Raw genomic sequence first — 249,399 nt, 5'->3', positions numbered from 1 at the left:
GCAGGAAATGTTGCAGTGTTCATCATTTCTGTTTTGATTCTGCTCACAACATTCCATTTTTTCTATAATTCCAATTTAAATATGTGGAACCCGCAATAAAAATAGATGGCCTCAATCACGTGGCCTCAATTATTCAATTGAATTTAACTATCGTCATACACTCAAGAGGAAAACCATCACTGCATGAACATGTTTTGGCCATTCTAAGTGAAATATGCAAACCAGACCAATTAATTCATTGGCATTGTTTCACCTGTTCCACTCAACTGTACTCAGCAGCCGTCAGTCAGTTCTCTAACATTGTTTTTGGCATTACTCCATTTATTTTGAAGGACCGATACTCAAATATTGTAGAAATTGTGAAAACTTTTGGCATTACACGTTTAGTTTTGGAATCAGATGCTCCATATATCCCACTTCATTCTCACACCATTGGAAATCCTTACTCCGTTCATGCAGTAGCACTTAAAATATCTGAACTTTTACAACAACCCATTGAAGATGTTTTCAAAATTACTACCGAAAATTCAAAGAAAATCTATAAATTACAGTGATATATAAATACTTGTGACTTCTTATATATATACATGTATATGTACATATTTTTTATGTGGACTTATAGTAATATTACTTCTTTAAAAGGATTTAAAGAATTTGTAAATGATGGACATTTATATGTATATATGTAACTAAATTCCTTCGTAGAAGGAATGAGATAGGAGGATGAAGAGTAATTTATGTTATGCGGAATTCTAGTGTGCGACAGCTGTGCTGTTCACCTAGGATTTTGTGTAAGGATAGGATGATCAAGAATCGGAGTAATTCATGTTATGCAGAATTCTAGTGTGCGACAGCTGTGCTGTTCACCTAAAGTTTTGTGTAAGGAAGGAGATCGGAATGGTGAAGGAACGTTCACAGCCACACCTGTCATTCCGACAAGTCATTAACATTTAATAACATTGAATTATAATTTTAATATTTGGAAATTCGCAATAACGTGTTATGTATAACAAGACATGGATAAAAATGAAAATTCTGCGGATAGGAACATTACTGAAATTGCCTTCACAATTCCGAGAATGGTCAACAAAAAGAAGATGACAGGGAGGAGTGTAGTGAATCTCAGAGGTGCTCCTACTCTCAGGAGAAATATATATACTTAGCCGGAAGTGAGATCTTGCAATTCGGGGCTTCCTGTTCTAACCATGGTCTATGTCTGAGCAACTTCCGAAGCAAGGTTGTCGGCTCTCCGGACATTCCCGAAGTCCTGCGTTTAACACCGATTGCCGAGTTTATGAGCTTCAGTCCTTGCTTCAGTGGAAGTTGATGTCTGAGGTGTGTTACACAGCTCCTACAAGAAGTCTAGATATTATAGAAGCTACGCTAATCTGACAGATATTGTTGGTAAGTTATTAGCAAGCCCACACAAACACTTCAATAGCAACGCAAAAAATTCCGTTATCCTGAGTTCTACGATGTTACATTAGCCTGGGATCCGGCCCAATCTAGCTGCGCGTCGTAAGGTCAAGATTAGCCAGGATCCCAGGCTAATGTTACATAACCCGAATCACACATACAGAATTTTGCGCTCAAATGTAATTCTTGGTGAAGTATACGGGTAACTTCGTTTACGAAAATTTATACACACTTTATCATTAACATATTACCAGGCTTTTGCATATTCACGTTTTTTTATGCTGAACTGTAGTCGAATTCAATTCTATACATTTTTTTTTACGTGAAGCAATAGGAGTAAGAATATTATTTCGCGCCAATTTAACCAGCATCATGATCCACAGACCATCAACAAAATTATTTTCCGTTATTTTTGTGAAATTTCAGTTATATAGTTTATCAATTAGAGAAATTTTGGTAAGTATTACTTATTAATGTTAAGGTCCTACTGATGTGCTTCTCTAGACCTTTATGACGGTCCGTTTTATCCCATTTATCTCAATACTATCTCCAGAGACATATAATACAATATCTTTTTCTATTTTAAATGTACTAAAAATATTCCATTTTTCTATAATTTCGATTAAAATTTGCCAAAAATCTGAGTTCAATAGGTCGAATGCCCCAAATAAACATTCCCTGATTGGATAAAGGCCTGTGGCGTCGATTTAAGGCATAGCAAGCCTCGATGTAAGCACACGCTAAAATTTTCCATTATTATGTTAACATCTTGAACTTCGACCCTGGATTCGCTATAATAATCCGTTAATATGTTTTTATAGCTATAAATACGTTACCATCATAAATTCTGAGTGTAACCCCAATTGCGTCATAGGTCAGATGGAAAATCCCAACTAAAAATAAACGTACTCTCACTGGTCCGGACATATACCCCTGTTTGCCCATATTCTTCCATTCAATTTCCATCTGCGACATCGGTCACACGTGCACATCAAGTTTTACAGATTCAACAGAGAAGTGTTTAGTTTTTTGAATAGCTTAATTGCTTTTCATATATATTGTGTATTTTATTGGAAATATATTCCCTTGTTTTGTTTAAATTTCTAAACAAATTATTTGTGTTTTTTTGACTGAAGTAAAATTTATTATGGACTTTAATTTGAATAGTCCGTATGTAAGTATTCCTGGTTCGGACTATCTCTTAGATGGGTCACTACCTTTAAGTCCCCCCCCCCAAACTACCAGTACATTGACCGGAGTTTCGACAACGGTGTCTGGTAATGCTACCTATCCGACCCTTTCACAAGGTTCGGCCATGCATTTTGGGGGGGTACCTACGTCAACTTCGGTGACTCATACTTTATCTAGGTCTGTTAATTCAGCGGGTACTATTAGTTCTGTCCCAGGTACAGCTATGGGCTTGAACTTGCCAGGTTCTAGACCCCAATTATCCTATTGTGGGTATATGCTTCCCAACACGGGCACACAACCTTTACCCTCATGGTCTCAGCCACCTTGGCCACAGTCTTACCCTTATGGTGGGTTTATGCCAAACCAACCTGGTTTTTGGCCTTATAGGGACAATTTCTATGGTCCCCCTTCTGGGGTAGCTACTGCACCACCTTTAGCTCCTGCTCTACCCGTAGCAGTATCTTTGACTTCTGCAGTACATGTAGCTCCTTCTACCACCGTACCTGACTCTCAAGCTTCTAGTTCTTCTCATGGTACTCAGGTTTCTGATCATGCATCACCTTTGGATGGTTTACAGAAGTTACTTTTAGACTTTGGTGAGTCTTTCAAGGCTGAATTTAGTACTCTATCCAGTCGTATGACTCTACTGGAAAATAGAGTTTCTTCTCATCAACCTTCTCCAGCTAAGTCTGTAGAATGTGATGAGAGGGAGGATGACGAGCTTTCTGTTTCCCCTGGGAGTCATGAAAGGGCTTTCCTCACTGATGAGGATGTTGAAAGTTCTTCTTCTCCCAAGGTATCGAAGACGGCCCCTGAGCCTTCTTCTAAGTCAGCTCAACAACCTCCCACCAAGGAGACTGAGGATCCTCCTTCCTTGAAGGATCTTAGGGATAAGGTGTATACCTTGATGAGGGATGAAGCACATATCCCTTTTCTCTCTCCTTCCAAGCCGAAGAAACCTTCTTCAACTTTTGAGGCTTCCTGTGGTATTTCTCAGGATACTGTGACTTCTCACAATTCTTTTCCTGAATCTGGCCATATGGCTTTTGCTTTACAATTTATTAATGAAGGTATCGCTAATTCTGCTAGTGAAAAGGTTTCTAATAACAATATCTCAGGATTTGGAATGTCATCCTTTACTGATCAGGTTAAGTACAAGGATTTTGATATCTTTGATTCTTCACTGGGTAGACTTGTTCCCAGTTGTGACAAATCTATGTCATCTTTATTGGGAAAAAAGCCAGTAGATGGTCTTCGTCTCACTCAACCTGTTTGGTCAAAGACTGAGAATCTCCTTCGTAGTGCTTCTCAAGTTCTTGGCACAGCCGAACATTTTCTAGCTGCAACCGGACATTTGCTTAACAGCGAAGATTCGGTTGTTCCAGCAGAAGTACGATCCTTCTTACTTCAACTGGATAAAACTTTAGGTTCATCTCAGTTGCTTTTAATGGGTTCTATTGCTAATTGCACCCTATCTAAAAGAGCAGAGTTTCTTGAAAACATTTCTATCGCTGAGCCTTTGAAAGATTCTTTACTGAAATCTCCACTCTCTGACAAGATGTTTGGTTTACCCTTACAGCGGGTTCAAGAGGAACTCAGCAAAAACCCTCCTCCAGTCAAAGTTAGTGTACAAGTTACTAATGGCAAGAGGTCGGTTAATGCTACATCTAGTTCTAATAGTACTTCTGCTTCAGGTGGTCCTCCTTCTTCTGCTAAGAAAAGGAAGAATAACTACGGCAAACCGCAGAACAAACCCAATAACTCAGGAAAAAGCTCAGGTAAGCCTTCTGGTGGTTTTAAGGGTTCCAAGAAACCTGGGTCTAGTACCTAGGTTCTTGCCCCCTCGTACGTTATTGACAGCTTCCCCAGGGGAAAATTTACAACAAGTTCCTCAAAAATCAATACCAGTAGGGGGGAGGTTAAGTTTTTTCCTAAATCAGTGGAAGAAAATTACCTCAGACTGTTATGTGCTGTCAATAATTCGAGGGGGATTAACACTTCAGTTCAAGAACCCACCTCCTCTATCTGCAGTTCCAATAAGTTTGTCTCATACACAAGACCCAGTCAAGTGTCAACTTCTATCAGTAGAAGTGGACACTATGTTACAAAAAGCTGCAATAGAGGAGGTGTCGATTTTAACTCTGTCTCCGGGATTTTATTCCCGTCTTTTTCTGGTTCCAAAGAAGACTGGAGGAATGAGGCCAGTCATAGACCTATCTATTCTGAACAAATTTCTTATTGTTCCCCACTTCAAAATGGAAACAAACAGATCCATCAGGGCTTCAATCCTTCCAGGAATGTGGACTACTTCTCTGGATCTTTCAGACGCGTATTTCCACATTCCCATTTCCAAAACTTACAGGAAATACCTTCGCTTCGTTTGGAACAACAAAGTTTTCCAGTTCAAGGCTCTCCCTTTTGGCCTGTCTACAGCCCCTTTGGCTTTTACCAAAATCATGCAGGCAGCTATAGCTCACCTACATTCCCTGTCTATTCAGATTCATTCCTATCTGGACGATTCCCTTCTCAAGGAATTTTGCCCAATCAAATTGAGGGTTCAGACAGATTTGGTCATCAATTGTTTTCTGTCCCTAGGCTTCCTTATCTCTTGGAAAAAGTCAGAGATAATTCCGTCTCAAGACTTTGTTTTCCTGGGAGAACATTTCCTAACCAGTGTAGGCCTAGTCCTCCCACCAGAGGAGAAATTTACAAAACTATGTCAGAAAATACATTTATTCCTGACGGTTCAATCAGTCACAGCACGTCAATTCTTGCAACTTCTGGGTCTATTGAACTCTCTGGCAGATGTAATTCCATTGGGACGACTTCAGTTTTATCTGCACAAGTTATGGATTGCAGCTTCACAAGAATGGGAAGCATTGATTCCAATCACTCAGCCTTTATTTCCACACCTTCAATGGTGGTTAGTACGGGAAAATGTAACGAGGGGCCTATGTCTGTCCCCTCAAGTTCCCAGTCTAACATTATTCACAGATGCCTCCACCCTCGGTTGGGGAGCATATCTGGAGGGGCTTACACTCTCGGGAGTCTGGAGTCCAGATCTTTTGGAAGAGCATATCAATGTATTGGAAATGAAAGCAGTTCTGTTTGCACTGAATCATTTCCAAATGTCTCTAAAGAATCAGTCTGTCATTCTGGCCACGGACAACACAACAGTTATAGCTTATCTCAAGAATCAGGGAGGAACTCATTCACCTTCTCTTTATCAGATAGCCAGAGACATTCTCCTTCTGTGTTTTCAACTCCAGGTTCATCTAGTGGTGAGACATATTGCGGGGCACCTCAATATTCTAGCCGACACTCTATCCAGATCCCTTGCTCCAGTAAACACGGAGTGGGAACTACTTCAAGTAGTTTTCAAAGCTGTGACTCTTCATTGGGGGTCACCTCAGATAGATCTGTTTGCGACCAGTCTCAATCACAAACTTCTAACATTTGTGTCTCCGGTTCCAGATCCAAAATCTTTTGCTGTAGACGCAATGAGCCTATCTTGGAAAGGAATGTTCGGGTACGCCTTCCCTCCTTTCAGGTTTCTCTCCCCAGTACTTCAGAAAATAGCAGGGGAAAATTGCAAGATCATAGTTATTGCTCCAGCATGGCCAAAACAGTCTTGGTTTCCAGACCTTCTGCGCCTATCATGTGCTTGTCCTCTAGTTCTACCTCTGAGACCAGACCTTCTGTCTCAAATCAAGGGCAAGGTTCTTTATCAAAATCCAGAAAAACTTCATCTACACGCCTGGCTTCTCTCAGGGTTAGCCTCAGAAAGAGAGGTTTTTCTGAAGGAGCAACCAAGCATCTCACAAAGTCTGTCAGAGACTCCACTAGCATTGTCTATGATGCAAAATGGTCAATCTTCTCAGATTGGTGTAGTGAGCGGGAAATTGATCCTTTCCAAGTCACTGTACAACAATTAGCAGACTTTCTAGTTTTTCTTTTTGAATCCAAAGGATTATGTCCCTCTACTATTAAGGGATATAGATCAGCTATCTCAAGAACTATTCATATTTCTGGTGGCCCAGATTTTGGAATCAATGAGCATATTTCTCTTTTGGTTCGTAGTTTTAGTCTTGAAAGACCAAGACAAAAAACTTAAGTTCCTAAGTGGGACCTTGGACTAGTTTTATCCTTTTTAAAACTTCCTCCTTTTGAACCAGCAGAAACAATAGATTTAAGGTTTCTTTCCTATAAATGCTGTTTTCTTTTAGCTTTGGCTTCTGGACGGAGAAGGAGTGAAATCCATGCCTTCTCTATTTCTGATGCTTGCCTTCGATTTAACAGGGACAAATCTTCTGTTACTCTTTTAACGGATCCTGCTTTTTTGGCAAAGAATCAGATTCCAGATAAGGGTGCAGAACCAGTTGTGATTCCTGCACTCCCTAGCGATTCTATTTCTGTACTTTTATGTCCAGTAAGAATCCTATCTATTTATCTGGAAAGAACATGTAGTTTACGTTCTGCTTCTAACTCAAGACTCTTTATTCCTATTAAAAAGGAATCTCAGATCTTTCTGTTAAAACTATTTCTACTTGGATATGCAAATGCATATCTTTAGCTTGTGGTTCTTCTAAGGCAGAACTTTTAAATAGTTTTAATGTTAAAGCTCATGATGTTAGGGGTATCTCTACATCCTGGGCTCTGTTTAACAGTGCATCTTTAGAAGAGGTACTGTCTGCAGGTTTCTGGAGAAATGAGAACTCTTTTATATCTCACTACCTCCAATCTATGGCTACTTTTGTCGAGAGTTTATACTCTCTTGGACCTATAGTTTCAGCACAAAGATTGAACTTTCCTCCTGTTTCTTCTGTTACAGGGGATTCAGCTTTACGTTAGATTCTGTTACTCAGAATTTATGATGGTAACGTATTTATAGCTATAAAATATTCAAATTTTAAAGTAAATTTGGATTTTATTAGATAAATACTTACCATCATAAATTATAGGTCCCACCCACCTCCCCTTCATCCCCTTTCCTTATGTTTCTGTCTTGAGGAAATTGAATGGAAGAATATGGGCAAACAGGGGTATATGTCCGGACCAGTGAGAGTACGTTTATTTTTAGTTGGGATTTTCCATCTGGCCTATGACGCAATTGGGGTTACACTCAGAATTTATGATGGTAAGTATTTATCTAATAAAATCCAAATTTACTTTAAAATTTGAATATTTAAAACATCTTGAACATCGACCCTGGATTCACAAGTAGAGATTTCTTTGCGCTTAAATGTAATCCTTATGAAATGTACAGGTAATTTCGTTCACAGAAATATATACACACTTTATCAGTAAAATATTGTCATGCTTCTGCATTTCACATTTTTTTATGCTGAACTTTAATCAAACTTAATTCTATACAAATTTTATTACATAAAGCAATAGGAGTATGAATATTTTAAGCGCCAATTTAACCAGCTTGAACATCGCCATCATCAAAATTATTTATCGTTATCATTGTGAAATTTCACTTGCATAGGGTTTATTAATAAGAGTAATTTTGGTAAGTATGTCTTACTAATTATAATTTTCTCGAGATGTGCTTCTCTTAACATTTTTGACGGTCAGTTTAATCCTAATCCCATTTATCTAAATATCATCCCCGATGACAGAAATGTCAACCCGACCTATTCGTGTCAAAATCTACATGTATTTGATGAACTAATCTCTTCTAAAACTGCGTGCACATGCAGTAATTCTGTATAATTTGATAATCAATCACATTCACGTTACATGTTTGCATGATAAACCTTGGGTTCTGAAAGAGTGAACTACATGTATAGTGTATGCAAGATCAATGCAATGGTGACGTCAGTGCGCCTCAAGTGACATTATTGTTTGTAAACAAACCGGTGTTATATAGCCATTCTTCCCCCATGCCAGTTTTTCCCCCGGGGGAAAGACTGGCATGAGCCAATATTTCCCCCGTGGAAAGTTTGGATCATTGCCATTCTTCCCCCGCGGAAAATTGACAATACGTATACATATAGTCACTTTTCCCCCATGCCAATCTTTCCCCCTATATTATAGATATCACTGTAGATATATACACGTCTGAAAATTAACCCGAACAGTGTTAGAAATAGGTTTATAGATACAAATTTTTAGTTCTTTTACATAAAAGTCTGTCTGCAGGTTTATCAGTCTATCTATGTTTCAACTAATCTGTCTTTCTTTGTGTCCCCTAGTCTTTATACATTCTCAACTGCATGTCTGTCTGTATGTTGACAAGTCTGTCTACATATTCACCCGTCTGTTCACATGTTTACCAGTCTTTCTACATATTCAACCGTCTGTTCAAATGTTTACCAGTCTGTCTACATATTCATCCGTCTGTTCACATGTTCACCAGTCTGTCTATGCTCACTAGTCCGTCTATATTTTCACTAGCTTTGAAATAAAGATCAGTAACGGCGAGTACTTTTATTTCGGTGTTTTGTTTCTATTGTTTTTATGTAAGTGATTATTGTGCAACGTATTCACATTTTTAGTGAAGCCAATTTCAACTGATATTTTTTTTTCTTGCGGTGTGCTGTCCTAGGTTGGGTTCATTGGGGAGGGTTGAGTTTATGGCCATCACATTGTTTATGCACCAATGCCCATTCGAAAGCCAGGAACATGTAGTGCCGGTTACAGTGGTTGTTGTTGGTTCATGTCGTTTGAGTTTGGGTTTTTTGTAAATTATTTTGTAATCAATAAGCCTGTTAGTTTTCTTTGTTTTGTTCCCTTATTTGTATGGTCGGAGCATTTTATAGCCGACTATATATGTTTTTTCTTTCTTTTGGAGGCTGTACGATGGCCTTTTATTACTTACTACCAGGTCCGTGTAACTCCGGTGGATATTTGTATGATCTATCATAAGTGCTAGATCGTGGTCGACCCTATATATACACCTTTAGGGCTGGTGGAATATTTTTGTAGATCTTGTACAGCGAGTCACAATAATAGAGTAGTTCCTGTACTTCCGATCCAAGTTTCCACTGCACGTCTCCCGTGCTGGTTGGAGAGGGGGTTCATATCTCCCCTAGGTTTGATGAAGTTTCACACTTATCGGACTTCTTCTCCTGAATGAAAGCTTAAAAGCGATGCGTATTTTTCTCTATCCATGCCTTTGATTGGTACTTTTACCTTGTGGTACAAAAATGATTTATCATGTAAAGTCAAAATCTTCAAACTGACCAGAAGTGGTTGTATTCAGTAGGTCAATTATACCAAGGGTTCACGATTGAGAATGGATGTGATCACTGCATCAGAATGTGCTTCGTGTGTATGTATACATGGTGTATATAAATACATATCAATTTATATTAATACGATGAAGCTTTGGTACCGCTAAACTAATCAAAAAAGATAATATTCTTTTTTCAGGATAAAAATTCCTAACTGACGTCGCCGACGTAATAAGTTTATAAAGGGGAAAAAATAGCTTATCATGCCGCAAAGGGGAAAAATTGGCCTGATCCTCGTTTTCCCCCTATAACGTTGAGGGGGAAAAGTTGGATCATGCCAATTTTTCCGCGGGGAAATATTGGATCGATCCAGTTTTTCCCCCCGGAAAAATTGGCATGGGGGAAGAATGGCTATAGGACACCGGCTCCTCATGTAACTCGTGTCTGAATTATACATTTAAAATGTAATCAATCTTTCAATCAATCACTAATTTATGTTATTTTTGTGTTGGTTTTTATACGACCGCAAATTTTGTCCGCAAATTTTGAAAAAAATTTCGTCGTATATTGCTATCACGTTGGCGTCGTCGTCTGCGTCGTCGTCGTCGTCGGCGTCCGAATACTTTTAGTTTTCGCACTCTAACTTTAGTAAAAGTGAATAGAAATCTATGAAATTTTAACACAAGGTATATGACCATAAAAGGAAGGTTGGTATTGATTTTGGGAGTTTTGGTCCCAACATTTTAGGAATTAGGGGCCAAAAAGGGCCCAAATAAGCATTTTCTTGGTTTTCGCACTATAACTTTAGTTTAAGTTAATAGAAATCTATGAAATTTTGACACAAGGTTTATGACCACAAAAGAAAGGTTGGGATTGATTTTGGGAGTTTTGGTTTCAACAGTTTAGGAATTAGGGGCCAAAAAAGGGCCCAAATAAGCATTATTCTTGGTTTTCGCACAATAACTTTGGTTTAAGTAAATAGAAATCAATGAAATTTAAACACAATGTTTATGACCACAAAAGGAAGGTTGGTATTGATTTGGGGAGTTTAGGTCTCAACAGTTTAGGAATTAGGGGCCAAAAAGGGACCCAAATAAGCATTTTTCTTGGTTTTCGCACCATAACGTTAGTATAAGTAAATAGAAATCTATGAAATTTAAACACAAGGTTCATGACCATAAAAGGAAGTTTGGTATTGATTTTGGGAGTTTTGGTCCCAACAGTTTAGGAAAAAGGGGCCCAAAGGGTCCAAAATTAAACTTTGTTTGATTTCATCAAAATTGAATAATTGGGGTTCTTTGATATGCCGAATCTAACTGTGTATGTAGATTCTTAACTTTTAGTCATGTTTTCAAATTGGTCTACATTAAGGTCCAAAGGGTCCAAAATTAAACTTAGTTTGATTTTGACAAAAAATTAATCGGTTGGGTTCTTTGATATGTTGAATCTAAAAATGTACTTGGATTCTTGATTATTGGCCCAGTTTTCAAGTTGGTCCAAATCTGGGTCCAAAATTAAACTTTATTTGATTTCATCAAAAATTGAATAAATGGGGTTCGTTGATATAGAAAATCTAACTGTGTATGTAGATTCTTCATTTTTGGTCCCGTTTTCAAATTGGCCTACATTAAGGTCCAAAGGGTCCATAATTAAACTAAGTTTGATTTTAACAAAAATTAAATTCTTGGGCCTCTTTGATATGCTGAATCTAAACATGTACTTAGATTTTTGATTATGGGCCCAGTTTTCAAGTTGGTCCAAATCAGGATCTCAAATTATTATATTAAGTATTGTGCAATAGCAAGTCTTTTCAATTGCACAGTATTGTGCAATGGCAAGAAATATCTAATTTCACAATATTGTGAAATAGCAATTTTTTTTTTAATTAGAGTTATCTTTCTTTGTCTAGAATAGTAAGCAAGAAATATCTTATTGCAAGATTTTTTTTAATTGGAGTTATCTTTCTTTGTCCAGAATCAACTTAAATCTTTGTTATATACAATATACAATGTATATTCACTTTTTACTACCAACTGATAAATTTAAATGATCTTTACCATTCAGTGATAACAAGCAGTTTTTTTACATCTTAATATTTTATGATGTATTTAAATGAGTAGTTATTGTTGCAAACTCCATTAGAATATTTTAATTGAGATTAGTTTTGGAATAAGGGAAAGGGGGATGTGATTAAAAAATTGGGTTCAATTTTTCTCATTTGAAATTTCATAAATAAAAAGAAAATTTCTTCAAACATTTTTTTGAGAGGATTAATATTCAACAGCATAGTGAATTGCTCTAAGAGAAAACAAAAATTTTAAGTTCATTAGAACACATTCATTCTGTCAGAAACCTATGCTGTGTCAACTATTTAATCACACTCCAAATTTAGAGCTGAATCCAGCTTGAATGTTGTGTCCATACTTGCCCCAACCGTTCAGGGTTCAACCTCTGCGGTCGTATAAAGCTATGCCCTGCGGAGCATCTGGTTAGCTTTGCAAAAAACAGCTGATCAGTAGTCAAAGCAAACTAGACATATTTACATCGTGTCATTGTTCCTTTTCCGAGTTGTGATTTCTATATAGTTTTAGAAGGTAAGTCTAAATAAGTCATTATTTAAGAGTGGGATCGGAGGGGTCCTGATCCCAAAATCCTGAAATTAAACCTGAAATTCCAAAGTCGCAAATTTCAAAAATAATCAAATCCTCCAATACTCCATATCGAAATTTTAAATAGACATCCAGGATCCCGAAAGGGTCAATAGAACATGGGTTATAAGTCGGGTTCGTTTGCATGAAATCTCTAGTAAAAAAATGCCAGTGATAGAAAGATATACAGATAAGCAACTGCCAAATAATGGAGGGGGAAAAGCCAGTGTTAGTACTATTTTGCAGAACGATAAACAGATACGTAGACAGACCCAGGGGGTGGTAAAATTTAGTTGATTATATTATATGAAATCATTTGAATCATGAAGGGAGTGGGCAACCCTCTGGTCAGTCAGAGCCCCCCCCCCCCCCCCCCCCCCCCCCCCACCCCTTTTTGGAAAGTTCTGGATCCGCCAATGAGATTTGCAGGTTTTCTTTGCAAAAATACCTTAAAATATCACCAACTCTGGCTGAGCACAAAATTTGATTCATTTCAGCTCATTAGCTGGGCTCACTGGTAAAATATTTCATTACAGTTCACTGGCAAATATGTTATGATATTCATGTGTAGATACATGTAATCTGATAATTTATCCATGTGTGTGAGGAGAAGTTGATATTTAGCTGGCTTTGGTCTTTAAAAAATGTCACAGGCCAAGTTGTGGAGGTGAAAAAGCCAGTAACAGAACGATGAACAGATGATCAGGTTTTCTTCGTATACAATGTAGATCCCTTGAAATTTCCCCCACTGAGGACACAAATTGATTAACAATACCTCATTAATTGCACTCACTCACCATTAAGTTCATTGCGGCTCACTAGCTCATATGTGGAAAAGCTGATAACATGTACATACACGAGGGAGTTAATGCCCTTTACTGTCAGGCATCGAACAGTCATTCTCAGCTACTGTTAGCTTCAAATTGGTTAAGATTTAACTGTGATTAGTCAAAATATCCTTAAGTTGATTTGAGAGATGTTTCAAATAATCATCTTTACGGTTATTTTTGGAAAACAATTGTCAAATTCAGCTGATTTTTTTATGGTCCGGAAAAAAGTGTACAATGCATAGTGACCCGAGCGTAACCCTCCTGTGACCACAATACGCATGGATCTGTCATTGAAATAAACAAATATCTGATTATACATGTTAAACACGTGCTCAAGACCCATGCTTTTTTTTTATTTGTTTACTATAAGGTGACAATCAGTAAAACTTGGCTTCAAAACACAGCCTTTAATGAGCAGCCATATTTGTTAAATCATAACAAACAGAGAGAAAAAAAATTGACGATTATATGATATATTTGCGAAAATAATGATAAAATCGTGCACAGAGGACTAAGTTTATGATGTATACATTCATTGGTTCAAGAATTGGACAAACATTATTTTTCACCACTCACTCGTTTCATATGACTTTAACTTAATTTAGTGAAATGTGTATATAATGCTTATTACCTCTAAACTCAGTTTAAGTTCAATTTTTGGCAGCTTCACTTTTACAGTTCTTTATTTATGTACCTTTATAACATTATAATTATGCTAGCGGGGGCATCATCACCATGACTATGACAATTTATATTTTAATACTTTATGATGTATTAAAATGAGTAGTTGAATAATTATTGTTGCAAACTCCATTAGAAATTTGATTTGAGATCATTTTTATACGACTGCCAAAATTGAAAACTTTTTGGTTGTATATTGGTATTACATTGGCGTCATCGTCTTTGTCCGAAGACATTTGGTTTTCGCACTCTAACTTAATTAAAAGTAAATAGAAATATATGAAATTTAGACACAAGGTTTATGACCATGAAAGGAAGACTGGGATTGATTTCGAGTGTTTTGGTCTCAACAGTTAAGGAATAAGGGCCAAAATTAGCATTTTTCTTGGTTTTTGCTCTTTTACTTAAATATAAGTAAACAGAAATCTATGATATTTTAACATAAGGTCTATGGCCATAGCAAGAAATATCTAATTGCACAATATTGCGCTATAGCAAGCAATTATCAATTGCACAGTACTGCCAATAGCCAGAAATATAGAATTGCACAGTATTGTCCCTTTTTCAAATTGGTCTACATTAAGATCCAAAGGATCAAAAATTGAACTTTGTTTCATTTCAACAAAAATTGATTGTATGGGGTTCTTCAATATGCTGAATCTAACCATGTATTTAGATATTTTCAATATTTGGGCCTGGTTATCAAATTGGTCCACATGTAGGTCTAAAGATTAAACATTATTTGATTTCATCAAAAATTGAATTCTAAGGTTCTATGATATGCTGAATTTAACCATGTATATAGATTTTGGATATTGGACCAAAATAGGTAAATGTCCAGTTTAAAATTTTTGAGTTGAAGTTCTTAGACCACATTCATTCTGTGTCAGAAACCTATGTTGTGTCAACTATTTAATCACAATTCAAATTCAGAGCTGTATCAAGCTTAAATGTTGTGTCCATACTTGCCCGAACTGTTCAGGGTTCAACCTCTGCGGTCGTATAAAGCTGCTCCCTGTGGAACATCTGGTTTGAATAAGAGAAAGGGGAGGTGAAAAAAATTGGCGGACAGGGTTTGGGGAATTTTTCTCTTGTCAGATTTCAAAAATTAAAAAAGAAAATTACTTCAAGTGGTTTTTTTTAAAGGATTGGTATTCAACAGCTTGGTGAATTGCACAAAAGAAAAGAAAATATTTTAAGTGCATAAGACCACATTCATTCTGTGTCAGAAACCTAAGCAGTGTCAACTATTTAACCACAATCCAAATTCAGAGCTGTATCCAGCTTGAATGTTGTGTCCATACTAGCCCAACCGTTCAGGGTTCGACCTCTGCAGTCGTATAAAGCTGTGCCCTGCGGAGTATCAGTTCCATTCATTTGTTATATCTTAATTTGTTTGAATTAACATTGTTACAGTTAATGTTAATTATTACACTTTCATACCACAACAAATATTGTATTGGTACATGTATCACTTATATTTCTATCTATATAACAAAACAAAAAATGAAAAGGAATAATTTTGCAATAACTTTTGAATGCTATAGCTTTTTAGGTATTTAGACATATTAAGACTTATTAAGTAGATGTTGATGATATCTGCTTGACAAGCTTCAAATTCTATCAGATTACTTTTGAAGCAGTTATGAGTCTTTGAAGCATGCTCACGAAGGTTTTTTTTTTTTTGTGAAATCATTTTCATATTGGTCAAAATGAGTCTTTGCTTCGACCAGCTTTGGAGGAGATATAATTAAAGAATTGATATAAATCAGCACAGAGGTTTACTTACTATCTCATTTAGCCCCTATAATCATGTCAGGCATAAGCCATTGTCATTACTTAAAAGCCAATAAATGTATTCTAATCTGAGGAACCAATTCGACATTTAAAAAAATAATTTACTAATGATACTGACAATCCACCACAAAGTAATATAAATAGAACCATACCAATAGTAAGCAAATAGTATACATATAAAAAAATATGTGGTATGATTGCCAATGAGAATTCTCCACAAGAGACCAAATCGACACAGAAATTATCAACTACATGTCACTGTACGGCCATAAACAATGAGCAAAGCCCATACTGCCTAATCAGCTATAAAAGGCCCCGAAATGACGACAACCACTGAGTTACAGGCTCCTTATATCATGTTCTCAAATCTAGATATCATCTCCCATTTAGAAAAAAAACATGTGAAAAAAATGAACCTATTATGTGTTGCTCTCCTAGTTACAAAATATATCCAAAACCTAAGATGTAGAACATGTTCTATCATAATCATTTGGTAACTAATGTAATTACTGTCTCCCCCTGTCTGTTTTGAACATAAACACATATTGAATAAATAACACTCTTATGCTCAGATCGGTTGTCACTGTGCAACACAGTTAATAACACCATATAGGAAAAACATAAAACTCCTTTTGTCATAAGACACTGTCAAACATCCAAACATACTATCCACACTCATCTGTGTCCACACTTGTATATTATAACAGATATGTTTGTCCGTGATTGATTAAAGAAGAGAACACATATAATGTTAAGCTATATAACCTAATGATCTGTTAAACAAATTATAAAAAAAGGTTTGATCGATGAATATTACAAAATAACATACGTTTTATAAACAATACCCATTTAAGGGAGAGCGATCGGATTTTAGCACTGTAATGTATCTCAAAATAGATATGAAATCTTAGTGTACTATAAACCATATTTGCTCAGGTGACGATGCGTAAGTTTCTGGTGTTATGTGTATAGTTTCAAGTGTTATGACTCAGGCGCGTAGCTCCCTATACGCCAACACGCAGTTGCGTGCACATCGGTTCGGCATGCAAAAAAAATATTGCAAAATTAAAAGATTACAAATCAAATTTTAAAGGAAACACACATGTTGTCACTTTTTTAATTTATGAAATGTCATTAAATAACGGCATTTGGTTTCAGAATAGAAGTTTTATTGTAGATCATGCATGACGAAATCGGACAGTGTAACTTGTATCTTTTACAAGATTTGAATTTGTTATACGCAGTCTTTCGGAGCACATTTTACAGAGTACGGTTTATCTGTTTGGAATGAGATGTATCAATCGGCCTGAGATTTATCAGAACCCTTCGATATCGTTGAAATTATGCCATGGCGATGTGTTCGTCGGACTATTAAACAGAGCAACTCATCCTGCAAACACGCCAAAACAGTATTGGAAAGTCTCATTATATTTTGCGTTTATAGACCATATGAAAATCGAATGCCTATGATAATGGAACTGGAGAGTGGAGTCGCGTCTGGTATTATCAGAAAATCGCTTCTTTGTGTCGTATCTTCTTCCTCCTGTTGTAGGAAATATAACAAACGAACAAATCTCAACATTGTCAGAGACATACGAAACTGACCTGGTATGTAATTTTGACGAATTCAATTGGGAGGTCGCTCGATGTCGAACACGTTCACTGGTTTATAACATCTCGCGAGTGCTACCGTGGAGATCTATCAATGTACTACGTCTGTTTAAATCAAATGTACGATCACCAATGAACAATGACAGGTTATCATCGCTAGCATTACTGCATATGCATCGGGAAAGTGTGAATATTGCCGACAAATAAATAGAGAAGTTCGTTTCGGCCTAGACCCGAAGAGCAGATTTTTGACAATTTCGAGTAAATTCTGTATTAGAAAAATGTGTAGTTTATGTTTTCAATTAACCATGATTTACTCTATTCAGCAGCTTTATAAATAGTTTTACATTCATAAATTGTTTATAAGTTCTATCTACATGAAGCTCCTCTATCAACTGTCCTATGACCGAAAACCGAAAAAAAAACATTTTCCTGCATAAAAGTGTCCCAAAAAATTTGCTGTTACAAAATGTTGGAAATTTAATTATAAATTAAGGAATGTATCTCCCACATGCAAAGCTCTAATTCCTTTCACGGATTTGGCTATTCTTTTTGGACCTTTTAGATTATAGCTCTTCATCTTTTTTTTATAAGCTTTGGATTTCAAATATTTTGGCCACGAGCATCACTGAAGAGACATGTATTGTCGAAATGCGCATCTGGTGCAGGAAAACTAGTACCGTTAATGTTGTTATTATTACTGCTAGCATTGCATAAATTTCTAGTGATAAGAAGTATATTCTCAATGTTGCCAATTCTTTCTGTTACAATTCAGTGTTATTAACTGGAATATCACGATCAAAGGCAGAACTAGTCAGGGAAGGGACGCCATCAATACAATCTGATTTGAAATTGTATCTTTTTTTTTGTATATAAAAGACCAGTATTAGAGTTAGTTACGAAAGATCTACATAAGAGAAAAAGCCTATACCAAATCAGGAATATGACAATTGTTATCCATTCGTTTGATCTGTTTGAGCTTTTGATTTTGCTATTTGATTAGGGACTTTCCGTTTTTAATTCTCGGAGTTCAGTATTTTTGTGAGTTTGCTTTTTTCTGTATCTGTATGTGTATCTGTACGTGTAGAATCATATTAAGGCGATCTTGTATTTAGGGAGTGATAAATCCTACTTGGTCAAATATCTCTCTGATTAAAACAAAAAAGAATTTTGAAACTGACATTATGATTGACAACATATTTGTTACGTTTAGAGGACGCGTTTTTCAACAAACAATCGGCTTTGTTATTGGACCAACTGTGTCCCTCTTCTTGCCTATTTGTTTCTTTATTCATATGAGGCTGAATTTATACAGGAACTTCTTAGGAAGATATAAATGAAGTATAGGCAGTATCCTTCAACTTTCCTTTCCGCTATATAGTTGATGTTCTCTCGATAAATAATTCAAAATTTAGTGCTTATGTTGAACGCATCTATCCCATCAAACTTGAGATAAAGAATACAACAGATAAAGTTAGTTTTGTCTCATATCTTGACATTTATCCATCTAGAAATAAACGTTTCACAGGTGATAGCGGATATGTTCCGAATGTCGTAACTACAATCCCGTCCCTTTTCCCGAACTAGAACTACCGAATATGACTTATTACTGGGTTTGTGATAACATGATCAACACCACGGGTGCCACATGTGGAGCAGGATCTGCTTACTCTTCCGGGCCATATTTGATAACCCCGAGTTTTTGGTGGGGTTTCGTGTTGCTTAGTCTTTAGTTTTCTATGTTGTGTTTTGTGACATTTTGTCTGTTGGTTGGTTTTTTTTACAGGATCTGCATACACAACTTTATCTTGCAGTGGGCGCCAGTTCATAAATGTCTCTTGAAACATGTGTTGGTTTTTTTTGGTGAATCGTTTGCCTCGGTATATTTGCATCCCTCCAGACTTTGGGTAGTTCACCCGTGTCGAGCGAGCATTGCATTATGATATGCAAAATTGGTACTAGTAAATCAGCACTTTCTTTGGGTATGCGGTTTTGAATGTTGTTAGGTCCGGAGGAACTGTATAGATTGGTGTTTTAGGTGTTTCTCCACTCCCTTTTTGTAAATCGTGATTGGTGCTATATTGGTTTTTTACTCTTATTCTTGTTGTTGGTGAGTTAGCGTCTGATGTTGTTGCAATGACAGACTTGAATTGTTATAATAGTAGTTCATGTTTCTCTTGAACTATCGCTGATGAGGATAGGTCACTTTTTTAATGGTACGAATCCGCCAGATACTTGGCATTTTGATTTGATGTACTTCCAAAACGCCTTTACATCGTTGTTGATTATGCCCTTTAAGATGTTTTGGCTGACATATTCTTATTCTGCTTTTTATGAGTTGTCTCTTGCGTTTCTTTTTTGTAAGGCCTACAGTTGGACCATTTGCTTGTTTTCCTGGCTTGTTTGTATAGCCTTTTTCTTAAGCATTGTTCTCTCCATATTTTTTATTTATTGAATGTTGTTCCGGGATTTTGTTTCTGTATTAGGAATGTTGGTGATCATGTTGTTTTGAAGGTGTCCAAAAGTTTCTGAACCTCATCTCCTTGTTGTCTTTCTTTGACCACTTATAGTGTATGTTTTCTGCCTCTATTTTGCCATCCTATAAAGCAATTTCTGTAGTTTCCAAGTCAATGATAATGATATCGTGATTTAATATTGTTTATCTTACTTTTATGAACAATGATTTGTTTGTATTACCATATATACATTTTTTAGAACAATAAATATATGTTTTATGCACATATATTTTATTTCATGAACACATTTTTTTTTATAATATATATATATATTGTATTAAAGAACATATATTCGTTTTTACGTACAATTATTTAACTTTATGGACCTATATTAAATTTTTCTTACTATTGCACAGTTTGACACGCCAATAAGATGAATAATACACTTATAACTTTTAAACAAATATTAAAAAGTGTTCATGAAGAAGGCAGATTAATATTATTTTGTGGAGAGCCGTGGTGTAGTGGTTAGTGCATCGGACTACTAACACAAAGGTTCCTGGTTCGATTCTCGTTTGGGATGCAAATTTCAGGAACTCAATTTTCGGCTCTCCCTTAACACCATTTGCGAGTATGGTCTTGAGGAAACGATGATAGTCCGTCGGAAGGTGACGACAAATGGCTGACCCGTGTTAAGAGAGAGCCATATCTCTTGCACGTTAAAGACACCCTTGTAGATTTCGAAAAAGAGTAGGCTAATGCCGCTACAAGGCAGCACTCGCACCCGCAAAGTGGAAAGGGATTTATATAAGTTGCAAAACTTGTTTCCCAATCCACTCTAAATAAATATGTTTAAACTATTATTTTTCATAAATGTTATATAAAAAAGTGTGTTGTGTATATATCATATTATATTGTATGTACTTTACGAATATGTTTTCTATTTATTTTGGGGCCTCTTGGGAGACTAGTTTTAACTAATGAGATTATCCGCTTGAAATAAAGATTATTTATTTATTTATTAATTTATTATTTTACTTAAAAAGAACGGTATATTGCTGACTCTTCCAAGTGCTCCACGAAACATCTTTCTACATTATTAAGATCACTGTTATCAGCACATCTATTAAGCCATTCTTCACAGTTATTGTGAAACTACATATTCTAGAGGTTCTAGAGGTGGCTTGAATCAGATATAGATACTAAAACATGTCCATGTCTTTTAGAGTACAAACAATCTAAGACTTTTTCATCTTGCAATAGTATTAAAACCTTTGACTTTTTAACGCTTTACATAAGTATTCCCCATTCCACACTAAGACAAATTGAAATATTTGGTCCCGTTTTGTTTCATTAAAAAGAGTCACCAACGTAAATACAAGTATCTGTTATTATGGAGGGATAAATTGTATTTTGTTAAAACAAATCACACTGATTCAAACAAACAAATTCTGTGAAATTGACATTATCAAGATGCTTGATTTTTTGATAGACAACATACTTGTTACGTTTGGAAGACGTGTTTCAACAAACAATCGGCATTCCCTTGGGGACAAATTTTGCTTTTCTTCTTGCCGGCGTATTCCTTTGTTTTAATCATGCTGGTTTCATACAGAGGATACTTAGGAAAGAAAGAAGTTAGAATTATCCTGTAACTTAACTTTCCGCTATATAAATGATGTTCTCTCACCAAATAGTTCAAAGTTTGGTAACAATGTCATCTATCCCATCTAACTTGCGCTAAAGGATAATACAGATACAGTTAAGTCTGCCTCCTTTCTTGACTTACATCTAGAAATTGACAATGAGGGTCGATTGAAAACAAAACTTTACGACAAAAGAGATGATTTTAGTTTCCCAATTGTGAACTTTCCATTTCTATGTAGCAACATTCCAGCAGCGCCTGCATATGGAGTATATATCTCCCAGTTGGTACGATATCCAATGCAGTCCTTGTATTTCCTATCATGATTTCCTCAATAGAGGGTTGCTGCTCACAAAGAAGCTAACCAAGAGTTCCAAGTGTTGAAGTTGAAATCATTCCTTCGTAAATTGTATGGACGCCATCACGAGTTGGTTGACAGTTATGGAATATATGTTTCTAAAATAATGACGGATATGTTCCATTTGTTGGACCACAATCCCAACACGTTTCCCCGAATGTGATCTACCGAATTAGACTTATCTTATATGAGAAACACGATGGGTGCCTTATGTGAAGCAGGATCTGCTTACCCTTCTTGGGCACTTGAGATCATCGCCGGTTTTAGTGGGGTTCATATTGCTCGGTCTTTAGTTTTCTATATATAAAAAAGAAGATGTGGTATGATTGCCAATGAAACAACTCTCATTGACAACCATATGTCACTGTACGGCCTTCAGTAATGAGCAAAGTCCATACCGCATAGTCAGCTATAAAAGGCCCCGAAATGACAAATGTAAAACAATTCATACAGAAAACTAACGGCCTAATTTATGTACAAAAAAATGAATAAAAAACGAATATGTAACACATCAACAAACGACAACCACCGAATAACAGGCTCCTGACTTGGGACAGACATATACATACAGAATGTGGCGGGGTTAAACATGATAACGGGATCCCTGATATGTTGTGTCTTGTGTAATGTTGTTTGTATTTTGATCTTTTTCACATTTTTTTCATATGGTGTTGTCAGTTTGTTTTCGACTTATGAGTTGGAATGACCCTTTGGTATCTTTCGCCTCTCTTCTAATTAGACAAATCTGTTAGTAGAAAAGGCATTTTTCTTAACAACTGTGGAAAATAAGGATACGAAAGTGGTATTTGATATTATAATATGACAATTCCATGTGATCGTTGAATTTCAAGACATAAGAGGCGTTCCGACTGAAGAACGGCAAAATATTTTGATGAAATAGTTGAAGTTCGATCAAAGAGAACCAAAATAAATATAATAATAACACGGCGAATAACAAAAACAAAACATATGCTATACCTGTAGAATTATAATTAAATACGGGATGTCATATCCTATTTTTACCGTTATGTTGTTTATAAATATAAAAAAGAAGATGTGGTATGATTGCCAATGAGACATCTCTCCACAAGAGACCAAAATGACACAGAAATTAACAACTATAGGTCACCATACGGCCTTCAACAATGAACAAAGCCCATACCGCATAGTCACCTATAAAAGGCCCCGAAATGACAATGTAAAACAATTCAAACAAGAAAACTAACGGCCTTACTTATATAAAAAAAAATGAACGAAAAACAAATATGTAACACATAAACAAACGACAACCACTGAATTACAGGATCCTGACTTGGGACAGGCACATACATACATAATGTGGCGATGTTAAACATGTTAGCGGGATCCCAACCCTCCCCTAACCTGGGACAGTGGTATAACAGCACAAAATAAGAACGAACTTTAAAAACCAGTTGAAAAAGGCTTAACTCATCAGAAAAGTCCGTTTTTTTTTAGATAATTGGTTGTATTTTTATGCAATTTTAACACTGTTGGCTTTATCGTGGAGGCAATCGGAGAGCATGGAGATAATCACAGACTTAAGGCAGGAAAACTGGCAGTCCTTGCCAATTAAGATTGGAGTCGAACGATGCGTCACGTGCGGGGTTCGAACTCACAGCATCGCTGTTAACAGGCTGACGATACTGTAGATGAACTTCTTATACCACCTGGTCACATAACGTAAATGTCTTCATGATTCACATAACCTATTAATCCTTTGAATAAAGCTATTCTGAAAGGTTATCAATTTATCACCGAAGTAAGATCGTGAATTTTTTTTTTTTCTCTCTTGATATACTCACATTGATTTTATTTTTGATAACTGAATATGTAATGCTATATCTTTATGAAAACCGTTTATAGTCCTTCAGCCTGTAGTTACTATGTACTTATATTTTGGCATTGCACAAGGTCAAAATTGTAAGAATGTCAGAATGTTAACTTGATGACATGTTCACGCTAAATCCATTTGATGTGTACTGATTAATATTTTAGTCTGAGAAAACATGACTTATGTTATTTGATTAGAACTAGCTATTATAGGTTTCAGTAACTGTGAGTACTCTTAGATCGTATCTTTTGTCTATACGATTGTTGTTTTTGCATTTCTTGTCAATCGGAACAGTCTAGTCATTTCTAATTGAGTATCTACTATTTGTTGTTATGATGTGCTGTCACAGCATTGTCCAAGGTTAGGGGAGTGCTGAGTGCTTTTTGACATGTTTAACCCCGCCACATTCAAATCTGAACCTATAATTCAATGGTTGTCTATTGGGTAGATGTCTCATTGACAATTATTCCTCTTTTTTTTTTTTTTTACATCGCATGAACGTGAGGGCATTCCGGTGTATTGTTGCAACGGACATTTTTACATTCGTTTTTGACTAAAACCCGTATAATTACGCGGATAACAAAATAACATTCGTGTGCAAAATAACATTCCTTATCGCTTGTTATTTATTAATTGTATTAACAAATGCTCATGAAAATAATTTTTAAGAACATAGATACATGATGTGAAAATGTTTTGTCCTGAGAAATATATATCAAGAATACCAAAAAATTGTGTTAACGCATGTGGAAGAATATCTCAAAAACGTTTTGTAATAAACGCGGAAAAATATGAATGCCTACTCAAATCCCATCTATTTGAAAAACGAATTATTACAGAAGAGTGTCCACCATGCTCTTGCACTGCTTATCATTAGAATAGTAGAATAGAATGATATACTAATGGATGAAAAATATATATAACTGATATACAATTTATGAATTTAATACATAACAACAAACCAGAGTATACTGAGTAACTAATAATTACATCGCTACAATATAATAGTTATTACTGTGAGGTTGAATTCCCTGTCATTTTTTCATCATCCACACTCAAACTCAGAAAAAAATATAAATATGTACCGTAACCTAACTTTCAGGTATAGAGATGTGATTTTTTTTTCCTGAGACAATATATTAGGAAAGGTATAAATCGAACGTGTTTGTTATATAAAAAAATACGGAGATGTGGTATGATTGCCAATCAGACAACTATCCATCATCCATAGGTAAATTAGTAAATAGTGTGAGATACTAAACATGTTGATTCTTCTGCACTTGATGTTCTAAATAAATCCACCTTAAATATCTTTCCAAATTTAACATAAAAAATTCTCGAGTAATTAACCACCATGCATCATTTAATTGATGAAACACAGACATAAACATGATTGATAATTACTTTTTAAAAATGTATTGGACACATATAATGCATCACACCAAACACATAATCTATTTAAACAAAAAAAAACATCTTGATATAAATTCTTGAATATCACCATCCGTTTCATTTGACAGCAAGATTGCGATAGAAACACAGCTAAAATGAAGACCTTCTTGCTTGCAGTAGTTTTCTGTGCTTGTTTGGCTGTAACCTCAGGACAAAATTTATTAGGATCCCTTATAGGTCTTGGTATCGCGAGTCAACTTTTAGGAGGTGGAAATTTTTTTGGCGGAGGTAATAATTTTAATGGTGGTAACAGAGGAGGAGAAAATGTCCTGTTAGTTGAACGTGATAATGGTGGATTTGATGGTGAATTTGATCGTGGCTTTGGAGGTGGATTCCCTCGTGCTGGATTTGGTCAACCATTCTATGCACAAGGTAAGTTATATTTTACCTTCTCCCTGAAAAGGATAAATTAATAAATATGAACATTAAACAATGCAGATAAAATTTGACTTGCGAAATTATTTGATTCCGTTAATTCTTCCATTTTTTTTCGGAGCCTTAATTTAGTTTCATTAGAATCCATGTATAGTAAGAGAAAAAAAATTCAGAGAAATCAACATTGTGCCTGGCCTGAGAGGCACATGGATGTTCTAACTTTTTTTATATTGATGATTTTATAATTTTATAGCTTTGCACTATTTTCTAAAAAAAATCTATAATATATATGCCTGAACATTCTTCTTTTTAATATAATCTTGCGCATTTTTATTCGCTATTGGTCTTAAAACTTGATACGGCATGAATTTAGACCAGTAGATTAAGTACTCTGAGCTTGCTTAAATGACTGCGAGAATTCCTGGGCACCGTATACTTGTTTATAATTGTTTTGTTTGTACCTAAGCCCTTTGTTGTCTGTTAACCGATATTACAGAATTAAGCGCTTTTCATTTGTGGAATTTTCTTCTATGTACATTTTGTATGTCAAGGGGTGATTTGCATTAAACTACTCAAGTTGAGATGTGTGCCGAACGGACGGATATTTCTATATTATGCGTGCCAGACGACAAATTAGTACTACGATTGGATATCTTAACTTTAAGCGGTGTTGTGCATATCAGCCCAGTATAATACACAGTCAGTGGACGGCAAAAGTGAGTTCCCACTAAAAAAATATCCTATATCATTTCAACTACTATTGCTGATATGTATATTTACTTTATTGTTGAATTCAAATGGTATTTAAACTCATTTCAATTGTTTTTATTTTTATTATTTCTTGTACATTAAACATGTGTAAACATAGTGATTAAATATGTCGGTTTTTTTCTTCTCCAGATTACGGTTATGGTGGATATAATGATTATTGGTAACATCATCCAGCTAGTAAATAATCATTTGAAGTCTTCAGAAGTCACATTAAATCATCACAAGAATAAAACATTTGTCTTTCACTTATATCAAAAATAAATCAACAGGCCTTATGATTTTCAATTTAGTTTTTATCTGTCTATATGGAAAATAAGAACAGCAGTACTATGTGTGTATATGCTATGAAGTATGTTGATATGAGGATGACTTTATACAAGAACATTTTAGGACTTATGAAAAGAAAGTAGCATTATCCTTTAACTGTAAATTGTGCAATGTCACTAAATAATTCAAATTTTTGGTGACAAAGTTGAACGAATATCCAGTTCATCGAACTTGGGATAAAGACTACTACATATAAAGTTGGAGCTTTTTTGATATTCCATGTTAATCAACAGTTTAAATGCCTTTTTTTGGTTGTTTACTTAAATCCTATAATCAAGATTGACCCGTGCAAAGGGGGCTACGGAAAAAAAGTTTAAAGGTGAACCAATTTTGAAATGTATCAAAGATGTAAAGCATAAAATAACTCATTTTAATTCTAAATATATAATTACTGTTACAAGTATGGACACAGACGCAAATTGTCAGTGGGGTTAAAGGTCGTTACAAATGTATGGAAAGCTAGACTGGAAATGTGTATTAACAAATTGAGTTGATGTGTACATGTCTTCATTCAAATGCATTGACTGATAAAAAAAAAGGGGGCTTCAACTTCCACCCCTCTCTATGAATTACTTGTTTGAGTGTTTGAATATGGAGTTCGTTAATAAATAGCTGCACTTTAAGCGCATGATATGTCTTGATTCCTTTTAAGCTTGCTTAAAGGTTGAACTATTTTGTTTTGTACAATTATTAGTCTATTTGTTTTCTCATTTCATTTGTTTTATATTTGTCATTTTAAGGTCTTTTATAGCTGACTGTGCTGTATGAGCTTTTGTCATTGTTGAAGGCTATTTGGGGACCTGTAGTTGTTAATCTTGTTTTAAATTTTGGAATGTAGCTGAAGTCAACAGACATAGACAATTCACCCAAGTTTTATAAAATGATGTGGAAGTGTTTATGTGAATACTTGAGATGGGAAATAAGGAAAGTGTCAAAGTGACAACAACCCAACCATAGAGTAGACAACAGCTGAAGGCCTCCAATGGGTTTTCAATGTAGCCAGAAACTCCTGCACTTATAGGTGTCCAAAAACTATAAAATCCCTTCTTTTTTTAGCATATTTAAAAATTCATAACACAGAAATGTATAATCTGAAATTTATTTAATTCAAAAGGGACCTTAGGTCAATAGTGTAAACAATTCACCAAAGTTTAGTTAAAGGTGATGGATGCATTTTTGTGTTATTGTTCAAAATTGGAAAATTCTCTCTTTTTTAAGGAACCCCAAGAATTCAATTTTTATTAAAATCAAGCTTATTTTAATTTCAGACCCTTTGGACTTTAATGTAGACCAATTAGAAAACAGGACCTAAAATTAAGAATTTGGACATGGTTAGATTTGGCATATCAAAGAAGCACAATACCGTAATTCATTTTTTTGATGAAATCAAACAAAGTTTAATTTTGGCCCCTTATTCCTTGGGACCAAAACTCCAAAATTAATCCAAACCTTCCTTTAGTGGTCATAAACCTTTATAGATTTCTATTAACTTATACTAAAGTTATTGTTCAAAAACCAAGAAAAATGCTTATTTAAGGTCTGTTTTTGGCCCCTAAATTTTACACTGTTGGAACTAAAATTACCAAAATCTATCCCAACCCTCCTTATGTGGCAATAGACCTTATGTTAAAATATCATAGATTTCTGTTTACCAATACTTAAGTTATAGAGCAAAAACCAAGAACAATGCTAATTTGGCCCCTTATTCCTAAACTGTTGAGACCAAAATACCCCAAATCAATCGCACCCTTCCTTTCATGGTCATAAATCTTGTGTCTAAATTTCATATATTTCTATTTTACTTTTACTGAAGTTAGAGTGCGAAAACCGAATGTCTTTTGATGAAGACGATGATGCCAACGTGATACCAATGTACAACCAAAAAGTTTTCAATTTTTGCGGTTGTATAAAAATTTTACTTAAATCAAAATTTTAATGGAGTTTGCAACAGTAATTATTCAACTACTCATTTTAATACATCATAAAGTATTAAAGTGTAAATGTCATACAGTCATGGTGATGATGCCTCCGCTAGCATATAACGTTATAAAGGTACATAAATCAAGAACTGGAAAAGTGAAGGTTCTAAAAATTTTACTTAAATCGAGTTTAGAGGTACCGGTAATAAGCATTGTACACACATTTCACTAAATTTAGTTGAGACGAACTTGAGAAATTTTTCCATTTGTGAAAGGGGATTAACCCTAGAATGATAATCAAAGTGCTTGTAATCACTGAATGGCTATTAAAGACTGCTTAAATTTATCAGTTGGTAGTAAAGTGAATTTTGCATTGTATATTGTATATATATAGCATTATTTTAAGTCAATTCAACTACTATTCTGGACAGAGAAAGATAACTCCAATTTTCAAAGAAGATTTCATAAAGCAATGGTTTAAGGTAATATTAATTCAACAACCATTCTGGACAAAGAAAAATAACTCCAATTTATTGTCTTGAATCTACAAAAATGTTTGTTTTTGGCCCTCAATTCCTCGACTGTTTGCCCCATAACTCACAAAATAGACCCCAAACTTCTACTTATGGTATTAAATATTATGGAACAGTTTCAGAACAGTTGAAATACTTATAATACACAACTTTTTGTACTGACACAAGATTAATGCTTTTTTTGGGCACCTTTGGAACCCTTATTTATAACCTTAGGGACTATATATATATATAACCGCCCCAAAACAATCCCAAGCTTCCTTTTATGACTATAAATATTATGTTATAATTTAATGGCTTCTATTTTACTTATACTGAAGTTATTATCTGGAAACCATCCGTCAGGATACCTACATGTATTTCTGTGGTTGTATAAAAATTTCAAATATGTACAATGAAATATAGTTTTAGAAATTGATAAGCCTAGATAGGCCTTATAATTATTTCCCCACATAGTTGAAGGACCATTTACACTCAGGACCGAGTCATAAGTAGGCAGTACAGTCTACAGATGTATTAAAACAACCTAGCATCATATTGCTAGTAGTGGGAGTAGCATTCTCGGGTAATTTTTTATTTTTTTTCATATTATGTTTGGTTCAAATCAAAATGGAATGCTTTTATCTCCCTAATACTTACATTGTAAATAGAGGTGGTACTACTTTGACAAATCCTTGTACATGAGAGTTTTCTGTCAAATCTTTATTTCACAAAGAATGAATTGCATAACAATGAACTGAGCTCAAAGCAAAGTACTTTAATAATACACTTAGACAAAGAGCTAAATCCAGTGATATACTTTGTACTACAGGTCCTTCATTAACATCCATTGACCAAAACCAGATCTCAACAACATTCCATACTACATGGTTGGATTCGGAAGTCCTGAAAAAGACATGATTTTTTTTAACATATTTTAAGTATATATACACAGGTAAAAACTTTCTTGTTGTATAATCATTCCGTATCTAGCAACTATCAATTTGCTTAATGCACATATTGATATATGTTGAGTGTACCTCTGTTGGAAATAAGAACACACAAACCTCCACCTAGTTTTAGTCAATGGACAAAACATTCAAAACTATAAAATATTATAGATCTAAGACTTGTCAGTGTCTATTTACCATTGCCACTGAATCAGTGATATATGTATTGTACACATATATATATACATGCAAGACTAAAATTATAAAGTACATACATGTTTGTATATAAGACTAAAACTGACATTCAGTCTTTACAACATCTTCATTCCCAAAGTCATTTTCAAATCTGACTTCATGGTAAAATAAGATTCCATATCTACAACCAATTAAAAGGGAAAATCCATCTGATAGACTAGCATTTAAATCCGATTTCTAAAATGGAAGCTAGGTCACCTTGGAACTTAGAACTAAAAAAAAATCGAACAATATATCTGATATATTTCAAATGCATGTACATGAAATAATATAAATCTCTAAAATTCACCATATTGTTCCCTTTTTCATCTTCTGTTGGATACTGTATATCCAGTGGCGGATCCAGAAATTTTCTCAAGTGGGGGCCAGAGCTCCAGATAAGCTGCGTATTTGCGTGATCACGCAATACAAATAATAGAAAACCCAATGCAATTGCCCATTGCAGGGTTCAATAACCCAATTTATTGAAAGGAAACCCCAATTATATGCCAAAACCACGAGTTTTCAACCCTTTTGTTGACTACGGTTTGTGTTATTTACCCTTATCTGTTTTCACTTGTTGCGTAAATCTATTTTTATTATATTTATAATTGGAAATGTCCTTTCATTCTAAAAATAGATCCCTGAATATCAAGTAGCTGAAATGGGTCCCTGTTGGAATTTTCCCTAAACTGGTCCGCCGTTCTATCTATAGCTTCGCACCGGTCAGTGTAGTGATAAGTGAACACAACAGGGGTCCAGTTTAAATTTTCCCTTGCTCAATGGGCACACGTGTTTTTGAAATCATTTCGATCTTCTCGGCTTTTATCCAATTAGCGTGTGTCATGTTGTCACATTTTTTTCGAATTGCTCTAGATTTATCATAACATACATTCAAATCGTATTTTCTTGTTAATTCGACCTGTTGATACTGTTTATAATGCTTTTTTGTCAATTTTTTATTTATATGGATCTTGTCTGTATACCAGCTTTGATTATTTGTAATATCTTCAATTTTTCACTTATTCTTACAACATTTGTATAAACTTCAAGATTATAATAAACTGTTTTTTTTCTAAAGTGAACATTGATTGGTTAAATATTTCTCAGTGTGTTTGAATTTGTTTGTTAGCCTTTTGGTCATGAATGTTTGTCTCTAATATTTAATTAACTGTGCATTTGTATTCAGATATCGCAGATCAAATTTATTCGTTCATTGTGTAATCATACGTTTTTTGATTGAGTTAAGTCTGCCAATTGATATTTTATCGTATGTTTTTCTTTGTTGTGATGTTATGCTATTGTTTCAGAAAAAGGGAGAAGGTTTGGGCCCATTAAAACGTTTAATCCCGCTGCAAATGTTTGCACCTGTCCTAAGTCAGGAATCTGATGTACAGTAGTTGTCGTTTGTTTATGTAATATATACGTGTTTCTCGTTTTGTTTATATAGATCAGACCGTTGGTTTTCATGTTTGAATGGTTTTACACTAGTAATTTTGGGGCCCTTTATAGCTTGTTGTTCGGTGTGAGCCAAGGCTCCGTGTTGAAGGCCGTACTTTAACCTATAATGGTTTAATTTTTAAATTGTTATTTGGATGGAGAGTTGTCTCATTGGCACTCACATCACATCTTCCTATATCTATTGAATTAAAATGAAAGTGAAATTGAATAGAAGCATGTTTTCAGCTTCTTTTGAATAGCTGAGGGAAAGATATTATGATGACAGCACTCATCCAGTGTTTTAAGCAAGCGTTCGTCGAACCCATGGGCGTGTTTGCGTACCGTAACGGAAACATTGCTAATAAACATGGGACTTGGTCAAAAACTGAATCAGTTGCCGTTAGAAAATATGAAAGGCCAAATCAATTATGAAATGAAATTGGAAACCAAAAATTCTAACCAGGGACAACTTAACCCAGATTTATGTAAATTGAATTAAACAAAAGTATTATTAGAGTTTATATACTCTTTTTTTTTGTTTTACGGTTAATGAGTGAATACACACACAGCCTATAGGCACTCCTCTCAGAATTTTTATATAAAGGTAAATAAGAGAAAAAAAGATTTGAGACCAATGCCTGGGAATACACATATCCGTTATGTACAGTTTACATAAGTTGTGAGAAAATACAAAACTGACAGAAGGTTTTAAACGGGACACAAATTAACCCTCGTCAGTGAATTAAGAAAATAAAACAGCTGTATAGCCCATATTATTCAAAGATAGAAACAAATTTAAATGGAAAAACATCCGGGGTTGATATTGGCTAAATATTCAATACTGTGTTCATGAAAAAAACCAATACATTAAGGGGCTTGGTGGTGAAAAACCCAATTTGATATTAACTTGGGGGGTGAATTGGAATTGATAATGCAATTTAAAATCTTTATCACCCAATTACAAAAGAAAATGGGGGGTAAAAACCCCAATTTGTGAATTCTTATCTGGAGCTCTGGGGGGCCCACTGACTGACCTAAGAGGGGGCTCGCTCAAGTCATGATTCAGTGATTCCCTATATAAGCAACCAAATTTTTTCTCAAAAACCTCTAGATGTCTTTCAATTACATTCAGTTTAGTGTGGGTTGATCTTTGATGGTTGTACATGTTACAACCAGATCCCGGCAGGGGACAACTTTGTAAGACCGCAGAGGTTCAAGCTTAGATTTTGAAATAGGGGGAAAATGTAACCTTTTCAATTTATAAAACAGGCTCAACATCATTTCTATACATATATTAACATATTCTAAATTGTGGATACACCTTCATTAAATATTCTACTTCAATTAGTGGAGGAGATCAAATAAAAAAGTTGCAATGGTTAAATACTCCAATCACAGTCTTTCCTGCTAAAATCTCATGTGTAGAATGTGATAGACAGTTTTTGGGTCTATATGTTGTCCTTGATATTGACTCGTTATTTTGACACAGCAAAATATAAAGAAAATGTAAACTATGATCTGGAAATTGACTTCGTTTTCGCAAAATAAGCCCACTTAAACTGAACTTTAAATGCAAAAGACCTCTAAATGGCTAACAGATATTGCTATATAAAATAATAGTCCATGATATTAAAGAATTCATAAAATTTACACTGATTCTGTCAGTTGAATGGACTAGAATGAGATAAGTTATATACATGATATATAGACATGAAGGTTTTTTCCAACAGTTGTGGTGTAAATTAAATTAGTTGTATTTTATGGTTGATAAATTTATGTATATACATGTACATGAATGTAAATCGTTGGCTCTTCAACCAATGATATTTTACAATATCGATTATTTGTTTATTTTTTTATTGTTGGTATTTTTCAGCATACTAAAAATGTTTTAACACAACACGAGCGCAAGCTTGATATAGGGTGTCCTCACACAGGGTTTCCGCTGGCGGTCGCCATTTTCCCAATTTGCGAAAAAATAATACGTGTGGCGATAAAAATTCGTCATTTGCTAAAGAATTTGGCGAAAGAAATATATAGAAAGATTTATTTTCCTCCTTGTTTATTTACTTTTTTCGAGTTTCTCGGACTTTAACTTATCAGACAATACTCGGAATTCACCTTGACCTCATTAAGATTTTGACAGAAAATCAATTATCAGCTGATTGCAATTTACAGCTATCCACAACAAATCTTGACTAATTAATAAAGATGTTTATTGAATTGTTTGACAAAATGATATGGTTGAATGGCTTCCACTAAATGTCACATACAGGAGTTAAAAAGGAGTTAAAGGGCAAGAAAAATCTACGATTTAAAACTTGAATTATCCTTTGACTTTGATGTAAGTAATTGATCAGGGAGACTACTTTAAAGTCATTTGAGTGACACGAGTGTTTCAAGCATGGTTTTACGTCTCAACTTTTTCATTTCAGATGGTCAAGATGGTCGTTATGAAGAAGAGGGGGGGGGGGGGGGGGGGGGGGGGGATGCATTCTGGCGTCACAATTTCAAATGACATAGGATAACATATGATCTGTCCATATACATGTATGAGGGTAGAAATGGGGGTATCTTATTGAAGTATTCTTGCCAAATTAAGATTTAACAGTAATTCTTAGACATGACCATAAAAGAGGGGGGAAAGGACCTTTATTGGGACTCCGGGAATGGGTGTTTTTAAGCTCGGGATTATCCCCCCTCATAAAATGTACACTTTTTTCCAGACGATTAAAAAAATCAGCTGAATTTGACAAATCACACTATTTGTTTTCCAAAAATAACCGTAATTGGATGGGGGTTCTGTGTATTCACATTATTTGAACAACTCTCCTTGGGCCGAGAAAAAAAGATCTGTGTTTCAGGTAACTCGACCGACCCTGTTTTTTAGCCCCGACCCTAACTTTTTTATTGGATCTTTCAAAAAAAAAAAAAAAAAAATTATCAACCGACCCTGTTTTTGACACAGGCTTCTGATAAATGACATAATATGTTTTCTCTCTTGCTTCCTCTTGCATAGAAAGCCAGTAAAACATTTTATTAATGTCAAAAGGTATTCCAAATAGGTTAAATCCAAGAAATTTGCACAGCAGGTGCTTCAAAAACATTGCAAATGGCCCAAGACCACAATTAATGACCCCGCTTTTCGTTGTTCACGAATGTAGTTCCTTTTTATAAGAGTGTATTTTTCCTTAATTTTTTTTCTTTCCCTTCCCCACTCATTTCTTAGATTTTATTGGGTGGAAATGAAAGATGAGAGGTGAAATAATTTTTTGGATGTTGTATTTAAACTGATTTTGATATGGAATGAGTGATTAGGCCAAGTGCAAAAAGGTCATATTTACAGTTTTTGGAACATCTCTTGACTTGTCCATAGGGTTATGGATGTATATTGGCTAAATTTGTAAAAGTGATTGCTTCAATCTTTCTGAATTTTGGATATATTTTTTGGACTAGTGCTTTACATAAGACACAAATAATTTGACAATAGTGCATGGTGCAATTTTTTTAATGATACAAAATGTTCTAAAAAAATGATAGAGAAATTAATTGTGGTCTGTGGCCAAATGGCACACTTCCGGTTTTTGAAACTAATTATGGATCCGGACTTGGAAAAAGCATGATAAATACTCAATAACTCAAATATAAAATTTTAATTCATCACCAAAAATGTGCCGTAACTCAAAAAGTTTTAATTTTATTTTCACCAAAAAGTATACAGATCATGTGACCATCATAAGAAAGAACTATTTAAGTTTCATGAAATTTGGATAAGTCGTTCTCAAGTTACGGTGCCACATGTTTACGCTGGACAGACAGACGGACACCTGACATTTGTATACCATAATACGTCCCATCTAAGCAGGACTAAGCGTGCATGTTACGCTAGAAACATATTCAAAGAATAAAGTTTTATAACTTCTTAATGTCACATCAAATATTTATCAAAACCTAAAGAGTAGTTACATGTATCTTACGTCCTATATTTATTCATGGATGTCAATACACCTAATCGCTATTTATTCCATACCGGATAAATTCTAAAATTACACAACTTTTTCATCCAGTTGAAGCTATCTGGGGGCTGTTGAAACAATTCACCATGCACAATACTTTTTAATGAGACCCGTTTTAACTTATTGTAAATACTTTAAACAAAAATAATTTTTTACTTCAATTTTAATTTCGAAAAAAAAGTGGATCATATTCTATTAAAGTTTCTTGATGATCGCTTTTTAAAGTTTTCCCTCCCTCAGCTCTCTACTAATAAACCTTTATTTTTGGCCGCATGACCCAAACAGGAAGTTGTACATACAGTGTATGACTGTTTTTCCCAGATTGGACTAAATAGCGATAATTAAATAAGGTGTAATTTCCGGGATTGTTGAAAACTTGCATATTCATCACCATCTGATTTTGTGGTTTTAACAATCCAGACAGACAAATAGCAATAAGGTGTTTAGGAAAACATGACCTAAAACCTCCTTCATATAAGACAAAAAACATGGGAACTCATACTGAATGGTCAAATGTGTTCAATGTGAAAATTTCAGTTAAGATGGTAAAATCACAAATCAGCCATTAATGTAAATGGACTATAAGTATGACTTTTGAGCAAATTTAAAGGGAAATGACGTAGTCCAAATAATTATGACGTCTTGAAAGGCTATTATAATTTTTTTCTTTGACGCCTTATAAAAATGACGGGGAAGGGGCAAATTAGCGTTCAAGGGGAGCAAATGCTGTTTAAATTGGTAAGCGGGTTTTAAAAATAGATGGAAAGTGGAGACATCTTTTTAGACTTTAGTTACATGTAAATATAACTTATTTAGACTTACCTTCTAATTCTATATAGACTATTAAAAAAAAAACACACACACAACTCGGAACTATTTCTAATTCACTTGGACTACTGATATGCAAACCTAAAAACAAAAAGAAAAATATCATAAAATAGTGATTGAAAGATTCATAACACTTTGAAAGGATAATTCAGACATGTGTTACACAGGGAGCATGTTTGGGGTAACACGAATTACCGAATAACACTGTTATTATCCGAATAACTCATGTAATTACCGAATAACTCTTCAAATATCAATATTAACACATTTAAGTGACTTTTAAACATATATTATTGAATAAAATTATAATAGAAGTGTATTTTATAACTTAAAAATTAAAAAAAAGTTGCAGGTAAGTTAATATTGATCATTATAAAATTATGGATATCGGTGTGTACTTCCAAGATGGCGACCAAGGAAAACGTAAGAAATGAAGAAAAGAAAGATTGCATACAATCCCTCAACGTGTTCATCTTAGACCACCAAAGTGGAGCCCTCACGCCACGTCACGGCAATGAACAATGTGAGGGTGGGCATTTTTTTAAATAAAATATGGAATAGTGAACTATTTAAATTAGTTTTTGTTTTAATTTTAGTTATTAAAAAAATATTATCTTTATCATATTTTTATAGAAATGGATGTTATAACTAAGCCCCTTTAAGTCTATAAACGGTCCAGCTGAATCTATGAAACGGGTCCACATAATGGTACACATGGGTATTGCAGATAAATTAACACCTCTGCCACATACTTTCCTAGAATGAGGTTGTGAAATATATTCCAACGCTACCTGTGGTGGGAAATACGAGCGGATCGGGATCTTCAGTGCAGCACTCAGAGCATACATATGCATCATGTCAGCATACGTACCAAGACATCCAACATCATGAGCCAGTTGTAAATATGCGGCAACTACTATTCTGTTGTCTTGGACCAGATCCACAAACTTTGTATGATCACTATCATAAAACATAGGAAAGCTCAGAATTTCCAATAGGGTCAACACTCTTAATAATGCATGGTAAACCTCTGTGCCTGATAATGCGCGCGAAACTGCTCTATAAAAACAATTGCCATCACCGGGTATCTTAGCGGGATACAACTCTTCTAACACAACTGGGTGGTATCTACGGAGTATATCAGTGGTATTCATGTCAGTTATGAAGCGGTCCGGGCCTTGGTATTGCACTCCCGATGAGCATACAGTTCGCCGAGAGATAGTGAACAAAATGATGAAAAGCATAGCTCTTGAAAATCATTTTGTACATTATTTCAAGCCAACTAATGTTTATAGGGTGGAATACGAAGCTCGTGACGGGATACATTTCACTGAAGAGGGTTACCGTGCCTTCTTAGTAGCTTTGAGGAAGTCGGTCAGTTGGTTTATTAACAAAGTTAGGAAATGAACTGAACTATTTTCTCAATGACTCCACGTGCAATGTATTTTGTTTAAGAAGAGTTTTTTTTTTAACATCGAATGACTAAAATAATCCAAAAGTTCTTACATATTTTATAATTTACAAATTAGAATTTGACAGAAGAAAGCTTTTTTTAACAGGAAAACTCAAATTAACTTTATTAAAATATCTTTTTTTAATATTTTTTTATTTTAAATAATCAAAAATTATTGGTGAAACATTGAACATTATTACCCTTTGACAGAAAACTAACATAGGATGTACATATTGTATATAGTTGTAAATATTTATTTGGGTTCTATTTTTCATTATTATAATTATTGGTGTTGGTAATGCAGCCTTGGTATACCAAGACAGTCACAAGCCTGTTTAATGCAGAGTGTCCATACTGTAATATAATTTCATTATCTCTTAATGATTAATTATGTAATGGGCACGTGTCAGTAAACAACAACCCAATTAACAATCTAACAGAAGTGTGAGGTAATGATTATTTTGTTTATTGGAACTAATTAACTCATTATCACTATCAAATTATTCAATGTATGAAAATAAATAAAAATAGCAATAAAAAAAACGTAAATACTAATTTTAGAAGACTATTAATTGAGTATTATTTTATTATTTTTAATTCTGATTTTTTAGTAATTTAAATTAAGTAAATTAAATACATTTTAAATGAAATAAGAAATAAATGAAATATAATAAACTAGGTGAAAGATTGTCTTCTTTGAAATTAAATATTTTATTTTATTTTGCTTGTACCATGTTTCACTCTCTATTAATAATATAAAAAACCCAATTTCGCATTTGTATAGCTTATAATAAAAGGTATGTATGAAAATTACTTACCTTTCTAACGCCTTGGCCATGTCATACTTGTTGTCTGTAAAGCAACAGTCCTTACAAAGGAACTTTAGAGACACATCTGACCAGGCCAATAACAATGCGTCATCCATTGGGACACAAGCACTGTGAACCCAACGATCACAACAACTGCATTGAATGGTGCAATCAACACATTCTTCATCACATTGAACACACGGATATAAAGCCATTTTGAAAATGGAAGACAGCACACATGTATTCATGGCTTTTTATACAAAATTAAAGTGACTTGTAAAAACATTTATATTTGCCAATGAAAATCTTATATTTAGTTTTGAGAAAATTTTATTAGAATAAACATAAAAATCATCCATTCAGAAGCTTTGTTTTTATTAAAACAATCAATTCTAATAATTTTTTGATTAGATTTGAATTGAATATGTGAAAATTCTTAATTACATTTTATTTAATGTTGAGTAAATTGTTATGAAAAGTAATTAGTGATTGGAGTAATTGCATTGCTTTGATGTACTGGTTAAATTTTCAAATTCTTTCTGAAAAACAATTATTAGACAATTCTCTGTATATACAGTAAATTATTTAATACTATATTTTCATAGCGTTTTCCTTTGAAGGCATATATGCAATCTTTCTTTTATTCATTCCTTACGATTTCCTTGGTCGCCATCTTGGAAGTACACACCGATATCCATAATTTTATAATGATCAATATTAACTTACCTGCAACTTTTTTTTTATTTTTAGGTTATAAAATACACTTCTATTGTAATTTTATTCAATAATATATGTTTAAAAGTCATTTAAATGTGTTAATATTGATATTTGAAGAGTTATTCGGTAATTACATGAGTTATTCGGATAATAACACTGTTATTCGGTAATTCGAGGTACCGGCATGTTTGTTTACAAATAATAATGTCACGTGATCGCCCACTGACCTCTCATGCTGCATCGCCCTTACAATTCACTAATACATGTACATAACCATTTTCATGCAAACATGCAACGTGAATGTATTAAATTGGTTATGAAATAATACAAAAATAATGCATGAACCGTTGAAGAAGAAATTATTTCATCAAAGAGATTGGATTTTCACTTTCGACACGAATAGGTCGAGTTGACATTCCTGTCATCGGAGATAGTATTGAGATAAATGGGATAAAACGGACCGTTAAAAAGGTCTAGAGAAGTACATCAGTAGAACCTTAACATAAATAAGTAATACTTACCAAAATTTCTCTAATTGATAACCTATAGAACTGAAATTTCACAAAAATACCGGTGTTGATTGTGAGAAGTTGGCGCTAAATAAATATTCTTACTCCTATTGCTTCATGTAAAAAAAAATGTATAGAATTGAATTCGACTACAGTTCAGCATAAAAAAAACGTGAATATGCAAAAGCAAGGTAATATGTTAATGATAAAGTGTGTATAAATTTTCGTAAACGAAGTTACCCGTATACTTCACCAAGAATTACATTTGAGCGCAAAGTTCTGTATATGTGTGATTTGGTTGGTTTATGTAACCCGTAACATTAGACTGGGATCCTGGCTAATCTTGACCTTACGACGCGCAGCTAGATTGGACCGGAACCCAGGCTAATGTAACATCGTAGAACTCAGGGCAACGGAATTTTTTGCGTTGCTATTAGATCATTGAGGCCATCTATTTTTATTGCGGGTTCCACATATTTAAATCGGAATTATAGAAAAAATAGAATGTTGTGAGCAGAATCAAAACAGAAATTATGAACACTACAACATTTCCAGCAAAATATAAATAGGATGGAGGATCTGTGTATTCACATTATTTGTAAAACTCTCCTTATTCATGTGAAGCGTGTGCTTTACATCGAGGCTTATTCTGCTAATCATCGACGCCACAGTACTTCAACCAATCAGACAATGTTTATTTGGGGCATTCGATCGATTTTAACTCAGATTTTGGAATATTTCAATCGAAATTATGGAAAAATGGAATGTTGTTAGTACATATAAAATAGAAAATGATGAATACTTTTAGCTAAAGATAATTTGGACGGGGGTTCTGTGTATTCACATTATTTGCACAACTCTCCTTACTGATGCCATATTTTGGAATTTCCGTGACCTAAATGGTTCGCGAAAATTAATATTTTTATATATAGTATAGTAACTATGATGATTGGTTAAAATATGATTTTTTTGTTACTAATTACGTTAAATTTTGAAGTGTTAACTGACTGTTCTATATATTCTGCAAGACTAGAAGAAAAAAAAATTCAGATCGCTTTCTTGAAAACTCTTCAAATTTTTCCGATTTGAAAAATCAGTAGTTTTCGATTTTTCAGGGCCACTGTAGTAGTATTAATATAGGGAATATGACTGACATTTTTCGACAAACACAAACATTTGTATGTATTTACTAACTTATGAATTAGAAATACATGTATGAACACACTTTTAAAAACTCATTCATTCATGTGTCTGGTTTAATTTTAACAAGCGTGCATCCAAAAAAAAAATGAAACCATATTCTTACAACCTTATCATTATTTGAAAACAAGTTTCCATTTCATTGTTTATTATGATGGTCTAATATTTTGGTGAGAAATAAAATCTATATAGTTTTATTATAACAATCCAAATAAACCCAGGGAAAGCATTTTATCAATTTATGAACCTACAAAAAAGAAGAAATAACTTAAAAAAAACCACACACACGTATATTGACGTCTTTACGCTTAATCCATTGGATGTTGGATGTGTACTGATTGATAATTTAGGTCTTAGATGCATAATTTTTTTTATTAGTTGTTAGTTGCTTTGAACTAGCTGTCAGTAACTGCGAGTACTCTCAGATCTGAACTTAGTGTCTTTTTGTTGTTGGGATGTAAAAGTACCCGGCCACGTCCACAGCCCTTCAACAAATAGCAAAGCCCATACCGCATAGTTAGCTATACAATGCCCCGAAATGACAATGTAAAACATTTCTGTTCAATTGTATATTTCTTTTTTTTTTAGTCAGTTTTTGTTCGATTTATGAGTTTGAATTTTCCTTTGGTATCTCACGCCTTTTTCACTTATTCGTGTAAATTGTATTGATAATACGAAAAACAAAAGTATTTATAAACATGATGATAAAAAATGTTGCTTGTTTTCGTCTTCCAATATTGAAAAAAAAACCAAGTGTGTGCACAAAACCTTTCGTTCTATCTAATAGAACAAATGTCAATCATCCCATCAGTCAAACTTGCATTAGTATCATTAATTAGTTTTCAAAATTGGTTCGCATTTTAACTAAATATCCTTTTTCCTGTACACCCTTTAAGTGTCTGACTAGAAACAATATAATATTATTCATTGTCCATTAAAATCTAAGAATATTTTTTGTATTATAGTAAATGGACTGCTACTCCTTATCCATAGTTTTAGATGTCAATCTTAATTATAATGTTTGAAAAAAAATTGCGAGCAAGGCATTTAAACTTTTGATCAACCAGAAATATTGTAAACGCTCCAAGTCTGCCTCATATCTTGACTTAGATCTAGAAATTGACAATGATGGTTGGTTTAGAACATAGATATAACAACCCTTTACGACAACAGAGATTATTCCAGCTTCCCAACTTTGATCTTTCTAATACGTAGCAACATTCCAACAGCGCCTGCATATGACATATACATCTCCAAGTTGAAACTTTATTCCAGAGCTTGCTTTTCCTATCACGATTTCCTGAATGGAGGGGTGTTCCTGACAAGGAAGCTATTAAACCAAGAGTTTCTATTGGTGAAGTTGAAATCATCCCTTCGAAAAAATTGACGGACGCCATCACGAGTTAGTTGACCGTTATAGAATATCTGTTTCACAGATGACAATGGATATGTGGATTGTTCCAATTGTCGTAACCACAATTTCGTCCTATGTTGTGACCTACCGAATTAAACTGATCACTGGGTTGGTAATAACACGGACTAATTATTACTACGACGGGTGTCCCATATGGAGCAGGATCTGCCTACCCTTCCAGAACACCTGAGATCATCACCGGTTTTTAGGTGCGGTCCATGTTGCTCAGTCTCTAGTTTTCTATGTTGTCTTTTGGTCGTTTTTCGTTTTTTGCCATGGAATTGTCAGGTGGTTTTTTTTCTGATGAGTTTAAATATCCCTATGGTATCTTTCGTCTCTTTATATTATACTTATATTTTCATTACTGTTGTTACACCCCGTCATCAAACACCACTCGTTTAATCATTTACTGTTAGAGAAAAAACACAGTGACGTCCATGTTTACATGTATTTTTGGGGTACTTGTAAAGTGCCAAACGAAATAGAATGGAACGGAACAAAACAAAAAGAAACGAAATAGCGCAGTACGAAACGAAACGAAATGAAACGAAATAAATATTTATTTTATAATTTTAACTTAAATCTCTGCCAAATGTCTTATAATACAATATGTTTGATTGTTGCAGAGTTTGCATGCATCTGAATGTCATTGTTTTAGTTGGAACAAGTAAATGAAAGCGGCAGAGGGGCGAGCGTTTATTTTCAGGGGAGGAGGGGAGGGGTCGTACATACCGATGCTGCTTACTGCCTAAGTGTTAAGTTTTCACACGTCGTTTTGAATGATAAATCTTTTTACGGTAAAATATTACCCTAGAAATAAATAAAGGGGTGGTACACCTGAGATACATAATATAAATGAGACTTCATTTCAGGACTGGGATATTAAGAACACGCACGTGGGTCTCAATCTAGATTTGGGGTTCTATGACTAAATGAAGGTATACACAGACGTGCCGCTGGAATGGGTCCCCTTTTTATACTTAAATTATATAACATACACTGAATTTCACTGAGGTCAAATATCAATGGGTCAGTAATTTTCATCCTCCGAATTAAAATAGATGTTTGTTTAAATGCTGTTTTATCTTTTTTATTCAAATTAAGATATCAAAACTTGTACTTGGATAGAGGAGGTTGTCTCATTGGCACTCATACCACATCTTCTTATTTATATTGTATAATGTGTGATTACTGAGAAAACTATGAATCGGTCATGATTTTGCCATCGGAAACCGACGAAGTCAAAATTTTGCGTGTCAAACATAACTAACTATACACATAATAACTTTTAAAAAATGTTTTCGCTCTCTTCAGGAGAGTGTGAAACTAGCATAAATTTGCACGAATTTTCTATGTAAAATAATCATTTATGCTGTCGTTTTTATTAAATTTACGCTCATTCAACGGCCAAACCCGTTTTTTTCGTAAAAAAAATAATAGTTTTCACCATGCACATCACTTATAAACCGGCCGTTGCACCTTCTCCATAGTCGAATGTCGATGAAAAAAAGGACATTTCTTTAATATTCTCAAAAATATAATAACCATTTGACATTTCTAGTATATACACAAGAATGAACTCTTCGACGGATTAATCCATTCTACATTGGCACAGCCAAATTCAAAATTCATGGAGAGGGGGAATAGTTATGACCTTTTCAAAACCGACTTTTGCTTACAGAAATATTTAAAAAGATCGTGAAAATAGTATTTAATAATAATAATAAAATTTCAATAGAAAATGGTAAGTTGCAAGGAGAAACGGTGTCATCTTTGTTGCACATCAATTGGAAACGAGTTCCATTATTCGTTTGAGTGTCAATCTGTCATTGTAAAATAAACATGAGAGGATTAAAATAAAAAAAAGTTCATGAAACCTAGTGGTTTTTAAAGAGTGATATGGATGGCTGTTGAAGATAGTTTTGATACATTTTGCAATTTCTACCAATGTTTCGCAAAATTAGCGCATCTTTTAACAAAATAATTCAATGCGTTTGAGAAATGTTCTACATATTGCTTAACTCCTGGTCATTTTTTTAAATTTTTTTTTGTCCCGTTTTGGAATGGTCTTATTAATTTTTAAGAAAAATACTCAAAACTTGTGTAAAAATCTACCGAAGTTGCCTTTTCAACCTCTCTTTAAGTATTTATAATTTGGTAACACATGGACCGTACATGTATTACACTATCACCTATGAATATTTTTTTCAATTCAATGCAAAACAACTCTTTTGCAACCACATTTAACACTTTTGTGTAGTCTAATTTTCTATAGGAACACTTTATTTTACAACCAAGGCCAATTGTTATTCTAAACACTCTGTAAATGTAAAATAATAGATGTTCTCGTTTTATTCTGGGAGAATAAGCCTTATAGAGAAGAAAAGACGAAATAATGCGTAGCTAATGAGACAAATAACCATATATACGACAGAGAAGGAGAATTGTTTGTCTTTTAGATTATGAGGGTAACCGAAATTGATAGTGATAAAAAAAGATCTGTGTTTCAGGTAACTCGACCGACCCTGTTTTTTAGCCCCGACCCTAACTTTTTTATTGGATCTTTCAAAAAAAAAAAAAAAAAATTTATCAACCGACCCTGTTTTTGACACAGGCTTCTGATAAATGACATAATATGTTTTCTCTCTTGCTTCCTCTTGCATAGAAAGCCAGTAAAACATTTTATTAATGTCAAAAGGTATTCCAAATAGGTTAAATCCAAGAAATTTGCACAGCAGGTGCTTCAAAAACATTGCAAATGGCCCAAGACCACAATTAATGACCCCGCTTTTCGTTGTTCACGAATGTAGTTCCTTTTTATAAGAGTGTATTTTTCCTTAATTTTTTTTCTTTCCCTTCCCCACTCATTTCTTAGATTTTATTGGGTGGAAATGAAAGATGAGAGGTGAAATAATTTTTTGGATGTTGTATTTAAACTGATTTTGATATGGAATGAGTGATTAGGCCAAGTGCAAAAAGGTCATATTTACAGTTTTTGGAACATCTCTTGACTTGTCCATAGGGTTATGGATGTATATTGGCTAAATTTGTAAAAGTGATTGCTTCAATCTTTCTGAATTTTGGATATATTTTTTGGACTAGTGCTTTACATAAGACACAAATAATTTGACAATAGTGCATGGTGCAATTTTTTTAATGATACAAAATGTTCTAAAAAAATGATAGAGAAATTAATTGTGGTCTGTGGCCAAATGGCACACTTCCGGTTTTTGAAACTAATTATGGATCCGGACTTGGAAAAAGCATGATAAATACTCAATAACTCAAATATAAAATTTTAATTCATCACCAAAAATGTGCCGTAACTCAAAAAGTTTTAATTTTATTTTCACCAAAAAGTATACAGATCATGTGACCATCATAAGAAAGAACTATTTAAGTTTCATGAAATTTGGATAAGTCGTTCTCAAGTTACGGTGCCACATGTTTACGCTGGACAGACAGACGGACACCTGACATTTGTATACCATAATACGTCCCATCTAAGCAGGACTAAGCGTGCATGTTACGCTAGAAACATATTCAAAGAATAAAGTTTTATAACTTCTTAATGTCACATCAAATATTTATCAAAACCTAAAGAGTAGTTACATGTATCTTACGTCCTATATTTATTCATGGATGTCAATACACCTAATCGCTATTTATTCCATACCGGATAAATTCTAAAATTACACAACTTTTTCATCCAGTTGAAGCTATCTGGGGGCTGTTGAAACAATTCACCATGCACAATACTTTTTAATGAGACCCGTTTTAACTTATTGTAAATACTTTAAACAAAAATAATTTTTTACTTCAATTTTAATTTCGAAAAAAAAGTGGATCATATTCTATTAAAGTTTCTTGATGATCGCTTTTTAAAGTTTTCCCTCCCTCAGCTCTCTACTAATAAACCTTTATTTTTGGCCGCATGACCCAAACAGGAAGTTGTACATACAGTGTATGACTGTTTTTCCCAGATTGGACTAAATAGCGATAATTAAATAAGGTGTAATTTCCGGGATTGTTGAAAACTTGCATATTCATCACCATCTGATTTTGTGGTTTTAACAATCCAGACAGACAAATAGCAATAAGGTGTTTAGGAAAACATGACCTAAAACCTCCTTCATATAAGACAAAAAACATGGGAACTCATACTGAATGGTCAAATGTGTTCAATGTGAAAATTTCAGTTAAGATGGTAAAATCACAAATCAGCCATTAATGTAAATGGACTATAAGTATGACTTTTGAGCAAATTTAAAGGGAAATGACGTAGTCCAAATAATTATGACGTCTTGAAAGGCTATTATAATTTTTTTCTTTGACGCCTTATAAAAATGACGGGGAAGGGGCAAATTAGCGTTCAAGGGGAGCAAATGCTGTTTAAATTGGTAAGCGGGTTTTAAAAATAGATGGAAAGTGGAGACATCTTTTTAGACTTTAGTTACATGTAAATATAACTTATTTAGACTTACCTTCTAATTCTATATAGACTATTAAAAAAAAAACACACACACAACTCGGAACTATTTCTAATTCACTTGGACTACTGATATGCAAACCTAAAAACAAAAAGAAAAATATCATAAAATAGTGATTGAAAGATTCATAACACTTTGAAAGGATAATTCAGACATGTGTTACACAGGGAGCATGTTTGGGGTAACACGAATTACCGAATAACACTGTTATTATCCGAATAACTCATGTAATTACCGAATAACTCTTCAAATATCAATATTAACACATTTAAGTGACTTTTAAACATATATTATTGAATAAAATTATAATAGAAGTGTATTTTATAACTTAAAAATTAAAAAAAAGTTGCAGGTAAGTTAATATTGATCATTATAAAATTATGGATATCGGTGTGTACTTCCAAGATGGCGACCAAGGAAAACGTAAGAAATGAAGAAAAGAAAGATTGCATACAATCCCTCAACGTGTTCATCTTAGACCACCAAAGTGGAGCCCTCACGCCACGTCACGGCAATGAACAATGTGAGGGTGGGCATTTTTTTAAATAAAATATGGAATAGTGAACTATTTAAATTAGTTTTTGTTTTAATTTTAGTTATTAAAAAAATATTATCTTTATCATATTTTTATAGAAATGGATGTTATAACTAAGCCCCTTTAAGTCTATAAACGGTCCAGCTGAATCTATGAAACGGGTCCACATAATGGTACACATGGGTATTGCAGATAAATTAACACCTCTGCCACATACTTTCCTAGAATGAGGTTGTGAAATATATTTTCATAGCGTTTTCCTTTGAAGGCATATATGCAATCTTTCTTTTATTCATTCCTTACGATTTCCTTGGTCGCCATCTTGGAAGTACACACCGATATCCATAATTTTATAATGATCAATATTAACTTACCTGCAACTTTTTTTTTATTTTTAGGTTATAAAATACACTTCTATTGTAATTTTATTCAATAATATATGTTTAAAAGTCATTTAAATGTGTTAATATTGATATTTGAAGAGTTATTCGGTAATTACATGAGTTATTCGGATAATAACACTGTTATTCGGTAATTCGAGGTACCGGCATGTTTGTTTACAAATAATAATGTCACGTGATCGCCCACTGACCTCTCATGCTGCATCGCCCTTACAATTCACTAATACATGTACATAACCATTTTCATGCAAACATGCAACGTGAATGTATTAAATTGGTTATGAAATAATACAAAAATAATGCATGAACCGTTGAAGAAGAAATTATTTCATCAAAGAGATTGGATTTTCACTTTCGACACGAATAGGTCGAGTTGACATTCCTGTCATCGGAGATAGTATTGAGATAAATGGGATAAAACGGACCGTTAAAAAGGTCTAGAGAAGTACATCAGTAGAACCTTAACATAAATAAGTAATACTTACCAAAATTTCTCTAATTGATAACCTATAGAACTGAAATTTCACAAAAATACCGGTGTTGATTGTGAGAAGTTGGCGCTAAATAAATATTCTTACTCCTATTGCTTCATGTAAAAAAAAATGTATAGAATTGAATTCGACTACAGTTCAGCATAAAAAAAACGTGAATATGCAAAAGCAAGGTAATATGTTAATGATAAAGTGTGTATAAATTTTCGTAAACGAAGTTACCCGTATACTTCACCAAGAATTACATTTGAGCGCAAAGTTCTGTATATGTGTGATTTGGTTGGTTTATGTAACCCGTAACATTAGACTGGGATCCTGGCTAATCTTGACCTTACGACGCGCAGCTAGATTGGACCGGAACCCAGGCTAATGTAACATCGTAGAACTCAGGGCAACGGAATTTTTTGCGTTGCTATTAGATCATTGAGGCCATCTATTTTTATTGCGGGTTCCACATATTTAAATCGGAATTATAGAAAAAATAGAATGTTGTGAGCAGAATCAAAACAGAAATTATGAACACTGCAACATTTCCAGCAAAATATAAATAGGATGGAGGATCTGTGTATTCACATTATTTGTAAAACTCTCCTTATTCATGTGAAGCGTGTGCTTTACATCGAGGCTTATTCTGCTAATCATCGACGCCACAGTACTTCAACCAATCAGACAATGTTTATTTGGGGCATTCGATCGATTTTAACTCAGATTTTGGAATATTTCAATCGAAATTATGGAAAAATGGAATGTTGTTAGTACATATAAAATAGAAAATGATGAATACTTTTAGCTAAAGATAATTTGGACGGGGGTTCTGTGTATTCACATTATTTGCACAACTCTCCTTACTGATGCCATATTTTGGAATTTCCGTGACCTAAATGGTTCGCGAAAATTAATATTTTTATATATAGTATAGTAACTATGATGATTGGTTAAAATATGATTTTTTTGTTACTAATTACGTTAAATTTTGAAGTGTTAACTGACTGTTCTATATATTCTGCAAGACTAGAAGAAAAAAAAATTCAGATCGCTTTCTTGAAAACTCTTCAAATTTTTCCGATTTGAAAAATCAGTAGTTTTCGATTTTTCAGGGCCACTGTAGTAGTATTAATATAGGGAATATGACTGACATTTTTCGACAAACACAAACATTTGTATGTATTTACTAACTTATGAATTAGAAATACATGTATGAACACACTTTTAAAAACTCATTCATTCATGTGTCTGGTTTAATTTTAACAAGCGTGCATCCAAAAAAAAAATGAAACCATATTCTTACAACCTTATCATTATTTGAAAACAAGTTTCCATTTCATTGTTTATTATGATGGTCTAATATTTTGGTGAGAAATAAAATCTATATAGTTTTATTATAACAATCCAAATAAACCCAGGGAAAGCATTTTATCAATTTATGAACCTACAAAAAAGAAGAAATAACTTAAAAAAAACCACACACACGTATATTGACGTCTTTACGCTTAATCCATTGGATGTTGGATGTGTACTGATTGATAATTTAGGTCTTAGATGCATAATTTTTTTTATTAGTTGTTAGTTGCTTTGAACTAGCTGTCAGTAACTGCGAGTACTCTCAGATCTGAACTTAGTGTCTTTTTGTTGTTGGGATGTAAAAGTACCCGGCCACGTCCACAGCCCTTCAACAAATAGCAAAGCCCATACCGCATAGTTAGCTATACAATGCCCCGAAATGACAATGTAAAACATTTCTGTTCAATTGTATATTTCTTTTTTTTTTAGTCAGTTTTTGTTCGATTTATGAGTTTGAATTTTCCTTTGGTATCTCACGCCTTTTTCACTTATTCGTGTAAATTGTATTGATAATACGAAAAACAAAAGTATTTATAAACATGATGATAAAAAATGTTGCTTGTTTTCGTCTTCCAATATTGAAAAAAAAACCAAGTGTGTGCACAAAACCTTTCGTTCTATCTAATAGAACAAATGTCAATCATCCCATCAGTCAAACTTGCATTAGTATCATTAATTAGTTTTCAAAATTGGTTCGCATTTTAACTAAATATCCTTTTTCCTGTACACCCTTTAAGTGTCTGACTAGAAACAATATAATATTATTCATTGTCCATTAAAATCTAAGAATATTTTTTGTATTATAGTAAATGGACTGCTACTCCTTATCCATAGTTTTAGATGTCAATCTTAATTATAATGTTTGAAAAAAAATTGCGAGCAAGGCATTTAAACTTTTGATCAACCAGAAATATTGTAAACGCTCCAAGTCTGCCTCATATCTTGACTTAGATCTAGAAATTGACAATGATGGTTGGTTTAGAACATAGATATAACAACCCTTTACGACAACAGAGATTATTCCAGCTTCCCAACTTTGATCTTTCTAATACGTAGCAACATTCCAACAGCGCCTGCATATGACATATACATCTCCAAGTTGAAACTTTATTCCAGAGCTTGCTTTTCCTATCACGATTTCCTGAATGGAGGGGTGTTCCTGACAAGGAAGCTATTAAACCAAGAGTTTCTATTGGTGAAGTTGAAATCATCCCTTCGAAAAAATTGACGGACGCCATCACGAGTTAGTTGACCGTTATAGAATATCTGTTTCACAGATGACAATGGATATGTGGATTGTTCCAATTGTCGTAACCACAATTTCGTCCTATGTTGTGACCTACCGAATTAAACTGATCACTGGGTTGGTAATAACACGGACTAATTATTACTACGACGGGTGTCCCATATGGAGCAGGATCTGCCTACCCTTCCAGAACACCTGAGATCATCACCGGTTTTTAGGTGCGGTCCATGTTGCTCAGTCTCTAGTTTTCTATGTTGTCTTTTGGTCGTTTTTCGTTTTTTGCCATGGAATTGTCAGGTGGTTTTTTTTCTGATGAGTTTAAATATCCCTATGGTATCTTTCGTCTCTTTATATTATACTTATATTTTCATTACTGTTGTTACACCCCGTCATCAAACACCACTCGTTTAATCATTTACTGTTAGAGAAAAAACACAGTGACGTCCATGTTTACATGTATTTTTGGGGTACTTGTAAAGTGCCAAACGAAATAGAATGGAACGGAACAAAACAAAAAGAAACGAAATAGCGCAGTACGAAACGAAACGAAATGAAACGAAATAAATATTTATTTTATAATTTTAACTTAAATCTCTGCCAAATGTCTTATAATACAATATGTTTGATTGTTGCAGAGTTTGCATGCATCTGAATGTCATTGTTTTAGTTGGAACAAGTAAATGAAAGCGGCAGAGGGGCGAGCGTTTATTTTCAGGGGAGGAGGGGAGGGGTCGTACATACCGATGCTGCTTACTGCCTAAGTGTTAAGTTTTCACACGTCGTTTTGAATGATAAATCTTTTTACGGTAAAATATTACCCTAGAAATAAATAAAGGGGTGGTACACCTGAGATACATAATATAAATGAGACTTCATTTCAGGACTGGGATATTAAGAACACGCACGTGGGTCTCAATCTAGATTTGGGGTTCTATGACTAAATGAAGGTATACACAGACGTGCCGCTGGAATGGGTCCCCTTTTTATACTTAAATTATATAACATACACTGAATTTCACTGAGGTCAAATATCAATGGGTCAGTAATTTTCATCCTCCGAATTAAAATAGATGTTTGTTTAAATGCTGTTTTATCTTTTTTATTCAAATTAAGATATCAAAACTTGTACTTGGATAGAGGAGGTTGTCTCATTGGCACTCATACCACATCTTCTTATTTATATTGTATAATGTGTGATTACTGAGAAAACTATGAATCGGTCATGATTTTGCCATCGGAAACCGACGAAGTCAAAATTTTGCGTGTCAAACATAACTAACTATACACATAATAACTTTTAAAAAATGTTTTCGCTCTCTTCAGGAGAGTGTGAAACTAGCATAAATTTGCACGAATTTTCTATGTAAAATAATCATTTATGCTGTCGTTTTTATTAAATTTACGCTCATTCAACGGCCAAACCCGTTTTTTTCGTAAAAAAAATAATAGTTTTCACCATGCACATCACTTATAAACCGGCCGTTGCACCTTCTCCATAGTCGAATGTCGATGAAAAAAAGGACATTTCTTTAATATTCTCAAAAATATAATAACCATTTGACATTTCTAGTATATACACAAGAATGAACTCTTCGACGGATTAATCCATTCTACATTGGCACAGCCAAATTCAAAATTCATGGAGAGGGGGAATAGTTATGACCTTTTCAAAACCGACTTTTGCTTACAGAAATATTTAAAAAGATCGTGAAAATAGTATTTAATAATAATAATAAAATTTCAATAGAAAATGGTAAGTTGCAAGGAGAAACGGTGTCATCTTTGTTGCACATCAATTGGAAACGAGTTCCATTATTCGTTTGAGTGTCAATCTGTCATTGTAAAATAAACATGAGAGGATTAAAATAAAAAAAAGTTCATGAAACCTAGTGGTTTTTAAAGAGTGATATGGATGGCTGTTGAAGATAGTTTTGATACATTTTGCAATTTCTACCAATGTTTCGCAAAATTAGCGCATCTTTTAACAAAATAATTCAATGCGTTTGAGAAATGTTCTACATATTGCTTAACTCCTGGTCATTTTTTTAAATTTTTTTTTGTCCCGTTTTGGAATGGTCTTATTAATTTTTAAGAAAAATACTCAAAACTTGTGTAAAAATCTACCGAAGTTGCCTTTTCAACCTCTCTTTAAGTATTTATAATTTGGTAACACATGGACCGTACATGTATTACACTATCACCTATGAATATTTTTTTCAATTCAATGCAAAACAACTCTTTTGCAACCACATTTAACACTTTTGTGTAGTCTAATTTTCTATAGGAACACTTTATTTTACAACCAAGGCCAATTGTTATTCTAAACACTCTGTAAATGTAAAATAATAGATGTTCTCGTTTTATTCTGGGAGAATAAGCCTTATAGAGAAGAAAAGACGAAATAATGCGTAGCTAATGAGACAAATAACCATATATACGACAGAGAAGGAGAATTGTTTGTCTTTTAGATTATGAGGGTAACCGAAATTGATAGTGATAATCAAAGGTACACTAAAATGATTTCATAAAAATCTCTTTAAAGTACAACTGAGGAAACCCAAGGTAAGTTCATTGTTTAAATCAAGAAAAACTCGTCTCAAAGAGATATCTGCAGCTACTAGTGTACATATTCTATACATGATAATCATATTTTGAGCAAACATCAGTCGGGTTTTAGAAAGAAAGATTCGACTAATCATCTATGATGGGAGAATCTGGAACAAGTTAATACGGTACTATTTGTGATTTGTAAAATCTCAAAAACATTTGATCGCGTTTGGCACAAGGAACTATTATAGTACACTTAGAAAATATGGGACAAAGAGAATCTTCTAAACTGGATCAAACGTGATCTATCAGATAGGCAACAAAGGGTGGTTATAAATGGATATTTCGTTCGAAATGGAGGACAGTAAATGATGGTGTTTCTCAAGGTTCTATTTTAGGTACTTTCTTATTTCTATTGTTTGTCAATGATATAGTCGAGCTTAAGATCAAACTTTTTTCAGATTATATTGCTTATACTTTATTGTTGATGATGAGATGTCTGCAACTGAGTATTATTACGTAACTGATTAGGATCTATATTCTTTAAGTATTGGTCTTCTAACTGGGGTTTGAGTTTTACTTTTAATGATACCAAAACCAAATCTGTTGGTTTTTTTTAACAACAAAAAACAATTCTGATATTGCACCACTGTACATATGAATAAAATTCCCTTTGACATTTTTTCTAAGCTTAAACCACAGGCACTTGTTATAGATAAATATAAACTTTAAACAGCAATAATATCCAGCAAAGTAAGATGTACAAAAAAGTTTTCAATTGATCCCTTAAGGAGTAAATGCCCTTTTAAGACCATTTTACACAATTTGTTCACCAAGTTTGCTTACATTTAAAAACCTTCTCTGTAACTCATGGGCCAAATACTTTCAAACTTTAATCAACTGTTCCCTAGGTTATCTTTTTTAATAAATTGTATATAAAGTTTTGATCCATAGACAAACATGGCCGCCATGGCTAAAAATAGAACACAGGGATCAAATGCAGTTTTTACAGATGAGCGATTTAGGCTCTTGGGGGCCTCTTGTTTTTTATTTCAAGGAAATATTTTTCTCTCGTGGTACTGAGTAAAGGGAGGGAATGTCATAAAATGAGTTATGTCCCCATTGTAAGTGTTATATAATTGGCAAATCGGTTCTATTGCATAGGGAGTAAATGTTTGTATGTCTGCCTGACGAATATATGTGTCAGTGTAATCATTCTTGCCTTGACTATTGCTTTTCTTTCTAAAGGTCAAAGCGCAACAAATGCTTTACTTTCCAGACTTTAAGATGTTAACATTGATCTCAAAATTATCCTTATTCCTTATTTTCTGACTAGACTATCTTTCAGAGTCATTAAGGTCGTTTCCTTCCAAAATTTGTTTACCTTCAGCTTGATTGCTCTTTTCCACTGGTCTTTCTTTGAACTTTGCTTTGAAGTTGTATTGTGGTTGGAAGTTCATACAAATCTATAGTATCTCCATAATTCTTGAAAAGAAGCTGCTAATGATATCAAAGTTTGTTGCTATTTGTCTTTCCATAAGATAATGGTTTTTTTTATGGTCACATACTTTATAATTGCAAGCAAGAGAAGCTCTTTTGTAAATTTCGGCTTCTTTTGGTAGAGCTCCTAACAATAGAAACACTGCATAATAATAATTAGCGGTCAGTCTTTTAGTAGATATTGTAACTGACGAATTTTTTTCTATGGATTTTTTCCTGTTTTTTATTTTCAGATCTTGTTAAAGAAAGCATTTCTATATATATAGTCCGTAAATAAACCGTCTTGGAATAATGTTTGTTTTGTAAATTTTATATAAGGTTGATGGATCTAGACCGTTTGTACCATGAAAACCCATAATCATATAACTAGTTCTTCTCGCTAATTGTATTCTCTCTGTTACGAATATGTGACTATCGTTGTTTTCAGCACTTCTTGGTTTTACTAGGTGGACCCCTAATTCAGCTATTGCTGCAGCATGTTCATTAAGTTTCCAGTTGAAACCACTTTTTGATCGGAAACAATCTATAATTAATGTTTTGCTTGGATGTATGTATACACTAGTGGTGTTCGTTTTCCATATCTGTCGAGCACTTTTAGAATTAGTTGTAATACACATGATTGTTATTCGAAACAAAAGCTATATCATCAGTGCTAATGTTTAAATGAGTTTCAAGTTGTTCCAGTTCTTCAAGGGGGTCTTGGACAAATATTTTATATAGATGGGTTGATAGTATTCCTCCTGTCTCACATAGTCCGAGTCCGAAATTACTCCAGCTTGTTTGGCAAAACAGCCGTTGGACTTCAGAGTAATCTCGGACTATCCCACACCGTGTTTCACTTGGAAAGGATATTCTCCCTGTCTCACACCGTGTTTAATTTGGAAAGGATTACTTATGCCATCCAGCCATTTATTTAAACTTGTGTCGTAACATCAGTATAGAGGATCATGGAGGTCTGTAAATATTTTCCAATGAATTGGATATTTATTGATTAATTTAAGCATTTTATCGGTTTGTATATTGTGTTTCACTACTGTGGATTTTACATTCAGAAAGTTTATATAGAAATTGTCATTCCATTCCACTTTTGTTCTAATATCAAGCTTCGGAAATGATAAAGATTGCCATGATTGGCGATAGATCTTTGGTGAATCCAAATTGAAGTTCTGTTTTTGATTCTTTCCCCAGTTTGTTTAGAAATGAGTATTCAATATGTGGTCTCAGTTATTGGTGTTACTGTAATGTCTCTAGATCTATATTGTTGCTTATTTGTCTCTGTTTGTGTCTTTATCTTTTTTTTTTAGAACTGGTGTATAATTAAAGTATACCGGAATTGAGGGATATTGGTATCTTTCTATATAGTAGGTTGTTGGTGATGATTGCCTCCAATGCTTTTTATGTGTTGAGTCAATCTATTGCTTTCTCTATGTTCATGTCTTTTAAATGTCCAGGCTTGCCTTCGTTTTATATATCTTCTAATCTTGTACATAGTTTTGTCGAATTTTGCATAGATTCAGACAGACACTGTCATATAGTTCTTCATTTAGGGCACTTATTTCTTTATAATATTGTGCAAATCTTTTTCTTTGTTCTCTTAAAGGCGAAAGATAAACTCAACCTCTACATGTCAAGAAATCCTCGCTTAAAATTCCGGTCGACCTCATACGGCACCCATTAGTAGTTAAAGATTTGATTTCATTCAACAAATTAATGTATGACCTTCATGTACGTGTCCCTTAGAACACAGCCATATACCAAATGGTCAATATTAATCATCCATGTAATTTGCTCTATGGGGTGTTTGCAGAATTTCAGCGGAGGCAATTTCTTTGCACGGGAGAAAAGTAGAAAGACCATTCACCATTTGTTTTACATTCGTTTTTCTCTTTTAATTAAATAAAAAAAAAATTTTGCTCTCTATTTTCAACCCTCGAATTAAGCTTTCCAATCTACTTAAAATTGAAACCTTGCTTTCTAACCAATCTGTTCATGTACCGGATCGGCAACTTTCTTTATTTAATACGAAAATCTACAGTGCCGTTTTACACATGCATGTTGTTTGCTTGGAGTATATGAACACCGAGATACTATATTCCTGCATCACGTGATTTTTAAACTACAATTCAAAACATAAAGTCCGAAGGCACAAATAAGAAAAAGAAGGTTTTTTTGGCAAAGGGTGTCGGGGTAATTCTCTCAAAAATATCTGTTCAAAATATACATGAAATACTTGCCACTGCCCGTTTTTTTGTTCTATGAATTCTAACCCTGAGTTTTCTATCTGTAACATGCCAAGAAGAGCTGTGGTGTAGTGATTAGTGCATCGAACTACTAACACAAAGGTTCCTGGTTCGATTCCCGTTTGGGATGAAAATTTCAGGAACTAAATTTTCGGCTCTCCCTTGACACCATTTGCGAGTATGGTCTTAAGGAAACGATGATAGTCCGTCGGAAGGGGACGATAAATGGCTGACCCGTGTTAAGAGAGAGAGCCATATCTCTTGCACGTTATATATAAAGACACCCTTGTAGATTTGAAAAAGAGTAGGCTAATGCCGCTACAAGGCAGCACTCGCACCCGCAAAGTGGAAAGGGATTAATATAAGTTGCAAAAACTTGTTTCCCAATCCACTCTAAATAAATATGTTTAAACTAAACTAACTAACATTCCAAAAAATCCTCGCTAAAAATTCCGGTCGACCTCCTACGGCACCCATTAGAAGTTAAAGACTTGATTTCATTCAACAAATTAATTAATGACCTTCATGTACGTATCGCTTAGAACACAGCCATACACCAAATGGTCAATATTAATCATCCATGGAATTTGCTCTATGGTGTGTTTGCAGAATTTCAACGGAGGTAAATTCTTGGCATGTTTTCAGACAGTTGGTTGTTGTCCGACTGTTGCTTCTCCCTCTATTAATTAGCCTATACAATAGCTGCGTATCCATTGTTTGTTGGTAAAATGCGTGTCTATACTTCTATTCCATTGGCTGCTTTTTGTTTACTTCTTAGTTTCTTTTTCTAATTCTTTAGTTCAATTGTTTCTATGTGGTGTTCTTTTGGTTTCCTTTTAGCTTGCCATTCATTATATATTTCATAATAATAAGTGTTTCCATTAAAACTTTTAATTGTATATTGACATTTTTTTTCCTACAATTTTGATATCTTGTTGTATCATATTGTTGTAGCTCCCTTTGTCCATTTGCTCCAAAAACATTTTGTGTTTTGGTTTGTTGTTCTTGTTACTTGAGTTTCTAATATTTGTCATCTGGCGGTTATTTCCATCTTTACAATTGAATGTACGGATGTTTTTGCATTTGTTTTTTCTCAAATTGATACTCTGCAACTAAATTATTGTCTTAAACAAGTATACAATCTATTTGTGATGAAAAAATGTACGAGTATTTTCTATTTCAACACCGGAAGTCGGATTTTTTCTCATGCTTGTTTGCTCTGGATGTTTGTACCAGTCATATCTGCTACTACTATTTTGTGTGTATATTTTCATATTTTTTTTATAAGTTGAAAATAGTGTCCAGGCATTCCATATATTTATTAGCGAATTCGATGTGTGTGTTGGCATATATGCATTTGTAAGGCATACCGTTTATATCAGAAGTTGATGTTATATTTCTTCTAAAATCCTCTCATTTCATCTTTCATTTGTTTAATTGAGTTGGACCATTGTATTGGCCAGAGAATGAATACCCCTCCATTTCTCTCTGGTACCTTGAATATATCCAGAGGATCATTTGTATCGGAACATCTTGTATGATTGTCCATTGTTTGAAGCACTTTTTGCACTACTTTTTTTAAAGTCCAATAGGAAAAATTCATCTTGGATACCCACAGGATTAACTTGTAATAGATACCAGGATAGGTAGAATATGCTCCTGTAGGCATATAGTAATGTATTTGAGAGCTCTAAAATATGAAGAGATGCAATATCTGTTTTTAATCACTCCATATTGCATGTTATGATGTCAATGTTATGACTTAAATTTCCTGGTGATTTGTTCTTCTTTCGGTTACTCCTGAAGATAGTCCTTTTTGGATTGTGATACGAAAATGATGATCCTTATTTGAAGATTGTTGTAGACGCGGTAGATTAGGCTCATCTTGTGTATAATCTTCTTTTTGTACTATGTTAGATTTTCTGTTTATCTCTTCATCATCATCATCATCATTTTAATCTCGACCTTTTGTTCATAGTAATTTTGAGGTAGTGTTTCAACGTTGTTCGTTTTGGTGTCCGAAATTGTTTTATGGGATATGTCCTGTGTTAATACATGAAGTTGTACAATTTCACCGTCTTCTGTTCATTTTCCATATTCATGATCCTTTTTATTCATCATTTTAGATTTTGTTTCATCTTCCTTTTGTACATGCGTTTGAGATGAATGGTACATGTTCTCTATTAATTAACTATATGCATTTCCATAGATGGCTGAAGTTCAGCTGAAGATCTGCAATTCACTGATTCAGTTTGATATACCATGTGCAGTTATCTGTTCTTAGCAATATGTGTAGGCATATTTTGTTGGAGTTGTGTGCCATTAGATTTTTTTATATATATTTTAGCATTGGTAAATTTGCTCATTCTGCCTTGTTGTTACATATTCTGTTCTAGTATAATATGTTGGAGGCATATTCCTGAAGTGACGCATTGTGTTTGGTGGCATTTGTATGTAATTCAAATTATATGGCAGTATTTGGACAAGAAGTGCATTGTATTCCATGGTATTTGTATGAAATTATGCACTGTATTAGATGACATCTACATAAAAATGTGCACCGAATAAGATGGCATTTGCATAAAGTCATGCATTGGATTCGGTGGCATATGTACAAGTTTTGGAATTTGGTCGCATATGCGTTGGCCGTGTTGCATATAATATAAAATTGATAACGTGGTGTATGCATGTAATTAAAAAAAGGCAACAGTGGTTTATCGCTTATCAAGCTTTTCAAAAGTCATAAATTGATTGAGAGAAGTTTGCTTCCCACCATTTCCGGGTAACCCTTGGAAGAATCCATGTTGATGTGGAATACAATGAGTATTTTGTAAAACCATTTGTGTGATTTGGGACGTTTGAATAAACATGTTCTGCATGATTTAGTTTTTCATTATTTTTTATCGATTCTCTAAATGCATTTCCTTCATTTGGTTTTGTATTTATTAGTTCATGTATGTATTGTGTGCGTTACTATTTATTAACCATAAATGCTGTTGGTTTGTCATTTTGTTGCGTTTCTTCTCTTCTTGTAAAGATTTTTAAGTCTGACTTCATGGGCTTGATTTCATTTTCTGGGTTAGTATCCTAGTTCTTTTTAGCAGTGATAGTTTCCTCTTTGCCGTTTTTTTTTTGTTCACCATATTTTCCTTTGTTCTTTTCTTCTTATTATTTTCTCCCATGTTTTTTGTTGGTATTGATTCATTACTTTCGCTTGACTATTGTTTTCATTTTGCTAAATCTCCTGTCCTTTCATTGATAGCAGGTAATTAAAAAAAACGTTTCACCCACACCTATCTGTTCTCTCGTCTGATACGGTTAAGTGGTAATTCTTCGTCTCTGCTTATGGCTATGGGTTCAAGTTTCATTCCTGTTCCGAGTTGAATATTGTGTTGTGTTTATTCCTTTCCACCTAGGCGGATTTCGTGTATATTTTGTCATCTTCTGTAGATTGATGACAATCTGTTGTATTTCTACTTTCGTATAGTAAATCATCACTTCATAATTTACAGATGTAATATAATTGTAATAGTTTATTTTCTTCAATTTTTCTAGACAGGTTTTCACATTGGTAACATTACCAGTAGTCGCATTTTTCACAGCTAATCCTTTCCTCTACATACTTATTACAGTACGAACATATGAAGTTGTCTGGGCTTGTGATCTCAGTGACCCCGGCTGGATTTGACTGTTCACCTTTTTTTTCTAGCTGTTCCTTTTTCATTTCTCGTGTATGTTTCCTATCTGGTGTAACAGTACAACATAAGAACGACTTGTAAAAATCTGTTGAAATTAAGCTAACATGGATACAATAGAAATACCTCTAACAAAAACACAGAGTGGACGTGGCTGGGTACTTGTACATCCCAACAACTAAAAGACACTGAGTACAGATCTAAGAGTACTCATTGTTATTGACAGCTAGTTCAAATCCAATAAAAAGTTTGACAAGTTAGTATGTTTTACCAATGTCAAGGTTGTTTTGCATATTCCAAATAAATCCTTGGATTGATATGGATCAGCAGGTCAAGGTTGACCGTATCGTGTATTCATATTAAAAACAAAAAATACGTCATGCTCCTTGTATGCAGTTGTCAATATGGAAGGGTATGAGACGGACGACACTTCTTAGCAAGCGTTGGATTTGGTAGATGAGACTAATTTAAAAGATAAAGGCAATATCATAACCCAAAGTACTTACCTGTATCAGTTTACTAAGGTAATCATAACTATATTTTCTATCTTTAATACGGTTTTATGGGGAAAAAGCCCCCCTCTTCTCGAGAATGAATAAACATTCATATTCGGACCTACAAAGGGATAAGTGTGTCTGCAAAAGGAACCCGACTTCCAGGCACGCTCAGCATACAAAGATACAGATTTAATATTTCGTAACTCTCTCTTTTGCGGAAGAGGGGCTGATCCAGCCCAGCTGGGGTTCCTAACTCAAAAGAAAGGGGCGGGGTTCAAATAAGACAAATACATTGATCTTTTAAATCTGGTCCAACCCGCGGAACCCCTACCCCGGATCGGCCACTGGATAACGGGGGGGGGGGGGGGGGGGGGGGTCGAGAGTTATAATCCCCCTTTTTATAATAGAAACATATGACTGGGATAAAAAAAATATTACTTTCAGCAAAGGAGTAATTGAAGGATTTTTTTAATTTATAATAAATGCTTATTTTTTTTTCTCTATTGGAATTTCCTTAAATGTTTTTTTTTTATATCTTGAAACAATTTGTAGTGAACACTGTAAGTAATTTCTTGTGTTCATGCTATTTAAAGAATAATCTATTTCTATTGTTACGAATAACAATGGACTTTGTTTGCGGGATGTAGAAGCAGGGGTTTCCAGAAACCCCGCTTGTCACAGCCTGTGGTCAAAATCCATTGTTATTCGTAACAATAGATCTATTAGACATGTTACGAAAATGTATATTCACGACGCTGAGGTTGACAATTTACACTTTAAATGTGGGGACTGTGCACAGGCACTTGTCTCCAAAAAAAATTTCAGGTATATAGGAATTTTTTTTTTGAGACAAGTGCCTGTGGGACTGTGTCACAACACCAAAGAGATTACCTGTGTATACATTGTATTTTATCTAAAAACTGCATTGATCCATTCGCAGGCAATAACGTATGGAACGAATATTCAATAACATATATATTAATAATTTCCATTATATTTTTAAGTAACTATAATAATACTGCAAAAAATGGGGGGAGGGGGGGACGTTCATGTTAATGCAGTAGATGTGCGGGGCAACGAAGATACGGGGTACATACGTGTGTGAATTCTTTGGCGAGCCCTTAATATATCTTGCAAATAGTCTTAAGTATTATAATCTGTTGTATACCAACTCGTGAATATATATGTAACGATCATTTTTATATAGTTTAAAAAAACAAACAGTGTATATAACAGTGTTCATTTTTTTTTATATAAATAAGGCCGTTAGTTTTCTCGTTTGAATTGTTTTACATTGTCTTATCGGGGCCTTTTATAGCTGACTATGCGGTATGGGCTTTGCTCATTGTTGAAGGCCGTACGGTGACCTATAGTTGTTAATGTTTGTGTCATTTTGGTCTTTTGTGGATAGTTGTCTCATTGGCAATCATACCACATCTTATTTTTTATATGTATTTTGATCCAGTTGTTTGCCCCCTAAATTGTTATCTAACGGGGTCTGTTTTAAAACAACTAAAACAAGATTTCAACTTGAGGCATGTTGCACTATATAGAAAAATTTCGCCCGGTCATATAGCTTCGAAGGCATGTATTTTCTTTCTTTATTTCCTCCCAACTTTGTCTCAATTTCGAAAGTTTCAGCTCATTTAGTATTTTCTGTATAATAGTTTGTGATTGATTGATTGTTAGTTGCTTAACGTTCAGTGGCAAATATTTCATGTATGTTTAGAACAAAAAGAGGTTTGTGTAAAATATGACTCGCTACTCATCGGTTGAACAACCCTGCAGAGTTTCAAAAGCATTGCACAATGACTTAAGTTTGCATTTACATCTTAAAACCACCGTATGCAGATATTTTGTATTTCATAAATTCCTAAAACATTTGTGGAAATTCGCCAACCGTTTCATCAGAAAATGACAATAAGAAAACAAAGGGCTGCGCTTTAGCGCATGATACGCCCGTTGCTCTTTTAACTTGTCTGTTATGCTTTAAATGAATTTATATGATCAACTAGAAATAGTGTGAGCCCTGTCAAAGACCCCCCCCCCCCCCTAGAGCTCAATAGATATAAACAATTTATCAAAGTTGCATAAAATTTTGTGAAAGTGTTAGTTATTGTCCCAAAATTGGAAAAATCTCCCCTTTTTAAGCATAAAAATTCATAACACGGAAATGTAAAATCTGAAATTTATAAAAATTGAAAGGGAGCTTACATCAATAGATATAAACAATTCACCAAAGTTTCATGGAAATTGGTGAAAGTGTTTTTGAGTTATTGTCCGAAGTGTGGACGACGGACGGACGGACGGACGGACGGACAACGGTATACCATAATACGTACCGTCTAAAAGACGACGGGCGTATAAAAAAAGTGACACCGATGACCAATGGGTCTTTCCTGCTAGGAGTTTCTCTAAAACAAATATGTTTTTTTTTTAAAATTCAATCTGTTGAATGGGTACCTATTACTACCCTACGGAGGTACCAGTTGGGTTTTTTTCAGGGAGAAGGGGAACTAGGATTAAATTTGAAAAAAGCAGGACGGGAGTTTTGAGTTAAGACAAGGCAGAATGAGTATCTTGGAAAAAAAAACCTAAAATTTAACTTGCTTACTATGTATAATATTATCAATCTATAATTGAATGAACTTGTATAACCCTCAGCCCCCCTTTTTTCTAGACCACCCACTCCTACGCGCGTACACCTTTTATGTCTTATGACAGGTTTTAGCCAGCAATGATATCACAAAAGCAATTGTCGTATAAGATGTTAAATACATAATTATGTTCTAGATAAATGTAATTTGAATTAACCAAGACGCACAGGATTTAAATTTTACCTATTTAAATCTATAATCAATGTTTTGACACCGTCCCCAAATTTTAAGTCTAATTTGTCAACCTCAGCGTCGAGAATATACCTTTTCGTAACATGTCTATTCAATTTACACGTGTTTCAAAAATAGAAACTATGAACTATAACAATAGAGCTGGGGTGTAAGATTAGGTGAACGTTCGTCTATAACGCCCATAGATCACGACGTCCTTAGTATAGACATTTAAACTGTGGGGTCACCAAAGGTTCTCAACGCCTAAATAAAATAATTCGAAATACTAATCATGAATTTGTGTTTTGAAAAAAGAATGACTTACTGGCTTTAAAAATTGCAGTGCATATTTTGATTGATTATCTTTTTCGGACGTCAACGATATTTAACAATTGCGATTGTCGAATAATGTCATCTTTTAACTTTTTTATCTGGTCAAAAAAATTATTTTAGAACGAATGCATAATCCGCTTTCAAAAGTTGTGCAAATACATAACATATAGACAAAATATACTTCTGCCCTGTCTTTTTCGTACTTGAAAGTTATTGGATAGTAAGAAAGCTATTTGGATTAAACCTTGTAAAATTTGCATGCATTTACGGTATTGTATTGGTAAAACTGTTCTGCTATACTGCTACTACTTTGTGAAAAACACTTGGCAACAGAAACGCATTCATCTTATTAATATTCAAATCGACCCAATTTACATAGAAATGGACGACTTCATGCATTTTGTGATCGCAAATAAAATATTTTCCGGACCATACGCGTATGGTCCAAATACTCATACGGCCCAAACGCATACATGATATTCTGTGCGTTATAGGTCGTCTATTCATTTTTTTCTTTCTTTTGAAGATGAATTGGACGTCTTTCTGTGAGTGATTATTTGTTTTAAATACTTTAAACCTACTTGCAAATAATTAAAAACCAAGACTTGAATTAAATGTCTAAACAAACCATGATTTTTTAAACATACATCACATCCATTGAAAGGGCTAAAATTCGCCAGGTCTTTCATTTCAACTTAGTGAGTTGACAAAAGTAATATTGCGGACCATTTTCTAATTTGTATGCGGTATCCTTATTGTTTTTCTCTCGCTCAACTTTCGTGTTTGTTTTTACATGCCAAGACCTCTTGGAGCTTACATTCTATAAAGTGTGTATTTTGCTAACGCCTGTTGGTCACTGGAAAGAATTTGTATTATTGTCTATCACACCACACATTCTTTTTTGTACATGCAGTTATATCTATGATAAGAATGAGAATTGAATTGTCATAGAGACAACAACCCAACCAAAGAGCAAAACAAGCCCAAGACAACATGTATTCGTATCACGGGAATTGCTATAAAAATATCTATTTCAGGTTAATAGTATAAGGCCATACTCAAGTTGAAAATAGATCTTGTCGTCAACTTTTGCAACCAGCTTCTATGTTTCTATAATGCACCGTTTTTCTTTTTTTGGCCTCAACCTTTCCATTGGACAGACAATTTGGTTTTCGACTATTTTTAAAAGATGCATTTATTTACAAAATCATACAGAACGCATTTTTTCCTCCTGTCCCAAGTGTTGGACTTAAGAGCCAAGGCAAATTGACAAATATCTGAATGAACGGATCGATTTATGGTTTATAACAACAACAAAAAAATGATTTTTTTTGTCATCTGGAACTCTTCACAAACAAAGCCCACATGGTTAGCATTGAATAAATAGAAGGTCACTCTTAAATGATTTTGTTCTCTTAATCAATAAAATATTTTTTTGAAATAACGCAGGTCCCCATTACTTAAAAGTTTGGTATTTTTTTTACATGAATAAATTTTTTTTATCGTTATTTACTGATATCAGCTCTGAACATTATCATTCTTAAAAGTGAAACTGTAGTAAAGTGATGGTAAAAAAAATATTTAAAACAAATTGCTTAAATGATTTGTGAAAAGAAAGTTTCATTTTATGTATCAAAATGTGTTAACAAGTGATTATTTAAATCCCCACTTGAAGGCCTCTGATGGACTGAGTGAGCATAAAATCATCGCCAACGACAAACAAGTTATAGGTGAATTTTTCAGTATAATTACTAACAAACGTTTTACCGTCGACCACACTGTTATAAATTTAATTCTATATATACACCGTATATCGATGATGGTGCAAAATAAACATCTCCATCCAATAGAAGAAGTTTTTCGTGGGGAAAAAAATGATTGGTTATATAGGGAATCACTGAAGATTGACTGATTCATTATTTGTTTATGATAAAACTAAATATTAAATGTGTATGCCTAATGCACTCCAAACACAATTATACAATCTGATACTTAAACAAGTTTATTATAAACCAACAAATTAGTAAAAACACAATGAAGATAGAAATAATTCATGTTAAAAATATAATATAATAATGGTATAGTAAAGGTTTCGAAATGACACTGCATACAACCATTTTCATTTTGGTTCTTTGGAAAGTTGAACCCCTTATTTATATAATATTTGAGATAATTCATTAGCTGATGTAGTTTTGTTCATGCTACTCACTAGGTTTATTATATTATTCCTAGTTTCACTTTTCAAAAAGTTTGTATTTTTAAGGAATTTATTTTGAACGTCTTTATCGGTTAGAGGATAACGCCAGTGTCCATATGGTGTTGAACACGAGCTCTCAAACAATGCTCCATCTTTTAGTTGAACGATCACTTTGACATACATGTCTGCAAAAGAAGGAGTATTGTCCTCAGGGGTTTCGATTACCGTCTTTTCCAGTAGGTTGAATACAGACTGTCGTTCTCTGTATTGTTGTCTGAACGTTTCAGGTGTGATAGTCCCATCCAACAGCGCCGAACAGACAGTAAATTGGAACGAATGTCTGCCTTCATGTTCACTGTTTGGAATCTGTCGGTTTATATACTTAGATTTTGGTGCTATAATTTTGATGCCTTGAATGTCATTGAAAGAAAAGTTACCCATTTTATTTTGTATTTGTTCCCTCGCAGTTAGTGCAGCATCAATTCCCCAATGCATGCCTAAATGACACGGATATTGTTTGATTGCGATATCTTGATCATGCAGTAAGACGTTGTCAGCAGTATCCAAAATATTGATGAGTCTTTCAGGGTCATAATCTTCATAAAAAGCTCCAAAACCTGAATCTATGTCAAGAATTTGGCTATTTCCTTCAATTCCCTTTTCTGCAAGAAGAGCCGCTTCCAGACCAAAACGAGCAGACTTTCCAGAATGTAGTGGTTTTGTCATTGTTCCAGCATTGGCCATAGGTGCTCCGGCAAATGATGCAGCTATGGCCATAGCGTGTCTGCACTTCCATGTACCTAAACCCAATAATCTTGCTGAAGCAGCAGCACTCCCCATTACACCAACTATTGCAGGAGGATGTAACCTGCAAAATAGTGGTTTATATATTTAGTGTGCATATGTAATTTATATTTTAGTCTGTTTAAAGAGCACTAATACATGTTTATGAACATATTTTGCAGACGAAACGTCAATACATTAAGCCTGGTATGTATAGACATGATAACATTTTTTTCCAATTGAAGAATGATTTTAAAAAACCCGAATCGATATCATTTCACAGGAAAAGGAAATATACACTTTACAAATCAAAGTACTTGTTGGATTATATAATTATATTGAATAATACCATTTATCACAGATTTGAAGAAAATCTGCAACATTGTGCATATGTAACACAACCTGTAAAAATTGATAAATAATTGTCAACTATTTGTGTTTTGCTTTTTGTTTGTTTATCTAGTTGTTTTCCTGATATCTCCTTTTTTATAACTTTAAAACATTAAGCGTAAAATACAGTTTTTGTGATATTTGTTAATCTATTTATTTACGTTTATTGAGTTCATAATTTTTGTGCACAGACAATGTACTACCTGTTAGGAATATTCCGAGCATTAGCTGAATACTTAGTAAAGCTCCTTGGACTTGAATACCAATGTTAAACGCCACCAAAACATCCTGAAGAGTAGGCTGGAGAGATTTAGGTAACGAGTCAGCCAAGGCCATTATGGATGGTAAAACTGGGCCACTTGGATGTGTTGCTGGGTGCCATGTATCGTCAAAGTCCATAGTATGAGTACTACATCCATTCAAATATGCAGCCATAGGTGGTGACATTTTTAAATGTTCTGTTCCCCAAACTAAAGCTTTTGCATGTTTACTAACGCCATGTGTTTCCATGGCGAATTCTCTGAGTGTGTCTGCAATGTCAGTTTGGGAACCAATAAGACCAACACCAATTGTATCAATCATCATGCGTTTACTTCTATGAATCACCTTATCTGATAAATCATCATACGAAAAGTCAGCCACATGGTCAGACAGAAGGGTTGTAAGGTCCTGCAGCGGATATGCTACAATAAGATAAGAAAGTCAAAATTTATACTCTCTGTGACTTGGTTGAATCATGGAAGTATTATATTGACAGGAACTCCAACAAGCAGACTTCAAACGTGTATAGTGCGATGCCGCAAAATCTTTAAGTATCTGTTAATTAACTCGACATGTCTTATGGATGCATGGGGTCCTATCAAATTTTTGGAACCTCGCGAAAGATCGTAATTACGGAACATACCGAAATAAACGGATGTGTACTTAATTGTCAAGGAAATGACATTAACTGACAGTGTGAATGACAAATATGTCAATATTTACGGGTTTTGCTGCTTAAAAACAAATAAAAAAGAAATGAAACGAAATTCTGGCAACTGTTTTTAACACATAGAAAAAAAATATAGAAAAAACCTGAGGAGTAAAAATACTCAGAAGCAATACACATTTAAGTATAAGTACAAATGTAACAATCAATCTTAAAATAGTAGGATTTTTTATTCATAAGAGGGTCGTTGGCTAAGCACGCGTAACTGTATATTTTAAGCTTGAAAATCATAAAATTTGTAAAATAAACGGAAAAGTTATCAGTAATAATTATTGATATTTCGAAACTGTTTAGCTTTTTTAAAAACACACCAATAAATTTAAATGTGATTTCCATGATAAAAAAAATAACTGCTCAGACCCAATTATAGTGATCGTTCTTTAAATGCATTCAGAAATATTTAAAGCCATCCGTAAAAATAAATCTGTCAAACTTCAGAATATTCTCGGACTAGATTGAATGTTAAGATTTGTTTACAACGAATTATCATAAAAGGTGTAAAAATTAATCTGATTGACTCGTAATAGCCTGATATTGCTATATAGAGGATATCACATGTGTGTAGTTATTAACATCTTTTAGTCTTTAAAATATACTAGAACACACCCGCGAAATCGCGGGCATATACAGCTTGTAAACTGTTGTAGGATGATTTTTTGTAAAAAATATTTTGACTGGAGAATTTCATATAAGGTATCAAAAAGCCCTCCGTTATGTGTTTCCTTTCTGTTAAGTTCGATTATTTTTTTTGTTTTTGGCCTTATGCCACAATTATTCTTCCTCTTTGGAACAATGCATTTTTTGATAAAAGTCAAATTAAATTAAAAATTTGCACCGCTTCAATCATGAAACAAATGAAGCTGCTTACATACCATTATTATTAGATAATAAAATGTGCTTGTAGAACAATCCATCAGTGCTTTTCCATTTGAAAGCCCTATTAAAATGCCAATGGTAGGATTTGAATCTCGTATAAATGACTAACGCTCATTTGAGGGGAGGTCTGAGGGACCCTGATTCTGAAATCGCGGGCTTAAAAACATGAAATCCCGAGATGTGTATTTTAACGAAATTCATATCCCGACATCCCGAAATAAAAAAAAATTATTCCCGCATCCCGTAAAATTCAGTTCCGAAATCCCGAGCTTAAAAGCACCAGATCCCGACGTTCCTAATAAGTCTTGCCTCCCGCTAATCTCTACCCTACTTTCATTTTGATCAAATCACTACTTTCACTTTCAACAATAGATTTGTATGCCCCATTCCTCCGTTCGTTTGTAAGTTCGCCCTTCTGTCCGGCTTCAGGTTAAAGTTTTTACTTTCAACAATAAATTTTCAAGCCCCATTTATGGGAATTATATTTTCTAGTTTGTTCTTCCGTCCGTCTGTCCCGCTTCAGGTTAAAGTTTTTGTCGAGGTAGTTTTTGATGAAGTTGAAGTTCAATCAAATCGAAACTTAGTAAATATGTTCTCTATGCTATGATCTTTCTAATTTTAATGCCAAATTAGATTTTACCCCATTTCACGGTCAAAACATAGCAAATTATAGTGCCGATCGGATGTGGTATCTGTTAACTATGGACACATTCTTGTTTTTCATAGGGCCTGTGTCGTTAAATATTAAACAAAACATGATAATTTAGGCTATGTCTGTGTCGTTATTTACGTGACAATAAGTGAATGAAAAAAATGATTGTGTTTATTTTCACATCGGCTGGTTCGTTGCTTACACTTGGGACAACATATAACGATTCAGTCAATGTGAAAATGGCTTGCATGAATCTTAAATAAAACATGATAATATAGGCTATGCATGTGTCGTTATTTACGTGACGATAAGTGAATAACACAAATGATTTGTTTATTTTCACACGGCCTGGATTGTTGTTTACACTTGGGACAATATTCTTATAAAACGATTCAGTCAATGAATCTTAAATAAAACATGATAATATAGGGTATGTAAGGGAGCTACCATTTGATTTTTAGGGGGGGGGGGGGGGGGGGGCTAGGATGAAATTTGAAAAAAATAGGCAGGACAGGAGTTTTGAGTAAAAAAAAAGGCAGGATGAGACACTTGCAAAAAAAAAAGTCAGGACGATAATTTAGGTAAAAAAAGTCAGGATAAACTAAAAAAAAAAAAGGCAGGACCGAACAGAGTGAAAAATAAAAAGGCAGGACAGAGATTACAGCTAAAAAAAAGGCAGGACACGGCCACATATCCGGACTTCTTTTTTTTCCGTTTTTCTCCCAAAATAACCGAAACTGAATAATCATAAGAATGGATGACAAATGCGACTATACATGGTACCTATTGGACATACAGTTACAATGATCAATTTATTGTGGAAGGAGGAGAAGCGACACCCAAAATGAGGTCTTCTCGTTTAATAGTATAGATTTGATCAGTAAGTTAATATCATTTTACGATATTTTACGATAGAGAAAATCATATATCTTTGCGTTACACTCGATAAGAGTTTACGATCTTTTACTTGAAATTTAAGTTATCTGGCGCCATCTGGCACACTTCACGCGCATCACATTATTTTCTGCTTACACGCTACTACAGACTCATTTAATTTTTATAACACGATATTTTCCGATTTTCTTGTTATATTGATAAAAATATATCTTACAAAACTAAAAATAATCTTAACTTCTTTCCAAATATAGTTAATTTTCTTTTGTCATTCTGTGAAATGTGGACCGATTTTTTAGATTGTTTCACCTGTAGTTTTTATTTATTGAACAGAAACAGGTGTCGTTGTCCATGTAGCGATTCGCAAAAAGCCACAGGAGTTTCCGTGTTTATTTACATTGGTAGGTAGACAAGCCCATCGATAACAGATCACGTGATAAGATCAGTTTCTGTAAACTTTACAGGCGACAGCGGCATCGCAGATACCCCACAAAGGAGTTATCACGAACTTGACAAACTGAGTCGGAAGCTTTTATTTTCTTAAAGAAATCAGTGGGATCCGAATGTGCTAATTTTTCGTTGGAGTTCCTGTCAATATAATACTTCCATGGTTGAATGAATAAAATAGTTGTATTAAAATTTTGAACGGAAACATAAAAGCTACAAATTGAAAGAAGAAGAAAAAAAGAAAAAAATAGCAAATTATATATTTCTTTCCTACAGAAAAACGATATCAAACAGATGACAAAACTGAACTGAAATGAAATTTACTTCACATAAACTTTCGTTTATTTTTCAATTGCGTCTAACCTGAATATCTCTGTACACCATTTTTATAAAATGCTGTTGTCGACTGGTTTCTCCTGAGTGCATGTAATACAGTACTATTCCCGCATCCAAGTACTCGTGTTATCTGTCTTGCAGTAGAATACTAAAATTTGAATAAAAACATCTTCTTTTCATTTTCTCACTTTTGATGATTGAAATAAATAAGTTTATTTTAAGTACAGATACAGCAGTGGAACAGGTGATTCGAGTCTAAACTTGATGGGAGTGGATTAAGCAAAATATGTGGGTTTTTTCGAGAAAAAAAATTAATACGATGTATCTCCCGCTAAATCTCTTAAACTCAATATACTCTTTGCAGGCAACATTTTATTGGTTTTACTTTTTGTTTTGTTATGTTTCTTTTTATCTTTTTTGTTGTTGAAATCAGCCAAAAAAAATTCTTACCTCGACTTTTCCGAGGCAAATACACACTTTCGCTTCGTGCACAAAAATATGACTCTGTACCTTTACCATGAAACAAACGGTTAGAAAAAAAATAACAAAAATCACGTATTAAATGTTCTTAAACAACTAATGATCACTAGTCGACATTTACCTTCATCATCAACATCAGAAGTCATATACAAAACATTTATTCATGGTTATTCTTTCTGTTTATATACCAGCTGATGGATAAAAACAATCGGAAAGAAGGAATTTCCATTTACGATGTCATCCTCTTGGAAAATTGTCACGTGTTGACAAATATCCTACACATGAGTATTGTTTTCCCGTAATTGTACTATATTTGTGGATTTTATTTTTTGTAAATCAAAAGTTATATAGAAATCATAGTTTAGTAATTAATTGAACATTAAAAGAAAACCACACAGCTTATGATATATATGTAATTTAAGGAAGGAAATCCTTTCTTAACTGATCACTCACATGTAAAAGGTTTAACCGTTGGTTTATCACAGTTATATCGCTGGTCAATAAAAGTGCTTTGTTTTTCAAGGAATCTTTACAACGAAACAAAATCACATGTTCTTCTTAAAATAAAAGTAAAATTGTAACCCAATTCTTATGCCACATCTCTGATGTCTTGTATACCAATGGTCCGAATAGTTGAAATTTGGATATTTTACATACGGGTCAACAATGTAACAACAGTCCTCAGTAAGACATACCACCCTTGCAGAGCACACTATTTTGACTACGATCCGACCAGTCTTTGCTTGTACTCTTAAATGTTACTAGAACACACCCGTTTATCGCGGGTCCGTGACTGAATTAAAGTATATAACTATGCGCAAGCCTTATTTTAGTATTAGTATTGTCATCTGATAAAGTCATGCTGATTATAAGATACATAGTTTTCTCTGCTTTCAAATCTTTCTGTTTGAACCCATCATGCGAACTGGAACTTATCAATTATTGATAATATTAATTATTTGGAAAACAAAAGGTCCTGGAATGGAGTATTTTTTAATCAACAGCATTGTCCTATATTAGATATAAATATTGAATTCTTTGATTCGCTGTTTTACGTCATGCCCGCTAACAAATTGAAAACTGTACCTATAGATACGCCTTATTTTAGTCCAGATTTTTAGTATTCGTATTGTTATTTTATATATGTCTTAGAAAGTCTAACTGATTAAAATACTACAATAGGTAACAATTTGACAATTAAGTAGTGTCAACCCTGTGATTATGACCCGTGTAATACTATATAGCATATTAATCCTGAATACACCGTTTGGTGGTGCGCCTTTCAGATGCGGAACGAACAGATAAGGTAATCGGTAAAAGGTGAATATACTATTGGTATCGGTATCGGACTCGACCCGGAACTTCTTAATTATTGGCAATATTAATTACGTGGAAAACAAAAGGGCCTGGAGTGGTGTAATTTTTAATCTACACCTTTGTACTATATTAGTTATATATAAAGTTAAATTCTTTGATTCGTCGTTTTTACGTGATGACGGCTGACAAATTGGACCTCGTAATTTTAGTATTATAGATGTGCAAAGAGGAGAAGCAGCAAATACCAATTTTCAAGACTTCGGTTTGAACCTGCCTGGGTTTGAACGAGACCTATCGCACTCATGGCGAACACACTACCACGACTGCACCGTCGGTTCTTTCAGCGAAACAGTAAGTTTATTAAGCTCATTGCTTTTGGTAAAACATTTGCACTAAATATGTATGTGCATCTATGTTAAAGTCATATATATATAAGAAACGAGTTACCGGTGAAAAATAATGTTCTTCCAATTCTTGAACAAGTGCATACAAACATCATAAACTTAGTCGATTTCTTAGTCTTCTGTGCACGAATTTATCATTTTATTCTTATAAATTTCGTATAATGGTCAATTTATTTTTCAATCGGTCAGTGTTTTTGTGAAAATATGGCAGGTAATTAAAGTTCGTGTTTTGAAGCCGAAGTTTAACGATTGTCACCTGTTTGTCAACAATCGACAAAAAGTCAACAAAAAAGCATGGAAATTGAGCACGTGTTTAACATATATGTAACACTCAGAAACGTGTCCTTTCCCCCAAACGTGTCCGATTCCCTCAAACATGTCTAGTTGAAAACTGCGCCAAAGCGTGTCATTTGTATAAACGCCCAAACGTGTCCATTTCTCAACTAACCCCCAAACGTGTCCAATCCCCAAAACGTGTCCATATCAAGCGTTATTTGGTTATTGCTATTTCATTAACGTATACTAATTTTACCATTTCATTAAAAATATACATAAGCACGTTAGTACTTTTTCAAAACGGAAGAATTAAACTGGGTTAAAGTTAGGGCATGAATTCGGCTATATTGTATGTAAATTGTAGGCAAACATGTTTAGTTGAACTGTACAGTTAACGGGTCAAAGTGTCCCTTTCTCTGCGCATTAAAACTTTAATGTTCTCTCTAATTATGCATGAAATACTGGCAACTAGACAATTCGCAATTAACAGTCTAAAGTTAATTTATCCAGTATAGAACTGATAAAAAATATTGAAACTAGAATGTTTTCTCTAAATATGAAATACTTGCAACTGGACAATACACAACCAACAGTCTAAGGTTTATCTTAACAAAACAGAACATTGAAAATCATTAAAACATGTATGTTCAAATGTAAAAAAAAACAAAAAAAAAAACAACAGGTAGCCTATGTTCTCTCTAAATAGAACTGCAAAAACATTAAAACTTGTATGTTCTCTCTGAATATGCATGAAATACTTGCAACTGAACAATACACAATCATCAGTTTAAAGTTAATTTGTACAGTACAACTATAAAAACATTAAAACTTGCAAAACTATTGTTCGCTCTAAATATGTATAAAGTACTTGCAACTGGACAATACGTAATCAACAGTCTAAAGTTTATTCATACACAACAAAATAAATTTGCAATTAAAACCGGCGTCTTTTGTGATGCCGGAAACCTAAAATTTATTAAAAAAACCGTATAACCAGTTTATGATTTGATGAGCTTTTGAAATACTCACAAACTATTGGCAAAAGCGAGAAAAAAATGCTGTTAAAAGCCCGCCATGCAATATTGGGATAAATATAAAAGGCATCATTGGAGTTTATAAGTAAAAATAGTTAACAAAGTTTACGATAAATTCAACTCCAAAATTATGTGTATGTTCGCTTTTTAACCATAAATATGAAATACTTGCAACTGGACAATAATCAATTTCAGTCAAATTTAATTAATAATAACAGATTAATTTTGCAATTATTATAATCATTAAAAACCTACATCGAACTAACTTAATCTGATAAATGACAACTTCATTTCTTGTTTCTCCCGTTTTAGAATTGCCGTAAACGTTATCAGCGATTTTATTTAGGAGATACATGTTTTAGCGCTAAAAGACGCTAGACGTTATGGCGTTTTAAAATATTGGACACGTTTTGACGAAAAACATTTATCGGACACGTTTGGGGGGTTATGAATTCGGACACGTTTGGGGAATATTGTACATTTCGGACACGTTTAGGGAGAGAAGACACGTTTGGGGGAATCGGACACGTTTGGGGGGGAAGGACACGTTTGGGAGTGTAACATATATATTCAGATAATAGTTTATTTAAGGGACATCCATGTGTATTGTGATCACCGGATTTTTACGAGATGGGTCACACCGAGGTCACTTGGCATACGGAAAATATGTCGGGGGGGATTGCTTCCTGGAAGGAAGCAATTAAAATAAAGTAATCTTCTTCTAAATATGAATGAATCAAAGAATTTTCTTCAGAAAAAAAGTATATGTACATAAGTTTTATAATGAAAACTATCCATTAATTGAGTTATAAAAAAACATATCCATTATTATTTTTAATTTGAGGTTTCTTACGACTTTAAGGTTCCACTAAAGTAAAAAAATAGGACACTTCATAAACATCTAAACTTTGCCTGTATTTTTCAACCTATAATGAATAGAGTTATAAACTACGAGAACATATGTTCATTTAAACATACTTTACATATACACATTGTATAAATTGTAAATAAACTTGAAATTGTTGTGGCCAAACCGGTTCTTGGGGTGAACACTAATTTTTCAAAAAAATCTGCAGGCCTGCAACACGACTTAATTTGCTTAAAATTGGTATGGACGAATACTATTACATGTAATGCAGGGCAAGCTCATGCTAATTTTTTATAAAATGTATTGATTTTCGAGTTTCAGTAAATTTCATGTATCTAAGTGAGCGAATATCAAAGGTACAATACAGAAATTGGACAAATATGCCATTAAAACATATATGTATGTGACAAATCAACATGAGCTTGCCCTGCATTACATGTAACAGTATTCGTTCATACCAATTTTACGCGAATTAAGTTTATGACTTTATTCTTAATAGGTTGAAAAATATACAGGCAAAGTTAAGATGTTTATGAAGTGTCCTATATTTTGACTTTAGTGGAATTTTAAGTATAACTCAGAAAATCAAAGAGATAATTTTTAAATGATATACATACTTTTTTTGTAATTATACACTTGCACAAAAGTTAAGTACCACCAATTTAATATTTGAAATGTTTCTTTCAAACTGAGTTGTAAAAAAACAACTGTCGGACCTAAAGTTTGTATACAAAAGTTAAACTTAACTGTTACAGATATAGGAAATTTTTTATGGAATCAATTTTGATTGTTGAATACGTGTTTTTGAAACATGTCTTTCGTGTGTAGCTGATATGTGACAATACGAGGACTGTAGTAATTGATGTATTATTTGTAATTTGAGTCAATATTGTTCTAAACCATGGTCAGCCCATCAGACATAAATTCCATACACCGACTTTTTTAATAGACAACATACAACACTTTATTAATAAACCTCAGACACATAGGTGTACAAGAGGGGGGAATCCCAGCTAGTATATAGATGTACAACGGAATATATTAAATGCAGGAATGGCAATTCCCTCAGTATAAACTCCGATTGAGTGATAAAACGATTAAAAGAAAGGATGAATATATCAAAATTGCTTATTCCGAAACATCTTTGCTATAGCAAAGAGTACACTTTGCTAGTGTAGCGAAGATGATTCAGAAAGGGTATTAACTGAGGTTCATTATTATTTACAATATGTAGGTATAAAATATTTACTTTAAAAAAGATATAGGTAAAAATGGTTTCTGTTAAATCATGGAAGTACTATGTAAAATACTTCCATGGTTAAATGTATTCGCAACTTTCATATAGTCGGGACGGTAGCTTGACAAACATTGTATTCCGAAGAGACCTATCTGTCGTTGAATGTTACTATCATTTGGTTATTTATTTTTTTTGTTATTAAGTTGCTTTTTCGTTGAATTATACACCAAGTTTTCTTTTCTGAATTTACTCTTATTTTTGTTGAGGTTCAAGTGGGTTAAACTTTGGTGTTTCTGTGTACTTTTATTTATAATTTTTCTCCGTTCAAACAAATACTGAGAGCGTGTGTTATATAAAATGAAATAAAGTCCGAAAGAAATAAGATATTCCTTTTGTTTTCTTCTTTTACCATCACTGTTATGAAAAGATGATGTGGCACCTATTTATATATATACGACTACAGGGCCACTTTGTGCATCTTAACTTAGTCTAATAATCATAATCATGGGTGCACTTCATCAATGAGCAAAACTCAAACCATATATAAAAGACCCCGACATGTCAAAGTTGTAAATTAATCCAAATAAGAAGACAAGTTTCCTTGAGGTGCAAAACAATAAACGAAAAACAAATATGATACAAAGCAACCACTGGATTACATACTACTTACTAAGGACACACACACACATACAGAATAAAGCGGGGTTATGACCAAACTCATGCAGAAGGTACCCATCTAAATCCCGTTTAATTAATAAATTCAAAAACGCTTACCTCTATATTTGTGACATTTTTTGGTTAAAGTATCAAGTATCTCTAAATATTTACTGCCGAAATTTACCCGAAGGAACTAAATAAATAAAAATATACGTGTAACAACAATAACTCTTCCAGATTAAGATACTAGTATATCATTTTTAATCGCGAAACTTTACAGAAAATTTTATGACAAGAGGGACTTTTCTTATTGTTAATTTTCCTTTTTATTAAAGGTGATGTTTCTTTGATATCTTCTTACGATGTATATTTAACTCGATTCGTTCGCTATATGTCTGTAAAAAATAGGCGTGTACCACTGGTAGTCAGGAATTTCGTGACCTCAAACCTTTACTAAATTATTTCATAAATACAAAGTTTGGTTGTACCCGCATGTAAAATAAATATTTCAAATGGTATAGCATATATTCTTATTTTTTACGGTGATGTTGTTTACCAAGCCCGTAAATTTAGATACGATCGGGGTAAACTTATAAATCTTTTAAATAAACTTATTTTTAAAATGTTATTCATTCACCACTGTATTTACATTTTTTTATATGTTTTTTTGTTTGTATACGTATAAGTGTGCTGTCAAAGGTCATTGAAACAATATCAGATAAATGATTAAAAGGTAAAGTGGTGATTTATGGTTAAAAACAAGTATTGGATCGATTACATATTTTTGTTTCTTCTCGGAAAAATAATTTCTCTACCCTACAAAATACACTGCGAATATTGGTGTCATTTTAAAACCATTTGGTTGATGTGCTCCAATGACTAGATATAGGAAGATGTGGTGTAAATGCCAATGAGACAACTCTCCATCCAAATAACAATTTAAAAATTAAACCATTATAGGTTAAAGTACGGCCTTCAACACGGAGCCTTGGCTCACACCGAACAACAAGCTATAAAGGGCCCCAAAATTACTAGTGTAAAACCATTCAAACGGGAAAACCAACGGTCTAATCTATATAAACAAAACGAGAAACGAGAAACACGTATATATTACATAAACAAACGACAACTACTGTACATCAGATTCCTGACTTAGGACAGGTGCAAACATTTGCAGCGGGATTAAACGTTTTAATGGACCCAAACCTTCTCCCTTTTTCTGAAACAATAGCATAACATCACAACATCGAAAAACATACGATAAAATATCAATTGGACTGCATTTTTATTACTTTGATCATTGTACAATAAATAAATTTGGTGTATTTACTGTCTTCTGATTGGTTAAAATTATTAGTTTTATTTTCAATGTTGTCAATTTTTATGGCAACACGCCCACTCTGACGTTGTATATTCATATGCCAACTTCTGTGTACGTTCTTATTGTTAATATAAATAATATAAAAATTTCTTTGAGCCTTATTTTTGATAGAAATTTATTTATAATGAATGGCAATAGTTTATTTTGATTTTATTGAACCATAAAACTAATTTTTGACTCTTCACATTTTACATAATCCACTTCGCGGATTATTCAATGTGAAGAGTCCAAAATTAGTTTTATGGTTCAATAAATTCAAAATAAATAACAGCCATTCATTAAATGTTAATCCAGGTAAATAGCTTTTGAAACAGTAAACGAAGACGGTTGCTTTATCTGGATTTTATTTTCAAAAGTAATAAATATATTGCAGTCCCTTTTCAATTTCAGCCACGAGCAAACAAAGCCATATTGATGTTATTAATCTTTGTGGAACCAATATATAAACCAGCATTAAATATCTGTGACCATAATTTCTCATCAGATTCTCTAGAGGAAAGGCATTAAAATCGATTGACTAATCTATAAGCAAGGATTTTCCTATAACATTACAAACACTGATTTCTCCATACACATTCCAAGAAATATTATTTCTACGTAGACATAACTGTCATTATAATTAATAATTGGTTAGGAAATCCAGCTTATTCCAGCAATCGATCTCCAAGGTTGTGACATCAATAACATTATTGGTCAGCTGACAGTCATGGAACTACACTGAATGAGGTGGGCTATTCTTTTGAGGTATGTTTTCTTTTTATATACCAAATGATATTGTCATGGTGTATTCGTAATGCCATATTTTGTTTATTATTTATCAAAAATTAAAGTTGGTTTACAATATCAATAATAAGCATTTTCTTCAATCTTAAAGCGTTTTACTGTGTATTGTCTTTACAAATGTGCTTCGCGATTCTTTCCAAACAAATTAATCACAATCTGATGTTCGATTTAGTTTAGCTGCTAAATTTATTTTGTAATCCGTCATGTTTCCTTTATTGCGAAAATAAATCATAGTTACAAAATGAATAGTGATTGAAAAGTAGTCGATATTGTGATGTCAAATCGTAGGCGTTTGGTTTTGTCAACTTTGGGTGTTAATGTAGCCTTTCTATGTTATTCAGATGACGTAGTAAAGGCAGACCAAGCCGGATGGTGAGTCGTTCTTACGACTAATGCCATGAGTGAAAGTACAGAATCGAAAAACTTCACTGACGATGGATTAGCTGAGGAAGAGCACGAAATTCTATCAAAAACATCAACTGTTCTTGAAGAAGCCGATACCGAAAAAAAGAAAAAGAAAAGTGGATGTCCAGTTTATTTCGGAGTGAAGTCATATTTACACGAATTCTACGATCCCAACTCTTCTGTTAAAGATCCGAGTATATACGAGGAAGATGACGACTTTGCGCTGCTATTAAATCCAAGATCAAGAAGACGGCAATGTCCTCCAATCTGGCTAAAAGTATGTATCTGGAGCGGTGCCAACTTGCTATTGTTTGGCATTGTCGGTATCCTTGTAGGGTATACAGTTCCAAGAAAATCTATGGTAACAAAACTAAGTGAGGACCAAAATTTAGGATATATTGATCACAGTGCTGTATCATTTAATACTACTCTTGATTTGTGTAAACTGGTTGGTTTGATACTATTTTGTTCTGGTGGAATTATATTCGCTATGTCGCTTCTATTTCCTAGCTTTTTGACCAGCTATTGCGATGATGATGTCGCTGAAGATTCTATAAGAATACCCATTGCTGATGAAAAAACACCATTGAGTCCGATCGAGATGTCCATCCCGTCAACTTCTAAAGTTAAAAGTGTTCAGCCAAACAGAGTAGCATTTAAAGATGATTTTCCGACAAAAGATGTGCGTTTTATGGATTAATGGACTGAACACTCACACAAGTAAATTTGTAGTGTAATATACGACCACAAAATAAATGTGCATTCTCATAGTTTTTATTTGTGTCATACAAGTATAGATAAATAGTACATACGATTTGAATATTTTAAAACTAACTTCGCAGTTACAAAACATTTACAAAAGCGATCTATCATTTATTAGGTATTCTTTTATCACAAGTTCGTATTCAGTCTCTTTTTCTTTATTTTGTGCAAGAAAGTTCAAACTCAAACCGGAATATCATAGCTAACTTACTTACAACAGTATTGAAAGTCTTAAAAGCATCAGTGACTTTACATACAAAAATGTTCAATACCAGATAAGAAAGATGGTAAAATCGGTTTATGAATTTTGAATTTTTCTCTAAAAGTTATTACAAAATATACACGGGTGACTGAGTGATGGTTCCGTTTAAACTCCATTGGTATACAAACATTGGTAGTATTTTGGGGTTCAAATGGTCTTGTTCATGGGTACATTCAGAAAATAATCAATGCAATTTAAAAATGCTCATAATTCAAAAGAAGTTTCACCCAAGTAAATCAGGACTCTTGTATACAAGAAGAAACACATGAAGAAGAAAACCTTTCAGAAGTTGAACACGTGAAAAGCTTTTAATTCAATGAAGGGACTTTCCATAGAGTTTGAATGACGGATCTGTTTGCCACCAAATAAACTTTAAATGACAAAGATTGACAGCGTCGCTGATTCATTATATCTGTAAAGTTTAAAACCATTTTGTTGTGTAGAATCAGATCAAATTTTCAATAATTGGTCAATCAGAATAAAAAAAACACAACAGTGGTGGTCATGTTTTTCAACAGATTGTAACCGAATATGACTAAACTGTATACAGAGGAACTTCGTTACGTCATTCTTGTAATTTCGGTAAAATATGGCCAAGTTGTTGGAGGTGAAATCTGTAAATTTCTCAAGTAACTTTTAACATTTCAAATAGTTTCAAGATAACAGCCAAAACATGAAAACACGATATAAAAGTTCCTTTTGAGTTACTCCAAAGAGGGCTGTCAAATTGTTCTGAAATGTTGAGGTTGCTAGAACTTGTCATGCTAACCATTATTTCAATTTAAGCTTGTTATCTAGCTTTTATTGTTTTCAAGACAATAGCCAAACTTCCATTAGTTAAAAATATCGTTTGGGCAATGACTTAAATAATGGTTGGATAGATTTTTTAACCTGCAAGTGTTTCTTTCATTGCTATTATTTCTTGTGTAGAGCCTTAAACATGCATTCTTACCCTATGTTCTATATGTGTGTAGAGCCTTAAACATGCATTCTTACCCCATGTTCTATATGTGTGTAGAGCCTTAAACATGCATTCTTACCCTATGTTCTATATGTGTGTAGAGCCTTAAACATGCATTCTTACCCCATGTTCTATATGTGTGTAGAGCCTTAAACATGCATTCTTACCCCATGTTCTATATGTGTGTAGAGCCTTAAACATGCATTCTTACCCTATGTTCTATATGTGTGTAGAGCCTTAAACATGCATTCTTACCCCATGTTCTATATGTGTGTAGAGCCTTAAACATGCATTCTTACCCCATGTTCTATATGTGTGTAGAGCCTTAAACATGCATTCTTACCCCATGTTCTATATGTGTGTAGAGCCTTAAACATGCATTCTTACCCCATGTTCTATATGTAGCCGATTTTAAGACGCCTTGATTAATTTGGACGAAACTTTGTAGAATTCTACAGCCATCTTTTAGATTAAACAGTCAATAATTGGTTTTACAATCCATTAAAGAAATTTCAGGGAAGACATTTGACGAAAGGTTATTATATATAATAGCTTATGGTTATAGCTCATGGTTTGAGTGAATTTAAAGATTGGGACCCTATAACAGGTTCAGTTATTTATTTGAATGGTTCTATAAAATCATTCATTGCAATGTTCTGTTTTATAAATGTATCATTCTTAGTGAACATGATATATCTATGATCATATTGCACTTCTTAGCAACCTCTTATCTCTCCCACTATTTGAACAAGGATAGACTGAATATAAAGGCAAAGATTGGAAATTTCAACCTCTGTTACTAAATCAGGATGGGCATTAAACTTAATACCATTGCAGGAAATTCAATTATACATTTATTTGGGTTTATGTTTTGTATTAAAATTGAACTAACTGTTTTTCTATGAACACAGTTACATGTTTTTTGTTGTGATTGGTAAAATATGTTCTATCCATTTTACAAATATCCAATACACCTTTTTGATTATTGGTTTTGTTGGGTTGCCATCTCATTGATCTTTCACAATTTGCTGTGTATAAGAGAATGACATGATGTTTTCTTCCCATGTATGTTACTGACATTTCTGGCATAGGTTACTGATAAGTTGAAACCTAAGAAGTGACAGGATAATCAGAAGTCAATACAATTGTCTGGGGACCATCAAACCGTATGATTATAAACATCACTAAATCTTGACATGCATTGTATTTACGTTGTTTTCTGCTCATAATTATTATCTATTTACCAACCTATATGAGAAGAAAATGTCTTGTTTGAGTATTTTATATCTTTTTCTTAATTTGTGCAATGTCCTTTGTCCAGTTATTAAAGTGTTTTGTTGTATTGTCATGCAGATTTTAGCTTTAAAATGTAAAGAGAGGTTATTCACTTATTCACTTGTACTTAATGGCTGGAGATATCAGGAGAAATAAGACTTTTTACAATAATAATAAGAGTGAACAGGGTAATGGTTCAAGACATTAATGAATTGACGTTTGTACCTTTAACTCAACTTAATTGTAATCTTTAAACAAGGATGTGTATAGTCACTATACAAATCATTGCTTTAACCATGCCTTGCTTTTAAAAAATTCACATATTGTTTAGTTGTCTAGTAAATGGAAGCAGAAACATATATACATATATGTGTCTCTGATGGAAGTAATTAATTAATTTCCCTCAAACATGTTATATATTTTTAAGGTCAAAGTTGGAAGAGGGTCAAGTGCAACCTGAACATCCTAAAAATAGCAGTTGTGAATATAATTTAATTTGATAGCATTTCCCCTTTTCATTAACAAAGGATTTTTAACAATTGATTTTCTCATGTTTGTGTCTGTCCTGAGGTGTCTGTGTGTGTATTTTATATAGATTTTTCAAAGGAATGAACTAATAAATATTTGCACACAAGATATAGAAGAATAATATAAATATTTATTAAAATCTTAATAAAGACACAACTATAACAAAATAAAAACATTTTTTATCACAGATAACAAATTCTTTAACTCTCATCTGGCACCAATAGTCAGCCCCAGCTCTGACACATTACACTCTCACCTTCTCTTTATCCTTTCACACATCATATTACATATTAAAGATAAATAAACAACACAAACCTGATCACTTAAGTATAATCTAAAATATCAATCATCTAATTGGTGTCTTAATTACAGTCAACACTAAAGATAACAAGAAAGAAGATCAGATCAGACAATAGACAAAGGATTCAGATAAGCTTCTGGGTTACAACTTATTACATAATAATCCATTTTACATAACCACAAAATTGGGATTTATATAACTACAAAATTTGGGTTTATATAACCTCAAAATTTTGATTTACATAACTCAATTTTATTCACCAAAAAAAATGAATTTATTTTTTTGTATTTATTTAATTTATAGTGAATTCTTGTTCTGATTTCTATATATTTTTCACTCTATAAAACACATAATTCAAATTTTATAGAATTGAATATGACATGAAATACATGCCATTTCTGTTATAATATTGTTTCATTCATTGACATATTTTAAAATATTTTATTGATGTATATGATTTAAAATTAGAGGATTATAAAAATAGAATTTAACTCTTATAAATGTCATTAAAAATATTCCAATAATGGACATAAAAATAGGACAATGTATTAACTTAAAGACAAGATATCCTCCTACATCTTGGCTAACAATGGATGGTGTCTTTACACAATCAATAGTATTGATGGAAATCTTCTAAGAAAATAAATCGAATCAATAAGATGTCACTTATTCTAACAATAATGCCACACACAGTCTAATAATAAGCTACTGTAGCTGCTGATGCCATTGAAATTGGATTTTTGTTAAGAAAACACTTTTAAAGCCAAAAAAATCTGAGGTTTTAATTTCTGTAATATTTTAATAATTTTAAAAAGATCAGACGAATATCATAACTGGATTTATACATTTTGAAATACAGTTTCATTTTTCTTCTATATTTTGAAAAGTGTTAAGCCAGATTTCTATTCCAACATTGAAGTTATTCATTATTCATGAGCAAATTTATGGTAATAACCAAATAAAAGCAATTATTCAAATGAAGAGTAAACAAATCTCATTTGGTAATGATGCTTATGAGGCATAAACCAATACAACACTGTCACAAAAAGATATCTCCATGTAAACCTAAAATAAAAATCTATTTTCACTTCAATCAATTGATTAACGTAGCGTAAGGAAGTTTACAGAGGTGTATAACAATCAATACTACTGCCTACACATATCAACCATTCTACATCCAAGGTTAGCGTGATGTTCACAAAATTAAATTTAGTCTGAAAATCGAAAAACTACTGTAGTATTGGAAAAGCAGCCTTTAACTTCAACTTGTAAATCAAGGTTATTATGTTACATGATTGATCAGTCTTAGGTTCATTTGAAAGAAATACTCTGTAGATTTAGAAGTCTAACAGTAACACTTAACATTTCAGATCTGACAAGCAGTCATATTTGTTATAAGTAAAATATATCCAAATTAGTAAAACTGTATGCGAGTGTATTTTCAAAATAGGAAAAAATTTCACACAGCAGACACACTGTTATATTTCCCTCTGATTTATTAATATCAACAATTATTTTTATATCATGATTCATAGTTAATGTTTTGATTGAAAATAACACAATACAAATCTAAAGAAATAAAGTTGTCTAGTAAGTGTTACTGTAAAGATCAATTTCAAATTATTAATACAAAATTTGACTGAAAAATCTTTTTTCACCAAAATCACATATACCAAAATTCAGGAAACATATAATCCATAAAAAAATATTTCTATCACAATAAAGAGAACCATAGCACAAAAAAAAAATAAACTAGAGGCTCTAAAGAGCCTGTGTCGCTCACCTTGGTCTATGTGAATATTAAACAAAGGAAGCAGATTGAAAATTGACTACAAAGGTCAATAACTCCTACAGGAGTCAACTGACCATTTTGGTCATGTGTTGACTTATTTGTAGATCTTTTTTTGCTGAACATTATTGCTGTTTACAGTTTACCTATATCTATAATAATATTCAATATAATAACCAAAAACAGCAAAATTTCCTTAAAATTACCAATTCAGGGGCCACAACCCAAAAAACGGGTTGTCCAATTCATCTGAAAATTTCAGGGCAGATAGATCTTGACCTGATTAACAATTTTACTTCATGTCAGATTTTCTCTAAATTATTTGGTTTTTGAGTTATAAGCCAAAAACTGCATTTTACCCCTATGTTCTATTTATAGCCATGGCGGTCATCTTGGTTAGTTGGCGGGGTCACCGGACACAATTTTTAAACTAGATACCCCAATGATGATTGTGGCCAAGTTTCAAATAATTTGGCCCAGCAGTTTCAGAGAAGATTTTTCTAAAAGATTACTAAGATTTACAAAAAATGGTTAAAAATTGACTATAAAGGGCAATAACTCCTAAAGTGGTCAACTGATCATTTTGGTCATGTTGACTTATTTGTAGATCTTACTTTGCTGAACATTATTGCCTTTTACAGTTTATCTCTATCTGAAATAATATTCAAGATAATAACCAAAAACAACAAAATTTCCTTAAAATTAACAATTCAGGGGCAGCAACCTAACAACAGAATGTCAGATTCATCTGAAAATTTCAGGGCAGATAGATCTTCACCTGATTAACAATATTACCCCATGTCAGATTTGCCCTAAATGCTTTGGTTTTTGAGTTATAAGCCAAAAACTGCATTTTACCCCTATGTTCTATTTATAGCCATGGCGGCCATCTTGGTTAGTTGGCGGGGTCACCGGACACAATTTTTAAACTAGATACCCCAATGATGATTGTGGCCAAGTTTGGTTAAATTTGGCCCAGTAATTTCAGAGGAGAAGATTTTTGTAAAAGTTAACGACGGACGACGACGGACGACGACGACGGACGCAAAGTGATGAGAAAAGCTCACTTGGCCCTTCGGGCCAGGTGAGCTAAAAAGGATAATACTGAATCAAGTTTTTTTTAATCAATATAATAGTGTAAAAATATCATAAACATAAATTAATATATCATTTCAACTATCAAAAGCATTTTAAAATGTAACAAAACTTCTTTTACATACATCTTTTCTGACTCTCACACAGCTCTGACAGTATACAACTCAGGAATGTCCACCAGCTTAATATAAGCAATGCAAAGAACTTGTTTAGACATGGCTTTCTGCATTAAGTTTTGTTAATAATCTGTTTCACATCTGATTCTAGATCTGGTTTTATTTATATTTTTTCAGCCAATTTACTTTGAAGACCTTTTGGCTTATAGTCTCATGATACATATTTATTTTTTCCTTGCCTTTATATCCATTTGCTAGCAGCATTGTATATAAAGGATTGCCTTCCCATGTTGATAGGTCTATAATGAGCTACAAATCAATAAATATTACAGCTATTAATTGTAATTAATGTTATTTTGAAGCAAAGCTTTCCCAGGACACAACCAGAGATCATCAACCAATGGTACTAGTGACAATGCTACATAAATATTTAAATATCTATAGAATAATGATCATTAAATTATTGTACCTGAATGACTTCAGAGATTTTAAAGACTAATATAACCAGTGTTAAGAGAAGTCAACAACATGTTATGTTTTCTTTCTATTCTTATACATTTGTAAATTAATAATCAATAGATTTGAAGGTGGACATCTATTGCACTAGGGATGTCAACTGATAACAATTATGTACTGCAAGGCTAAACAAATGGCAATGACACTTGTATTGGATATTATTTAATAAGTATAGGGAGAGCCTATGTTGATGCTACAATGAAAGTTATGTTAACAAAACAGGAATGGGAAAAAACGAGAAAAAAAGTATGAATGAAAGTCCAAGCCTGAAATGGTGAAATAGGTTTTTAAGCTCTGTAAAAATTACGAATACAAGGGTGATTTATTTCCTCTTTTTTCGTCTGTAAGGGTTTCTAATCTTATCTATGTGCATAAAATATTCTGCAGCAGTTCAAACTTGCAATTCTTTTTTAATGATTAATAGAACAGTAAAAAAAAAAAAAAAAAGAATTCTGCGAGTACTGCATGGAGTTCCCTACCGGTTTAAAATTTATTGTATTGGAACAACATTCTAACTAGATCTATAACTTGTCATGGGGTAAACTATATAACAATAATCAAGTCAATATATATTCAAGCATGACAAACAAAGTGTTGAAAACTGATTATTTGATTGAATTTTCTCAGTCCAAGAACCAAAACTCTGCATAAAATTATCAGACCTTAAAAAACAAAATTTTTAAACTTGATCTGTAAACTTGCCATGCCAAAACTATATACCAATTATTAAATAAATATCTTCAAGAATAACAAAAAAAGTGTGGAAAACTGATTATTTGAGTAAATTTTCTAAGGCCAAGGACTGAAATTCTGCACAAAATCATTAGACTGGAACAAAAATTTGAACTTCATCTGTAACTTGATTAAACTTTATATCAAAATTTCAGATCAATATCTTCAAGCATGAAGAAAAAAGTGTGGAAAACTGATTTGCCGGATGAACACAGACAGACTGACGGACGGAGTGCAAACCAAAAGTCCCCTAAGACTTCGTTGGTAGGGGATTTAAAACAAAACCAAATACAACCTATTTTCTGTCAACTTCCAGATGGCCCATTGACTGTGATGCATTATTTCTTGCACTAAGCCACTAAATGTATAAGAAACATTGAATGTCACCATCTAGTTTGTCATATTTCATTTGTAAATCACAGGGGAGTAAAAAATGACAAATCAACTTTTGGGTATAAACAATATTCCAAGTCTGAACAATGAACATACGAGTATACACCAAAAGCCTCATACAAGACTTGTTCCATTAAGCTGAGAAACAATGTCTTTTTTTTAAACTTTTTTTTCTCCTATTTTAAGGTTTTCTTGGACCTACTAATTTTAACAGATTTTTTCATGCATGTGTGCATGGTCAAATTGTATCATTCTAAATGCTTTAAAAAAAAAAAAAAAATTACAAAAATACTGAACTTAGACGAGGATCAATTCGGAAAGTCCATAATCACATGGCAAAATCAAATAACAAAACGTATCAAAAATGAATGGACAAAAAATAATGCATCACAAAACTATATATACCAAATCATATGTAAAGCTGAAACCTGTCATCAATGAATTTGTTTATAAAATTATACATTGAAATTCTGTAGCAATTCAACTCATGTCCAACAGTTATGTGTCTTACTCTGAGATAATTTCTGTTTTGTAAACTTTCTATTTAGACAGTTCCCAAAGTTTTTAAACAACCATGATGTTTTATTTGAAAGTTTCTAATCTGTCTCCTGAAACTCATAATTCTTCCAGGGGCTTTTCATGTTATACTATGATTTTTAGTTCAGATAAAAAGTTTGATAAGACATTTTTGAATAGTTTTGATACAAATATATGCTTTGCCTTTGGTGAAAGTATAGAATAATAGGAAATAGCAAATTACAAAGTCCGCCTCCCCAATAGGATTTAACACCCAAATTTCCAACATTACATTGTAAACAAAAGTAATAATATACCTGGTCCTGGTTGTTCTCCTTCTTTGTTTGTACCAGTCCATCGACATGTGGTAGAAACAAAGGCAGATGATGACATGTAATGCTTGGGTTGTCCTTCATAATTAACGGTTTCATAACTTCCTGGTCCTGGTTGTGGAGGAGTATCAGGTAATGGCATAGCAGGGGCAGATATACATAAATAATGTTTCCTCCTATATAATAAAACATTTTCTATTAGCATTGCTTTTATTGGGTATAATATAATATAAAGTTAAAATAAGAGTTCACACACTGAAATGTCTATCTAACCTGCTTTACTGACCACTGATTTTATGTTGAAAGTCGTAAAACATAGGGTTGCTACATGCATCACATACAATTCACACTTTTTAAGATCTATGACAATGATGTCAAGGTCAGATAAATCCTGTAAGACAGACAGGTACATCTTATAATTATTCCATACATCAAATATAGTTGTCTTATTGCTTAAAGATATGAAAAACATACAAAAACACAAAAAATCAATATTAACCAATGAAACATAAAAATGAAGTCAAGGTCAGATGATTCCTACAAGACTGACAGGTACCTATTACAATCATTTCTGATGATCAGACAGCACATATGGTTGACCTACTGGTTTTAGTATTTGAGAAACTAAAGTAATCATGTAACTTAAAACCTTGGTCACTGATCAATGATGTGAAGTTGTGGACAGGTGAACCCTATTTGACAGACATGTACTGATGTAGACTTGCAAGGAACCCATATACCAAATATAAATATTTTATTAATCATAATAAGTGTAGAATTCACATTAGAAAAAAACCGTATATTAACGAGTTGCTTAACCATGAAAATGTGGTCAAGGACAATGGACATACAATAGACAAATACTTCTTCATCAAATAAGGTATATAAAGTGCATATAAAGGATTAATTAAGCATCTAGGTATTCTACCTTTCTGAAATATACAGCTTTATACAAATAAATTATGCTGCTGATGGCATAAAGTAAAAACATATGTCTCCCAAACTGCAACTCTTCCAAGGGTGAGACAAAACACATTCATCACACTTTATGCAATTTGTTTTTTTAATTATAAAACTATTTAAAAAATCCATTAAAGCTTACTTTATAAAACTTTCATAATAGGCCATTGTTAATTCAAATCATGAACTAATAAACATGAAAATATCTTAAAAAAAAATAAGTAAGTACTATAACTAAGACAATAATGATCTGATCATTTAGAAAACTATGTACAAATCATATATATGATGATCACTGATAAGCAAATCAGTTAACATTCTTATGCTATAGGCTCATTATTATTTTTTGGATATCATGGATTTGTGGGTTAATGTGTATCAATTAAAGAAGTTCAAATATTGTTTAGGCCAGTTTGCAGACTAAAGCCATGAAATCAAATACCAACAGGAATACAGAATCTGTTCACCTATCATAATCCATTAGGAAGTAAAAATGAGTAAAACTTACGGGAATAACTGTTTTTTTGCTGGATCTATTGGTTCATGTGGTTTATATGCTCCTGGACCAGGTACCTTTATTAAAAATGAAAAACATAAAATTTACACTAAAATCAGACAGAAGAAGTGAAAATCATCTATTATATATCAACTCCAACCAGCTTAATTTTTCTACTTTATTTTATTTAATTATAAATGAAAGTGAACCAACGCCTGGTGAGTCTGTAGTACGGTAGAGTCCATAAAGTGGATACCTCGGTTATGCAGGGTTGTTATGATAAAAAACATAAAATGTAGAGAGTCCTTTAACAACAACACTTTAGGGACTGCTGCAGAAATTTATTGATCGACATGTTTCAGTGCCTAAGGCACCGTCATCAAGTTAAAACAATACATAAAATCTTGCTGAAGTACAAAATCGGGTTGTTAAAATTAAAACGTCACAATATTACAATGGTAAGTAACGTTATTAATAGCAACTGTATTGTTTTTATCCTGATGACAGTGCCTATGTCGATCAATAAATTTCTGCAGTAGTCCCTAAAGTGTTGTTATTACAAGAATCTCTACATTTTATTTAATTTAATTCAACACTTTAACAGTTTATTAAATAGAATGCAGATAAAGTTTGTTAGGTACGTATGTGGTAGACAATACACTTTAATCCGTCCTTACTATAGAACTTAAAAGGGTGTATGAAAACCCCTAAAAACAGATTCAAGTGTTACAGAACACTTCAAATAAAAAATTAAAAAAAAGTTTGTGTGTAATTTTAAGAACAAAAGTGTGAATAAGTCTATTATTACTCAGGTGTTAATACACAGTGTACTTACTGCAGTAGGACTTGGTGCCATCTGTCTTTTTGACTTTGATTTAAAACTTGATAATGGAACTTTTACATTCTGATGAAGTAGGGAATCATTTACATCATAATGACCTGTAATTAAAGCATTTATATCTTAAAAACTAAATTTAATAGTAATTATACAAAATTAATTATATATATTTATTTATTTGCTAATTTTCTTATGATCACTGAACATTAGCAATTGGTTTCTAACTGCATTTCCTATAAGACCTTTGAATCTCTTTTAATTTGATTTGATATTTGGTGTTTTAACACCACTTTTAAGCAAAGCTTTTATGCTATTTTGTGGCGACCAGTTCTTATTGGTGGAGGAAGCCCAGAGATAACCGACGACCTGATTCCCTTTTTTTATCAGCATATAAACCATAAATTATTAAAACAACATATATGGTCACTGAAATGACAGACTCGGGGCAATTTATGCAAATATTTTACAGCCTTTGGTTTATTGTTGAACACTATGATTAAGCCTCCAGTTGACTAAATGTTTCCCCCCTTAGTTTGCTGTCTCATTGATGTATACACCCTTATAGCTTTTTATTCATATATGTTAATATTTTATTGGTAATCTATCAATAAAAATTTTTTTCTACATCATCACCAATTACTTAATATAAATGTCAGAACCAATTATTTCATTTGCTGTAAATACTTACACTAATACACTAATTTGACCTGTAAATGTTTTTATACTTGGTAAAGCTTACAATATACAACAAATGGAAGTTTTTAACGACCTTGACTGGCTATACAGCCCTTTCAATGTCTGGTTACAATAAAGACCTACCAGGAGCTGGATTATTCGCAGAAGCGTTGACATTGATCACATCTCTTCTAGACTGAGATTTGAATGCTGCTGCAGCTGTGACATTATTGGTCTTTCCAAATTTTGAATTTAAAACCTGCAAATAAATTCAAGTAACATTTCAGACAGTTTATTTTTATTGTTAAGTTATCAAATGACTTATCTCCCCTGAGAGACTAAAGAGTTATTTTCTATTGGCTGAGCTCAAAATTATGGGACAAGATTTGATTGACTGAAACAGCACAAATATAAGAAAATTCTGGTCATTTAAATGCTTTCAAACATCTTTTTAAAATTGTCTTTCAGTGCTTTTAATAAAAGTTAACATCTATCACAAATTGAAAGATATGAGTAAATCGTATGAAACATGATCAAAGATGTGAAGAGTAAAATCAAACAATAACTAAATTCCCACATGATGCAAATTATGACCAAGAATACTTGGTGATGACTGGTTTATTTTAGTTTTGCTATTTATTCTTAAATACAATTAGTGAATGAGTAAATACATCATATAAATGACTTAAAAAGAAATTGTGATACAATTGAAGATAAGTGTCAATTCATTCTTTTAAAAAGCACTCCAGTTTTACTAATATTCGGTGTGAAGGTGTGAATGTAATAAAATATGTTACAATGTTTGAGGTTAACACAATCTAATTAAAATTTAATCTCTCACTCGCTCATTTTTTAATGCTTGGTCGCTGTGATTTTATGTGCTTTCTATACAAATTTTCACCCCATTTTGTAAGAATTCAATCAGTAATATTTCAAATGATAATTGAGATAAATGCATTATTTTTTTCAATTTTCAGTTGTAGTTCATCGAGCCAGAGTTGTATGCCAAATTTTACTGAAATCTGTGACATAGCCCATTTACTGTAACTTGACCTTAAAGGCTTTTGAAGGATTGTCTCCTATACATTGATGCCCTCCCCCTTCTCCCAAATAAACAGTTACCTACATCATATGTATTTGGTGCTGGTTTCTTTTCCACTTTATCTGAGATTTTAGCAATAGGTTTATGGAAGTTGCTGGTGTTCTCTGATTTATTGAAATCTTTTCTTGTGACCAACATGCTAGGCAAACCATAAACACCAGGTCCTGGTGCTGCTGTTATGAAGTATTTTATACCTCGCTTACTCTATAATATATAAAACAAAAATATAAAATAATCAAAACCTATAGTATTTCATACCTCGCTTACTCTACAATATATAAAACAAAAATATAAAATAATCAAAACCTATAGTATTTTATACCTTGCTTACTCTGCATTATATAAAACAAAAATATTAAATAATCAAAACCTATTTTATTGATTATACATCTTTGTTATAGATAACAGGAGTAACTTGCAAATAGTATGTTCTTATATATATAGATGAACTTGATTTTTTATAACCAATTTAGCAAACAAGAAAGGGGCAAGTAAATGCTACAAAAGAACATTGACATAACCATCTTGTTCAAAGCCAAAAATATGTTTTTATTTCTTTTATGTATATATATAATGATATATAGTGACATGAAACATTTTATATTGTTATCATCAGGGGAAAAATGAATAAAACTCAATTCAAACAGAAAATATACATTTTTTATTAGCACATATCCACATTCACTGTTTACAACAAATGTTTTTAAAGGTGTGATAGCATACATTTGGTATGAGTATGAAGATCAAATGATGTCTGTAACTTTATTATTTTGGCAGTAAATTCTAACTGGTTAAAACATGTGACTATTGCAAATGAGAAATATGCACAAGAACAACATTTAAATTACAAGTTACTACAGTTTGTAGAAATAATGTATGTCTAGTGACTAAGGTAAGTCAATGTACCTAATTAACCACTATTATGACCTGTACACAAGAAAATAATAAAATACATAATTGAGTTGAGAAGAAAACATATAGAAATTATTTCTAAAGATAAAAAAATACTACCTTTGAAGCAAATCCTCCTGTTCCTTTCTTAGAGAAAGAAGAACTGTTGTTATCCATGGTTTCATGTCTTACATAGTTTCCAGGACCAGGGGCATCTGTCTGTATAAAGTAAACGCAAACTGTAATCATTCTTCCAAACAACTAATAGTATGCACAACATACAATTATTGAAAGTATTATTATAGCGGCATGCAGATCTTAAATTTGTTTAAACACTTAAACTCAACATTTTTGTTTTTCTTTGCTGAAATAAAAATATCAATTAAGATTATAAGACAATGTTGACAGCTATACCCCATTTTTTTTTATAATTCAACTATAATATCTTTGTTTTGCTTGCACATTGTTATCAATATAATGGTTTCAATGTGAGAGGTTTACCTAGCTAAAAAACAGGTTTAATCCACCATTTTATACATGTAAGGAAATGCCTGTATCAAGAAACGATGACTTTTGTTTAACATTTGTTTGAAATGTTTATGCTTTACATTTTTCCATTTTATAAAGGACTTTACGTTTTGAAATTTCCTTTGCAGCACAGTATTTTTGCTATTATACAAGTTTTTTTTATCAAGCTACACACCAAATATAAATCCTCTCCCTTTATAGAAGCCAAGGTCACTTTCATTAATGAAAGTTCCATACCAGAGGTTTTTTGGGACAGATTCAAGCAGTTAATAACTAGACCTGCTTTGGGGTTTTGTGACATCAGTAAAATTAATCATGTCAAAAAATTGTCAATAAATGTTTATAAACAACATTTAAGGGGCTGCTGCAGAAAATTTATTGAACAACTGTTTCGATTCCTATGGTAGTGTCATCAGGACAATAACATTTGCACTTAAAAATTTCAGTTTATTGTGTCAGATGGCCATGTCTAATTGCTAAGAACTGGTAACATGTTCACCTCCAGAAAGGAAAGCAGATTTTTTCAGCAGTAATGGAGGGATAAAGTGTCTGCCTAATGCTAGGTGGTGTTGTTGTAAAATTGAGAAATAAAAAGTGCATGTTCCAGTTCTGCTCTGGAAGGAAGTAAAGAATGTAAACTTCTCTAAGTCTAACATTGTCTTGTTGATTTTCAAGGCATGGATTTCATCTACAAAATGCTATTGAAGTAAAATATGCATGAAGGTAAATATTTTGATAGCAAGATAAAACTGATCATCTCTGTAATTAGGTCTTTCCACTTTTCGTGGAAAGACCTATTGTTTTTCTTCTGATTATTTTTTTTTTTTATTTTTTTTTTTTTTCTTCTTCCGTCTGAGATGCTTTTTTGTTTTACAACATATCGAATGGATGTTTGGCCAACGATGTTGTTCAGTAATGGAGGTTTCAAAACTCACCCTGTGTGACCGAACACTTATTCTTATAGGAGTTATCTCCCCGCGTCCCCTTTTTCTTGTTATCGCTATATCTCTAAAACCGTAGAAGATTTTTGCAAACTGTTTTCACCAAATTGTTCGTCTACTCTTAAGAATGATTTGTTTTATTTTGACTGAGGTGATCAGAAGACATCTTATGGGAGTTATTTCCCTTTGAAAATTTAAAATAAACGATATGTTGGGTTATTTAATACGGTATAAGTTGTAGAGGCCTACAGTCTTTTGATATGAAGTCCTTGGTCCATATAAAGTAAATTGAGGTCAAGGTCAAAGGTCAAGGTCATGTTATCAATTTTGAATTTTGCTTGTTATCGTTATTCAAAAGAAACTGTTACAGTTAATGATATGATGTGTTTGCAAAATCACTGTTTACAATAAGGCGCAACTTCAACTTATTCAGTCGAAGTGTTTTGGTTAACCCTTATAGGAGTTTTCTCCCCTTATGAATTTGAAATCATTATTTCTCCACAACTATACAAGTGATTGACCTCGGACCTTCCGATTTGAGTTCACTGACCCATGATCTTGAAATTGAGGTCAAGGTCAAGGTCATGTTATAACTTTTGAATTTTGCTTGTTATCGTTATTCAAAAGAAACTGTTACAGTTAATGATATGATGAGTTTGCCAAGTTACTGTTTACAATAAGGCGCAACTTCAACCTTCTTAAGTCGAAGTGTTTTGGATAACCCTTTTAGGAGTTTTCTCCCCTTTTGTATTTGGCATCATTATTTCTCCACAACCATACAAGTGATTGACCTAGGGCCTTCCGATTTGAGTTCACTGACCTATGACCTTGAATTTGAGGTCAAGGTTGAAGGTCAAGGTCATATTCTAAATTTAAGAATTTGCTTGTAATCTATATTCAAAAGAAACTGTAACAGTTAATGATACGATGTGTTTGCCAAATTACTGCTTACAACAAGGGGCAACTTCAACCCATTTAAGTCGAACTGTTTTGGTCAACCCTTTTAGGAGTTTTCTCCCCTTTTGTATTTAAAATCGATATTTCTCTACAATCATACAAGTGATTGATCTGGGGTCTTTTGATTTGAGATCACTGACCTATGACCTTGAAATTGAGGTCAAGGTCAAAGGTCAACTTGAAGTTCTAGATTTTGACCTTTGCTTTAAATTTGTTTTTGTTCATTATAAAACAATTAAGTTTTCTGCATATACCTATTAATCTTATTTTTCTATATCAGTTGAGGTACCAAATAACATCAACAAGGAGTGACCCTTTCTAATATCTTTTTTTAAATTTCATTCTAATTATCGAGGTAGAAAGACCTTCAATTGTTCTCTGAAGAATTGGTTTTTAATAATGTATTTGTTTTACTATTACCATTGCTTCATCAAAACGGAAGCGTTTAGCTTGGCCTAAGAACCCTCTTTTATCTGCATTATCTGTCACAATAGTTTGATATCTACTTGGTATTGATGCAGTTGCAGCAACAATTCCATGACCTGCAAAAAAAACATGAATGCTAAATAATGATATTAAAGGGAAAATTCACGATTTTTTACTTATGGTTTAAATATGTTCATTATGACATAATATATATATATATTCACAAAGTTTTATTGCTATATAAGCAATAATAAAGGAGAAATTCAATATAAATGAAAAAAATATTAACTACTTCCTGTAGGTCGTGATGTTTTCTCCTGGTTTTAGCATGTTTTTTGAATGTCACTTTATTTCATTTTCTAAATTGTGAAATGCTTCATAAAATAACAATTTTCCTCATTCTATATCAATACCAAAACCAAATAATTTCTGAAATAACTGAATTCCTTTATGGTTCAGTTAATGAATTTGGTAACTAACCTAATTCATTAACATGACCGAATTTCAGACTTCCAGAATTGATGTGCTTAGTGCAAACCTAAAGTGGGCAATTGAGATTACACCTATCACTATTAGACCGCCATTACTGGACATCACACAGGTTCCCATAAAATTTTGACATCATAATACAAAATATCTAACAGCACAATGGAAAAGTGAATCTTGTATGACTGCAATTGTTCATTCTATATCAATACCAAAACCAAATAAATTCTGAAGTAATCAAATTCTGTAATGGTTCAGTTAATGAATTTGGTAACTGTTACCTAATTCGTTAACGTGACAAATTTCAAAGATTTCCAGAACTGATGTGCTTAGTGCAAACCCATTAGTGGGCAGGATTGAGTTAGTGCTCAATTGGTTTGGGGCCGGAACGCCCGAATACCATATAATTCAACCACAATTTCTTTAAAGTTCCATGACTAAATATTTTTTTGTCGGACAGAGTTTTGATGTTGCCTGTTAATATACAAAATATAGGAATGTCCAAGCTGCTCACAAGAACTACTATGAAATGTAAGTTCATAACTCCTACCCACTGTGAGATGATTCACCATATTATGATTTGATGTTTCTTTGCCTTTGGGATCATGGGATTAATAAATATTGTCATCTTTAACAAAAAATAAGAGACACGGCACATTTGGGGCTGTGGAAAAGAAAAAGACAATGTTCATGATGAAGGTCTAAAATAATATTTGTAATATGTTGTACCCTTATGTAAATGGCCTGAAGGATTTCGACTGTGAACTCGTTTCACATAATCATCATCGATAACTCGGATACTATCAGCAGCAGCCATGTCTAAACAATATGTGACCTAACAACTTACAACCGGATATTTATCCGCCATATGGAATTTCATGTTATTTCTTAGAACTCATGGTATAGACTTTTATTTTCTCATTTAATGCATTCATGGTATAAAAAGAAAGTGTTAGAAAGTAATCTAATCAAATATTTGTGTAAAAATCGATGTTTTTGGTTTATTTACTTTAACAAGCGTAGTAATTTTTACTTGTTGTTGCTAAGGTAAAAACTATTGGGAAAGGGGACTGATAACAAAATATAAATGACGAAGAGCTAAATCAGTAAAAAGGGGATTATTCTTACAAACATGTGATAATCATATTGTTTTCACGTGGAATTTTGTTCCCTGAGGCTTTCTTTTTTATTTGATTACATAAATAAAAAAATTACATAAGGATCTATTCCAACCTGACACCCCCTTTCTACATTTGGTTTGGCCAGCTTTGATTTCATTGGCTGCACTAAAAGTTAGCGCCAGATTATGAAGCATTTTCGCGGAATTTATATTATCATTGTTTGGCTGAATACTGAATTGGACGAACGAAAAATATTTCTTTAAAAACAAAGAAAGTCTTAACATTTTAAAAAGTTTTATTAATTTTACAATAATAATTTTATACTTGAAAACATGACGTCCGTTCAGTCACCAAGAAAAATGCAGGAACTCAACTCAAGAATGAAACAAACAAAAATAAACGACGAAAATGAGGTAAGTTTTTTTCTTGTTTTTTTTCTTCAGTTTGGTATTGTTCTTTGATGGAAGTTCATAAAGTTTAATGTGAACATATATTTCCGTTCATTGTTCGAAGAACATGCTTGTTGACAGTTTAGTCCAATTTGGCGCCCTCCGTATTTCCCGTGCTTTTGAAATTAATAACCAAGTTCACCGATGTGTATCGGGATGTTTAAAGCGCCCTTTATGTATTAAACAAAAGCGAATGCCACGGAATTATACTTTACAATTACATCATTCGTCTGTATTTGAAGTAAATTTTGTGGTTAATATATATATTTCTTTTATCTGTTCTTACCTCATCTCTGCTGATGAGTTCATTGCTGAATGCGAGACCAGGCATAATTTTTTGTTAATACTTATCAGCCTATTTTCGTGCAATGTCTGCTAGTATTACAAACTTGAACCAAATTTTAGAATGTACATATGGAAATGGTTTTGATGGCAGGGTAAATTGTTTTTAATCAGGTTTTCATGGCCAAAATCTGGTTTGAAAGTTTATAGTTTATGGGTAGTAAATATCCCAATTCTGGTATTAATTTTAGTAATAAAATATTTAAAAAAAATGTATTGCATGACTGAATTTTATTAAGGCACCAACAATTTCATAAAGGATTTGTAGAAAAATATTCTTGCAATTATTTTAAATAGCCCCAGTTCAAGGCAGTTGATGATAACATTGTCTATGGTTATATATCAAGAAGTTAGATTTTTGTATATGCCATAAAATTTTGTTTGGATTACATACACATTTTTAGGGATTTTTCAAAACCTGGTTAGTCCTATTCCAGCATTTTTGTTAAATGGTTATGATTAATCTTGAGTTGCTTCTTTTATTATATGTTGGAATTTTCATTTCAGGTTCCAGTAAATCATTCAAACAGAAAAGTCAAAATACTTGGAGACAGTCAAAAACAGGTATTTGATCATATACAAATTAAATTTTTAACCTTTTCAACACATTTGGACATCATAGAATCATATATTTTGTGAAACAAATCATATGGTTCTCTTTTAATTTATTTATGGCAATAGCTTAAGTATACAAATTGCATTTTTTTAATTATTTAAACTGTTAATATGACCGACCTGAAAGATTTATAAATCCTGGATTTATTTTTTGTTTGCAGTTACTGAATCAATATTAGATAAACTTTCAGTCTTACAATCTCATCTAGAAAAAAAGTTAATAGCTTTTATTTTGTAATGTTCTGAAATTAATAATGTTTAATTTTAATGTCCTCTTTGTCTGTATGACCATGTTGACAGGAATAGATTACCCAAGCAAAACTTAAAGGAATTTTGGTCCTCAATGCTGTTCAACTTCGTACTTTTTTTTTATTCGAGCGTCACTCATGAGTCTTCTGTAGACGAAACGCTGTCTGGTTTAAATACTAAATTTAATTCTTATGTTTTTCTTTTTCAGAATTTAATCAATGTTCAACAAAATGAGGTAAGAATTAATTTCCATTCATAGAAATTAGCACAGGACTTCAGCAATATGACATATCCGAGTAAAATTTTTCGGTCCTGTTGATTTTTTAAATGCATTCCTATGAAAAATTTGAAAAAAATGCAAGTTATAAAGGGCCAAAATGACTCGTGCAAGATGACTCAAATGGGAGAAAACATGGTCTTATTTATATAAGAACTCAAAAAGACTTACAAACCATCATGATAAATAAAAACTACTGAAAATCAGGTTCTTGGCTTAGGATGGGTGCAAACAAATGCAGTGGGTTTAAATGCTTTGGTCTTGTTTCTTCCGCTGGACAACATCATGTTAATAGGGTGTGATCATTTTAAATATTCTTAATTTTCAATGACAATACATGTACATTACAAATGATATACATGTGTAATCTGGAACTGCCAGGGTAGTATGATGGGAATATCAACCACACTGACACATTCTTGTTTTTTTATATATATAAAGTTTTCATATCAGAGAAAAGATGTCAAAACACCAATTTACTGCATCAGTTTTAGTATACGATTTTGTTTTGTTTTATTTCAAGATTATGAAGCCAACAAAGCCAGTGATCATGAAGAAAACTGAGGAAGAAGAGCCATTGTTGAAGGATAATCCTAGACGATTTGTTGTCTTCCCCATCAAGTATCATGACATTTGGAAAATGTACAAGAAAGCAGAAGCCTCCTTCTGGACAGCTGAAGAAGTTGATTTATCTAAAGATCTCATTCACTGGGATGCTCTGAAAGATGATGAGAAACATTTTATTTCACATGTCCTGGCTTTCTTTGCAGCTAGTGATGGCATTGTGAATGAAAACTTGGTATGCTTCTGTTTAAAGTTTTAAGACTTTTTTTAAATATGACTTGTTTATAATTTGCTTATCAACATTATAAATGTGGGGAATTTTATAGTAAGCTGTATCACATCTACCTTCATTTCTGTAGGATTGTTGTGAAAAACTAAATCAACGAAGCAAATGTATTGTTTGTGGTTATCCTTTAAAACAGAAAATTAAAAATGAGATACACTGTCATGTTATTGCAAGACGAACAATATTTACTGGCCCTTGAATATTGTATCATTTTGGATATAACAAATGTATTTTTTTTTTTATATTTTCTAGGTAGAAAGATTCAGTAAGGAAGTTCAAGCTACAGAGGCAAGGTGTTTCTATGGATTCCAGATAGCAATGGAGAACATTCATTCTGAAATGTACAGCTTGTTAATTGATACATACATTAAGGATCCAAAAGAGAGGTAAATATATGGTTTCCCTTTTTTTTTTATATAACTATTTTGTTTAAACACATTTGAAAATATGGCTGTTGTGGCATTATTGGTGTAAAAATGTAAATCACTGATATTTTTGAAAGGTTACTACACTTTCACAAAGTAATGACAAGGCTTCAGAACTTTAAAATAGATAGGCATATAACAAACTTTTTCAATGAACCTTATTTATTTGGAGAGTAGGGTTTTCCAAGATTATTTTTTTTAGCTTTTTCATGTTGGTTAATTTGATTTCCACAAAAGACTTAATTTATGAATGTTGTATTTGTAGGGATTATCTATTCAATGCTATTGAGACTTTACCATGTGTGAAAAAGAAGGCAGACTGGGCCATTAAATGGATAAATGAAACAACTGCATCATATGCAGAAAGAGTTGTTGCCTTTGCAGCTGTTGAAGGGATATTTTTCTCTGGCAGTTTTGCAGCAATATTCTGGTTGAAAAAGAGAGGAATTATGCCTGGTCTCACATTCAGCAATGAACTCATCAGCAGAGATGAGGTAAGAACAGATAAAAATATATTTACATGTAATGTCACCTTGGTAGCTTAAATAAATTGCTCTTGTATTTCAACTTTTCTGAAAAATCATACTGAAATAGATACAGCAAGACAGAAAATAGTGTCCTGTCTCAATATCTATTTGTAGCTTGATGTCTCCAAAAATGCTACATCCACTCTATCAAAAGCAGTCAGTATATGGATTCTCTTGTCTGCGACTGCTTCTGATCTGCTCCACACATCCACAAAATTTCACCTACTGGATGTTTTTTTACAGATGTTTATTTCTTTCTTCATCTAAACAATTTTTGGTCTTGACCATAAGACATGCATATAAAAAAATCTCAAACATTTCTCCTGCATACACTATTTACTGGTATAATGAGATTAGACATTGAGAAAACATGAAATTTAAGATTTTGTCTATAAGCAACAACAGCAAAATAATCGCATGAAACTTGTTTATGACCTATATTGTAGACTAGTTGTCTTAGATTGACAAGACTGATGAGGATCATTCTGATTATTACATTTTGTCTGGTAGTTTTCCTGTTGACCAGCCTTTGAAAGAATTACTGCCCTTGGCATAAATTAATGATTGTTGCTGGTGGGGACATTTATGAATACAATTCTCAAATTTTAATTAACTTTTTTTTTCTCCCATAGGGTCTTCACTGTGATTTTGCCTGCCTAATGTACAACCATCTAGTCAACAAACTGCCTCAGTCTAGAATTTACGAGATAATCAGGGATGCTGTACAGATCGAACAGGAATTCCTCACAGAAGCTTTGCCATGTAACCTTATTGGAATGAATTGTACTCTGATGAAACAGTATATTGAATTTGTAGCTGATCGACTTCTTCTTGAACTCCACTGTGAAAAGGTATGTTATCTAAACATCTTGTTATCTCAAAGACTAAATCAATTAGATTATAACTATAAAACCAATCAGATTTACTTTTACAATCGGCAGAAACTATATTATTGATTCAATGTGCCAAAAGTCTTCCCCACGAATACCAGTTGGGGCCTAATGAGCTTGCATGTAATTGAAATAAGGATACTAAAACAGGGTATTCTTTTTTTTTTTTTTTTTTGCAAGAACTGATATGAAAGTTAATTATTGAAGTGCACTTTCATGCTTCCTTAAAAATTGCAAATAAAACTAAAGTGTAATTTTAGAATGATTCATTATTCATTTTACTGATATACAAGACCATACATATAATAAAACGGATGTGTTCAATTTCACAACTTAGAAGTCTTTTTCTTATTTTTAAGGGTAACTAAATTATTTTTCGATTCCCTTTGACATGGCTGCCATTCCACCAGTCAATATCCCATTATTAAAAAAAATCATCCTGAACATGCATGAAAAATTTGACACTGGACATCAATCTGACAATTACAAAAAAAAATTGGAAGATAAGAAACAGCCTTACTTTATTTTCATTTGTTTTTATTTCAGATATACAATGTAGAAAATCCATTTGACTTTATGGAACAGATCTCACTAGAAGGAAAAACGAACTTTTTTGAGAAAAGAGTAGGAGAATATCAAAAGATGGGTGTCATGTCAGGAGGAGGCGATACCCATTCATTTACTTTGGATGCGGATTTTTAAATGCTTTCATTAGATCTCATTGTTGTTGTTCAAATATTTTATCATGTCTCCATTTATTTTTAGTGATTTTAGAAAGTGACAAGATCAAACATACTCTTATCCCAATGATATTTTTTTTAATAATTTTTAGCAAAACATGATATATAGAAGTTAAGTTTGTATTTTAATTTGTATCTTTAAAAAAATTGTTTCATTATTTTAAAAATTTTAAAATCAAATTCATGCCATTTTTTTTTTTTTCTTATTTTAAAATTATTATTTGAAAATGTTTTAAAATATGCCTCCAAGTTTTAAAGTGCAATTTTTTAAGGTAGTGCAAAACATCAAATAATTTAAAGTTTTCGTATGAATGACTTGAATGTAGAGATTGATATGAATGTGTATGTGTGCCATATTGTCTTTTATAAATATTGTTTTATTTAATTTTGTAATAAATTATTATGTATTAAAAATAATTGTTTTTGTTTTCCTTTAAGTATCTATGATACAGAAAACAACAAAGCCATCAAAAGGGTCAACATAGACTAATTTCTATTGCATGGAAGCTGTAAATTGTACTAAAGGAAAAAAATCAAACTATATAAACTGTCAGCATAAAAGTCTGACAACTAAATCAAATTTCTGATTAAACTATCTGGGATATACATGTACCAGCTATTGGTAACCTACATACTTGATGGCAACAGTCTTGTCATGTAGAAGTCTTGCCATTTAGAATGTCAAAAAGGTCCGGAATATGGAAAATTTGATTGAATTTAATTGAAAACGGTCAACTCTCAAGGTCTTCCATTATATTCTCAAAGTAATTGAACCATTCCGATATGTCAGTACCCAATAAGAATGGTCTCTTGTCTACACCCTCTATTTGTTTATATGATGGGTTACTGTTTAACATTTTTGAGGAATGTCGAGAACTTTTTATTTTATTGGATTCTGCTATTTATTCTTAAATATTGATGCACCCCTTTATGTTGTTGGAATCTTTTTCATTCCTGGCATTCAAAGAAATCTGAACAATATAATCAACATCGATTTAAAAAAGAGATGAAAGTTGAATCCTGCCAGACAAAATAATAACCCAACAATCATTCCATACACTAAATAATACTTTACTTTTGCTATCCATGTACGGTATTTAACAAACTTGACAAAACCATACCAACGGTAAACCAAATTTGAGTTTGGATTCGCCTTTTCATTCTGATGAACTGAGGAAGAATATAGGTAACGGCTACATTGAAAAGTATAAGTAGCAAAACGCTTGGAGTATATAGATTTACAACTGTTTCAGGGATTTAAGAAAAGTTAATACTGGATGAAAAACCACAAACTTGAGTGATTTATTAAAAGTACAAATTGGCCCTCCTTGGTCATGGGTGATCAAACCAGAACACAACTTTTATAAGCATGTGTTATGAAGCCTATTGATAAATAGGGATATGCCTAATATTTACCTAGTGGACTAGTGTTCAATATGATGAGCATTGAACAACCAGGTCATAAGTCCATGTATTAAGATACTTTATAACAACCACATGTCCATTGTCCTTACCTCATTGTCATGGTTCAGAAACTCCATGCAGTATTTTAGCATGTAATAAGTAATACAACTTTACTTTGGTATACAGAATGGTTTTGAGGATTAGCAGGTTTCATGACCTTACCTCATTTTCATTTCTCATTGTACAATGTTTAGTTACTGTTGAGCCTTGGAATTAACTAACTGAAAGCTGAACATGGAGAAATTGGTCTGGCATCTGCGTTTCCTGACTTTCAAAAAGCTTTATATTTAATTAGAAGATGGAAGATTTGGAATCTTCATACTTCGTATATAGATGACTTCTGTAATAAAATTTCTGTGTCGCATATCCCACTGTTCTTGACATTATCATGGTTTAGTGACTACTAAAAAAAAGTTTAAGATTTAAGATTTTTTGTCGTTTCTTTTCTCTCTAATGAGCAATAGGATAAATATATCGGGTATATGTGTACCTTGAAAGGCCCTAAGCATCAGACAGCTCATTTAAACTCAACCTTATTGCATAGATCATAGCACAAGGTTAAAATTTTGTGGTCAAGTCCATATCTCCAATATTATAAGCAACTGGTTTAGTATATTTGGTGTATGGAAGTATATAAGATGAACATGTCCAGCTTGCAGATGTCATCTGACTTTGACCTTATTCTCATTGTTCAGGGTAATTTTTAGTGTCTTTTTTTATACTGTGCAATAGGTCTTCTATTTTGGTGTATGAAATGATTATAAGGTTTGTACGTTCAACTGGCAATTGCCATCTGACCTTGACCTCATTTTCATGGTTCAGTGGTCATAGTTAAGTTTTTGTATTTTATCTCCGTCATCTATAATTGGTGTACGGAAATATTTTATGACTTAACTCAGTCTCGCATGAAATATTTGACCTTTACCTTATCACAATCCATTGCTCAGTGTTACATTTTTGGGTTTTGGTCTATTTCTTAAATAGGTAAAGCATGCGCAATAGGTCAAATTTATTTGTTGTATCGAAGGATTGTAAGCTGTACATGTCTGCCTTTCATTGATCATATGACCTTGACCTCATTTTCATGGTTTATTGGTCAATGTTTAGTTTTCTTGGTTAAGTCTATTTTAGAAACTATTAGCAATAAGTCAACTATATAAGTGTATTGAATGATTGTAAGGTGTACATGTATTTCTCATTGGTATATATGACCTTGACCTCATTTTCTTTGATCATGTTATGTTTATGTGATAATTGTAGTAAAGTCTTACATTTAGGACTATCAACATACAATCAATGGATAATTAAGAAGGCAAGACATTTCAGTGTATGCACTTGTTGTGTTTTAGTCTGTAGTAGATTGGCTATATATTTTTTGTAGGTAATTATTGTCAAATGGGCATGTTTGTTTGGTAGGTGTACCTTTTGACCTTGACATTGTTTTTTTTTTAAACTTTGGATGTTTTAAAAATAACCTTTGAAAATTCAACAATATTTATGTATAGAATATTGTTAGGTTTATATGTCTGTCTGAAGGATTAATCTGACCTTAACCTCATTTTTGATTGATCTTTGAAGATCTTAACCATGAAAACTTAACCTTGGTCACTGATCCATGAAATGAGCTTGAAGTTAAGTGAAAAATATTCTATCTATCTTGCAGACCTTGCAAGGTATGTACATTTCAAATACAATTATCCTATAACTCATTCTTATAGAGAGAAATTAAGAATTCTAAAAAGCTTGTTTTTCAAAGGGTCAATTGAACCATGAAAATGACAATCATAACATTATGCATCTATAAACAAAATATGAAAGATCCAGGTCGTCTGTTTTACTCTTTTACTTTAAGTAGAGGCCATAGTATTAAATGTGCCGATTTGATTCAGGTAAACAATTATAAAAGTCATCAATTCTAAAATTCTGTGCATATGAACTAGATTTTTTTATGTATGTGGTAGTATTTACCTGATACCATATGAGATAAAATTTGCTTTCGATATGCAAGTAATTGAAAGTTCTCACATCCTGAAAATCACAATGAATTGTTACACTTTTATCATGAAATTATTTGACAGTTCTGGGTCAACATTTAATACTACCATTCATCTTTATTTTATGGTCCTCTGATTTTGAATAACACAAATGGTGATGCTAAACTAATTGTTTAAAGCAATAACATAACATGGCAGAGGTATTTTTTTTTGTTTACAATAATAATGGTGTTCCTCACTCCAAGATCCTTTTAACAGGGATATTGACTACTGAAAATTTGTTTTTTAAACAGGATTTTTCAGAATTTTTTTTCTGTAATTTTCCCAATATTTTTTTTTTCTCAACAATAGTTGTCATTCTGATTTGTCAGGATTATGACTTCAGGTTGACCAGTGGTTTTCCCATCGTAAGGATTTTTTTAAGATGGACGCCATGTGATGATTTATTGGCCAGACTAGCTAATGAAAGAAAAATTCTTCAATAAGTGATTTAGCATAATTTTATGATGGAAAAGCACTGTTATAGTCTTCAAATTAAAATAACAAGCCAAGAAAAGCCCATAAATATACATAAACCTAACTTTGGTAAACAATATCACAGATACAATTGTACAATAACAAAATGAAAGGTTGGTAGAGAACAAAGATTCTGTTGAAATCTGTGTCACAACAAAAATCAAATAACATAAAAGAAATTAAAACATACAAATGTTTACTCTTGAGACATTATCATTCAATATAATTTCAACAATGATATTGCACATATTCCCATATTACTTTGCATGAATTTTTGAACATGTTTATGATATATGATGAAAATGATAGCAGATGGGCAAAATCCTTGTCTTCAGTCTGCTTATTGAAAAATGTTCAACCATTCTTATAAAAGTAATAAATGAAGTATAATGTTTATTATTTTATATCAAAATCTAAACCATTCACATAAGATATCTCAGAAATTTCATATATTTACTAATATAAGTTATTATCTTACCTCCTATACATTTCTAGGAATGTGATTGGTTAAAAAGGCCCTCATGGAGACCGTCTATATTTGATATTAGGTTAGATGGGAGGTGGGGCTTATTTCATACACGGTTAGTAGTGGTGTTACATCCCTTTATAAAAACAAAACGGTACTGAGAAAAAATCCTAAAGGTTTCAACAGACGAAGAAATTGATGATTAAGATTTAAATAAATTCATAAAAAACATTTAAACCTAACAAGTTGTCATTGTTGGTATCTGTTTTTGTAGGATAAATGGAAGTAATTTCTTAATGCTAACAGTACTGAAGACTAAGTCTTGCTCATTTTGATAGGTAACTAGTCTAAATTTCACACGTTAAGATAGTCGTCAGGATAAATTCGTTACAGTGTGCTAGTAACCTTCCCTCTCACCCCATATGGAATTTACTGACCCCATATATACCGTATTACGTCACTAGCACACTATGTAACTAATAATATTTATGTCATATTAGTTATTAAGGCTTCATCAGCTAGCAATTGGAGTTGTATTCACCAAAAACAATTGTTTGAGTCTTCAAAGGAAGTGTGTCTCTTAATAATATAAAGATATTCATAGACATGGCCCATGCATTGGTCCCTTTTCAGATACTACAATTTATCAATGAGCACAGTTAATAAGTGCATGTCCTGCAGCAAAATCTGTGCAAATTTGAATTTTATGATGCAATTATATTTTCTAGGAGTTACAGAAAACTGTGATGAGAATGATGACAGAAATAATCCCAATGTGTTTAATACTACAGCTTTGATGTCAAACTATAATATTATTCATGGAGCGATTCAATCATTTTAAATGTTAAAACCAATTTAGAAAAAAATATAAAATCGTTAATGTAATACGACATTTGTAAACTACTCAGTTGCAAAAATTAAGGAAACCCATTTGGAACTAGAATCAGAAAATAATCACCTAGTTTAGTTTGCCTTACTTAGTCTAATTTGTAATTTGAAGAAATGTATGTTAAACAAACAGGAAATTATAAAAAAAAAATGTTTCTACTCATTCAGCTCATCTGCTATTTTTTTTCATGTCAGTCTATCATAAAACATTTTGAAAGATGACTTCCTCTGGATATTTAAGGCCTAATTTGGGTTTATTCTATATTTTACCTGAAGTCAGGTTTCAGAGGGAGATTTCTGGAAATAAGACATATGATAAGAGAAGTTTCTGTTGGTTCTTACAAATAAAATAAATTAAAGGATATACATGTATAATGTAATTGTTCAGACAACAACAATTCAAATATTTGAGATATCTGTTTTTAAACATAATCATGTGTATTTAATAACATAAAAGAGACAGCTACCATAACATCTATAAAGTGGAACTCAGAAATGACATAATTGAGTTTACATGACATAATTGAGTTGACATGACTTCAACCCATAATTAAATACAAAAAAATATAGCAACTATTCATCCTGGCATACAAAACTTTTAACCTTCTAAAGTAGATAAATGTTTTTAAACGTTAGGAAAAACTCCTTCTCTAACATTTCTAGATAGATAATTTATAGCTTTGAAAAGAGGGAGTTTTTCTGCTACATTCTCTTTATAGATGACACCATCTTGTTCTCAATCAGCTTAACTGAGAATAAGACATTCTCAGTCTAGTTGCTTGGAAAATTTACACACAAAAAGATCTAGGCAAAATTTTAGGAAAATAACCAGATCACTAACTTGTTCCTAGTATGATAAAAAAATTAACATAAGCAAAATAAACTCATGAAGCAACATGCTTGAGGAAATTATTTTGGCTTTTTTAAACAATAGATATAGGAAGATGTGATGTGAGTGCCAATGAGACAACTCTCCATCCAAATAACAATTTAAAAAAAATAAACAGTTATAGGTCAATGTCTGGTTCATATTAATGAAACAATTGATATAGTATTATGATGAAAAAGTGTCACATATAAATAATCATATATATACATCAAACATACACAAATTAACTTCAGATGAATTTATAGCAACATTTGAGGCTTGGTCATGGCACTGTTATATTCTGATTGGTTTTATTTGTATCTCAGAAGAATTTACTGCTTTTTTCTTCTAAACACTTTATCTGTGTTTTCTGATGACACAAATTAAACCATTCTGACTTTTACAGATCCAACATATTTTTCATGTTAATTTTTTGAAAGATAAAAATTCTGAACTTTTTGTGAGCATTAAATAAGTAATTATTGAACAAATGAACAAAATAAAGTTCAGGCTATTTAAGAAAATAATCTTTTACAAATAATGCCTTCAAAAATTTAAGTGGGAGTTTTATTTTTGCAAAATCTATTGTTGCTATTTTTGCCTTAAACATCATAAATATTTCTGAATTTACATTATCAACAATAGATATGTTCAAACTCCATGAATTTCTTTAAAAATTATAGAATTATTGAACTTATAAATAATTCTTTTTCTCTTATTGACTCTTTTTAACCATATTCGATGATAGACCTAAACAAAATTAACAACAATTGTCATGATATCTTAAGTATGTACCATATCTTATTCAATTAAGTCGATTTTTTAGATTATCTTTGAAAAAGTGTATGGATGATGGATGACAAATGAAAGTAAAAGCTTATACTTGCCTTATGGCAGATCAGCTTTAAAACAACTAGAAAACTGTTCAAAAAGGTGCAAAGCACTTACACAATGTAGTGACAAAAGCAACAAGTAAGTTGAAGAAAAGAGTGTCAAAAATATTAAAAGAATTTACAAACTAAAATAGACTAAGCATGATAAAGAGTGATAGTAGTATACTCCCACCTAAAAAAGGCACAGCACATAAATATATTGAAGATAATAAAAAAACTATTTTAAGCAGCTGCTGGACCATGAAAATGCACCTTTTATGAGGTCAAGGACAGAAAACTTCACGATATAGGGCATTTGTATACATGTACACGATATCAATTAGCCAGGTGTTCTTTACCTTTGTATGTTAACACCATCTGACAATACTTATTAGCACTAGTAGAACTAGCATTCTGTCACTTGAAATTTGCAGACCAGACAAACAAACAAAAACTCATAAAAACAGTTACTTGTGTATAGAGCCATTTCCAGGTGTTAAGGCTGGCCACAGGGTATTAAGATATGAACAGCTGTTGGGCAGTCTTTATATCTTCGACATACTTGACTATACAGTCATTTCAGTATTAGACCAAAGTGATCAATTATTCAATTGAACATGATTTTTATAGGAAAGCTAAAGCTATTTGGAAATGATATTCTGTAAGAAAGATATTGTCATTATGAAAGGATATTTATAGGAAAGATATCATTATGAAAGGATATTTATAGGAAAGATATCATTATGAAAGGATATTTATAGGAAAGATATTATCATTATGAAAGGATATTTATAGGAAAGATATCATTATGAAAGGATATTTATAGGAAAGATATCATTATGAAAGGATATTTATAGGAAAGATATCATTATGAAAGGATATTTATAGGAAAGATATCATTATGAAAGGATATTTATAGGAAAGATATTATCATTTGGACATGAATTTTAAAGAAAAGATACAGTAATTTTGAAATTATATTTATAGGAAAGATAGTTATTTGGACATGATTTCTATAGAAAAAATATTGTCCTTTGGACATCAATTTATAAGAAAGATATAGTCATTTGGACATGATATCTATTGGGAAAATAGTCATTTGAAAGATATTAATAGGAGAGATACAGCTATATTCTTGTGATCTATAATAAGCTGTATATACACTATTATTATAAAGTAGCTACATTGTATGAACATTTGATGCATACCATAAAAAAAAATGCTGTTTGGATATTGAAAGTCTCACAATTAATTCATAGCCATAATTGATTGAAATGTTGAGAGGCACATTAAAAATTAAGCAGTTTTACTATGATTAAAACTTTTCCAACCAATAATGGCAACAGATATGTATATTATATATGTTCCAGGAAAATGAGTATTTGAACTACACGTGTAGGAGTATTAAATTGAATATTAAATCATTAATTACTTAACTGGCATATAGGTCGGTGAACAAATATTCTAACATAAATTAAGAGAGTGATGGTAATATTTCTTATTCTACTTGATAGGGAAGGCTTTAAATAGACCCTGCAATTCCATTCTCTGTGAAAATTATTCCTTATAGACTCAAAGAAATAACTCAGAAAGTGAGTATATTGAATTAAAATAATACTTTTTAATGCATGTTCAAAATTTGCCTCTAATTCTAAACACCAAAATTGTGTAAAAGTTCATCTAAAAATGTCTGCAATTGTCTGATATGTATAACATTTTTCTGTTTTAAAATAGTTTGACAGCTACCATTTTGAGTTGATTTTATAATCATAAATATAGTTACATAACCACAGCTTTAAATGACCCCACACCATTCTTTAACAGTGAATGCATTAATCTTTTTTTTTATATTCCCTAATTCTTAACAATGTATTTATCAACTGTAAACAAGGACATTTACACACCATTAACACCCATTATAATATTTTGTTAATATCTGTGACAGAAATAATAACTGTAAATGAATATCAGATCTAAAAAGTTTAACAAACAATAATGGTTACTCCTGTTCAATATCATATGAAATGTGAAGAGTATTAGCACAATATGTAAACAGCATAAAATAATCTTTATATCAAAACAGTACATCACATACAACTCCTTGACCAGCATGGAACATATGAATGAATAATGATATCTTATAATGTTTCAATGTTGTGTTTTTACTGCCTGCAAGAATATTATCTCTTCCAACACACAACTGTAATATCTCCTATGATATTGCTTATTAGACAATGTTTATCACAGCTGTTTACTAAGTTCCCTACTGTTGGGCTATAAATAATATATATATATATATATATGATATGGTTTTATTTTCATCTGTATTCTTAATCATGTTGGTAAAACTTCATCCTCTTCTTCACAACATTTACATACTTTACATTTACAACACAATATACATGGAGCTGCTAACAGAAGAAAAGGGGAGGCAACTAACAATAAAACTCCAAACCCAGCAAATATTCCTACAACCTGAAATAATAAAAAAAATCATTTCAAAAAGAAATCATTGGTATTATTCATAAAATAATGGAATTATATATTTTGATGAAGTAAGAACTTGAAATATATATTATAAAATTCCCTTACTGAGAATTAATTGCAACAATTTTATTACTGTGATGGGCTATGTGTTGAAAAAATAACAATTCACATCCATTATTTGTATGTAGCTTTTTTTTCTGAAACGCAATAATAAATCTCATATTTGTGTTCATAATAATATTAAAATTCACGCGATGATTTCTAATTAAAAGTTGCTTTAATTCAATTATTTTTAAATATTGTCTTATTCATTTTCATTTATTTGACACCATATTCTTTTAAATTCTTCTGGAGGTAAATACTAAGCTTGAATCACAATATAAAGAAATATGAGAACAATAAAAGAGCTTATGGCTATAGTTTAATAAACCCTTATTATAAAAATTTCAAATCAATCAGGGAGCTATAGGATATCTAGATATAAGAAATGGGACATTTACTGTATTAACCATTTCCTACACATATAAACCAATACCAACCTGAGTTCTATGCCATATAACTGATGCTCTGGTATGACCAAGTTTGTTCTTACATGGTCCTTTGTCATAATGTCGTAATAAAAAATCATCCTGAAATAATTGTAACATCCAAATACTGAATTCTTCACATAAAAATGTTGTTATAGGATTTAAGATAATCTGCATGTTTGGCCTCAGTGAATATCATATCACCGGCGTTGATAAGTCATTGTATCAACCTCATCAGAAGTCAATAATTGTATTATTCATCTCAATTGTTTATTTAATTTACAACAAGGAATGGTTGAGGGTTCATACATGATCATCAAAGGTTTGTCTGTGGCAATTGATTGCCTGTGGGTGAACTACTCCAAATCATATTCTTGAAGTGTCATATGTTTATTTTTTTGATGATATAAATTGATTGTCCATGAGTTAATTATCTACTGTATAGAGCCTGATTTTCAGTGGTTGTCGTTTGTTGAAATTGTTCATAAGTGTTTCTTGTTTTGTTCATAGATTAGACCGCTGGTTTTCCTGTTTGAATTTTTAACACAAGTAATTTTTGTAGCCCTTAATAGCTTTCTGTTCAGTGTGAGCCAAGGCTCAGTGTTGAAGACCATACTCTGACCTATAATGGTTTTCTTTTGCAAATTGCGACATGGATGGAGAGTTGTCTCATTGGCACTCATACGTCATCTTCTTATATCAACTTTTTTAGTTAAACTTACATCTAATGATGTTAAACAATACCAACAAAATACATGTTTACATCGTTTACACATCATCTGTGCACAGCCATCATTTCTTTCTATTGGTACATGACACACAGGACATCTTTTTATACTAGCATCTTCTGTGTTGGTGTATGGAATACTATTATGGAAGAAAATAATAATATCAGATTTAAATAATACATTTTTTTGTGAAAATATTTGATTGTGCATGATTTGAACAAAATTTCTTGAATATCTTTATCTGATTTGCCAATATATTCTTATATCAGATATTCAATTACATGATAAAATTAACATTAAACATTTAAGGCAGGGTTTGGTGTTTTGAAATAGTATTGCAATAGCCTACATTATATATTCATTTAGCCGATATCCGAAAAGTTGGAGACTACTGTAATACATATTGGTATTTTAACACCCTGAAGTACACCAGGACATCCTGAGGCGGAGCCATATCTACAGATATGAATGCAGATAACTTATGTAACCCTGCCAAGATGTCCTGCTGATTTGAGAGGTAATATGAAAATATAAGTCTAATGAAAGACAGATAGTGACAGCAAAGTGTAGACAATGGCTCACTTGAGCCCATAGATTAGATGAGCAAGACAACTGTAGCTTATGAGTTTTATCTATTGTTTTATTAACTACAAACACATTTGGAGTATAAAGTATAATGTCTGACAGGTTAATATAATTACCCAAAATCTTCATGTTTCCCATGCAACATAACTTCATCACAAGTTTGTGCTCCATGCCACTTTGATTTACATATAGAACAAAATTGTAAACCACACTGAAAAATATTCAACAACTTATATACAATAGATTTTTTTTTAAGGTATAATATTTATATATAACATGTTTCTGAAAACTATATCAGCAACAACCAGAAAGTAAAATGCAAATGTTTAAATTAAAATAGCAATACTTATCATGTAAGATAAATGCAAAATATTCAAAGTCAATAAACCCTGATTGAAATTACAGGGCCAAATAATGTGCCTATGCTAATACACATGTGTATACCACATATCATTGACCTACCTCTATTGATTCCCCATAAACTGACCTCATCACAAACTTGTACATGTAAGCTTAGCAACAGTTTAATGTCAATAAATCATGACTGAAGGGGTGGGGCCGATTAACCTCCATGGAAATTAAATTTACCAATGCTAAAAAAACTGTATTTAATATTGTTGAACCACAACCGTTAATGGTTCCCCTTTTACTGACCTTCTCACAAGTTTATAAGTTTTTTTTTTGCTTTTTACAATATACACACACACACTTATATCTAACATTAATATACCTATTACCGGTATATTATAACTTACAGAAGGACATTCCACTGGAGTAGGTCTAGTACTAGTTTCCCCTGTAGATGTACTGCACACATGACAAATTGTCTCACAACCATTTTCTGGACAGAATGTTCTGTTTGGGTCTAAATCTATCTCTGAAAAAAGTTTAATATAAAATAACATTGTAATTATTAAAACCACTGTATGTTCTGGAAAGAAAACAATTAGCAGCAAGTCTATATATGACACTAACAGAATATGTAAAATATGTAAGATGACAGTTTATGTTCAATTTTTCCTTACAAATCTACCTTCAGTATAAAATGAGATTTAAATTTCAAAACACTTCTTTACAGTGCATATTACATTAATTAAAAACTGTAAAGTGTCTGCATAACATTGAAACCTATAGATCATCTTACCTTTTTGGTATTTTAATCTTTTATATCTTTCAAACATATTTGGCTCAACTAAACTTTCAATCTGAAATAGATATAATTTTATAAATATTCAATGTAGATTTTCCCTGCTATTTATTGATTTTTTTAAGGTTGATAAAATCAAGTTTAAATCACAACTAACAAATTACCATAAAAAGGTCATGTGAGAACCTGTGTATGTGTTAAAAGCTTACTACACATAATGTGTTTTGCATATTGTTGAAGGCTTTACCTATAATTGATCAAATTCATTGCCAATCATACCACATCTTCTTATTCTATATTGTATAAAGGTTTTGTTGCGGAACCATAGCTCTTAGATCCTTGTTATTTTATTAATATTTGCAGATCTATGGTCTGCAAATAGAAACTAAATGTGTCAAAGCGACACGATTGGACCCATCTAAAAAAGTTGAAAAATCTGCAATTTCAGTAACACATGTGAACACAAACATGATGATAGTCTCACATATAAAAAATCAGCTCAAAATCTGAAAGTCTGTATAACTGTGAATTCCAACAACATTCAAAGTTGTAAACCCTTAATTTTGGCATAAATTAATGGAGCGGAACGAAACTTAAACATGATCTGTAACTCATCGAGGTTAGCTCACATGCCAAAAAACAGCCCAATATCTGAAAATTATAGAAAAAAGGTCCGTATACATTTAAATGTGATTGTCAAAAATTTATCAAAGTCCAAAGCCCGAAATTACAGCTAAATTTCACATACCAAAAATCAGCCTAATATCTGAAAGCGTCTAGATAACAAGTCCTTACAACTGTGATTTTCAACAATTTTTTATCAAAGTCCATAGCCTGTAATTTTGGCAAAAATTAGCCGAGCAGAACAAAATTTAATTTGTTGCGGAATGACGAAATGACAGAATAACGGAATTACTGAATGACAGACAACGGTAAAACTAATTGGCACCGACAACTTCATTGCAGGGCCATAAATATAACATTAGGACCTAAGCTACAATTCCACAGCTAAAAGTTATGAACATGCATGTCACACATCATATTTTTGGCATCACTCTGGGTCACACTTTTCTCCTCATCACTCTAAATCTGTAGGAATGTTCACTGATTGACATTTTAGTCTCGGAAAACATTTATTTAAATTAAAATTTGCAATCAAAAAGTTTGTTTCCCAATAAGATGACCACAAACCAATCCAAAGAACTATATTCAATTTATTGTGTTCCCTTAAAACAAAACATATTATCTGCTGAATATCTACAATGATAGTAAAATTGACAGTGCTTTTTTTTAATGGCGTAATTCAAAGGGCTGCAATTGTTTCAAATGAATTTGAGCAAAATTAATTTATATATATGTAGTTTGTTTACACATGCTTACTCACCTCTAATGGCTGAATTTGTCCAGATTTCTTACACATAGCATCTGGACATGTTATATATAAGACATTTCCATCTGTTATCAAAACAGTTAGATACATTCTCACACACTGAAAAAAATAGAATAACTATCTTAATTACATTCATTGAATATGATACTCCAAAAATGTATTCAATTTGACATAACTTTTACTTTTTTCATATAAAGCTTTTCTTAAGAGATGTAATAAATCTTGAAGTAATGTTGAATGTATTACAAGAATGCACCTGTTGTCATGTCTTTCAAAGAATACCCACACTCATAATTCTAGGTATAAATATAAACAGGAAGAAGGAGAGAAAAAAAATGAAATAATTTAAACTGTAGATTATCTTTTTTTTTTTAATTCTATACAATATATAACAAGAGGCTCTCAAGAGCCTGAATCGCTCACCTTAATTTTTTTGGTTAAATCTCTCATCAATGATTATTTTGGCTTTTCAATTTATTTAAATGTTCTTTGAATCGTCCTATTTTCTTCAAGAGCAAAAAAAAATCATTTTCTCCTATGTTCTATTTTAGCCATAGGAGCTATGTTTCTGACATACAAGGAAATGAAATATAAAATTTATACTAGATACTCTGAAACTCATTTAGCCTAAATTTGGCTGAAATTGATACAGCAGTTTCAAAGGAGAAGATTTTTTAAAGTAAGTCAACATGATGAACAAATTGTGAAAAAAGTCTTTAAAGGGCAATAACTCCTTAAGGGGTCAATTGACTCATTTGTAGATCTTCCTTTGCTTAACATTTTTGCTATTAACAGTTTATCTGTATCTATAATAATATTCAAGATAATAACCAAAAACTACAAAATTTCTTTAAAATCATCAATTCAGGGGCATTATACGTGAAAAACCAGTAACCCAATTTGGCTGAAAATTTCAGGACAGGTAGACCTTGACCTAATAAATACTTAAACTTCTTGTCTTATTTGTTCTAAATGCTGGAGTTTTTGAGATATAAGCCAAAAACTGCATTTTACCCTGTGTTCTATTTTTAGCCATGACAGCCATGTTTTTTGACAAAATAAAAAATAAAGCACAAACTTTATTTTCTACACCCTACTGATCATTCAGTCGAAGTTTGGTTGAATTTGGTTGAGTAGTTTTAGAGGAGAAGATTTTTTAAAGTTAGCAAATATGATGAACAAATTGTGAAAAATTGTCATTAAAGGACAATAACCCCATAAGGGATCAATTGACAATTTTGATCATATAACTTATTTGTAGATCTTACTTTGCTGATCATTTTTGCTGTTTACAGTTTATCTTTATCTATAATAATATTCAAGATAATGACCAAAAACTGCAAAATTTACTTTAACTTACTAATTAAGTGGCAGCAACCCAACAATGGGTTGTTTGATTCATCTGAAAATTTCAGGGCTGATAGATATTATCCTAATGAACATTTTTACCCCTTGTCAGATTTGCTCTAAATGCTTTCGTTTTTGAGATATAAGCCAAAAACTGCATTTGACCCCTATGTTCTATTTTAAGTAACGGCGGCCATGTTTTTTTTTACGGATAAAAAAATCAAATCACACACTTTGTGCAGGATAATCTAAGGAACAATCATGCTAAGTTTCATTCAAATCCATTCAGTAGTTTCAGAGGAGAAGATGTTTGAAAAATTGTTAACGACGACAGACAACGACGACGGACGCCAAGTGATGAGAAAAGCTCACATGGCCTTTTAGGCCAGGGAGCTAAAAAGGGAATATTTCCTTGGGACACAGATGATGCACCTGCTTGCATATAACGTTATAAAGGGACATAATTCAAGAACTGTTAAAGTGATGCTACCCAAATGTAATTTTTCCTTTTGTAATAGGGCATAACTCTAGATCAGTAAAAATGACACCATCAACATTCAAGCTTGATCTGTAATATGTGGTACTGTAAAATCAGAAATTATTGCGTGCATTTATCATTGCGATTTTGTCACTTTAGACTTAAATGCGATTTTAATTTTTACAATTTTGGTAAAAAATCGTGTTAAAATCATATAAAATATTTCAAATTGTGAGTTTAAATTATTGCGTTTACAACTCAGTCGCATTTTTCGCAATAATAAAAACCATGCATTAATTTCTGAATTTACAGTAATTAGCATTGTGCACAAGTTTTATAACATTAACTAAAGTTAGGGAACGGAAACAAAAAATTCAGCAATATTTGAGCCATAAGTTTACTCAGATTTACAATTGTTTTACATTTGTGATTTTAGGGCTTTTTATAGCTGAATGTGTGGTATGGGATTTGTTACTGTTGTACATTGATTAGGAGTAAGATACATATTACGATTAGAAACTAAGTAGTCAATTGTTGTTTCTTTCTCTGTTTCTTTCTCTGAAACAACAGATTCCCGTGAACGAAGCACTATGCTATGAACCCAAATTTTGACATGTTAATGGCCCAAAGAGGTAATTTGAACTTTATTATTGTAATAAATGTCTTTTAATATGCATAATCGATATATTCGCATAGTCATAATGATATTTGTAAGGTTATATTGCATTTTGTGTAAGTTATACTGCAATTTGTTTATATTTGGTATACAACAGGGGTTTTGCATTGAAACTTATTTATGGTTCATTTTTGTCTACTTTCAGTTCTTACGTAAACCTGTGTAACAACGTATACTTGTCCATGAATTTTGTATAATGTATGACAACTGGGTGAATGTATGCAATGCAATGTGTTTATTTGACAATAGCGACATGAATAAAGTATCAAAACTTTCAGTGTATTTTCTTTGCGACGCCCACAGCTCCAGGATTTACTCATTGTTAAATGCTGTATGATGACCTATAGCTGTTGTGGAGAGTTGTGAAGTAATTCTGTTCAGAAATATAGGTGAAATGTGTGACGGAATTTAGCTTATACAAAAAAAATGTGAAAATTCAAAGTGTTGGATTATAGAGTGTAAACAGATTGTAGGTATTTGAAAATGTGCTCACACATAACAATTCATCGATGCCAAGTTGCTCATCAAACATTCTGTTCAGTCATCTCAAAAAACAAATGTGATGCAAATAGTTGTTTGAAGAAAAGACAGTAGTACAAATGGATGGACTAATGAATGGACAGACAAGGTCATTGCAATATAGCTCCCACTCCTAGATTCTTAATCCTGTTATAATTATTTTTTTCTTGTCATGATATCTTGCAAAGAATTCTGATTGCATGGGTCAAAATTTTGTAGAAAAGGTGCAAATTAAAATAAAACACAATCTTAGAGTTCTCATTTAAGCATTTGCATGCGTCCTATAAATGTCATCTTCTTAATGCTGGACTCACAAGGCGAGTCCCTGTACTTGTCTTCAAATTTCCTTAGTGGAACCCTATTCAAAACTAGGAAAAACTATTTTGCTCATTTGCAAGTTTGACACAAAACACAGGTAAAAAATGTGTGAATTATGAATGCCAAAATATCTTAATGTACATATTCATGATATATTATAGTTTCAAACAAAAAAACTCATAAAATATCTTGAAATTTCAGTTATGCCATTATCTAAGAAAGGATGCATATTGTAATCATTATGTGTATACACTAATAACTTACCTTTTCACAGTACAGACATTTACAATCTCTGAGTTCATACATGTCTTGCAAACTACATTCCACAAGACAAAGACGACAAGTAATCAAAGGATCTATAGCTAGATCTACTGAGCTCCGACTTGCAGAATAAGCTGCCATATCATGGAATTATGTCTGTAAAATAAGGAAAACACATCAAGAGATAAGATATGGAATTTGCACAATAAGAAACTGAAAGCAAGCCAATGGCAATGACAATAAACTGTTGACATTTTTTTTAGTAATTTGATAGTATACTGGTAATGTAACATTAATTTGTAAAAATATAAAAATTTCAAAATAAATGAACCATACTGAAAGTGGGTCATATGAAAACCATGGAAAAGAGATTTACAAATGCTAATACAACTACATAATAAATATCATTGACTTAACATGAGCAGTTCCTCTTCAGTTGATCATCACAAACTTAACATTGAAACAATGCAAATCTTTCAAAGTCACCATGACTGAAGGAATGAAGCCCTTTAATTTAAAGAATATAAGATGCGCCAATGCTTACAGGTATGCATCTACATTTGTACCAAATACCATTGACATTAAAACGGAAATCAAGAACATTACCAAAGATTCAAATATTTAACCAGTCTATTGAAATTCAGGATTCTTATCCATATCTAGGACTAACCTTCAATTACAATGGTTTATTTGCAACAGTGAAGAAATGTCTAAGCGAACAAGCACAGAAATCTCTTTTTAGTCTCTATACAAAGATACGTAACCTCTCAATACCTGTCGACTTACAATTACAACTCTTTGATGCACTTGTACTTCCAATTCTGACATATGGATGTGAAATATGGGGATTCAGAAACAATTACATGTTGGAAAAAATCCATCTACAGTTTTGTCGGAATGTCTTGAAAATTAGATCGTTGACACCAAATTTTATGACATATGGAGAACTTGGTCCTACACCAATAGATACCGTAATAAAATGTAGAATGGTGTGTTTTTGGAACAAACTTCTCAACAATGAAAATAAACTTAGCAGTATGCTTTATCAAATTATGTTTGACTTAAAAGATGATCACAATTTCAAATGGATGGATTATACTAAATCAATCCTAGACAATGCCGGCCTAAGCTATGTTTGGACTCAGCAATCACCATTAGATATAAATCAACTTAAAATCGTACTGACAGAAAAACTAACGGATGCATTCATTCAACAATGGGATAGTCAAATTGACAACTCATCCAGAGGAGAATTTTATGGACTTTTTATTAATTTTAAAACAATCTTTGGCTTAGAAAACTATCTTTTAAAATTAACACCATTCGAACGTAAATATATTTCAAAATTAAGATGCTGCAATGTAAAAATTCCAGTAGAGCTGGGAAGATGGTATAATATTCCAAAAGAAGAGAGGAAATGTAATTTGTGTTTAACTGCAATTGGCAATGAATAACATTATTTATTTGAATGTAACTCTGTATTAGTAAAAAATATCAGAAATTAGCATATTCCAGAGTACTATGTGAAATATCCAAGTGAAGCAAAAATGAAAGGACTACTGTTATTGACTAATATTAACGTACTTAAAAATGTGTCTTTATTCATTTCAAAGTTAACTTAAATATTAATATGAAGCAGGCATTACCTGTAAATGAGGACGAAGTCTGTATGAATTATTTTTTTGTATTAAAGTAACTTAAATATTTGTTAAAAAAAAGAAACGGAAATACCGTAACGTTTCCGATTTTTGTTCTGTTGTTAGGGATTTTAGTTGTGACGTTATTTAAGTTATGACGTCATATGTAATGTAAACAAAGAAACGCTATCATCAGGTAACATTTTTTCATATCAAGGAATTATTAAAAATGAAATTGGTATTGCGTTTCTTCCTATTTTATACTAGACTAATAAATATATATTTAACTCAAAGTTTCATAACGAGACCGGAAAAAGGAAGTACATTGTAGTTTTCTGCGCAGATCCCGAAATTCAAAAACACGACAAAAAACAAATTGAACGATTTTGAGTTCATTAGTACAATGAAAAATTTAGGGAAATTTTCTACTGTAATAGGGGACTTTGTCCCCATATAATATTCTTCTTCTTTAAGGTCAACAAGGCTTCAATACTGAAGAATACATGTTGTTGCGCATGCGTGATTGACAAAAATTTTATACAAAATTTATAAAAATATTTTATAACAATTGGAGTGTTTGTATTTACAGATTGTGATTTAATAAAAAATATATGTACATGTTTTGTTTGAATTTGTTTATTTGAAGCTAGAGAGAACAGCTGGTGTTAGCTGATCTCTGAAGCTGTCAACAGTGGTAGTTTCAATTGCAGTTTGTGGTAGTAAATTCCATTGAATAATTGTTCGAGGGAAGTATGACCATTTGTATGTGTCCTTGGAAGTTTGGATGTGTCTGTATGTCTGAGTATGATTTTGTCTTGTTCTGCTGTCTTTTTGTTCAAGAATATGCGATGGAATGGCAACAAGACAATGTATTACTTTATAGAATAAAATGTGTCTGGTTTTTAAGCGTCTCTCAGCTAGTGGTGGCCATTTCAACTGATTGAGCATGTTTGTGACATTGCTCGTGTAGTCGTAGTTGTTGTGTACATAACGAGCAGCGCGTCTCTGTACCTTTTCTAATTGTATCTGTTGTTCTTTCATATGGGGGTCCCAGACACTACAACTATATTCCAGTTTGGGTCTTACTAGTGCCTGGTATGCTCTTGATTGTGTTTCTGTGTTAGTAATTTTTAAATTTCTTTTAAGAAAACCAAGTGATCTGTTCCCATTTGATACTATGTTGTCTATATGTTTGTTCCACTTTAGATTTGATTGTAAGGTAAGGCCACACCAATTTAATTTCCTGTCTACGGATTTTTGGACTCCAAAAATTGGGGCGAGCGAGCGATTTGAAAATTTTAATAAAAAAATATTTAATTTGCAAATTTTTGAGGCGAAGCTTAAAAAGTAAAGGCGAGCGATTATAATTTTTTTTTGTAAACATAAAATAGTAGGTTTTGACTATATTAAAACTTGATTTATCACTTGTACCTTGACATTTCTTTAATTTATGAAGTATTTTTTCCCTGTTCAACAAGAAATCATTGAATAATTAAATCTGGTCTATGTCACTATGTGTGACTGACAATGAGACAATTCTCCATCCAAGTCATAATCAGGTTCAGAACAACCCCATAATGTTATGAATATCCCTTTCATGAGGGGTCAAAATATTAAAGGTATATTTTTTTTTTGTAAAAACACTTTAAGTTACAAAAGGGCTTATATTTTCCCAAAGAACTATAACATTTGGCTTTAAATGGTCAAAACATGTCCAAGAATTTTGTATTATTCCTGGACTTTAACCATGTTAACACATTTACTTTAACAGTTTAATATTATTCAAAATAAGTGGACCCATCCCTCTTTTAGAAAAGTTGTTTAACATGTTTAAAATATAATGTATTTCTACTCTCTTTGAGTAAAAAATTCTAAGTTGTCAAAGATTTTGTATAGTAGAACTGCATGTACAAATCCTTAGTATTTCTATTTTATTTTCTACAACCTGACAACAGACTGAACAGTAAACATGGTAAAATGACCCCTTCAAGGGCCTTGTCTGAGGGAGGGTTGGTCCCAACTTGATAATAACAAACATAGGTTTAAGTACGGCATTTTACACAGTGCTTTGATCAAGACCAACCAGCAAGCTATAAGGTTAGTATTGTACACAATTCGAATAGGAAAACCAACGACCTAAAATATATTTCCAAACCGGAAAATACCAATGAACCACATCAACAAACGATAACTGCTGAACGACAGGTCTCTGAATCAACCAGTACAGGTGCACAAACCTGCAGCGGGTATGACCGTCACCGTACATTACAATTGCAGTTGAAGGCAAATCCTTCAGAAGTTCTTTGTACTTTATTTCTTTAAACAACGAACATTTTTTTTATAGGGAATATAAGTTAGGGGGAAAGAAACCAACGTTTTGTTCTGTACTGGTATTTCTATTTATATCGGAGCACTCCCGCTTGGAATAAATTGGTTTCATGCTAAAACAAATATTCTCGCAGATATTTACAGTGTTGTGGGGGTGCTGATAGGTTTAAAATCGTTATATAAAAGCTAGACTGTGATTTTAAAAACAAATGTTGAGATTTTTATATAATATTTACAAAAAAACGGTGCGGGAAATGGACATAATTTCATTTCCGGATGCGAGAAGCGGGAATATAATAAAAATAAAAAAAACCTGTTTTGAAAAAAATAGGTGCGGGCGGGTCCGTCGAACAAGGAATCAAATTGGTGTGGCCTAATGCCTAAATATTTTGCTGATGTAACTGATTCGAGAATGTGATTGTGGAGGATGTTATTATGCCGGCAGTTATTTTTCTTTTGAGAGATGGAAAGGTTTGTACATTTATCAGGGTGAAATGCCATAAGCCAATCTGACTCCCATCAAGCTGCTGAGTCAAGGTCAAGTTGTAGCTTATGACAATCATCTTGTGTTTTTATTTCCCTGTAAATTATGCTGTCATTAGCAAAGAGTCTAAGTTTACTGTGTTCTAGATATTCCGGTAGGTCATTTATATAGATAAGAAACAGTATTGGGCCCAATACTGTTCCTTGTGGTACACCAATGTTACGGGTACTGAGGTGGAGGAAATGCCATTAATGACTACTGTTTGTGTTCTGTCCTGTAAAAATGCCTGAATCCAATTTAGTGTGTTATTTTCAATACCATAGAATTTGAGTTTGTAAAGGAGGTGACGATGTGATACTTTGTCGAACGCTTTAGCGAAGTCCATTATGATTAAGTCAATTTGAGTGTTACTATTATTTGATCGTGCAAGTTCCTGAATGAAGTCTATTAATTGTGTTTCACACGACCTTGATTTTCTGAAGCCGTGCTGAAGATCGTATAATATGTGATGTTTTTCAAGGTGAGACATGATGTTACTTGTAATGATATGTTCCATTAGCTTGCAACATATGCAGGTTAAAGATATTGGCCTGTAGTATACAGGTTTGTATTTTCCCCCTTTTTTGAAGGCTGGAGCTACATTAGCTTGTTTCCAGTCCTTAGGTGTTTCTCCAGTGTCAAGTGACTTTTTAAAAATCAATGTAAGAATTGGTGAAATTTGTTCCTTTAGTTCTTTAAGGACTCTGCCATTGATATCAAAATATTGTAATATAAATATTTCAATTTTCATTCCTAAGTTGTTGTATTTATTTCTTTAATTGTATGTGATTGTATTTTGTAATTTACCTCTTGTCTCACATGTCAATGTGACTGAGTGTTTCTGAAATAAAGCATATTGTATTAATGTTCATGAACAATTAAAAAAGAACACAAACAAAAATTTACAGGTAATGCCTGCCTCATTTTACTTGTGTATTTTACTACCCTCATTATACGACATCCAAAAGATAGGGACTACAACATCTAAGGTAAGGGACACAGACGAATGAAAGAATTTGACACTAAAGATTGAACATACAAAACGAAATAGACATATGGTAGCTCATGGGAATTCTAATAATACTGCTACGACATTTCTTTTTGGTTTTTGTTTCTGTCCATATTCTTCAAAATGATCTTGGTTATTATAATGTTTGAAAAAAGATAGTGTGCAAATGTTCAAGAAAATAAAACTGGAATATTAGACAATTATCATTCCTAGAAATGAATGAAAACATTGGTGTTTTCTAAATTAAACAATGGGACTTTAAATGTCTAAAAATATAGACAAAGTGAATCACAAGAAATCACGGTCTTTCAGACGTTTGATTTATTCGGGTTTTTCTAATAATTTCATTAATGAAAAGGTAAGTTCTAGAGAAAGACTTTTTCAACGAATCAAAACGTCCTTCTTATTTCTGTTCGTTGACCCGAACTTTATAAAGAAAGTTTTCCATTGGATGCAGGTGCCCTCAACGCCATTTGCCGCCATTTGAAAGTTTGAACACAAAGCCATGTCGGATTCTGAAGATAAATCTGTACCTTCTCCCAAAATAGAGGTTAAATAACATAGTGCATTTCAACTTACCTAATGATATTTTTTACATTTATGCACAAAAATCGTAAAATGCAGCTTATTAAGACCTCTTGCGACAGGGTAACTTTCCTGCATTCGCTGTGTCTCGAGAACGTTTATACCCTTAGACCACTGTAAACAGAGGACTTTTCTTCTATTCAGGCTATATTTCATGCATTTTAAGTAAATATTTCATCTTACAGATTAGTCTTTATTATGATTATACTTAAAATCCAGGATTGGCTCTTAATTTTCCAGTAGGCTAGGGAAGCAGGTCTGTTTGCTCCAAAATCACATCAAGTCATTTGCTTATAACTTTTTTACCTGTCTGCACTGTGTTGTGTTCAATATCTTAGTGGCTACGTAAATTTTTGTCTACTGGACGAGAATCTAGCCTAGCTGCTATCAATATCTATGTTGCAGTTACTGAGTTAGGCTAGCTACACGTTAAATAGTCTTAAATCTATGTAGCCGCTACGATATTGAAAACAACCCAGGTATTGGTTTCATTTTGCTTATTAAAGATATTTCGCACTTTAAATTTTTGCCCAACACATATGCCCTAATTTTACTCAAATAGTGTGAACCAACTTATTTTCATGGATACATGTACTTTAGCGTTTAGCTCTTTCTAGTCCTCGCTGAGATTAAATATTATGATTTTGTAGTTAACTTTATGTAGTTGAATAAGGAGAGATCCATGTTTACATATCCACATTCTTTTTTTACTCTCAAAAGTCATGAAATTTAGTTGGTTTACAGTAACTGAATTATTAGACCTATAAATGTAAGCAAATTATTACACTAGTATAACTTCACATTTACATGTATGCCATTGTACACTTTTTACAGAAATTTATACAAAAGATCATATGCATGTGTTTTTATTTTCTTATTTTTCTTTCGCAATAGAAAATATCACTATACATTTATATATAAATAATCCATTAAACTTAAAAAGTTGCTTAATAGGGGAACCTGATTATAATCAATTTACTACTTATTTGTTAAGGATAATTAAAGCAGATGATTTAGAACCATGAGCAACACAATTCCTATTAATATGGTCCAAATACTAGTAATAGACCAGCACTTCATCACCTATGAGTGTTAGAGAGCTGTACAAGTGCCATCTTAAAAAGCTGGTTATGTTAAGCATAAGAGACAGTCCACAGCAGAGAATACCAAAACATCAAGTGGAGGGTTGCAGAAATGCCATCAATACATCAAGTGGGTGGTTGCAGAAATGCCGTCTGAAGAAAAAATATATATACAATGATACAGCAATGTCAATATAAAATTCATAAAGATATATACGATGAGTCTTGGACAAAGAGAGAGAGTAGAAAGAAAAGAATGAAGAAAATGAAGAGTTCGTTGAAATGCTGGGACAGTACTATTTCCGAAAAGAAAGTCGAAACCTCAGAAGATTTAAAAACTTTCTTTGGTGACAATCACAGTGTTCCATTATTTAATTAAACATACAATCTTTATGTTCTATCACTCTTTATAAAATTGTCATGTCGTATGTCAATTTTATTATGCATATATATGGGACACCTCCATTAATTTAAATATATATAAAAAAAAAAGCAAATGTAAATCAGGAAATATATGCACTATAGGGACAGAAGAATTCAGTCTTATAAACTGAAGTCTTATAATATTTTTATTATTTTCTAATATCATGTTTTTTTTTAATAATAGGACAAGAAGGAAGAAGAAATGGATCAAGAAAGTGATAATGAAAATTCTCGTGTGAATGGAAGTGATAGTAGCGAGGATAAAGATAACAGTAAAAATAAGACTGAAAAAACAGAAAAACAAGACACTGTAGAATCTAAAAAAGAGGATTCCTCAGAAAGTAAATCTGAAAAGACTGAAATAAATGATAATTCAGAGGAAATGGAAACAGATAGTCCTAAAAAATCTACCAAAAAAACTGAGGAGACTAAAAGTAAAAAGAAAAAAGAAGTAAAGAAAGAAGATGAGGAAGATGAGGAAGATGATGAAGATTCAGAACCAAAATGTATACGGTTATTTATACTTTACAATTTCTCTTAAAACAAGTATATCTAAATAGTGTTACAAAAATAATTACAATTTTTGCATGCCAGTTGGATACATTTGTAGTGATTTGTTCTAGTTCTGATAATTAATGTCAATAGATTTTTGTGTTACTTTGAGTCCACCACAGAAATTGAACAACTAGAAATAACAGATATAACACATTATGTTTTGGTTTGTGTCTCTTGTCTGTTCATTTGTCCCTTATCAGGTTTAATAAGTTATTGCCCTTTCATGGTAATATGTTTCAATTATTGTTCTCATGTGATTTGTGCTATTGATAATTTAAGATCTGAAAAAGTGTATCTAATATAAAATAAAAAAAATGTAGATAAAGTGGGAACAGTAAAATTTAATACCTATCTACAAGAGAGGATCAACAAATGAGTTGTATTGGCACAGCAGCATACATAATTTATTATAAACATTTTAACTCCAAAATAAAACTATCTGTTCATGTATATGTACAGAGATGTTATTTTGCCTGATAAGACCAAAATGAATTATGTACATGTATACATGTCTTTAATTTGTCTTTAAAATATAGGGTTATTGCATGAATATTGGGGAATATCGTCCCAAGTAGAATTTTATATTCCCCAATATTCATGCAATAACCCTTTTATTGTATAGCAATATAATATTTGAAAGTAAAAGTTGGTTTGAACTATCATTGTTGACTCATTAATTTTGAAGATATATTGAACTAGTGCTATAAATCCTCAAAATCCATGATGTCATTAACAACAAAATCTAAGTTTAAACCAATATATATGTGCAATATAAAATTCTACTCGGGACAATATTCATGCAATAACCCTTTAATATTCTAATAATGCATTTCATTTATATTGTAACATTCCTTTTTAGTGGGTTTATTAGAACAGCCAGTAGTAATAGAATCTGGGAAAAGAGAGAAAAGGAAAGTAGAAAGACTAAGTATGACAGAAGCTTATAACACTCCAAATCAACCTAAAGAAGTAGATATACCTGAGGGTGTTGGAGAGAAATTGGGAGATATTCCAAGAGGTAAAGTGTATATAGAGTATTTATTATTTGTTTAATGTAAATGATATGACTGTATGCTTATCACAATGATATGAACTCATTCTGATATTTGATACATATATTTGTAGTTTTGTACGCAGATTTTCCTAGTTTTTTGATGAAGCTGAAGTCCAATCAACTTGAAACTTAGTAAACATGTTCCTTATGATATGACCTTCCTAATTTTTAAGCCAAATTAGACTTTTTACCCAATTTCGCAGTCCATGGAACATGGAAATGATAATGCAAGTGGGCCATCCAAGTACTTAGGACACATTCTTGTTTTATGCTAGCTGACCTAAAAAGGCAGCAATCAAAAACACAAAACACATTGAAGAACATAGAAGATAATTGTTTATACAGTACATTCCGGTTATTTGCATAGCCTGTTTGTCAGACGAAATTATGCAATAAAGCGGAGTATGCTTATATCCGAAATGCCAAATTACGGAGTCAAATAACATCGATAGTGCAGATCAGCAAAGAAGAAAGATGAACGTCCACAGTCCACTTACAACATATTGAATGCTTAGTTATTCTAATAAAAGTTATTTGTCTACTGTAATACATTTTATTTCATTGTGTATTCTTTTAATAAAGTTTATAAACACATTTTGTTTTAGTTTATTTATGTACCGACTTTTCCTTTACCTGAGATACAAAAATAAAATTGTTCTAAAAATAGATTTGTTTCTATTACCCGGATGTACAAATTAAATTGTTACGCTTTGTTTAAAATAAACTGTTTAACGATACTATACAGTTTATAATCATTGTAAACAATAATTGTGCTATGAACTGCCTTTGATATTCAGTATTTACTTATAACACAGTGATGTAACGCTGTTACTTTAACATCGTTAGTTTCGTATATGCAAAGGTGATGGACGGGTTATTTGCTTGACACGAGTGTTGAAAGTGAGAAAATATAAAAATCAGAAGTTAATTTTCTTTTAAAAAAATATTAAAAAGGAAAGATTGATGTATAAAATTCTTCAACCATATATAAATGCCCTGTAATATTTAACATAAATGTAGATCACCCAAGCTGAATTACGAAATTACACATTGGATAATGATCGATAATTAGCAGGCGTTAATGTTTTAAAAATTCACCCAAAATATAATCTATGAACAATGTTTGAAATCCAATCAATAATTAACACCTTTTGAGATAGAAGATTATAGAATGGTTGTGTTTTTACAACAATCAGCTGATATGACATTTTTATGACCTCGAGGCTTAAAATAGAATATGGGAAACTTTACCTGTGTACACATCGAGGCCTTTTCTATAATCATATAAACACGAAAGATACTGTTTTAAAACTTTATTTGAATAACACACAAGTAAATGTGAAATAATATTGAAAATTATGATGCATTCAAGAAAAATATACTTACCAAATTGCCGTTTCCGGTCAAATATCTCGTCAGTTTTTAACTGAGCATATCTAGCTGGCGATTATTTTCTATGCAATAAACCGAAATGCCACTTGTAAGGCTATGCATATAACCGGACAATTTAACATTAGGTGAATGGGAAATGGTTTTGTGCAGGAGAAAAGTATGCAATTAACCGAATTATGCTATTAAGCGGTATGCAATTAAGTGGAATCGACTGTACTACATACCAATTTTGACAATGTTAACTTACTCTTGACTGATTTCATGGTCAATCTTAGTTATTATTTGCATTTTGATGAGATATTTGAAACCTAGAAATAAGTTTGACATATTATTCATTCAAAATTAATTTTATAATAATTTCCTTACTGTATTTTAGTATTTACATTTTTGATTTGTTTTTAGTGGAGTTTCAGATAAACAAATTTAAAGCTGAAGATCTGAAGACATTACATCGGGTTTTATTTGGAAAAATTACAGCTGTAAGTATTACACATGATGAATCTTAGTTTTTGGAATTTTGCATTTTAGTTATGCATGCAGTTTTACAGGGTAATGAGGATTCATTTGATTTCAGTTTTTCATAATTCTGCATACAACCTAAAAGAAAGTTGAATTTGTTGAACATTTCTCATGGCTCCTGAAAATCACATTACTTGTTTTATATATATACAGTACAGGTAGGGACTTATTTTTATGGAAGCCTTAATCCGTCTAGATGTCAGACTGGTCGGACAGTTGTCCCAGAGTAATAAACACCTGCTGTGCAATATCCAAGTGGAAGGTCGTAAATCAATCTGTACCAGCTTGATTAGAATTAAATTTTACCTGTACAGATATATTTGTATTTATGGAGAATAGATAAATGTAAAATATTGTTTTGTATTCAAAGAGAAAGAATTGAAATTAAAATTAAATATAAGAATTTAAATTAAAAATTAAATATTTAGAATTAAAATTAAAATTTAATATCATGAATGTGGGATTTTTTTTTTATAATTTGAAAATGAAATAAAGCAGTTTTTAACAATATATTGTGTTGCCAATTATTATAATAGTTTTGTGCCAATAAACTATTTTGTATTTGCATTTGTATTTGTAAACCGTAAATATTTCATCTAATTCAAAATAATAAGCCTAATAACAACCAAGACTGTTTTCAATCGAAGTTTAAATCAAATTGTTGAGACATCAATCCCGTAAATTATACGAGTTTTCATTGATGGTTATAATATCCCCCCCCCTTTTTAACGTCCTGTTCCTTTATAAGTTATTATTAGAAACACAATTTTAAGTATAAGGCCAACATATCGTATTTATAAAATATGTATAGGCATTGTGAATAAAGTTAATTTCCTTTTGATACAACTTTCCCCGTCGGAGCCTCTACATCAAATCACACCTGTCAATCATTTCTCGCAAGTAAAACATTTTGGTCAGACAGATCACTCGTGCTTTCTATTTTGACACATTTCCCGTTAATCTCTTTGAAAGTCAAACAATTGGTTTCTTTAAATACAATATTTATAACGCCGTGATCATATTTCGATTCCTGTTTTTTTATTTAACAAAAAAATGTTGACATTCGAGATATTGGCTTTCTATTTTCATGTCTCAGTCGACTCTTATGAAAATCGCCGGTGTTTTTATTATAAATATATTTTACGAAATCGATACACGAAAATCAAAATTTAACCTTATATAGTTTATTGAATAAAAGCACATTTATACCCCAATAGGGTTGAAGGCTTGTCGTACTATTCATGATCGGCTGTGTTTACTTTTTCGTCATACTTCTAGTCATTCTATAGCTCGCGCAGTCCGTAAGAATTTTTAAATCAAAGTTGTATTATTTCTGAAGTTTAAAGGAGTTCTCCAAAGTAGAATATTTAAATGGGAATCCGGGAAATGACTGATAAAAATAAAACAAAAAATAGTTAAAGAAGACTAAATCTTGTTTTGATTTTACATGTATGTAAATCGATTAAATTTCTATTCTGGTCAATCGACCAAGAGCCTCAAAACTAACGCACAATACTGTCAATCATTCCACATCAAATTTAATCATGAATGGATTTTCCCACGGTCGTTCAGTAAGGTCACCTGAGTTTACTGTTACAACATTTCCCGCCATATAAAAATCTCGTGCAGTGGACAAAATCGATCTTTAACATCTTTTATTAGCCATCAATAATATTGTGAGTGGAGTCAAGTTAAAGTTCAACCACGTGCACATGCTGTTGATCACTTATATGTGTATCATGGAATTATCTTTTCACGGCAAATTTTTCTTAACAAATTGCTGTTAAAAATATATAACATACAAGTTTCCTTTTTTACATGGATTGTGCGTAAATTAATATTACGCAATTAATTTAAGTTTGGGATTTTGGGATTAACACTTTCGGGATCTGGGAATTCTTTTTTTCGCGATGTCGGGATTTTGATTTATTTAAATTCGGGACCTTGGGACTTCGTGTTTTTAAGCTTGGGATTTCGAGATCCGGACCCTATTTACCCCCTACCCCCAAATGCAGATCAATTATATAAATTTCGCATAATGAACAAACACGGAAATCTTAAAATAAACTTATATGTCCGGGAAGAATCAATATCTTCTTCTAGTGTTATTTTTTGCATTCTATTTTATTGATACATCTCCCAACTTTGAAGTTTCGGACAATAAATTGTTTACAGTAAAAAGTAAAAACTACAAAGAATCAGCAAGCTACTAAATAATATACAGGTATTGCTCACTGTAATTATTTTTTTTTTATCTCGGAACTGACCCAACACAGACTGAATATTAAATACATTTTTAGCTTTCTGCTAATGGATTTACGAGTAAAACAAAAATAACCGTAAGCTTCCAGAAAGAGAATAGATGTAAAAATATTTATGTTTGAAATTTTATGCAAACAAATAAGAAACAGATACACAAAAAAACAAAAAATAAACAACAAAGAACATAGAACAAATATAATTTTGAGGAACAAATTAGAAAATAAATAGCATTTGAAATATAAAAACTATAATAAAAAAATAGGCTATTTTTATTAAAACAAAGTTTTCTCCAGTACTTCACCTGTAAAAATATTTTATGTCAAAAACGATGTAATCAATAAAGTGACTCTGTACCATTGTACTTTGGTTTACGAGAATAAAGATATATACTGATCATGAGAGGTTAAAATTACAGGTAACCTGATTCTGAAATCAGTGAACCGTAATTCTAGCAGCACAGATTAAGATGAAAGGACAAATATATTGCCAATCACACCTGGATTTGTTGATTAATGACCATACTACCTACCATAAAAATGTCGGATTATTCATATCCGACTAGACGGATTAAGACATCCATAAAAATAAGTCCCTACCCGTACTGTATATGCTCTTGTGTTTTGAAGACTTCTTAGGCTGGGGATGAGTTCAGTATAGCTTTTAATGAGCTGGAACCTTACTTTGGCAATTACATCATATACTTATTTAATCTACTTTAAAAAAAAAAAAAAGCTTCTTTAGAATAAAAAAAAGATTAAATATAAAAAGTTTACTTTTTTTACAATTACATGTTCATTTTAAATTCTTATTTAATCCACATAAACAAACAACTGGTTTACATTTTTGTCCTTATATAAAACAGTCATATTTAAGACCTGTCTGTCTATTCAAGTTTAAGTTTTTATATCACATCAGTGTTTTCCCTAGGCTATTCATGCATTGCGGTACCGCTACCCATAAAATTTCGACCGCCATGCGTTTATCATACCCGCTATGCATCCCGCTATGTTTGAAATTTTTGTTATCTTATAATAGGAAGTGACAATTGACAAAACTCTACAGGTGTTTCAACCTCACTGGACTGATAATTGATCATAATGAGATGCAACGCTCTAATTTTACAACCACGTTGATTAGATAGAACAACATTCAAGACTTCGATTGCATAATAGAAATCAGGAGTTCAAATTGTTTTAACATTGATAAATATTATAGCCTGATACAGCTTCCAAATATCCTTCCTTGAAAAAATAAAAAGTAAACCTTTTGCAGTATATATTTTATGTTTTGAATCATAATTAAGTCTGACCGAAATATTTATATCAAACACAGTTGATTAGTTGTAACAGAGAATACACATCATTGGGTTGAAACATGATGTAACTTTGACCTCTGTGGCAGAGTTCAAAAAATTTATGGGTCACTGAATATTCACAATTCAGATCGAGTTTTTTTATGTAAAAAATTATATTATTTTTCAAACTGATCTTTCAAACTAGTTTTAATCCATAAGAAAGTAAAAACATCGCTTGACTGTACCTTAAGTTAAATATCTATTATATCCAAATTAAATTAATTAAAGGTGTTATCCATGATTACAAATTGAATGCTTTGTTTACAATTGTTGAAAGCCATGTGCTATTTGGCGGGGAAATTCGGGAAACCCCTTTTTAATAGGAATCGGTTACATTTCATTGTTATTTATAGACAGTAGGAATTTCATTTTGGAAATCATTTTTATTAACTGCTAAGTCAAAAAGATTTATTCATGAAAAATTATTTCTTAGGGTGAAACTGATAATACTTTTTTTTATTAAAATAATTTACATCTAGGGGTATGAAAAGGGGGCTGTTATTTTTTAATTTTTAGCTCACCTGGCCCGAAGGGCCAAGTGAGCTTTTCTCATCACTTGGCGTCCGTCGTCGCCGTCCGTCGTCGTTAACTTTTACAAAAATCTTCTCCTCTGAAACTACTGGGCCAAATCAAACCAAACTTGGCCACAATCATCATTGGGGTATCTAGTTTAAAAAATGTGTGGCGTGACCCGGTCAACCAACCAAGATGGCCGCCACGGCTAAAAATAGAACATAGGGGTAAAATGCAGTTTTTGGCTTATAACTCAAAAACCAAAGCATTTAGAGCAAATCTGACATGGGATAAAAATGTTTATCAGGTCAAGATCTATCTGCCCTAAAATTTTCAGATGAATCGGTCAATTGGTTGTTGGGTTGCTGCCCCTGAATTGGTAATTTTGAGGAAATTTTGCTGTTTTTGGTTATTATATGTATCTTGAATATTATTATAGATAGAGATAAATTGTAAACAGCAATAATGTTCAGCAAAGTAAGATCTACAAATAAGTCAACATGACCAAAATGGTCAGTTGACCCGTTTAGGAGTTATTGCCCTTTATAGTCAATTTTTAACCATTTTTCGTAAATTAAAGTAATCTTTTACAAAAATCTTCTCCTCTGAAACTACTTGGCCAAATTAATCCAAACTTGGCCACAATCATCTTTGGGGTATCTAGTTTAAAAAATGTGTGGCGTGACCTGGTCAACCAACCAAGATGGCCGCCACCGCTAAAAATAGAACATAGGGGTAAAATGCAGTTTTTGGCTTATAACTCAAAAACCAAAGCATTTTGAGGAAATCTGACATGGGATAAAAATGTTTATCAGGTCAAGAACTATCTGCCCTGAAATTTTCAGATGAATCGGTCAATCGGTTGTTGGGTTGCTGCCCCTGAATTGGTAATTTTGAGGAAATTTTGCTGTTTTTGGTTATTATCTTGAATATTATTATAGATAGAGATAAATTGTAAACAGCAATAATGTTCAGCAAAGTAAGATCTACAAATAAGTCAACATGACCAAAATGGTCAGTTGACCCCTTTAGGAGTTATTGCCCTTTATAGTCGATATTTAACCATTTTTCATAAATCTAAGTAATCTTTTACAAAATCTCCACTGAAACTACTAGGCCACAATCATCTTTGGGGTATCTAGTTTGAAAAATGTGTCCGATGACCTGGCCATTCAACCAAGATGGCCGCCACGGCTAAAAATAGAACATAGGGGTAAAATGCAGTTTTTTGCTTATAACTATGAAACCAAAGCATCTAGAGCAAATCTGACAAGAAGTTAAATTGTTAATCAAGTCAATATCTATCTGCCCTGAATTTTTCAGATGAATTGGACAACTGGTTTGTTGGGTTGCTGCCCTCCAATTGGTAATTTTTAAAGAAATTTTGCCGTTTTTGGTTATCTTGAATACTATTATAGATAGCGATAAACTGTAAACAGCAATAATGTTCAGCAAAGTAAGATCTACAAATAAGTCAACATGACCTAAATGGTCAATTGACCCCTTAAGGAGTTATTGCCCTTTATAGTCAATTTTTAACAATTTTCATTAATTTGGTAAATTTATGTAAATTTTTACCAAATATAGTTCTCTGTTACTAATGGGCAAAGTTCATGATAGATATAATTGTAAGAAGCAAAATCTTTCAGTAAAGTAAGAACTTCAAACACATCACCATCACCAAAATACAATTTTGTCATGAATCCATTTGTGTCCTTTGTTTAATATGCACATAGACCAAGGTGAGCGACACAGGCTCTTTAGAGCCTCTAGTTTTTAGCTCACCTGGCCCAAAGGGCCAAGTGAGCTTTTCTCATCACTTGGCGTCCGGCGTCGTCGTCCGTCGTCGTCCGTCGTCCTGCGTCCGTCGTCGTTAACTTTTACAAAAATCTTCTCCTCTGAAACTGCTGGGCCAAATTAATCCAAACTTGGCCATAATCATCATTGGGGTATCTAGTTTAAAAATTGTGTCCGGTGACCCCGCCAACCAACCAAGATGGCCGCCACGGCTAAAAATAGAACATAGGGGTAAAATGCAGTTTTTGGCTTATAACTCAAAAACCAAAGCATTTAGAGCAAATCTGATGTGGGGTAAAAATGTTCATCAGGTCAAGATCTAACTGCCCTGAAATTTTCAGATGAATCGGACAACCTGTTGTTGGGTTGCTGCCCCTGAATTGGTAATTTTAGGGAAATTTTGCTGTTTTTTGTTATTATCTTGAATATTATTATAGATAGAGATAAACTGTAAACAGCAATAATGTTCAGCAAAGTAAAATCTACAAATAAGTCAACATAACCAAAATGGTCAGTTGACCACTTTAGGAGTTATTGTCCTTTATAGTCAATTTTTAACCATTTTTCGTAAATCTTGGTAATCTTTTACAAAAATCTTCTCCTCTGAAACTACCAGGCCAAATTTAACGAAACTTGGCCACAATCATCATTGGGGTATCTAGTTTAAAAATTGTGTGGCGTGACCTGGCCAACCAACAAAGATGGCCGCCATGGCTAAAAATAGAACATAGGGGTAAAATGCAGTTTTTTGCTTATAACTCAAAAACCAAAGCATTTAGAGCAAATCTAACGAGGGGGTAAAATTGTTAATCAGGTCAAGATCTATTTGCCATGAAATTTTCAGATGGATTGGACAAACTGCTGTTAGGTTGCTGCCCCTGAATTAGTCATTTTAAGGAAATTTTGCCGTTTTTTGTTATTATCTTGAATATTATTATAGATAGAGATAAACTGTAAAGGGAAACAATGTACAGCAAAGTAAGACCTAAAAATAAGTCAACATGACCTAAATGGTCAATTGACCCCATAAGGAGTTATTGCCCTTTATAGTCAATTTTTAACAATTTTCATAAAATTTGTAAATTTTAACTAACATTTTCCACTGAAGCTCTTAGGCCAAGTTCAATATAGATAGAATGATTGTAAGCAGCAATAATGTTCAGTAAAGTAAGATATACAAACACATCACCATCACCAAAACACAATTTTGTCATGAATTCAAATGCGTCCTTTGTTTAATATTCACATAGACCAAGGTGAGCGACACAGGCTCTTTGGAGCCTCTAGTTTAATAATATTACAAATATATTAAGTTCACCAGTCTGAAAATACATGGTTAAAGCTGAAACAAGCTACATGTATAAGGTATTTCAAACATATGTTTTTGGCTTTTATATAAGAACATTCCAGACTACATTTCACTAGTGTAATAAAATTAATTCTACAAAGCAACGCAGGGCTCTGCATTGCACAATCATCTTAGACCCACCATGCATCAAGAATTTTCTAGGGAAGACACTGCACGTGATGATGGAATAGTACATCCATCATGAGTTATGAAGTGTTTGCTGAAATATTATGATTCTTTATATTATACAGGCAACAAAAGTGAAGAAAAATATACGACTATTTACTGGATTTGAATTTAAGAAAGATGACAAAGAATATAAAAAGAGACGAGATATGCTCCTTAAGTAAGTATGCATTATGATATGAAACCTATTCTTTTCAGCACTTTTATCTTTTATTTGCCTACTGCTGATGTCAATTTTTGCCAGTACAAGCAGATTTTTACCTCATAAATTAAAAGTTGTCTTTTATTGTACACATTAATATTTTTCAATCTGTTGAAGAGATGAAAAGATGTCGTGGTACCTCCTGAAAATCTTTTACAATATTCATATCACATTATTTCTATCCTTTACTTGAAAGTTGTACTTTGAGAGACAACAGTTTCTTCTACGCTGTACTTTGAGAGACAACTGTTTCTTCTGCCTAAATGTATACATTGTATTTAGTATTATTATTTACACATACAGACCAATATTATATAAACAATCAAAACAACAAAATGTATTATATTATAATTACAAAATGTATTTTATTGTGGGACCCTCCATTTTTCAACAGTAATGTTGGCACCCCTAAAGTAAAGGAAGGCCGAATTTTTAAGAAAGGACCAACTTGAAATTAAAAGGAGTTGAAAACTAATAGATGTTAGACATTTAACATAGTAATCTTGTTTCATTAATTGAGAAACATTTACAAATAAGCAAAAAAGTATCTTTAAAAAAATGTTTTTAGTGTTTTATTCCATTAACCTAAAATTTAAGCCTGATAATATTCTTTTTTTAATTTTCAGTCGAAATTTTCATATGCCCATGTTGAAAGTTGTTTGTGAAGTACTAGATTTAGAAAAGAAAGGAACAAAAGATGAAGTAGCTGAAAGAGTAATGGCTTTTTGTATGGAACCAAAATCCACAGGGAAAAAAGTACCACAGTCAAAGAAGCGAAAACGTATGATATTATTTAGAATATTGTGTAGAATTTTTTCATTAATCATTCCTTGTTACGTTATGCAAAATAGATACAGATTGTCCACCCTCAGGTGCTAACAAATACCATTAAGACTTGTGTTGTCTTCTTATTAGGGCCCACATTGAGGATGAAGAAACCCCATAGTTTGTAAGAGAATGCTGTAAAAACATAATTTTGATTTAAACAGATTGCTTATTTTAAGAAACATTTTTGTACTAAGATTTCAACAAAAAATATTATATTTAGAATTACAAGTTATTCCAAATGCTTTCTCAGCATCGAAATCTGTAGTCAGCCTTATTCAAAATGACCACCAAATTAGTAAATATTTAAAGCAGGGGATTGACTTGGCTTTTAATGCCTCAATTCAGTTATTGTCTCTGTTACCTTAACTTATGACATGACTCAATTCTTGAATCACAAGACAGAATGATATCTAACTTGACAGTTCTGTTCTGAAGTTTAGTTTCTTATGATGCTGATCTTAATTTTCAATGGGCCCTCAAGAGAGATAAAAATTTACATTCAAATACTTAAAACCTTAAGAATCAGTATATGCATTAGAGAAAGAAACTTTATGTACTTTACAAGTTACTTTCTCTATTAAATGCATATACTGATTCTTAAGTTAAATTAATTTAAGGATCAGAAACAAAAGGAAAAGGTGACAAGAAAAAAACCAAGAAAGACAGTAAATCTTCTAAGAAAAAGAAATCAAAAGAAAAAGTGAAAGGGTCAGATGATGAAGATGATGAGGAGGAGGAGGAAGAAGAGAAATCAGAGGAAGAGGAGGTCGATGATGAGGAGGAAGAAGAAGAAAAAGAAGAAAGTGAGGAAGAAGAGGTGGAGGAGGAACCTGAAGAGGTAAAAGTGAGAATTACAGTTAAGGATGTACATTGAACTTAGGTGTAATTTTAAAGAATCGAGAATTGAAAATTCATACTCGAGGTCGAAAGAGCATTCATTAGTAAAAGAACATAATAAGCTAAAAACATTGTTAGATTCTGGAGCTCTTTTTGAGATATATGAGTTTTAAAAGTGGTGGGAAAAGGCTTACTCTGGCTTTGGTATTAGTTGGGTCTGAAATAGAAAAAAATCTGACCATCTATAATCTGCTTTTTTTAGCTCACCTGGCCCGAAGGGCCAAGTGAGCTTTTCTCATCACTTGGCGTCCTTCGTCCGTCGTCGTCGTCCGGCGTTTACTTTTACAAAAATCTTCTCCTCTGAAACTACTGGGCCAAATTTAACCAAACTTGGCCACAATCATCATTGAGGTATCTAGTTTGAAAATTGTGTCCGATGACCTTGCCAACCAACCAAGATGGCCGCCATGGCTAAAAATAGAACATAGGGGTAAAATGCAGTTTTTGGCTTATAACTCAAAAACCAAAGCATTTAGAGCAAATCTGACATGGAGTAAATTTGTTTATCAGGTTAAGATCTATCTGCCTTGAAATTTTCAGATGAATCTGACATTCCGTTGTTAGGTTGCTGCCCCTGAATCAGTAGTTTTAAGGAAATTTTGCTGTTTTTGGTTATTATCTTGAATATTATTATAGATAGAGAAAAACTGTAAACAGCAATAATGTTCAGCAAAGTAAGATCTACAAATAAGTCAACATGACCAAAATGGTCAGTTGACCACTGTAGGAGTTATTGCCCTTTATAGTCAATTTTTAACCATTTTACGTAAATCTTAGTTATCTTTTAGAAAATCTTCTCCTCTGAAACTACTGGGCCAAATTAATTGAAACTTGGCCACAATCATCTTTGGGGTATCTAGTATAAAAATTGTGTCCGGTAACTTGGCCAACTAACCAAGATGGCGGCCATGGCTAAAAATAGAACATGGGAGTAAAATGCAGTTTTTGGCTTATAACCCAAGAAACAAAGCATTAAGAGCAAATCTGACAGAGTTGAAATTGTTGATCAGGTCAAGATCTATCTGCCCAGGAATTTTCAGATGAATTGGATCATCGGTTGTTAGGTTGCTGCCCCTAAATTGGTAATTTTGAGGAAATTTTGCTGTTTTTTTGTTATTATCTTGAATATTATTATAGATAGAGATAAACTGTAAACAGCAATAATGTACAGTAAAGTAAGAACTAAAAATGAGTCAACATGACCAAAATAGTCAATTGACCCCCTGAGGAGTTATTGCCCTTCATAGTCATTTTTTAACAATTTTCACAAAATTTGTAGATTTTCACTAACATTTTCCACAGAAACTACTGTTATAGATAGAGATAATTGTAAGCAGTAAAAATGTTTAGTAAAGTAAGATCTTCAAACACATCACCATCACCAAAACACAATTTTGTCATGAATTCATTTGTGTACAATGTTTAATATTAACATAGACCAAGGTGAGCGACACAGGCTCTTTAGAGCCTCTAGTTTTGGTAAATGGCCTTTTATGAGATATTGAAGTCTTATATTTTAAAAAAAGTGTTATGGGGCAAAATACTTTACCTTGTATCGTAGGGAAAAAACAAGGAGTAAGAAAATCTAACACAAATTCTAGAACCTCACCTAAGTAGATCCCCAATACTATCGAGAGTGGATCTACCAGAGGAATTATAAATCCTCTTGTACATATGAGCTTACAATTGATGGGATGGGATAATTAAGAAATAATTTATGGGGGCTTGAATATATCGTGATTTTACCACAGGTTGACCTTTATGACAAATATTTTACCCTGAGCAATAGCCAGGGGTAAAATATCAGCATAAAACAACCTGTAGTAAAATCATGATATATTCAAGACTCCATGAATTATTTTGATTCTAATAGGACAAATACGGCAATACTTTTGGATCGAAGTGCTCTAGGTGGAGGCAAATATTTGCCGTTCCCATAAATAAACGCAGTATTAAATTGGCGTTAAAGAAAGGAGTTAACTGAATTAGTTACATGCTTAAACTATTTAAAATAAGGTATTTGGATAGTTTTGGATGAATTTAAATGATAATTTACTTATACGTCTTAAATGTATATTAAAAAATGGCTTATAACTCATTTTAGCATCGTTGGTTTACGTTTCCTTGTTGTGATGATTTTTGGTTTCACAAGGGTGTATTTTCCTGTAAATGATTACATTCTGATGGCAACGTTCTATGATGTCGGGTAACTCATTCATAAAAAAGCAATTGACATGGGAGTACGATCGGAACAACCCAAACAATATATTCATATTTTACCACGGGTGTGAACTCAAAGCGTTCGAAGGACGTCATGTTAGAATGTCAGATATATGTTATTATTTGATATAAAAAAAATTAACAAACTGTATGAGCAGTGGTAGAAAACTTCATGAGATCCTTAATATATCCAAATTTAGGGAGTGGGTGGTTTACTACATTCACCTTGTTCATTTGTCTGTCTGTCTAAGTTAGGTTAAAGTTTTAGATTGGGGTTAATGTGGATTCATTTTTTTGTGGGTATGAATTTACCTGGAATTTGTTTTTGAGGTTTTGTCAATCTCTGCATACAAGGCTTTTCATTCGTTGAACATTTGAAATTGTTTTGTCTGTACTCAAAATATCCATGAAATTGATATCAAGAGAATAGTAATGAATCCATTAGTTTGTGGTCACATTTACTAGAAACTTAGTACACTTGTTTATTACAAAGTGAATTGTTACATATAAATGCCTCAAACAAACCAGATTTACCACAATTTTCACAGTAAGCAAGCTAGCTTGTGTATGCTCTTATCAATTGTTTCATAACAACACAAAAAATTATTAGATATCATTAGTGTATCTATTAGCTTTTTATCAAAATCAGGCACCTAAAAAGAAAAAAGCAAAGAAAGAAACCCCTGCAAAGAAACCAGCTCCAGCTAAAAAGGAAACAAAGAAAAAAGAAAAACCTACACCTCAAAAGAAAAAAGGTATGTGTACTTTGGGATTAAAAGGAAAAGCTGTTGATATAAGCAATTCAAGTAAGTTCTCAAATCAGAGGATCAGATATATATAAAGTAGGCAAGATGTTTATTATTTTCCCATTTGTCAAATTGGAAGATGACTTCAAAGGAGGGGTGGGGAACTGACTACATATCTTAGACAGTGAGGTTTAAAACGAGATTAGATTTTTGACAGGATTTATGCCTCTTGGAAATGAAAATTAAACAATATAAGAGCTTGCAATCCTACATTTCTTGTCAGATTTATTGCATAACATATCCAGGTTATTTTAGCTCCCAACATAATCCTCAAGTATGTGCTAAGTATAAACCTTTGAAATATTATGAAAATATGGAGATTTCTTGTTTTAAGGTTTACATAAGCATTGTTCAGGTTACCTAAAGAATCTATGCACTTTAATTGGAAATTTTATGTATTTATTGCTCTTGGAAAATAAAGGAATGTGATGGAGTTTGAAAAATAAAAATATTTTCCTTTTATATCTGTTACAAAATCATTTTCTAACTTTGAATATGTGATACTAACTGATTTTCCTATTTAAGAATCAGAATCAGAAGAGGAAAGTGAACAGAGTTCAGATGATGAAGAACCACTTGTTAAAAAAGCACCTTCAGCTCCAACAGTAAGTTTTAAATCTTTGCCTTTTTAATGAAAAAATCACCATGTTGTGCTGGGCACAGGACGTTTGCGCTTTTTTACCTGTAAAACGATAGGACATTTGCGCTTCAAATAGTATGGACATTTGCGCTTTTAATTTTGATTCACCTGTATTAAATTGATCGGACATTTGCGCTTTTTACCTATAGTCGACTACCTATAATCTTAATGAAAAGTTATCATTACGTAAATAAATTTAACTTATATTTGTCATTAGTTTGTTCACATTTACACAGTCTTGATCATGGATTTTTAAAGTTATGGTTGATGTTAGAAATTTATTTCCATCAGCTCTCTTGAAGTGCTGCCGTTTCAATCTGTCCCAAGCCTGGTGGAGAAAAATTCAAGCATTATGACTCTCTAAAGAATACAAGGAATGTACAACTGAAGTGGGAAGGAGAAATTCGATTATTTATTTGAGATGTGGGCTAAGTACCAATCAGGACAGATAACAAGAGCAAAATTTGTTCACTCATTGGGCTTCAAATATCAAGCTAAAACTGACCTGTAATTGTGATGACAGTACTTGATTTTATTTTATTAAGACTGTTTACTTTAAGCTGTACATATACTTTTAAACACATATCAACAATGTGCTATGAAATGAATTTTAAACGTTTAAAGCCCGGATAAAAGAGGAGGGAAGTCATAGATATATATATATAAAAAAGCGCAAATGTCCTATGTAAAAAGCGCAAATGTCCATTTTTAAAAAGCGCAAATGTCCTATGTTTTGAAGCGCAAGTGTCCACTAAAAAAAGCGCAAATGTCCTATGAAAAAGCGCAAACGTCCCGTGCCGGTTGTGCTGGTAGTTAAATGGTCCCTGTCAAAAGTTTCATATTTCCATTGCTGTTAAAATAGAAATTGTAAATAAGATTCAAATGCTAGACCATCAGTTGTCATCTGTTTCTGATGTTACGAACTATCTTTGCATTTTATTGTAGACATTTGATAGAGAAAAGCTTGTGTGTTTTTCCAATATCACATCTGTATCAACCTAAAACACCAATATAATCCCATGGGAGGGATTTAATTAGTTGAGGGTTGATATAGTTTGTGTTTAAAAAAGCTGTATCATATACACCGCATTATATACATGATATGTACTTCAAATGAACCTCAATTTAAAGCCTTTGCAATCGTGAATGATATTGATGATGTGACATCATTTAGATTAGGGATGTAATTTTAAAAGCCTTTACAACCAGGACCATTTTTAATATTTGTTTAAAAAGATTTGACTAAACTTTAATAAAAGAACAACTTAGATTGCTGATACAAAACACTTCAAAAAAGTATTTAAAGTTCTTGAATTTGTTATTAAAAGCCAACAATTCAAAATTTTGAATTAATGAAAAGAATGGGGATTACCTGATATGAAGAGTAAGACCAATACTGTCCACTGTATTTAGAATAAAAATTTAATACTAACTAAATATTTTTTCTTTACAGAATGATGAATTAAAGAAATTAGTGAAGAAAATTTTAGATGGGGCCAATTTAGAACAGGTTACAATGAAAACTGTAGTAAAACAGGTAATTAGATATCTCAAAGGTATATGTTAGGATACACAGCTCATCTGTATGTATGAAAATAATGGATCACAATTGTAGACTAGGAATCTGATGTACAGTAGTTGTTGTTTGTTTATGTAATATATACATGTTTCTCGTTTCTGGTTTTGTTTACATAGATTATACCGTTGGTTTTCCCGTTTGAATGGTTTTACACTAGTAATTTTGGGGCCCTTTATAGCTTGTTGTTCGGTGTGAGCCAAGGCTCCGTGTTGAAGGCTGTACTTTAACCTATAATGGTTTACTTTTTAAATTGTTATTTGGATGGAGAGTTGTCTCATTGGCACTCACACCACATCTTCCTACATATCTACATCTGAAACATTTAAAAGAGTTTGACAGATAGATTCTTTCAATATTTGTTACTGTAAAATAGTCAGGTCAACTATATTTGTTAACCTTATGAATGTGCATGTATGTATGATCTGGTTCATATGAACTTAAATTTATTTTCTTGAATCGTTGACAATGGAAAGTAATTTAGAGGTTTAGCATAAATTTAGTCATAAGCAGGAAAGCCAAGTTTAAAAACAAGATACAACTTGTTGAAATACAGTAACTATTACACTTTTCAGTGAAATTATTAGACTAGAAACATCAACACAAGTTTTTGATGGTCTTTGTTATAGATGGAAAGCTTTTTATCTTTTTTTACACAGTTAGATTTTTTTTTTATATTATAGCATCCTTATAAACTTTGAAGAGCCCATGTCACTTGCAGTAATTACAGATTATTTTTTTTAGAATTATTAGACTGCCATGGAGAGCTCCAACAGTAAATGAAATATTTTGTATTGAGATAAGAATGAGAAACCATTTTAATCTTTTGAATTCAGTTCTTCATGTTTAGCCTTCGTTATAATTTATACCAGTAAATAATTATACTCACTTCATTTCAAGTATTTGTATGTAATCCAAAACACAATATACATTTTGCTGATTTCTGTTTTAGGTTTATGATAAATTTCCAACTTTTGATCTGTCAGATAGGAAACAATTCATTAAAAGCACAGTAAAACAGGTATGTATATTTTTTAATTTTTCTTGTCTGTGCATTCCTTCCCTTTCTTCATCCTGTATCAGGGTCAAGTTTGGGTTAAAAGTAGTATATCATAAACATATGATCACATTAAAATGAAACAAAGTGTACATGTTCTGTTCATTTTGATTAAACGTTTAGAAAATACATATTTGGTTCTGTCAGACTAAGATATAATTGCTTCTGAACATTCCATGGTGTCCACCACTCATAAAACCAGTTAAGTATTTAATCAAAACTAGTTCAACTATTTGTTGATTAAGTGCAATGGATACCTTTTTCATCATACTCAAAATATTCAGTGGTTTAGACACAGTGGTGTGAAACATAAAAAGAACTATAACGACTCAATTTGAATAATCAATTTCATGTATTGCTTTACCATACATTTGATCACCTGGTCAACATTGGTGGTTATCATCTATCAGGCTTGTCTTCTGTTTATTGTTGATACATCTTCCTATCAAAGTTGAAAATATCCATATTATATGATTCAATTGATGATGTTCCATGAACTGAAATGGCCACCATTTGAATAAACTAACAGAACATAGTTATATTAATAATGCATATTTGAAACACATATAAGTGAATAGGCATTATGATATCCCATTTCTTACAGGATCAAAGAAATGATGTTATTAATACTTAAATGCCATTCCCTGAAAATATTATTGAAGAAATTCTGCTTTATTTTTTTTATTATGCCCCATTTATGGTCATTATGTTTTCTGGTCTGTGCTTTAGTCTGTATATCCTGTTTCAGGTTAAAGTTTTTGATGAAGTTCAAGTCAACTTGAAACTTGGTACACATGTTCCCTATGATATGATCTTTCTAATGCAAGCCAAAATTAGAGATTTCCCCCCATTTTCACATCCATTGAACATAGAAAATGATAGTGCAGATGGGGCAAACGTGTACTAGGGACACTTCTTGTTTTTCAATGTATTAAGTTTTGACAAGGTTCTTGAAAGTTTGAAAGGGAACCATATTGACAAGATTCTAGCAAAGATAGTTCCCTTTTAAACTGCATTAGTTGCTCAATCCTTATAGTTAAATGCAGAAAATAGAAATGTTTTCACACAAGAAAAACTGAGTTTTATTTTAATGACTAATAAACATTCATCCCTCCTTAGGCCAAATAAAATAATATGTGTGTTTCCTGTTTCCTCTTTGAAAAAAATAGGGTAGGTAGGTAGGGATTTTTTTTTATTTTACCATTTTTTTTTTTACATTGAGTCTATGGGAGAGAAATCTTGACTTTAACAGTGCTTATTGAAAAATGACCAAAAACACTTTAGGGTAGGCCATTTCTAAGCTTAAAATATAGGGTAGGTAGGGAAACAGGAAACACACATGCTTTTTTATTTGGCCTTACCATTTCATTAACAGCATTGAAAGAGCTTCCAAAATTTGGTTGTTATAACACCTAAAATTATTGTTTACAGGATAGACTATAGCTCAGATATGTATATATTCACATTTTATTTTGGTATTTTTTTCTTTCAGTTTTTATCGTGAAACAGTGAAGATTGTTCATACATCACAATTCATCAAAGAGAGAAATAACACTGAAGAGGATTGAACTGAGGGGGCAGCAAACTCTGTAAATTTGTGCTATACATTTAGCTTTTATTGTATCATCTGTTGTTTTTAACCAATGTTTTATCATCATCAGCTTATCATTCTCGTTCATCATTTTACTCATTCATGTCATTGTGTCACCAATTATTCATTGTATAGAAGAAACATGAATCAAATTACCATGTCTTAAAGGCAAAGTATGATTATCTTAGCTGGAAAATTCTAATCATGTGACCAGGGCAATATTGATCATGTGGTACCAGCAATTGTGTAGTACTTTTGTATAAAAAAATGTATGTGTGTTATTCATAATTTTGTATGTAAGAACCATCTGTTCATTTTAAGTAAAACCTATTAAATAGATATTGACAAGCAAGTTTTGAACTTTGAAATAAAAGAATGTTTCAAATCGTTTACTGAATAAAAACGAAATAAAAGATTTTTTTGTAAGTTTCAATTGTAAGTTTAAAATTTTGTTGCCTATTTGGAATGTAGTAAATTTTATAAAACATGTGAAAAGGACTTGCATTCTATTAAAATAAAATGTTTATTTTGCTAAATAATTATAGAATGTGAAAAAGTTTGTAAAACATAAGAAAAACATATTGAAACCTTTATAGAAAGAGGTAAAACTATTTTAAAGAAATGAAAAGAAAAATTTTATTAAGAAAAAGTAAGGTAAAAAGTTATGATTTGACACAAGATATAAAAAAAGTTTTTATGCAATTTTATTGTAATGTGGAAGTAAAAGTTTTATTGTCAAAAGATGTTATTTTTTTTTATATGTACTGACAATAATATTGATTTTAAACTAGAAGAAAAGTCAGGATAATTGTTAATTTAAAACCTACATGTTAAATAAATTATATAAATAGAAAATGTGTATTTTATGCCTTTCTAGCTCGTTACATATTGCCATGACTAGATGCTTCAACTTTTTATATCCATCTAGGGTTGTAGACTTTTATCCATCTTTATACATTTAACAGCCAGGTTTCTGTTCTGAATGTGACCAACCGAATTAGATTAATAACAGATTTGTTATAACATGAGCAACACGACAGGTGCCACATGTGGAACAGGATCTGCCTACCCTCTGAAGTACCCGAGATCACCCCTAGTTTTTGGTGGGGTTTGTGTTTCTTATTCTTTAGTTTTCTATGTTGTTTCATGTGTACTATTGTTTGTTTGTTTTTTCATTTTTAGCCATGGCGTCAGTTTATTTTCTTTTTGGTCTTAATTCAAAAGCTGTGTATTGCAACCAAATTAGTATTATCACGGGTATTATTAGGAAAATACCTATATTGATATTGAGGACATTAAGTCTAGTTTCATGTCTAATGGTTATCCATGACTTCATTTCATGCATCTTCCCTTGCAAATGGTTATGATCCAGTCCCCTCCTCTCCACCCTTGGTTTAGGCCAATATTTGTGAAAACAATGTTGCACCATTTATTGGTTGATAAAAGTCACACTTGTTCCGAAAATACATTATTTTGTTGTACTTGAACTCTCTAGTGCAGAGGTGTAAAAATAGTAGTGTCTAGAGTTCACAAGATTTGTTGCACAATGAGCATGTGACCATTATTTATCTACATTTATCAGCTGAATTTCTTTTAAGACATATTTGTTAGATGGGATTCACTTAACGTAAACCTCGATTTTATCGACCATCAAAAAGTAACCACTGAATTACAGGCTCCTAACTTGGGATAGGCACATACAAAATATTGTTTGGTTAATCATGTTTGCTTTGCTAAACCCTCTCCATAACCTGGGACAGTGGTGTTAAGGTACAACAGAAATTTCATACCTTTCACCTGACCTCATCCTCATTTCTTGAATCGGTGAACAAGGTTTAGTTTGGATGGTCAAGTCCATATCTTAGATGCTATAAATATAGATGATAGTTCAGGCAACGATATTACAAAAACTGTTCAGCCATTATATTTAATGTACCAGTACATATTTCCGCCCAAGGTGACGTCATTGACAACACAACGTCGAAAATAGACATGCACAAAAGTTGGAACATTATGTTCCGGCGATAATCTCAACAATAACCAATAGGTCTAGCATGTTTGGTGTATGGAAGGACTGGCAGGTGTCATCTGACCTTAACCTCATTTTCATGCTTCAGTGGTTATAGTTATGTGTTTTGGTTTGTTTTCTTATACAATAAATAATGGTATGAGACAACTCTCCCATCCAAGTAACAATTTATAAAAGTAAACCATCATAGGTCAAGGTACAGCCTTGAAGCCTTTACTCACACTGAACAGCAAGCTATAAAGAACCCCCAAAATTACTTGTGTAAAACCATTCAAACGGGGAAAATCAATGGTCTAATCTATATAAAAAACAAGTAACGAGAAACACTTGTGAACCAAATCAACAAACGACAACTACTAAACATATATGTTCTCTTCCTATATGTATATATATATAAAGGTATCAAACATTTATGATGTACATTAACAGACTGTAACCACTTAACATTAGATTCCTGACTTGGGATAGGTGTAAACATTTGCAGCGGATTTAACGTTTTAATGGTACCAAACCTCCCATTTCTGAAACAATAGAATAACATCACAACATAGAAAGACACACTATAAAATATCAATTGGAAGGCTCAACTCAATAAAAAAAACTGCAATAACACACAATGAATAAACAGTATGCAATAGGTCTACTATATTTGGTGTATGAAATGACTGTAAGGTGTACATGTCCAACTGGCAGGTGTCTTCTGACTTTGATCTCATTTTCAGGGTTCAGTGGTCAATGTTAAGTTTTAAGATTTTTTGGTCTTTTTTTTTCTAATACTATATTGAATAGGTCAACTTTATTTAGTGTCTGGAAATATTTTATGATGTACATACATGTAAGTCTTGCAGATTTTATTTGACCGTAACCTCATTTTCAAGGTTAATATAAACAAGAATGTGTCCATAGTACACGGATGCCCCACTCGCATTATCATTTTCTATGTTCAGTGGACCGTGAAATTGGGGTCAAAAGTCTTAATTTGGCAATTAAATTAGAATGATCATATCAAAGGGAACATGTGTACTAAGTTTGAAATTGATTGGACTTCAACTTCATCACAAACTACCTTGACCAAAAACTTTAACCTGAAACTTGCACTATTATTTTCTATGTTCAGTGGACCGTAAAATTGGGGTCAAAAGTCTAATTTGGCAATTAAATTAGAATGATCATATCAAAGGGAACATGTGTACTAAGTTTGAAGTTGATTGGACTTCAACTTCATCAAAAACTACCTTGACCAAAAACTTTAACCTGAAACTTGCACTATTATTTTCTATGTTCAGTGGACCGTGAAATTGGGGCCAAAAGTCTAATTTGACTATTAAATTAGAAAGATCATATCATAAGGAACATATATACTAAGTTTGAAGTTGATTGGACTTCAACTTCATCAAAAACTACCTTGACCAAAAACTTTAACCTGAAACTTGTACTATTATTTTCTATGTTCAGTGGACCATGAAATTGGGGTCAAAAGTCTAATTTGGCAATTAAATTAGAAAGATCATATCATAGGGAACATGAGTTCTAAGCTTGAAGTTGATTGGACTTCAACTTCATCAAAAACTACCTTGACCAAAAACTTTAACCTGAACGAACGGACGGAAGGACAGACGGAAGGACGGACAGAAGGACGGATGGAAGGACGGACGGAAGGACGGACGGAAGGACGGAAGGAAGGACGCACAGACCAGAAAACATAATGCCCCTCTACTATCGTAGGTGGGGCATAAAAAGAAGATGTGGTATTATTTCCAATGAGACAACTATCCACAAAAGACCAAAATGACACAAACATTAACAATAAGTCTGTTTTTTAGAAACTACCAGTAATAGGTCAACTATATTTAGTGTATTAAATGATTGAAAGGTGTAAATGTACTTTTCGTTTGGTTTAGATGACCTTGACCTCATTTTCTAGGATTATGTTATGTTTGTGTTAAATTTATATTTAGGACTATCACCATAATATCAATAGTTAGTAAAGAAGGCGAGACATTTATGTGTGTTATCCTTGTTATTCAAATAGACTAATATTAACAAGGAACTTTCATAATAATTATGATACAAGGCCAGAACCTCAGTTATGGAAAAAGCTCACATAAGACCTCTTGCTTAATTTAAGCTAAAAAGGAAAAAGATGTGATCTCAAGAAACAAGTTGTTTGTTTTCTTGTATAAAGTCGGGAAAATCTTTAATGGTTCTCTTTTGGCATATCTTTGAGAGTCTACCTCTTCTCAACTTTTTTGGGAATTTTGTGATAAAGAGCTTGGATTGCCCCATTCCATAGGCACCCATCTTTTTTGAAAACTGTCAATTTAGATGTGTAACGGTTTTATTTTGTTGGTTATTTGTGAGATTGACGTCAGGTCTCTTTGATGGAAACACTAGCAAATATATAAAGTAACAGACGCATACTTTCTATGTTAATATGGTATGTTCTTTATGATTTGAATTTCCTTTCCTTATCATTTATTTATGAGATTGCAAAAGTAGCCACTGGCTTTCAGGAAATTCAAAATAACCTAGAAACTAAGACTTACATGAACTCAGAACAGGATAACCCCCCGCCACCACATTACTGTTGTCATATTGAAGTAAGTAAATTTGATTATCTCCCCTTTTTCATGTAAAACTAAAATTATATTCCTGTAAAAGTGTTTTATGTCTCCAAGCTGAAATAACCAGGTCCTCCGCCCAACAGTTGGGGCAAGTATGAACACAACATTCAAGCTTGATACAGCTCTGAATTTGGATTATGATAAAAAAATTTGACATAATATGATCTGAATATACACAATATTGCAGGCCTGTAGCCAGGAATTTCAAAAGGGGGGTTCGTTTCACTCACAAACTCGACTTTAACAGTCACAATTCGAACAGAACGTTGACTTTAACAGTGCTTATTTGTTTTCAAGGGGGGGTTCGTCCGAACCCCCCTGGCTACGGGTATGTATTGTATGTTAAAAGTTTTAGAATTACCTCCCTTACACTGCTTTTAAATTTTCTTAATTGTCAATTGACCATGTTGACCACAAATACCTAGTTTTTCCCCTTTTTTGCCCCTTATTCCGAAACATTTTGACCCATAATCCCCAAAATCAATACTAACCATCCCTTCAAGGTATGGAAACTTGTGGTTAAATTTCAGAGAGATTCATTCACTTAAACATAAGTTATTGTTTGAAAACTACAAACATTATTATTTTATGCCCCCTTTTTGGCCCCTAATTCCTAAAATATTCAGATAGAAGCTGCTAGAATTATTACAGGATTACGACGTAATTCCTCCAGACAAAAACTTTTATTGAATAAGGTTTAGAAACTCTGGAAAATAGACGTAATAAAAAATAAGCTTATACTTTTCTATAAAATATTAAATGAGATGGAACCTGCATACTTATATGAGTTAGTCCAGCCATATTTTCCCAGACAAACCCCTTATACTTTGAGGAATGAAAATAACACGTTTCACCCGCCTCTTGCTAGAACTAGCTCTTATTTTAATAGTTTAATTTCTTTAATTTCATACGCGCATTTTTAAACCAGTAATGAAACCTTCTATCATTATGGGTAGACTTTACATAGATAAATTCAGCCGTATAAGAAAAGCAAAATGAGAATGTTAAATTAATGTATGCCTTTTTGTGCTTCTTTGTTACATTTGTTGTTTATGTAGAGATATTAAGATGATAACACAATATTAACTGTTGTACCCCTATTTTTGACATTTTTACTCTTTGAGTATGTTTGTTTTGTTCATGCATCGTTGACAATTTAATGGAATTTGATGCGACTGTCATATAAGTGAGAGGTTTAGCTAGCTATAAAACCAGGTTCAATCCACCATTTTCTACATTAGAAAATGCCTGTACCAAGTCAGGTATATGACAGTTGTTACCCATTCGTTTGATGTGTTTGGACTTTTGATTTTGCCTTTTGATTTTTGATTTTCCTTTTTGAATTTTCCTCAGAGTTCGGTATTTTTGTGTTTTTACTTTTTTCTATAAGACTTTGGTATAGTCTTTCTTTGAGTTTACAAAAATCACCAAGTTTGGGTATATTTAGAAGTGGACTTGAGAAGTTTTATATAGAATAAAATAATTTTTAACAATTTCAGTTGCTGTTTATTATACATATATATATATATATCTATTGAACAAAATATAATAAACAAAAACATGTTATAACTCTACTCTTCTACTAAGTTTTACTTTATACAAAAGTATAAATAGTATCAGACAAAATAATATTTTACATCAAGATCACAAACTTGATCTTTAAACAATTGGTAAACCAATTTGCCCTTTTGCTATAGCAAATATCCATTTATACACTATTTTAGTATAATTTTGAGGGTTTTGATTTGATAATTAATCTGCCCCATCGAGTTGCATCCTTATTATGTGTTGAAAATTACAAATTTTATCAACAGAAAATTAATTGTTCTGTAATTTAAAAATCAGGACAAATGCAAAGATAGTGACTTAAAAGTTCAAAATTGAATGTAAAAAAAATAAATATAAATGATATGACTTTTATTTTTTGTTATAAAATATTAAAAAAAGAAGAAAACAAACACCCTTCAATCGCCTGTTCTAAACTAAATAAAATTTACACTTAAGTTTTATCTAAACACATAAAGACCCAAAACTTTTTATTTTACTTTGAGCTAACCTGTATCAACATTTTGATTATGTCTCATGATCTAAAACACTACTATTTTGTACATTACTAATCCTACACATTAATATCCTTCACATTTATGGACTGATCAGCAGATGGATTTGTCAATACTTGTTCTGTATGAATTATACATTGCTCCTCCTCCTCTTCTTGTTCAAGCAAAGAATTATCGCCATCACCATCGTCAACATTACTAAGCTTGGTAAACTGCCGTAATTCACTGCACAAACTTTGTGTTGAATTTAGATTCGATGTTTTACACTTTGATTCTTTTTCTGCCTGATCATTGTCATTATTGGTCAATTTTGTATATGGCATTGACTTTAAGACATTACTCATATTTTGAGTATTCTTAAATTGCGGTGTTTGAAACTTATCTCGTGTGACAAATTCATAATAGTAATTGTCATACTCTGCTTCTTGTCTCTCTCTTCTGATATACTTCACCATTAATATAATTATACTTAAAGCATAGAACATAAGAACAGTTATTATATAAAACAATGGATCGTTTGACCAGTGAAGTAAAGTTGTTCCATTCCGTGTATTACACTGATAGTCTGTTTGTGATAGAACTGGTTTTGTACTCATTTCTCCTGTTACAAAATCTGTTGTATTTTTCATTGCTGAATGACTAGTATTTATCAACACTGTGGAATACATGTTATCTTTATAACAAGTTGAATACACATTCACTATCGTAAATACAATTCAGATAACTAAAGCTTGCATCTATAACACATCTCTTGATCAATTGAGCTATGATTGTTAAAGTATAGTCCTTTATCTCCTATATCTGTGGATCTTCTGAGCCAAGTTTTTAACAGCATACATTTTTCCATTATCCATAGAGATTTTTTTTTTTTTAAACTTATAACCTTCCTCAGACTGACAGTCTCATTACTTTCAGAGCATTTGCATAAATGAGTTAAACAATCACAGTCGATTAGGACAACAAATACCATAGGAATACTTCAATCATTTTGTTTATGTAAATATTCCAAATTCATATGTAATCCAGAAGACTGTCAAATCAATACATGTCCATGTTTTGCCTTATTTGTATCAAAACCTGTAGAACCCTGAGTTCATATTGCACTGCCTAGGATGGATGTTTGCCATTACAGAGTATCATTCGAAGACCTTCACAACCAGTTATCCTTTTGAAAGAAATCCAATTACTTAAGATGGTAATAAATTGGCCAGAGGTTGTCAATAAGATTGTTTCTGTGTAATGATACGGATACGCTTATCTTTTATCAGTTCAGTTAATTAAAATGTTCCACCATCCTTGTGGTAATTCTGTAACCAATGTAATCTGAAAAACACAATTACCATTTAATAAAGATGATGATTACTTCGGCTGACATCATTCCTGACAAACATTGACAATAGCATATCATCAGTAAGGAATTATACATACCAATTACAGTTAAAGCTTAGAAAACTAATTATACATGTATACCAATTATAGGTAAAGCTAGGAGCTAAATACATACTGTGGATTATTACTTTTGTTGTTACCAATTTCTTTAGATTAAGGAACATTTTTATTTTCTTGGATATTTCGATTTCTTGGGGTCAACAAATTAGTATATTTATCATGGTTACATTTCTGGTTCACCTTCAACATCTTTATTTTCTTTGATATTTCTATTTCTGGGGATCAACAAGTTAGTATATTTATCATGGTTACATTTCTGGTTAACCTTCAACAATTAAATCCATGAAAAATGATATAATAATAAACCACAGTCATATTATGTTACAAGTTTTGTCGCTAAGAGTCAGATGAATTAACTAATGTTCATCATACTGAAGTAGGATGAATATATCAAAGCTTTGATAATCAGTATCCATATATATTTAATGACGAAGACATTTTCTAACCAAATGAAAAGATTCCATATATAAACAGACCTGTAAAAATCAATTATATCTCTAAACAACAATGAAGGTTTCAAATGGCACCGTTCTTTAAATTCAAATTTATAAAATATATAAGTATGTATAAATAGGTATACATTTTGTAAGTTAAAATTATTTTATCAAAATTTATTCATACTTTTAAGTGAATGTGTTGTCAATGCATACAATTGAAGATTATATGGATTATAGAAATGATCTAAAAATTATAAATAATAGACAGCAGTAAAAAAATTATGAACTCCCTCCCCCTTTTTCATTAGACAAACTTATAATCAGTTCCTATTACCTATACCTGAAGAAATGTTAAGATCATGACATTAAAGCAAAGAAACAGACTTTGATACTCAATTTGTTTTTTTTTAATAATTATGTACTTTAAAGAGGAATATGAGTGTTATATATTAAACATGAAGAATATTCTCTTTGTACAATGAAAATAAAAAATAACTCAATTAACTTTAAAAAGTGATCTTAAAACAAATATTCAACTTACTTATCAATTAAAGTAACCCAATTTTAACTCCCAAAATACCTGAGCCTCACAAATCAGTTAAATAAACCTGATGCTACTGTTTAATCTTTACTGCAGAGATTCTTTTATTTCTTATAAACTTAATGCACCTGTGTAAAATATAATTATCTCAATACACATAAACTATTGCCAATACACATCCTTATCTGTAGAGCATCTGTTGTAGTCTTAAGATGTTCTATCAAGAAATCATTTTACCACAATTAAACTTAATTACTTAATAATTTGTTTTAAGCTTTCAGATTTATAGTAATTAATTTCCTTTCCATCAAGATAAAGAAATAATTACGACCATAAGACAGACATACATATATACTATTATTAAAACAAATTTTGATTCCTATAAAATGAGTCATTACAATATTTTACTAAACTTTTTTTTTAAATTTTCACAGCAAACTTTTACCAAAACATGATTACAAAGACAAAAGGGGGATTTTAAACCTGTCAGCTTTGAGACATACTAAAATACACTAAAGGATGATTTAGGTCAAGCTTGGTTTCATTTGGCCCAGTAGTTTTAGAGGTGAAGATTATGGAAAAGTTAACGGACGACGACAGAAAACAGCGGACGCCAAGTGATGAGAAAAGCCTACTGGCCTTTTAAGTCCAGGTGAGCTAAAAAAAACTAGAGGCTCTAAAGAGCCTGTGTCGCTCACCTTGGTCTATGTGAATATTAAACAAAGGAAGCAGATAGATTCATGACAAAATTGTGTTTTGGTGATGGTGATATGTTTGTTCATCTTACTTTACTGAACATTCTTGCTGCTTACAATTATCACCATCTATAATGAACTTCTGTGGAAAATTACCGGTAGTAAAAATTTACAAATTTTATGAAAATTGTTTAAAATTGACTATAAAGGACAATAACTCCTTAGGGGGTCAATTGACCATTTTGGTCATGTTGACTTATTTGTAAATCTTACTTTGCTTAACATTATTGCTGTTTACAGTTTATCTCTATCTATAATAATATTCAAGATAATAACCAAAAACAACAAAACTTCCTTAAAATTACCAATTCAGGGACAGCAACCCAACAAAGGGTTCTCTGATTCATCTGAAAATTTCAGGGAAGATAGATCTTGACCTGATAAACAATTTTACCCCCATGTCAGATTTGCTCTAAATGCTTTGGTTTTTGAGTTATAAGCCAAAAGCTGCATTTCACCCCTATGTTCTATTTTTAGCCATCTTGGATGGTTTGGCGGGTCACGTCACACATTTTTAAAACTAGATACCCCAGAGATGATTGTGGCCAAGTTTGGATTAATTTGGCCCAGCAGTTTCAGAGAAGATTTTTGTAAAAGATATTTAAAATTTACCAAAAATGGTAAAACATTGACTTGAAAGGGCAATAATTAAGGGGTCGACTGACCATTTTGATCATGTTGACTTATTTGTAAATCTTACTTTGCTGAACAGTATTGCTATTTACAGTTAATCTCTATCTATAATAATATTCAAGATAATAACCAAAAATAGCAAAATTTCCTTAAAATTACCAATTCAGGGGCAGCAACCCAACAAAGGGTTCTCTGATTCATCTGAAAATTTCAGGGAAGATAGATCTTGACCTAATAAACAATTTTACCCCATGTCAGATTTGCTCTAAATGCTTTGGTTTTTGAGTTATAAGCCAAAAACTGCATTTTACCCCTATGTTCTATTTTTAGCCATGGCGGCCATCTTGGTTGGTTGGCCGGGTCACGCAACACATTTTTTTAAACTAGATTCCCCAATGATGATTGTGGCCAAGTTTGGTTTAATTTGGCTCTGTAGTTTGAGAGGAGAAGATTTTTGTAAAAGTTAACGACGACGACGATGGATGACGCAGGATGCCGAACACCGGACGCCAAGTGATGAGAAAAGCTCACTTGGCCCTTCGGGTTAGGTGAGCTGAAAAAGGCAGAAAACAGATTTTTGAGTGAATTTTCTGAGTCCAAGACCATAACTTTGCTCAAAAGCATCAGACCAGAACAAAATTTGAACTTGATCTGTAACTTTTCATGATTAATCAATATACCAAATATTAAATCAATATCTTCAAGCATGAGGAAAAAAGTGGAAAATTGCTTTGCTGGACTGTCAGAAGGACAGACAGACAAACAAACTGATGGAGTGCAAACCTAAAGTCCCCTTGGACTTCATTGGTAGGGGACTACAATATATCCCCTGTTAAGATCATAAATAAACATAATACCTCAACAATCATAGAAAATTATTTTCAAAATATTCGAATGTTAACAGTACATTAAAAGTAGAAATCTCAACTTATTCCAATCAATCAAAATATTGCAACAGACTAGACATTTAAATGTGTTCCCTATAGTAAACCCTTATCAAATATAGTTTCATTATTAAATAATACGATTAAAACAGCCCTAATACGGATAAATCGGCATGTGCAATACTGATAACGTTCCACTGTCGATATAAATCAAGAGCTCATATTGCTTTTCGAACAGGGCCAATACAGATAAAAGCTGTATTGGCCCATGTGGCTCATACAGGACGTTTACTTCCGGTTTCAATTTTCCAACGCCATTACTTTAAATAACTTTGGGGGTACATTTGTGTAATCATAAAATAAAAAGGTTAAATGATGTGCAATGTTTTTTAACGTCTTGCAGTCTTGAAACGGAAATAATTCACAGCCTTTTCGAGTACGACTTTCTATTATTGAGGTAGCAATAAACAGTTAGGAAAAAATATTAAAATTTGCTCTCATAAATTTTACCATCCCCTTTTCATTGCTTTCTTGCAATACTAATCTTACTGTTTGTGTCATTTATGTGCATATGTATGTAATCAGAATCTTTCATAGATTTTATATCCAGTATATAAAATGGTAAAATATAATTTCTTTTGGGTGTATCCATGGCAACAATCTGCACTTATTTGCTATAAAATATTGCAAAAAGGGGGGTAAAGATGTCACATATTTCCCCAAAATATGACTAAAAGTAGAATTTCAATCGCTTGAAGTAATACCTTTTCTGAAACTGTGTACATATATCATTCAGTAGATCCAATGAAAATCATATGTCTTTCATCTCATTTTTTTGTAAAATTGCGTCAAAAACTTCGTGTAGAAAAAAACTGTTTGTAAACATTACATTAATTTCTGGACCAATGGCCGGTCAAGCTATGAAAATACGGATTGTCAAACAGAAAATAGCCCATAAAACATGTTAAAAACAATCTTGATGCCCTTATAAACCATCTTTGAAGGCTAAATTAGTACTCAGCTGTCTAAAAAGGAATTTTATTACACAATAACTTTCCTATTTGAAAAATCCACAGGGGCCATAATGCGAAACTAAACTCCTAACTGTGTATTGCTACCTTAATAGTAAATATTTTTTTCCAATTCTCCCTTTTTACTAATTTTCTGTGTTCTGCTAGCTTAAACGAGTAAAATGGCCTTTTATTTTTGAAAATTGGTTGAGTAATGAATATTTTATGAAGGTTAGCAGTTGACACTGAAACGCGACAAAACTTGATTTAAAGAAAAATGCCAAGTCAAAGTGTAAAATCTTGTTTTAACCTCAATTGTTGGCTAAATCTTTAAAGCTATTCCTTTTTGTCAGTTTTTTTAGTTGAACATCTTCATAAGATATTTGATGATGCAAAATTGTACATAATTTAGCAATTTCAAGCATGAAAATATTAATCTTTATGTTTATTGCATACCAAAGACTTGATTAAAAAACTTGGTAGTAGGGAATTAATTTCCTACATCTGATTCAACTATATATTTAATATATGCAAAAATGTAACATGAAATCTTGATAAAAATAATAATTTGATATATTCGCAAGAAAAAAACAAACGCGTTCACTTCTTAGGCTACTACATGCACCCCAATCCTTCAGAAGCAACAGTTAAGCGGATAGAGTACAAATATAAGCCGTGTGTCAAAATGTCTAATTTTGGTTGCTAAGGACTGTAAACAATAAAATTGACATGTATTGTCATTCTTAAAGACTTAATTCCCTCAGAAGTTGATTTAGAATCTAAATATCAATAGATTTGTGGTATGAAAAGTCTTAAATTATACAATTCTGAGCTTGGTAAGTATGCCATAAGGTAGCAATAAACAGTTAGGAAAAAATATTAAAATTTGCTCTCATAAATTTTACCATCCCCTTTTCATTGCTTTCTTGCAATACTAATCTTACTGTTTGTGTCATATATGTGCATATGTATGTAATCAGAAACTTTCATAGATTTTATATCCAGTATATAAAATGGTAAAATATAATTTCTTTTGGGTGTATCCATGGCAACAATCTGCACTTATTTGCTATAAAATATTGCAAAAAGGGGGGAAAAGATGTCACATATTTCCCCAAAATATGACTAAAAGTAGAATTTCAATCGCTTAAAAGAAAAAGTAATACCTTTTCTGAAACTGTGTACATATATCATTCAGTAGATCCAATGAAAATCATATGTCTTTCATCTCATTTTTTTGTAAAATTGCGTCAAAAACTTCGTGTAGAAAAAAACTGTTTGTAAACATTACATTAATTTCTGGACCAATGGCCGGTCAAGCTATGAAAATACGGATTGTCAAACAGAAAATAGCCCATAAAACATGTTAAAAACAATCTTGATGCCCTTATAAACCATCTTTGAAGGCTAAATTAGTACTCAGCTGTCTAAAAAGGAATTTTATTACACAATAACTTTCCTATTTGAAAAATCCACAGGGGCCATAATGCGAAACTAAACTCCTAACTGTGTATTGCTACCTGACACTGTTGCATTTCCGTTAAACAATCATCACATTCAAAACGCAGACGATCCAAGACAGATTAAGAATAGTTAAACTGTCTGATTTATTCTTCCCAGTTACTTTATATTTGCTACATAAAATGAATTGTAATAGCATTTTATTAAGTACTTGGACGAGGAATCAGAAATTTCATCTGACAATGTTGACAAGAATGATGATGTAAAAGCGAAAAGCAGTGACGAGTTCAGATATGAAATGATTTCTGTATCTTCTTCATGGTAAGTCCTATATTTATTCTTATTGAAAGAATATGAATCTTACAAATTTGACAGTTCATACAAATTTGTCTTTTGAAATATTGGCCGCTGATCACATTATGACACACATCAATGACATACATGTAACTCTGTAAGCTGGATTCATAGCAAGTCAGTATTTAAAAAATCATTGGCACTGTAAACATACATTGTGAACAGATCATAAATCATGTTATGGAGTGGTATTTGCGAAAAATACCAGTCAAGGGGCTGTGAAATTTCCCAAGCCTGCAAGGCGATGGAAATCGGTCCCAAGACTCGTATTTTTCGCAAATACCACTCCATAACATGATATATCTGTTTAATTACACCGAATAGTTAAGGACTAAAATTCTCTGTACAGGTGAAGTTAATTTTTTTCTTTTACTTGTAAGCTGTAATTCATAAACATGTTTATGCATGTAATTATGCATGTAATTCAGGATTCATTGCCAGTCCGTATTGGAAATATTGGCCCTATATTCACATCATTGCCAGTCCGTATTGGAAATATTGGCCCTATATTCACATCTGATGTATGTAATACAGCATTCAGAACAAGTCTGTATTGAAAACGTTGGATTATTTAATAAAAGTGTTATGAACTGGCTGTTTCTGTATTGGCACTGGTATAGATTCTCGGTCAGCTGTATTGGCCCTCGACCCTACGGGTCTCGAGGCCAATACAGCAAACCTTGAATCTATACCAGTGCCAATACAGAAACAGCCAGTTAATAACACTATATTATATTGCCAATATTCTATTTAATATTTTTAATATCTAATATCCTGTAATTAGTTGGTCAACACTTTTATTCATTTCAGTGATTTTCTCGAAATTCAGTATAACAATATTGATTTAGGAATGGAGTATCTATGATAACAATAAAATGACCTTATATATATTTTAAATTAATTTCTCCATGTAAGTACCATAGGATTCTCTTCTAAACCAGAGAGTTTGAAGTAAATTCAATTACAGAAGATGCGATTGATTATGCCAATAATAATGGAAAAGAAGAGACAGTTAGACCAACAGTTCCTATAACTGATCTCCAGATTGTTTGCATTTTTTTGTGTATGTAATGGGATTATCCATTTTTTTCTGAAAATAAAATACAAGAAAAAGTACTGTAAAATTGGCCATTAGTGGCATTTTCTGACTTTCAGATTTTCCTTACTATTGCTACTCTTGTTTTAAATATCTGATTAACAGGAACAAAATGATTGATGAATGTAACAAGAATGCACACACTGAAATGTCTCCCCTTCTTTACTAACTATTGATATTATGTTGATAGTCCTAAATATACCCTTGTTCACTGAGCCATAAAATAAGGTCGAGGTCAAGTGAAAACTGGGGTCAAGGACATTGGCCATGTGACAGATGGAAACTTCGTAACATAAGGTATCTTATACAAGGTATAAAGCATCCATGTCTTCAACCTTCTAAAATATAAAACTTTCTTTACTATCCCGATGTCGAGCTCTCTCAGAAAAAAGTTGCAGGCTCAACAAAATTGCATCAAACAGTATAAAAGGTCTTTTATTCCTGTTTTCTCTAACGTTAAAAGTATAGTTTTTCTATACTTTAAATTTTATTTCCATTTTTTTTTGTGTCTATTATTCTCTATAATAAGACACCAGCTGTACACATTCAGTAGCAATTACAAAACATCAAATTACTTGATGTTCTCATTTAACATATAATAAAAGTAATTTTATAATTTTATAAATTTATTAAAATATTATAAAAATAAACAGACTATCAGGAATTAATAACCTTCATTCAGCGTTGTTTGTCGTTATGAAATTACATTTAAAGGAAGAGGTATGTATGATTAAAATTTAGTGCAGAACTTTCAGTTGTAATAACATGTCCAAATTGATTTGGCCAAACAAGAAATCTCATCAATTGTCCATGTAGATTAATGAGGTCAAGGTCAGATGAAACCTACCAGGTGGACATGTTCACCTTAAAATCATGTTATACACCAAATAAAGTCAAAGTGTTCCTTATGCATCTTAGAAACAAATCTAACCATGAAAAATTTACATCAACCCTAAATCATTTAATGAGTTCAAGGTCATATGAACCTTACCAGAAGGACAAGAGCACTTTATGTTATAAGCTTAATATAGTTGACCTTTTTCTTAAAATATCAAAAAAAACCACAAAATATTAATATTGACATATGCACCATATAAGTTAGGTTTTGGTCAAATCAAACCTGCCATATGATACTGCACACCTTAAAACCATCACAGAAACCAAATATAGTTGACCTATTGCTTATACCTGAAAAAAATAGATTTGACCTTTAATATATGTTTTACACTGACTATTGAATCACAAAAAAAATAATGTTAAAAAAAAATGCCAGACAGCCATTTACACATTCACAATCATTCCATACACAAATCATTCCTAGTTCTTATAGTATGAGAAAAAGACATAAACCTAAAAACTTAAAATTGACTAATGAGCCATGAAAATGAGTACAAGGTCAGTTGAACCCTGCAAAAAACAAAACACTGCATAAAATCACCAGAATGAAACTATGATTATGACCTTGACCTTCAAGCTCTATATTTTCTTGTCTTAAACACACTTTCAAGTGAAGGTGCTAAACAACTGAATAGAAAATTAAGTATCATATATATATATGGAAGTGTTTAACGACCTTGACTGGCTTTTCAGCCCTCGCACGGTCGGCTCGGTGCCCGAAGGCGTTTGGTGAGCTTTAAATATTCTGGTGCCATGGGTCAGGAGTAGTGGAGGTCGCAATATGGAGGCCGCCATCTTGGTTTTGGTGAGTAGATGTTGGTTTGTTTACTATTTTGGTCTTTATTCTTCACAACGGCTGCTTTCAGGGCCAGTTTGGTCAGCTTGGCAGCCCGCTAGCCTCGATGATGGAGTATTGGTAGATGAATCGTGGACGTAGTTCTAAAGATGACAGGAAGCGTTATCAGGACCAAAGCCGTTAGTCAGTGAAATGAAGGTCGTATCACCCAACGCCTAGGATACAGCCCTCGGACGTTAATCGGCATAACACTCCCCATGATACAATGGTTTTGGAGTGCATGTTAACGCGGGTACGCCACTACCACGTCTCTCTGTATGGCATGGATTGTTTTCTGTCATCTTAAGTAGTATATCGTTGACCATCTAACAATAAACCCTCATCGAAGATAGCGGGTAAAGGAGAGCTGACCCAGCACGTCCGTTCAGCTGTAATGACTGAGACGTGACTGAATGATGGATTGAGATCAAGTATCATATATAAGAATACTTTACCTTATATCACTAGATATTTGTTAACAATTTGCTTTGCATACTCTAGAGAGCCACTGGCTTGATAGATAAGGGATAAGTTGTAGGCTGCCTCTCTGCTTAAGTCATATTTACCCTAAAATATAAAACAAAAAGTTAGAATAATAAGTCACGAATATATGTTAGGGTACACCATATCATTGAAAAGCTATACAAAGTATTCATATTATAACTCTAAAAATATTGCTTCTTTTTTTTTAGGAACAAATACTGTGCAGTAAAATGTGAACATGACAATATTTGATGAATCAATCTGCTACTTTCACTATTCTAGTCTATTGGTAATTGTTTTGAAAAGTTTACTCAAATCAGTCACTTTTTATCTCAATTTTTTAATTGTTGCTAGGTGTTTTACATTAAAAATAGGTGATTTTTTTATTCACTACCTAGTTTGATTATGAAGTCATAGAAAATTCCTTAAGTATAACACTATAATTGATGTACATTACAACATTTTAAACTTCCACTGGACATTAAACAAGCAAAAATAAATCCACCTAAATTCACAAAAGATACATCTGGAAATGACCTTCATACTCTCTCTGAGTACTCAGATTTCCTCAATGATGAAAACTGATTGCAACGAAATAGCAAAATAGCGTTGAAAGTGGCTTTAAACACTAATTAATTAATTAATCAATTGTTAAGATTACTTACATCAGGGTGGTCTTCAATAGGGGTCATTCCTAATACTTTCTTATAATAATGTACTGCTGCATATGAGAGTCCTGAAAGTAATGGTAAAAACAAATTATCTTATTCTTTTCAAATTTAAATAAAATATTTGTTAAATGCTAGATAACAACATAGTTTTGTCTAACTTTCAATTCATTTTCGAATTTAAAGATCAATAGCTGCAAACCAACAGATATACAATGTTGATACAATAACAGCAAGACTAAATAAGCTTAAACACACCACACATTCATATCATAGATAAACAACATTTATATTGAAAGGAGTTGATCAATTTATTGTGAATTGTTTATCCATTATTATAAATAGAAAGAAATCAGTGATAACAAAAGACCATGTAAATGTTTTCCTAAATCAATAACCAACTACAAAGATGGTAAACCAATATCATATCATAAAATGTCAGAACTATTCTGGTAGAACAAGATCACATTTCATTATAATCTCAAGATAATTAAAGTTACATGATAAATTATTCCATTATTTCTGAACTTCACAGATAGTTCAAAATCATCTAGATTACTTTTGACTATAAATAGTTTATTATGCATTCTCATCATGATATTTGATATCTATTTCAGATAGTCAGTGGAAATAATTTCCTCTTCTGTTAAAAAGATTAACATAAAAATCAATATAGAATTCTTATTTTCAGGCAACCTGAACATTTTTCATAGGCTGAAGAAAGTGAACACAGCATGGAATTGAACTATGTTATCAATGTTCTGCTAAATGCCCAAACTTTGCTTATCAGTACATAGAAATGGAATTGAAAAAAACTATTAAAACTTCATACAAGTTACAACTGCAAATGATTTATTATTATTATTATTTTTTTTTTCAATCTTTGAATAAAATTTATAAATAAAAATTTATTTTCATTTTTGTTGTATTACAATTTTGATTCTTTTATAAATAATAAACAAGTATTAACAATCGTTCTAACTTTAAGTGATATTTATTGATTTACTATTTTTATATCTAATACTCTATATTTGGTTTGTACTTTTATCTGTAATTTTGTTATTATTTCATTAGAACTACTAGAGCATCTCCTCTGCCTATCAAAAGTACTTTGTAGATGGATTTACGTAAGAGCTCTTCTTTCCATATCACATTTTACAATCTGTTTATATTACAAATTTGTTTACACATGCCAATGCATTATTAAAATATGCTTACACTAAAGAACTTTAAAGTTTTTTTTATCAATTACAATTCATTCCATTCTAATGTAATCCATTGCACAAAATTGAATCAATTATTTCTTGTCACACTTTTAAGTGACTTAAAACTTTTTCTCTAATACTATCTGCTGAACATTGACCTCTGACACAATTATTATTATAAGGGTTTCTAAAGAAACTCATAAAATAACTGATGAAATTTGTTTGAGTTGACAAATTTTGTCTAAAACATACAAGTTATTCATATAATACAAATAAGTCTCAGTGACTTTGACCTCTGACCTCTAGGTCTGTCACAGATATTAAATAGAATTAATTTCCAAATGGGAAAAGGGAAACCTTATCATCAAATTGTTAAAGTTTAAAAGTAAATGGTTACCTTATTTTGTTCATCAGACATATTGAAAAATCTATATATTTTTTTTCATTATCATTTTGCATTTTCATTATGCATTTTAATAACTTAAGGGGGCTCGCGGGTCTAAATCATTTTTTTAATTTAATATAAGATTTCGCTATATTTTTCTATAAATGAACTTTATCTTATAACTAATAGAAAAATGAAATAAAAAAATGGGGTCACCGTCCATTTATGCTCACAATCTGCCTTCGAAATAAGCATACATTTTTGTAAAAGTACTTATTTTCTGTTGAACTGATAGGATAAAAAGAGGTAATATCGAAATAAAAAAATAACTAAATTACAGAAATCGCTGAAATTTTACAATTATTTAGTCTATGTACAGCTTATTCGAAAACAACAATAAAAAATATAGGTCACCGATGAGTTAAAAAAGATATTTCAATTTTAATGCAAAAAAATGGCATTTTTGCACCAAAGGGAGATAATTTGGAGCTTTTTCAATTATATCTACATTTTAAAAATCACGTGGGGCCAACACGAATTGATTTTTTGGAATAATTTTTGTACCATATGATAAAGTAACAACTACTTAAGGTAATTAATCAAATTTGTAATGAAAAATAAATGTTTCTTTTTTTTCTGAAAATTTATACCCGCGAGCCTCCTTAACCTTTAGCCTGTCACCTTGAAATACATAGCACCAAGGAGGTTATATTAGAAGGAGAGAGGACGAAAGACGATAATTACACATAAAATGTTACCGACTTTTCTGTTAGTGGGTGTTAATTAGATGAGATCAACCCTGTCACAGAGGGAGATTTTGTCCTAATTACATACCCGAGTAAGAACGGAAACACCCGAATTGTCATAAACTGACCCAGAGACACGGATATACAATTATTGAAATGTTAATCTGATTTTTTGTGATATTTTTTATTAAATAATTAAAAATTAAATGTTTTTGTAAAAGAAAACTTATAACCAATAGAAATAAAACGAAAATCCATCTCATTGCTGTCAATGTTAATATCAACAGTAATAACAGAAAGTCACTTTTACGTTGTTCCCAATAGATTTCTCTGTGTTTCAATTGCAAATATTCCTTCCAGTCGTTACCGGTCACCGTAACTTAAGTAATTTGCATATTCGTATATTTTCTATGATTATTACCTGCCAAATCTCATAAGCAGAAATTGACAGGTGAAGCTAAAATCTTTGTTTAAAGCAATGTACTGTTGAATAAAAATCACTCACTAACTTTCCTTTAAACCCTCATAACTTTGTCATTTCTTTATCTTTTTTCACCGTAGACAGACAATTGATTTTGAAATTGCGCGTCCGATCTTTTTACATATCATAAACACCTATACACTGCATTGTTACCGAAAATACACCTGAACTTTTATGATCCAGTCACTGAAAACAATCACGTGACATATGCGATTTATCTAATAGCCCGAACTACTCGCGGTAACAGCCCAGTTACCCGGTACATCAGAGGGCCATGTCAAGTGGGTGATAAACATGTCGGTTTCTTTATAATTTAACTATTTTTCTCTGATCGAACTGCTATCCTGGGGATGCTAATTTTATATCAAGCAGAGTGTTCACTCTCCTTCTAATATAACCTCCTTGATAGCACTAAATCTCTCCTCTGACCATGAACTGAAGTGTGAACTAATGTGGATGCATAACTAACCAAAGGCTGTCAGAGCAACAGCAAACCAGATGTTTTAGTTTATTTGTGTCCTGGCAGTTTTCAATATGACATGGACCATAACTCCTGGACAGTAAAAGTGACAATCATCAATATTCCAATTTGTCATCAGTAGCAACATATCAAAATTTGTAAAAAAAAAAGAACACAACTAGAAAGACTATTTTTCAATCTTCCAAGAACAATAACTCCTGAATGGCGAAAGTGAAAATCAACAATATCGTTCTTGACCTTTATTTTGTCATCAGTAACAAACAACATTTCAATATTGGAAAAGCTTTGGTTGAATGGTTTAAGCATGATGGAAGCAAAGACATGACTGGAAAGACCATTTTTCAATCTTTCAAGAACCATAATTCCTCAACAGTGAAAGTGAAAATCATTATATTGAACTTGACCCCCATTTTTCATCAGTAACAAAGGAGTAGGTCCGGTAAGGACCGATTTTGGCCTCAAATTTCAGGTTCATCTGTCGAAAGATTTTGACCACTTATTAAACACTTAAGTGTCTATTTCATTTAAATCAATTAGTTTATGTGACTGAATTGGTAATTAAAATCAATCCGATTCAAGCTCAAATATGAAAAATCTACCAAATATGCCGAAAAATGTCACTTTTCAGATGGTTTTTGGTCAAAAATAAAAAGTGGCTGCATCTGTGTTCATCCTCAACCTATATATATGTTATGCTTTATCACAAAATACAACTTGCATTTTAATATTAAGGATGAACACGAATGCGGCCACTTTAGTTTTACACGAAAACCGTCTACAATTTAACTAAAATGCTAGAATTGTGAAGATTTCTGTAATTTAGCATGACTTTGTGGTGCTAGTACCCGATATAAGTGCATTATATTGTCAAAAAACAGCCCATTTTTATGTAGCAGAAGCAATATACTGTAAAATAAATAATTAAAAGTGTACATTTTAATAATTTTGTAAAACTGCTATATTTTGGGGCCGTCAAGGGGTCTTACTGGACCTAGTCCTTTAAAAAGCTTTGGTTGAATGGTTCATAAGTAAATGCTTGGACATTGTTTGACAGCCACCCACCCACTGTACATCCCCAAATCAATAACCTTTTTTTTTAAAGAAATCTGGTAAAAAAATCTATAATCAAACATACATTTAATATCCACATCCATGATATGAAAACACATTTATTGTAGGTGGAGCCTACAAATCTTCCTTATCATTTACTAGCACATGATTTAAGATTTGTTTTATACTGGGGACTCATTAATATTAGTATGATACCATTTTTTGAGGATTTCATTGTAACAGGGGAACTATGAATTTAAATATTTAATGAATTACAAATTTTGTAAATGAATGTATACAGACTGTGCCAATACCACAAAAATAAATATCCACAAAAACAAAACTTTTCCTTTATCCTTTTTCAAACTTTATTTCAAGTGTTATCATGCTGGTTAGAAAATTTGCATATGCAATAAATTTGGAAAGGAAGCATCCAAGGACAAAAATTCATACAAGATAATTTGTCAATATATCACAATGCCATTTGGACACTAAATGAACTGTAAAATCTGGGCTCATTTGTTTATATGTCTCATATTTTTAAAAATTCACATTATGATAAAAAATTGAAAAGTTTCAACTGATGTGACCACAATTTCATTATTGTTCTTGGTAAATTACAGTAAACCAAAACAGGACAAAATATATAATGCCAAAACAGTTTAATATTTACCACTTTACAAGTTTTCAGGAGGAATAATTATTTTTCCAAAACATTGTTACTTCTGAAACAGGCATATGACATTTACACCAATTTTTAAATTTTAGATCTTTCATTTGCATAACATAACATATGTGCAACTGTCTAATGGTAGGTGTTTATAAGGATAAATAAAAAAAACATTCACCTGTAATTTACACAAATCAGCGCAAATGAAAACATAAAATCAGGACAAGTGAAAGAAAAATCAGCTTAAATAAAATGCAGATCGGCACAAATGCAAAACACTGACTGAAACACTACTTTTTAAGTAAAGACTGCAAGTATCATTTCAGCTAAGTAATGTCTATATGCCTAAAGGACATATGTAAGGTGAGCTGATGAAAACTGTTGGCTAGAAAATATGACGGTCATTATGTGACTAATTGGTAGGGTATTGACAAATAACAAATAACATGTAGTTGAGACTTCTGTAAATGATGAAATTATTGGAAGGTTTTAATCTATGCCAATAATAAGAACTTGCATTCTGATACTTATACATATATTAACATGCAGACTTTCTGAAAAATAATTAATGTCACATTTTTGTCTGTCTTCAAAATTTGCAATAAAAACTGCCCATAAAAATTTCTGATTTTTTAATAAATGATCCTCATGCAACACCAAGTCGTCCTGAATATGCATGAAATATTTGCCACTGGACATTAAGAAACCAACAATCAATCAATCATGCAACACCATATCAAATATTATTCTAATGCAATTATTTTGTATCAATGATTCTGATTGGATGTCAGAAAGCGTAAAATTCTCTTGTCTTTGTTGTCTGTAACAATGGAAGCCAACATTTTGAATTGCAGAATGCATTGACATGTTTTTTCTACAATAATAAGCAAAAACCAAATGCTCTGTAAGGCGCAGCTTTATAGCACTGCAGAAATCGAAACCCTGAACATTTGGGGCAAGAATGGACACAACATTTAAGCTTGATACCGCTCTGAATTTAGATTGTGATTAAATAGTTGACACAGCAAAGGTTTCTGATACAGAATGAATGTGGTCTAATGAACTTGAAATTTTTTTTTTGCTTTAGAGCAATAAACTTTGCTGTTGAATAAATATTTGAAGTAAAAATCTTTTTAGTTTCTGAAATCTGAAATGAGAAAAAATGTACACCCCCACTCCCAAATTTTTTTTCACCTCCCCCCATTCCCTATTCCAAAAAAAATCTCAATTCAAATTTCTAATGGAGCTGGCAACAATTACTACTCATTTAAATACATCATGGTTAAAATTAATATTAACTCACAGTAACTTTTAAAATACATTTACAGCTACACATCTCAAGACAATCATCATTTCTAAATACATACTTTCTAATCAGTGTAAGGGAGGTAATCAAGTAATCAAACATATATATAACATAAAATAAGACATAAGACATAAGACATTTTATTTCACTAAAGCCCCCACATGGGGTATGTTAGTACAACATTTTTTAACAAACTATAAAAGTATGAACATATTTACATATTTACTTTAGAACATGGTTAACAAAGGTGCAATAATAGTATATATAATTAATACAGATATTTGACAGGAAGTACAAAATATAGTAACATGATTAAGCACATGTATTAAAAGGTTTTAATAACACTTTTACAAAATTTTGCTATTCCAGTAAGTATGAATAAATCTGATGTATTCATCAATTCTTTAAATTTTAAAACATTTGGGTTTTTACATATATCTAAAGGGAAAAACAGTATTACAGTGTTCTTTAAATTTAAATTGGATTACCTCCCTTTCACTGCTTTCAAATTTTCTAAATTGTCCTTTAACCAGAAAACCCTTGTTTTCCACCTTTTTTGCCCCTAATTACTTAATGATTTGAGCCATAATACCCACCTCCTAACCATCCCTTTGCAGTATGGAAACTTGTGGTATAATTTCAGGGAGATTTATACATATAAAAGTTATAGACTGAAAACTACAAAAATGCTTATTTGGGCCCCTTTTTGACCCCTTACTTATTGAAACCCCCTTGAAGCAAGAACCCCAAAACTCAATTCCAGCCTTTCCTTTCTAGTAAGAAAACTTGTAGTATAATTTCAGAGAGATCCATACACTTCAACACAATTTATTATCTGTAAACTAGAAAAAATGCTTTTTTTTGGACCTTTTTCGGCCCCTTATTTCTTAATGTTCAGGGATATTAACCCAAAACTGAATCAAAGCCTTCCTTTTGTTATAAGGAACCTTGTGGTACAATGTCAGAGAGATCCATACAGTTATACATAAGTTATTGTCTCAAAATTACAACAAGAGTGCACACACTGAAATGTCTCGCCTTCTTTACTTATCATTGATATTATGTTGATAGTCCTAAGTACAAGCTTTATTAAAAACTGTCACATAAACTTAACATTAACCAAGATAACTAAACAAAGACCAATGAACCATGAAAATGAGGTCAAGGTCAGATGAACCATGCCAAGCAGACATGTACAGCTAACAATGCTTCCATACAACAAATATGGTTGACCTATTACTTATAGTTTAAGGAAAATAGACCAAAACACAAAAACTTAACACTGAGCAATGAACTGTGAAAATGAGGTCATGGTCAACTAAAACCTGCACGACTGACATATAGATCATACAATATTTCCATACACAAAATATAGTTGACCTATAGCATATAGTATTAGATAAAAAGACCAAAACTCAAAAACTGAACTTTGACCACTCATTTAACCATTAAAATGAGGTCAAGGTCAGATGACATCTGCCCGCTAGACATGTACACCTTCCAATCATTCCATACAACAAATATAGTAGATCTATTGCATAAAGTATGAGAAAAACAGACCAAAACATAAAGACTTAACTATAACCACTGAACCATGAAAATGAGGTCAAGGACATTTGACATGTGACCTACGGAAACTTCGTAACATGAGGCATCTATATACAAAGTATGAAGCATCCAGGTCTCTCACTTTCTAAAATATAAAGCTTTTAAAAAGTTAGCTAACGCAGCCGCCACCGCTGCCCGATCACTATCCCTATGTCGAGCTTTCTGCATCAAACGTGACAGGCTCGACAAAAATCCTAGTTTTTGCCTCTTTTTGGCCCTTAATTCCTAGACTGTTTGCCCCATAACCTTCAAAATTAATCCCAATCTTCAACCTAATGGTATTGAACATTGTGGTACAATTTCAGAGCAATTTGAAACACTTATACACAACTTATTGTCCTGAAACTAGATAAATGCTTAATTTGGGCCTCTTTGGGCCCCTAATTCCTAAACTGTTCGGACCATAACACCAAAAATCAATCCCACCCTTTCTTTTGTGGTGATAAACATTGTGTTAAAATTTTTTTGAATTCTATTCACTGATACTTAAGTTATTATCCGGAAATCATTAGTCTTCTGACAACGCTGACAACGCTGACAATGCGGACGACACGGACGCCAACAAGGACAATGTGATACTAATATACGACCAATTTTTTCTTTTTTTTTTAGATCGTATAAAAACACAGATGTTGCACCTACAAATCTTTTGATCAAATTTCATTACATCCTGTAGAGGCCAAGAAGCCAATAAACACCTGGTGTTTATGTTTAATGCCGGAAGCATACTTATAAAATCACCTAGTTTAGGGACCAAAGAAGATAACATCTTTTCCCGGAACATCTTAATGAAAATTTTTGAAGTAATGATTGAAATTTATTGTGAATTTGTTTTGCGTTAGAAAAGAGCTCACTGTATTTTATTTGAAGCTTTGCGGACATCCACCAGTAATTTTACTGTCACAAATACCTGTTTACCTGTCTCTCCTATACGTCGCCAGGTAAACTAAATCTGCGACAGTAATAGTACTGATGGACGTTGGCAAAGCTTCAAATACAATACAGCTATCTCTTAAATCTTTAACTAAAGAATAGATATTAATGCTGATGCTATAGGAGTTATACAATATTTTATGATTATGGCCTGTTATCTTTTTCTTGCATGAATAAACATTCCTTGTATCACGAAAAAGTGATACGAAAATCTGCATAAATTTGATTGGTACATCCAGGCTCAGAAGACAACATTGCTGCATTTCATTAGGTCAATTATAAATTTCAAAGGTTAAGACGATTTAAATTTCTCCATGGCAACAGATATATGTGATTTCTTCAATGATATACAAAACACTCACACACTACACCTGAAAATCTCCCCTTAATCAAATTTTATTACATTCTGAAGAGTACATAAAGTCTTTTAAAAAATGTATAATGTCAAAGTTTGACAGAGGAAAAGGACATCTGATATCATACTGGAATGTGCAACAGGCTAGATCAACATTTTGTGGAATTTTGAATTTTTACACATTGAAAGTGTTGACCATAAAAGAATTTTGAATAGTAATTATAAACTTGTGGAGGGCTATTTTTTTTTATAATATTGGAATTAAATAACTCCAGTTGATATCAAGCGATATCCCATTCTCACTTGTTACTACTTACATGCTTTTGTAGCAAGAGAAACAATAACATTATTATTAAAGAAACCTACCTAACATGTGTAATGCTCTACCAATATTGTAATATGGTTCCTGAGTTTCACCTCTCAATTCCAAATAATGATTCAGAAATGCCAGACCCTGCAAATTATTAAATTACTTAACTTTCAACTTTAAATTAAACTATAACAATCTATATGGAAGTATTATAACATAAAAAAAAATGTGAAAAATGCAAAATGGACAAAAATAAATTGCAATCTTTTTATGTCTCAGCCTCAATTATGAATATGTCAATATCTTTTTTCTAAAAATAGAAAATCGTTTGCTGGAAAATCCACTGCAAAATATAATGATCACCTGCCTCATCAGTAAGAGAAGATTAAATTGAGCATGTGGCGTGAAAGTTAAACACTAACAAGCTCAAAGAATATTGAGGTGCAGTTTAAGTGAGTTATTTTTCATTATTTAAATATAAACAAATACGGCGAAAAAAGGAACAAAAAGAAGTTGTACATGTGTATTTGATAAGCATACTGATTGAAATAAATAATTCTTGGTCTCTCCTTGGCAAAGGGAGATAACTCAAATGCACTTATTTTTAATGTGGTATCAATTCACACAGTTGGTGTTTTTCATTAATAAACTCATATCTTCACAGATTTTTTGCATGAACAAGAATATATACCATAGTAACAAATGATCCTTTAAATATATTTCATAGAAAGCATTCTAATAAATAAATGTCTTTGAAGGAAGAAATTAATTCCAATCTCAGTTAACACTAAAACTATCCCATAAAATAAGAATATATGTCATGGTTACTCAAGCACACCATCACATAATCATATCTATTTAACTGCAAACCCTGAATTGAAGTTTCCTTTTAATATTTTTCACTATAAGATTATCATGTGTACTAAGTTTGATGGGGCCTTGATGGCCAAGTAGTCTCAGCAGTCGAAATCCTATCAATACTGAGGGACTTAGTTTGAATCCCACATATGGCATCGTGTAACAGAATATTTAATACAATTACTTTTCAATAAAAGATGTGCTTACCTGTGTTAAAAGGAAATGTTTTTTAGCAGAGAACTTTTGTCCTGCAAGATGGATGAATGTTATTCCTATACACAGACTGACCAATGGATTGTCTGGCCACGCTCTCATTACTGCTACATATTCACCTGACAAAATAAATTATAATACAAATCAAGCTTCCCAAAGAATAAGTATAACAGAAAATATGAGAGACATAATAAAACAAACAAGTGAAACTGCGAGTGGATAATATAAATAGTGTAAAAATATGCAAGTGTTCGGTAAACAGGAAGTTGTCGAGTGATGAATCTGAAAACGCATCACACAGTATAGCTGACTTATATAAATTCTGAAACCAAATTTCAGAAATCCATGAATTGTAGTTCCTAAGAAAAATGTGACGAAAATTTTCAACTTGGCTATCACGTGTAAAATCATACAAGTGTTCGGTAAACAGGAAGTTGTCAAGTGATCAATCTGAAAACGCATCACACAGTATAGCTGACTTAGATAAACCCTGAAACCAAATTTCAGAAATCCTTGTATTGTAGTTCCTGAGAAAAAATATTCATGGGACGGACAGACTGACTGACGGACTGACGGAAGGACAAATAGAGGAAAAACAGTATACCTCCCTTTTTTAAAGCGGGGGTATAATAATAACTTTTCATTCATTAGTACAAGGTTTATCTGCTTATGACTTTATTACAAACTTTGCTAAAGAATATTTACACCTTATTACTAACCTAAAGCATACATATATGTTCCAGATATTGAGGCATTATGACCATTTAACAAAGCCACTGGTATATGATCTGGATTCTACAAACAAAATAAAATTATATTGATTAATTTAGACAAAGGATCAGAATTTTTTTTAAAAGAATTATTGTAACTTTCCAAGAATTAGGAATCTGAATTAATTTTTAAGATAATCCCAGAGGTTTGAATAGAAATGATAACATGAGATTCTGCAACCATACCTGCAAACATTTGTGACACAATAGCTTGCATTACTAAACAATCTAAACTAAATGACAAAAATTAAGAAATTGTAAATAAACAACTTAGTTTGAGAAAAATTTATAATCTGTGTTGTTAACAACCAATTTGACACTATTTGGGTTCAATATCTGACTCATATACTAATTGTTTATTTCTTTTCTTTAAAAAAGATGACTTATGACAGAAAGCCAGTACAATCATTTCTCAATGTGTGCTCTCATACAACACTGAAAGAGTATGGAACAGTTTTTGTGGGAACAAAAATATGGATATCCTTAATATACCGGTACCTTTATAGATCTTTATAATTTAGAGAAGTGTATAGCAGTAAGAAACAATAAACATGAGAATTTCTACAAATTGTGGATTCAATTTACTCATTTGTTCGATTGTAATCAAAGTCCTATTATAATCCATATGTGACAAACATGATAGAATATTGATTTGTGAACTAACATCAAAAATATTCATCAGAACATTATATTTATTTTATTTTCTTTTTTTTTATTTATTAACTTGATGTTTTCATTACTAATAAATGTACAGATTTCAATAAAAAATGAAAAAAAAAAAAAAAAAATTGAACTATACCTGTATTAGATATCTGAGGGAAAATTTATTATGTCTGCTTTCTGTGCTGATCAACAAACACTGATTTAATAAATTCCATACTTGATTATTATCTGGATCCTAAAAAAAAAGATTAAAAATGATCAACTCGGTTAAATCACTGGAAATTTTCATTATGAAGAATTTAGTAAGCTGCTTTTAAATAAGTTCAAAATTAAGAAGTAAATAAACTATTGCTATCAGCATAGACATCGATTTCAGATTTGATGTGAATGAAGTTTAACAAGATCGTATTCATGTTTGGAGTCAGTTATACTTTGGGTACCAATTTTTGTGGATTGAGGAAATTTGATCTTATTGGATATTTGATTTAGTTGTTTTGTCAAAAATTTGTTTGTTTAACAATTTAAAATTGCCCTCTGTACTTAAAGTTTTATAAAATAGCTTATACAAACCTTATAACACAAATCTCTTATAAAACTGAAGGCAAATTTTCCATTTTTTGTCAGTAAACAAGCTAGGAAACACATGAACTCTGCTTGCTGAAATAGAACCACAAAAACTAAGCTGTAAACAATTCTTTGCTTACAGTGTATGAACACTTACACTTCCTTTATTTAATTCACTTCTTCAAACAATAAAATTCTGTATTCAAAACAACTTTATTCCCTTAATACTTGTAACATTAATTTATATGGTAACATATCATAGAAATTCTATTTCTCTGTAAGACATAATTATGTAAGTTGGAAAACAAATATTAAAATTGAGAATGGAAATGGGGAATGTGTCAAAGAGACAACAACCCGACCAAATAAAAAAACAACAGCAGAAGGTCACCAACAGGTCTTCAATGTAGCGAGAAATTCCCGCACCCGGGGGCGTCCTTCAGCTGGCCCCTAAACAAATATTTACTAGTTCAGTGATAATGAACGCCATACTAATTTCCAAATTGTACACAAGAAACTAAAATTAAAATAATACAAGACTAACAAAGGCCAGAGTCTCCTGACTTGGGACAGGCTCAAAAATGTGGCGGGGTTAAACATGTTTGTGAGATCTCAACCCTCCCCCTATACCTCTAACCAATGTAGAAAAGTAAACGCATAACAATACGCACATTAAAATTCAGTTCAAGAGAAGTCAGAGTCTGATGTCAGAAGATGTAACCAAAGAAAATAAACAAAATGACAATAATACATAAATAACAACAGACTACTAGCAGTTAACTGACATGCCAGCTCCAGACTTCAATTAAACTGACTGAAAGATAATGATTTCATCATTAACATCAGGCACAATCCTACCCGTTAGGGGTTAATCTTTATTTACTCTAGTTTGTAAACGTAAAAAATAACTAAGAACTTAAAGACTTGGATTTGTTAAATGTCAACACTTACCTTAGATTTTCTGACATCATCCAAAATGTAAGGACAATTCATTGCAAATACTGATAATTCAAGTAAATCATCATAACGCTTTAAACCATGTAATGTTTCATAAACCTATAAAGATATATGGAGAGTTACTTATTAATAGAACAAGGAAATGGCTGTGTACTTTTCCAATATAGGATCTTTTAAACATCACATACACATAATAAAAATGTATGATGAGAAGTACTGACTGTTGGAAAGCCTATATTGTCTAAATAACTTGCAAAATCTAAAAATTTAAATACTAGATAAATAGTTATCTTTCAAAATTGTTTTGTAGGAAAACAGAACATGTTTTAGGAAAAAACACTATGTTTAACCAATAAACAAATATGTGTGGTAAAGAGAAGGATACATTTTGAATATAAACAAGAATATGTCCCCAGTACACGGATTCCCAATCCGCACTATAATTTTCTATGTTCAGTGGACAGTGGAAATGGGGAAAAATCTCTAATTTGGAATAAAAATTAGAAAGATAATATCATAGGGAACATACTAAATTTAAAGTTGATTGGACTTCAACTTCACCAAAAACCACCTTGACCAAAAACTTTAACCTAAAGATGACAGACGGAGAAACGTACGGTAAGCAAAGACCAGATAACATAATGCCTATAAATGGGGCATAAAAAGAATATAAAACACCCAATAACTACTGCTCACTCATTATACCATGCTATAAGTATAATATTTCTGGTAAACATGAAGTTGAACTGCAATGGATGTTTAAATGTATCCCACAGCAAAGCATGCTGACATGAATGTTTCAACCAAATGTTAGTGTGCTCTGGTTTCTTGTTCTTGAGAAAAACCTGACAATTTTTTCATACATGGGCAATATGATTAAGAGTAATTTTAAAGTTCTTGGTAAATAGGAAGATGATAGGCAATAAGAACAAAAAATGTATTATATGGTATAGAATGAGTACATGAGCCCTCATTTCAAATTTTAGGAAGCCTTGATTTGTAGTTCACAAATAAAGATTTCACAAAGAATTCATGTGACGGATTTAAAAGGGGTTAAACAGTATACTGGAGTCGTTTATCCACTATTTTCTAAAAGTATGAACAAAAGGTGATGTGGGAATATACATCAATGATGCAGAAAAATGAATGACAAAAATACTCAAAAGATTTATAGAGGTCAACATCTAGATCATTGACTTTGTCAAAGATGTTGAAAGATATGATTAAACTTTAAATCTTCGTCAAACACAACTTACTTTTACAAACACATCCCAGATATCATCGACTGATAACTCTGTCTTCAATGCACCTGGAAAATGTCACATTTACATTTGAAATAAGATGTTCATATTTATATTAATTGTAGATAATATTATATTATAAACTGTTATCACAGAGATATGTCTAGCCTTTTTGTAATTTTGATTATGCAAATGTTGAAATCAAAATAGCAATACTTTAACATCTTACACAAGTTATGCAAATATTCAAAGTCAAAGAACCATGACCTAATTACATGGCTAAAAAATCTCCATGTGAATGAGATGTGCCAATGCTAATATAACTGCATACCCAATTACCATTGACTCATTATAAGTAGTTCCCAAACCTAAATACAAACATAAACTTGTAAACTATGTAAAAGTTTCAAGGTCAATGAACCATGAGGAGGGGGATGGGGCTAAACAATCTCCTTGGAAAAGATACTTGCAAATGCAAATAAATTTGCATACCAAATATCATTGACTTACCATTAGAAGTTCATCTTAAACTGATCTAATCACAAACTAATACATGTAAACTAAGATAAGTTTCAAAGTAATTAGACTGTGACTGAGGGGGGAGGCCAAATATTTTCCATGGAAATGAGATATGCCAATACTTATACAACTGCATACCAAATCTTATTGACCTACCACTTGTGGTTCCTCATAAACTGACCTGATCACAAACTAATACATGTAAAATAAGAAAAAAATTTGAAGTCAATAGGCCATGACTGAGGGGGCTGGGCCAAATAATCTACATGGAAATGAGATGTGACAATGCTTATACAACTGCATACCAAATATGATTGACCTACCACTTGTGGTTCACCATAAACTAGACCTAATCACAAACTAATACATTGTTGAAGCCATCGCCATTGTCGCCGCCGATGCCCAAAACAGCATACCTATGACTCGATTTTTTACTTTGTCAAGGCGGGACAAAAACTGATTATTTGAATAGAATACAATAAAATGACATATATCTGGCAGAAAAAGGTCCAAATTACACAGTAGGTTTAAATTTTAATTTTCCTTAAAGTTGAATTTTCAAACAATGAATAATATTCATGATATTTGCAAGATAAAATAATAACTTACTTTTTCCTTCTTTCAAATGTTCGGATAAATAATCTAGTTTATGTTTCTTGGTTTTAAAACTGAATACAACTGAAAAAAAAAGTATTCTTTTTGTACTAAATCAAACATTAACATTTGTTTTCAACTGACATGACATCTTTAGGTTTTTGGATGTTAGCTATTAAAATGTTCTGACATCAAATGCAATCTATTTCAATAGTGAATGCATAATGAATCAACATCATGGAAACATAAAGATAAGCTTATGAGCTTTTATGTAAATGAATCTTATAGAAAACAGAATTTGTGAATTAAAAACACATCTCTGGTTTTTCCTATGAAATAAGTAGAAAGGAATGAATGTTAAAAGTAAGAAAATTAATATATATATAATATATACTGACCTCTGAGAAAAGACGGAGATGTTAAATCTTTAAACATGTGACACATCAATAGTTTACAGGACTGAACCAATTCATCATGTTTATTTTGTGACAACAGAAGATGACATTTATGTAGCAGTAAGGTCTGTTCCTATAAAACACAAACATTTACATTGATATTAATAAACGCAAAATTATTTGATCAATCCTGACTCCTATTCATCATTCAAAAGTTACTTGCAGTTTAATCCAAAGTTATTAACATCAAATATGTATTTAATCAATCATTTTTTTTTTTTAAATTTGTTATTTTGGGACTGCTATGAAGCATGACTTTGAATTATCAATAAGCAAAATAATTCATGCAATTTCTACTTGATTTTACCATTTTACTGAATTGGTAAAAAAAAAATTAAACATAAAAAGATGACGACTTTTTACTTGGCATAGGCTTCTTATTCTGATTGCCAAACATTCTGTGATAACCTTAATGTAAGACAAAGGGTTTTAATTTTTTTATAGGAATATTGTTTATTGACTAGCAGGAAATATCATATGTAAATTTCGAGGAGATAATGTTATACAGTGAAATCTGGCTAAACCGAATCCTGCACAAACCAAAAACCTGTATAAACCAAACATGTTATAAAGCACCGTCATATCAAGTTGTATGGTTGTGAACCTGATAAAACCGAACATTGGCCAAAACCAAACAAAATCTTAAGTCCCAAAGAGGTTAGGTTTAAACAGGTTTCACTGTAAAATGATTATATTCAGCAGACACTGAGTCTGATTTGATAGTTAATCAGTCTGCTGGAAGATTTAAAACCATTTTCAGACAAATCAATCTAATTAAAGCCAACCAGTTTTTACTTTTACTCATAAATGCGTTCAGCTTAGTGGGGAAGCAGCTAATAGCCTAATACTAATTTGAAAGTCATCAGCTTGACCAAGCCTGGGATTGAACTCAAGATCTCCTGCATTAGAGATATAAATACTATAATAATATCACCAATGCAGATCTACTTTTGTAAGTGATAAATGGTTGTTCTTCATACAGGGTGGTAAAGGGTTATTTTCATCCAAGTGTTTTGCCATTTTTAATTCACGTGCAGCCATGTTTTGTGAAATATGTAGAAGATCAACATGCAAGAAATTTTGAATTTTTGTTCATCGTGAAATAGCAATTTTATTTTGCATTCTTCTGTGCAGATACCCCCCCCCCCCCCCCTTTATGCCCCTCTTCATATTAAATTAAATTTTGTATGTTTATTTCTTCATCATACCTTCTTTTTAATGTAACTATAACTTCTGAATGTTTTCGTTCATGCTATTGCTAAGGATCAAACACCATTACAACTTACTTGTTTGGATAATGAATGATGTGGTGGGTTTTCTGAAATTATAAATAACAATGTAATACATGTTATTATCTGTTAGGATAACCTTATACATTCTGCACTAAATCTACCAGGTTTTGAATGAAATAAAATAGTAATGAGAAGAGAGTTAACGCCGGTCAGAAAAAAATAACAATTTAAAACTTTATCATTAGTATCAGAAAAAAAAATATAATTAAAAACTTTATAATTTGAATCTCCAAAGTATAAAACTTTAAAAAAAAAAAAAAAAAAAAAAGATAAACTTATAAACTCTACTGTTGAACATACACTTTAAAGCTTCTAACTTTCTAATGCACAATTGCAATGTGATACATTTTGGATGCTTCAGTTGTTAATTTCAATATGGCAGATTCATTTTATCACAAATATTAAAAACTTGTACTCTAATAAGCAAACCCATTTGAAAAAGAAATTTGAAGATGTATTCACACAGATGTCTCAACATACCTTGAGATAAAGCTTTAAGTGCCTCATCATGCTTTCCTTGTTGTTGATGTAACATTGCCAATGACATTCTGGCTCCAACATGTGATGGTGCCATTTCTACAACATGACTGAATGCTGTCACAGCAGCATCTATATCCTTCAAATGATCTAAACACTCTGCAAACTTTAACCATACTGCTGCCTATAAAACCATACAAATGAACAATGTGAAATCTGATTAATTTAAAGAGTCACAGAAGATATAAAACATTTGTTTGACTAAAGTAAGATATTTCTTAATTTCAAATACATATAAAACAACTAATCATACTATAAACATGCACATGCTAAGACATAAATCCAACATCAGATTGGCTGACTTACAAATGTTTTAAAACCAAAACACTTTCAGGGTAAGAAAGTCACACAAAATTTCATACTGAAATTGACTTACAAGACTATAGTTTGTAGAAGCTACAAGCTGCTCTAGAATGCCTTTGGCTTCTTTGTAACATTTTATATCCATATAAGCTTCAGCTATGTCAAGATACAGATCACCATTCTCTTCTATTTCTACTTGAAATATTGGTTCTATCATATCCTGTAAATAAAATATAATCATAATGAAAACTTGACACACTGCTAGAGGCACAAACGTTTAGCTGGACAAAACTGTCTATGACGGCCTCCGCTAAAATTGTAAATTATAGTGAATGTAACTTGTAAAAGACAATTTTTCTGAGCAACATCTAAATTCAAGTAAATTAGTTATTTAGCAATGCTTAAATGTTTTCATAAATCTGTCTTGTAGTGAAATTGATCTTTGGCATTTATATAAACGCAAAATATGCCTATAACACGGGTTATGTTCTTCTCATATATGTTATGACGGTATGATACTAAACCCCTAACGGGAAGGATTGTGCCTGATGTTCATATGATGAAATCATAATCTTTTAGTAAGTTTTATTGAAGTCTGGAGCTTGCATGCCAGTTAACTGCTAGTAGTCTGTTGTTATTTATGTATTATTGTCATTTTGTTTATTTTCTTTGGTTAACTTACATTTTTTAACATCAGACTCGGAATTCTCTTGAACTGAATTTTAATGTGCGTATTGTTATGTGTTTACTTTTCTATATTGGCTAGAGGTATAGGGGGAGGGCTGAGATCTAACAAACATATTTAACCCTGCCACATTTTTGCGACTGTCCCAAGTCAGGAGCCTCTGGTCTTTGTTAGTCTTGTATTATTTTGAATTTAGTTTCTTGTGTACAATTTGGAAATTAGTATGGCGTTCATTATCACTGAACTAGTATATATTTGTTTAGGGGCTAGCTGAAGGATGCCTCCCAGTGTGGGAATTTCTTGCTACATTGAAGACCTGTTGGTGACCTTCTGCTGTTGTTTTTTCTATGGTCGGGTTGTTGTCTCTTTGACACATTCCCCATTTCCATTCTCAATTTTGCTATAATCTATAGCAATTAGTTTGAATAAAGTTTGAATTTTTTTTAAAACTAGGCTACACAGATGAAGATTTTACCTTACTGATATCTGTTAATTTTAGATTGATCATGGCTGTAGCCAGCTTTGTACAAAGATTAGAGGAAGATTTTACCTTACTGATATCGGTTAATTTCAGATTTATCCTGGCTACAGCCAGCTTTGTACAAAGATTAGATGAAGAGTTTACCTTACTGATATCTGTTAATTTTAGATTGATCATGGCTACAGCCAGCTTTGTACGAAGATTAGAGGAAGATTTTACCTTGCTGATATCTGTCAAGTTTTGATTGATCATGACTGTAACCAGCTTTGTACGAAAATAAGATGAAGATTTTACCTTACTGATATCTGTTAGTTTCAGATTTATCCTGGCTACAGCCAGCTTTGTACGAAGATTAGATGAAGATTTTACCTTGCTGATATCTGTCAAGTTTAGATTGATCATGGCTGTAACCAGCTTTGTACGAAGATTAGATGAAGAATTCACCTTACTGATATCTGTTAATTTCAGATTTATCATGGCTACAGCAAGCTTTGTACAAAGATTAGAGAAAGATTTTACCTTAATGATATCTGTTAATTTTAGATTAATCATGGCTACAGCAAGCTTTGTACAAAGATTAGAGAAAGATTTTACCTTAATGATATCTGTTAAGTTTAGATTAATCATGGCGACAGCCAGCTTTGTACAAAGATTAGAGGAAGATTTTACCTTGCTGATATCTGTTAATTTTAGATTGATCATGGCTGTAGCAAGCTTTGTACGAAGATCTACAGGAATCATTTCTGGACAATTACATCTGGAATGAGAGCAGATTATAGTTTCAGGGATCCTAATCTGCTAATCTGGTATTTATGCATAAAATTTGACACATTGCAATGAAAGACTTTTCCAGAAAAAGATATATAGGGGGTTGGAGACACTTAAATTATTATTGTATGGGAGGGGGCAGGTCAGGAAGTGCAAATAGTGTGGTTTTGTATGCAAAGTAAAATGCAATCCTATGATTGATAGCCTAAGATAAAGTACCTTCCAACCCCTCTTCTGGAAAAGCTTGGAGAAGAATTTCTGTTGAATAGATGATGACGAAGATGTTGAATTGCTGTCTTAAGACATATTAAATGCATTTCTGGACGAGAACATGACATTACTCTGACTCACAGTATTGTGAACAGAGAAGCAGCAAATACCCAGTCACTGTATATGCCAAAACATTGTCTATTGATCAATTTTGTTGGACAAAAATTACTGTTGTTAATAAATAAAAATCAATATAATGCACACAAATTTTATAAGGTTTGCTTTAATTGTGATATAGGTAAAACAAATAATTTTGTATTGGTATCAACATATTGATTAATTCCTAGATCTTGAGTTGCTATTCAGTTTCAGTCTATCTAATATGTTTTTTCTACCAATTAATTTCAGGGACCATAATCAAAATATACATGTTATGTAGCTATTAAGAAGTGATAAACAACAAGAATAAAGTATGTAATGAACATTTACCCAGTTAGCTGTATCTCTCCTGATGTTATAGTGTTGATATCTATAGCATTTTCAGCAGTCCATTCATCTTTTGTACTTGTTGTAAACTTTACACCACAATATTTTACAAGAACCTGAAAAAAATATAAGTTTGATGTTACAGTATATGTAAATATTATCACTCTTTCTGAAAATATTTAAAAAAAGACCAATAGATGTTTTGACATGTTTTAAATCGTGCTCTTTTAAATAACAGTTTTCAGTGCCATAATAATTGGAAATTCAAAAGTGCTGAAATTTGTCAAATGTCGTAGTCAACAAATACAAGAATATGGTAGATAGGAAAAGAAGAACGGGAATTTATTTATCAAGGGGATATTTAAAATTTATAATTCAAAAAGAAAATGACAATCAATGCCTGCAATAGTTTTATAGATAACTGTGTTTCCCTCTCAAAATAGGGAATTATAATTATATCATTGTTATTATTTTTAGTTCATGTGGCTTTAATCCAAGAAACACATCAGATATAAATGGTGTAAAAAAAACGATTTTTTTCTAAAGTCATTCTCATAAGTCTTCTGTCAACTATAAAGTTGAATATATTTTGAACAGTAACTAAATGTTCTGTTTATATTAAATTCTGAAGCTTTTGTGCATGATGCCTCAAGAGATAGAGTAACAGTACCATAATCTTGGCTGTTTATAAGACAAAATGAGGCAACATTGTTTTAAAATTCAATATGAACAATATATAAATTTATTACATTGGTTGCAATGAATTACATTGATTTCCTAGTTAAATAAAAACCAATAATTTCACATGTGAAATAAACATGGTTATTTCACTCTCTGACGTCATACAACAATAGGCGTTGTCAAGTCGTTGATAACGTAGGATCAAAACAAATTGTCAATGCGTAGCAAAAAGATATAGTTCCTCACATTTTCTACATTAATTTCATAAAAAAAAGCCATTTGCCAATGTAATAAAAAGTATAACTAATCCCCGTATTTGAATATCAAAAATAAGACAACGTGTGACCAACGATGCATGGATTAAACTGGTGCGCAGCACGAGTTTAATCCATAGTGGAGTTTGGTCACGCGTTGTCTTATTTTTGATATTCAAATACGACGATTAGTTATACTATAATGAATTAACAAATATTTAAAAAAATAATAAAAGATTGTCAAATTTATTATGAAATAAAAAATATGTTATAACTTTTAGTTTTACCTGAGTTTACCTGTAAAATGAATGTGTGCAAATGTAATCGAAAATATGCACATAAACCAGGGCTTTCAAAAAATATTTGAGCCAGCCCGACATTTTATATCTGATCCTGATTTTAATCTCTAAGACTAAGTCACAAAGGCCTAAAAGTCAATTATGGTAATCAGATGACCATCCTAATGATTGACATTAGATTAAATAAAAAACAAAATTAAACTTTACTTTGATATGAATTTGATGTTCTGACATAAACTGTTAAATTGGCAGTGGATCATTCAAAGTGTGCAAATCAGTGTGCTCATATTTGCCTTAGACTCTTTATTTGTGCAAAATGTTGTTGTCAAAACTTTACTTTCATTTTTGAAATCTCATTTTTCTTAAACCAGATGTTGACAATGGTAAAACACGGACCATAAACAGATACGTAAAATCTGTAATCGTTTACAAAGTATGACTGAGTAAAAAGCTATACCACATTATTTCTTCAATAAAATACTTGAAATCAACGTTAGATACAGGTATCAATGATAATTTTTAGCATTTTTGAAGAAATAAAGGATGCATAATTAAATTACCCACCTGTGCACATTCGCACACATGTTCTAGTTCATACACTGTAGTTCTGACGATTTTTCATTTAACACCTTTTTAAATTTTTCATCATATCATGTTTATAAAGGTATGTCTTATAATTTTAATCTTTTGGACTAAATCAATTATATACAAACCTCTGAAAGGAAAATAATTGTTAATAGACCAATCAATTTATACGATGTCAAGAACTGAAAATAGTTTACCCGTCACCTGAGCAGGTAGATTTCAGCTGTCCAACAACTAATTAGCCTTGATTAAAATTAGAAAGTATTTAAGTAGGGGATGTTTTGATAGTAATTAATCATCATGTCACTTTTATGACTGGAAATATGCAGATGTTACAGGCCAAAGTTTTGATCAAAATGAACTTAAATTATGATAAAAAGACCGAAAAAAACTTGACAACTAAAAAGTACATGACCGTTTCATGCTTTGCGCAGCCAGACTTTTACCGGACATTATACAATTGACCGGAATATATGACTGTTTTGGAAGCCCTGGTGCAAACGTAAAAAAATTATAATCCTATATGCCCACAAATGTAATGCGCGCAAATGTAATGCGCCTCCTAAATAAACACTAACCTCTACTGTCTGAATGAACTGTTTATCTGTTAACAGTAACTCAATATATAAGTTGACATCTGCAATGGAGAATATATGACTAATAACACCAGGGGCTCTCTGAAAATAAACTCAAAACAAGCTGAATTTCTTACTATAAGGTTTTATCTGCATGTAAAGCATTTTATTGAAGCACTTAGCATACACTATGAAGTTTTATAATAAAATAAAAATCATTTCCACAGATTTATGAGTGATCGTTAATGTTATAATTACCTTGTGTCAATAAGTCATAAGAAATCAGAATGTCCCAGAAGGTATCATGCCATACTCTATATACCCATGTTAAAATGAGCATAGAGTGAAAGAACTATTTCTTAAAATCTCCCTGGTGTAAAGCTCTGGTTTCTAGTCCAGATTTTGTTATTCTTCACTCTTTCTGGTTTGATTAGTTCCTCAACAAGTGTAATAAATATGAAATTTTCAATCAATTCAAGCAGATGAATATTTTCTGACTTGCTTACCAGTAATATATATAACTTATGCTATAGGTAAACCAAATTGTTGTGCCTTATCACAACCTTTTTGTCATTATTTTTTTCACAGCATTTTTTTGAACATGCATTGGTATTAAAGTTTTCAAAAAACAACAATGTATCATGACTTGCTACTTTCATCTCATATCAATAATTTATCTTCAAGGAACCCACCTTCAGATGTAACAAATTCAGGATGTGATTCAAATGCATTCTTCATGGTACTAACTGCCATTTCTTTTTCTCCCATCTCATAATAAGACTATAACAAATAAAACCATACATTTTTTTTATAACTTCAACAGCATGCAATAGTTATCTTGGTCTACAATCCTTTTAAATATTTATTTAATTTAGCCTCATCTGTCTTACAAAACTTCAAATGTTATACAATCGTAATCTGCTAAATTACAACTGAAACTAGAGGCTCTAAAGAGCCTGTGTTGCTCACCTTGGTCTATGTGAATATTAAACAAAGGAAGCAGATGGATTCATGACAAAATTGTGTTTTGGTGATGGTGATATGTTTGTACATTTTACTTTACTGAACATTCTTGCTGCTTACAATTATCACTATCTATAATGAACTTGGCCCAGTAGTTTCTGTGGAAAATGTAACCGGTAGTAAAAATTTACAAATTTAATGAAAATTGTTAAAAATTGACTACAAAGGACAATAACTCCTTAGGGGGTCAATTGACCATTTTGGTCATGTTAACTTATTTGTAAATCTTACTTTGCTGAACATTTTTGCTGTTTACAGATTAACTCTATCTATAATAATATTCAAGATAATAACCAAAAACAGCAAAATTTTCTTAAAATTACCAATTCAGGGGCAGCAACCCAACAACTGGTTGTCTATTTCATCTGAAAATTTCAGGGCAGATAGGACTTGACCTGATGAACAATGTAACCCCGTGTCAGATTTGCTCTAAATGCTTTGGTTTTTGAGTTATAAGCCAAAAACTGCGTTTTACCCCTATGTTCTATTTTTAGCCATGGCGGCCATCTTGGTTGGTTTGGTGGGTCACGCCACACATTTTTTAAACTAGATACCCCAAAGATGATTGTGGCCAAGTTTGGATTAATTTGGCCCAACATTTTCAGAGGAGAAGATTTTTGTAAAAGATATATAAAATTTACGAAAAATGGTTAAAAATTGACTTTAAAGGGCAATAACTGTTAAAGGGGTCAACTGACCATTTTGGTCCTGTTGACTTATTTGTAAATCTTACTTTGCTGAACATTATTGCTGTTTACAGTTTATCTCTATCTATAATAATATTCAAGATAATAACCAAAAACAGCAAAATTTCCCTAAAATTACCAATTCAGGGGCAGCAACCCAACAACTGGTTGTCTGATTCATCTGAAAATTTCAGGACAGATAGATCTTGACCTGATAAACAATTTTACCCCATATCAGATTTGCTCTAAATGCTTTGGTTTTTGAGTTATAAGCCAAAAACTGCATTTTCCCCTAATGTTCTATTTTTAGCCATGGCGGCCATCTTGTTTTGTTTGGCGGGTCACGCCACACTTTATTTAAACAAGATACCCCAATGATGATTGTGGCCAAGTTTGGATTAATTTGGCCCAGTAGTTTCAGAGAAGAAGATTTTTCTAAAAGTTAACGGCGACGGAAAACGACGCCGGACGCCGGACGCCAAGTGATGAGAAAAGCTCATTTGGCCCTTCGGGCCAGGTGAGCAAAAAAGGTAAAGACAATAAAATATGGTCCAACTTATGTAAAGGAAATAGTGAGATTTACATTTCATGATTCAAGGTCCAAACCAGTATGCAAGCTTTTATTTTACATTTTTTCCCATTCAGCGTTGTCAATATGTATCTATTAGCACCCCTGTGAGGGCTGTTCCAGAAAATACTATGTCCCCCCCAGGGAAGGCAATTTTTTTAAATATTATGTGGGTGGTTGTATTTGAAATACCAAAATGCAAAGGGAGTGCTGTTCTAATTAAATTTCATTTCTGTGGGTGGTGGGGGTTAAAAAAAAGTGCCGTCCCTGGAGGGGACATAGTATTTTCTAGAAAAGCCCTGACAGATATTTGGTCTATTTACCTTAGAAACAGATCTAGCTAACTGAAGATATTTCTCTGCCTCATCTTCAGGTAGGTGCTTCAGAACAATGATATATCCTTCTAATGCCCTTTTGTGATGACCTATCTCCTCAAATAACCTGCAGCGTTCCCACATAGTTCCTGTATTGTTTGGATCAGCTCGAATAGCTATCAAAATATAACACACTATAATGTAACAGTTCTTACATAGATAAACGTAGTAGGGAACTGTCTTTTAATATGGGGAAAGCCCTGAAAATAATCAGGAGAGGTGCATTATGCTATCAAGTAAATGAAAAGTCTTTGAACATTTCACTAAAGTTGACTAAGTGGTTATGACAAGTTGTTAATACAAGATGGATACCTCTTTTGCCGATATGACAAAGTCAATGTTTTGCTATGGAACACTACAATAAAGTAATACTTTAATATTTAAATTAGTTCGTGATATTGCCATGTTTGTTCATGGGTTCATACCTTCTACAGAAGAAGTAAAATTAAGTCAATCAGTAGAATTGGAAGGTAAGAATATTTTTTAATTACACATTTGCTTCCTACTTACAACAGAAAAAACTTTCAATAGCAATGAACTTAAACATTTCACATTTTGATCAGTTTAGAGAGATAATTTCAAACTGTAACTTGGAACAAGATGTGCTGTAAGGTATTGCTCACTAATGATATTATATCTATAAGCTTTGGTAAGATATTTTTTTAAGCAGTGCATGTGAAAATCCATCTTATAGTAAAGCATGCTCACATGAAGCTTCATACCTGATTTCAGAAACTCTATTTTTTTATTCCTGATAAAAAAGCAACAATGAAGTGACTAATACAATATTTTAGAATTAGAATTAACAACATACCATATGTATAGAATTTAATGGCTTGGTTCACATCATTTTTCTCTAATGCCATTTCAGCCAATCTAATCCATGCATCTGCATCTGCTGGTTTTAGATAAGCTGCTATCAAACTAAACTAAAACGAAAGTACAGATAAGTTTGAGAATCTTCATGTTAAATTTCAAATCTAATATAAAATATAATTATTTACAATAATTGTATTTCTAAGAATAGTTTTCTATGAGATAAAGACAATACTTATAGTGTAAATTCAAAACTTTTTGCATGCATTTATTATTGAAATTATTGAACAATGAATGCAGATGCAAGATAAAATGTTACAAACAATGCTATCAAAATCAGAACAAAATGTAAGTTTTTATTTTTGACAACCTATCAAGTTTTTTTCTCTTAATAATGAAAAGACCACTGATGACTAAATACTACCGGTACATGCATATTTCACATTAGACTGTCAGAGTCTACATATACAAGCTGAAAGGAAAAGTGAGTTACATGACATATCAACCTACTCTAACACCGACTCCAACCTAAACAGATTTTTTCACTTCCTGCTTGCTGCTGACTAGGGTAGGTAATGAATCTATCATCTCTCAATTGAGAAAGTTATACTTTCATTATACCACTGACATAAAGGTGTTTCCTTAATAGAAATAAGTAAAACAGTATCCTGTGGATTCATTTATTTTCGGTAATTTCTGTTTGATTTAGGATGTGATATAACCCCCTTGGTAATAAAACAAAAAAGAAGGAATTCATTGAAAAAGTCATGTTGAATTGTCAAAATCCTCGCTTGATCATTCTAGGTTAAAGTGTTCATTGAAAACTTTGATTATACTCATGAACAGAGACAACTAATTATTTGTTAGTTTTACAATTTATAAATTTTTGTCGGAATTTTATGAGGCATTCACAACTCTATGATTGATACATGATTGAAATCTTATTTCCCTAATCACGGTATAATAAACAGTCATATAAGTACAAGGTGTGAAAATAAATGTTCCTGTCATAAACAATATTACCTACGGGCAATATCCCCAGAGCTCCAGATAAGAATTCACAAATTGGGGTTTTTACCCACCATTTTCTTATGTAATTGGGTGATACAGATTTTTAATTGCAAAATCAATTCCAATTCACTCCTCAAGTTAATATTAGATTGGGTTTTTCACCAACAAGCTCCTTAATTTATTGGGTTTTTTCATCAACACACTATTGAATATTTAGGCATTATCACATATTTTGTACTGATATGTACGTTTTTGCATGGCCAATAATAGCCGGAAGTCAAGGCTGGTTATCAGCCTTCGGGGCTGATATTGATATCAGCCCTCGAAATCCATATCAAGCCCCCGAGTTTGAATCAATCAAAGCGCTGTAAGCACTGTAGGCAGTTAACCAAAAACCAAAGCAAACATAATTATGAAAAATGTGGCAATGTTGCTTCAATTTTTTTAAAGATTTAAAAATCTTTTTTTTGTTAAAAAAAAAACAGGAATACCCTTATCCGCTTCCAGAATCGGATCTGATATTGTAATATCACGGCAGCCATTTTATTTTCAATGTTGTTTTTGACAGATAGTGCCATACAATTCAGTGGCGGATCCAGGAATTTTCATAAGTGGGGGCCCACTGACTGCCATAAGAGGGGGCCCGCTCCAGTCACGCTTCAGTGATTCCCTATATAAGCAACCACATTTTTTTCCGAAAAAGGGGGGCCCGGAACCCCCCCCCCTAAATCCGCCTCTGCAATTTTACTCGGATTTACACATTATTTATCGGCAATTTTCTGTATAAAGCTCGCGGTTGAACAAATTGAACATCGTTGTCATGAATAGTAATGATAAAAATAAGTTTGAGATCGTTTATTGGGAAACTTTGGTAAAAATATTTGCAAACGTTTGCGACTCGTAACGGGAAGAAGAAGAAGAAAGTTATTTTTTTAATTTTCTTTCAAGGTCCGTCGACTCGGGCATAGCTAGTTACATAGTAGAAAGTACGACTGCAAAATTGGAAGGTCGCAGACCTCGGACCACCGCTAATTTGAACCCCTGCGTCCAAATTGAAAAGATACGAAAATTTCGTCTTCTAATTCAAAATTTGCCGCCAACAGCGTGATCAGTTGTACGTAGTTGACTACGTATTGACGACAAACAATATTCCTACGACTTTTGCAATTTGGGAAATCTTAACTACTTGTCTTTAGAGAGTTTCGGCGATTAAATATTTCATACATTTGTTCTTTGACATCTCAGCCAAAAGCTCAGGGGATAATAATTAAACTACATAAGGATTCCTAATGTGCTCTACTTCCTGTGCACCTCAAAATTTTTGGGAAAATGGATGATCATTTAAGGTTTTTCTGGTCATATTTTTTGTAATCCAGAATGAAAAGTATGAAAAAACTGTCCAATAAGTTATAAATGATGTAGTAGCCAGCTAGATGATAACAGTGGCACGTATTTTAGGATTTATTGGTAGCACACAAATCCAGGGTGCTCGCAGAAGGCAGCTTAACTGCCTAAAAACTACTGTAAACCAACTTATTTTCGCGGATACTTTATTTCGCGTTTTATCCTGTCTTGACCACTTCGCGGCTATTTAATTTCGCGATTTTCTGATTGACTTGATGAAGTTTAATAAGGAAAGATCGAAGGTTTACCTATTCGCGACGATTTATATTCCAGTTATTTTTCTACTCGCGAAAGTCGCGAAAATAAATCGCTCGCGAAAATAAATCGCTCGCGAAAATAAATCGCTCGCGAAAATAAGTTGGTTTACAGTATTTGTAAACAAGTTGAACACAATGAAAAATAATTAAAAAAGTTATGAATTTGTTGTAGTAGAAAAAAGTAGAAATCAACAGTGAAAATCACAAAAGTTCCCGTAAAATTTTGACGTCATAAAGAATTTTAAAAATATATGACGCCACACTGGAATGAGTAGTGATATAGGAATCTTCCTAAGCATTTTTTAACATTTGAAATGTAACACTTTAAAGTCGTTTAATATTTGCAATTCTTAGAATTAATATATTTATTGTAAATTATTTCTGAAACTTTTCACAAAACGTTGTTTACCTACTGTGATACAAACTTTTTTTTAACTCACAGTGATACATTTTTTTAATTTTTTTTGGGTTAAATATCTTTTTGATTTTTGATGAAATATCAAATATAATTTGGTGTTAGCTATTTATTTTCTCTTGCTTGAAAATATGTGATAAATAGATTATTACATGTCATTTTCCATATGGTCCATGGTATCAGCCCACGACCCATATCAAGCCCTCTGGCTTGATATGGAGTCTAGGGCTGATACCAGGGCCATATGGAAAATGCCATGTAATAATCTATAAATATCAACCCTGAAAGTTTTTCCATTTTAAATATGTTTCTTTCTTTGAATAATATGTGCTATAGCTGTTTTATTTTCTTAATTCACTGACGAGCAATTGTAGGTTTAATTTGTGTCCCGTTTTAAACCTTCTGCCAGTTTTGTATTTTCTCACAACTTATGTAAACTGTAAAAAACGGACATGTGTATTCCAAGGCACTCATCTCAGATCTTTTTTTTTCTCTTATATACCTTTAAATAAAAATTCTGAGAGGAATGTCTGTGTGTGTATTCACTCATTAACCGTAAAACGAAAAAAAAAAAAAGTATATAAACTCTAATTATACTTGAATGTTTTTGTTTTATTTAATTTACATAAATCTGGGTTAAGTTATCCCTTATTAGAACTTGGTTTCCAATTACATATCATTTCACATTTTCTAACGGCAACTGATTCAGTTTTTGACGAAGTCCCGTGTTTATTTTTTTTAAATTTTTTTTTTTTATTTCTTTTTTTTTATCCATCATATATAATATACAACAGTACAGTTATCAAACAATAAGTTCATATATATATATAAATGTAATATAATACAACCTATTAGAAAATGTATAGAACTTGAAAAATAACATTTTGTTTGGATTTTATAATTGTATCTTATTAAAAAGGACATACAAAAAAAATATAGAGAATTAATAAATAAAAGAATTAAAAGATGACACATTTTCTAACGGCAACTGATTCAGTTTTTGACGAAGTCCCGTGTTTATTAATGTTCTCATTAAGGTACGCAAATACCCCCATGCGTTCGACGGACGCTTCCTAAAAACACTGGCTGACATTCACTTTCGTTTTAATTCAATGTACGGTTATGTTATGATAAATCTCGAGCAATTTGAAAAAAATATGACAACATGACACACGCTAATTGGATAAACGCTGAGAAGATCGAAATGATTTCAAAAACACGTGTACCTTTTGAGCAAGGGAAAATTCCAACAGGGACCCATTTCAGCTACTTGATGCAGGGAACTATTTATAGAACGAAAGGACATTTCCAATTATAAATATAATAAAAATAGATTTACGCAACAACTAAAAACAGATAAGGGTAAATAACGCAAATGGTAGCCAATAAAAGGGTTGAGAACTCATGGTTTTAGCATATAATTGGGTTTTCCTTTGAAATAATTGGGTTATTGAACCCTGCAATGGGCAATTGCATTGGGTTTTCTATTATTTGTATTGGTGATCACGCAAATACGCAGCTTATCTGGAGCTCTGATCCCCGTACTTAATCCTATTGAATTTTAATCACCAGTAATCCAAACTATGATACAATAATTAACAACTTGCAGTTACTTTCCATGAACAATTTTAATTTAATTTTAAAAAGTAATTTATCACTGATATTTGATTTTTATTATTATTGAATTAATCAAAATACTTTTATTTTCTTTCAATAAAAACATGTGTTGTGTTGCAATGTTTATCGCCAGTCAACACTATACGAGAACTGCATAACATAACCGGAAATGAAAATCTGACTCCAAACAAATTTTTCAGGATATTCTTCGTGGACCCACGAAAACCACAAAAATTGGTATACCACGAATAAAAATGAATCCACAGTATATTGTGTTCTACCATTTCTATAAATCATACCTGCATAGATTTATCAACATCTCCTATTTCTTCATAAATCATTGCCAATGTCTGGAAAGGCTGTATGGCTTTTGGTGCTGAAAATAAATTATATCTATATGGTTAAAAAAAAATTAACATGATATAAATGCTACAGTCCTATTTTCTATTTTCTACTACTTATTTTGGTCTTTTTAAATGGTTTGTAACAGATTTTTTTTTATGATCACTGAAATTTTCAACATTTAAGAAAACTTATCTTTTAACTGCATTTAGGGAGACACACTATATATTTTAGGCGTAAATCTCAACTCAAGACTTAAATTGAAATTCTAAATTTTAAAATGTCCTCAAGATGCATTACAATTGACTTTGCTCAATGAGGGATCAATATGTAGTAAATTTAATGGTATCAAACATTGTCTTTCTAATACTTAAATTATGAATTTACAAACATATATTCACACCTGTTCTAATAAGTTCTGAGCACATAGAAATGGCCTCGTCATATTCTCCTTTAGCAAACTTCATGTTAGCTTCACCCATCAATCCTTCTAAATGCTTGGGTAAATCTGTCATTCTTTTTCTTGGCTGAAATTTAAAAAAAAACTTTGTTTATTTAGTTTGTTGAGTGCACGTTATTCATTTGTTTTGATTTTATAGTCACAAGGATAACTTCCAGCATAAAAAGAACACTTTTTCAAATGGTTTTATCACAATAATAATCAAACATATTACAAGTTTTAGTAAACTTCCCATCACTACAATAATACAATTACAGTAGTGTATTAAACATTCCAAACACTCTTATAAACAAAGAACTTGTAAAAAGTTTTAACATCTATAAAAACTTTCATGAAGCCCTTGATTTCTCCCACTTTTTTAATGTTGGAAAAAAGACTGTACCTTTCTTGGCTGTTTTCCTTTCTCTGAAATATAAAGACTTTAAAATCAGAATCATGTTTAGAAGCATTATTTACTGCAAATAAGATCTTTGAAAAAATATGTGCCTTTCCATTTCGTTTGGTTTTTTTTCCTTCTCTTACAATGAAATGAATTGTTTCACATTTTGTTATGCCAGAGTCTTTCTTACCTCATAGTTAAAATGCTGTACATTCACATTCTTGTCATTTGATCTTTGGTGGATACTTTAGTTGACTTACTGGTAATCATATCACATATTTTTATTACATTATACTAAACAATAAAGAGAAGTTTGTGTTTAAAATAATAAATGCAAAACTTTTCAATATTTCAACAAATCTAATCTTTACATATAATACTGAAACGTACATTTTTTTATATAGATTAGACAGTTGGTTTTCCCATTTGAATTTTTTACACTAGTCATTTTTTAAGCCCTTTATAGCTTGCTGTTCAGTGTGAGCCAAGGCTCTGTTTTGAAGACAGTACTTTGACCTATAATGGTTAAATTTTACAAATTGTGACTCGGATGGAGAGTTGTCTCATTGGTACTCATACCACATCTTCTTATATCTACGTTCTATATTATTTGTAATTGTTCCATCAACTTCTCTTTCATTGAAATAAATTTTGTTATGCCAGAGTCTTTCAAAGCTTACTATTCTGTAGGGACTTTCCCTCATAGCGTAAACTCTGTACATTCACATGTTTGTAGGTGCCTTTCTCTATTGATTTTTTGCACACATCACATTTAACTTATATGTTATCTAAAATAGAAATTACTTTTTTTCTTTGGAGAATCCTCTTCTACAGGGCTATCTATTGGTGAGTAATCAGCATCATCTATATCAGGTTCTTTGGCAAAAACTTTCTCTCCCTCTTTATCTTCCATTATTTGACTGAACTGTTCAAAACTTATTTTTCCTGCATTATAGAAAAATGCTAGTTCTTTTTGTATATAAAACATAATTTACCACACCCAAATGATAGAAGACTAGTAAGTTAAATTTTAATAATTCAACCTTGAAAGTGAATTTGTTTGACCTAATTTGGAATTTCATCCAATTATGTATCATTTAACTAAATAATGAATCTAGGGAAAGATATACATGAATTGACAAGAATTAGATTTTTTGTTATACATGTTCATGTATTACAACAGTGTAAATGTTATTAATAATAGCAGTCAAGTCAATTATGCAAAGCTATTTAACATAATTATGATTTATAATTACTGTCTAAAATGAAAATGTACAGAACACTAGATACAGCTTGTTACATTGTTGTACCTTCTAAATACTGAAAAGTGACATCTTTTGTAGGTAGTTTTAACTGATGTATCATGCTTGATAATGCTTCATTAGAACTTAATAGTTGTTCGTCTAATTCTACCACTGATTCTGTAGGTTGTGATGGTCCTGCCACCAGTGAAGATAAAACATCCAAACCCTCCATCCCTTCATCATCTTCATCATCATTCTGCAAATTAAAAATAATTATTTGTCTAATTCTTCCACATTAAAGCTGTCATGTCCATGGCATTAAAAATTCAAATCCATCACCTGACACCATAGTTTCCCTAAAAAAAATGATTCAAAATTGTCTTTAAGGCAAAACCCTCTTAGCAGAATAGTTTCAACTTTTCTGACTAGAGACTTTTTTTTTGTAGATCCGAGTTTGATAACCATTTGTGTTTTTACAGATTAAAGCCAAGTACTCAACATGCTCAAAGATCTTGCAATTTTCCTTCTTTTTTTTTGTTGGTAAAATCAATTTTCAAGGTTAATAACTTAAGACATGGTGACCTATTTGTAGATTTGGAGATTAGTGCAAATATTTATATTTGATTGCTACACTTAGAAAAGTATGATGATATACAATGTGTGGAGGCTGTAACATTAAACCTCAAAATAGCTTTAATGTCTCTCCATACTTTAAGAGGTTGACTGTATGTTATGTATTTCGATATTGATGCATGTTCCCTCAACCATATGCCATTCATTGTCATGTTTCTCATGTTTAAAAAATTTATAGTCTTCACTTTCAAAGTGTTAATGCATAAATAGATTTTGGTGCCAAATTTGAAAGACCAAAATTTCTTATATTTTACAGAAATTCAGACATGGCAGGACCTAGATATCAAAAAGTTATACGTAGTTAAAACCTCAAAAATCCAAACCTTGCCTAGATTTTGCTGTGAATTTTTTTCCAATTTGCAAAAGACAAAAAAACAAATGTACACTTGCCTTTCATTTAAACAATTTCCTCAATTACAGTTTAAATCACCTACATTTGTATTGTTTGCAGGTGTCTATTTTCATCTACATGTACAATACAACTACCAACATTTATTAAATGAGGGGATACTCTCAAACATCTTTCTGAACATAGTTTATTATGCAGGAAAGAAAACAATATGACTAGAAAAATCCAGTAGTTTTAAATATTCTAATACTTAAATTAGGGGTTCGACAAGGTGATAACCTAAGCCCTAATCTTTTCAAAATTTTTATAAATGACTTTCCATCATATATTGATAATGTTGATGATGATCTGATTTTGGGTGATACTAATATTAATTGTTTAAGGCCAAATAAAAAAGCATGTGTGTTTCCTGTTTCCCTACCTACCCTATATTTTAAGCTTAGAAATAGCCTACCCTAAAGTTTTTTTTGGTCATTTTTCAATAAGCACTGTTAAAGTCAGGATTTCTCTCCCATAGACTCAATGTAAAAAAAAATGGTAAAATAAAAAAAAATCCCTACCTACCTACCCTATTTTTTTTTTAAATGAAACAGGAAACACACATATTATTTTATTTGGCCTAATGTATGCTGATGATATTGTTTTGCTCTCTACCACATCATATGGTCTTCAATCTAAGTTAAAAAATGTTGATAAGTTTTGCTCTGACTGGTGCTTAAACATAAACACCAATAAAACAAAAATTTTAGTATTTAATAAGCAAGGTAGACTTATCAATGAAAAATTTACTCTTCAGCAAGTTGAACTGGAATGTGAACAGCACTACAAGTATCTAGGCCTTATATTTTCGGCTTCAGGAGTCTTCTCTCATGCAAGACAGGAATTGTACAAAAAGAGTCTAAAAGGCTATTATAAATTATGCAAAGATGTTATTCGTTCACATCCAAAAATTACTACCAGTTTACATCTATTTGATCACATGATCAAACCTATTTCTTTATATTCCTCTGAAATTTGGGGTACATTTAACCCAAAGAGTAGTAAATTTAGAAATGATATAGTCTTAGATAAAATTTATTCAGATCTTGAACCAGATAAATTACACATGAAAATAACAAAATTTATTTTGGGTGTAAACAGAAAGAGCAGCAATTTTGCTGTACTCTCTGAACTAGGTAGATTTCCTATTTATATTAGTATTGTGAAAAATTTACTGAATTATTATTTTAGAATTGAAAATATGCCTGAGGACTCTTTATTATATAAAGCCTTACAAACCTCTAAAGATTTAGATGATAAAAATCACAATAGTTGGTATAGCAGTGTCAGACACTTATGTAAAATTATTGACCTGTCTAGTTACTTCATTAATTTTAGTAAATACAAATTCAGAAAATGTTTACTTAATTGTTTAAAAGTATCCTATGTTAAATCTTGGGAAAATGCTTATAGCCAAAATAGCCAAGGAAAACTAAGAACATATTGTCAGTTTAAAACATCATTTTGTAAAGAAAATTATTTAAATATCTTGAAAAATTTTGATTTGAGAAAAGCTATCACAAAATTCAGGATTTCATCTCATAGACTTAAAATTGAAACTGGGAGATATTCCAAATTAGAAGTTCATCAAAGAATTTGTGATAAATGCGATTTAAATAAAGTGGAAGATGAACTTCATTTTCTTATAGAATGTCCTGTATACTCTAAGGATAGAGACATGTTATTTGATCTGATATTTAAAGAATGTAAAAATTTTTACTCCTTGGATATGGTCAATAAATTTATTTGGCTATTAAACTGTGAGTCTATTAATATTTTAAAACAACTTGGCTATTTCTTATCAAAACACCTACCTTGAGTAAACATTTATAATATAACACTGGGATACTGTAAGTAATATTTAAAATGTCTAACTTTTTAAAGCATACTGTTTTGTTGTTTTGCTTTATTGTATTTGTAATTGTTTGTAACTATATATTGTCATGAATGTATATGCACTATGCCCCTTGAGGGTACCTCTTATGGAAATAAAAGATATTCTATTCTATTCTATTCTATTCTACTTAAAAATGTATTTTTTATATATCAAGGTCCAGCCATGCCCCACAACTTTTTCAGGTGCAAAGGTTTGTCTTTTACCTTAAAAAGATAAATTTGTGGTGTAAATATGCCCATAATTACTCAAAAGTTATGAACCTCAAGTGACATTCCTCATTTTCCATGATTTGTGGGGTTGTTTCCAACCTGATCAATCTCTAATTGATATGATATTCCCGGGCTTGTATTGCCTATCATAATTTCCTTGATAGAGGGTTGCTGCTCACAAGGAAGCTTTTAAACAAAGAGTTCCAAATGGTAAAGTTGAAACCATCCCTTTGTAAATTTAACAGAAGCCATCTAGTCCAATTAATTATGATGTCTGGCAAGGCTATTTTAATTTTTTTCTGGGACGCATTTGGACTAGATGCCATCATGAGTTGGTTGACAGTTACAGAAAATCCATTTCAAAGATGATATCGGATATACATAATGCTGTAACTACAATGCTGATCCTTTTCCACTAATACGACCTACCAAATTATACTATTTATTATTGTAACATGAGCAATTAAACATGTGCCAAATGTGTAGCAGGATCTGCTAGATGCCTATTTATATGGATAGTCGACAATCCTATTGAAAGAAACAAGTGCCTGTGTCCTGGAGCACTTGAGATCACCCCCAATTTTTAGTTGGGTTCGTGTTGCTTAGTCTTTAGTTTTCTAAGGTGTGTCTTGCGTACCTTTGTGTGTCTGTTTGTCTTTTTTTCTTTTTAAGCCATGGCGTTGTCAGTTCATTTTTTATATATGATTGAGTTTGAATCATGAATGGGACATCGTTCAGTCTTTGACAACTGCCTCATATTATATTTAAATTGAAAAACAACCTGAGGTTCGAAGGACAGTGTTCCAATGCCTTTAAATGGGTCCATTGCGTTGATCTTCTCTGTCCTACTTTAAATATAATGATAGAAACATCTATGAGATATGATCTTATGTGGTCTTAAATAATAATTGGCGCCAAGTGAAGAAGAAACCCGAGGATTTGTGTAACGAAAGTAAAATTACCTCTAAATAAAAGAGTTGCATCGGAACATTTCGGATTTTTTCTTTGATCTTTGTATCTATTTTTATTTTTTGCTCACCTGGTTCAGGGGTCAGTTGTCTTTTATAAGATCGAGATCGTCAAACACGTTTGAAATGACGTTATGTTACTTTCATAGTGAAAGCTGACACAGATCAGCATATTAAGAGTTAAAGCAATAAATTTAATTTTGTATGTAATACAGGCGCGTAGCTCCATATACGCTAACACGCAGTTGCGTGCACATCGGTGCGGCCAAAAAAAATATTGCAAAATTAAAAATTTATAAATTAAATTTTAAAGGAAACACATATGTTGTCACTTTTTTAATTGATGAAATGTCATTAAATAACGGCATTTGGTTTCAAAATAGAAGTTTTATTGGAGATCATGCATGACAACATCGGACAGTAACTTGTATCTTTTACAAGATTTAAATTTGTTATACTCAGTCTTATACATGTAGTTTCGGAGCACATATTACAGAGTACGGTTTATCTGTTTGGAATGAGATGTACCAATCGGCATTAGATTTATCAGAACCCTTCGATATCGTTGAAATTATGCCACGGCGATGTGTTCGACGGACTACCAGAGCCAATCACCCTGCAAACACGCCAAAACAGTATTAGAAAGTCTCATTATATTTTGCGTTTATAGACCGTTTGATATGGAACTGAAGAGTGGAGTTGCGTCTGGTATTATCAGAAAATCGCTTCCTCGTTTTTTTTAGGAAATATAACAAACGAACAAATCTCAACATTGCATGAGACATACGAAACTGACCTAATATGTAATTTTGACGGATTCAATTGGGAGGTCGCTCGATGGCGAAGACGTAACCTGATTTATAACTTCTCGCGAGTGCTACCGTGGAGATCTATCAGTGTACTGCGTCTGCTCAAATCAAATGTACGATCAACAATGAACAATGACAGGTTATCATCGCTAGCATTACTGCATATTCATCGGGATTTCAGTGTGAATATTGACAAATAAATAGAGAAACTCGTTTCTGCCTAGACCCGAAGAGCCGATTTTGAACAATTTTGAGTAAATTCTGTATCAGAAAAATGTGTAGTTTATGTTTTCAATTAACCATGATTTACTCTATTCAGTAGCTTTATGAATAGTTTTACATTCATAAATTGTTTATAAGTCCTATCTACATGTAGCTCCTCTTTCAACTGTTCTATGACCGAAAACCGAAAAAAAAAAATCCTGCATAAAAAGGTCCCAAAAATTTTTCGCCTCGCTCCGCTCGGCGGTAGTTGCTTGCACATCATTTCTTTCTAGCTACGCCCCTGTAATATGTCTTCTGATTGGCTGACGTTCTTTAGTTTATCAGCTCATAGACATAATTTAGTCATGTGACCGTGACGTCATCAACGTTTTTTGATGGTTTTCTCTGGTTTAAAATGAATTTTGGAATCAAATTATAAGAAATAGCTGTTATATTTTTTTCTGTCTATTCTAAAAAATGTGGTGCACACTGTAAAATAACCCGCTACATTGCATTTTCAATATAATAACAAATGGATCAAAATTAGACAGTGGCTATTTTTGCCTTGACTGTTTATATTCTTCTAAGATTTTCCTGTTTTGACCCTTTAAGTGGTTATTGGCAGATACAGCTGAAAGAACGTAAAATCGTTATAGATTGTGAAACAGGTTTCACCAAACAAGACATCCTCTAATTTCTACATGTATTAAAATCAATAGTTAGCTTTTTAATCTTGAATAGTGATGCCTCTGATGTAGACAAAGAAGCAGATGTATCACAAGTCTAGTCACAAAGTAATTGCCTTCGCTGATAGATATTGAATAAAGCTCAGCAACGCTAGTATGCAGATGAGAAAAATTCTGGCAGTAATCACATTTGTGCATCAGTTCAGACTTTTCAACTTTTCAAGTTTTTACTGAGAATTGACATTTCTGATAGCTTTTTGTGCATCAATTTAGACATATTTTTTTTAACACAGTCCTTTAGTATAGCTTTTTAAACGTCCTTTCAGCAATAAAGTTTATTGACAGGTTGCAGGTATCCCAATGGGCACTAATTATGCTCCTTTAATAGCAGACTTGTTCTTGTATTAAAATGAATCAGTTTATCTTTAACCCAGTAAAGACGTGTGTAAATTTCATTTAATTTGTAAATTCAACATAAACCGTTATCTTAACGATGTTTTTGTGTTAAACAATCAAGAAGTTTCTAAATATACTGCCAAAATCAACCCAAATGAACCTTTTTTAAATAAATCAAATAAATAACTGTAATAATTGTCCTTTCCTATTTAAATATTCCAGTTTTACTCAGTAGCATTTAATTATAATTGTAATTATGACAAAGGGGACGATTTGCTGGTCCCTTTTGTTAATTTTCCTTTTTTGAATGGTGATGTTCCTTTGGCACCATTTTAGGGTTTATACATCAAAACTCATTTGCTATGCCGTTGTCTGTTGTGATGTTTCGGATTTTAATGAATGAAATCTGGTTTACTGGTAAATTATTAAGTAAGGGATTACTACAAATTACTTAAAACCTTTTCTTAATTCTTCCATAGATATAAAGATTTGGTTTTGAAGTTTGGTTGTACCTGTAAAAAAACTTCTTTCAAACAGGAAAGCCAGGAAAAGGAGAAAAGATCTTGGTAAATTTATCGATCCTTCAAATAAAATTATTTTAAAAGGTTATCAATTCAACACTGCAATTAGATTTTTAAATGTTATTGTTATAAACATATGCACATTCATGGCTCTACAATCTGTCAATATCTGTATCTTGGCATTGCACAAGCTCATGTTTTTCTGACTGTTTACAATAAATCCATTGGATGTTGGGTGTATTCTAATTGTTAATTTAGTCCTAGATGCATATTTTTTTTATTTATTAGCTGTTTTTGGCTTTGAACTAGCTGTCAGCAACTGAGAGTACTCTCAGATCTGTTCTGAGTGTCTTCTGGAATGTACAAGTACAGGTCTCTGTCAACTCTGTGATTTATTTAGATGTATTTCTCTTTATAATCCATCAGATGTGATTTTCATAATTTGTTTGCATGTTGTACTGATATACCACTGTCCCAGGTTATGGAAGGGTTGGCGCTTTCAAACAAGTTCAACCTGGCCACATTCTGTATGTACTGGTATGTGCCTGTCCCAAATCAGGAGCTGTCAACATATATTTGTTCCACCTAACAGAAGTTCCAATGGAAACTTTGTTATAAACAATGTCATAATATCTGTTCCTGTTGGAACAAATATTCTATACCATTTATTCCATTAGGACCATTTACTGCAATATTTATTCCAGTGGAAATAATATTCCAGAATAGTGTTTCCATTTGGAACTTATACTCTAAAGAAACTCCTATTCCGTGACAGAGCCAGTAATTCAGTGGTTGTCATTTGTTGCTGTGTTACATATTTGTTTTTCGTTCATTTATTTGTACATTAAGTAGGCTGTTAGTTATCTCGTTTGAACTGTTTAACATAGTCATTTGGGGCCTTTTATAGCCAACTTTACAGTGTGGACTTTGCTCATTGTAGGAGGGCGTACAGTAACCTAAAGTTGTTTGTATGTGTCATTTAGTCTCTTGTAGAGGGTTGACTCATTGGCAATCATCTTTTTTTTTATATATTCATTTGAATTTACATATACTAGTGATATATTTGAATTTTCATATATAAAAAGCGAGGTTCAATATATTTAAGACATTTCTACAATGTACAATAATTATCAATGAGGTTCTTAAATGGCCCTTCTTTAATAAAAATTTCACACATTAACTTTGGAATAAACATAACACAACCATACACTTCCTTTTCTGAAGAAGGAAACCAATCTGGATTAGATGCTTTTTTTGCATGAAAACAAGGCAAAAATTGTGGACAGTGTAAATGATAGATACCAAAAATTTATGCTCATGGAACACTGTTATGTTAAGAACAGGGTAATGTGAAGAAAATGCAATTTGGTCTTGATCAATATACAAAAACATACTTTAGATCACCTTTATCCATCAAGGCCTCATAAAAATTTGTAGAAAAAGGGTGCATATTGAAGGACACAGGTAAACCTATATGTCTGTTTGGTTTAATTCCGGACCTTCTGATGTGTATAATAATTACAGAATAAGACAACCATTTCTTTTTCTTTTTATTATTTCAATGAAAATTTTATATGAAGATAATTTACAGATTTTGTTTTTGTTTTAAAAATGTTACATAGCTTTAAATTAGTTGACATTGATAGTTTATACTTCAAGTGGCAAACAGTTCCTGGATATGTATGATATAATAGGCACTGGAGGCCAAAGTATGCCATATCCTAATGTAACCACAGTACATTTTTATTTCATATTATTTTAAATATAATCAATGTAAGTCAATGAATATGGCAATAATTATATCAAGGATAAACAGAGCTGGGAGTAATTCTTTAATGATTCACTCACATAAATAAACATAGATGATCCACAATTACAAAGTAAAAATAAGGTGATGTGGTATGATAACCAATGAAACAAATAGCCACCAAAAGTCGAAAGAGTAGATGTAAGCAATTTAAGGCATATCGTATGTTGGCTATAAAAGGCCTTGACATGATAATGTGAAACAATATTATCAATTTAGGAAAAAACAAATATGGCAGACATGAACCACTGACAACCACGAACAACATGCTCCTGCTTTAGAACGGACACATATAGAATTGGGCAAGGTTAAAGCTTACTTAAAACCCCAAATGCTAAACTTCAAAATGAAGGGCAAGTAACCCTTTTATTTGGTGAAATACTGATATACATCCTCAGATGCATCATTACACCAAGCTATATGAACGCAGAGATACTTATTATCCCTTCTTTGATGTTCTTTGAATGTAAATTTTTACTTAGCTCAAGGTAAAGATGTTCATTTAAAAGGATTTTTACTTCACTCAAGGTAATGAAGCTCACTGAATGTAATTGTGTGCTTGATCAATGTATGGATGCTCACTGAATACAATTTTCAGCACACTTAAGGAATGAATCTCCAATGAATGTAATTTTTAGCTGACTCTAGGGATAATTGCTTGTTTAATGTGATCTTAAGCTCACTCACTGTGTAGATGTTTAATAACTCAAAAGCCAAATAAAATTCAGGCTATACTACAGAAATTGTTTTTAAAATGTTGTTTTGCATAACGGTAATAAAAACATAGCTCACAATTTAATCACTTTGATTATTCACAATACTTTATAAAATAATTTACATAATATCTCATTAAAGATTTATGGCTGTCACAAACGCTCCAGTTCTGACTGAAGTCTTTTAAACTGATTGATCAGTCTTATATGTGATTCTGTACTTCTCATAGCCTGTAGTTCTACCAAGTAACTTGCCACTGAATCAAGGCACACAGTTGTAAAAGTTCTCCTAGAAAACAGAGAGCATGAAATTATTAATTTGAAAATACTACAAATAAGGTCAAATACTATTAAATATTTTTATGAACACTGGCTTCAAAATTTAGGCATTTAACATGACAAGAAAGTTTTATAAAATTTAAACACAACTTGACACTTACACAAATTAAAACTTCATTGTAAATAAATATGGCTTCATAATTAAATGCTATAACAATAGTTCAAATTCTGTTTCAACTATAAATTAGGCCCAGGATGAATCTGGGTACCACACATGATGATGTTCATATTAATAAAATGGAATATACCTACCTATCATACATTGGTATTAGAGCTGGATTTGCCACTAAATGACATAAAAGTTTACACAGAACTTCCAGCAATCTCAGAGGTTTCTGTACTGATAGCCAGAATGGATCCTACAATTGTAAAGAACATTACATATAAGGACAAAGTCAATTGATATGATTTAGGGAGAATTCATTTGAATCATAATAATTTATATCTTTAATCAGCTGAAATACACAAAAACATATCAATGAAACATTCATTATTGTATTACTGATAACATTAAAGAGTTTAAACCAAGAGGCAACTACCTCATGGGTAGTCAAGGTCATTAAACAATCCCTTAGTAATCAGGCACTTTAATTAATCCTATCATTCTCAAAAAGGACAACTTTACAACTAAACCAAGAACACAAAGTGTTATCTGTATAAATCAAAAGACATACCCTAGACTTAAATAATCTATCATAGATTTCAAACACCCTAGATGGCGCTAGTCCTGTCTCTAACATCAATTCAAACACCCATTCCGTATTAAGTCCCATTTCACAACTTCTTTGTTCCAAATATTTTATGAGGAAAGCTGCAATAAAAAGACATCTATTTTATATGTTTATGTGATATTGATCATACTGCAATTCTTCCTCAGTGACAACTCTTAATGAATATGTATCTGAAGGCTCCTAGAAACATGTACCACCCATCATTTTTTATCATTGTAGAAAAAAAATTTGTAAGGGTTCCGCGGAACCCAGTGTCTCGCCTACTATTGCTCTAAATCACAGGCTCAACAAAACTGAGGAAAAAAATCAATAAAAATATTCCTCTTGATATTATCTTTTGATTGTAAGAAGCTTCTGTCCAAGTTTGGTAAAAATCTAGGATAGTTAATGAATCTAATAAATGTTTTGAAAACTTTAACTGCAGACTGTATGCAATGTTAACTGGAAGAAAGTCCAAATTCACTTCTGGATACTATCTTATGATCATAAATAAGCTACTGTCCAAGTTAGGTACAAACCCAGGATAGTTTAAGAAAGTAAACTTTAACCACAGAGTGAATGTAATGTTTCCCCGCAGAAAAACTAAGTCCATTTAAAAGTAAATACGGAAAAAATGGATTTATTTTTTCACAAAATTTACTTCTGGATACTATCTTATGATCATAAGCAAGCTTCTGTCCAAGTTTTGTACAAACCAAGGATAGTTTAAGAAAGTTATTAAAATTCTAAAAACTTTAACCACAGAGTGAATGTAATGTTTCCCTGCAGAAAAAGAAAAAACTAAGTCCATTTATAAGTAAAATACGGAAAAAATAGAATTTTATTTTTACAAAATTTACTTCTGGATACTATCTTATGATCATAAACAAGCTTCTGTCCAAGTTTGGTACAAACCAAGGATAGTTTAAGAAAGTTATTAAAATTCTAAAAACTTTAACACAGAGTGAATGTAATGTTTCCCCGCAGAAAAAACTAAGTCCATTTATAAGTAAAATACGGAAAAAATGGAATTTTATTTTTTCAAAATTTACTTCTGGATACTATCTTATGATCATAAACAAGCTTCGGTCCAAGTTTGGTAGAAATCCAATATAGTTTAAGAAAGTTATTAAAATTTCAAAAACTTTAACCACAGAGTGAATATTTGTGGACGCCGCCGACGACGACGACGACGACGACGGAAAGTAGGATCGCTTAGTCTCGCTTTTTCGACTAAAGTCGAAGGCTCGACAAAAATGAATATTTTAATAACTCACCACTATACACAAATGAACCTAAAAATATGCTCAAGATCTACAAGAATAATAATCAGAACAAAGACAAGTAAACAAATGTGAACTTGATCTGTGACTCAGCAATTATTAAGTTTTAAACCAAAATTAATCCTAATATCTACCTATGTAATGAAGAAAGAGAACTGTTGAATTAGAGAATGACAGAAAACTGGACATATGTAACTCTATATCCCCAAATTAAGAATAAGGCTTTAGTTTTTTGAAATAAGTATACAATTTCTATAAATTATACCTGAAGGGAAATATCTTTCTGTTTTTATGTACAGCTTCCCTACAGCTGTTAATTTCAAGTCCAGATTTTTTACTCTAGCATTTCCATCCATTGTACCAGTACTTAATATTTCTGAAAAAGATTATCACATATATATGAACAGTTATTGAAATGTGTATTGAAAAGGTAAAGCTTTTTCCTACGGGGAGAAACGTGTAAAAAAACCAATATGTATAAAAAAGATGAGGTATGATTACCAATCAGACAACTCTCCACAAGACACCAAATGACACAGAAATTAACAATTATAGGTCACTGTATGGCCTTCAACAATGAGCAAAGCCCATACAGTATAGTCAGCTATAAAAGGCCCTGAAATGACAATGTAAAACAATTCAAATGGACTATTTTCATGAAAATTTCCTGAGATTGTCTAAAAATACCTTTACAAAATCTGCATGTTAAGTATAATACTTGTTGTGTAAGTTTAATATAACTGATTTAATTGTAAAAGATCAAAATATAATTTTAATAATACCTTTATCAATAATATCTTTCCACAAACTTTCAACTAGAACTACGTCATACAATCCTGCACAGTGGACTATTGCTAATTTACATTCAGATAAATCAAACTTGTCTGCAAAGTCTTCATACAACTGTAAACAATACAAATTCAATCATTAATTTGAATAGAGCAAGCATTCAATATTTGATTTATTGTACCTTCTTTTTTGTCAATGACAAATTTCATAATCTTAATTCATATTAAAGTCATATGAAACGAGTGAGTGGTGAAAAATAATGTTTGTCCAATTCTTGAACCAATGCATGTATACATCATAAACTTAGTCCTCTGTGCACGATTTTATCATTATTTTCGCAAATATATCATATAATCATCATTTTTTTTCTCTCTGTTTGTTATGATTGAACAAATATGGCTGCTCATTAAATGCCGTGTTTTGAAGCTGTGTTTTACCGATAGTCACCTTATAGTAAACAAATCACAAAAAGCATGGGTATTGAGCACGTGTTTAACATGTATAATCAGATATTTGTTTATTTCAATGACAGATCCATGTGTATTGTGGTCACCGGATTTTTACAAGGAGGGTTACGCTCGAGTCACTATGCATACGGAAATATGTCGGCGAAAATATGTCCTGGAAGCAAGCAATCAAAAATAAGTAAACTTCTTCTAAATGTGGACAAATTAAAAGAATTTTCCTCAGAAAAAAATATATGTACATAAGTTGTATAATGAAAACTATCCATTTAGTTATAAAAAACATATGCACATTTTTTTTTAATTTGAGGTTTCTTATGACTTTAACTAATAACTACAGTGAAGATGTTACATATTAGCATAAAAAATATTTGGTAAAGTTCTGAATATTTAAAAGTTATTGTATTTTTTAATTTCATGTAATGTAAGTGCAGTGCAGAGGAAAGAAACACAGTACTCGCAGAATCCCTCTCCATTAAAAATCTGTGGACAATTTATGATTGAGGTAGACAGTTTGTTAAAGTTAACCACATATAAAACTAAGGCACTTACTATTGTCAAATCAAGCAGGTCTGAATCCAGACGATTTAATGCCTCCTGACATTCCATTCTACTAGATGAAAGTTTACTCAAAGCTTTCTGTACTTGTAATTGTAACCTAGCAACCTCCATCTTTTCTTCTAATTCATGCAGAAATTCCCCATCTGCTGCTGAGCTGATATGAGTGGTAGAACTTTTGGCACACATAATTGCACGAGACAAATATTCTATTCTTTGTTGTAGACGAACATCATTTCTAAAGTAAAAATTGCAAAACGCTACAATGTACCCTAGCACTATAGAGACATGTTTCATCTTAAAAATTATAAAGCATGACCCTTTTGGTTGTACCCTTTCTTTAGATTTTTGGGTTTGAACATTCTAGCTGGTAAATCCAGGGAGGCAGGGTTTCCGCTGGCGGTCGCCATTTTCGCAATTTGCAAAAAAATAATAATTGTGGCGATTAAAATTCGTCATTGGCGAAAGAATTTGGCGAAAGAAATATATATAACGATTTATTTTCAGCCATCTTGTTTATTTACTTTTTTCGGGTTTCTCTGACTTTACCGATCAGACAGTACTCGGAATTCACCTTGAACTCGTTAAGATTTTGACAGAAAATCAATAATCAGCTGATTGCATTCATAGCTATCAACATCAAAGGACTAATTAATAAAGGTGTTGATTGTATGATATAACAAAATGATATGGTTAAATGGCTTCTGTAACATGTCACAAAAGGGATTTATTAACCACTTTGCGACGCACGTGTTTGAAGCAAAATTTACGCTTCCTCTCCTTCTTTTAACGATAGTCCAGAAAAGAAAATTGTTGTTATAACGAAAAATGTTCATAAGCAAGAAAGGTCTCTGATTTAAAACTTTATCATTTAACTTTCATATAGATCATTGATTTGAGTGGGTACTTCAAAGTCGTTTCAGTGACACACATGTTTCAAGCATATAGTTTTAATTATTTACGATGGTCTCGAAAAGAAAACTGTCGTTATGAAAAAATCTATTCAAAAGATTGGCATTAGAGTAACTCTTCAATATTATGACTACACCTTACACGAGGGATCAATTCCAAGTGATAGGATGCTTCGTTTTGTTGAAAAAAACACTTCTCGTGAAAGGGGGGGTTGGAAAAAAAAGGAAAATTTTTCAAAGAAAAATATATTTGGCGAAAAAAAAAATAAAGTGGCGAAAAATATATTGTTTTGGCGAAAGAGGTGGCGAAAAAAATAATTGACCCAGGGGAAACCCTGCAGGGAGGGGCTTCAAACTCGTCAAATTTATAAAACATTATTTTCCTTTTTTTCTCTCCTCATTTTTTGCATCTGCATAATATATCTATTATATACATTTCTTTACGGCCCTATGTTTTATATGTAACAGTCTTTTAAATGAGATGGGGTAATACCCATTGAATTTCTTTCTGTTGGGACGATTTTGGCAGTCACTATATAAGGAAGATTTCAGGTGTGTTTGGTGTTTGACCAATGCAACGCTTGTTACAAGATAGTAAGGACTAGGTTAGTTTGGTATACCATTCCCCACCATCCCACCCCTTACCCTTTTTACATGTAACCTAATCGTTTCTTATCAACTTGTGTATGGTAAAAATTGATTCATTTATGTATTGTTATTGTAAAGATTGATGTTAAACATGTTGAATTAAAGGCTATCTTGTACAGAATGCTCAACTTTATACTGTGTTTGTTTTTTTCTACGATATCTAGTTAAGACAAATTTAATTTTCAGAGGAGTAAAACGGGGGAGAAAATAATTCACATTAAAAAAACCTAACTGAAAAAGTATACCACTCAACAACAAACATAAGGTAAGACATGGTTTCAACGAATTAAATACTACTTACCCATGTCTTTCTGCTAATTTTGACAATATTTTAGCTGCGGCTGGAAAGTTTCTTAGCTTCTCGTAATATTTCCATAACATATCTAATGCTTGTACAGCTTCACCCTGGTACCCAGCTTTTCTTTTCAAGTAGCTTTCAAGGAAAGGAGACTGCACCTAGTTTTTTTAGAAAGTTTTATATTATCAAAAACTATTAACCAATTGTCAAGTATACCTCTATATGGTAAGTTGAATCTCTCTTGATAAATAACAGTACCTGTAGGAGTAATTCTGCTACAGCGAATAAGTAAATGTATTTTTATCAGTAGAACATAGAGAGATATTGTTCTTAGAAAGGTATCTGCAGGAAAGCCTCACCATTTCCTTAATATAATTTAGTGCTTAGACTATTTAGCATTCTAATTTGAATATTTCATATTTCCTATATAACATGACCTGCATGTGATTGATGTCACAATTGAAATTGTAACGTCAGCTGTGTTTTGAACAACACTAGAAATCAATATTGACTTTTGTTATGGCATTGCTTACTAGGAAAATTAATAAAATCATTCTAAAAGTAAGTTTACTTGTATCTGTTTATTTCTTTATGGTTAAACAGTTAATTTTTTATAATGTTTTGGCTTCATGAAAACAAAATGGATGTGTTTTGATGGCATAATATAGGTGCGCTTTGAAGCCATGCTCTATGCTCATTTTAATATGGGTAGACATTATATTTGTCAACATTTTACACCTCACAAACTGACTATATATAAAGACACATGACAAATATAATGTCTACACATGCTATCATGAGCAAAGAGCATGGCATGAAAGAACCATTTCTTAAACACAATTACTCTCAATGAAGTAAACATATAAGGTAAGCTCTGTATGTATTAAGTACCTACCTCTAATAGTTTTTCTGTCATGTTACCATTACATAACCAATCATATAAAGCAACATGGAACAGTTCATCTTTAGACCGTAATGCCAATGTGAAAACATCGGATTTCTGTAAAATAAAAATACTACGGTATCATATATCTTTCATAAACAAATCTGCTTCAATGTCTTTGAGATCATGGTCATACTAGACACCTTAGAATCATTCTATACGACAAACAAAACACAAATAATTCATATGGTATCTTGTAATATATTCTAAACACAAAAATAAAACATTAACTAATAGACCAAGTCAAGATCGAATGAATTGTGTGAGACATACATATACCAGAGGTAAAAGTTAAGGTTGCTAAAAGGACTATCTGAACTGCTTTATTGATTACGGAGCCAAAACAATAATCATGAAATCATTATTAACTTGTTTTTGGTATCTTTATCCTTACATATTTTTCCGCATCATTTGCATTTAGTATGCTAGGATCTGGCGTTGGAGGGGGTCCTGGCCCCTTAGGTATACTTGGTGCCTGTGGGTGGGATACACTGGCAGACATCAGGTATCCAAGAGTGTCTGTTATACAGTTGTAACATTCCATTCTGTAAATAAACAATGATTATCACTTATTTTTTAGTATATTTTTTTTTAAACAATCGATAAAAATTGAAATGAAAATTTGATATATAACAATATATTTGCTAACCTTTCAACATAATATGACATTGGTTGAATAAAATACTGTAATTTCCCAGTAAATTAAAAACAGGTAATTTAACATATTGAATAAATCCAATAACTTTGCTCCTCTGGTGTCATACAACAATTGGAATTGTCAAAACATTATGTTTTTATCAAACCAAATTGAGAATGCATAGAAAATTACTCAATTTTTGCAATTTCTAACTTTCTTAACCTTAAAAAGTTAAGGGCTATTCCAGAAAAAAAATGTTAGGGGGGGGGAGGGGGTTTGAAGGCACATTTTATAAATAATACATAGGTGATGGGTATCAGAGCAACTTTTCACACTATAATGCACAATAGTTTTCAATTACAATTGCCTGGGTGGCGGGTGCTGACAAAAACTGCCTTCCAACCCCTCCATACATTTTTTCCTGGAATAGCCCTAAGGTCAAAGTAATACAAAGAATTAATAATCCAACGATTCAAATATCCATAAATATACAAATTTTATCTTAACAAAACTAAAAGTTAACTTAAGTACACAAATCTTTATAACATGTTTCATAGTTGGGAGTATTAAAATCTATTGTGTAGCATTAAAACTATGAAAAAACAAGACTTGCACAGTAAAAATATAAAAATTCTTATAATGATCACAAATTGTTTTTGGACATGGTATTAAAGCCTTGTTTTCTACTCCAAATTGCTCTGCAAGATTTTGAAAAAGATATGATAATCTGTACAGTAAAACAACTGAAGAGAAACACACATGTAACCTTGACTTGATAATCTGTACAGTAAAACAACTGAAGAGAAACACACATGTAACCTTGGCTTTCTGTACAGTAAAACAACTGAAGAGAAACACACATGTAACCTTGACTTGATAATCTGTACAGTAAAACAACTGAAGAGAAACACACATGTAACCTTGGCTTTCTGTACAGTAAAACAACTGAAGAGAAACACACATGTAACCTTGACTTGATAATCTGTACAGTCAAACAACTGAAGAGAAACACACATGTAACCTTGACTTTCTGTACAGTAAAACAACTGAAGAGAAACACACATGTAACCTTGACTTGATAATCTGTACAGTAAAACAACTGAAGAGAAACACACATGTAACCTTGACTTTCTGTACAGTAAAACAACTGAAGAGAAACACACATGTAACCTTGACTTGATAATCTGTACAGTAAAACAACTGAAGAGAAACACACATGTAACCTTGACTTTCTGTACAGTAAAACAACTGAAGAGAAACACACATGTAACCTTGACTTGATAATCTGTACACTAACACAACTGAAGAGAAACACACATGTAACCTCGACTTTTTTCAAGTGTTTCTTGATTTTGATTAAGAAATAATTCATGGGGGCTTGAATATATCGTTATTTTACCACGGGTTGGCCCTTTATGACAAATATTTTACCCTGAGCGATAGCGAGGGGTAAAATATCGGCATAAAGGGACAACCCGTGGTAAAATCTAGATATATTCAAGCCCCCATGAATTATTTCGATTCTAATAGGACAAATACGGCATTTTTTTTTGGATCAAAGAGCTCTAGGTGGAGGCCATTATTTGCCGTTCCCATAAATTAATGCACTTTAAGATTGATGTAAAAGAATGGAGCAAACAAAATAAGAGACATGCTCAAACGATTCACAAAACTTATTTAGGCCGTTTTTATTAAATAAGTTGGTTTACAGATCTGCCGCCCCGAATTTTCAATAATTCAAATAAAAATAAACGCATATTTGTCCTTAAAAATTATTTTCGCCGACCTCATATTTATCGATTTACTAAGAAAATTTTTAACGGAATTTTTGTGTTTACGTTTTGTATTCTGGTTCCTATTACTGCATTAAAAAATCGTTAACCAGTTTACCGGAAACGTGTCTGGTTAGCTTTCCCTGACACCCAAAAGCGAAAACAAGTAGCCCTGTTCTTGACGATACTCGCTTTCAGTCGCTTCCGTCATCGGACATTTTTCAATTTTTACAAAGTTGATGAAACATCATTTTTTTTATTGATAATTAAAGAAATTAAGACATAAACGGTTCATTATCTTAAGAAAAGAGGCTGAAGCATTGTATTTGCAGTGTGTAGCAGTTTATTTGATAAAAAATACAACTTTTTATCACCTCGAACATTTTTGCAAGTTCCGGTGCTTGTTACTCGAAAACGTACATCAACCTAAATTTCGGCGGCAAAATAAGTTTGATACTTCATTTAAACATGATAAAAGTTGCCTCTAGTAAATGTTTAATCCATTTATTGCATTAAAAACGTCATGTTCCTTTCCACTTTCCAAATAACTTGTCAAACATCGTTTATTTTTGTAAATTTTCTTGCATTCGTCCGCCATTTACCGATTTCTAAACTACGAATCTGAACCGGACCAGCTAAGACCGAAATCCGTACTTTTACAATAATTATTACGGATGCACGGATGGAACAACTGACAGACGAATATTGACCACAAAGGGGAAAATTATGTATTTCACATGCATTAAGAGACTTTTAGTTACATCTAATTGATTGGTGTATATAATTCCCTATATTTTTTTATGGATTGAATTTGTTTCAAACTTGATTAAAGTTGCTTAACTCTGAGACTATTACACTAGCTAATATCAATATATTATGGCCCAGCTTAATAACTTATATATTTTTTTATGAGAAACACTGAATTTCATACTTAAGATAGTTTTGAATTAAATTGTAACTGATATATCATAATTTCTTTACATTTTTCAAAAAACAAAAAAAAATTTAGTGTTAGATATTAAATATTTAGTTGGAAGTTTCTCGCAAGAACCCAAGTAAAACTTTTAATTTGAAATGTAACTTTATTTGTATACTCAGATATGAATTGAACAATATAAAAAGAACATTATTTACATATGAACCGTCACCCTTTATACTATAGTAAAATCCAAACATTGTAGGGCACCACATGAATGAGCACTTCTCTTTCAAATATCACCACTTCCCCCTATCAGTTTCAAAAAGAGAAGTCACTTCTCCCTATAATTCTGAAGAAATGTGAGCTCTGCTGATATCCGTAAACCAAGTAAAAAAAAACAAACTGGAAAGATCTAGTTTAAATTATTTTTTTTCCCCTCCTCCTACCCTAAGTTTTTTGGGCTGATGTCCGTAAACCAACTTATTAAATAAAAACGGCCTTAGATAATTTTGGATGGTTTTTAATGATAATTCACTTATATGTCTTCTATGTATAAAAAAATGGGCTTATACCACATTTTAGCATCGTTTGTTTACATTTCCTTGTTGTGATGATTTGGTATCAGAAGCGTGTATTTTCCCATAAAATGCTTAAATTATAACGTCATCATTCTATGACATGGGTACTTCATTCATAAAAAAACATATGATGTGGGAGTAGGATCGGAACAGCCAATGCAATATATTCATATTTTACCACGGGTGTGTACTCAAAGCGTTTGAAGGACGTCATGTTAGAATTAGGAATATACATTTTTGTACCTTAAACAACAATAAAGACAACAACTCCCATCAATTACCACATGGTGAATTAATTAATGTGGTCCTTTGTACCTTGCTAAATGTGCTGTCATCCCTTGAAGATCCTCTTGTGGTTCTCCACTACGATAGTAATGAACTGCTAACTGCTGTGGGTCTCGTTTAGCAGACAAGGTCAAACAAAGGTCAACAATCCCCTCAAAGAAGTGTACTAATGCAAATGAATTACATACACCTGGAAGCTGTAGAGGTTGGGTAACTTCTTTGTACAACTTCAAAACAAAACACCAATAATTGAATCTTACATTTTTCTTTTATACAAAATTAATAAACTTATCCATGGTTTTATTTTTATAATAGTAAAAGATATTAATGAAACACAACTGTATATAAAAAAACAAGATGAGAATATATTAGGTAATTCTTAAATTTCAAATTATAACCCATGATGTACTTACTTTTCCAATCTAACTGTATAAAGTTCTACATGCTAGAACTCATACTTTGTTTTTGGTGTAATAATATTTTAATTTCTCTATGACTTTCTCTGTCCCTTTTTTTTAAAGAATTCTCTTATATTGAAAATATCTGAGCTTTTTCAGGCTTCTTGTACACTCAGAATGTATATGACCGACAACAATTATTTCTTCATTAAACATGCATCAAAATTGAATTCTTATCATACAAAATCCACATTTAAAAAAATAAATCTATAAAAGCTATTCTAAATCCTTACCTTAAGTGATTCTAACAACTGTTTTCTTTTTTCTGTTTGATTTTGATTAACTCTAGCTGCCTGTAGTAATTCATTGGCCTGAAAAAGTTAATATTTTATAGGAATATTAAGAGATGCTTAAAAAAGTTTCTACATATATCTGTAATTGGTTTTTTTTACACCATTTTTTTAATTTAGCAACTATTTCCCTTTTCATATCACATTCTTAAGTTTCCATAAACAGATAAGTGATATATAACAAATTCCTTTTGAAATACTTTAAGGCTTTCACTTCTTAAAATGTATAAAACTAAATTCATCTGAATTTTTCAAACAAATAATTTTTGTGTGTATTTCCCCCAAAATGCTATAAACTTGCATTCCCCTTACTAAAGTAAATTAGACATACTCTTTACCTTGGAACAAGTAGCATCATCAGAGCTATACAATGTAGGGCAGACTTCTCTCAATCTGGTATTGACTAAATCTATACTAGCATTGTCATTTAAATATATGTTGATTAAACTTGTAATCAGTGATGTACACATCTGAAATTAAAATACACAATGAGAGAACAGGTCTTCATTAGACACCCATGAAGCACGAAGTTACATGGTGTTGTAAAACATATTTCTTAAAACTATTTGAACTGACTGCAATGTATCAATTTTAGTGTAATTACAATTTTTTGTTATACACTGGACTCTTGAAAAGTTTCATCGATGTATAAACTAGAGGCTCTAAAGAGCCTGTGTCGCTCACCTTGGTCTATGTAAATATTAAACAAAGGACGCAGATGGATTCATGACAAAATTGTGCTTTGGTGATGGTGATGTGTTTGTACATCTTAATTTACTGAACATTCTAGCTGCTTACAATTATGTCTATCTATAATTAACTTGGCCCAGTAGTTTTCGAGGAAAAGATTTTTGTAAAAGATTACTAAGATTTACGAAAAAATGGTTTAAACATGACTATAAAGGGCAATAACTCCTAAAGGGGTCAACTGACAATTTTGGTCATGTTGACTTATTTGTAGATCTTACTTTGCCGACATTTATTGTTTCTTACAGTTTATCTCTATCTATAATAATATTCAAGATAATAACCCAAAACAGCAAAATTTCCTTAAAATTACCAGTTAAGGGGTAGCAACCCAACAACGGGTTGTCTGATTCATCTGAAAATTTCAGGGCAGATAGATCTTGACCTGATAAAAATTTTTACCCCCATGTCAGATTTGCCATAAATGCTTTGGTTTTTGAGTTATAAGCCAAAAACTGCATTTTACCCCTATGTTCTATTTTAGCCATGGTGGCCATCTTGGTTGGTTGGCTGGGTCACACCACACATTTTTTAAACTAGATACCCAAATGATGATTGTGGCCAAGTTTGGTTTAGTTTGGCCTGGTAGTTTCAGAGGAGAAGAAATTTTGTAAAAGTTAACGACTACGGACACCAAGTGATGAAAAAAGCTCACTTGGCCCTTTGGGCCAGGTGAGCTAAAAAATATATACCGGTACTCTTGTTTTGATAATTATAAATACTTTTTTGTTTTTTTCTTCTAAGATTTAGAGAAGATTTAGATAACTAAGAAGTTATCTGTCATTATTTAGAGATAAATATGAGTGTCTAGTTTATCTGTAATTAACAAGAGATATACATGACTGTGTAGATATTACTCTTTACATTTGTGTATTTATATATAATCAAGATCAAAAGAAGATGTGGGGTATGAGTCAATGAGACAGAACTTTGACACCAGACATAAAGAGTTCCACTGTCAACGTATATTTGTTCCACCTAACAGAAGTTCCAGTGGAAATTTTATTATAAACAATGGCATAATACCTGAACCTGTCGGAACAAATATTCTATACTATTTATTCCGTTAGGAACATCTACTGTAATAGTTATTCCTGTGGAAATAATATTCCAGAATGGTTTTTCCATTGGAACTTATATTATGAAGGAACTTCTCTTCCGTGACACCACAATACACTGGTGTCTTTTCAACATGTTTAACTCTAAATTGTACAAAGTTTATATAAAAGTCTTATATAAATTAAACAAGTTATAGAATCTTTAAAATACCTCTTTCCCAGTTACAACAAGCTGCTTCAGTGTCATTGTTCTTAGCTGATTCTGTTGATCCTTAAATAATAAAATATCAACATCATGAAATTTTCAATATATATATTGTCAACAACTGAACAAAATACTGAGCAAATAGCTTTTCAGAAGTTCTATCATCATCATTCTGAATTCATAAGATCATCTTACATATGAGGGAAACTGAATCTAGTAATTTATTGATGAACTTCTTTAAATTGACATTATTCTTTTTTACATAAATTAGATACTTCACATAGCATTGCTTGGACATCATGTTTTGAAATATCTTTTAAGTCCTGCTCTGTTTTAAAACAAAATGATAACAAGATTGCTGTGTCATTGCAAGAATAAAACAGTAAAACTTAGCAATCAATTAATGTGCATGAATACAACAGTAAAACTTAGCAATCAATAAATGTGTGAAGTAACTTACTTTAGATAATGCTGCAGCTACATGATGGAACGGATGATCACATAAAACTTTTAATAGTCCTAAAACCTCTTCTACTTGATGAATCAAATCTTGGACATGTTGTAATGAAATCTTCTCCATCTTCTGTGCTTCGGCTACAAAATAATTGATTCATTGGTTTTTAAACTTATTTTTATATTTTGACATACTTTATGCATAGAAACTTCTTAATAATTCAAAGATAAATTGATTGTTAGTAGCTTAACGTCCAGTGGGAAATATTTCATGCATGTTTAGGAAAATAGCAATTCAAAGAGGAGAAATTTCCTTTCAACTGGGAAAACATTGGTTAATTAACCCTTACCATGCGTTGACCGTCATATGACGGGCGTACCCAGACCACCATTATTTGGCTCCAATGGCGTTCCATACTTTTAGAAGTCCACTTTATGATACTTATTTTAAAAGTTATGCATGTTCCGTCAACCAGAGGCTATCCATAATCATGTTTCTCATGTATAAGTTGCAATTTGAGCACAAATACGGACTTGGAAAATTGAAATTGGCTGAAACTTGGTTTTCTGGAGGGGTGGGCTTCACATCTGTGTCTTACACAGGAAGTTCAGAGGCACAAAACTTGCAAAAATAGTGCAAACCCATGGCCATATAACTACTGATTGTTATTATTGAAACAAGCATAGGAAACGACTATTTCCAGTTTCAAGTCCATTTGAAGTAAAAGTTCCATTTTTTGGGTCCAAATGACCTTCTGTAGACTACTGAACCAAGATCAAGATTCACTCCCACCTTACAACTGTTGGAGTCAATTTGTTAACTAGGGTCCACTCTACATGCAGGATACATCTGGATACCTTTACCAGCATCCCTGGGTCTTCTGGGTCAAGAGAAAGGACGAAAATTGTCAAAATTGACGCTTTTTGCACCTGATGACCAACTTTGGGGCAAATGAAAGATCATTGTCAATATTTGTCAAATATACCAAATTTACTAAGCCTTGAAAAATATAGCTGAAATAAATTATTAAAACAAAACTGCTTTCAGTTGTATCCCTGACTGAATAAGATTCTCAATTGAAACTTTAAAAGGAGACTTAATTAAAATAGCACAATTTATGTCCTATGATAAAACATATACCTTGTAATTTCTTTTTAATTTGATCATCCCCATGGCTCATCATGTATCGTGGTGAAAATGCCATTGCAGGCATCACACTGAAATTGTAATGGATATTGGTTCAACATATTAATAAATGGTCAACATAACAAAATCATTTTACTGCAACTTGACTGTAAGTGTTTCTCTTCACCTATTGCAGTTCATTCAAATTTCTGACTCAATTGAAATATATGAAAAGCTTTCATAGAATTGTTCTTTATCTAAACAAATCTAGGGATCTTTTTGCTGTTACATTTGTCAAACATATTTACATAAATAGTTAAATGGAATTAAAACTTACCCAGTATCTGCAGGTCCTGTATCAAACCTAGAGTTAAAGTCCACAAAGTCTGACAACCCTCGCACATTCTCCAATATCTCTGTCAAAATCGCATTTGATAAATTGCAATTCATCTACAAAATTTCAATACAAATTATTTATGATTATCCTTGGACTTACAATGATTACCATTACCAATGCATCTGCTATTCACCACAGGTTAGCTGTAACTAATAACATAAATATTACCAAGTCATATACATGATTTTCCTCTCCTGAAGTAATTTAATAGCATGCTAGTATTCCATTGTACAAATTTTACTAAATACTATAAATAATTAGTATATGTTTTTCACAGTCAGACAGTCCATCAAAAACAAGATACAGGCCAGTTTTTTCTGTCAGTGTAATTTCTCTGCTATAGACATACGATTTTACAATTTACAGAAGTTTTATGTGCAATTACTTCATTTTTTATGTATATAACTTCTTTATTCTAACCTTTCAAATGAACAAAAAAGAAAATTACAATTGCAAGTAGGCACATTGTCGGATAAAAGAAAATGATATCCTACTACATTGTTCAGAATCTAAAATATCTAACAAACCAGACTAAACAACTTACTAAATTAACAATTCCTTGTTGGGTTTGGCAGGGAAAATCTGAAACAACATTGCTGTCCCAAACAGATCTGTAAGAAAAAAACGCTGATAAAATGTTCAGTGCAAAGTATTTCAACATGGTACATAAATAACAAAATTTTCATATTAGCATTATAAAGAACAAGTACCGGTATGTGGATATGGATTGAATAAGGATTTATGTGAAAACTTTGATTATTAGTGTTCCAACAACTATATTCTGATGCAAAGTTATGATTCCACTGAGAACAATATAGTGGCACACAAATATTAATAAAATATAAAATCCTTTATAATATTGTTCTTGTGAATACATTCATTCTTAATATTATAACTTTTGTTTCTTATAGAGTAGATCAGGACAGTAGAAGACAAGAGTACACACACTGAAATGTCTCGCCTTCTTTACTAATCCTTGATAATATCTTGATAGACCTAAATATAAAGCTTTATTACAACTGTCACATTAACTCAACATTAACTTAGAAAATGAAACATTGATCAATGAACCATGAAAATGAGGTCAAGGTCAGATGAACCATGCCAGGCAAACATGTACAGCTAACAATTCTTCAATACAACAAATATAGTTGACTTATTGCTTATAAATAAAGAAAAACAGACCAAAACACAAACACTTAAAACTTAGCAATGGACCGTGAAAATGAGGTCAAGGTCAAATAAAACCTGCGTAACCGACATATAGATCATAAAATATTTCCATACACCAAATAAAAGTTGACCTAATGCATATAAAAGTGTTAGAAAAACAGACCAAAACACAAAAACTTAACTATAACCACTGAACCTTGAAAATGAGGTCAAGGTCAGATGACACCTGCCAGTTGGACATGTACACCTTACAGTCCTTCCATACACCGAATATACTAGACCTATTGCTTATAGTATCTGAGATATGGACTTGACCACCAAAACTTAACCTTGTTCACTGATCCATGAAATGAGGTCTAGGTGAAGTGAAAACTGTCTGACAGGCATGAGGACCTTGCAAGGTACGCACATACCAAATATAGTTATCTTATTACTTATAATAAGAAAGAATTTAACATTACAAAAAATCTTAACTTTTTTTTTAAGTAGTCACTGAACCATGAAAATGAGGCCACCGCCGGATCACTATCCCATTGTCGAGCTTTCTGCAACAAAAGTTGCAGGCTCGGCAATAAAACTGAAACAAGTAAAACTGTGAGCCACTGCTCACTGAATACTAGGTAAACAGGAAGTTGTTGAGTGATGAAAACACATCAGACGGTATAGCTGACTTGTATAAACCCTGAAACCAAATTACAGAAAGCCGTGTATAGTAGTTCCTGAGAAAATTGTGATGGAAGTTTTCAACTTGGCTATTATGTGTAAAATGATACAAGTGTTGGGTCAACAGGAAGTTGTTGAATGATGATTCTGAAAATGCAACAAACGATATAACTGACTTATATACACCCTTAAACCAAATTTCAGGAATCCTTGTCAAGTAGTTCCTGAGAAAAATATGAAGAAAATATCCATGGGATGGATAGACAGATGGATGGATAAACAGAGGTAAAACAGTATACCCCCACTTTTTAAAAGCAGGTTAGCATTAAAATAGTTTGTTATCAATGCAGAAGGGCTACTTAAGTGATATTTTCAGACTCTAAAAGTGTAAAAGCCTATATCAGTGATCGTTCTAGTTAAAAAGTACCTGAGAATTCTGGAGAGATACAGACATATTCCATTATGTTTTCCTGAGAAGACAATATCATGTGTTATATTCTGTGTTGGATTGAACTGGTGATGATAATGCATGCCACCCGGTCCCATTCCTGGAGCTGGCGTAGAGGTCTGACTTGGATGGAGACCTGTAAAGATACCAGCCATTCATTGTCATTGTATTATTTCAGACATGAATTTTTACAATCTTATATATTCCATTACATCAGTCGAACAATCTATTCAGAATCTAAACCCAATTCCCTATCAGTCAATAAACAAGAGTATGTGCCCATTAGTGAACTGGTCTTTCACGCTTTCACATTTCAATGTTCAACTTAGTTTCATTTTTAAATGTTCATTATGATGTAAACTATTCAAAATATGTGCATGCTATATATAAAAGAATCTAAACTCTTTGTTTGGTGTCTTTTTTTATATGTAAACAATAGGCTGTCAAAGTCTTACAGCTGATTTTATTGAGTGTGTAGCCAAATGTAATATCTTTGGTTAGCTTGCTTGTTAGCTTAACCATGAAGTCATTGTTAGGTTAGGTAAACTACCCTACTTTAATAGTAGACTAGTCCGACAGATAACCAATCTATCTGTCTTTTTGACTAGACTACTTCGAAAGGAGGGTAGTAGTATACCTGACCTAATAAAAACTTCACAGTTCAGCTAACAAGCAAGCTAACCAAAGAAATTACCTTTGGATACACATTCAATGAAATCAGCTGTAACTGCATCAACAACTGGTTGCTTTAAAAAAAGAATCAGCTTACAGTTTGTTTTATTACATTAATTTCAAGAAGCTAAGTAGCTTTCAACTAAACAAAAAAAAATATTGGTTTCCCTTTAAAAGATTTTTTTTTTATAATGTGATAATTGAGAAAATTCGATATTTTCTATTGGATTGACATCTTTTATTGCAAATTTAGAATCTACATGTAAAATTCCAGGTGGAAAATCATCAATAGACCTTTCTTGTATTATATTTCCTTTAGGATTTGTAATAATGTTAAAATATTGTCATCCATTCCCATCACTATAGCAGTTACAGATACTAACCTGGACCAATATTACTGGCCATTAGTCCTCGGTCGCCCATACCAGGATTTAAATTATACTGGGCATCTCCACCATACATAAAAAAGGCCATTGTTGCCCAGTTTGAAACCTTTAATAAACATGAAAGTTTTCTAAATGATTATTCATTTTCAAATAAATGTGGCAAACATAGCAATTTTTGCATGTAAAGGAGCATAACTCTAGAAGGGCAAAAGTGACGCCATCAAACTTCACACTTAGTCTGTGTTTTATAGTGATAAGCATTATGTATAAGTTTCATAACATTTGGTTGAGAGAAACTAAAGTAAGAGAACGGACACCAATATGGTTGTACAAAGTAAAACTTAATGCTCCTTCCCCTACGGTGGGGGCATACAAAATTAAATGTTCTCTATTAATGCTTATTTTGATATGAAGCTATACTTATTCTTTTTTACAATTCTCCATTTCTAATTTAAGAAAAAAATTATCCATAATCTGTCAATTTCCTAAAAGGATGAATAATTAACTGAGTTCCTTATAAAATCTATATTGTAAAAATATTTAAATTAGTTCTCACTGCGATATTGTCTTTTTGTGCTTATGTGGCGTAAAGCAACCAACAATCAATCACTCAATCAATATGAAATCTTGAATCACTGTGATGACTTATTCAAAGTACTTTTCAGTTAATGATAAATAAAACATGGACATATTCATGAAGACAATGACTGACTAAGAAACATCAGTATGGAATGTACCTGTTGATCAGCTGCTATTCTGGAACATGCTAATATCAAACAGGTGGCACATGCTTGCTCTATCTACAAATACACAAACATATATTTTTAAAAGTTTATTTGAGAATATTAAAAAAAAAAGTTTTTATATATAAAACAGCTTGCATATCCGTGCATATCAAGGCCCTGTGTTGAAGGCCATACTTTGACCTATAATTGTTTATGTTTATACATTGTGACTTGGACAGAGTTGTCTCATTGGCACTCATACCACATCTTCTTGTTTATACTCAAGTCTGTTATGAATTTTACAGTATAACCCACATGATGGACTGCATTAAAAAGAATTAAATAGAATTTTAACTGTTTTTTATTATTAATAGTAACAAATGTATAAAAAAATATCTGTCTTCTAATCAACACTTTCTCCATAATTACATTATAACAGTCTCTTAATTGAATAGTACACTATAACACAAACCTTATGTAATCTGAAGAAACCTTTGACCTCCTCTGCGTCTGGTCCCTGATATTCAATCAATAACAATCGTAACTGGTCAACAGGTCGTAACTTTGTTAATATATGACTTCCCTAAAATTATAAAATTATATGAAATAAATCAATGTTTTAAGTTTAAGTGTATCCAAGTAATTATACATAGATAACTACCATTGGTCCCACATTTTGATAAAACAAATTTTCGAAATAATTTTCATAATTTACAAATAAATATATGTGTAAGCATAGGAGCACTCATAATGTTGGATTCACACAAAGATGAAAAGAACATCTTTAAAATTAAATTGTGGTTAGACATAAATATTGCATAGTAAAAATGAATGTGTAGCATTGCTCAAGACAAATGGCTGAAGCTACCCACCTGAGCACAAAGTTTTAATAACGTACTGATTAAAACTGTGGTGTGCTATTCTGAGAATATAAACTAGAGGCTCTAAAGAGCCTGTGTTGCTCACCTTGGTATATGTGAATTAAACAAAGGAAGCAGACAGTTCATGACAAAATTGTGTTTAGGTGATTGTGATATGTTTGTACATCTTACTTTACTGAACATTCTTGCTGCTTACAATTATCTCTATCTATAATGAACTTGTCGATGTAGTTTCAGTGGAAAATGTTAGTAAAAATTTACAAATTTTATGAAAATTGTTCAAAATTGATTGTAAAGGACAATAACTTCTTAGGGGGTCAATTGACCATTTTGGTCATTTGACCTGTTTTTGAGTCTTAAATTGCTGTACATTATTGCTGTTTACAGTTTATCTCCATCTATAATAATATCCAAGATAATAACCAAAAACAGTAAAATTTCCTTAAAATTACCAATTTATGGGCAGCAACCCAATAATGGGTTATCTGATTCATCTCAAAATTTCAGGGCAGATAGATCTTGACCTGATAAACGAATTTACCCCATGTCAGATTTGCTCTAAATGCTTTGGTTTTTGAGTTATAAGCCCAAAACTGCATTTTACCCCTATGTTCTATTTTTAGCCATGGCGGCCATCTTGCATGGTTGGCCGGGTAATTAAACACAAACTTTAAACTAAATACATCAATGATGATTGCGGCCAAGTTTGGATTAATTTGGCCCGTTAGTTTCAGTGGAGAAGATTTTTGTAAAAGATCATGGATATTTACGAAAAATGGTTAAAAATTGACTATAAAGGGCAATAACTCCCAAAGGGGTCAACTGACCATTTTGGTCATGTTGACTTATTTGTAAATCTTACTTTGCTGAACATTATTGCTGTTTACAGTTTATCTCCATCTATAATAATATTCAAGATAATAACCAAAAACAGTTAAATTTCCTTAAAATTACCAATTTATGGGCAGCAACCCAACAATGGGTTGTCTGATTCATCTCAAAATTTCAGGGCAGATAGATCTTGACCTGATAAACAATTTTACTCCACGTGAGATTTGCTCTAAATGCTTTGGTTTTTGAGTTATAAGCCGAAAACTGCATTTACCCCTATGTTCTATTTTTAGCCATGGCGGCCATCTTGGATGGTTGGCCGGGTAATTAAACACAAACTTTAAACTAGATACATCAATGATGATTGTGGCCAAGTTTGGTTTAATTTGGCCCAGTAGTTTCAGAAGAGAAGATTTTTGTTAAAGTTAACGACGCCGGACGCAGGACGACGACGACGACAACGACGCCGGACGCCAAGTGATGGGAAAAGCTCACTTGGCCTTTCGGCCAGGTGAGCTAAAAAGAAGATGTGGTATGATTGTCAATGAGACAACTATCCACAAGAGACCAAAATGACACAGAGATTAACAACTATAGGTCACCATAATGCCTTCAACAATGAGCAAAGCCCCTTTTTGACTAAAATTACTCACCTGAGCACTCAGTATTACAAATCTACTGGGTAAATTATTGTGTTGAGTTACTGTGGTGGGGTCAGCTTATTGATAGTGGTTACTCACCTGAGCACTAAGTAGTACAAATTTCCTGGGTAAATCACTGTGTTGAGTGACTATGGCTGGAGGATCCGCTTTATGACTACAGTTACTCACCTGACCACTAAGTAGTACAAATTTCCTGGGTAAATCACTGTGTTGAGTGACTACGGCTGGAGGATCAGCTTTAAGACTACAGTTACTCACCTGAGCACTAAGTAGTACAAATTTCCTGGGTAAATCACTATGTTGAGTGACTATGGCTGGAGGATCAGCTTTAAGACTACAGTTACTCACCTGAGCACTAAGTAGTACAAATTTCCTGGGTAAATCACTATGTTGAGTGACTATGGCTGGAGGATCAGCTTTAAGACTACAGTTACTCACCTGAGCACTAAGTAGTACAAATTTCCTGGGTAAATCACTATGTTGAGTGACTATGGCTGGAGGATCAGCTTTATGACTATAATTACTCACCTGAGCACTAAGTAGTACAAATTTCCTGGGTAAATCACTGTGTTGAGTGACTATGGCTGGAGGATCAGCTTTAAGACTACAGTTACTCACCTGAGCACTAAGTAGTACAAATTTCCTGGGTAAATCACTATGTTGAGTGGCTATGGCTGGAGGATCAGACCTATGAGTGGTTACTACTGAGCACTAAGTAGTACAAATTTCCTGGGTAAATCACTATGTTGAGTGACTATGGCTGGAGGATCAGACCTATGAAAGGTTACTCACCTGAGCACTAAGTAGTACAAATTTCCTGGGTAAATCACTGTGTTGAGTGACTATGGCTGGAGGATCAGCTTTAAGACTACAGTTACTCACCTGAGCACTAAGTAGTACAAATTTCTGGGTAAATCACTATGTTGAGTGACTATGGCTGGAGGATCAGACCTATGAGTGGTTACTCACCTGAGCACTAAGTAGTACAAATTTCCTGGGTAAATCACTATGTTGAGTGACTATGGCTGGAGGATCAGCTTTATGACAATATTTACTCCCCTGAGCACTAAGAAGTACAAATTTCCTGGGTTAATCACTGTGTTGAGTGACCATGGCTGGAGGATCAGACCTATGAGTGGTTACTCACCTGAGCACTAAGAAGTACAAATTTCCTGGGTAAATCACTGTGTTGAGTGACTATGGCTGGAGGATAGACGTATGAGTGGTTACTCACCTGAGCACTAAGTAGTACAAATTTCCTGGGTAAATCACTATGTTGAGTGACTATGGCTGGAGGATCAGCTTTATGACAATATTTACTCCCCTGAGCACTAAGAAGTACAAATTTCCTGGGTTAATCACTGTGTTGAGTGACCATGGCTGGAGGATCAGACCTATGAGTGGTTACTCACCTGAGCACTAAGAAGTACAAATTTCCTGGGTAAATCACTGTGCTGAGTGACTATGGCTGGAGGATCAGACCTATGAGTGGTTACTCACCTGAGCACTAAGTAGTACAAATTTCCTTGGTTAATCACTGTGTTGAGTGACTATGGCTGGAGGATCAGACCTATGAGTGGTTACTCACCTGAGCACTAAGTAGTACAAATTTCCTGGGTTAATCACTATGTTGAGTGACTATGGCTGGAGGATCAGACCTATGAGTGGTTACTCACCTGAGCACTAAGTAGTACAAATTTCCTGGGTAAATCTCTATGTTGAGTGACTATGGCTGGAGGATCAGTTTTATGACTATATTTACTCACCTGAGCACTAAGTAGTACAAATTTCCTGGGTAAATCACTGTGTTGAGTGACTATGGCTGGAGGATCGGTTTTATGACTATAATTACTCACCTGAGCACTAAGTAGTACAAATTTCCTTGGTAAATCACTGTGTTGAGTGACTATGGCTGGAGGATCAGACCTATGAGTGGTTACTCACCTGAGCACTAAGTAGTACAAATTTCCTGGGTAAATCACTGTGTTGAGTGACTATGGCTGGAGGATCAGCTTTGCCTGTTTCTGATGTAAAGTTGTCTGATGACTCCTCACACAATGCCCAGGTCTTCCCATCAATACCTGTTGTTGTCTGAAAACATATATTCTTGGTAAAAACAAATTGAATATTATATAGATTTATAATCATAGAACATAATTGTTATGTGATCACTGCATAAAATGAAAATAAAAGTAAACATTCAGACTTTCTTCCTCATTTGGTTTTTGGTGAAGAGTTGTCTGATTGGCATTCATACCAAATCTTCTTATCATTATTATGTATTCAAATTAAGCCTTCAAATTATTAGATAGAAAAGGATACATCATGGTAAGATAGTATAAAATACATTTTGTTTTTTCAAACAAAGTCTGTTTTTTTTTTCAATATTTTAAAGACCTAGTGATTAGGTAAGCCATATTTTTAAGATAAATATGAAGATGGCCACACAACAAGTTTAATTTCATGAAGAAAAAAAACTTATTTGTATTTTTTCATTCTTTTAAAGAGATCATTCACTCTTGGTTAAGCTTCAATTAACATTTATCTAAATTTACCTGAGCTTCCATTAACTGACTTTGAAATGGAAAAGAATCTGGACTCATGGTCCACAACAAATCACTGTCTTCTGTTTGTGATGATACCAATAATAAAGAACCTACAAAACAAAACAAGCTTCATTTACATTTCTTTTTAGACCACAACTTTTTTATTCTGTCTTGAATATCTATCTTGGATTTGTATAGATTGGTGGGGAAAAGTTTGTAGAAGTTTATAAATGGCTAGTATTTTTTAAGAACTAGAAAGGAAAACTTTGTCTATGACATATCATTTTTAAACTATAAATGATAAAGATGACTAACTATTCCTTACAGAGTGAGAAGTTTTGAAACTTCAATTAAATGTATATACATATTTTTATTTGAACATTTCAGGGACAAATTGCTTGACCTCAAACAGTTCAGCCAATCATCTAATTATGTGATTTTAAGGAAGATATTGTAATAATAATGACCTTTTTTGTAGTAAGCCATATGAACATTCTGTGGTTTTTGCACTCTTGATGTTGCAGAAAATCCTGGAGGTAATCTTACATGCACCAATGTCAACATGGATGGTCTCCCTTTATTGCTGCCAAATGGATTTGTTGTAAAATACAGACGGACTCCTGAAATGAGTTAAGGAGACTAAAAACACTGATTTTTTTTAATAGGTTTTGATACCATTTTTACTACCATGAATTGTTTTTTCAACTATAAACAGTTTAAATTTCATGAATTCAAAAAGAACATTCTCATATTAAAAAGTGAAAATTAAAGCAAACTAGGAGAAACTATTTAAGTGGTCTAAAACATTCAACTATCCTTCGTTTATAATATCATCTTAAAAAAAATATTCTTCATGTATTATGGCAGGAAGCCATATTGTAAACAAATTAATTTCCTTGGCTTCAAATTGTAGACATTTTGTTAGTCATAGAATGATACTGGGTAATTATTTTCAATTTTATGACATTCCTTTAATTTACTATACACAAAAATCAAACTTTGAAATATTTGAGGACAACACTGTATCGTACCTGTTTTTGTAACTGCTACAAGATGGATATTGGAAGATTCAGACTGTGTAATGGCACTTATGTGGACAATCGGCTTGAAATTTGATCTTTCTATTGTTCTGAAACAAAAATTAAGATGTGTGTGTGAAACAAAGCTGAACTATATCATAAATCAAAGGAATAACATTTCAATACTGTGTTTTCACTTCACAGTATATCTAATGTAAAATGCACATATAACTGGACCAATGATGCATCTATTTATAACTTTTAACATCACAACTAGTGTACACATTTGAAAAATGTTTCAAATAAATACTCCTTTTTTTAAAGTTCTTTTTAAAAGTGAGAAAATTTAGGAAATCCTAAGTTTTATTTTCTATATCACATTCCTTGTCCGCACGAAAAAGGTTTGCCCCAGCTTAGTTTTCTTTCGAACTATGTAAAAATAAATAATAGACAATATCACTTTGTTGTCATATTTCACTTTTAAGTTTTTTCAAGTTCATCTAACTTTAAGCTTTAGTCACCAGTAAAATTTTAGCCGATTGACCATGGCTTAACTCACCTGGCTACATGACCTTTACAAACTAGCAGCATGAAAAAATGGTTGCCAATAGCCTGAAGAGGAATAAATCAAATGCTTTTATGACATTTTCCTACCTAGCCACATGAGAAACATTATTTATGTTTGAAGGGGTATGTGTGTTATACTTTCATGACTTTTTATATACCTGGCTACATGTGAAGCATTATGTACTATTGTTGCTAATGGTACAGATGTGACCTTGCCAATGCTTTTACCATCCTGTCCAAGGTCAAACACTTGAATGGTTCCTTTCTCTGTTCTAGCATACAGAATATTTCTTGATTTGTCAATACAAAGCTGGACAAGAGGATCTGAAAATAGAATTACAAAACTTGGTACATCTTTCTACTGTAACTTCAGTTGTTTTTATTCTCATTTTACTGTTTTAGTGTTATATCAGTGTCCCAGTGTAAAAAAGGGTTGAATGCTCTCAAACTTTTACCCAACTATACATCATATATGCCTATTCAAAGCCAAGTTACCTTGTTTTTTCTCAATCTGAAGTAGTTTGGCTTGTTTTGTTACATATTTTGTTTGGCTTAAGACTTATTTATCAATGTATCAAAAAAATTGCCTTAGTTGCCAACATTAATACCCATTCTCCATTAAACTCATTTAAAGGGTCCATTTCCAAGCATTTACAATATACAGTGTAACCTGTGTTATTACACTGGTGAACCAGAAAAAAATGTTAGATTAAGCAGGATGTCGTCATCATGTCGAATACTCAGGTTTTTTTCTGCAAGGATAGAGTGGGGTGCTCATTTTCGCCACATCTTTTCATGTTTTCTACAGTTTATGTTCAGGTCTAAATATTTTTGAAGTATACTGATATTTTTATATGAAGATAACTTCAAATGCAAAATATTCTTATCTTGAAAACGTGTTTGTTTGAATATAATCATCTGAAAAGTTAGATTAAAGGGTGTTTGAAATTTCCTGATTTTTTGTCAATGGGGGACACATATTAGCTGTTTTACACATCTATTTAAAACCAAATAACCGCAGCTTTAAACAACATTGATCAAATCAATTTCATTATAGATAAATAGCAGACATTTCAAAGGTGTTAAGAACTGAAATTTAGGGCATTTAGTCAAAGAATTATTTAGAAACACTTCTTTGAATTCGTGATTTTTCCTTCAGGAATTGGCCGAAAATAGTTGTCCATAAAATAATCATATGTGTTACATAATATCATTTACGGGTTTATGTCTTCCGTTTCAGCCATCCTTTAAAGTTTTTACACCTCAAAATCATAAAATGGCAAAATTGTGACCCCGGTGAGTATGGGCGCACCACTCTAGGCATATTTTGGAACCATGAAAATATGTCTGTTAAAGCAGGATGATAGAATACTCAGGTGTCGCATTAGGCAGATTACACTGTAGTTTAAAAAATACAGAGCTGAAATATCATCGATTTATCACTGGAAATGAACTATAAACCACAAGCCACTCAAGTAATATGTGTGTGTCAGTCACCAAAATGTTGATGAATGGCATTGTACTTTATAAAATACCTGAACAGACTTACCATCTTCACTGAATGAAAAGTTGAGGAAGGAAGGAACAAGAAAGGATAAAGTACTGGTAGAATGGTTGATCTTTCTACATTTTCTGCTGAACCAACCATCATCAGCCTATTCAAATAAAATAATTAATTATTGATTAATTCTTGTTAAACTCTTTCAACTCTAGCTTAAAAATGGTTTAAGTATAACTTACAAATCAATATAAAGTTAATTTTACTGCATGCTGTTAAAAATGATGGTTTAATGTTAGGGAAGGCAACAAGTACCCAAGTACTTGAGTACAGTTTTAGTACTCAGATACTCGTTTGCCTGTTATACATCTTGAGATATTTCTCTTCACACTTTCAATCTCTATAGTTCCGTTGAAATGTCTCCTTTGCTAAAGTAGATTAAATCAATTTACAACATAAATATGTTTATCTGAGGCTTATATTTGTTAAAGTACTACCAGCAACGTCCATTCCTTCCAAGGGAGTGTTTTCACGTGCACAACTTATAACAAAAAATAAAACAGTCTTTCGTCTGAAATTGTTGACCAGATCATATTTCTAAACAAGAACTACTTTGTCGGACTTTATTTCGTTCATGAACATCTACACAAACAATAATTGCTATTATGATAGGTTATTTGTAGAAACAGTGGTCGGTAATTCATTGACACAAAAACAGAGGACAAAGCTATGATTGTAGTACATGTCTTTCGTTAATATGTTTATGAAAGGTAGTAACAAAAACACTGCGTTCAACCTAAAATCTAAACTTTTGAATAGACGTTTAAGATTCATCCAAGTACTTGTGAGTACTGGAGTATTAGGACCAAGTATCCGAGTATTAAATTTCCGATCTTTTGACATCCCTATTTAATATATAAAGCAAACTCTTAATCAATAATTAAAAATTTGAATAAAATTCAACAAAACAGTTCCAATAAAATATTTATAAAAAGAAACTATCTGCACTTATGTTTTTTGTTTGCTGTTTTTCACATAAACCCTTGATATTTTCTTCTGAATTGTTTTACATTTTTTCATGCCAGGGTCTTTCATAAATTCCTACATGAAATAGGCCTTACCCAAGACCATATTGAATAGTCTGTAAGTTGTAAGAGAGAAAATATTCACCTGATACACAATTTCATACAAACATCCATCTTTCCCTGCCATAAATATTCTACCATTGTCAGTTCCTATGATGTTCATGATAAATGTATTGTCTGTTGGAATTGAAAATAGATATTCTGGTAACAAGTGCATATCTCCACCACCTGAGCTGGATGATCCTACAAAGATTAAACCAAAAACAATAACATCAAGACCTTGGTATAACATTCATATGTAGACTCAAGAGCAAACTTATTTCTAAAATCAACTACAGCGCTTTCAGACTGTTGAAACTTTCTATAACAGCTAAAATTATGACAAAATATATTTACTAAAAAATTTAAACTGATACCATTTTGTGTATGCAGCAGCATTTCCAGAAATTGTAGTATTTGATACTGCATTTTTGCATATTGTTCAACAATCATAAAGCAATAATAAATGAATGCAAACATGCTTGAATTTTATTATAAATAATAATTGTTGACCTCTAAATGTTGTTTTATTTTTGTATTGTTTGCTTGGTATCCATTTCCAACCCTTACATAGATGCCAACCCCCTTTTGACACAATCAGTAACAAACTATCAAATTTTCCGTATTTTTGAAAAGTTTTCAGTAATCATTCATAAACGTGCATTTACCAATAAAAATTACTGACAAGTGGTTGCAAAGTGATGTGCACGAAATTTGTCTTTTAACATGTTGTCTGTAGTATGTATTCCATTCATTTATTGTTCAGATGTTCTCGACTCGTACATTTTCGTTTTGTCAAGGAGAAGTAGAGAAAGGGGGAAAGCTACTTCATAAATGCAAGTTTGCCTCTTCGGAAGTCAGTTAGTTACTCAACAATAGGTTGATAACTCCCAAGAAACCGGAAGAATTACATTGGCGTTTTCTAAATACCGGACCAGGACGGAAAAGTAATGATAAAAAATCCGTGTTTTACAAAATTTAACGGCGATGATTGGTAATCCGTAACTATTTGACTTTGACCGTAATAGCGTAGTTTTTATCGCAAAATCGGAAAAACTACGCAAAAATCGTAATGGTTGGCATCTATGCCCTTATATCGTCTGATAAATCTCATTCAATATTTATTGTAGATACTATTCATACCACACTATAACTGTTTAATGGAAAAGATACTGTTATAAATCAACATATGGAAAGGGTTAATAAGCCATTACTCACCATCAAATGGTCTAGTAAAGGTGACTCCTAATAGAACAATATCTACTGGAGTAGCCAGACATAATAAATACTGTATATGTGGCTGGAAGATTCCTGTAAAACAAAGGAAATCAACTGAAATCATAAGGAATGTATTTTAACTATGGGATGCATCATCTAATCTTAAATGAATATTTTTTTTTATTACCAATTCTCCACAAGTGACCAAATGACAAAGAAATTAACAACTATTGGTTACTTCAACAACAATTTTAGCATACTTTTTAGTCTTTTAATATAATGTTGATATTTAAACAATCAAAAGAATACCACATACCTTGTTTAGGTCTTACAAGTGCAACTGACAAAATAGTTTCATTCAGTCCATCAAAATACGCTATATCAGTTCTAAAAATAGAAAATATTTATTATTAAAATGATCTCAAAATTGTGAAATTTATTAATTGTCTATCAATGTTTTTACATATTGGGCATTGTATTGATATTTTTAATACTACATATGATGACTCAGTAATATAACTACAAAAAAAACACTGAACAACAACAGAAATAGCTAAGACTTAAAACATACATTTCATCTTTGACATAAGTACAACTAGAATTTGAACATCAGTTCAGATTCTTTATTTTAGGTTCTTTTTCTTTGTTTTGTATGTTCAATATAGACCTGCAATACACTTTTTTAAAAATACCTCCAGATGAATAAGTCTTAATTTGAACATATGCAACTATAAAACAAGCAGATATCTATGTTTCTGAGTTTTAACTAGAATGTGATATAGCCATTAACTTGCTAAAAGTTGACAAGTTTCCATCTCTAAGAAATAATATGCTTAATTTATTTTAATTTAATAAGCTAAATTAAATGTTATATCAACAAAATTATTTACAAAGCTGTACAGTTTGCGGTATCCTTTTATTCCATTGATATATACTCACCCATCTTCATACTTCCACACAAATATATCACTATCTATAGTTAGCCATGCTCTACTGATGTCTCTTATCCCCATTATATACTCACCCATCTTCATACTTCCACACAAATATATCACTATCTATAGTCAGCCATGCTCTACTGATGTCTGGAAACAAACCCATCATACAATTACACTGCATTCCTGTCCATTGGTTAAGGTTAATTCTGCTCATTATTTTAATTTATGCTTCTGGTAACCATACAAAATAAAAGAAACTTTGTGAGCACCCTCTCATACCCCTTGGCCCAAAATTGTCAAGGGTAAAAAAATATCACAATATTCCTTATTTCAAAGACTCATGAAAAACAGAGTTCTTGAAATCTTTTTATATCTGGTGATCCCTGAAGATAAACTACTGGTCCTCACTACTATTTCTATTACAAAATACCACAATGTGTCGCTCCTTCGCAAATTTTAGTTGTCAAATCCCTGACCACAACTCATCGAGAACTCTGGAAAAAGTCTACTGATAAAGATTGCTTGTGGATATGCAAATCTACACATCATCTCTTTAATATTATCTATAAAGTTTCATAAAATTTTGTTGTGGGATTTCAGAGGAGTAGCGATGACAAACATGATGCACTAGTATATGAAGGCCAAAATTTTAAGTTCAAATGGGCATATGCTAGAAAAAAAGTTGAATCGTAATTTCCAGTCAATATGTACATCTACGTAGTATTAACTAGTTGTCTACAAAGTGTGGTTTCCCAGGAGTTGCAATGACAAAAACAGGACTGAGGGACTGACTGACCAATAGGTCAAAATCATTATACCCATTAAAGTATTGTTGACAAAAGGATACGACCAAACTGTTCCACCAATTCAGCAGGTAAGGGCACTCTTTTAACATTGCTTACTTCTGTCAGACAATCTAAAGCTACTCCTGCATCTGGGAAACTTGGATAGTCAAACTCATTTAGTCCACTGTGACTTGGCTGATCTGTTAAATTAAAGAGAGACATTCAAAATTAACTGATAACAATTATTCTTGTGAACATAGTAATAGTTAGGAAGATATTATGATTTCTCAAGATCTACCCCAGCTGAATTAAACAAAACACAGTGTTCTACTCTTTATAAACATGATATAGTGTTACCCTTTAATTTTCTCCTTTTTCATAATTCACAAGATTACTCCAGAAATACAATAAACAATACCACCTGGAAATTAAATTTTCATAATTTCATTCCAATCTGAAGCATACATGCTTCTTTTTCTTTTCTTTTTAACAGCTAAATAACTATAGACTTTTAAAACAGCTATTAACTTATTACTTTATTTACTATAATATGAATCTTACTATGAACCGGGACTTTTAATTGATCTGATAACTCCAAACAGTTTCTGTCATCTTGTAACTGCTTGTCAATAAGCCGAGCACTTGAATCCAAAACATCTTGATGAGAGGGAGGAGATAGTCCTGTTGTGGTCATAAAAGATGTCATTTTCCTAAAAAAGATATGAATTATGTACATGAAAAAACTATTTTTTTCAGAAAAACCAGTCTGTCTGCTGCAATTCATTATCTTGTACTTTTTAATTGCATGATTTGTATACAAGACACAAGGATCAATTTGCTTAAGCAAAAAAAATATTCCACACAGCAAAGCAGAGTTTCCTGGTAATGTATTCTACTTATAGCAATTGTTATTACATTTGCACCTACAGCCACAAGCAGATATCCCGTAATGATGGTAAGTCATGTACTTAAGGACATTTTTATTTATAAAATTATATTATATTATTTGTTTGTATGATATTGCTTTGAAATTGGCAATAAAATGGGGATTTATTCTAAAGGAAATCTCATCATTAGCTATGAAATTTGACATCAATGGAATTCTTTATGAATATTTACTTATGGTCAGAATATCGATCTCTATATATTGAACCAATTTTTTTTTTTAAATATTTGTGTGTATTACATTGGTTGCAATGAATAACATTGATTTCCCAGTTGAATAAAAACCGATAATTTCACATGTGAAATAAACCGTTATAAACGTGGTTATTTCACTCTCTGACATCATACAACAATAGGCGTTGTCAAGACATCGATAACGACGGATCAAAACAAATTGTCAATGCATAGCGAGAAAATCAATCTTGTTGAGATGATCAACGATAATCTATAATTATCACTATTTTGCGCATTTTTCTTTTGATCTTTTTTTGTGATAATTTTCATACCATGCTTCTGGCCTGAGATGGAAAAATTATCGCTAGAAACTAAGCAGGCACGTGCATTGCTAACGAAATTGACATTGAAATTGACAACGTTGTCATAGGTAAAATAGCGATAAACAGATTATCATTGGTCATCTCAACTCAATTGCTTTTCTCTTTTTCACTGTACCAGCTCAAGCGAGAAAATCAATCTGGTTAAGATGACCAACGATAATCTATAAATATTGTTTTTTATTAACCTACTCTTAAGATTCCTGATAAAAAAAACCAGCATGAAAATAGTATGTTTCCCAAAGATTTTCTGTCATTTTAAAAATATTTTTTTGTGGGAAAATCATGAAAGATGTTAAGTGCTTGTAGTGTTTCCTACAGGTGGTTTTGGCGTGTAATGGCGCCCTGCCGCGATTTCTCGACGCCCTGCACTTTTTGGGAAAAAAAATTGGCGCCCTGCCCTAATTTTGTCGAAATTCCTGACGCCATGCCTTTATCGTCGTAATTAACAACCGGTACTGAAAGACATATTTTATGAATACCGCTCGAGTTATTTCCCTTCAAAACAAAAGTTCACTAGGACGCCAATGGTGAATACAGATACTAATCAGGCGTCCTGATTGTATCCCCCAAGTCCCAGAAACATCGATGTGATAATTAGATCAATTCTTTTGACAGCTGATAGATTTCTAATTTACATAATTTATTACATTGTTTGCATGGTTGAACAAGCCAATGAACGGCGATCATGAGACATTTGTCAAATTGAAAAGTAAAAATTCTTTGCAAACTATTTTTAAATACAAATGCTTGACTGTACCTTAAATGAAATGAATAAAAATCAAAACTAAATTATTAAAAGCAGAATAATCCAGAAACTAAATGAATTCCTTGATCAAATTTTTTCTTTTGTTTACAAACATGTCACATGATCATTTTAGGCGGGAAAAATACTTTGGAAAACACCTAAGTAACAGACAACTATGTCTGGCTATTTATAGACATTTAAAATAAACAGCTGATATGGTAGTGCTATGAAAGTAGTAAAACTTGGTGTATCTATATTAATTTAATTTGGTAAAGGGTGTAGAGGGGAAGGGGTTAATTTGTAAAGTTATTTTTTTTGTAATTTAATAAATTTTGGTTACTAAAAATGACCCTGGATATCATGAATGTGTCAACCTGTTTTTAGGGAAAAAAAGGAGGATTTGTCAATGACAATTGATATGACCAAAGCAATATTTTTATATATATGACATAGTTCTTTCTTGTTTTTAAACAGTTTTAAAGAACTGATTTTGTTTTTAATTGTGTTTATTGTTTTAAATATTTCATATATATATGTTTTAAACACTTTGATTTAATGATTGATTACAGATGTATATGTCCTTTTTATAGTACTAAACTAGTATGTTTTAAATGAATCCATTTTATAGAAATTGCCTGTTTATGTTAAGTAAGTGCCCTAAAATTGTTGTCCATCGCGCTTAATGTGCCCTCTGAGCTAACAATTACCCTGCCCTTTTTAAAAGCTGCAGGAAACAATAGCTTGTTATTTTGAAATTCTTAAAAATACAATTTGCTTGGTCTGTTTAGTCTGTCATTTAGATTGATGACACTTAAGGTTCCATTAAAGTTAAAATATAGGACACTTCATAAACATCTGAACTTTGCCTGTATTTTTCAACCTATAATGAATAAAGTCATAAACTATGAGAACATATGTTCATTTCAACATAATTTACATATACACCCTGTATAAATTGTAAATAAACTTGAAATTGTTATGTTGTGGCCAAACTGGTTTTTGGGGTGAACACTAAATTTTCAAAAAATCGTGGAAGATTTTAAATAAAAACTCAAAAGATTATAGCAGCTTGGGCCCTTTGATCTTAATTAAACAATGAAACAAAAATTATAGCAATGCACTAACCAAAATATGATTATTTATTCAATTAAAAAAATAACGTTGCCACAAGTCTCACTTCATTTTGAAACAATGAAAAAGAGTTAGCAATACGTACACTTAACCAAAACAAGATCAAGATTTATTCAACACAAAAAAAAAACACAAAACCAATAAAAATTGGGCGCGAACGTGAAAGGGGGCGAATGTGATAGGGTGCGAAATTTTTGTGAATGGGCGCGAACAAACCCGGATTCCAATTTTACGTGACGGCGACTATACATGTTAGCAGTGACAAGGGTCTAAAATAACTTTGAACATATCTATTTCTACTTTGATTAGGTAACAGACTTATTCCTCTTTCACTGGTGTTTCATATTCTATCAATAATTAAAACCATCCCCATTATATATTTATGTTTGTCGTGTACTGTGTAAGATTGCTGTAAAAATATTGAACAAGACTTGCAACCCGGCGAGAGCTACTCCGTCTCTCACCAGCAGTTTCTCCGTCAAAAGGACATTAAAGTTCTACTTTGAAAAAAAATATCGGCTATGCGTAATGGTCAAATCTAGCAAATCTTCTTGTAATCTTACTAGCGATAAAGCTTTTCTGCTTACTCTAAAATATATTTTCTATTTTCACATGCCCCCGCCGAATTCAATTTCCGGAAGTAGAAAAATAGTAAAAGTTGGTCAAAGTTCGGAAATAAACATGTCCATTTACTAGGGAGCAGTTATTTGAAAGCATTGTTTTCGATATTAATTAGTGTGTGTCTGTATATCGGTGACATTGTCTATTTCTTCATCGTAAAAATATGCAATAAGATAACTTACAACTGAACTTGATTAATAAAGGAAAAGGCATCTCACAAAAAGAAAACAGGGTGTAAAGATAGGACAAAATATTATCAAATGCTTGATATTTATAAATTTTTTAAAGTGTTCATCAATGGTCTATACTTGGATCTGATTTTTTTTTATTTCCGTATTCATGACATTTTTGTCAAATACGGAATTTATTTAACCATACCGATGATAGCAACTCTTTTAATCTGGTACTTCTTTG

The 249,399-nt window shown here is 32.2% G+C and overlaps 8 protein-coding genes and 1 pseudogene across 14 annotated transcripts; 4 read left to right on the top strand and 5 right to left on the bottom strand.

Annotated features, from left to right (window-relative positions):
• Positions 1-24,320: 24,320 nt before the first annotated feature.
• On the top strand, positions 24,321-26,530 carry LOC134692675 (uncharacterized). Its single transcript, XM_063553148.1, has 2 exons — positions 24,321-25,490; positions 26,394-26,530. Exons 1-2 carry the CDS (start codon positions 25,214-25,216, stop codon positions 26,426-26,428), a joined length of 312 nt encoding a protein of 103 aa, XP_063409218.1. The 5' UTR covers positions 24,321-25,213; the 3' UTR covers positions 26,429-26,530.
• Positions 26,531-66,722: 40,192 nt separating this feature from the next.
• On the bottom strand, positions 66,723-73,031 carry LOC134692666 (cis-aconitate decarboxylase-like; annotated as a pseudogene).
• A 7,339-nt stretch (positions 73,032-80,370) lies between these two features.
• On the top strand, positions 80,371-81,911 carry LOC134692657 (neurensin-1-like). The gene is made up of 2 exons (XM_063553126.1): positions 80,371-80,697; positions 81,078-81,911. Exon 2 carries the CDS (start codon positions 81,134-81,136, stop codon positions 81,839-81,841), a length of 708 nt encoding a protein of 235 aa, XP_063409196.1. The 5' UTR covers positions 80,371-80,697; positions 81,078-81,133; the 3' UTR covers positions 81,842-81,911.
• A 6,204-nt stretch (positions 81,912-88,115) lies between these two features.
• On the bottom strand, positions 88,116-99,918 carry LOC134692651 (O(6)-methylguanine-induced apoptosis 2-like). Its single transcript, XM_063553113.1, has 9 exons — positions 99,749-99,918; positions 98,528-98,649; positions 95,802-95,900; positions 94,815-94,994; positions 93,833-93,947; positions 93,011-93,114; positions 92,188-92,252; positions 90,705-90,895; positions 88,116-88,539 (listed from the first exon to the last, which is right to left on the bottom strand). Exons 1-9 carry the CDS (start codon positions 99,834-99,836, stop codon positions 88,472-88,474), a joined length of 1,032 nt encoding a protein of 343 aa, XP_063409183.1. The 5' UTR covers positions 99,837-99,918; the 3' UTR covers positions 88,116-88,471.
• A 358-nt stretch (positions 99,919-100,276) lies between these two features.
• LOC134692634 (ribonucleoside-diphosphate reductase small chain-like) lies at positions 100,277-105,921 on the top strand. 2 transcript variants are annotated; one of them, XM_063553103.1, is made up of 8 exons: positions 100,277-100,553; positions 101,439-101,495; positions 102,004-102,030; positions 102,596-102,871; positions 103,175-103,308; positions 103,613-103,841; positions 104,507-104,725; positions 105,311-105,921. In XM_063553103.1, the coding sequence occupies exons 1-8, from the start codon at positions 100,473-100,475 to the stop codon at positions 105,464-105,466; spliced, it is 1,179 nt and encodes a 392-aa protein (XP_063409173.1). In that variant the 5' UTR covers positions 100,277-100,472; the 3' UTR covers positions 105,467-105,921. The 2 variants fall into 2 exon arrangements, with proteins under 2 accessions (XP_063409173.1, XP_063409166.1); XM_063553096.1 differs by lacking the exon at positions 100,277-100,553 and adding an exon at positions 100,768-100,830.
• A 7,522-nt stretch (positions 105,922-113,443) lies between these two features.
• Positions 113,444-128,857, bottom strand: LOC134692618 (probable E3 ubiquitin-protein ligase RNF144A-A). Of its 2 annotated transcripts, XM_063553086.1 has the most exons (10): positions 128,563-128,857; positions 123,822-123,916; positions 123,039-123,191; positions 119,431-119,535; positions 118,044-118,104; positions 117,655-117,776; positions 117,016-117,110; positions 116,309-116,453; positions 115,599-115,688; positions 113,444-115,047 (listed from the first exon to the last, which is right to left on the bottom strand). In XM_063553086.1, the coding sequence occupies exons 3-10, from the start codon at positions 123,174-123,176 to the stop codon at positions 114,907-114,909; spliced, it is 897 nt and encodes a 298-aa protein (XP_063409156.1). In that variant the 5' UTR covers positions 123,177-123,191; positions 123,822-123,916; positions 128,563-128,857; the 3' UTR covers positions 113,444-114,906. The 2 variants fall into 2 exon arrangements, with proteins under 2 accessions (XP_063409156.1, XP_063409150.1); XM_063553080.1 differs by lacking the exon at positions 123,822-123,916 and having other exon boundaries at positions 128,563-128,854.
• A 55-nt stretch (positions 128,858-128,912) lies between these two features.
• On the top strand, positions 128,913-152,274 carry LOC134692595 (protein DEK-like). Of its 3 annotated transcripts, none has more exons than XM_063553063.1 (12): positions 128,913-129,082; positions 130,807-131,128; positions 132,037-132,195; positions 134,026-134,102; positions 141,668-141,762; positions 142,431-142,585; positions 143,250-143,470; positions 146,399-146,504; positions 147,081-147,160; positions 148,649-148,732; positions 149,724-149,792; positions 151,321-152,274. In XM_063553063.1, the coding sequence occupies exons 1-12, from the start codon at positions 129,038-129,040 to the stop codon at positions 151,330-151,332; spliced, it is 1,425 nt and encodes a 474-aa protein (XP_063409133.1). In that variant the 5' UTR covers positions 128,913-129,037; the 3' UTR covers positions 151,333-152,274. The 3 variants fall into 3 exon arrangements, with proteins under 3 accessions (XP_063409133.1, XP_063409126.1, XP_063409142.1); XM_063553056.1 differs by having other exon boundaries at positions 143,250-143,476; XM_063553072.1 differs by having other exon boundaries at positions 129,055-129,282; positions 143,250-143,476.
• Positions 152,275-159,219: 6,945 nt separating this feature from the next.
• LOC134692584 (general transcription factor 3C polypeptide 3-like) lies at positions 159,220-207,802 on the bottom strand. Its single transcript, XM_063553045.1, has 27 exons — positions 207,660-207,802; positions 203,818-204,007; positions 203,312-203,452; positions 202,511-202,533; positions 202,072-202,195; positions 201,626-201,702; positions 196,621-196,735; positions 195,756-195,922; positions 193,848-193,935; positions 193,159-193,217; positions 190,765-190,877; positions 189,967-190,054; positions 188,205-188,351; positions 187,772-187,952; positions 187,286-187,317; positions 185,943-186,072; positions 185,560-185,628; positions 184,447-184,499; positions 183,185-183,289; positions 182,240-182,326; positions 181,806-181,904; positions 180,956-181,031; positions 180,231-180,355; positions 179,222-179,309; positions 169,633-169,703; positions 168,940-169,051; positions 159,220-159,455 (listed from the first exon to the last, which is right to left on the bottom strand). Exons 1-26 carry the CDS (start codon positions 207,702-207,704, stop codon positions 168,941-168,943), a joined length of 2,604 nt encoding a protein of 867 aa, XP_063409115.1. The 5' UTR covers positions 207,705-207,802; the 3' UTR covers positions 159,220-159,455; position 168,940.
• Positions 207,803-211,596: 3,794 nt separating this feature from the next.
• On the bottom strand, positions 211,597-249,000 carry LOC134692560 (nuclear pore complex protein Nup155-like). Of its 3 annotated transcripts, none has more exons than XM_063553026.1 (34): positions 248,928-249,000; positions 245,548-245,696; positions 245,049-245,186; positions 244,288-244,384; positions 243,580-243,650; positions 243,264-243,356; positions 242,092-242,249; positions 240,973-241,078; positions 239,582-239,747; positions 238,869-238,966; positions 238,305-238,457; positions 237,847-237,947; positions 237,236-237,382; positions 233,390-233,500; positions 232,930-232,992; positions 232,190-232,298; positions 231,114-231,270; positions 229,395-229,461; positions 228,791-228,903; positions 228,469-228,545; positions 227,335-227,468; positions 226,881-226,940; positions 225,203-225,334; positions 224,808-224,885; positions 224,147-224,343; positions 220,320-220,470; positions 219,878-219,982; positions 218,986-219,140; positions 217,120-217,363; positions 216,097-216,217; positions 215,580-215,690; positions 213,996-214,132; positions 213,574-213,680; positions 211,597-213,271 (listed from the first exon to the last, which is right to left on the bottom strand). In XM_063553026.1, the coding sequence occupies exons 2-34, from the start codon at positions 245,690-245,692 to the stop codon at positions 213,136-213,138; spliced, it is 4,038 nt and encodes a 1,345-aa protein (XP_063409096.1). In that variant the 5' UTR covers positions 245,693-245,696; positions 248,928-249,000; the 3' UTR covers positions 211,597-213,135. The 3 variants fall into 3 exon arrangements, with proteins under 3 accessions (XP_063409096.1, XP_063409090.1, XP_063409104.1); XM_063553020.1 differs by having other exon boundaries at positions 248,952-248,999; XM_063553034.1 differs by lacking the exon at positions 248,928-249,000 and adding an exon at positions 248,829-248,846.
• Positions 249,001-249,399: the final 399 nt, after the last annotated feature.

This window comes from Mytilus trossulus, chromosome 1 (genome assembly GCF_036588685.1).
Source record: "Mytilus trossulus isolate FHL-02 chromosome 1, PNRI_Mtr1.1.1.hap1, whole genome shotgun sequence".
NCBI lineage: Eukaryota > Metazoa > Mollusca > Bivalvia > Mytilida > Mytilidae > Mytilus > Mytilus trossulus.
Note: the sequence above shows the minus strand (reverse complement) of the source record. Positions and strands in the feature narration are given on the sequence as shown.

What these genes read in the sequence shown, in the direction of transcription:
- LOC134692657 (XM_063553126.1), top strand. Translation starts at nt 81,134, where the DNA reads ATGAGTGAAAGTACAGAATCGAAAAACTTCACTGACGATGGATTAGCT.
- LOC134692560 (XM_063553026.1), bottom strand. Translation starts at nt 245,692, where the DNA reads ATGACATCTTTTATGACCACAACAGGACTATCTCCTCCCTCTCATCAA. An exon ending in GTGTGGAAGTATGAAGATGG is followed by an intron (nt 243,651 to 244,287) that starts GTGAGTATATAA and finishes TTCTATTTTTAG; the next exon opens with AACTGATATAGCGTATTTTG. An exon ending in AATTAAAAAGAAATTACAAG is followed by an intron (nt 227,469 to 228,468) that starts GTATATGTTTTA and finishes ATTATTTTGTAG; the next exon opens with CCGAAGCACAGAAGATGGAG.
- LOC134692675 (XM_063553148.1), top strand. Translation starts at nt 25,214, where the DNA reads ATGAAGACCTTCTTGCTTGCAGTAGTTTTCTGTGCTTGTTTGGCTGTA. An exon ending in TCAACCATTCTATGCACAAG is followed by an intron (nt 25,491 to 26,393) that starts GTAAGTTATATT and finishes TTTCTTCTCCAG; the next exon opens with ATTACGGTTATGGTGGATAT.
- LOC134692584 (XM_063553045.1), bottom strand. Translation starts at nt 207,704, where the DNA reads ATGGACCCATTTAAAGGCATTGGAACACTGTCCTTCGAACCTCAG. An exon ending in TGAATTTGTTACATCTGAAG is followed by an intron (nt 193,218 to 193,847) that starts GTGGGTTCCTTG and finishes TCTCCATTGCAG; the next exon opens with ATGTCAACTTATATATTGAG. An exon ending in ATCATTCATTATCCAAACAA is followed by an intron (nt 186,073 to 187,285) that starts GTAAGTTGTAAT and finishes TGTGTTTTATAG; the next exon opens with GAACAGACCTTACTGCTACA.
- LOC134692651 (XM_063553113.1), bottom strand. Translation starts at nt 99,836, where the DNA reads ATGGCTGCTGCTGATAGTATCCGAGTTATCGATGATGATTATGTGAAA. An exon ending in TGCGAATAATCCAGCTCCTG is followed by an intron (nt 93,115 to 93,832) that starts GTAGGTCTTTAT and finishes CTTTAATTACAG; the next exon opens with GTCATTATGATGTAAATGAT. An exon ending in TGGCACCAAGTCCTACTGCA is followed by an intron (nt 92,253 to 93,010) that starts GTAAGTACACTG and finishes TTTTTAATAAAG; the next exon opens with GTACCTGGTCCAGGAGCATA.
- LOC134692634 (XM_063553103.1), top strand. Translation starts at nt 100,473, where the DNA reads ATGACGTCCGTTCAGTCACCAAGAAAAATGCAGGAACTCAACTCAAGA. An exon ending in TTGGAGACAGTCAAAAACAG is followed by an intron (nt 101,496 to 102,003) that starts GTATTTGATCAT and finishes TTTCTTTTTCAG; the next exon opens with AATTTAATCAATGTTCAACA. An exon ending in AACTCATCAGCAGAGATGAG is followed by an intron (nt 103,842 to 104,506) that starts GTAAGAACAGAT and finishes TTTCTCCCATAG; the next exon opens with GGTCTTCACTGTGATTTTGC.
- LOC134692595 (XM_063553056.1), top strand. Translation starts at nt 129,038, where the DNA reads ATGTCGGATTCTGAAGATAAATCTGTACCTTCTCCCAAAATAGAG. An exon ending in TACCTTCTCCCAAAATAGAG is followed by an intron (nt 129,083 to 130,806) that starts GTTAAATAACAT and finishes TTTTAATAATAG; the next exon opens with GACAAGAAGGAAGAAGAAAT. An exon ending in ATTGGGAGATATTCCAAGAG is followed by an intron (nt 132,196 to 134,025) that starts GTAAAGTGTATA and finishes ATTTGTTTTTAG; the next exon opens with TGGAGTTTCAGATAAACAAA.
- LOC134692618 (XM_063553086.1), bottom strand. Translation starts at nt 123,176, where the DNA reads ATGGCAGCTTATTCTGCAAGTCGGAGCTCAGTAGATCTAGCTATAGAT. An exon ending in AAGATTAAAATACCAAAAAG is followed by an intron (nt 117,777 to 118,043) that starts GTAAGATGATCT and finishes AACTTTTTTCAG; the next exon opens with AGATAGATTTAGACCCAAAC. An exon ending in CTCCAGTGGAATGTCCTTCT is followed by an intron (nt 117,111 to 117,654) that starts GTAAGTTATAAT and finishes AATATTTTTCAG; the next exon opens with TGTGGTTTACAATTTTGTTC.